Genomic DNA, 287,147 nt, shown 5'->3' on the forward strand with positions numbered 1-287,147 from the left:
ATAACAAGTGTTGGTGAGAGTGTGGAGAAGTTGACACTCTTGTCCACTGCTGATGGAAATATAAAACCATGGAACCACACTGAAAAGCAGTGGTAGTTTCTCCAAAGCTTAAATATGGAGTTGCCATGTGATCCAGAAATCCCATTCCTAGGTATATACCCAAAGCAAATGAAAAGCTTTATCCACACTGTGTATGATTCTATTTATGTGAAATGTCCAGAATAGCCAAATCTACAGAGACAGAAAGTAGATTAGTGGCTGCCTGGGGCTGAAGGGTGTTGGGGAAGGTGGAAAGAGACTGGTAATGGGTACTTGGGTTTTGGGGGGTGTGATGAAAATGTTCTAAAACTGAGTATGGTGATGGCTGCTCAACTCTGAGAATAAACTAAAAACCATTTAAATGGATTAATTGGATGGTTTGTGAATTATATTTCAATAAAGTTGTTATTAAGGGATTTCCCTGGTGGTTCAGTGGTTAAGACTTCACCTTCCAGTGCAGGAGGTGCAAGGTTCAATCCTTGGTTGGCGAGCTAAGATCCCACATGCCTCACAGCCAAAGCGTAGAACGGAAGCAATACTGTGACTAGAAATGGTCTATAGGCCAACAGACTTTGATGCTGGTGCATCATGGTGCTTTTGTCAAGGTCACAGTGAGAGTCAGGACGAGCAGCCTCCAGGGCATGGGCTCAGAAGGGCCCTGCTCTCCACAACTGGGGACACGCAGTACAAAATCAGTAGTTTTAAATAAGCATCTTCTCATCTCGATTCTGAGTTAAAACTACATCAGTATTTAGTGTGGAGTTGAATATTGACATCCAACCGGCGCTTTGAAAGAGCTTTTTTTGGTCTGTTTAAAAAGCCTCAAATTGTTTCGAGGGAAAAAATCGGGACCCCGAAGGCTGGAGCGATGGCAATACACAACAAAATCCGCAGTTCGTGAATCCGCCCTTCTCAGAGCACTGCCCGGGGGACGCGGCAGGGGGCGCCCGGCGGGCTCCTGCCCCGCCGCCCTTCCCAGACCTCCCTCCGCCCTCCGAGGGCCCTGACGTCCCCGCCCCCACCTCCCGCCTCCCGCCCGAGTCTTCAAAGGGCGCTCGGGGGCTGCGGGGCAGGAGCTTCCGCGTGCGACCCAGGGGCCCCGCCGTCACCTGTCCGTCGCGGGGCCACCGGCGGGCGCTGGGTCCCCCCAACTCCCTTCCCGCGTCCAGGGAGCAGGTGCCGCCGCCGGCCACTCGCGCCGAGGTGGGACCAGGAAGGGCGCGCCCGGCGGCCACATGGAGAGCGGCGGCGGGGCGACCCCGGCGGGGGCGGTCGGGGCGGCGGCCGAGCCCCCCCAGTGCCCGCTGCCGCCGGTGGGCGAGGGCGTGGCGGAGCCGCCGGGCCCGCCGGAGCCCGAGGGGGCGGCCGAGGGCGCGGGGGTTGGAGGCGAGGGCGGGGGCGCGGGTGGGCCGCGGCGGGCGCTGCGGGCAGTATACGTGCACAACGAGAGCCCCCAGGGCGGCGCGGCCGGCGGCCCCGAGGCGGGGGCGCGCCAGTGCCTGCTGCGGGCCTGCGAGGCTGAGGGCGCCCACCTCACCTCCGTACCCTTCGGGGAGCTCGACTTCGGGGAGACGGCCGTGCTCGACGCCTTCTACGACGCAGGTGAGGCGGGTCCCCCCCCACTCCCACCCCACTCCTCCCAGCTTTCCTTAGCACTCTTGCCGCCATAGCACCAGCTCCTCCCTATCCTAGCACCCCCTGATAGGACCGCCCTACCTTTTGGGGAGGGGAGAGTAGGGGGCATTGCACCCTTTTACAGATAAAAAGCAGAGACCCCTGGCATTTATATTTCTTTATTATTCAGTTTTCTTAAACATCACATGATCCAAGAAATAGCCTGTGATCCAGACGAGGCCGAGTCCCCCTTCCCACTAGGTATTCTACTCTTACTTTCTCCCTTCTATGGGTCCCAACCCTGGCTCCACGTTAGAATCCCCTGGGGGAGCTTTAAAAACTTCTGTTGCCCAGACCAATGACAGCAGAACCTGAGGCCTCAGGATTGTTGAATGCTTCCCAGGTGATTCCATTTTGCAGCCAAGAATGGAAATCGATGGTAGAGTGGGGATGGAGGTGCATCTCTTGGAAATATCCCCCTGTTCTTTTTTTTTAAGATTTTTTTTTGGTGTGGACCATTTGTAAAGTCTTTATTGAATTTATTACAATATGGTTTCTGTTTTATGTTTTGATTTTTTGGCCACGAGGCATGTGGGGTCTTAGTTCCCCCACTAGGGATTGAACACTGCACCTCCTGCATTGGAAGAAGAAGTCTTCAAGACTGGACAGCCAGGGAAGTACCCCCGCCCCCTGACCCCCCCCCCCATGTTCTTTTGCACACTTATCACAGCTGTGCTGTACCACCAGTGTGGCAGGTGCATTTTGTTCTTTCTGAAGTGTTCCTGATCTCCTCCATTGCTGGAATGGGACCCTCAGCTCACTCAGCTTTAAATCCGTACTTGTGGTTGGCACGAGTTCCTCCAGGTATAGAATGGATTATTGCTTGGCTGTTTTCCTTACGTAACCTTTAGAAGCTATGTGACAAGCCTCTGGCACTTGGGGACATTCACAAACACTGCATGTGAGACAGTAGTTTACCTGGGAGCCTGGGCCTTGGTTTCTCCTCCGGTCAGACAGGCGCACCATGCCTGCCCTAAACCCAAAAGCACCTGAGAAGGGAAATGGAGAGTCTGTACGGTGCTGGCCAGACTGTGCTGATGAGGTGGTGAGCTAGCTTTATTACCGTCCATTCTTTGTCGGGATCTGTTTTCTGCAGAGCAAATGCTCCCCAGATGGAAGGGGGGCAGGGTAGCAGGCTTGTTCAAACAAGTGGCAGCTGGGCCCTTTGAAAATGCTCCCTTGACTTTTCTGACCACTCAGAGTTGACTTCAGCACAGCATCTTTTTTAGAAAAGTTGTTCAGGAGCCCACTTCACTGGGAACCACTCGGTTTTCTCAACTTCTGTTCATTCTCTTCTGAAAATGAAGTTGAACAGACTCTTCTCTGAATGGTTAAATGTCCATTTGACCATTAGGCACAACTGTAGCCTCCTGCCTGCTGGTGTTCTGAAAATTGGCATGCAGTGGCTTTTCTTCTCTGTCGTGTGTGTGTGGGGGGGGTGTGTGTAAAAAACAAGCCTCATCTACTACTAGAACTGCTTCTGTCGGGTTGGGTGTGATGGTTCATTCAGGCAGAGATCTTGGGCTTTCAATTCCAGAGCCACACAAAGAGCACATGACCTTTTCTTGTTCTGGGTCCTGATTGCCTAGAATTTTCAGCTTCATTATGTACCCCCTTTCGATGACCTGGGCCTGGTCTTGAAAAATTATTTTTCAATACATCATGATAACTAATAATTTCTTCTCATAGGTTTGACGAACAGTGTACAAAACTCGAGTAAATGGGTTCATGGATTTAAACAGACGCCCCCGCCCTCCCACCTTCCACTGGCTTCCTAATCTCTGCCATTCACACAACATTTTGGTGTCTCCACCAAAAAGATAACAAATCTGTCACTTGGCTTTTTTGTGAAATTTCTAAAACCTTCCTGTCTGATATGTTAGCCCCTACCCACAGGTGGCTTTTTACATTTAAGTTAGTTTAAATGCAATAAAATAAAAGTTCCTCATTTTGCATTTGCCACATTTTGAGTGCTCCACAGACACAGTGAGGAGAGTGTTTTCCTCATCGAGGAAGGTCCCATCACATGGTGCTGTTCTAGAAAAATGCTTGTAGGAGAGGGGAACTACTCAACTGTCCTAAGTGTGTTTGGGGGGATCATAGATGTGAAATTGAAGCCCTTCTGTCCCCTGTGTCAGAGCAAGTCAAGGCTGGCTTGAATCCTGTTTCCCGTCTCCTTGTGCAGTTTTCTGTAATCCTTTGTGGGTCGAAAACAGAGCTTATATGTCACCAGTGCCTGGGTGATTTGATGGGCTGCAGGAGAGCCATCAACCTGCAAGGGCGCATGTGGGCACTACTTGGAGAGACAACCACTGCAGGCCACGAGGGCTGAGGAGCATCTCAGTGGCTTTTTTTTCCAATTATTTATTTTTGGCTGTGCTGGCTCTTTGTTTATGTTTTTTTTTAAATTTTTTATTTATTTATTTTTTTAAATTTTATTTTATTTTTACACCTGAAACACTATTAGTTTTGCCAAACATCAAAACGAATCCACCACAGGTATACATGTGCTCCCCATCCTGAACCCTTCTCCCTCCTCCCTCCCCACACCATCCCTCTGGGTCGTCCCAGTGCAACAGCCCCAAGCATCCAGTATCGTGCATTGAACCTGGACTGGCAACTCGTTTCATACATGATATTATACATGTTTCAATGCCATTCTCCCAAATCTTCCCACCCTCTCCCTCTCCCACAGAGTCCATAAGACTGTTCTATACATCAGTGTCTCTTTTGCTGTCTTGTACACAGGGTTATTGTTACCATCTTTCTAAATTCCATATATATGCGTTAGTATACTGTATTGGTGTTTTTCTTTCTGGCTTACTTCACTCTGTATAATAGGCTCCAGTTTCATCCACCTCATTAGAACTGATTCAAATGTATTCTTTTTAATGGCTGAGTAGTACTCCATTGTGTATATGTACCACAGCTTTCTTATCCATTCATCTGCTGATGGACATCTAGGTTGCTTCCATGTCCTGGCTATTATAAACAGTACTGCGATGAACATTGGGGTACACGTGTCTCTTTCCCTTCTGGTTTCCTCAGTGTGTATGCCCAGCAGTGGGATTGCTGGATCATAAAGCAGTTCTATTTTCAGTTTTTTAAGGAATCTCCACACTGTTCTCCATAGTGGCTGTACTAATTTGCATTCCCACCAACAGTGTAAGAGGGTTCCTTTTTCTCCACACCCTCTCCAGCATTTATTGCTTGTAGACTTTTGGATCGCAGCCATTCTGACTAGTGTGAAATGGTATCTCATAGTGGTTTTGATTTGCATTTCTCTGATAATGAGTGATGTTGAGCATCTTTTCATGTGTTTGTTAGCCATCTGTATGTCTTCTTTGGAGAAATGTCTGTTTAGTTGTTTGGCCCATTTTTTGATTGGGTCATTTATTTTTCTGGAGTTGAGCTGTAGGAGTTGCTTGTATATTTTTGAGATTAGTTGTTTGTCAGTTGCTTCATTTGCTATTATTTTCTCCCATTCTGAAGGCTGTCTTTTCACCTTGCTAATAGTTTCCTTTGATGTGCAGAAGCTTTTAAGTTTAATTAGGTCCCATTTGTTTATTTTTGCTTTTATTTCCAATATTCTGGGAGGTGGGTCATAGAGGATCCTGCTGTGATGTATGTCAGAGAGTGTTTTGCCTATGTTCTCCTCTAGGAGTTTTATAGTTTCTGATCTTATGTTTAGATCTTTAATCCATTTTGAGTTTATTTTTGTGTATGGTGTCAGAAAGTGTTCTAGTTTCATTCTTTTACAAGTGGTTGACCAGATTTCCCAGCACCACTTGTTAAAGAGATTGTCTTTAATCCATTGTATATTCTTGCCTCCTTTGTCAAAGATAAGGTGTCCATATGTGCGTGGATTTATCTCTGGGCTTTCTATTTTGTTCCATTGATCTATATTTCTGTCTTTGTGCCAGTACCATACTGTCTTGATAACTGTGGCTTTGTAGTAGAGCCTGAAGTCAGGCAGGTTGATTCCTCCAGTTCCATTCTTCTTTCTCAAGATTGCTTTGGCTATTCGAGGTTTTTTGTATTTCCATACAAATTGTGAAATTATTTGTTCTAGCTCTGTGAAGAATACCGTTGGTAGCTTGATAGGGATTGCATTGAATCTATAAATTGCTTTGGGTAGTATACTCATTTTCACTATATTGATTCTTCCAATCCATGAACATGGTATATTTCTCCATCTGTTAATGTCCTCTTTGATTTCTTTCACCAGTGTTTTATAGTTTTCTATATATAGGTCTTTAGTTTCTTTAGGTAGATATATTCCTAAGTATTTTATTCTTTCCGTTGCAATGGTGAATGGAATTGTTTCCTTAATTTCTCTTTCTGTTTTCTCATTAGTAGTGTATAGGAATGCAAGGGATTTCTGTGTGTTGATTTTATATCCTGCAACTTTACTATAGTCATTGATTAGTTCTAATAATTTTCTGGTGGAGTCTTTAGGGTTTTTTATGTAGAGGATCATGTCATCTGCAAATAGTGAGAGTTTTACTTCTTCTTTTCCAATTTGGATTCCTTTTATTTCTTTTTCTGCTCTGATTGCTGTGGCCAAAACTTCCAAAACTATGTTGAATAGTAATGGTGAAAGTGGGCACCCTTGTCTTGTTCCTGACTTTAGAGGAAATGCTTTCAGTTTTTCACCATTGAGGATAATGTTTGCTGTGGGTTTGTCATATATAGCTTTGATTATGTTGAGGTATGTTCCTTCTATTCCTGCTTTCTGGAGGGTTTTGATCATAAATGGATGTTGAATTTTGTCAAAGGCTTTCTCTGCATCTATTGAGATAATCATATGGTTTTTATTTTTCAATTTGTTAATGTGGTGTATTACATTGATTGATTTGCAGATATTGAAGAATCCTTGCATCCCTGGGATAAAGCCCACTTGGTCATGGTGTATGATCTTTTTAATGTGTTGTTGGATTCTGATTGCTAGAATTTTGTTAAGGATTTTTGCATCTGTGTTCATCAGTGATATTGGCCTGTAGTTTTCTTTTTTTGTGGGATCTTTGTCAGGTTTTGGTATTAGGGTGATGGTGGCCTCATAGAATGAGTTTGGAAGTTTACCTTCCTCTGAAATTTTCTGGAAGAGTTTGAGCAGGATAGGTGTTAGCTCCTCTCTAAATTTTTGGTAGAATTCAGCTGTGAAGCCGTCTGGACCTGGGCTTTTGTTTGCTGGAAGATTTTTGATTACAGTTTCAATTTCTGTGCTTTGATGGGTCTGTTAAGATTTTCTATTTCTTCCAGGTCCAGTTTTGGAAAGTTGTACTTTTCTAAGAATTTGTCCATTTCTTCCACGTTGTCCATCTTATTGGCATATAATTGTTGATAGTAGTCTCTTATGATCCTTTGTATTTCTGTGTTGTCTGTTGTGATCTCTCCATTTTCGTTTCTAATTTTATTGATTTGATTTTTCTCCCTTTGTTTCCTGATGAGTCTGGCTAATGGTTTGTCAATTTTATTTATCCTTTCAAAGAACCAGCTTTTGGCTTTGTTGATTTTTCCTATGTCTCTTTTGTTTCTTTTGCATTTATTTCTGCTCTAATTTTTAAGATTTCTTTCCTTCTACTAACCCTGGGGTTCTTCATTTCTTCCTTTTCAAGTTGCTTTAGGTGTAGAGTTAGGTTATTTATTTGACTTTTTTCTTGTTTCTTGAGGTATGCCTGTATTGCTATGAGCTTTCCCCTTAGGACTGCTTTTACAGTGTCCCACAGGTTTTGGGTTGTTGTGTTTTCATTTTCATTCGTTTCTATGCAAATTTTGATTTCTTTTTTGATTTCTTCTGTGATTTGTTGGTTATTCAGCAGCGTGTTGTTCGGCCTCCATATGTTGGAATTTTTAATAGTTTTTCTCCTGTAATTGAGATCTAATCTTACTGCATTGTGGTCAGAAACGATGCTTGGAATGATTTCTATTTTTTTGAATTTACCAAGGCTAGCTTTATGGCCCAGGATGTGATCTATCCTGGAGAAGGTTCCATGTGTGCTTGAGAAAAAGGTGAAATTCATTGTTTTGGGATGAAATGTCCTATAGATATCAATCAGGTCTAACTGGTCTATTGTATCGTTTAAAGTTTGTGTTTCCTTGTTAATTTTCTGTTTAGTTGATCTATCCATAGGTGTGAGTGGGGTATTTAAAGTCTCCCACTATTATTGTGTTATTGTTAATTTCTCCTTTCATAGTTGTTAGCATTTGTCTTACATATTGTGGTGCTCCCGTGTTGGGTGCATATATATTTATAATTGTTATATCTTCTTCTTGGATTGATCCTTTGATCATTATGTAGTGACCATCTTTGTCTCTTTTCACAGCCTTTGTTTTAAAGTCTATTTTATCTGATATGAGTATTGCTACTCCTGCTTTCTTTTGGTCCCTATTTGCATGGAAAATCTTTTTCCAGCCCTTCACTTTCAGTCTGTATGTGTCCCCTGTTTTGAGGTGGGTCTCTTGTAGACAACATATGTAGGGGTCTTGTTTTTGTATCCATTCAGCCAGTCTTTGTCTTTTGGTTGGGGCATTCAACCTGTTTACGTTTAAGGTAATTACTGATAAGTATGATCCCGTTGCCATTTACTTTATTGTTTTGGGTTCGAATTTATACACCGTCTTTGTGTTTCCTGTCTAGAGAATATCCTTTAGTATTTGTTGGAGAGCTGGTTTGGTGGTGCAGAATTCTCTCAGCTTTTGCTTGTCTGAAAAGCTTTTGATTTCTCCTTCATACTTGAATGAGATCCTTGCTGGGTACAATAATCTGGGCTGTAGGTTATTTTCTTTCATCATTTTAAGTATGTCTTGCCATTCCCTCCTGGCTTGAAGAGTTTCTATTGAAAGATCAGCTGTTATCCTTATGGGAATTCCCTTGTGTGTTATTTGTTGTTTTTCCCTTGCTGCTTTTAATATTTGTTCTTTGTGTTTGATCTTCATTAATTTGATTAATATGTGTCTTGGGGTGTTTCGCCTTGGGTTTATCCTGTTTGGGACTCTCTGGGTTTCTTGGACTTGGGTGATTATTTCCTTCCCCATTTAAGGAAGTTTTCAACTATTATCTCCTCAAGTATTTTCTCATGGTCTTTCTTTTTGTCTTCTTCTTCTGGGACCCCTATGATTTGAATGTTGTAGCGTTTAATATTGTCCTGGAGGTCTCTGAGATTGTCCTCATTTCTTTTAATTCATTTTTCTTTTATCCTCTCTGATTCATTTATTTCTACCATTCTATCTTCTAATTCACTAATCCTATCTTCTGCCTTGTTATTCTACTATTTGTTGCCTCCAGAGTGTTTTTAATTTCATTTATTGCATTATTCATTATATATTGATTCTTTTTTATTTCTTCTAGGTCCTTGTTAAACCTTTCTTGCATCTTCTCAATCCTTGCCTCCAGGCTATTTATCTGTGATTCCATTTTGATTTCAAGATTTTGAATCAATTTCACTATCATTATTTGGAATTCTTTATCAGGTAGATTCCCTATCTCTTCCTCTTTTGTTTGGTTTGGTGGGCATTTATCCTGTTCCTTTATCTGCTGGGTATTCCTCTGTGTCTTCATCTTGTTTAAATTGCTGAGTTTGGGGTGTCCTTTCTGTATTCTGGCAGTTTGTGGAATTCTCTTTATTGTGGCATTTCCTCGCTGTGTGTGGGTTTGTACAGGTGGCTTGTCAAGGTTTCCTGAGTAGGGAAGCTTGTGTCAGTGTTCTGGTGGGTGGAGCTGTATTTCTTCTCTCTGGAGTGCAATGAAGTGTCCAGTAATGAGTTATGAGATGTCTATGGTTTTGGGGTGACTTGGGCAGCCTGTATCTTGAAGCTCAGGGCTGTGTTCCTTTGTTGCTGGAGAATTTGCTTGGTATGTCTTGCCCTGGAACTTGTTGGCCCTTGTGTGGTGCTTGGTTTCAGTGTAGGTATGGAGGCGTTTGATGAGCTCCTGTCAATTAATGTTCCTTGGAGTCAGGAGTTCCCTGGAGTCAGGGTTTGGACTGAAGCCTCCTGCTTCCAGTTATTGGTCTTATTTTTACAGTAGTTTCAAAACTTCTCCTTCTATACAGCAGCATTGATAAAACATCTACGTTAAAGATGAACAGTTTCTCTAACTTGAGGGTCACCCAGAGAGGTTCACAGCATTACATGGAGAAGAGAAGAAGGAGGAGGGATTTAGAGGTGACCTGAATGAGATGAGGTGGAATCAATAGTGGAGAGAGTGGGCTAGCCAGTAATCACTTCCTTATGTGCACTCCACAACTGGACCACTCAGAAATGTTGACGGAGTTATACAGAGGAGAGAAGAAGGAGGAAGGAGACAGAGGTGGCCAGGAGGATAAAAGGGGGGAATGAAAAGGAGGGAGACAGATCCAGCCAGTAATCAGTTCCCTAAGTGTTCTCCCCGTCTGGAACACACAGAAATTCACAGAGTTGGGTTGAGTAGAGAGGGGTTAGGGAGGAGACACCGGTGACCTGGTGGAGAAAAAGGAGAGTCCAAAGGGAGAGAGAGCAGTCAAGCCAGTAATCTCGCTCCCTAGTGAAAAATGGGTACTGAAGATTGGGTTCTTAAAGGTACAAAATTGGTAACAAATACATAAAAGCAAAAATTAAAAATCTAGAGTCGAGTTTGGAATTTCAAAAATATGATGTTAAAGAAAAGAAGAAGGAAAAGAAAGAGAGAAAAAACGAACAAACAAAAACAAACAAGGTCGCGAAAATTATAAAGAGAATATAGGTACAAAATTGATGACTAATACCAAAAAACAAAAGTTAAAAATCTATAGTAGAGTTTGGAATTTCAGATATACAATGTTATATAAAAGAAGAAGAGAAACAAAAAAAAGTCACAAATTATAAAAAAAAAAAACTATAGGTACAAAATTGATAACAAATACCAAAAAGCTAAAATTAAACATCTAGAGTAGAGTTTGGAATTTCAAAAATACAATGTTAGAAGAAGAAGAAGGAAAAAAAAAACACAAGGTCAAAAAGTTATAAGAAATATATATATGAAGTTTGCTGTAAAAAAAAAATAGCGTCTTTTTTTTTTTGCAAAGTAATAGGTTATAAAAGTGAAAATTAAAGGAATAATAGAGGACTTAAATTTTTTTTAATTAAAAAAAAAAAGAAAGAAAGAATGATCGTAAAAATAGTAAAAATATATCTAGGACTTTCTCTGGTTTTGTTGTGAGTATTGTGGGTTCAGTTCATTTTCGGCTAGTTCCTTGGACTGACTTATATTTCTCAAGATCTATAGGCCCCTTCCTATGTAGTCGGTACTAACCACAGGGTTTTAATCTATCGCCTGTAGCTTCCAAGGCGGTTCCCTCTGTTATAGCTTCTTCTGTTTGCTGGTCTCTTCAGTGTCTGGTTTCTGCCCTGACACAAAGGGGATGGTGGAGGATATTTTTTTTTTTTTAGGCTCACTTGTTCAGTGGCGCTGTTGGGAGGGAGGGAGGGATGCTGCAAATAACACTGGCGTGTGCTGGCAGTGCCTCAGCCACACTGGGTCTGCCCCCGCTCACGGCGCGTGTAGCCTCCCTGCCCACACTTCTCAGGCTCTAGGTTGCTCTGCCAGGAACCATCCATGGCCGGCCCTGTGCTGCCTGTACCTCCCAGGTCCAAGCCGCTCAGGTTCAGGCACTCCGGTAGTCCTCAGAGGCGCAGACTTGGTTGGGCCTGCGTTTTGTGCCCTTCCCAGGTCCGAGCAGCTCAGGTGATGAGGTGTTCGGCGAGCGCGATTGCTGAGACTTATTGCCTCCCCGCCGCTCGTTTATCTAGGTGTACAACCGGCGCACCTTCTCAGGCAGATGTTGACCGTCCAGACCGCCAAGAAGTTTTAGTTAGCAAAGAAGCCTGCTTACAGTTTTATAGATAATGTCTCTCTGGGGCTGCGATTACCCCCTTCTGGTTCTGGCTGCCTGTCACCGGAGGGGGAAGGTCTGCAGCCGGCTATCTCTGTTCAGTCCTTTGTTCCGTGCGCAGGCCTGGCGGTGTCTTAGGTTAGGGCTGGCTTTTCGCGTGGTAGATATCCCACAGTCTGGTTTACTAGCCGAAATTATTTCACTCAGATAGCGCTCAGGGTATTCAGGCCAGGTCCTTACCCTAAGCGATGCAGCCCACTCCGCGCCTCCCTGCCCAGCCCCCACTTGCTAATAGCAGATGCAGGCGTCTGTCCTGCTTTTCTGCTGTGGGGAGTTACCGTAGGGCTCGCAATCTGCGAGTTTTAATTGTTGATTTATTTTTCCTCCCTGTTATGTTGACCTCTGTGCTTCCAAAGCTCGGCACAGATTCGGCAATGAGAAGGTTTCCTGGTGTTTGGAAACTTCTCTCTTTTTAAGACTCCTTTCCCGGGACGGAACTCTGTCCCTCCCTCTTTTGTCTCTTTTTTTGTCTTTTATATCTTTTCCTACCTCCTTTCGAAGACTTGGGTTGCTTTTCTGGGTGCCTGATGTCCTCTGCCGGCCTTCAGAAGTTGTTTTGTGGAATTTACTCGGTGTTTAAATGTTCTTTTGATGAATTTGTGGGGGAGGAAGTGTTCTCCCCGTCCTACTCCTCTGCCATCTTGGCTCCTCCCCCTTGGGTCTTTGTTGCTGTGTGCTTTTCTCTCGTGGCAAGTAGGAGCTCCTCTCTAGTTGTAGTGCATGGACTTCTCATTGTGGGGGCTTCTCTTGTCGCGGAGAGCACAGGTCTAGAGCTTCAGTTGTTGCAGCTCCCGGACTCTAGAGCACAGGCTCAATAGCGTCTTAGTTGCTCCACAGAATGTAGGCTCTTCCTGCACCAGGGATCAAACCCGCATCTCCTGCACTGGCAGGCAGATTCTTTACCACTGAGCCACCAGGGAAGCCCTTATCGCCTTTTGTTTTTGTTTTTTTAATTATGACAAAGTGTATGTAACAAAAAATTTGCCATTTTAACCATTTTTCAGTGTGCATTTCAGTAGCATTAAGCGCAGTTGCCCTCCTGTGCACCTATCACCACTATCCATCTCTAGAACGTCTTCATCATCCTGAACAGAATCTCTGTACCGCTTAATAACTCACGATTCCTCACTCCCCCAGGCCCTGGTAACCCCTGTCCTACTGTCTGTCTCTATGAATTTGGCTGCTGTGGATGCCTCGTATGAATGGACTCGTACAGTATTTGTCTTTCTGTGTCTGGCTTATTTCAGTTAGCATGATGTCTTAGGGTTTTGTGAATGATGCTGTCATAGGTGGATAAATTTCTGTTCAAGTCTCTGCTTTCACATTTTGGGGTGTATACCTGTACATGAAATTGCTGGGTACGATATGGTAATTCCGTGTTTAACTTTTTGAGGGACATTCTTTATACATTAACAGAAGTGGTGGTCATCTCTGTGTGCCTCTGACCCACAGAAGGACCCTTTTTGTTTTTTAACATCCATCCTCAAAGACGAGAGTCTCAAGTTCAGTAAAACTATCAAATTCAGCATATGGGGATCCATCACTTGATTACTTCTAGGATTTGGAGAGAAAAGCATATCTGGTTTTTTGTTTTATAGGAGAAACCCCTTCTTCTGGATATACCTTGATGCCTTTTGTTGAGGTTCCCATTTCGGTACTTTAACAGAATTCGTGATCATGACTTTGGCTGGCATACTGTGTGTGTTGGGTATGTTTGCACCGAGCAGCCTCCTTCCTGGGGGTCCTCAGTGCTTGTGAACATACCAAAAACTCAGACATCCTTCAGGAAGGAAACCTGGGTAACTCTGTCTCAGGGTTTCTAAATGTTTCAACCAGGGAAACTGTTCTCCCACAGTGCTGCCATTGGGTACACTTATAGTGTGAACTCTTAGACTGAGCTCTGGCCCAGCAGAGCACAATGCCTGTATCTCCTGGGAATGCACCGTATTATTGATGTAGGTGTCCTCTCCAGCTAGTTTCGTTAATGACCAGACTAAGGACCTACACCTAGATGCTGGAATGGAGCTGTCCTGAGTTAGCTATTAACTGCTCAGATGACAGAACAGCCCCTTTGCTCAGGCCCAGGGATTGGGTGAGCTTCCCATTCCTGCTGTTTCTGGCTCTGCCTACCCTCTGTCCACTCTGAACCCCACTTGCAAGCTACTTTCCTGACTCAGGGGCCCTGCTTTTGATTTTTTTCTTCAGCAATGTTCACAGTGATTTTAAACGTGGAGCAGTGTTGCCACCTGCAACAGGAAATCCTTGCATTTCCTGGACATTGATTCAAAGACCAAGACATCAGTTTCCCAGTTAGTTATTTGACTTTCATGATTCCCTTGTTCTGGCATGAGTCATTTGGAGGATACGAAGTATGGCAGAGCTAGCTGGGGGGTCAGGAGATTGATTTTTCTCATTGTTGCTGGGAAGTGGGGACTATATTTTCCAGCACCCATTGAGCCTATTGTTGGATGTATAAAACTAGCTTTGGCCAATGAAATGTGAGTATTAGTGATGTCTGTCACTTCCGGTCAAGGCATGGCTTATATGCAAATCTTCACATACTTTCTCATTCCTTTCTGTAGTCTCCAAGGGGACCTTGGAGGCTGATTGTAGAAGATGACAGTGGCACGGGATGGAAGGTACCTGGATTCCTGAACCACTCCTTTGAGGACAGCTGTTGGACCAGGATCATCCACTTTTGGATTTTCCATAAGCAAGAGAGAAGCTTTTATTTAGTCAGGTTCCTAAGACTTGGGGTGGTTTTTTGACAGTGATAAGAGCGTACCACTTGGATTATGAAAATATAGCCCAACAGCTAGAAAGTTGTCTCCTAGGGCATGCTTTTCCAAGAGAAAGCCAAGCCATGTATCATCTCATGTAATGGATTGTCACTGGTAATAATATATGCCAGTCATGGGGTCCCTAACTGTGCTGCTGTGGACCTTGAAAATAAAATGTAAATGCTTGGACCATCAGGTTCATGCCAGCAATGGGAGGAGACATTCTAGGTTCTTTCCTGGTTTCCCTGGTATTGGAGACTAGGTTCTTTTTTCCTTCTGATTAAATGATACTGTAGTGATTCTGTTAGTTTATATCTAACAGTAACATTGAAATTTTTGCAACAAAAAAGAACATAAAATGGTTTAAAATAAGGCCAGCTCTAGTTCCATTCACTCCCCTTCATGTGGGTTGTGTCTTGCTTCACCTTCCATGATGTTACTCATAAATTCATTAGCTTGATCCGTTGTGTAGCATGGAGAGTGCCCAAGGCTTCCATAGATGTTTCCACATTGCCTGGTCTCCCCTGCAGTTAGCTGGGCTTCTTGTGGTGAGCGCTGGCCAATGGAATGTGAACAGCATCAATAAGTGTCACTTTGAAAGCAGCCGAGTCAGATGATACACCACCACCATTTCTCTTTGCCTCTATCAGGACAAACTTGAAGGCTGTGTGTTCAGGATGGTAGTTAAGCCCCTGAAATGTGGGGGATTTGTTTGAGGTAGCAGCATAACCTAGCTCCTCCTGACTCAGATAGCTTGCTGTGCATTCTGTTAGAAATGTTTGCATGTTTCTCCGCTAACTTTAATCCACAGGTGCATTGGCTCCTGCTTGAGAGAGACTTGCTGCTAAGTCACTTCAGTCATGTCCAACTCTGTGCGACCCCAGAGACAGCAGCCCACCAGGCTCCCCCATCCCTGGGATTCTCCAGGCAAGAACACTGGAGTGGGTTGCCATTTCCTTCTCCAGTGCATGAAAGGGAAAAGCGAAAGTGAAGTCGCTCAGTCGTATCTGACTCTTAGCAACCCCATGGACTTAAAGATGTCTTAATACTTCTAAGAATTTGGTACACACTCTTTCTTCACTATTCTGGAAAATGCATAAAGTTCAAAGGAAGACAGACCTCTGGGACACATGGCAGTGTTTTTTTCTAGAATGTGTGTCATCTGTACCTTCCCAAGAGACTGGCCACATCTATTTCCAGCAGAATGCAAGGGCATGAAATCATCAATTTAGCAGTTCAAGTCAGAAATCTAGGAATCAGTCTCGACTCCACCCTGTCCCTCATTGCCAAATCCAACCTATTGCTTCCAAATGGTTCTCAAACCTGCTTCACTTCTCTGTGCCTGCCCCCTGCCACCATCGTGGTCCAAGCATTGACTTCTCTCATTCAAGTTGCTGTCAACAGCTTCGTACCTGATCTTTCAAGGTTGGGCCAGTCTTGGTGGATTCCAGTCCATGTCATCTGCTTAGAAGCCACTGTATCCTGGCAGCCTCCGCCACCTGGCAGCCCTCCTCTGTCCCAAACCCATTCAGCCTTCACATCTCAGGTCTTCAGAGAAGCCTTCATGGCCTTCTCTCCCTGTCTGTTCATTGTGTGCACACTGTGGTTTTGTTTCTTAGCAAGTAACACAATTGTGCTTACATGATTACTGACTTAATGTTAGATGTTCTGACAGTGAACTCTTCAGTGACAGGGAACCAGATGCAGTTTTCTTTGTGACTCTTTCCTAGGATTATCCATCCAGTTCCTTTTTAGACTAAATCTCAGTGGACACAGACAACACTTGGTTTCTCCTGTTGAGATGAAGCAAGATTTGTCAGGATCTCCCAAAAAGAGTCAACGTAACTCCCTGTAGAAACCACGTCGAAAATGGTGGCCAGGCCTGGATACAGTGCAGTTGTGATTTTGTTAAAAAATAAGAGATATCCTAATGACACATTTCTGGGTCTGAATCTTTCTCCTGGGTGGTACCTATGAAACAGAAGAAACTGGAAGAACTCTGGACACACTGGACTGGAAACAGTGGTTTGGACTGTGTGCTGTGAATACTAATTCTTGTTGTTTGTCTACATTTTCTATAATGTTTATTTTCTGTGACATGAATGTGATTTTAAGAAAGTGCAGTAGGAGATTAAAGATGCAGTTGTAAGTCAGAAGCCTTTTTCCACTCTCCCTCCCTCCTGACTGGCTCAGGCAGCAATGATTGTATGTCCAAGGACCACAGCACATGAGCCCCTGGCCGGGCCTCAGCTAGATTTGGCTGCTGGCTTGCCCATGGGGGCCCTTTGCTGACCCTCCTTCCTTTTGAATCACTTTTACTGCTACTGACTCAGCCTTGAACCTGGAACTTTCCCCAACTCCTAGTCATGTGAACTGGCTGATGAAAAGCATCACACCTGTAGCACTGAACTGAGGCATTGCTGTGGGAGCCTGGAGTATGTGCAGTGGGTAGATGGATATTTGTGGGCTGGCCTGCTGTGTTACTGGCTGTATATTATTTGTTACAAGGGAAATCACATTTTCAATTCCCAGTAGTCAATTTACATGATTTTGGAATACAAGCCATAAACTATCTTTTAAAGCCTCCTAAGTATCAGGCTTTGAGAGAGGTGCCATGTAAATCTTGGGCAGATAGTACAGGTGGGAGATGACTGAACTTCTGCAAAGCAAGCTGGAAAACTTCTTGTTTCCCAGTCCCTTGAACAGGTTTTGAGCTCTTGGGTGTGACAGGGCTTGGCAGAAATGCCTGGTGGTTACTGGGGCTTAGCTGGTGGTGGAGAGTTGTAGAGCAGACAGGAGTTGAGCTGTGGCCCTTGGCAAGAAGCAGAGTTCACTTAGGAGTTGGGGTCTGTGAGAGGGCAGCCCAAGGGGGAGGCAGAGTTGGACACAGTGGTGGAGGGGTAAGCAGGAGCATTCAACATAGAAGATTTTTCTTCTTCTCTTCAGTGTTTTTAATTATGGTAAATTTCAAGTATGTACATTACCCAGCTTCAACAATTATTAACATTCTGCCATCTTTTCTTCTGATCTCGACCCACCCCTCACCCCTTACTTGATTGCACTTTTAAACATTTTTAGTATAGAATGTCGGAGAAGGCAATGGCACCCCACTCCAGTACTCTTGCCTGGAAAATCCCATGGATGGAGGAGCCCGGTAGGCTGCAGTCCATGGGGTCTCGAAGAGTCGGACACGACTGAGCGACTTCACTTTCACTTTTCACTTTCATGCATTGGAGAAGGAAACAGCAACCCACTCCAGTGTTCTTGCCTGGAGAATCCCAGGGACAGGGGAGCCTGGTGGGCTGCCATCTATGGGGTCACACAGAGTCGGACACAACTGAAGCGACTTAGCAGCAGCAGCAGCAGCAGTATAGAATGTATATACATTGTAATGCGCAAATCTTAGTTGTACAACTTTGAGAAATGACTAAACCCAGGTAACCAAAGCCACTCACAATATAGTTTCCATTTGCCCAGAGAGTTCCCTCATATCCCCTCCCAATCATTCCCCTTTCCACTCCCATTCGTGGCCCCAGGTAATGACTGTTATGCTGTCACTTTAGATTTGCCTTTTCTAGTGGAGAAGGAAATGGCAACCCACTCCAGTATTCTTGCCTGGAGAATCCTATGGACAGAGAAGCCTGGCAGACTACAGTCCATGGGGTGGCAAGAGACGGACATGACTTAGCAATTAAACTGCCTTTTCTAGAGTTTTGTTAAATGGACTGAGACGGTGTGTACTCTTCAGTATCTGACTTCCTTTACTCAGAATGACATTTTTGCAATCTGTCCATCTGTATTGTTGCATGTTATCAGTAGTTTGTTCCTTTAGAATGCCAAGTGCTATTCCACTGCATGAATATTGGTTTAGCCATTCTCCTGTTGAAGAACATATTTGGGTTGTTCTGAGTTTGTGAAATAGAGCTTCTGTGGACATTTGTGTTTAGGTCTTCTTGATGGCAAATGTTGTCACTACTTTGGGGTAAATACCTAGGAGTGGAATGGCTGGATCAAAGGGTTGTTGTTGTTGTTCAGCTGCTAAATCTTGTCCGACTCTTTGCGGCCCTATGGACTGTAGCCCACCAGGCTCCTCTGTCCATGGGATTGTCCAGGCAAGAATACTGGAGTGGGTTGCCATTTCCTCCTCCAGGGGATCTTCCCAACCCGGGGATCAAACCCAAGTCTCTTGCATTGCAGGCAGATTCTTTACCCTCTGAGCCACCAGGGAAGCCCCAGATTCCAGATCAAAGGGTAGGTGTAAGAAACTTCCACGCTTTTTTTTTTTTTCAAAGTGGTGCCATTTTATATTCCTTGCACCAGAAGCCACCAGAGTTCTGGCGGCTCACAACACTTTGTGCTAGTGAGCTTTTCTATTTTGGCCCTGCTAGTTGGGAAATGTGGTTTCTCATTGTGGTTTTAAGTCACCTTTCCTTGACGATCAGTGATGTTGAACACCTTTTCATATGCTGTTTGGCCATGCAGATACCTTCCTTTGTGAGGTGTCTGTTGAAGCCATTTACCATCATCCCACTCCCCACCCCACCCCCACACTGGGAGCCTGCCATTTTAACCACTCAACCAGCAGGGAAGTCCCCATTTACCGATTTAATTGCATTGTCATCTTATTATTGGATTAGAAGAGTTCTTTATGTGTTCCAAATTCAAGTGTTTTGTCAGTTTATTTTCTGAACATTTGGTCTCATACTGTGACTTGCTTATTCATCTACTTGTGATATTGGATGAGCAGAAAATTTTAGTTTGGGTTAAATGTAATTGAGGATCTTTGCCTGTTAAGGTTGCCTTCTGTGTCCCCTCTAAGAAATCTTTGCCTATTTCCAGGTTGTGGTCTTGGAGCTACTCTTCTTTGTGTTCTTTTAAAAGCTTTATATTTTGAGCTTTTACTTTGAGGGCTGTGATTCATCTCAAATGAATTTTGACACAGGTGACTTTGGATAGACCCATCCTGATACCTTGATTCAAACATCTGGGAGATGGGCCTTGCCCAGGAGGAGTACTCCAGGCACTTTGAGTCTGGTTGGCAGGACCATGGCTACTTCCCTTTCATCTCACCATCCAGGAACATATATGAAAGGCAGGTTGTCCTTTAGGCAAATTGCCTTTCTGACTTCTGGAGTAAAAACTGACAAAACAGATCCATGATGAAACTTTGCCAACATATGTTCCATCATCGTGTTCCACTGGGCCAAGCAATGTGAGTGTCAGAGGGCAAAGAACATTGGCTTTATGGATCAGGTTTTCATTTCTGTCTTGTCATTTATAGGCTGTGTGACCTTGGATAATTTACTTAACATCTCTGAGCCCCATTTAAAAAAACTGTACGTAGAAATTCAAGCAGAGTGCCCTGAACTTAGTAAGTGCTCAGTGAATGTCAGTCCCACATGTCTTTGCCTTCTTGCTCCTAGCGATAAACACATCAGAACCTCAGTATGGAAGGAAATATGTATATTGAAATAATGAAGACTGGAGACTCAAATCCTTTGGACAATAATCACATTGTAGGGTCATGTTACACTCTTGCAGTTGGTAAAAAATAAAATTTTTCCCCTAAGTTTTGAGGTTGGAAATTCCATCGTAACTCTGTTCCTTGTCTTGTGCTCCAGAATGGAGGTGAGGAGAAGGCACAAAGCCCTGCTTAGTGGAGAGCTCTTGATTGTTTCTTTCAGTTGAGGTATAGAATCTATACCGAAAAGGGTACAATCCTGTGTACTGTTCTATGAGTTTTCATTAACTGTACGGTAACTGGGGTAACCCGGTACCTGAATCAAAAAAGTGAATGCCAACAGCAACTCAGGGTATGACCACTTCTGTTTTTCTGCCTGGCCAGGAATAATAACTGTCTCTATAGGTTTGTTTATTCATATAAATGAAATCATATAATACTAGGTTTTTGGTGACTGTCTTCTTTCACTTAATGCCTTTTCCAGATTCATCCATGTTGTGGCATAAGTCAGTCCTTCATCGTCTTTTTATTACTGTCCTGTGGATATACCACATTGCATTTTCCCATTTTTCAGTTAATGGGTGTTGGGGCTGTTTCCAGTTTGGGCTGTTGTGAATAATGCTGTAAGTTATTGTGTGGACATATCTTTGAATTTCTCTTGGGTTTATATCTAGCAATGGGATTTCTGGGTCATATGGTTAACTCTAATGTTCTTTTAAAAAGTTTTTTATTGTGATAAATAAGCACATCATAAAGTTGACCATCTTAATCATTTCTCAGTGTACCATTTAGTAGTATTAAGTACATTCGTATTGTTGTGTAACCAATCTCCAGCACTTTTTCACCTTACAAAACTGAAACACTGGACCCATTAAATCATGATTCCCCAATGCGCCCATTCCTCAGTTACTAGTAACCACCATTCTACTTTCTGTCTCTGAATTTGATACTCTCGATGCCTTATGTGAGTGGAATTGTACAGGGTTTTGTGTGGGGGAGCTGGCTTTTTTCATTTAACATAGTGTCCTCAAGGTTCATCCATGTTATAGCATGTATCAGAATTTCCTTCATTTTGAAGGCTTAGTAATATTCTTCTGTATGGATAAACCAGATTTTGTTTATCTATCCATCCATTGATGGGCACTTGGATTGCATCCATTAACCTTTTGAGGAACACCTTTCCAAAAATCTTTTCCAAAGCAGTTACACCATTTTACATTCCCATCAGTGATGTATGAGCATTCCAGTTTCACTACATCCTTACTTGTTACTTTCTGTCTCTCTTTAAAATTACAGTCATCCTAGTAGGTTGAAGTGTTATATCATTTTGATTTCGCTTTCCATTTCTCTGATGACTAAGGATGTCAAATGTCTTTTCATGTGTTTATTGGCCATTTGTGTAGCTTCTTTGGGCTTCTCTGGTGGCTCAGTGGTAAAGAACCTGCCTGCCAATGCAGGAGACATGGGTTCGATCCCTGGGTCAGGAAGATTCCCTGGAGAAAGAAATGGCAGCGCACTCCAGTTTTCTTGCCTGAAAGTGTTAGTCACTCAGTTGTATCCGACTCTATGCAATCACATGGACTGTAGTCCACCAGACTTTTCTGTCCATGGAATTCTCCAGGCAAGAATACTGGAGTGGGTTGCCATTTCCTTCTCCAGGGGATCTTCCCTACCCAGGGATTGAATCTAGGTCTCCCTCATTGTAGGCAGATTCTTTACCGTCTGAGCCACCAGGGAAGAAAGATTCTTGCCTGGGAAATCCCTCGTACTGAGGAGGCTGGAGGGCTACAGTCCATGGGGTCGCAAAGAGTTGGCCATGACCTGGCGACTCAACAACAGTATCTTTGTGGAAATGTCTGTTCAGGTCCTTTGTCCTTTTCTTTACTTGAGTTATCTGTCATCTTGCTGTTGAGCTGTAAAAATCCTTTATTTAATCTGGAGACAAATCCCTTGTCAGATATATGATTTGCAGATATTTTCTCCCATTCTGTGGTTTATCTTTGAACTTTCCTGATGCTCTTCTTTAACACCATGAGTTTTTAATTTTGGAGTCCAACTTATGTGTTTTTATCCCATCTATGCTGTTTCCTCTAAGTTTTTTTAGTTTCTTATTTATCCTTGGAGTTTCTTTATGTTAGCTGTCAGCAAGTTGCAACCTGCAAGCAAGCTGCCTTTATTTTGTAAGTACAGTTTTATTGGAACACATCCATCCATCTGTGGCCACTTTGGGGCTGCAATGGTGGAGACTGTGTGGTCCACAAAGTCAAAAATATTTATTATCTGACCCTTTACAGAAGTTGGAGCACTTCTGCTGTGTCAACATAAGCACATATGACTATGCGTTCTTATTCTCCCTTTCTTACTCAAAAGGTACCAGACTAAACACACTGCTCTACACCTTGCTTTTTTAAATTAACAACTTAGCCTGGATACCTTTCCAAATCAGAATGTGGTAATTTTCCTTATTCTTTTTTATAGCTGAATAGTGCTTCATTGGGTAGATGTGTTGTTTATCAGTACCTTTTTTAAGGGACACTTGAATGTAGAGTTTTTTGCTACTAAGCTGCAATGAATAACTTCACACATGGGCCATTTAATACATGTATGGGCATATTTGTGATTGGGTAGCTAAAAGGTATATGTGAATTAAAGAATAAATGCACCTATAATTTTGGTAAATAGTGTCAGATTCCCATCTGTGGGTTCTGCCATTATCTTTCTTTATAGCCTCACTAACAAAACAGGTTGCCAATGTTTTAGACTCCTGTTAGCCTGATGGTTAAGAGATAAATCAATTAGTTTTTTGTTTTTTTGATTTATTTTTAATTGGCGGACAATTGCTACAATATTGTGTTGGTCTCTGCCGTACATGAACATGAATCAGCCATAGGTGTGCATATGGCCCCTCCCTCTTGGACCTGCCTCCCACTTACCACCCCTCTAGGTAGTCACAGAGCACCGGGTTTGAGCTCCCTGTTACACAGCAAATTCCCGACCATGGGGGCAGCCTCCACGATTAAGAGGAATTACGACCTGCAGGCCTGCAGAAAGGAGACCCCAAACACAGTAAGTTAAACAAAATGAAAAGACAGAGGAACATGCAGCATGACCAAACAAGTGAAGAGGAAATAAGCTGCTACTTTCGCTTCCTTGGGTCTATTAGTTTTAGTCTCTATTTCTCTTATTCTGAGCGAAGTTGAGCATATTTCCTTCTTTTCCTGAGAGCTGCCTCTTCATAACTCTCCCCACTTTTTCCTTTTGGTTTATGGGCCTTTGGGAGAGGGTCTTAATTTCTAGGAGATCTTTATTCAGGCCTCAACCCTTTGTCTTTTGTCTCTTGTTTAGATTGTGTCATTTCTGTTGATCCATCTCTTAAGTTCACTGAACCTCTGTCACCTCCATTGTTCTTGTGAGCCAATCTAGTGAGTTTTTTCTTTTGCTTATTAAAATTTTCATTCCTAAAATTTCCATTCAGTTCTTTAGTTGCTGAGACTTTCTATTTTTTTCCATTCTTTTCAGGAGTGTTTGCCCTCACTTGGAGAATTTCTATAATAACTTCTTTAAAGTCATTGTGAAATCATTCTGATGTCTGGTGATACCATCTTGTCACTGGAGTCTGTTGATGGTCTTTTCCCGTGTGAGTCGAAACTTTCCTGCGTCTTTGAATGCCGAGCAACAGGTTTCTCTCTGGAGCATTTTGAATATTATAATAGGAGATTCTGGCCCTTGTTTATATCCTATGGAGTCTGTAGATATTTTTGCTTTAGCAGACAGTTGGCCTAGCTGGTTTAAGCTGCCAAGTTCCGTTTCAGTTGTGGTGTCAGATAGGATTTCCAGGCCTTGTTAGTCCTGTTCAGCATTGCACTCTCTGGTTTACTGAGGCTCCCCTTTTCAGTCCTGTGGCCAGTTACTCCACTCAGCCTTGCACTTCCTACACCTGGGCCCATGTCTGGGGCCAGGAGTTCAGAAGGAGAAAAAACCAATGAAGAGTCACAACCAGCACCTCCCTTGGGACCACAGCTCCTTCAGTTAGATCACAAGATTGCCCTCTCTCAGTTCCCGACATCAGAAGGCCCCCTTTGCCACTGACTGTCTCTGCTATCACCACTGCAGGATTGCAGGGGGCCTGGGGCTACAGGGGGACAAAGGAAACAGTAGAGAATTTCCCTCACTCTGAGCATTAGGAGCCTCCTTTCCTGCCTTTTTTTTTAAAGATGGTTTCTCCTGGTGCTATTTGTGTCTGCATTTAGCACCCAGTTCTGGATTCATGCTGCCTTTAGTCCAGGCTGGGGGAAACCAGGGGAACTTGCTGTTGACTTGGTGGCACTCAGAAACCTGGTCGTCATCTCCAGTCTGCTTGCTTCCACTTACTTGTCACACTCCTGAAATAGCTATTCCATCCACTCTGTCTAGTTTTTGTAGCTGCATTCATGGAGAGACAGAGTGGAATGTATTTATTCCATCTTACTTGGAGCCAGAACTCAGACTTGTACCATTAAATTTTGAGATGATTTTTTCATGCAGCAATAGTAACCAGAATTTGATAAAGTATGTCTGCATCCCAGCAAGCTTTACCAATAAGTAAAAATAGCCTCAGTGCCAACTGCATTTTTATCAGACCAGTTCTGTCCATAGTTGATACTCTGTGTGACTAAAGGTTGCAGTAACGGGGTGCAAGAGAAGTGGAATAAATGAAACAAAATGAAATGGTTTACATGATAAAGATGCTTGATTGGCCTTCAGTGTAGCCCTCCAAATACATTAGTTGTAAGCTGGAAGCAAAGTCCATGTGGATGTTTAGAATGACTGTTGGATTGTCAGTTGGATCTCACAAGGCCAAAGTTTCAAGACTTATTGAATGGGTTCATTAAAAAAAATATGTTCTCTGTCCTGAGAATAAAAATCTCACGTCCAAAATACTTGTCCTTGCTAAGTAATTTTTGTAAAGCTTCTGGCTAGTAAGGCATGCTTGATGAGAATCATAAGCTCTGCGTATTTCTTTTCAGAGAACCACCTAAGAAAAAGGAAATTGGTGCCTGGAAAAAAGGAAATTAGACGGGATTAAAAGAAATAAAATGGCCCCATATCTAGCAGTGAGTCACCATCACCACCATGAAATGAACTCAGTTGCCCTCCACAGCCTGTCGTGGTGGACCACCACTTGGCAAGCTTAGGACACAGAATGGGGGAACAAATCAGCAAAAGTCCTGGCACCTAGCAATGACCTTGAAGGAGCAGTTGATTTTGTTAAAAATAAAGAGGGTATTATGGTTGAAGTTGATGTAGAAGTCAAGGGTCCTCTTGTGTTGACTGGTGGTCATTTTAAGGAGGTGATTAGAGAACAAATTAAGGAAATTCCTGCAATTTTGCCACTCTAACAGAAAAGCTCAGCAGTACCCTCTTGGCAGTTTCCAGGGTGTGGTAGCAGCTCATCTCTAAAACTGCCCACATCTTGAAGATAATGTGTGACACAGACCATTTAGACGACGAGGTCACTAGCTGCTGGTCAGAAAAGGTTTTAAGAAATAGGTTGCCAAAAAAGCTGCCAAAGAAAGTCATGTCAAAGTAGATTCCCTTATAAAAGAGTTGAAGGAAGCTGCTAAAAATGAGAGTATGAGGTAGTGTTTTCAAAGGGAACCCAAAGTCAAAACTGTGAAGTGTGAGATCACAGGATATTGTTACCATCTGAAGTGATGAATGCACCATAGCTTGCAGTATAAAGCTGCACATTTTTTTTGCCTTGTTAGTTGGAAGAGCAACATATGCGTTGCTTAATTCATGCTGCTGCTGCTGCTAAGTCGCTTCAGTCGTGTCCAACTCTGTGCGACCCCATAGACGGCAGCCCATCAGGCTCCCCCGTCCCTGGGATTCTCCAGGCAAGAACACTGGAGTGGGTTGCCATTTCCTTCTCCAATGCATGAAAGTGAAAAGCAAAAGTGAAGTCGCTCAGTCATGTCCAACTTTTCGCGACCCCATGGACTGCAGCCTACCAGGCTCCTCCGTCCATCGGATTTTCCAGGCAAGAGTACTGGAGTGGGGTGCCATTGCCTTCTCCGTAATTCATGCTACACTTGATATTATAAACATTTCATGGCAAGTGGTCTGAACTTCAGCCCAATGACTGCATTCACCTCTGTGAGTAAGCATAGTTTGCTTATATATGGCATCTTTCTTTGGAAAAAACTGGTAAATGGACATATCTCAATCATACCTATAAAATATAAAAATGACTTATTTTTTTGGTCATTCTTACCAAAAAAGATACTAGAAGGCAAAATACAGGGGACCAGATATAGGTTATGGACGTCCCCCCTCTTTCCCACCCCACACTCGCAGTTGAAACTTAATACTCCATCCCACGTGGCACTTGGTTAGGATTTGTTGACTTCCTGACCCTGAACTGGTAGGCTGTCTCCTCCTTACGAGATGGGAAAATTGGATTTTAATGACACTTCACAACATTCTTTCCATTGACCTGCCCTCAGATATGTTGGTATTGAGCAGCAGTGGATAAAATTAGGTCTAAATTCTGGTTGGGATTAGTGGAGGTGCCTCCTGTCCAGTGAATATGGGCTCTGTTGTTTCTTAGGTAGTTTTTAGATGACCAGTGTTGCCATAAATCCGATCAGATTTTTTTAAATGTCTTTGGCAGAAATATTATTCTGAAATCTCGTTGTTTTCATTTTGGCACAGCCAACCTTAACTTGAATATTCATCATATCCTATTTTCTGCTGGGAGACAAGCTTATAGATTACCTAGAATGTATTTAAAGCCTGGCATGAGCCAGTACAATCTTACTATATGGTAAATCATTTGCCATCTTATCGTTGCACTGACTAATACTTTGCTTTGAAAATCAGATACTTTTATTTATTTATTTTTTTTAATTTTATTTTATTTTTAAACTTTACATAACTGTATTAGTTTTGCCAAATATCAAAATGAATCCGCCACAGGTATACATGTGTTCCCATACTTTTAAACCACAGTAGAAAATTTATAGTTTTACTTATTCCTTTTAAGGCATTTCACTGAAATAATATTCAAAAGTTTTTAGCAAACTAAAATCCTCTACATCATTCATTTTCTTATTTCATGTAAACATGTAATGAGATCATTAAAATTGATTCTTAAATTGTTGCAAGGGCACTTTGCTTTTAAATTCAGACACTTTCCTGCTAAGAGTGGGTTTTAATGGGAGCCTTGGCTGTTTGAAGTCCCTGATGGGGTATCACTTCTTAAAGTTTATTAAGCCAAGATGTATAGAGGTATTGTGTGTTTGTGTGTGTGTGTGTGTGTGTGTGTGTTGCATGATCAAAGAGGAAGATTTATTCTGTCTAGGCTTTTCCTCTGAGATTGGCCTGTATCAGGGGAACTAAAGGTAATTGGAGTGTAGGGTGCATTTGTCAATGAAAATCTGAATTTGACCTCTTTTTTTCTGTGATCTGTTTGCTTTTTGTTGTTATTCAGTCTCTAAGTCACGTCTGACGCTTTGCAACCCCATGGACTGCGGTACATTAGGCTTCCCCGTCCTTCACTATCTCCTGGAGTTTGCTCAGATTCATGTCTGCTGAGTCGGTGATGCTATCTAAACTGTTTGCCTAAGACTGATAAGCTGTTTTGCCCCTCCTCCCCATGACTCAGTTTCAGAAAGTGAGTCTAGGAAATTGTAAGCCTCATCTGGGCCCTGGGGAGCACAAGATTTGGCTTGTTTCGAGCCCCGAGTGCTGTGCCCTTGCTGTGTGACCTTGGGTGATTCTGTTACTCTCTCTGCCTCATTTTCCCACCTACAAAGTAGAGTCAGTTACCAAGCCTGCTTCATGGGCTAGTTCTGAAATTCAACACAGATGTCTATGACAGTGTTTTGTAAATAGCAAAGCAAGTGACCACTGTGATGATTAAAGCTTTTAGGTAATTTATAGTCTCTTGGAAATGGCAACCCACTCCAGTATTCTTGCCTGGAAAATCCCATGGATGGAAGAGCCTGGCAGGCTGCACAGCTCATGGGATCGCAAAGAGTTGGACATGACTGAGCGACTAACATACTTTAGGGGAAAAAACTCAATTCTGCATACATAATAAAGAATTCCAATCTGATGTTTTATCCTATTTGTCATTTATAAATCTGCTAACTTAGTGTCTTAAAAGTTCTAAAAATAAACTGGTCAAATATTGTGGTAGAACTTTTCCAAGTAAACTAACTCAATTGGGCCAACTGAAAACTGTCAGGCAAATGTCACCTTTGGGTTTGAGGTGTTTTTCCAATTGAACATGAGTTACTTGGAATTTTTTTGTCAGTGGCAGTATCAATCTGTCCTTTTTTTAAACAGAATTTTTATTCAAGTATAGTTGATTTACAGTGTTGTGTTAGGTTCAGCTGTACAGCAAAGTGATTCAATCATCCATTCTTTTTCTGATTCTTTTCGCATATGTCATCAGAGAATATGGAGTTGAGTTCCCTGTGCTGTACAGTGGTCTTTGCTGGATATCTGTCATACATAGTGGTGTGTGTATGTTAATCCCAAGCTTCTGATTTATCTCATCTCACCAGAGTTTCCCCTTTGGTAACTATGATTATTTTCAATATCTCTGTTTTGTAAATAAATTCACTTGTATCATTTTTTTAAAATTAGATTCCACAAATGAGTAATAACATATAATATTTGTCTTTGTCTGACTTAGTTCACTTAGTATGATCATCTCTAGATCCATGCATGTTGCTTCAAATGACATTACTTTGTTCTTTTTTATGGCCAGGTAATATTCTGTTATACATATGTACCACATCGTCTTTATCCATTAGTCTGTCAATGGACATTTAGATTGCCGTCATGGCTTGACTATTGTAAATAATGCTGCAGTAAACATTGGTGTGCATGTATCTTTTTGAATTATGGTTTTCTCTGGATATATGCCCATGAGTGGGATTGCTGGGTCATATATGGTAGTTCTATTTTTAGTATTTTAAGAAACTTCCATACTGTTCTCCATAGTAGCTGTACCACTTTACATCCCCGCCAACAGTGGGGGTGTAAGAGGGTTCCCTTTTCTCTACACACTCTCCAGCATTTAGTGTTTGTAGATTTTTTTTCGATGATGGCCTTTCTGACCAGTGACAAATGATATCTCATTGTAGTTTCGATTTGCATTTCTCTGATTAGTTATGTTGAGTATCTTTTCATGTGCTCTTTGGCCATCTGTATGTCTTCTTTGGAGAAATGTCTATTTAGATCTTCTGTCCATTTATTTTTTGATTGGGTTTATGTTTTTGGCATATAACTACATGAGCTATTTGTGTATTTTGGAGATTAATCACTTGTTGGTCACTTTGTTTGCAAATATTTTCTCTCATTCTGTGGGTTGTCTTTTTGTTGTGTTTATTATTTCCTTTGACTTCCCTGGTGGCTCAGATGGTAAAGCGTCTGCCTACAATGCGGGAGACCCAGGTTCAATCCCTGGGTCGGGAAGGTCTCCTGGAGAAGCAAGTGGCAACCCACTCCAGTATTCTTGCCTGGAAAATCCCATGGACAGAGGAGCCTGGTGGTCCAAGGGGTCACAAAGAATCGGACATGACTGAGCAACTTCACTTTCACCTTCACTTTTGCTGTGCAGGAGCTTTTAAGTTTAATTAAGCCCCATTTGTTTATTTTTGTTTTTATTTTCATTATTCTGGGAGGTGGATCAAAAAAAAAATTGCTGCAATTTATGTCAAAGTGTGTTCTGCCTGTGTTTTTCTCTAAGAGTTTTATAATATCTGGCCTTACATTTAGGTCTTTGATCCATTTTTAGTTTATTTTTGTGTATAGTGTTAGAGAATGTTCTAATTTTTTCATTCTTTCACATGTAGCTGTCCAATTTCCCCAGCACCATTTATTGAAGAGCCTGTCTTTTCTGTATTGTATTTCTTGCCTCTTTTGTCATAGGTTAATTAACCATAGGTGCTTGGGTTTATTTCTGGGTTTTCTATCCTATTCCGTTGATCTGTATTTCTGTTTTTGTGCCAGTACCATACTGTTTTGATGATTGTAGCTTTGTAGTATAGTCTGAAGTCAGGGAGTCTGATTCCTCCACTCTGTTTTTGTTTCTGAGGATTGCTTTGGCTATTTGGGGTCTTTTGTGTTTCCATACAAATTAGAAAACTTTTTGGTTCTAGCTTTGTGAAAAATGCCATTGGTAATTTGAAAGGGATTGCACTGAATCGGTACATTGCCTCAGACAGTATAGTTATTTTGATGATATTGATTCTTCCAATCAAAGAACATAATATATCTTTACATCTGTTTGTGTCATCTTTGGTTTCTTTCATCAGCATCTTTAGAGTTTTTAGAGTACAGGTCTTTTGTCTCCTTTGGTAGGTTTATTCCTAGATATTTTACTCTTTTTGATGTGATGGTAAGTGGGATTGTTGTCTTAATTTCTCTTTCTGATCTTTTGTGGTTGGTGTCTGGAAATACAAGAGATTTCTGTGTATTGATTTTGTATCCTGCAGACTTATTGAATTCATTGATGAGCTCTAGTTGTTTTCTGGTACCATCTTGAGGATTTTCTATGTGTAGTATCATGGCATCTGCAAACAGGGACAGTTTTGCTTCCCCTCACCAATTTGGATTCCTTTTATTTCTTCTCTGATTTCTGTGACTAGGACTTCCAAAACTGTGTTGAAGAAAAGTGGCAACAGTGAACATCTTTGTCTTGTTCCTGATCTTAGAGGGAATTCAGTTGTTCACTATTGAGAATGATGTTAGCAGTGGGTTTGTCATATGTGACCTTTATTATGTTGAGGTAAGTTCCCTCTATGCTCACTTTCTGGAGAGTTTTTGTCATAAATGGGTATTAAATTTTGTCAAAATCTTTTTGTGTATCTAAAGAGATGATCATATGGTTTTTATTCTTCAGTTTGTTAATATGTAGTGTATCACACTGATTGATTTATGCATAATCCCCTGAGATAAAGCCCCCTTGGTCACATTGTATGATCCTTTTAATGTATTGTTGGATTTGATTTGCTAGTATTTTGTTGAGGATTTTTGTGTCTGTGTTTGTCAGTGATATAGGCCTGTAATTTTCTTTTCTTGTGTTATGTTTGTCTGGATTTTGGTATCAGGGTGATGGTGGCCTCATAGAATAAGTTTGGGAGTTTTCCCATCTGCAATTTTTTGGAAGAGTTTGAGAAGGATAGTGTTAACTTTTCTCTAAATGTTTGATAGAATTTGCGTTTGAAGCCATGTGATCCTGGACTTTTGTTTGTTGGCAAGTTTTTTAATCACTATTTCAATTTCAGTGCTTGTGATTGGTCTGTTAATATTTTCCATTTCTTTGTTGTTCAGTCTTAGAATATTGTATCTTCATAAGAATCTGTGCATTTCTTCTAGACTTGTCATTTTGTTGACATGTAGTTGTAGTAGTCTCTTATGATCCTTTGTATTTCTGTGGTGTCACTTGTAACTTCTCCTTTTTCATTTCTTTTTTAATTAATTAATTTTATTTTTAGTATTTATTTATTTGGCTGCATCAAGTCTTAGTCGCAGTGCATGGGCTCTCTAGTTGTGGTATACAGGCTCCAGAGCATGTGGGCTCAGTCATTCTGCTGTGTGGGCTTAGTCACTCTGCAGCCTGTGAGATCTTAGTTCCCTGACCAAGGATTGACCCTGTGTCCCCTGCATTGCAAGGTGGATTCTTAATCACTGGAACACCAAGGAAGTCCTTTCATTTCTAATTTTACTGACTTGAGCCCTCCCCCTTTTTCTCTTGATGAGTCTGGCTAAAGTTTTATCAATTTCATCTTCTCAAAGAGCTGGCTCTTGATGTCATTCATCTTTTCTATTGTTTTCTGTATCTGTTTTTCATTTATCTCTGTTCTGATCTTTATTATTTCTGTCCTTCTACTTTATTTGGGGTTTGTTTGTTCTTTAGGTGTTGCTTTAGGTGTAAGGTTAGGTTGTTTATTTGAGATTTTTCTGGTTTCCTAATATAAGATGATATTGCTATAAAAGAGACACAGATGTTAAGAACAGACTTTTGGACTCTGTGGGAGAAGGCCAGGGTGGGATGATTTGAGAGAATAGCTTTGAAACATGTATATTACCATATGTAAAGTAGGTGACCAGTGCGAGTTTGATGCATGAAGCAGGGCACTCAAAACTGGTGCCCTGAACCCAGAGGGATGGGGTTGGGAGGGAGGTGGGAGGGGGGTTCAGGATGGGGGGACACATGTGCACCCGTGGCTGATTCATGTTGATGTATGGCAAAAACCACCACAATGTGTATAGTAATTATCCTCCAATTAAAATAATTTTTTAAAAAACTTCCTTATTAGAACTGCTTTTGTTGCATCCCAAAGGTTTTGGACCATCGTGTTTTTGTTGTCATTTGTCTCTATCTACTTTTTGAATTCCTCTTTGATTTCTTCAGTGATCCATTGGTTGTTTAGTAGCATATTGTTTAGCCTCCATGTGTTGTGGTTTATTTTTTTATTTTTATTTTTTTACAGTTTTTTTCCTGTAATTGATTTCTAGTTTCACGGCATTGTGGTCAGAAAAGATGCTTGATATGATTTCAGTTTTCTTAAATTCATGGAAGCTTGATTTGTGGCCCAATATGTGATCTATCCTGCAAAATGTTCTGTGTGCACTTGAGAAGAAAGTGTATTCTGTTGCTTTCAGATGAAATGCTCTGCAAATATCAAGTCCATTTAGCCTAATGTGTCACCTAAGGCCCGTGTTTCCTTATTGATATTCCGCCTGGATGATCTCTCCATTGATGAAAGTGGGGTGTTAAAGTCCACCACTGTTATTTTGTGACTGTTGATTTCTCCTTTTATGGCTGTTAGTATTTGTCTTATATATTGAAGTGTTCATATATTGGGTGCATATATATTTACAATTGTTATATCTTCTTTTTTGATTGATCCCTTGATCATTATGCAGTGTTTTGTCTCTTGTAACATTCTTTTTTTTTTAAATTTTAACTTGATCCATTCTAATAGGCTTATTGCCTCTTTTTAAATTTTTTTATTTATTTTATTTTTGGCATTGCTGGGTCCTCATTGCAGTGCACCTGGCTCTTTTTTTGCTGTGTGTGGGCTTTCTCCAGTTGCAGCGAGGGGCAGCTACTCTCAGTTGTGGCACATGGGCTGAGTTGCCTCATGACATGTGGAATCTTAGTTCCCAGACCAGGAATCAAACCCAAGTCCCCTGCATTGGCAGGAGGATGCTTAGCCACTGGACCACCAGGCAAGTCCAGCATTCCTTATTTTAAAGTCTGTTTTGTCTGATACGAGTATTGCTACTTGAGCTTTCTTTTGATTTCAATTTGCATGGAATACCTTTTTTGATTCCCTCATTTTCAGTCTGTATATGTCCCTAGATCTGAAGTGGGTCTCTTATAGACAGCATATATACAGGTCTTGTTTAGTTTTTTTCTTTTTATCCATTTAGCCAGTCTTTGACTTTTGGTTGGAGCATTTAGTCCATTTACATTTAAGGTAATTATCACTATGAATGTTCTTATTGCCATTTTGTTAATTGTTTTGGATTTGTTTTTGAAGGTCTTTTTTCTTCCTTCCCTCTTCTCTTGTGATGTGATGTCTGTCTTGAATGTTGTTTGGGTCGCTTTACCTTCTGTGTGTGTCTATTGTAGATTTTTGGTTTGTGCTTCCCATGAGGTTTTGATAGACCAGTCTATATATATACAAGATTGTTTTAAGTTGCTGGTCTTTTAATTTCCAGTGCATTCTGAGATCCTGCATTTGTACTCTGTCTTCTCATGGTTGCTGGTTTTGATGTCATATTAGTGTGTGAATGATTTTCTACCTTTCCTTTATGTTTGCATTTACTGGTGAGCTTTCCCGTTCATAATTTTCTTGATTCTCACCATGGCCTTTTCCTTTCCACCTAGAGAAGTTCTTTTAGGTTTTATTGTAAAGCTAGTTTGGTGGTGCTGAATTCTCTTAGCTTTTGCTTGTCTGTAAAATTTTTGATATCTCCATTGAATCTGAATGAGAGCCTTGCTGGGTATTCTTGGTTATAGATTTTTCCCTTTCATTACTTTAAATAGATCTTGTCACTCCCTTCTGGCCTACAGATTTTCTGCTGAAAAATCAGCTGATAACCTCTTGGGAATTCCCTTGCATGTTATTTGTGTTTTTAATATTTTTTCTTTGTCTTTAATTTTTTTCAGTTCGATTAATATGTGTCTTGCTGAGTTCCTCCTTGGGTTTATCTTGTATGAGACTCTCAACACTTGTTGGACTTAAGTGCTTCCTTTTTCATGTTCCTTTTCATTTTTGGCTATAATCTCCTTAAATATTTTCTCAGGCCCTTTCTCTATCTTTTCCCTTTCTGGGATTCCTATGATGTAAATGTTAGTGCAGTTAATATTGTCCCAAAGGTCTCTGAGACTGTCCTCATTTTTTCCCATTATTTTTTCTTTGTTCTGTTCTGTGGCAGTGATTTCCACCATTCTGTCTTTTAGCTCACTTATTCATTCTTCTGCCTCAGTTATTTTGCTGTTGATTCCTTCTAGTGTGTTTTTCATTCCAGTTATTGCATTGTTCATCTCTGTTCTTGAAATCTTCTAGCTCTTTATTAAACATCTCTTGTTAACTTCTCAGTCTGTGCCTCCATTCTTTTCTGAGATCTTGGGTCATCTTTAGTATCATTAATCTAAATTCTTTTTCAGATAGGTTGCCTATCTCCACTTTATTTAGTTGTTCTTGTGGGTTTTTATCTTGTTCTTTCACCTGGAACACATTTCTCTGCCACCACGTTTTGTCTGACTTTCTGTGGTCTCCTTTCTGCAGGCTGGAGGGTTGTAGCTCCACTTACTTCTGGTGTCTGCCCTCTGGTGGGTGAGGTGGATCCTGAGACTTGTGCATCCTTCCTGGTAGGAGGGCCTGGTGCCTTCCCACTGGTGGGCGGAGCTGGGTCTTGTTCCTCTGGTGGGCAGGGCCATGTCAAGTTGTGTGTTTAGGGGTGGCTCTGAGCTCAGTATGGCTTTAGGCTCCCTGTCTGCTGTTGGGGGGAGAGGAGTAGGAGGGCTGTGTTCCTATCCTGCTGGTTGGATACCTGCAGGCATTCCTGAGGCATTCCAGCACTGGGACTTGTAGGCTATTGGGTAGGCCAGGTCTTGTTGCCAAAATGCTGACCTCCAGGAGAGCTCACACTGGTCAGTGTTCTCTGGGGCCTCTGCCATCAGTGTCCTTGTCCCTGCCCTCACCCCCGACCAGTATCCTCAGAAGACCCTCCAAGACTTGCAGGTAGGTCCTGTGCAGTTACTGCTTTGCCCTGGGTCCCCATATGTAGGAAACCTTGTGTTTCCCCCGTCCTGTGGAGTGCCTGCACTCAAGCCCTGCTGGTCTTCAGAGTCATATGCTCTGGGGGTTCCTCCTTCCAGTGCCAGAACCTCAGGTTGGGGAGCTGATGTGGGACTTAGGACTCTCAAACGAACAGGAGAAATTCTGCAATATGATTTCTTTAAAGTTTGTGGGTCGCTCATCTGGTGGGAATGGGATTTGATTGTAGTGAAAGTAGCCTTCCTACCATCTCATTGTAGCTGCTTCTTTTTCTTTGAATTTAAAAAAAAATGTTTTTTGGTAGGCTCCAGTCTTTTTCACTGATGCTTGTTCAGCAATTAGTTGTGATTTTGGTATTTTCACGAGAGGAGGTGAGCTCAACTGCTGCTACTCCACCTTCCTTTCCAGAGTCGAGGGCTGCATTTAGTTTGGGTGCTTGCTGCCTCTTACCCCAGTGTTTGCTGGTCATAATCCCCTTTATACAGGGTGCACAGGTACGGCAGCCCTTGCTTACTTCTGGGATCGGGAAATGCTTAGAGTGTTGTTGCAAAGGATGACACGAAACTGTCTTGTTCATTTTCCATCAAGCATGTCTTTGTTTCTACCCTTTTTTCCTTAGTAGTTCACTATGTAAAAGCTTTGCTGAACCATGCCTCTTGAAAAGGATTTCCTTTCTGCAGTAGCATGACAAAGTCTCATGCTGTCCTGCCGTCCTGGAATGTGTCCCGTGTCCTGTGTTCCCCTCCTGAGTCACGCAGTAGCCATTGTGCTTCATTCTGCCCTGTTTTAACGAGGCACTGAGAAAAGTCTCCATTTCAACCCTTGGTGGAGCCCCAGACAAGCTCCTTAGTAGAGATGGTGAGGCCAGTGTGCAGGTCTTAGCACAGAACATTGACAGGGCATGTTCCTCTCAAAGATGAGAGAGGAACTCATGTCACCAGATTCAAGTTTAATCTGCTTAGCAACAAGCTGCTCTACCAAGTTGCAGGCTTCCTATGAAAATGGCCTGCACAATTTGGAGCTGATGTCCTTCCTTCAGCTCTGCTCTGCCCTTTCCCACTCTTGTTTTCTTCCTTTCCTTTAATTGCAGAACTTCCCATGGTCTTAGAATTAGCATCTGTGTTGCCACTTCTTAATAACATCACTGGGAAACACATTCTTTATCGTTTGAATAGGTAATAGAGTCCAGGGAAAAATCATATAGGCAAAATATCTAGTTAATTCCACTGCAGTGTGATTTTTAAGCAGATGTCTGTGGGGGGCAGACATCCATTCGAGATAAATTAACCAGGCTGGGTTGTAAAAGTGTTTCCTTAGCATATGCATTTGTCCTTTCTTGAGCAGGAACCTCTAAAGGGTGAATTTAGATATGATAGTCCCCTGTTTAATCCCTTCATGATATTTTTAAAAAATAAAGAGACTTTGAAGTGTTTGGGGATGAAATTATATGCTCTGAGGGATTTGCTTCAAAATAATCTGAAAGGGGTGGTATGGATGGCAGTTGAGATGAAATAAGGGCGGCTGTATTGATAATTGTTAAGGGTGGTGAGGGGTACAGGGGTTTCATTATGTTATTCTGAACTTTTACATACACACACACACACATATATTTTTAATTTTCCATGACACCCTACTGTAGGTTTCCCATTGTCTCAAGCTAGTGTCCAGGCCTCTTTAACATGCCCTTCTAACACCTACTAACCTTTCCAGGTTCCTCTTCTCAAGGCGTTCTGAGCCCATGAAATGATTTGTAGTGGCTCCAACATCTATATCCCACCTGACCTCTGACCTTTGCACTTGCTAGCTTCTCTTCCTATGACACTTTTTCCTTCCCTTTCCATCCCCACATCCTCATCCCAATTTGTCTGCCTCTTCTGCACCTTCACGTCCCAGACAGCGTACATCCTTTCAGCCTTCCCTGACCACCCTCCACCTGAGTGTGGGTTCAGTCCCTTGGGGTGTCACCGTTCCCCTCACTTTAGCCCTCCTTACCCTGATTCTAATCACTGCTTCCTTCCCGTCACCCCTGTTGTATTAAACATGGTTTTGAGGAGAGGGATTATGCCTTGTTCACACTTCTGTTCCTGGCACCAAACACAATGCCTGGCATTTATATAGCAGGCAACCCATGATTTTGGCTTCCCTGGTGGCTCAGAGGTTAAAGCGTCTGCCTGCAATGCAGGAGACCTGGGTTCGATCCCTGGATCAGGAAGATCCCCTGGAGAAGGAAATGGCAACCCACTCCATTATTCTTGCCTGGAGAATCCCATGGATGGAGGAGCCTGGTGGGCTACAGTCCACGGGGTCGCAAAGAGTCGGACACGACTGAGCGGCTTCACTCACTTCACTCACCCATAATTTAGAGAATAAAAGGCCCACCCAAGGCTTACCGATGCTCGATCTCAGATCTCCCAAAGCCAGGGGTACCTGGCGCTGAGGCAGCTTCTCTCTGCCTTTTCTTTTCTTCATGCCCCTGCTCACCTCACCTCTGTTCTGTTTCATTGGGATTTGCAGTGACTTCCTGTGAGTCACAGCAGCACAAGCCTAAGTTTGGACATTATTTCCCCAAGTTTCTGCTGCACAGGGTGGGGAAATCCAGTCGAACTTGGAGCTCTTGATACTGTCTGCAAAATGACTAGGTTTGAAATGGTGACCAATGCTGCTAGGCAAATTTTACTCTTTTTAAAAAATTTTTAAATTTATTTTTTAATTGAAGGATAATTGCTTTACAAAACTGTGTTGATTTCTGCCAAACAGTTTACTCTTTACTGCCGTGTTGCTCCTCTGTTTTGATTGAAGTCTCTCTAGTTCACAACTCAAGGGACATGTGATCTGTGTCGTCTAGTTGATGGTAACATGGGAACTAGAAGCATGGTGCAGGAATGGTCATTACAACAGTTGGAAATAGGAAAAGAAACATTGAATAAAATGTCTGTAGACGGGGTGGATAGTGAGATTGCCATCTAGTTATCATAGATGGCTAAAGTGAAAATGTGTAAACTTAGAGCTAGACATATAGCTTGGTTGTTTTACACCAAAATCCAGCAAGTCAAAGAATACATGTATCATACTACTATATAAAGTTCAAAAACATGCAAAAATTGAACAATATACTATTTAGGAATTCATAACTATAATAATGTATAATATGCATATACAGGTATATGCAAAGAACTGAAAAGTACAGCAGTCAGGATAGAGACATTCTCCAGGCAGGAGGGAGAGATGTGAGGGGAGGCACATGGAGCTCTGACAGTACAGATAACGCTTTGTGTCTTGGGCTGCATGCTGGTTGCATGGTTTTTCATTTCATTACACTTAATACTTTGTATATAAGCTAAATATATTCTTTGAATATGATAAATCTCCTAATAGAAATAACATTTAAAATAAATTCACCAGCAGTTTTTAAGTGATAAACTATATTTTCAGCACTTTGAATAAGGAAGAGAGTTTCAGTTTTAGGTATTTATTCCTGTTGCTTTTCCTCCACAGTTCATGGTGGTCATTTTAATCAAATCATTCCTTATTTTGGACTAATGGTAGAATACAGATTGCAGCAGCTCACCATTGGCGATCATCAGGAAATAGAAAGTAGATCACCTCTCTCTCTGCTGACCTTGTCTCCTTGTTCATTGCAGATGTTGCTGTGGTGGACATGAGCGATGTTTCCAGACAACCTTCACTATTCTACCATCTTGGAGTCCGTGAAAGCTTCGACATGGCCAATAACGTGATCCTGTACCATGACACCGATGCTGACACTGCTCTTTCTTTGAAGGTAAAGAGTATTGTTCACCTTCTCCTAAATACTTCATTTGGGAAAGCAGTACTGTGAATACTGTGTGCTCAGTTGAAATGAACATGTAGCAGATGAGGTTGGAGAAAAACAATAAAGATTTGCTTGTGCAGTTCCTTCCTCCCCACCCCAAATTCTAGCTCATGCAGATGACTTCTTGGCTACTCTGTGAGCATATGTGCTATTGATGTGTGTTTGCAGGCAGTTTGAGTGTGTCTAAGCTCATTAGGAAAGTGAAGGCAAAAACTCCTGATGGTTTCCATTGAAGCAAACACAGCCTTTGGAATCCTATATTGGGCAATTTGATCCAAACCTATACATTTTTAAAAATTTCAACTTGGACGGCAATAGGAAAATGTTTAACATTTACCAAAATGGGTAGGAACTTTTAGGATCACAGATGTAATCAGTGTTAAATCTGTTATTTTCTCCCCAGTTTAAAGCCAAGCAGAACTGAAAACTTGTGTGTTCATGGGTAACTCAGTAATTATTGAGAGGTTTTTTAATGTATTTTTGCAAATGTGATACAAACTTTTTAGAATAGCGGTGCTTTTTTTCTTAAAAAAAAAAAAAGTTCCTGTTTGTAAAATCTGAAGGTTGAATGTGAGTTATTACAAAATTTAGCTAATACTAATATTGTTTAGATGGTTAAATAGCATTACCAACTCAATGGGCATGAATTTGAGCAAACTTCAGGAGATAGTGGAGGACAAAGGAGCCTGGTGGGCAACAGTCCATGGGATCACGAAAAGTCGGACACGACTTAGCAACTGAACAATAATATTGTTTAACATCTTAACATCAGTCAGGAAATCCTGGTCTATGTTAAGTCATTTCAGGAATAAAAGATTAGTTTGTTTACAGCAGTGTTACTCAACCTTGACTGCACTTCAGAATCATTTGGGGAGTTTATAAATGTCCCAGTACCTAGGCCACACCAAGACCAATTATGTCAGTCTCTAGGGGATATTTTTTAACCCCCAAAATGTGCAGCCAGGAGTGAGAACCAGTAGTTCAGCCTTAACCTTCACAGACCTAAATGTCCAGCTCCCTTAGCATTAAAAATCACTAGTATATAAATGACACAGTTTTGTGATGGCAAATTGGACATTTTTGTTTGTGTTTCTTAAGGTCAAATATTAACCAGATGTGTGTGGGTTCTGTAATAATTTGGAATTATTCCTAGTAGAAATATTACCTGTCTCAGATGTGTGACCTGTATGTGTTATATATCACATACGCCTGACACAGGATGTCCTCTGGCATCCTAGCACAGTACTGTATTTTAAGAGTCATTCGTGTGACAGTGGAAGAGGAAACTGTTCTGTTGTTATACTGTACATTGTAAAATAATTTCCCAAAAGGCTATAAGCCAATCTAAATTACTTTAGGTATTTAGATTTCTTTTCTTTACTGATTTTAACTAAAGTAGTTACGCTTAGCCGTATTTAGAATTAGAAAATGTGAAAGGGTGGCTAATATGAAGCTGTATTTTGATGAAAAACATGACATGAAATCTGAGTGTATCGTATTTTCCCCAATTCAGTCCTTTTTTTTCCCTCTTTTGTGCCTTAGTGAACTCCTCTGGAAAGTCCCATGACCTAGATAAGTTTTAATTTTTAATGATACAGAAAAATACTTCCTAAAATGGAAATGAGTACTCATTGTATCTGACGGCAGAAGAAGTGATCTGCACTTGTTAGAAAATAGAAATCTCAGAACATATAAAACACATTTTACAGGACAGCTATTTAATTATGTTTTCTTTTGTCAGCAAATGGCTTGCAGCATATAAATGATACACAGTTGAGGGCTGCATAACCGTTATGCTGTTAAGTGACTGAAACGATTGTCATTGAATTTGAGTGTGAAAATTCCTATAGTGAAAATATGTAAATAAAATACCTGTAGTGCGGTGTCAGGAATTCTATCCGCAACACCTCTTCTGTCGGAAGGCTGACTGGGGGCGGGAGGGTGACCTGCAGCCTTCACATTGATGGCACGAATGGTTCCAGACCAGAGGACACAGTGGGCCACCCACGCACTTTGTTGCTGTCCCCGAGAAGGCAAGGTGCAGGGCCTTCAGAGCCCTGAACTTGAATCTCAAAATAGCTGGACAGAAGTATGGCCACTGCTACAGGAAATTCCTTATAACCATATATGTACCCAGGAGTTCCAAAGCTAACAAATGATGGTGAATTTTCCTTAGAACGTGAATTTTATATTTCTTGGAGCTCCATTCTATTTGAAGCTTTTTATGGGGGGTAGTGGGGGGAGGTCTGAAATGAATAACTCTTGCTCTAAAGTGGGTTTCATATGATGGCATGGGGACAAAGTGCTTATGGAAATTAACTGTTCTGGAAAAAAGCTACATTGATCCTATCTTTTCTTTACAGGATATGGTAACTCAAAAAAACACAGTAAGTATTGTATTTTCAGATTTTTAACTTTGTGAATGTGAGCATGTAAAATACTTGCCTGGGTTTATCTCTGGGCTTTCTTACCCTGTTTCATTGATCTACATTTCTTTTTGTGTGTGTGCCTGTATCATACTGTCTTGATGACTGTAGCTTTGTATTATACAATCTGAGGTCAGGGAGCCTGATTCCTTCAGCTGGATTTTTCTTTCTCAAGATTGTTTTGGCTACTTGGGGTCTTTTTTGCTTCCATACAAACTGTAAAATTTATTGTTCTAGTTCTGTGAAAAAATACCATTTGTATTTATTTTTTTACTATTTTTTTTTTACTTTACAATATTGTATTGGTTTTGCCATACATCAGCATGAATAAAAAAAAATACCATGTGTAGTTTAATAGGGATTGCATTGAATCTATAGATTGCTTTGGATAGTATAGTCATTTTCATAATATTGGTTCTTCCAATTCAAAAACATGGTGTCTTTCTCCATCTGTTTGTGTCATCTTTGATTTCTTTCATCAGTGTCTTACAGTTTTCAGAGTACAGATCTTTTCCCTTCTTAGGTAGATTTTTTTCCTAGGTATTTTCTTCTTTTTATTGTGATACTAAGTGGGATAGTTTCCTTAATCTGTCTTTCTGATTTTTTGTTGTTTGTGTATAGGAATGCAAGAGATTTCTGTATATTAATTTTGTATTCTGCAACAATACCAGATTCATTGTTGAGCTCTAGTAGTTTTCTGGTAGCATCTTTAGGGTTTTCTATATGTAGTATTATGTCATCTGCAAACAGTAACAGTTTTACTTCTTTTCCAATTGATTTCCTTTTATTTCTCTTTCTTTGTGAATTACTGTGGCTAGGATTGTACCTATTGGTGGTATTTCTTGCGAGGACAGCTGGAACCCCTTCCCCCTCAAGCTGCCAACTGGCTCATCCCCACTCAGCCTCCCAGCTCTGTCTCTGAATAACTTTGGTCAGTCATTCCATCCCAGAACCCAATCCTCAGTGCCCTCATAGGTAAAATGAAAAGGTTGAACTAAGTCATTTCATTCATAGATAACTTCCAGCACTCATTGTCTGCGTCCCATATTTGTTGTACAAGTGAATAGACAGGACTTGGATTTAATACACGGAACATCTAGGAAACAGTAATTCCTTGAAGCAAGAATTACATTAAGGCCAGGTACAAGGAACACAACTCTTTTGCATCTTGACCGTTGGTTGTGTCAGAGCCTAGACACCTTTTTGTTCTTCAGGAGACTTAGCCATACTCTGTTACCATTCCACTATATAGTCTCCCTTTTGGTACATTCTCCCTTGTGTATAAACACCTAGGAATTCCTTCACATTCTTGGTAATTCTAATTAGACCATAGCATCATTCTCCCTAGGTTTTTGTTTGTTTTGCTGGTTTTTAGGAACAAACTGATTCTAAAGGATTTGGCAATGACTGTCTCTGCTGTGTTTGACATTACTTTAGAATTTGGTGCCCAGTCCTGGTTGTCATGCTTGATGGGGTGTGAAATTTTAGAGCATTCAGGAGAACAAAATAAAGGACCTGAGGTGACTGGAAGGGTTGAAAATAGCACCTAAAAGGAAAAATTGAAGGGAAACGAATCTCAAGAGGTATGGTTCATGGTCTTTTTCAAAGGTTACCCCTTTTCATGAAGCTGGGAGGCGGTTATTTCTACTCCAGATGGCATGGAACTAGGGCAAATGGAAAAAAGGTTGGGATCAGCAGAATGGACATCTCACAGTAATGGTGATTAAACACTGAAATAGAATGTCAAAGTAAATCATTGACTTTTATGAAGAGTGTGTTCACTGGTCCCCTCCATATGGATGGGGGTAATGCTGCCTGAAAGCAGAGGTATGGTTTGTATGACACCAGAGGTTTGGAGAGAGAATCTGATGACGCTGTGGGACTGTGATAACTGGACAGCTTTAACAGAGAGAGATACAACATAGTCATGCTTGGTGAATTATAAAGTCCTGTGAGTCAGGTACAGATCAAATGCCCCACAGTGAACATGGAGCTGGGTGCTTGAAGTGATTTATGAATGTATGAAAACCAACATGCTTTGAGATATCTGTCTTCAGGGAGTATTTCATGTTTTTAGAATTGTGCCTGATGATGCATGGGACTCGGCTTCACATGATATAGGGATGGTGTATTAATTAGTAAGGGTTCTCTAGAGAAACGGAACTGATAGGAGATAGGGACATTTATTATGAGGGTGCCTGGGAAAACCAGTCATGTAATTCAGTTTAAGTCCACAGGCCTGGGAAGCCAATGAGGGTAGATCGGAGAAGATGATATGAGTGTCCCAGACCAAGCAGTTTGGCAGGCAAAAGAGGCCGAATTCCTCCTCCCTCTGCCTTTTGTCCTGGTTAGGCCTCAGTGGATTGGAGGATGCCCACCCACAGCGGGGAGGGCAGTCTACTTGACTGAGTCCACTGACCCAAATGCTAATCACATTCAGAGACACCCTCCCAGACACGTGCAAAAATAATGTTTAATCTGAGCACCATGTGGCTGGTCCAGTTGACACATAAAATTGGCCATCACAGATAGCTTACATTTGCTCCTGTTTCTGGGAGCAGTTGCTTTGCAGAAATGCAAAGGATGGAAAGCCAATCTGTAGTCTGGACCAGACCTGCAGCCCTTCTGGGCTCTTCTGGTCTTTGGAAACATAGTATCACCTTTCGTGCTCACCTCTTTTTCAGATGATGCTCATAGTCTTGTCTTCCAGGTTTGTTTTTTTAGCTCTTTATTTAGTTATGATTGACATACTGTAAAGCTTACCTGTGTGCACAGCATCCAATGGCTTTTAAGAGTTGTGCAGCCATCGCCACAATCCAGTTGTAGAGTGTTTCCATCACCCTGCAATATACTTGTTTTCAGACAGCCCTTATTCCTATCCAGCCCCAAGCCACTAATTTGCTTTATGTGTTACAGATTTACCTTTTCAGGACTTTTCATAGAAATGGAAGGATACAATAATGCTGTCTTTTGCATCTAGTTTCTTTCATTTGGCATGATATTTGTGAGGTTCATCCATGATGTAGCATGCATCAGTGGTTCCTTTTTATTGCTGAAAAGTATTTATTGTATGGATATTCCACATACTTATAGCAATTATATTCTTCAATTGATGGACTTTTGGATTGTCTCCACTTTTTAGTTATTTTTCATAGTGTTGCTGTAAACGTTCTGGTGTTTGTGTTGGAAATATGTCTTTATTCCTCTTGGGTAGATACCTGGGAATGGAATTGCTGGATCATATAGTAAATATATGTTTAAGTTTGTAAGAAACTATCAAAATAATGTCCAGGGTGGCTGTACCATTTTACATTTCCTTCACCAATGAGAGATCTAGCTTCTTCACATCTTCATCAATACTTGGTATGGTCTGTCTTTTTATTATATCCATTTTAGTATGAAGTGGTATCTCATTGTGGTTTTGTATTTCCCTAGTGAGTCATGATGTTGAGCATCTTCTCATGTGCTTATAAGCCATTCATAGTCTTTTTTGGTGAAATGTCTATTCAAATCTTTTCCTTATTTTTAGTTGGATTTTTTTGTCTTATTATGGAGCTGTTAGAGTTCTTTGTGATTCTGGAAGCAAGGCCCTTTTCAGAGACCTCATCACTTATTTTATGCCTCATGCTTTTGGTGTTGTATCTGAGAATGCTTAGCCTAACCCAAGGTCACAAAGAATTACTTCTGTGTTTCCTTTTAAAGTTTTATAGTTTTGGCTCTTAAATTTATTCCTCTGACCCATTTTGACTTAATTTTTGTGTCTGGTGTGAGGTCGGGATCCAACTTTTTTCTTTTACATGTGGCTATCCAGTCAAAGATAGTGGAGGTGATGGAATTCCAGTTGAGCTATTTCAAATCCTGGAAGATGATGCTGTGAAAGTGCTGTACTCAATATGCCAACAAATTTGGAAAACTCAGCAGTGGCCACAGGACTAGAAAAGGTCAGTTTTCATTCCAATCCCAAAGAAAGGCAATGCCAAAGAATGCTCAAACTACCACACAACTGCACTCATCTCCCATGCTAGTAAAGTAATGCTCAAAATTCTCCAAGCCAGGCTTCAGCAATACGTGAACCATGAACTTCCAGGTGTTCAAGCTGCTTTTAGAAAAGGCAGAGGAACCAGAGATCAAATTACCAACATCTGCTGGATCATCAAAAAAGCAAGAGAGTTCCAGAAGCACATCTATTTCTGCTTTATTGACTATGCCAAAGCCTTTGACTGTGTGGATCACAATAAACTGTGGAAAATTCTGAAAGAGATGGGAATACCAGACCACCTGACTTGCCTCTTCAGAAACCTATATGCAGATCAGGAAGCAACAGTTAGAACTGGACATGGAACAACAGACTGGTTCCAAATAGGAAAAGGAGTAGGTCAAGGCTGTATATTGTCACCCTGCTTATTTAACTTATATGCAGAGTACATTATGAGAAACGCTGGGCTGGATGAAGCACAAGCTGGAATCAAGATTGCTGGGAGAAATATCAATCACCTCAGATATGCAGATGACACCACCCTTATGGCAGAAAGTGAAGAGGAACTAAAAAGCCTCTTGATGAAAGTGAAAGAGGGGAGTGAAAAAGTTGTCTTAAAACTCAACATTCAGAAAACGAAGATCATGGCATCCGGTCCCATCACTTCATGGGAAAAAGATGGGGAAACAGTGGAAACAGTGTCAGACTTTATTTTTCTGGGCTCCAAAATCACTGCAGATGGTGACTGCAGCCATGAAATTAAAAGACGCTTACTCCTTGGAAGGAAAGTTATGACCAACCTAGATAGCATATTCAAAAGCAGAGACATTGTTTTGCCAACAAAGGTCCATCTAGTCAAGGCTATGGTTTTTCCTGTGGTCATGTATGGATGTGAGAGTTGGACTGTGAAGAAAGCTGAGCGCCTAAGAATTGATGCTTTTGAATTTTGTGGTGTTGGAGAAGACTCTTGAGAGTCCCTTGGACTACAAGGAGATCCGACCAGTCCATTCTAAAGGAGATCAGTCCTGGGTGTTCTTTGGAAGGACCGATGCTAAAGCTGAAACTCCAATACTTTGGCCACCTCATGCAAAGAGTTGACTCATTGGAAAAGACTCTGATGCTGGGAGGGATTGGGGGCAGGAGGAGAAGGGGACGACAGAGGATGAGATGGCTGGATGGCATGACCGACTCAACGGACATGAGTCTGGGTGAACTCCGGGAGCTGGTGATGGACAGGGAGGCCTGGCGTGCTGCAGTTCATTGGGTCGCAAAGAGTCAGACACGACTGAGCAAATGAACTGAACTGAACTGATCCAGTTGTCCTGGTACCATTTCTTAAAAAGACGATTCCTTCCCCATTAAATTTTCTTGGCACCTTTGTCAGAATCAACTGACCGTAAATTTAAGGGTTTGTTTCTAGACTTGAAATTCTGTTCCATTGACCTGTATGTTTACCCTTATGTCAGTTCCATGCTGTTTTGACTACTGTAACTTTATAGTACTTTTTAAAATCAGGAAATCTGTCTTTGTTCTTTTCAACACTGTTTTGGCCGTTTGAGGTCACTTGCAATTCTATGTGAATTTAAGAATCAACTTTTTCATTTCTACAAAAAAGGCCATTGAAATTTTGATAGGGTTAGGGTTTATTGCTTAGGTGGTATTGATATCTTAATAATATTGTTTTCCAATCCAAAAACACAGGATGTCTTTCTGTTTATTGAGGACCCCTTTAATTTCTTTCAGCAGTGTTTTATAGCTTTCTGTGTACAAGTCTTCTACCTTCTCAGTTAAATTTATTCCTAGATATTTTCTTCTTCTGGATATTCTTGTAAAGGAAATTTTCTTAATTTCCTTTGCAAGATTTATTTTTAAAGATATTTTCCATAGAAATCTTTAACACATCATATTTGGCTTCATAATTCAATATTTGAGTTAAAATGTAATTCAGTTTTTGATCAAAATTCCAGAAAAATTACCTCATATATTATTTTTATCCATTTTCATTCTTAGAGGATATATTCTTCTGCTTAGTGATAACCAAGATAGCCCCTTTCAGCATTTTGTCACTTCAGAAGACTTGTTTATATGATGAGAGATCAAAAACAAGAGTGAAAGTATAGCCTTTATGAAAACAAGAGTGAACGTATAGCCAACCCCAAGACTCCTTTATCTATTAACCCTTGGAACTTCCTGGTAGTTTGTTATTGTTGTACATAGTCCACAGGTATTCTTTGTTTTAATTTTCCTTTGTAAAAATAGCTATACCTTCAAAGATACGTTATATTTTGTAGGTTGATTCTCCCCAGGAAGTAAACTGTGAGACTGAGTTCAGTGAACAGGGAATTTGTTGAGGAGTGCCCTCGGGATCACCTGTGAGGGAGAGGAGGGCAGGAAGCAGGATTGGGCAGAAAGAGAAATCCCGCTGGGATGCAGGCCCAGTGGAAGCCTTGCCTGACCTCCGTGGGGAGCTGGAGTTTCCGAGTAGTTCTGAGTTGTGACGAGATGGTCAGGCCTTTATACTCCTACATCCATCCCTCACTGGAAGGAGAATGATACTAGGTGAGGTGCTCTCTGCACCTGAGGCAGTTCCACAAGGGGCTGGCAGCAGGGGTGAGAGCTGCAGTGTTCTCAGTAGCTAGGACAATACATCTTTCCTTGAAAAGGGGGGTCTGGGTGTGCACCTGAGTGTCTGCTGCATTGTAATCATTTCATTTGAGAAATATATGAATCATATGTACCTTAAGACTAAGGCATGTACCTCGGAGGCAGAGATGCACAGAAATGATGTTTTCTTTTGAATTGGTGGGTGATTATTCAGAAGCTGTATGTAGCCTCAGCAGAGAGGAAACATGGGGACATAAACCTTCCTTGATCCTCAGGAAAATGACCAGGAGAAGATGAGGTGTTCCCAGTATGTGGAGAAGAGATAGTTCAAAGTAAACCGGACCTTACTTTCATTTGTCGTGTCCTAAAGCTAGAGTTGAGAGCTGATCCTTTAAAAGCAGAGTTAAATTTCCGAGCTAGGATCATGGTATTAAAAAACTAATCTGGTTCTTGACCTCTGGACTAGGTGATTATTTTTTTTTTCTGGAAATTCAGTGAGATTTAAAAGACATTCATTGTTCCCATCAAAATAGTTATCTTTATGATGGCAATAAATTGGAAATTCTTTGAGAAACAGACATTGGTAGTATTGGGAGTATTGTCTGTAGTACTGCAAGTCTTGTACCTGGCTTGCAAGCTCACTGAGGCCTCAAGTTTCTAGTAACAGAATTTCTCCTGGTCTTTCTCTCTCTTGCCTGCCTCATTCCTTCAGTTTGCTTTGGCTTGGGATCCAAGATTATCAAGGATGATGTAGATTGCTTAGGGACACTTTGGTAAAAAGGCAATTAAATTTCTTTTCTCCTTTCTGAATCCTTTGGGTTTCCTGAGTTCAGAGTCAGAATATCTACCATTTTTGTTAGTGAAGACTCAAGTTCAAATAAGAAGGCTAATTGTCATAGTAGATGGAGAGGGAGGATTTTATTCATTGAATGTGATTTATGTAAAAAAAAAATTCTGCCATTTGAATATTTATTTCATTTGTGTAGCTATTTTGTATTTCTACCTCATCTTAAGTTCTCCCTTCAAGTCTTTTTGTATTTTTTCCCCTTCATGCCTGTGGTTGTGTTCTCTTTTAATTGAAGTACTCTGGAAAAAAATAAAATAAATTGCAGAACTCTGGAGGTGTGAACCATACAACTTTTCTCTGTATCTCTTGAATATGACAGGAGTAGTGTCACATGTCACAGGGCCAATGTCAGAACCAAAATAGAAATATTTAAATCTGCCTACCAACTGAATGAGTTTTTAGTGTGCCATTTGTTGTTGAATCATTCAGTTGTGTGCGACTCTTTGCGAGTTGGACTGCAGCATGCCAGTGTCCCATGACACCCATTTATTTTCTTTAAGATGTAATTCACATACCATAAGCTACACCATTCACCCATCTGTTGGTGTTGGGCACTTGGTTTTGTATATCATGTCTACCTTGATATAAGAGTGTTTCAGGATTAAGCAGGATTGGCAGTTAGTGGCAGGAAGCCTACAGGAAGGGAGAGGGAGGACATGAGATTTGCCTGGCTCTGTGGTCATCTGTGGGCCAGTCGGTTAACCTTGCTGGGAATCGGTTTCCTCCAGTATAAAATGAGATGATTATTAATAAAGTGATCACTGCCGTTTGTGCCAGCTCTAAAATAATTCTCTGACTTTATGATAGCCATTCTGTTATTTGAACAAAGCAGATGGACTGTTGGAATAGCTCAGTTGGTGCTACATGGCATGTTTCCAGCAGGGATGTCTTCATTCACCTTTCAGTGGCACAGTAGTCTGATTATCCAATTGAAATTGTTACTCAGCTTCTGTATTTTCCTCTTATTACCAGATAAATATAGAAAGCTAGCAATGTACATAGAATGCTATTTGCATTGATCTTAAAAAAAAAACTGCATTTCCCTGATGTGCATGCGTGCTGATTTTAAAAATCCTCCTTTAACTGACTAGACAAAGAATTACACCTTGTTATCATTTTTTAGAGCAGTGCTTGATTTAGGTTTTCTTCCTTAATAAGTTGACTTTGTCACACGTATGGTTATGTTAAATAATTTTTAATTGTCTTAAGTTTGCTCAATTTCTCCCTAAATTTTCTTGGGAACAATTCTCTGTGCTTTTTAAATTCCAGTTTTCACCAAGGGTTTGCAGCCCTTTTCTATTACAAGAGTTAAACTCCAGAGTGGCACGTTTTCCTAGCAATCAAGATATGCATTCTCCCGTAAGTGCTTGGAAATCAGCTTATCATGGGTAGTATTAAACCTCCTTCCATTTGCCTTAGATTTTTCCCTCTTCTTTTGACTAAACATTTATTTAATCGTTATTTTAGAAATGTTCCCTAGAAGGTCACGCTTAAAGTCTCATGTTGAAGTTGGTTGGGATAAATTCTTACATATTTTTTTGCTCCAAAGAATTAGTTTATAAAAAATAATAATGAAAAACTTGTGCTATTACTGAACAACTTTGTGATCTGCTGCTGTTGTTCAGTTGCTAAGTTGTGTCCAACTCTTTGCAACCCCATGGACTGCAGCCTGCCAGGCTTCTCTGTCCTCCACTATCTCCTGAAGTTTGCACAAACTCAGAGTCGGTGATGCCATCCAACCATCTCATCCTCTGCCGCCCCCTTCTCCTTTTGCCTTCAATCTTTCCCAGCATTGGGGTCTTTTCCAATGAGTTGGTTCTTCTCACTGGGTGGCCAAAGTATTGAGTTTTAGCATCAATCCTTCCAATAAATATTCAGGGTTGATTTCCTTTAGGATTGACTTGCTTGTTCTCCTTGCTGGCCATGGGACTCTCAAGAGTCTTCTCCCACAACACAATTAGAAAGAGCTGCTGCTGAAAAGTGAAAGTTAGTCTATCAGTTGTGTTTGACTCTGTGCAACACCATGGACTGTAGTCTGCCAGGCTCCTCTGTCCATGAAATTCTCCAGGCTGCTGGCCATAAATAAAAAATAAGTGCTAGTGTAGTGAGGCCCCTTTGCTTGTGTTATTGTGCTGGCCTTCTTGCATAGGGCGCCTTGCATAGGGCACAGAGGAGCCTGCTGGGGAACTCGTCCTAGGTGTCCTTGGGTAGTGGCCATGATTGAACCTGATGGACAGTAAGGTTGAGACTGCAACATGCTCTGCTCTCCTGGCAGCTCTTTATGGATGGGACTCGCCTATTATCATGTAACTGTTCATACATGAAGCCCACTGAAGAAACTCTGATGTTTTAGGGCTGCAGGTAGTTTGTTCTATGTGCAAATTCTGCCTAGAGTCCAGAGCAGGGGCTCTTAGATTTTGGGGTCCTGGGACTCTTTTGTCAGTCTGGAAGAGCCTATGGACCCCTTCTCAGAATAAATCTTAAAATGCTTAAATAAATACAAACTACTACAAAAGAGACCAATTATACTGAACTACATAAGTGGAGTTGGTGGTAAAGAACCTGCCTGCCAGAGGCAGGAGACATAAGAGATGCGGGTTTGATCCCTGGGTTGGGAAGATCCCCTGGAGGAGGAAATGGCAACCCACTCCAGTATCCTTGCCTGGAGAATCCCATAGACAGAGGAGCCAGGTGGGCTCCAGTCCATGAGGTTGCAAAGAGTCAGACACAACTGGAGCGATTTAGCATGTATGCATGTAGTTATCAAAAATATTTTAAAGTGATATATTGTAGTCTATGTCCTCCTTTACTAATGTCTCAAATAATAAGATCAAACAGCAAGTCTAAAAACTGCCGTAATTTTGGTGTAGTGATAAATATAAAAGTTATTTTGAGATCTCTTCAGGAACTGTAATGTGAGATGAAAAATTGTTTGATTTATATTAGTGACAAAGTCCCATGTCCTGCTGAAAACAAAATGTATTGCCTACATTCCTGATCAAAAGCACTGTTATATTTCAATGAAAGGCGAATGATGAGAAAGGTGAACTTTTTTTTCTCATTCACTTTCACAGACCCCCAAGAATTAATGGGCTCCAGGTTCAGAATTCCCAGTCTGGTCTAGTCTAGAACTGTCGAACATAGCTAATCTTTATTGGATGTCCACTATGTGCCATGACCATCTTTAAGCCTCTGTCACTTAATGAAGTTGACAGTATTATTGTCCTCATTTCAAACATAAGAAAACTGAGGTTTAGATGGACAAATACATTTTCCAAGGTCATCCATCTAGTATGGGGTGGAGCTGAGATTCCATCTTTGGCCATCCAGATTCTCCACCATCTTGCTGTGCTTGAACTGGGATGATATTGACTTTCCATTTCAATAATTGTGTTATTTCTTTGTTACCTAACTTAGCAGATGTGGAGGGGGGAACCCCACTAACCAGCTCTACTGAGACAATGATGAAATTGAAATGTCTTTGTATGTACTACTGGTGGGAATATAAATTGTTCCATCCTTTTTGACAGCAACTTGGCCACACATATAGAGAACCTTAAACTTGCTCTAATAATCTCACTCCTGGGAAGCTATTCTCAGGAAAAGACCAGAGTGGAAAGATGCCATATGCAAGGATGTTCATCTCAGTGTATAGTAAGAAAAAATTCCAAACAAAGTTATATAATAAATGAGAATGATGAAGTATACACTATATATATATATATATATATATATATATATATATATATATATTCACCAGATGGTGTATTAGATAGGCATTAAAAATTATGGCATTTGAGACTATATATCCATACATTTGTAATGAGAGCTTTTATTTTATTAAAATATTTATTTATTTGGCCATGCTGGGTCTTAGTTGTAGCATGTAGGATCTAGTTCCCTGACCAGGGATAAAACCCAGGCCCCCTGCATTGGGAGCTTGGAGTCTTAGCCACTGGACCACCAGAGAAGTCCCTGTAATGAGAGCTTTAAAAAACCTATTATTTAACCTAGTGATGCTATGGGATGAACTGTTCATTGTGGTGATGGTCGTAGTTCCACTGATTCCTCACCCCTACCCTCATAGTGTTAGAGACCAGTGGCTTTTACTCTGCTCTCTGACCTCATTTACTATATCAGAATCATCCTTTTGGAAATGCTTGAAGAGTGTTTGGAATAAGGGTTTACATGTTAATGTGCCTAGCATACTGGTTCTAATGCCCCTTTATGTAGGAAACTAAGCTGTCTTTGTTAAATTTGTTTTAATGAGTTGGATTCTTGAGATGTTTCTCTTTATAAATGTAACAATTATAAATATCCCAGCCTGGTTTGCTATTGAACGTGTGTTATGCTAATCAATGTTTTTCTTTTTAATTTTGGGTCTCCCCACCAACAAAAGTCTTCAAGTCATCACTTGAAGATGTTTGGGCCTATTCTTTCTAAGAACAAAAGTACTGTACTCAAGAGCCTGCGCTTTCATTTGGAAGTTCATGAATTGCTTTTTTAAATGCAGTCATTAGTCCCAGTTTCTTTCTGTAGAATTTCTTTAAGTTTTATACACTTTTATGGAAGATTTTCTCAAAAGAAGTAGTTTTACTTTCCCAAGATTCCAGATTCCTGCTGTCTCCTCAGTCCTGTTCATTAAACTCACCCAGCTGTTTTCAGAATTCATGCATTCCCCTTCTTTCTCCTTATTTTCTCAAACTAAAGCTAACTGTTTGCTCAGAGGATCAGGATCCGCTCCAGCTGTGGGCAAGCCTTCACCAGCCTCTCTTGCTACTGTTCTGCTCACTTGAGCCATAACCTGTGACAGCACAGAGCATATATTTATCAATGTCTCATTTTTTCACACTTCACTATTGAGGATTTGAGCAGAACTGGGGCAAAGTTAACTCCTGTGCTCTCTGGGATGAATAGATTTGCTTAAGGAAGACTGTCAACAAGATTTCAGCACAAATATTTGTTTTGGAAATATTTTTAAAGCTTCTAACAATTCTATCCAAATAGGTTGGACTCTTGCACCTTCAATTTACTTACCTTGCACCTTCAATTTACCTACCTCTTATGGAGACTGGGGATTATTTAGTTGTAATGTTTGTAAGTATTTTTGTTAGAATTCTTACTCTGTATAATATCATCTTTTAACAAAGCTGAGAGAAGAAAGGAAAATAAGTCTTTATAGAGTTACATTAACCTGTTTGTTTACCTTCCAAATTCTTTTCATTTGTTTCTGTGGATTCAGGTTACCAAATGGTGCTATTTCCTTCTTCAAGTACAGCCTTGTTTCTACCTACATCTTTTGTACTGTTAGTGTCAAATATGTTACATATCTATTAATATATGTTATAGGCCCCAACATGTGATTCTATATGTCATTTTGTGCCATTGTGTTTTAAACCAGTTAAGACAAGAAAAGAAATTAGCAATTATATTGTTTCTTACAGTTACCTATATAACTAACCTTATTGCATATTTTTAAAGAATATTTATTTGGCTGTGCCAGGTCTTAGTCGCAGTAAGCAGGATCTTCGATTTCCATTGTGGTATGTGGGATCTTGAGTTGCGACATGTGAACTCTTAGTTGCTGCATGTGGGATCTAGTTCTCTGACCAGGAACCCTGGTCTCCTGCACTGGGGGCATGGAGTCTTAGCCACTGGACCACCAGGGAAGTCCCCATACTTTGTTTTTATTGTGTGAATTAAAACTACTGTCTGGTATCACTTGCTTTCAGCCTGAAGAACTTCCTTTGGTATTTTTTTTTTTTTAATAAAACATGTCTTCTAGGAACAAACTATCTCAGTTTGTGTTTACTTAAAAATGTCTTTATTTTCTCCTTTTCTCCTCAGATTTTCTTTCAGATCCTTTATTAGGGTGTTGAAATTTTCTCTAAAGATCTTGTGTACTTTAGGTAAAGTTAGATTCTCCTTCATTTATAAAAGATAGTTTTGCTAGATACAAGATTTTGGTTGACTTTCTTTTCCTCATCTCTTTGAATATGTTGTTATACTGCCTTCTAACTTTCATTGCTTCTGATGAAAAGTCAGATGTTGATTTTATTGAGTTACCCTTGTACAGAATAAGACACTTTTTTCTCTTGCTGCTTTCAAGACTTTGTCTTTCACAGTTTCGACTACCGTGTATCTGGATGTGGCTCTCTTTGAGTTTATCCTACTTGGAATTTAGCTTCTTGGGTATATAGATTAGCTTAATCAAATTCTGAATTTTTCAGCAATTATTTCTTTTAGTGTAGCCCTGCTCCTTTCCTCTCCTTCCAAGACTCCCATTATGATCTGTTTTTGTTGGTATACTTGATGGTGTCCCACATTTCTTGGAGGTTCTGTTCATTTTTCTTCATTCTTTTTTCTCTCTGTTCTTCAGTCTGCATAATCTTCTGTTGATCTGTCTACACATTTGCTGATTCTTTCTTCCATTGTAATTTCCTCTTGAGCCCCTTCAGTGAACTTTTAATTTTGGTTATTATCCTTTTGGGACTTCCTTGGTGGCTCAGACAGTTAAGAATCTGCCTACAATGCAGGAGACCCAGGTTCAATCCCTGGTTTCTGAAGATTCCCTGGAGAAGGGAATGACTACCCACTCCAGTATTCTTGCCTGGAGAATTCCATGGACAGAGGAGCCTGGCCGGCTATAGTCCATGGTGTTGCCAAGAGTCAGACACGACTGAAAGACTAACACTATTTTTTCATTATACTTTTTAGCTCCAGGGGCTTCCCTGGTGGCTCAGACAGTAAAGAATCCACCTACAATGTGAGAGACCTGGGTTCAATCCCTGGGCTGGGAAGATCCCCTGAAGTAAGGCATGGCAACCCACTCCAGTATTCTTGCCTGCAAAATCCTCATGGACAGAGGTCCCTGGCAGGCTACAGTCTGTGGGGTTGCAAAGAGTTGGACATGACTGAGCAACTGAGCAGCACCAGAATTCCCCTTTACTTTTTTTTTTTTGTAACTCCTAACTCTTCATTGATACTCTGTATTTGATGATGCATTGTTTGTTAAGTATGATTTCCTTTAGTTCTTTTAGCATATTTATAGTAGCAGTTTTCAAGTCTTTGTCTCCTGAGTCCAATACCTGGGTCCTTTCAAAGGCAGTTACTCATTGCCTGCTGTTTTTCATATATATGGACCATGCTGCCCTGTTTCTTTGCATTTTTTGTGGTTGAAAACTGGACACTTTAGGTAATGTAGCAACTCTGGATACTTATTTCTCTCCCTCCTGCCTCTGCAATTTCTTCCTGTTTATTGGTTTATTTGTTGAGTGACTTTGCTGGACTAGTTCACTGAGGTCTGTTTCCTCCACAGTGTGCAGCCTCTGATGTCACTCCTCAGAAGGTGCAGCCTTGGGCATGCACACAGCTACCCTAACTCATCCCCACCTGGGGTGACAGTGATTATAGCTGGGCTCTCTTGGACTATATCTTTCCCTAATTTCACTATTAAGTTTTTCTTCTTGATTTTTTCTTTTTTTGGTTGCACTGGGTCTTTGTTGCTGCGCACGAGCTTCTCATTGCAGTGGCTTCTCGTGTTGCAAAGCACAGGCTGTAGGCACATTGACTTCAGTAGTTGCGACACTCGGGCTCAGAAGTTGTGGTGCATGGGCTTAGTTGCTCCACAGCATGTGGAGTCTTGCTGGATCAGGGGTTGAACCCATGTCTCCTGCGTTGGCAGGCAGATTCTTAAACACTGGGCCACAGGAGAGTTCCCTGGTGGGATTTAAGTTCCTGATTGATCTTCCTCTATTGATACCACATCCAGTTGTTAGTGTCCCCACATTGGTAGCTAATTGCTTTATTGTTTTTCCCAGTAACCTGAGACCTAAATGTTCCACAGTCTAATATCATTAACATTGGACTTCTTTGCAGATGTGGTTTTTTAAGGCTGTTCTTTAAAGTCTACTCTGACCACAGGAAGGCTTCCATAACTCTCTGTTCCCCTGTTCCTTTTTGTTAAACTTCTAGCTGGTCTACCTTTCACCCATTGCTCTCATGGAGCTACCAGCCTCCTCTTCATTTCTTGCTACAAAAGTCTTCATAGTCTTTGACAGCTTCCATGGGTTTGAACTTCCCCATGCTATGTTCCACATAAAACCAGTCCCCTTGGGGAGAGCTGCAGAGCTCTGTGTTTTTACCTTATGCTTTGACCCTAGGCAGAGCTCTGCACCACTGCTCCAGAGCAGGACAAGGGGATAGCAGCCTGCCTCTTTTAGAATGATACCCTGCTGTGAGTGGGCTGCTGGCCAGAGCTAGCAGCCCCTGACCTTCTCAGCTTGCCTCTCCTAACATGGAACCTCCATCCGATGTGAGCTGGGACATAGATGATCAGGGCCCAGTATTCTTGGCTTGATTGACCTAAGATGCCATATGAGTGGGAAGTGGGTGAGGGGATGGAGCCCTGGTTCTCTTAACCACACTTACCTGGAATAGGGCTTTTACAACACAGGACGGTGGTGAATGAGGATGCTGGTGGCCTAGCCTTCCTAGGGAGAAACTGTCATCTTAGACTTGAGATTGGGGGTGGCAGGGGGCCACATCTTCTTGGCTGTACCCATCCAGAGTAGAACTGTCACTCTGGGCTGGAGGGTAGGAGAAGAGCAGCTTATAGCTCACATGCTACAGCCTCACTGTCCTTATCAAGATTTAATTGTTTTTTTGAATAAAGATCTCTTGTCCATTTGCTGTTTGCTCTTAAGACATTTTATACAGACTTGAAATGGTTTTTTTAGAAAAATATTTGTTACCAGTTATGGTTGATTTTCTGGGAAGGGAATCTGAGGAGCTCCACATACCTCCAGTCTAGCCCTAACTTTTTGAAAATAACAAACTCCATTCCTTCAGGGATTTTTATTTTTTACCTTCTAGACTTCACTGATTCACACAGCTCTTTTATCCTTCTTAGTCTAAACTAGGAAATCTTTTTACCATAAACTCAACCAACTTTAGGTAAAAGAACAAGCAGATTAATGTATAAATGAATGCATAATGGCATTTAATTTAATTAACTTTGGCACCATGACTTTCTTGATATAGATGATGGAGAAATGTGTCTCTAACCTACCAAAAGCTTACTTTGTTAGGCACTTTGAATTGATCTTTGAGAATTTGCAGATATTACCAGAGGGGGAAGGGTCTTTGTTCCTCTGGTGCAGGCTTTGCTCAGTGATTGCTAGGAAGTAACCATGAGTCTTCCTCCTGTTCCCCATTTATCACCAACATACCCATAATGTTGCCACCTCTCTTTATAACACACCAGCATTTGCAGTGAGAGGTGTTTAACTCCAGTATCTAGTGTCCACAGGGACAGTCTCCAGCTGCTATTTTGCAGTAGGGTAAGTACTTTCATAAAATCTGTTATCAGGAATCATGAAACATCAGGCAGGTTAGTGTTAGACAAGGGTTGGCCCACCATTTGTTTTAGTATGACCTGTGAGCTTACAATGGCTTTTACACTTTTTAGCGATTGAGAAAAAAAATCAGAAGATGAAGAATATTTTGTTGTTGTTGTTTAGTCACTAAGTCGTGTCCAACTGTTTGCAACCTTGTGGAGTGGAGCCTGCCAGGCTGCTCTGTCCGTGGGATTTCTCAGGCAAGAATACTGAAGTGTGTTGCCTTTTCCTTCTCCAGGTAGTCCTCCCAACCCAGGGATTGAACCAGTGTCTCCTGCATTGGCAGGCAGATTCTTTACCACTGAGCCACTGGGGAAGCCCAAAGAATATTCTAGGACATGTGAAAATATGAAATTCAGATTTTTGCCCATAAATAGTTTCACTGGGCACAGCCATGCTCATGTGTCTGTGTCTTGTCTGTGGCCGCTTTCATGATTTAACAGCAGAGTTGAGTACTTGGAGAGTAGAGATTATATGGCCCACAAGACCAAAAACATTTACCATCTGGCCTTTTACAGAAAAAGTGTGCTGATGCAGTCTCAAGTATGATTGAGTGGAGCAGCGCTAATCATTTTTCCTTAACAAAGTATTTTAGGGCCTACAGACATCTCATCAGGGATATAGATGCCCTAGGAGGTGCAAAAGAGGGAGAGAATTTCAAGACAATTATTTGTATTTTGAATTTAGATAGAAAGAAGAATACCACCTGTCCTTGTGTAAGCAAATCTTATTCAAAAGGAAAACTAAAATGTCTATCACATATATTTTTGAAACTAGTTCCCCAATGTGGAGTTTTCCCAAGACTTCTGTTTGATCTGAAATTGTAGCATTCCGACAGTTGTCTCTGGGGTGAATGAATTTCTTTTTAATTTAGAAGAAGTTGTATTGCTCATTTGACCTCTCATTCTTGGTGAAAGTGTGCTTCCCAAGGTTATGTGTTATGCCAAATTATCCCATCACTTCATGGCAAATAGATGGGTGCCGGGGTCCAGCCCCAGCTGATCCAGGGTATTCGAAGGAGAGACGGCGTAGGCGAGGGTCAGGAAACAACTGCTTAATTACACTTTAATTAAGGATACAAAGAGTAATAGAATAAGGATAGCTCAGTGAGGAAATTCAGTGGAGAAAAGCGGCTGAAATAAGGATAGCTCAGTAGGAAAATTCAGTGGAGAAAAGAGGCTGAATAAAATTCCAAAGCAGGGAATTAACGTCACCTACGAAGGCCGCAGGCGTCCTCCCGTTCTCCCGAAGGAGAGGAGATACTAAGGCCTCCCCGGTCGGATCTTAGAAGCCCAGGCAAAATTAGTAGGCTTGACGAGCTTCCCCGCCTCAGAGGAAAGATTCAGCCAGAAGGTGAAAGAAAGAACGACATGGGGAGACCAAATTTCGGTGAACAAAAAAAGGGGCGTACTTTATTTTCCAAAATAGTTTTATACCTTAAGTTGTGCATAAAGGATAATGGGGAAAGGGGTGGAGTCATGCAAGGACAGCAGTTCCTGGTTCTAATTGAAGCCAGGCTTTCAAACTTATCATATGCAAAAGTTCAGGTGATTTACATCATCTTCTGGCCCGGAGGCCTGTTAACATTTTAAGAAACTTATTTTTCTCTAAAGGTGATTATTCCAAAGTCAGGCAGCAGCCTCCAAAAAAGCATTGGACAAAGCTGCATTTTACATTTCTATACACCCATTATATCAATCAATACACTGCCAAGGACACAGTAGGTAAGGAGTATGGAGACTTAGCAGCAAACATTGGCTCAACAAGTGAAAAAACCCTTCACCAATACAATTTCTAATCAATCTTTTAACTACTCAAAGGAATCTGTGTTTAGGCAGTTTAGAACATCTCCTGCCTCTCACAGTTGGGAGGCTCTGAACAATCACCTGTGGCTGGAAAAACCTATTCAGGCAGGCTAGAGGATTTCCAAAGGAGTTTGTAGGTTGAAACACTGTCACACCCAGGAATTATTAACTGGAGCTGTAAGCTAACTCTCTTTTCAGAGAGAGGTAGTGGGGGACAGCCCCCCGTAAAGTCAGAGGTGTAGGTGAAAGCACAAAGCAGAAAGTAGGCAGACTCTGGTTTTGGGGGTAGACGCTCGAGAATTTCCAGGGGGACTCCTGAGGCTCGATCCCGCCTTTGCATATGCCTAGCCTCCTTCCTCATGACCTTTGCCATGGGCGGAGTGCCTCACGCTGGCCCCCGGCAGTGATAGAATTCTAGTTGAGCTATTCCAGATCCTCACTCAATATGCAATATGCTGGCTCCCGGCAGATGGGGAAACAGTGACAGACTTTTTCTGGGGGGGCTCCAAAATCACTGCAGATGGTGACTGCAACCATGAAATTAAAAGACACTTACTCCTTGTAAGAAAAGTTATGACCAATCTAGACAGCATATTAAAAAGCAGAGACATTAATTTGCCAACAAAGGTCCATCTAGTCAAGGCTATGGTTTTTCCAGTAGTCATGCATGGATGTGAGAGTTGGACTATAAAGAAAGCTGAGTGCCGAAGAATTGATGAACTGTGGTGTTGGAGAAGACTCTTGAGAGTCCCTTGGACAGCAAGGAGATCCAACCAGTCCATCCTAAAGGAAATCAGTCCTGAATATTCATTGGAAGGACTGATGCTGAAGCTGAAACTCCAGTGCTTTGGCCACCTGATGCAAAGAACCGACTCCTTGGAAAAGAACCTGATGCTGGGAAAGATCGAAGGCAGGAGGAGAAGGGGACGACAGAGGATGAGATGGTTGGATGGCATCACCGACACAATGGACATGGGTTTGGGTGGACTCTGGGATTTGGTGATGGACAGGGAGGCCTGGGTGCTGCGGTTCATGGAGTCGCAGAGTCAGTCATGACTGAGCAACTGAACTGATGCCAAATTTCCTAGATAACTCCTTTAGTTTAACAAGTTAGGGGGGAAAGTCAGATGTATTACTGCTGGCATCAAATTCTTTAAAACTTAGTGAAGATATAGGAATTAACAAGTCAGAAATTTTAACATAGTGGCTTTTTGTAACAGTACAGACAAAAGATAGACTGTGATAGTAGAATGTCGTTTAAGAGCATATTGTAGTCCTCCAGATATGCTAAAAACTGAACATGGGCTTGAAAAAGTGAAAAGTGAAAGTCTCAGTCGTATCCGACTCTTTGCAACCCCATGGACTGTATAGTCCTTGGAATTCTCCAGGCCAGAATACTGGAGTGGGTAGCCTTTCCTTCCTGAAGGGGACCCTCCCAACCCAGGGATCGAACCCAGGTCTCCTGCATTGCAGGTGGATTCTTTACCGGCTGAGCCGCAAGGGAAGCCCAAGAATACTGGAGTGGGTAGACTTGCCCTTCTCCAGGGGATCTACCCAACCCAGGGATCAAAACTAGATCACCCACATTGCAGGTGAACTCTTTACCAGCTGAGCCACAAGGGAAGCCCAAGAATACTGGAGTGGGTAGCCTATCTCTTCTCCAGGGGACCTTCCCGACCCAGGAATCTAACTGGGGTCTCGTGCATTGCAGGCAGACTCTTTACCAACTGAGCTCTCAGGGAGCCCGAGCATGGGCTGAATGCTATTTAAAGGTAGTGTTTCTTTTTCTATTTCATGTTCAGTGCTCCCATTTCATTTAGTTTATGTTTTCTAACTTCTTTGTGTCTTTTCTGTTTTTCTTTCTCAAGCCTGTATCAAGCATAGTAGAAAAACTTTTGTATATGTATATATATGTGTGTGTATATATAGTATGTATGATATATATATATATATTTTAGAAATGTTATGAATTTTTTCCTAGCTAAATAATTTATGACATTTTAATTCCATTTGTTTGACTTAGTATAAATAGAATGGTAGGTTTCTAATTAATATTCACTCAAAACTTTGATATAGTTCCATATATTTTGGCATCTGATATTACTGCTAAAAGACTAGGAAGTTTATTATCTTAGTGATCTTTTTTACAAAAATTTGAAGCTCAAAACTTCTAATCCAGTTCTGAGAATATCAAGAAATACTATGTTGTCTAAAAAAAAACCCCAGAAAACATGTGATAACAGTATTATTAAGTAAAGTACAATTTTACAAATTTCACAAGATTTTATGCTAGTGTCCATTATTTATTTTCATACCTTATTCAAGATTCTGCTTTGTATTTAGTTGCATTGAGCAGTTTCAGCTGCGTGCAACAAATTCTGGTAAATTCTCTTTTCATTTTTATTCTGTTACAAATATTTTCTAATTTTCCTTGTTAGGGCTTCTTAGTTACACCCATCATTTAAAAGTGGACATTTAATTTCCAAATACAGAGGGGTTTTAAATCTTTGATATTAATTTTTCATTTTTTTTTAATTTTATTTTATTTTTAAACTTTACATAATTGTATTAGTTTGCCAAATATCAAAATGAATCTGCCACAGGTATACATGTGTTCCCCACCCTGAACCCACCTCCCTCCTCCCTCCCCATACCATCCCTCTGGGTCGTCCCAGTGCACTAGCCCCAAGCATCCAGTATCGTGCATCGAACCTGGACTGGCAACTCATTTCATACATGATATTTTACATGTTTCAATGCCATTCTCCCAAATCTTCCCACCCTCTCCCTCTCCCACAGAGTCAATAAGACTGTTCTATACATCAGTGTCTCTTTTGCTGTCTAGTACACAGGATTATTGTTACCATCTTTCTAAATTCCATATATATGCGTTAGTATAGTGTATTGGTGTTTTTCTTTTTGGCTTACTTCACTCTGTATAATAGGCTCCAGTTTCATCCACCTCATTAGAACTGATTCAAATGTATTCTTTTTAATGGCTGAGTAATACTCCATTGTGTATATGTACCACAGCTTTCTTATCCATTCATCTGCTGATGGACATCTAGGTTGCTTCCATGTCCTGGCTATTATAAACGGTGCTGCGATGAACATTGGGGTACACGTGTCTCTTTCCCTTCTGGTTTCCTCAGTGTGTATGCCCAGCAGTGGGATTGCTGGATCATAAGGCAGTTCTATTTCCATTTTTTTAAGGAATCTCCACACTGTTCTCCATAGTGGCTGTACTAGTTTGCATTCCCACCAACAGTGTAAGAGGGTTCCCTTTTCTCCACACCCTCTCCAGCATTTATTGCTTGTAGACTTTTGGATCGCAGCCATTCTGACTGGTGTGAGATGGTACCTCATAGTGGTTTTGATTTGCATTTCTCTGATAATGAGTGATGTTGAGCATCTTTTCATGTGTTTGTTAGCCATCTGTATGTCTTCTTTGGAGAAATGTCTATTTAGTTCTTTGGCCCATTTTTTGATTGGGTCATTTATTTTTCTGGAGTTGAGCTGTAGAAGTTGCTTGTATATTCTTGAGATTAGTTGTTTGTCAGTTGCTTCATTTGCTATTATCTTCTCCCATTCTGAAGGCTGTCTTTTCACCTTGCTAATAGTTTCCTTTGATGTGCAGAAGCTTTTAAGGTTAATTAGGTCCCATTTGTTTATTTTTGCTTTTATTTCCAGTATTCTGGGAGGTGGGTCATAGAGGATCCTGCTGTGATGTATGTCAGAGAGTGTTTTGCCTATGTTCTCCTCTAGGAGTTTTATAGTTTCTGGTCTTACGTTTAGATCTTTAATCCATTTTGAGTTTATTTTTGTGTATGGTGTTAGAAAGTGTTCTAGTTTCATTCTTTTACAAGTGGTTGACCAGATTTCCCAGCACCACTTGTTAAAGAGATTGTCTTTAATCCATTGTATATTCTTGCCTCCTTTGTCGAAGATAAGGTGTCCATATGTGCATGGATTTATCTCTGGGCTTTCTATTTTGTTCCATTGATCTATATTTCTGTCTTTGTGCCAGTACCATACTGTCTTGATAACTGTGGCTTTGTAGTAGAGCCTGAGGTCAGGTAGGTTGACTCCTCCAGTTCCATTCTTCTTTTTCAAGATCGCTTTGGCTATTCGAGGTTTTTTGTATTTCCATACAAATTGTGAAATTATTTGTTCTAACTCTGTGAAGAATACCGTTGGTAGCTTGATAGGGATTGCATTGAATCTATAGATTGCTTTGGGTAGTATACTCATTTTCACTATATTGATTCTTCCAATCCATGAACATGGTATATTTCTCCATCTGTTAGTGTCCTCTTTGATTTCTTTCACCAGTGTTTTATAGTTTTCTATATATAGGTCTTTAGTTTCTTTAGGTAGATATATTCCTAAGTATTTTATTCTTTCCGTTGCAATGGTGAATGGAATTGTTACCTTAATTTCTCTTTCTGTTTTCTCATTATTAGTGTATAGGAATGCAAGGGATTTCTGTGTGTTGATTTTATATCCTGCAACTTTACTATAGTCATTGATGAGTTCTAGTAATTTTCTGGTGGAGTCTTTAGGGTTTTCTATGTAGAGGATCATGTCATCTGCAAATAGTGCGAGTTTTACTTCTTCTTTTCCAATTTGGATTCCTTTTATTTCTTTTTCTGCTCTGATTGCTGTGGCCAAAACTTCCAAAACTATGTTGAATAGTAATGGTGAAAGTGGGCACCCTTGTCTTGTTCCTGACTTTAGAGGAAATGCTTTCAGTTTTTCACCATTGAGGATAATGTTTGCTGTGGGTTTGTCATATATAGCTTTGATTATGTTGAGGTATGTTCCTTCTATTCCTGCTTTCTGGAGAGTTTTGATCATAAATGGATGTTGAATTTTGTCAAAGGCTTTCTCTGCATCTATTGAGATAATCATATGGTTTTTATTTTTCAATTTGTTAATGCGGTGTATTACATTGATTGATTTGCGGATATTGAAGAATCCTTGCATCCCTGGGATAAAGCCCACTTGGTCATGGTGTATGATCTTTTTAATGTGTTGTTGGATTCTGATTGCTAGAATTTTGTTAAGGATTTTTGCATCTGTGTTCATCAGTGATATTGGCCTGTAGTTTTCTTTTTTTGTGGGATCTTTGTCAGGTTTTGGTATTAGGGTGATGGTGGCCTCATAGAATGAGTTTGGAAGTTTACCTTCCTCTGCAATTTTCTGGAAGAGTTTGAGCAGGATAGGTGTTAGCTCCTCTCTAAATTTTTGGTAGAATTCAGCTGTGAAGCCGTCTGGACCTGGGCTTTTGTTTGCTGGAAGATTTTTGATTACAGTTTCAATTTCCATGCTTGTGATGGGTCTGTTAAGATTTTCTATTTCTTCCTGGTCCAGTTTTGGAAAGTTGTACTTTTCTAAGAATTTGTCCATTTCTTCCATGTTGTCCATCTTATTGGCATATAATTGTTGATAGTAGTCTCTTATGATCCTTTGTATTTCTGTGTTGTCTGTTGTGATCTCTCCATTTTCATTTCTAATTTTATTGATTTGATTTTTCTCCCTTTGTTTCTTGATGAGTCTGGCTAATGGTTTGTCAATTTTATTTATCCTTTCAAAGAACCAGCTTTTGGCTTTGTTGATTTTTCCTATGTCTCTTTTGTTTCTTTTGCATTTATTTCTGCTCTAATTTTTAAGATTTCTTTCCTTCTACTAACCCTAGGGTTCTTCATTTCTTCCTTTTCTAGTTGCTTTAGGTGTAGAGTTAGGTTATTTATTTGACTTTTTTCTTGTTTCTTGAGGTGTGCCTGTATTGCTATGAACTTTCCCCTTAGGACTGCTTTTACCGTGTCCCAGAGGTTTTGGGTTGTTGTGTTTTCATTTTCATTCGTTTCTATGCAAATTTTGATTTCTTTTTTGATTTCTTCTGTGATTTGTTGGTTATTCAGCAGCGTGTTGTTCAGCCTCCATATGTTGGATTTTTTAATAGTTTTTCTCCTGTAATTGAGATCTAATCTTACTGCATTGTGGTCAGAAACGATGCTTGGAATGATTTCTATTTTTTTGAATTTACCAAGGCTAGCTTTATGGCCCAGGATGTGATCTATCCTGGAGAAGGTTCCATGTGCACTTGAGAAAAAGGTGAAATTCATTGTTTTGGGATGAAATGTCCTATAGATATCAATTAGGTCTAACTGGTCTATTGTATCATTTAAAGTTTGTGTTTCCTTGTTAATTTTCTGTTTAGTTGATCTATCCATAGGTGTGAGTGGCGTATTAAAGTCTCCCACTATTATTGTGTTATTGTTCATTTCTCCTTTCATACTTGTTAGCATTTGTCTTACATACTGCAGTGCTCCCATGTTGGGTGCATATATATTTATAATTGTTATATCTTCTTCTTGGATTGATCCTTTGATCATTATGTAGTGACCTTCTTTGTCTCTTCACAGCCTTTGTTTTAAAGTCTATTTTATCTGATATGAGTATTGCTACTCCTGCTTTCTTTTGGTCCCTATTTGCATGGAAAATCTTTTTCCAGCCCTTCACTTTCAGTCTGTATGTGTCCCCTGTTTTGAGGTGGGTCTCTTGTAGACAACATATGTAGGGGTCTTGTTTTTGTATCCATTCAGCCAGTCTTTGTCTTTTGGTTGGGGCATTCAACCCGTTTACGTTTAAGGTAATTACTGATAAGTATGATCCTGTTGCCATTTACTTTATTGTTTTGGGTTTGAATTTATACACCGTTTTTGTGTTTCCTGTCTAGAGAATATCCTTAAGTATTTGTTGGAGAGTTGGTTTGGTGGTGCAGAATTCTCTCAGCTTTTGCTTGTCTGAAAAGCTTTTGATTTCTCCTTTATACTTGAATGAGATCCTTGCTGGGTACAATAATCTGGGCTGTAGGTTATTTTCTTTCATCATTTTAAGTATGTCTTGCCATTCCCTCCTGGCTTGAAGAGTTTCTATTGAAAGATCAGCTGTTATCCTTATGGGAATTCCCTTGTGTGTTATTGTTTTTCCCTTGCTGCTTTTAATATTTGTTCTTTGTGTTTGATCTTCATTAATTTGATTAATATGTGTTTTGGGGTGTTTCGCCTTGGGTTTATCCTGTTTGGGACTCTCTGGGTTTCTTGGACTTGGGTGATTATTTCCTTCCCCATTTTAGGGAAGTTTTCAACTATTATCTCCTCAAGTATTTTCTCATGGTCTTTCTTTTTGTCTTCTTCTTCTGGAACCCCTATGATTACTGGCTAGCCCACTCTCTCCACTATTGATTCCACCTCATCTCATTTGGGTCACCTCTAACTCCCTCCTCCCTCTTCTCTTCTCCATGTAACGCTGTGAACCTCTCTGAGTGACCCTCACAGTAGAGAAACTTTTCATCTTTAACGTAGATGTTTTATCAATGGTGCTGTATAGAAGGAGAAGTTTTGAAACTACTGTAAAAATAAGACCGATAACTGGAAGCAGGAGGCTTCAGTCCAAACCCTGACTCCAGGGAACTCCTGACTCCAAGGAACATTAATTGACAGGAGCTCATCAAACGCCTCCATACTGACACTGAAACCAAGCACCACACAAGGGCCAACATGATCCAGGGCAAGACATACCAAGCAAATTCTCCAGCAACAAAGGAACACAGCCCTGAGCTTCAAGATACAGGCTGCCCAAAGTCACCCCAAAACCATAGACATCTCATAACTCATTACTGGACACTTCATTGCACTCCAGAGAGAAGAAATACAGCTCCACCCACCAGAACACCGACACAAGCTTCCCTAACCGGGAAACCTTGACAGGCCACCTGTACAAACCCACACACAGCGAGGAAACGCCACAATAAAGAGAACTCCACAAACTGCCAGAATACAGAAAGGACACCCCAGACTCAGCAATTTAAACAAAGGACACCCCAGACTCAGCAATTTAAACAAGATGAAGAGACAGAGGAATACCCAGCAGATAAAGGAACAGGAAAAATGCCCACCAAACCAAACAAAAGAGGAAGAGATAGGGAATCTACCTGATAAAGAATTCCGAATAATGATAGTGAAATTGATCCAAAATCTTGAAATTAAAATGGAATCACAGATAAATAGCCTGGAGACAAGGATTGAGAAGATGCAAGAAAGGTTTAACAAGGACCTAGAAGAAATAAAAAAGAGTCAATATATAATGAATAATTCAATAAATGAAATTAAAAACACTCTGGAGGCAACAAATAGTAGAATAACAGAGGCAGAAGATAGGATTAGTGAATTAGAAGATAGAATGGTAGAATAAATGAATCAGAGAGGATAAAAGAAAAACGAATTAAAAGAAATGAGGACAATCTCAGAGACCTCCAGGACAATATTAATTTTTCATTTTAATATTTCTCATTTAAATGCTTCCTCCTCTGTAATCACCCTCTGTGTTTTTTCAGTCTTCTAAGTTTACTGAGGCTTTCAATGGCTAAGTCAAAGATCTCTCGGTAAATGTCACAGTGGACTTGAAAATACGTGGGTTATTTTCAAATATCTTTTGATACTGATTTCTTTTTTGCTTGTATACTTTTTTTTAATTTAATTTTATTTTTAAACTTTACATAATTGTATTAGTTTTGCCAAATATCAAAATGAATCCGCCACAGGTATACATGTGTTCCCCATCCTGAACCCTCCTCCCTCCTCCCTCCCCATACCATCCCTTGGGTCGTCCCAGTGCACCAGCCCCAAGCATCCAGTATCGTGCATCGAACCTGGACTGGCAACTCGTTTCATACATGATATTTTACATGTTTCAATGCCATTCTCCCAAATCTTCCCACCCTCTCCCTCTCCCACAGAGTCCATAAGACTTTTCTATACATCATTGTCTCTTTTGCTGTCTCGTACACAGGGTTATTGTTACCATCTTTCTAAATTCCATATATATGCATTAGTATACTGTATTGGTGTTTTTCTTTCTGGCTCACTTTACTCTGATTTCTAACATAATTCCACAGTGATAAGAGAACCAACTCTGTATGATTTCAGTACATTTAGACCATGAATTTTTTGCACCTGTTTTATGTCCCTGCATATGTTCCAGTGTCTCCTAGTTATATATAGTCTATGGGAACTTGAATAGAATTTGTATCCTACTGTTGTGTGAAAATTCTATTAATCTTAATTATGTTGAATTGGTGCTTTCCTTCTACTTTTCTGTATCTTCATTCTATTAATACTTGAAAGTTTGATAAACTCCAACTAAAAATTTATCTATTTAGAATAATTGTAATATATAGTAGAACTATATGTAACTTTCTTGTATATTTTCCAAGTCTCCTGTAAATGTGTTATCATACTTTCATAATTTAAAAACTGAAAGAGTAAAAAAAAAAAACTAAAGGTAGCATTTATGCTTTAAAAATGGTTACAATTTGACTATGAATCATGATTATTCCATAGAAAAAGCATAGTTTTACTTGAGTATTATTTGACAATGTAAAAATTTTTAAACAAAATATTTTCCCCAAAACATCTCTGGGACTAATTATATCTGTTAATATCTGCTTCCTGCAAAACAGTTTCTACTCAACAAAGTTTATAAATAATTCACCTGTGGTTAAATTATCAAATAATAAGGCTTTTCCTGCTGCTGCTGCTGCTAAGTTGCTTCAGTCGTGTCCTACTCTGTGCGACCCCATAGACGGCAGCCCAACAGGCTCCCCTGTCCCTGGGATTCCCCAGGCAAGAACACTGGAGTGGGTTGCCATTTCCTGCTCCAATGCGTGAAAGTGAAAAATGAAAGTGAAGTCGCTCAGTCGTGTCCGACTCTTAGCGACCCCATGGACTGCAGCCTACCAGGCTCCTCCATCCATGGGATCCTCCAGGCAGGAGTACTGGAGTGGGATGCCATTGCCATGCCAAAAGAAAGTAAATTAAACCTTTACATTTTACTTCTTGGTTATCATTGGGCTGAAGTTCCCTCTGATTTGGAGGATATGTAATGAAATATAATTTCTGGGAATTAAAAACCTAAAATCTCTGCCAGTGAAATTCAGAGATGTATACTGCTCAGTTCAGCATTGAAAACCAAATTTTTGTTGTATGCCCATGTGTTAGAGCTTGTGAAATGGAGTGGTTTCCTGTTTGCATCTGATAGATTCATAGTCATATTGTGCAAGTAGTTGTTCATTGTCAGGCATTTTCTCCTTTCCTGTCCCACCAAGGTTCCACCTGCCCAAATCCACAGCTGTGCTTCTGCATTGTTTATTTTGTGAAACATTTTTGTTTCTTTTTTCCAGGCATCCAGTGGAAATTATTATTTCATCCCATACATCATGACACCATGCGCTGATTATTTTTGCTGTGAGAGTGATGCCCAGCGGCGTGCCTCGGAGTACATGCAGCCCAACTGGGACACTCTCCTCGGTCCACTGTGTGTGCCTCTGGTGGACAGGTTTACTAGCCTTCTCAAGGACATCCATGTGACCTCATGGTAATTCCCATCAACTGTCCTCAACCTTGGGAGCTTGACCAAAATTTTCCCTTCGTGTCCATGGAGGTGATGTACCTTCAAGAGACCATAGTGCCCAGAGAGTGGGGAACTCCAACCAGTCATTTTAAAGTCATCCTGGAATCCAGGGTTTCACACTGGCTCACTGCATTGGGCTGTTGAGGTGTAGCTGAAAGAGAATGAAACTGGAGTTGAGGTCAGGGTTCAGTTTGTGTTTGGTTCCAGCTCCTTACGCAACCTTGACAAATAGCTTTTCTGTAGCTGTTTTCTCATCTAGAAAGGAACTTAAATCATTGATTTTCTTTAATGCACTTTCAACTCTGACATTCTGTGTTCTAAGATCATTTCTGAAGGTGAGTTCCTGCCCACCGCCAATCAGCTGTTGAGGTTGTTAATGTGTCAGCAAAGTTATTCCAAACATTAGCCCCTTTGCTATACAAGTCAGGGTATATTGAGTCAAGCTGAAGCCATCCTGACCACAGTGTGCCCTGGGACATGTTCTTGGTAGATTTATGTCAGAGAAGGTGTGGAGCAATAATTCAAGAGCTGACAGGTTTGGGTTTGAATCCTGGCTCAGGCCGTCCTTCACTGTGTAGCCTTGGAACAGTCAGCTCACCTCTTGGAGCCTCAGTGCTCAAGAAACCAGCCCTTGAAATATCCCTGTTTTGAAACTTGAAGGCAGAAAAATTATTCCACTTAAAGAAAGAATTCAGATTTCCTTTGCCTGTAGCCAGTTTAAAGGATTTACTCCTGAAAGTTAAGTCACAAGGAGAAGGATTTGTCTTTCCAAAACAAATGAAAATCCAAAGCGCTGGCAGAACTGACTTGAAGTATAAGGGCCACACGTCCCTCTGGCTTGCGCTGTGGTCCCCCAAACTGTGGAGCATTACTACTCTGGGGCTGGTGGGAGGTGCATGCTTTTTCACAGTCTGTTCTCCTTTTCTATCCTGTCACCTCTTTTCTGGACACACAGTTTCTGCTGCAGGTTGTAATGGGAAAAGAAGACTGGCAACTCAGGTATATGTGACCACATGCCAATCTAGAAAGTAAACGGGGCACCTTTTGCAGCACATCCCTCAAAAACCTCATTCAGACCCAGCTTGCTAACTATTTTCTTACTGCACAGTGAATATTCTAGTGAGGTTCAGGGAGAAAAGTCTCCCAGGATCATTTTTTCAGGTCTGACGAGGAAGTAGGCTAGCTTGAGTCTGCCAGATGAGCAAGGTGTCTGCAAGAAGTGGCCTCAGGTTTGTTTCTCATTCACTTTATGTATGTTTCAGTAGGAAGACAAGTCTTTCAATTTGGTTTAATTTCAAAGAACTTGAAATACCTGTTGGTTGATTCCACCCCTTGAACTCCCAGATACCTGGCAAGGGTTAGTGAGAGGGTAAATGATGCTAATGATTGAAAACATCTGTAACAGGGATGGCAGACAGATTTTCAGCTCAAATGCCAACTTGCATAGATTGATGAAGGCCACCCGGAGCCCTGTGCAGAAAAGGGATTTGGAGCCATTTCCAAGTTCACACTTATTAGCAGTATCTTTCCTGGTTACCAGAGGCAGAAATGGCTGCATGTTTATTACATACATGTTGTCTCCAAGCCATACTTAATTCAGTGTTTTGTTTATTTACTTACAGGTTACCATTCTTACTAGGTTTCTTAGTTTATTGAAACTATTTTTCAGAGTTCCCCTTGAAAACAAGACTAAAGTGTACATTTTTACTTGACAGAAGAAACTAATAACACTTTAATAGCTTTTGATGCCTTTATAGTCCAGCAAATGGACAGTGGCTATCAACCAACTTAATTATTCATTTGATTAATCATAGAATTTTAAACATTAGTAGAATCTACTAATTTGCTCATCATTGAGGTAATAAGCAAGAGACAAGGAGATAAAAATTAAAGCAATGCACTGATACTTTTATATCAGAGCACTTTCACTTTACTTAAGTGAAAGTAAATTAATTTCACTTAATTACTGAAATGTTGAGATTTATTATAAGCATTGGACCAGGAAGTGTACTGTAAACACTTTTTTGGACAGAGTTTTGTAACAATTAAAATCAACATTGGTTATTCTTTGGTATTGTTTCTCATTCTCTGAAGACTATTACTTGTTAAACTTGTTCTTTTTAAGAAACAGCCTAATTTTACTGTCTACAGTTAAATCGTTTCAGCTATGTAATGGGTTGACAGTATTATAACTTGGTCATGCCAAGTCTCCATAGAAAAAAAATTGCTTGGAAAGTAGACAACATATTTAAATTCATCTATTTTAAACCAAGTACTGAATACTAGCATTGGTTCTTGGAGGGGCTATGGTGAGACATTCCAGTGTGAATTTAAACTGCTTTAAATGTTGTAATACATCCCTGTTATTATCTGGATGCCCACATAAAGGAAGTTCTGTGTCTTCCATTAGGAAAGCATTCTGGCTGTCAAAAATGACATAGAGAATAGGGGGTGAAAGGCAGAGGTGGTCTGCAGGCGTCCAGGCATGGCTTCTTGTATTGCTCCTGGACACTTCCAGATTTTGTTTCTCGACCAGTTGTAAAAAGCTTTGTGATTACTAGCTGGGGATACCTGAAAGATACATCTTAAAGACATTCATCTTACTATGTCTCATGGCTTTGGACTTTTGTTTGGCTTTGTGAAAAATCTCTTAATGGTGGGGGAAGTTACTCTTCAAGTGAAGTACTTTCTTGTCCTCTGTGTGTTTGAAAATACAGGAGGAGAGGGGATGGGGTGGGGTAGCTAGTGAGTCCTGTGTGTTATCCAAATACATCGGGGATCAACTTTGAAAATATTTTCAAGGTCATAATGAACTGATTTTCTTTGTAACTGTTGAGTGGTTAGGTTTTTGCAAAGTGACACTCACAAGTAGGATGTGCTCCCCATTGGCTGATCCTGGGAGGCTCAGGTGTGGGCAAGGCCTAAGTCATGTCCATGAGAGCTAGGTTTGTTTGGGCTGCAGCACAGTCCTGGATGCTTGTAGACATGACTGGAGCTTTTCTTGTTTCCCTCTCCAGTGCTTATTACAAAGAAACCTTGTTAAATGACATCCGGAGAGCCAGAGAGAAATACCAGGGTGATGAACTGGCCAAGGAGCTGGCTCGGATCAAACTCCGCATGGATAACACTGAGGTTCTGACCTCAGACATCATCATTAATTTACTGCTGTCCTATCGTGATATCCAGGTATGCCATATGCTTATCTGAAGCTAACACAATTCTTCCCTGACATGGGGAATTCCTTGTATGAAGTACTCATACACTAGATGTATGGTTAGGTAGCTGTTTTATAGCCAAAATGGGAATGTGGCTGGGTCACAGGTCACTATCTTTTGTGGTAGAAACGTTGCAGAAGGTTTTGTCATGTCAGAAGGGTGCTCCAGCAAATTCTTAGATATGGTACCACTTAGTAAAAGGAGTTCAGAATTTAACAATTTATATGCAGTTTGTGCTAGGCGTTGTTCCAAGCCCTTTGTAAGCCCTAATTCACTTAATCCTTTTCAGAAGCCTATGGGGTGCACAGTCTGATTATTCCCATTTTAAAAATGAGGAGCATGAGGTACAGAGAAGCTAAATAACTTGCCTAAGGTCACACAGCAGTTGGCAAAAGTCAAGATTCAAACTGAGGCAAGCAACTCTGTTGTCCTTGCTCTTAATGCCTCTCCTCTTCTACTTCCTTTAGGCCTTTGTCACTTCCTTCTTTGTTTAGCTCTACCTGTTAGTGAAAGGGAGAGCAGGAGTAACAGAGGCATGTCCAGGAATCAGGGGCTGCAGGGCTTTATTCTAAGACAAGGGGCAGAGACTTCTGGAAAGTCCTGAAGACAGGATTTGTAGAATATGGTACCATGGAGGAAAGCAATAATTTCCCCCCTCCAAGTTTAATGCCGTGAAGCCATTTCCAAGATGTCTTGTCTTCCTTCCCTTTGGAGGAACACAGAGCAGTGTACATAACCAGTAGAATTCTATCAGTGCAAAGCCATATTGGAGGTTGTTGGCCACAGGTCTTTAGACGAGAGAGGCTTCCATTTATGACCTGAGCCAAGAACAAGAGTCAACCACTTAAGGAACTCATGCCCCTGGTGACAAACAGATGCATCTAATTGATTTTAATAGCAGATGCTATTAGAAATTATGCTGACTGAGTGATGCCCCATGGAACAAGAGAATGGGAAGGACCTTGTTTGAGGTCTTTCTTCCATTGAGCGGCTGGCTTCCTTCTGCCCGTGCTTTCACACATCTCTACTCTTTATAACCTTCCCTTGGTGGGACTCTTAGGCTCAAAGATGAGTCAGAAGCTTCTTGCAGTACTCTGCTTTCCCTTTCCTTGGGTAGCAGCATCAAAGTGTAATGCCACAAAACAGGCGTGAGATTTCGGTGGGAAGTCCTCGTCTGCTAACTGTGGCCAGCTGTCAGCAAGTTGGCCAGTAACAGTGATTCTGAGTTGGCTGAAAGGGTAACAGATGGCACTGCTCACAGGGGATACAGCCGAGACGAAGACGGTAGCAGTTTTTCCCTGGGTAATTATGCAGTTTAGAGCCGTGGTTCTCAAGCGGAGGACATGTGGCAGTGTCTGGAGATATTTTGGGTTGTCACAACTTGGGGTGGGGGGGTAGAGTGCTACTGGCACCTAGTGGGTCAAGGTCACAGGTGCTGCTTAATATCCCACGATACACAGGACAGCCCCCACCATAAAGAATGATCCAGCTTCCAAATGTCACTAGTGCCAAGGCTGAGAAACTGATTTAAATGAATTGGAATGTTTCTGACAAAATAGGAAGCCTTGGGATATTTCCTCCCTTTATGTGGCAAATGACTGTAAGATTTCTTATATATTTACATCCAGTTCATTTTAACCCACAGCCCTGCCAATGGTGATAACTCTCCTATGCTCAAAATGTGGTACCTTTTCCTAGCTGCTTGGCTCATTCGTTTATCATCTTTGAATCTAACTTCCTTTCCTTGGTCCTTTTGTGACCTCGGAGAGCAGGGATTCTTCCTCTGTCTTCTCTCATCCATCTTGTTGTTGTTTTTAATCTCATTGCTCTTCTTTTAAGGACTTTAACTTCACTGAATACTGCCTGTAGGGAAGGGCCTATATTTAAATACTGAGGTGGTCTCATGTTTATAACTGTTTAAGAAACCCTGCAAAGAGCTGCGTTTCCTCTCTCACCTTGGGACCTCTTGCCAACAGGACTATGATGCAATGGTGAAGCTGGTAGAAACACTGGAGATGCTGCCTACGTGTGATTTGGCTGACCAGCATAACATTAAATTCCACTATGCGTTTGCACTGAATAGGTAAGAGTGATAATGTATGGATAGAGTTTTGAAGCAGGCCAGCTGTTAAATTCTGCTTCCTTTTTTTCTTCTGTTTTAAAATTGTAATATTATTGCTTTACAATGTTGCTAGTTTTCCACTGTACAACTAAGTTTATCAGCTATATGTATGCGTGTATCCCCTCCCTCTTGAGGCTCCCTCCCACCCCCTAACCTACCCTTCCGGGTCATCACAGAGCACCAGGCTGAGCTCCCTGTGTTGCACAGCAGCTTCTCATTAGCTATTTTACACGTGGTAGTGTGTATATGTCATTGTTATTCTCTCAGTTTGTCCCGCCCTCCCCTTCCCCCACTGTATTCACATGTCCCTTCTCGACGTCTGTATCTCTGTTTCTGCCCTTCAAATAGATCCATCTGTACCATTTTTCTAGATTCCACAAATATGTATTAATATATGATACTTGTTTTTCTCTTTCTGACTTACTTTACTCTGTATGACAGATTCTAGGTCCATCAACATCACTGCAAATGACCCAATTTCATTCCTTTTTAGGGCCAAGTAGTATTTCATCATATATATATTGTCTCACATCTTCGTTATCTATTCCTCTGTTGATGCACATCTAGGTTGCTTCCGTATCCTGGCTATTGTAAATAGTGCTGCCTTGAACTCTGGGGTACATCTGTCTTTTTGAATTATGGTTTTCTAAAGGTGTACAACCAGTAGTGGGATTGCTGGGTCATATCATTCCTTTACTTTGAGTTTTTTAAGAAACCTCCATACTGTTCTGCATTGTGGCTGTACCAGCTTACACTCCCACCAACAGTGTAGGAGGGTCTCCTTTTCTCCATACCCTCTCCAGCATTTATTGTTTGTAGACTTTTTGATGATGGCCATTCTGACTAGTGTGAGGTGATACTTCATTGTAGTTTTATTTGCATTTCTGTAATAATGAGTGATGTTGAGCATCTTATATTCTGTTTCCTTCTTTCATTCAACCCTCATTGAGTATGAGCCAGATCATGGCTGAATGCCAAAGTTAAGAAAATGGACATGACATGATCTTAACCTTTAGGGACTTGTCTTTGGAGCATATATTCTAGCTGTGAGGTCAGACGTGCACCTAAACCCCTACAGCTCAGAGTGATAAATGTCTTGATGAATACCGCAGCATAGTAGAGGGAGAAAGTCATTCTGCTTTGGGGTTTTCAAGAGGCTTCTCGGGAGTCTTTTGGGCTGGGTTTTGAAGACTTAGTAAGAATTGCCTCATGGGCGGAGGAGACCATGGGATGGGGTTGAGGAAGAGGCCACTCCACGTGGCCAGAAGTGTGAGCAGAGAGTTCTTCAGGTGTGGGGACCTCCAGAATACGAGCTTATAGGTGCAGCAAATGTGTGCAGTGAGGCAGAGTGTGGAGGATGGGACTGTGTTGTGACAGGACTGTATATATACCAACGAGGAGCTGAAAATGTCTCATAGACTGTGGAGGTAGGGGGCTAGTTTAACAACAGGATTAACATTGAATGATGGGGAAGGGGGCTGCTGTCTTCCTGTACTAGTGTAATCTGAATTACTAGGCTACGTAGAGTGTGTGAAACTTGAAAATTCCTGCCTGGAGACCCTGAGCCTCAAAAGCTTATTGCTAGGGGTGTCAGCTAAGATGCTGTAGTATAGAGACCCCAAATGCAGTGATTGAAATTTCTCTTTCACATAGCAGTCTAGAGGTGAGTGGACCAGGCTAGTGGCATAGGAGTTGTTCAGGGATCTAACTTCTGCCCATTTTGTAGCTCTTTCATTCCCAAGAGTGTTGTTCTCTTCTAGTTGAAGCAGTCTCTGCTTTACTCTTTGTTCCAGCCTGATGAAAGGAGTAGTGTGGAAGCCCAGTTAAGCTGTTTCCTTTAATGCAAGTAGAATTTGCATGGGCCACTTCCACTGACAATCTGTTGGTGAGAGCACAGTCATGACCCCTATCTAACTATAAGGGAAGCTGGGAAATGGAGTCTCTCACTGAGTGGCCATGTGGAGAATAACTAGGAGTTTGATGCATCTAATCTCACAAAATCCAAGCTGCCTAAACATCTTAGCCCTACAGTTACTCTTCCTCCACAATAAGATACAGAAAGAGGGATGGCATTGGGTGAACATAGTGAGAGCTACATACAAATACACTTCCTGCTGGGGCTAGGAATCACTCATGTTTGAATCACACCGCCAAAAACTTGAGGATATTCAAATGTGGCTTGAGAATCAGAGTTCTGGCACCTTCTTAACCCTCCGTGGCAAACATCTTCCTTAGGGAATGAGTACAGTGAGGGTTGATGGGGACCAAGTTAGAGGACACATGCATCTGATTTCTCAGAGGCTTGGCTTTGCTTCAGCAGCTGGATTAAGCTGTAGATGATGGACTCGCCACTGGCAGCATCTGCATGGGAGCAGCCACACAATCTATGGCTTCAGAATTCTTGTAACACATATGAGGGAACATCTCTCTTTTGTATTGAAGTATATAAAGCACACAGGCAGTGAAGTGTGTAGATCTTTATACAACTTGAATTTTAACAAACAGATATACACATGTAAACAACACCCCTATCAAAATATGAAATAGTTCCACCCCTGCTCTAGAAGTTCCTTTGTTCCCCTTTGCAGGTAGTCCCCACCCCTCTACAGGCCCCCACTCTTCATATATTGCAACCTCTGTCTCCAGAGATGAGTTTTTTCTGTCCTTGAACTTTGTATAAATGGAATCACATGGTATGGGCTTCCCAGGTGGCTCAGTGGTAAAGAATCCGCCTGCCAGTGCAGGAAACACAGGTCAGGAGGATCCCTTGGAGAAGGGAATGGCAACCCACTCCAGTATTCTCACTGGAGAATTCCATGGATAGAGGAGCCTGACGGGCTACAGTCCGCGGGGTCACAAAGAGTCAGACATGGCTGAGCGATTAAACAGCAGTCACAGAGTATGTACCGTTTTGTGCCTGGCTTCCTACACTTGGTGTCGTGTTTCTGAGTCGCCCATGCTGTTTACGGTGTCAGTGGTTTATTCCTTCTCCTCGCTGTGGGGTATTTTGCTGTGTGGATATGCCGCAAGTGGTTTATCCATTTCACAGCTGGCAGACGAGGTTGTTTCCAGTTTGGGGGTACTGAGGACAGTGCTGCTATTAGCATTTATGTGCATGGCTTTTGCACACCTCTGGGCACATTTCTGTTGGGTACAAAGCACATGCTTGTGTCCTACTGTACCAGACACCTGCAAGCAGTGGTTAAGTGAAAGTCGCTTAGTCGTGTCCAGCTCTTTGTGACCCCATGGACTGTAGCCCACCAGGCTCCTCTGTCCATGGAATTCTCCAGGCAAGAATACTGGAGTGGGTAACCATTCCCTTCTCCAGGGGATCTTCCCAACCCAGGGATTGAACCCAGGCCTCCCACAGTGCAGGCAGATTCTTTACCAGATTCTGAGCCACCAGGCAACCAGCAAGCAATGGTAGTCAGGATTTTTACTCTTTTTGGTGGAGGAGCTCCATGGTCTCTATGAAAATAAGCCTTCTCTCTCCCCAGCAGTCTTTAAACTCAGCATCCCAAGGCGGGTAACATGGGGATGGGCATCTTCCTTAAGCCTGAAAAGGAAGTTCTGTAACTCTGTCCCCTCAGAGTAGTGGGGAGATAGATATAATTTATACTTAATTATATATTAAGTATATATAATTTATTATTATAATTTATTCTTAACATATAAATTTATTTAAGTACAATTTAAGAATAAATTATATTTAAGATAATATATAAATTATATTTAAGTATAATTTCTCTTAAATATAATTTATTCTTAAATTATACTTGGTCGATCCTTGACTTAAAAGGGTTAATCAGTTATCCCTGGTGAAATTTCTGGAAGAATGCCTGGCATACCATAAGTGCTATTTTTTAAAATGACTCATTAAATTGAAACTAAAAGGGCCTTTTAAATCACTCACCACCAAGTCTTTCCTCAGACCAAGTAGAGGTACCGGTTGTCAGGCAGAATGAAATAGTCTGATAACCATCCACTCAAAGTAATAAAAGAATAAAACGTGTTTTAAAATGGAAAATCAGCATCTAGGAGAACCCAGCATGGCAAGATGAAGTGATTCCAAGATGATACACATTTTCCATTTGGAAGCGGAATGGCTGGGATTACTCTCTGAACAACCACGTTTCTGATGTTCAGTCTTGTCCTTCTAGTCTGATTGTCCCCTGTACGGCAGTCCCCAACCTTCCTGGTACCAGGGACCCATTTCATGGAAGACAACTTTTCCATGGAGCAGGGTTGGGGGGGATGGTTTGGGGATGATTCAAATACATTACATTTATTGTGTACTTTATTTCTATGATTATTACATCCACTCCACCTCAGATCATCAGGCATTAGATCCTGGGGGCTGGGGACCTCTGTCCTGTTGGACAGTGGTTCTCTTCACTGTCAGGAAGACAATCAACACAAATACGTATTGAGGCCGGTCAGGCCCCTCATTGCCAAGAATCGCATTTTCTCCAACCAAAGAGGGATTTTCTGTGGAACTGCAATATTTGCCTCATGTATCCATGCAGTCTGGTCCTGAATCTTTGCTTTAGGTATAACTTGGCCACCCATCAGCAGAGTCACAGTAGGACTTGGCATCATGTACAGTTTTGAGAAAGTTTATGGAGGTACTGTGTGTTTATAAAGGGGAATATCAGTGTTGAACAAATAATGAATTTTCCTCCATTACAGTTGACCTTTAACTCTTAGGAAGTGGAACGAATCATGGCCATTAGTGTTACTAAAGGTGACAGTGATGAATGATTGCACCGTCAGATACCAAGGGCCCCTGTATTATGTTGCCTTGAACTGGTGTCTTTTCCTGACAGCTTCCCCTTCACTGCATTCAGAAGCCCAGTCAAAGGTACTTCCATTTCCACTGAGCACTTAAATTGCTTGCTTCCCAGTGGCATGGAACCTTTGTGAACAGTTTTTACTGGCTGTTACTTTTACAGATGGGACTTTATTAGATATGCTAAGGCAGCTAGAAGGTCCAACTAGGGATCAAGGCAGCAGGCAGATGCATGGTCTGGAAGAACAACAACAGAATCAAAGTCCTGGGTTTAAAAACAACAAAATTGGCCTATCAAAGAGCGGGAGTATACTCTTATTCTACTCCCTGCATCTTTGGGTCCACACTGCCAACCCTGGCAACGTTGAACTATTCAGCAAAGTGGAAGGGGAGACTGAATGTGTGACACGTGTATTGGAATAGCTGATGTATTGCTCTGTGAACAAGTTAAGGATGGAGAGAGTAAAATACTTTGTGGGCCCTAGACACATGTAGAGGAATACAAGATGAATGATACTGAATCCAGCACACACCAAAGGGACTGCAGGCTTGTTCCAGAACCTACAGCAGTCAACCCATCCTCAACCTCTGGGCTACCCATCCAGGCCCCTGCTCAGGTGGAGGGATGGAGAGAACTTGTGTCTCTGCAGTAACTGCCAGCCTCCTTTTCTTTGTTTGTTTATGTTCACTGTGTGATCTCACCATATTAATTCATATGTTTAGATAAAGAACCATTTTTATTACATGTTTGTAAAGGGTAGGAAAATGATGACATCACCCTACTTTTTTTTGTCTATTTTTTAATTGAAGTATAGTTGGTTTGCAGGGACTTCCCAGGTGTCTCAGTAGGAAAGAAGCTGCCTGTCAATGCAGGAGATGTGGGTTTGATCTCTGGGTCAGGAAGATCCCCTGGAGAAGGAAATGGCAACCCACTCCAGTATTCTTGCCTAGACAGCTCCATGAACAGAGGAACCTGGCGGATTATAGTCCATGGTGTCGCAAAGAGTCGGACACAGTTTAGCGACTAAACAGCATGGTTGGTTTGCAGTGTTATGTCAGTTTCAGGTATACAGCAAAGTGATTACATATTACATATACTTTTTCAGATTCTTTTCCATTATAAGTTATTATAATATGTATAGTTCCCTGTTCTATTAAGTAAGTCCTTGTATCTATTTTATATACAGTAGTATATATATGTTAATCCCAATCTCCTAATTTATCCCTCCCCCCTTTTCCCTTTGGTAACCATAAATTTGTTTTCTATCTCTGTGGGACTATTCATGTTTTGTAAGTTCATTTGTATCATTTTTTTTAGACTCCACATATTAGCGATGTCATGCGATAGTTGTCTTTCTGTGTCTGACTTACTAGCCCTACTTTCCTAGTCCATTTGCCTCCAGGGACCTAAAACCATGTTGCAAAAAGAAGGATACGTATTTGTAGTGATTGTTTTCCTGGAACCACAGAATCTATGCATTTATAAGGAATCATGTAGTCTCAATCCTTTATTTTAGAGAGGAAAAAGAAAGGCAAGGGCCCAGAATAAAGCAGCTGGTCAATAAGAGCTTGGGGACCAGAACTCCCCAGTTTGAACCCAGTTTTCTACATACACTGGTTTCATATCATGGCATAATCAAGGGAACTCTGCCCAGATGGCTTGAGCTTCTATTTTGTTTGCCTGATGGGCAACTAAAATAAGCCATAGGCCTCTTGGGATTGTAGGGCCATACTTTGTGTGTGTGTGTGTGTGTGTGTGTGTGTGTGTGTGTGTGTCTGTGCACGTTCATTTGTGTGTGACTCTCTGCAACCCCATGGACTGCAACCTGCCAAATGCCTGTGTCTGTGGGATCCTCCAGGCAAGAGCACTGGGGCAGGTTGCCACCACCGCCTCCAGGAGATCTTCCCAACCCAGGGATCAAACCCACATCTCCTGCATTGGCGGGCAGACTCTCCACCCCTGCACTACCTGGAAGCCCCTTATAAACATAACGTTAGGCCAAAGAAGTAAGACATAAAAGTAACATATAAGATAATTCGATGTATCTTATTTCTTCCTTTCTAAGATGCAGAATTTTTTATATTTTTAAAGTAATGCTGAAATTTGTTATCTTACAATTGATGACCTCACAATACTTGGTCATGATTTAGTTATTAGATTTTTTTTCTTTCTTATTGAGCCATCAAATAATGACATTTTAAATTCTATAAAATACAAAAAACATGCAAAGCTAAACCATTTGCTTTACAGATATAGAAACCCTTAACTATATAGAAAAGCAAAGATAAGATATGATATTAAGTATTTAAGATGCTAAGGATGGTGATATCATCTTAGGTGTTTAAGATGCTTTGGAACGTTCTAGAGGTTTAGCTGGCAAGGGTACCAGGCACTCCTTGATCCTTTGGGAAGGATATGTTTGCTCTGTAAAACCTGGAGATGGAATTCAACCCAATTTACTCAGCATCTGTTGGGCCATACTTTTATGTCTCACTTTTTCATATATGATGAGGGCATTAGACAGTAGCTGAATATTAAAGCCACTTTCATAGTAAACACTTTTTATACCAAAAGACCAATTGCATTTTTTTCTGAGAAATAGATGATCTTGTATCTTCTGAGCAGTGGCCTGGCTGATAATAACATATTTTCCTTTTGAAAAATTTTTATCCAGAGAAGTTATCACTTCTATCTGTCCTCCTTCCTCCCTGCTGGTATCCTTGAGCATATGTTATCTTCCTTTTCTGTCAAATTCCTGCTACAATGCCCTTTCTTTTGTCCTTCCTTCATTTACTACCTTATTTGTATGTCAGTGGAAGGGCTTTGTGCTAAAGGAGAGAGCTCATTACCAGTGACTCAAGTTAATGAGTGATTTTAAAATGTGATCACATGTGTACATATTACACACTTGAACTTACATAGACAAGTAAACTTGTTCTCTTCAAATTAATCATGCTGCAGTACTCTGCCTTTGACAATGCTGCCATTATTCAGAATACCATTGTATCATTGGGTGGGGGGAGATTTTTCCTTCAGAATTGTTTTGTCAGCTAACATGGCCTATAGGAAATCAGTATCATTACTTTGGGCTTTGAAGGAAAACAGATTTGGATTTGAATTCCAACTCCTATACTTAAGTCTCATGGCCATGATCAAGCCACTGAATCTCCTGAAGCCTTACCTTCCTCATGTGTAAAATGGGTACTAACATTTACCATGTAGTAAGCATTCCAGAGAGTCATCCTGGCATGAAGCTAGTGCTTGGCTGTGACGGTGACTCTTACTGTGTAGTTTATTCATCTGTATTTTTACTAAGTTTAAGAGAAAATGTTTGACCATTTCTAAATATAAAAACTACTTGGAAAATGCAGAGATTTTGCCACCAAAGAAGATAGTTTAAAGGAAGAAATTTCATAAAGCAGTGCTGATAAAAGTGTTAGCGTGAAAACGTTGCTGGGATAAGTATATGGTCCTCTGAGGTGATGATTTTGAATGAGACAAAGTTCGTTTGAATGTAGAGATTTGTAGGGGAAAGAATAGTGTGTTTAGTCAAATTCAGAGTTGATTAATGTACAGCAAGTTTCTCAGCTTTGCATTACTGACATCTGGAGCTGCATAATTCTGTCTGGGAGGCCGTCTTATGTATTGTAGGAAGTTTAGCAACTTTCCAGTCCTTCTACACTAGATGCCAGTAGCCATCCTCCTCAGCCAAAGTTGTGACAATCAAAAGTGTCTCCAGACATTGCTAGGTGTCCCCTAGGGACAAAACCAGCCTGACCTGAGACCACTGCTTTATAGGGAGTCATTCTGGGTTGTGAGAAGAGCATTTGCTTTGATATTTGAATCACTTACCAGCAATATGATGTTAACAAGGTACCAGGATGAAGATTCTATGGTGTGGATTAAAATAGATACACCATATGCAAGTGGCCTGCATAGCTCCCAGCAGCTGTTAATAAAAGATCAGTTCCTTCTTCATTTATCTCCTCCTTTCACTTCTTAATTCAAACGGGGAGGTTATCTAGTATGGTATAAAAATATTACAGAATCTCTGTCAAAATCCCAACTGTGTTTTCCACAGAAATAGGAAAAAAATTCCTAAAATTCATATAGAATTTTATCACACAAGACCCCCAAATAGCCTAAGCAATCTTGAGAAAGAAGAACAAAGCTGTATCATACTTTCTGATTTGAAACTGTAACCCAGGTCTCCCACACTGTAGGCAGACACTTTACCCTCTGAGCCACCAGGGAAGCATATGTATTACAAAGGTATAGTAATCAAAATGGTATGATACTAGCAAAATGATCCAGACACACAGACCAGTAGAACAGAATAGAGCCCAAGAGATAAGTCCATGCATATACAGTCAACTAATCTTTGACAGGGCATCAGGATTACATAATGGAGAAAAGATAATCTTTTCAATAAATGGTGTTGGCAAAAGTGGATGAAAGTGAAAGTAGCTCAGTCGTGTCCAACTCATTGCGACCCCATGGACTACAGACTCCATGGAATTCTCCAGGCCAGAATCCTGGAGTGGGTAGCTGTTCCCTTCTCCAGGGGATATTCCCAACCCAGGGATCGAACCCAGGTCTCCCACATTGCAGGTGGATTCTTTACCAGCTGAACCACAAGGGAAGCCCAAGAATACTGGAATGGGTAATCTATCCCTTCTCCAGGGGGTCTTCCCAACCCAGGAATTGAACCAGGGTCTTCTGCATTGCAGATGGACTCTTTACCAACTGAGCTATGAGGGAAGCCCTTTAGGTACAATACTGCAAGTGAAAGTGACTCAGTCGTGTCTGACTCTTTATGACCCCATGAGCTATACAGTCTCTGGAATTCTCTAGGCCAGAATACTGGAGTGGGTAGCCTTTGCCTTCTCCAGAGGATCTTCCCAACCCAGGGATAAAACCCAGGTCTCCTGAATTGCAGGCAGATTCTTTACCAGCTGAGCCACAAGAGAAGCCCGCAAAAGTGGATATTTACATTCAAAAGAATAAAATTGGACCCTCACCTTACATCAAAAGCAACAATTAACTTGAAATGAATCCAGGTCTTATATCTAAGGTCTGAAACCATGAAACTTCTAGAAGAAAAACAGGGAAAAACTCCTTGAAATTGGCCTTGACACTGATTTTTTTTAGCTATGACATCAAAAGCACAGACGAAAAAGCAACATTAACAATAAAATCAAAATAAGCAGTTGAGACTGTATCAAACTAAAATGCTTCTGTACAGCAAAGGAACTAATCAACAAAATGAAAAGGCAGTCTACAGAGTGGGAAACAAATTACTTGCAAACCATCTATCTGATAAGAGATTAGTATCTAAAATATATAAAGAACTCATGCAACTCAATAGAAAAGACAATCTGATTAAGAAATCGGCAGAGGACCTGAATAGACATTTTTTTCTAAGTAGACATCCAAATGGCCAAGAGATACATGAAAAAATGCTCACTATAACTGATCGTCAGGGAAATACAAGTCAAAACCATGATACCTACTAAGTGTTGGTGAGAGTGTGGAGAAAGGGGAACACTGTTGGTGGGAATGTAAACTGGTTCATCCATTATGAAAGACAGTATGCAGGTTTTCAGAGAATTAAAACTAGGTCTCCTATATGGTCCAGCAGCCCCACTTCTGGGTATATATCCAAAGGAAATGGAATCAGTATCTCGAACACATATCTGTAGTCCCCTGTTCATTGCAGTATTATTCACAATAGCCAAGATAGGGAAACAGCCAAAGTGTTGGTCAACAATAAATGCTAAAGAGAATGTGGTGTGCATATGTATATGCAACAAAATATTATTCAGCTATAAAAAAGGAGGAAATGCTGCCATTTGCAAAAACACAGATGTACCTACCTGGAGGACGTTATGCCAAGTAAAATAAGCCAGGTGCAGAAAGACAAATACTGCATGATCTCACTTATATGCAGTATCTAAAATTTTAAAACTTATGGAACCGGAGAGAACAATGATTATTGCCAAGGGCTGGTGGATAGAGAAAATGGGAAGATATTGGTCAAAGGGTACAAACTTTCGTTGTAGGATAAATGAGTTCTGTGGATGTAATGTACAGTATGGTGACTATACAGTTGGTAGTACTGTGTTGTATTCTTGAGATTTGCTGAGAGTGGATCTTTTTTTAAATCAATTTATTTTGTAAATTAATTTTTTAGTGGAATTTAGTTACTTTACATTGATGTGTTCATTTCTGCTGTACAGCAAAGTGAACCAGCTATATGTATACATGTATCTCCTCTTTTTTTGAATTTCCTTCGTATTTAGGTCACCACAGAGCACTGAGTAGAGTTTTCTATGCTATACATAAGTTCTCGTTAGTTATCTATTTAATACATAATAGTGTATATATATCGGAGAAGGCAATGGCAACCCACTCCAGTATTCTTGCCTGGAAAATCCTGTGGACGGAGGGGCCTGGTGGGCTGCAGTCCATGGGGTCGCTAGGAGTCGGACACGACTTCTTATTTTGCACAGAGTCAGACACAACTGAAGTGACTCAGCAGCAGCAGCAGCAGTGTATATATGTGGAGAAGGCAGTGGCACCCCCCTCCAGTACCATTGCCTGGAAAATCCCATGGACGGAGGAGCCTGGTAGGCTGCAGTCCATGGGGTTGCTAAGAGTCAGACACAACTGAGCAACTTCACTTTCACTTGTCACTTTCATGCATTGGAGCAGGAAATGGCAACCCACTCCAGTGTTCTTGCCGGGGGAATCCCAGAAACGGGGGAGCCTGGTAGGCTGCTGTCTATGGGTTGCACAGAGTCGGACACGACTGAAGCGACTTAGCAGCAGCAGCAGTGTATATATGTGAATCCCAACCTTCCAATTCATTCCTCCCCTCCTTTCCCCCCTAGGTGTCCATGTTTTTGTTCTCTGTATCTGTGTGTCTGTTTCTGTTTTGCAAATAAAATCATCTGTACCATTTTTCTAGATTTCCACATACATGCGTTAATATACAATAATCGTTTTTCTCTTTCTGACTTCAGTCTGTATGACAGTCTCTAGGTCTATGCATGTCTCTACAAATAATGCAATTCATTCCTTTTATGGCTGAGTAATATTCCATTGTATATATGTACCACATCTTCTTTATTCATTCCTCTGTGGATGAACATTTATATTACTACCATGTCCTGGCTACTGTAAATGGTACTGCAGTAAACAGTGGAGTACATGTGTCTTTTTGAATTACGGTTTTCTCAGAGTATATGCCCAGGAGTGGGAATGCTGGGTCATATGGTAGTTCTACTTCTGGTTTTTTAGGGAACCTCCATACTGTTCTCCATAGTGGTTGTATCAATTTACATTCCCACAAACAGTACAAGAGGGTTCCCTTTTTTCTACACTCTCCAACGTTTATTATCTGTAGACTTTTTGATGATGGCCATTCTGACAGGTGTGAAGTGATATCTCATTGTAGTTTTGATATGCATTTTTCTATTAATTATTAACATTGAGCATCTTTTCATGTGTATCTTGGCCATCTTTGTGTCTTCTTTGGAGAGGTCTATTTAGGTCTTCTGCCCATTTTTTGATTGGGTGGTTTTTTTTTGGTATTGAGCTGCACAGGCTGTTTGTATATTTTGGAGATTAATCCTTTGTCAGTTGCTTTGTTTGCAAATACTTTCTCCCAAGAGTAGATCTTAAGTGTTCTCAGCACACAAAAAAAGTATGTGAGATGGTGGATGTGTTAACTAACTTGATGGTGGTAATCATTTCACAGTGTATATGTATATTAAATCATCATGTTGTACCTCCTGGGAAAACAGATTGCAGGAGACGGTATAGCAAGTGAAAAAGTGACTTACTAGCATAGTCTGTAGAAATTATGGCTAACAAGAAAAACTACTCATAATTTAGCCAAAAAGTTGTACATTTGTTGTTGTTGTTCAATCGCTAAGTCGTGTCCGACTCTTTGTGACTTCATGGATTGCAGCACGCCAGGCTTCCCTGTCCTTCACTATCTCTCAGAGTTTGCTCAGATTCATGTCCATTGAGTCGGTGCTGCTATCTAACCATCTCATCCTCTGCCGCCCTCTTCTCCCTTTGTCTTCAGTCTTTCCCAGCCCATAGCTCTTCTTAAAAAAAAATTTTGGAATACAGTTGGTTTACAGTGTTGTATTAGTTTCAGGTGTGGGGCTTCCCAGGTGGCTCAGTGGTAAAGAATCTGCCTGCCAATGCAGGGGACCCAGGTTTAATCCCTGGGTCAGGAAGATCCCCTGCAGAAGGAAATGGCAACCCACTCCAGTATTCTTGCCTGGGGAATCCCATGGACAAAGGAGCCTGGTGGGCTACAGGACATGGAGTCACAGAGAGACAGACACGACTGAGTGACAAAACAAATAAACAAACAATTAGTTCAGGTGTACATCAAAGTGATTCAGTTATACATATACATATATTCATTCTTTTTTCATATAGATTATTACAGAATACTGATTAGGGTTCCCTGTGCTATACAGTAGGTCCTCGTTGGTTATCTGTTTTATATATAGTAGTGTGTGTTAATCCCATGCTCCTAATTTATCCCTGCCCTCCCCTATGCTTCCCCTTTGGTAACCATAAGTTTGTTTTCAAAATCTGTGAGTCTGTTCCTGTTTTCATTCTTTTTATGGCTGAGTAATATTCCATTGTACTTTTGCTGCCCATAGCTCTTAAATGACTGGGAGTTGGTTGTCTAAAGCATTTAACTTTGGAATGGTTTTAGAAATATTTCAAAATGACTCTGCTGTTTATAGCCCACAAAACCATGGATTGAACCACTGTGGAAGAAATGAGGTTAATAGGAATTAATGAGATGGTCTTAAAAAAGAATATCATAAGGAAAAAAGCATAGTTCCTAGGACACAGGAGATGCTGCATAAATGTTAACTGTCCTTCTACTTCCCAGCAGAGAATCCTAACCACCATTGTTATGTCATCTTAAACGATGGTATTTGGGGAAGGGTTCTTGGGAAGAACTAGAATCTGGGAGAGCCATTCAGAGTAAAATGTGAAACTTAGTGACTTCTCAGTAGAAGTCCCTTGATTAAGAAGCCTGGCCCTGCCTTACCTCCCATCCTGCTCCCCCTAGTTCACAGCCCTCTAGCCATTGTCACCTGTCTTCAACTGTTAAGAGCAGTAGCCTGTTGTCCCCTGTGGATGTTTGTGAAAGCTGTTTCCTTGGTCTGGAATGCTCATTGTTACCTGAGTCTGACTATCCTGCAGGGTCTTGTTTGTTTGTTTATTGACATTTGATCTTTTTCTTTTTCTTTTTTTGCATTTATTGTCTTCTTTCTAATTTTACAGGCAATAATGTGTTCATTGCAGGCAACTAGAAATACATAAAAGCATAAAGAATAGGAATCACTCATAATCCCCACCCCCCAGATATAACCTCCATTAGCATTTTGATGCATTTCCACCCAGTGTCATTTTTTAAACTGAAGTATAATTGACCTAGAACACTGTTATTTCCTTGTGTACAACATAGTGATTCAATATTTCTGTATGTTACAAAATGATAGCCATGATAAATCTCCTTACCATCTGTCACCATACAAAGGTATTACATAATTCTTAACTATATTCCCAATGCAGTACATTTCATCCCCATGACTCATTTATTTTGCACCTGGAAGTTAGTTTGTACCTCTTAATCTCCCTCATCTATTTCACCCATTCCCTCACCCCTTTCCTTTGGCAACCACCTGTTTGTTCTCTATATCTATGAGTTTATATCTATTTTGTTATGTTGATTTGTCTTCTTAGATTCCACATGTAAGTGAAATTATACAGTATTTGTCTTTCTCTGACTTATTTTACTTATCATAATACCCTCTAGGTCCATCCATGTTATCACAAATGGCACTTCAAGGTCTGGTTTAAATATCTCTTTCTGAAAGAGGTTGATATTGCAAAGAATACCAAACCTGAAAACGATGCTGCTATTCATTCTCATAGCACTTGCTCTTTTCCTTCATAGCACTCACATTTCTGTGTTTACTTGTTTAACATTTATCATCCCTTCCCTGATTGTAAGCCTGAGGGGAATAGGGGCCATGGTATACTAGGTCATTGTCTACCCCATGCCACATAGTAGGTGCTGAGTAAGTATTTATCGGGTGGATGAATGAATATATGACTAAATGATCACAACTGTGGTATATAAGTTGGAAGAGATCCATGTGAGTATCTGGCTGCTACAGTTAAGGATTTGGTGGTAGAAAGCAGATCGATTTTATTTTTCTTTATATTCATAAAAACAAAGACAAGTAAGTCATACATCTTCAGTGTATACAGATATATAAAAACACAGTTACTGGTAATACCACCATTCAAAGATAAACTAGTTGAAGTAAGGCAGGGTCCAACACAGGGGACTGAGGAAATTCTAGGGCTGCACAGGCTAGGTCAGGGTCAGCAGTGAGGAAGTCTTCATAGTGGGGGATCCCAGGTGTCTGTTAAGTGAGATTTGATGCAGATTCAGAGGGGAGTTGTTCTTTCTTACCGAGGAAACCCATGCCTTCTTAGTGTTGGTGACTTGTCAGTTGGTGTATCAAGTCAGGGTAGGGTAATTGCTAGAACAAATGGAGTCACAGCTTCATTGACTTAACACAATGAAACTGTATTTTCATTTACACAGCGTTCCAAGGTGAGTGTATCTTCTTTTGGCAATCTCTTCTTTTGGTGATTGCTTGATAACCCAATCTCTTTCCGTCTTCAGCCTCTGCCCTTCTTAGTTCATCAGATCTCCTTTCAGACAAATGACAAGAGCAACCATGGTGAATTTCCAGGGATGTTTTGTGGGTTTTGTAACCACTTTCAGTTCAGTCACTCAGTCGTGTCCGACTCTTTGCGACCCCATGAATCGCAGCACGCCAGGCCTCCCTGTCCATCACCAACTCCCGGAGTTCACTCAAACTCATGTCCATCGAGTCGGTGATGCCATCCAGCCATCTCATCCTCTGTTGTCCCCTTCTCCTCCTGCCCCCAATCCCTCCCAGCATCAGAGTCTTTTCCAATGAGTCAACTCTTCGCATGAGGTGGCCAAAGTACTGGAGTTTCAGCTTTAGCATCATTCCTTCCAAAGAACACCCGGGACTGATCTCCTTTAGAATGAACTGGTTGGATCTCCTTGCAGTTCAAGGGACTCTCAAGAGTCTTCTCCAACACCACAGTTCAAAAGCATCAATTCTTCAGCACTCAGCTTTCTTCACAGTCCAACTCTCACATCCATACATGACTACTGGAAAAACCATAGCCTTGACTAGACGGACCTTTGTTGGCAAAGTAATGTCTCTGATTTTGAATATGCTATCTAGGTTGTCATAACTTTCCTTCCAAGGAGTAAGCATCTTTTAATTTCATGGCTGCAGTCACCATCTGCAGTGATTTTGGAGCCCCCCCAAATAAAGTCAGCCACTGTTTCCACTGTTTCCCCATCTATTTCCCATGAAGTGATGAGACACAATTCACATACCATACAATTCACCCATTTAAAGTATACAAGTCAGTGGTTTTTTAATATATTCTCAGAGTTGTATAACCATTATACTAATCAGTTTTAGAACATTTCCATCCATTGAGTGGCTGAACGAATATATGACTAAATGATCACTATTGTGGTATATAGTTGGAAGACATCTATATGAGTATCTGGGTATTGCACCCAAAACCCTGAATCTATTACCAGTCACCCCCCACCCCATTTTCTAATAGCCTCCCTCCCTGCCCTAAACAACCACTAATCTATTTTGGCCATCCATTAGCAGTTGATTACTGTTCCTCCACCTCACTCCCTAGCCCTCAGAGACTGCTCAGCTACTTTCTGCTTCTAAATTTGCTTATTCTGGACAATTCATATAAATGGAGCCATATAATATGTGATCTTTTGTGACTGGATTCTTTCACTTAGTAAAATGTGTTTTCAGGGTTCATCCATATTGTAGCATATGTCAGTGTGTGTGTATGTGTGAAAGTCTCTCAGCCGTGTCCTACTCTTTGTGACCCCATGGATTATACAGTCAATGGAATTCTCCAGGCCAGAATACTGTAGTGGGTAGCCATTTCCTTCTCCAGGAACATATGTCAGTACTTTTTCCCTTTTTATGGCTGACTGATATTCCATTCTTCTGATAGACAACACTTTATTTATTCATTCATCAGTTGATGGACATTTACATTTCTACTTTTTGACTGTACCAGAAAAATCTGTATGAGTCTAGTCAGGAAGTGATGATCATTAGTTGTTAGCATATTTCATTGAACAAAATCCAGTCTCGTAGCCCAACCTCACTTCAAGGGAAGTTGGGAAATGTGGTATGGCTGAGTACCCAGGGGAAAAGAAATAGATGGGGTTTAGTGAGTACATCCTAGTCTCTGCTGCTGCTGCTGCTGCTGCTAAGTCGCTTCAGTTGTGTCTGACTCTGTGCGACCCATAGACAGCAGCCCACCAGGCTCCCTTGTCCCTGCGATTCTCCAGGCAAGAACACTGAAGTGGGTTGCCATTGCCTTCTCCAGTGCATGAAAGTGAAAAGTGAAAGTGAAGTCACTCAGTTGTGTCTGACTCTTCGCAACCCCATGGACTGCAGCCTACCAGGCTCCTCCGCCCATGGGATTTTCCAGACAAGAATACTGGAGTGGGGTGCCATTGCCTTCTCCCTAGTCTCTGCTACAACTTTCAAATAAGGAATAGAGTTGAACTGGATCCATCTGTGTGGAGATCACTGGGAGTGTATCAGAGAGAAAACCATGAGTTCAGGCAGGAACACACTTCAGCCTCTATGGCCTCTGTGAGAATGGGAAAGCCAGCCTGAGAATGCCCAGCTCCTCATCAGGGCCTGCCAGCCCACCTAGAGCCCAGTCTTCACAGATACTGTCCTGTGGTCCCAGGAAACAGAGAAAAGTGGGTTGATGGGAGCACAGGTGAGATGATTGAATAGTGGTTCTGCCCTGCTATATGACTAGGTCCTATTTGTAGAGGAGAAACACAACCATTCTGGTTCGTATCTTTCTCTGGCTCTAGGCATTGCTCACGCTAAAACACAGGTTGCCTCAACTGATCCTTCTCCATATGTAAATACGAGGCATCTGGCTGGAATAGGGCACCTGCTTTCTTGTGGCAGTTGTGCGTCTGTCAGTATCCAACCAGGAAACAAAAACCGCTCTATTTAGAATATAGGAAACATAATACAGGAAACTGGTTATACAGGTGACAGAAGAGCTGTGAAGGCAAACAGGGAACTGAGGCAGCTCAGAAATTAGCATCAGCAGGAAGCAGCTCCCATCTCTCCCTTGGCTGGAGGGACACAGGGAAGAGGTGATGTTACCAGAACCCAGGAGCCAGGATCACCTGGAACTGTTGTGAGCCAGCATGTTGGGAGTCGGTGTAAAGAAGAGATGCAGCTGGTTGCTAAAACCACCATACACAACACAGAAAGAAGGAAAAAGGGCTCTGGCTTCTTCACCTCCTCTGGCTGCTCGTCTACCAGTGCCTCCCACTGGCTATTCATTACTGGTAATCAGCCAACTTGGGGGCCTGGGAAGTGGGCTAGAGGAGTCAGCCCCCCTGTGATGTTGAGCACAGCAGAGGAAAACAGAAGTGTATATGAGGGCAAACAGGCCAGTGAGTGGCCCGCAGGACAGAGCTATCAGAAACATGACTCCGTTTCTGTGTACTTTTAAGTCAACTTTATTAAGGTAATTCGGAGAAGGCAATGGCACCCCACTCCAGTACTCTTGCCTGGAAAATCCCATGGGCGGACAAACCTGGTAGGCTGCAGTCCATGGGGTCACGAAGAGTCAGACACGACTGAGTGACTTCACTTTCACTTTTCACTTTCATGCATTGGAGAAGGAAATGGCAACCCACTTCAGTGTTCTTGCCTGGAGAATCCCAGGGACGGGGGAGCCTGGTGGGCTGCCGTCTATGGGGCTGCACAGAGTTGGACATGACTGAAGCGACTTAGCAGCAACAGCATTAAGGTAATTAAGGAATAATTTACATAAAATACGTTGCACCCATTTGAAGGGTGCAATATTATGACTTTGGCCAAAAAAATACACCCATGTAACTACCACCACAATCAAGATATAGAATGTTTTACCCACCCAGTTTTTTTTGGGGGGGTGGTGCCCTTTCGTAGTCACTTCCCCTCACCATCCAGCCCCATTTGGATAATTTCAATTGACTTGTGTTTTAGTTCACTCATCCTTTCTTTTGTAGTGTCCAAATCTGATGTTATGCCCATTCAATGGTTATTTTTAAAATTTTTTGAATTTTTCAGTTCTAGGACTTATATTCATTTGGTTTTTGAGACTTTCCATTTCTCTTACAAAATACCTTCTCATTTCATATGTACACATGCATTATATTTATAGAAATAATGTATTTACAATAGTTGCTTTAAAGTTCTTGTCTGTTAAATTCAGTCATAGTCAATTCTGGATCCGGTTCTGCTAATTATTTTATGTCAATTATGGGCCACATTTTCTTGCTCCTATGCTTATTTCATAATTTTACTATATTCTAGACATTTTATCTACAAGAACAGTGGAGACTGACATACAATTTCAGTTTGTTTTGTTTATTAGCCTGAATGTCTGAGCCCTCTCTTAGGTCTGGCAATGAACATGTATGACTGATGTTTTTCATATTTCTCCTGAATGGTAGCTGGGTTGGGAATGGACCTTCCTTTTTGTTTTCTCTAACTTATTTATTTTTAATTGAAGGAAAATTGCTTCACAATGTTGTGTTGGCCTCTGCCATACATCAACATGAGTCAGCCATGGGTATACATGTGTCCCCTCCCTCTTTTACCTCCTTGCCACCTCCCCTCCCTTCCCACCCCTCTAGGTTGTTACAGAGCCCTGGTTTGAGTTCCCTGAGTCATACAGCAAATTCCCATTGATTATGTTTTACACATTGTAGTGTATATGATTCTATGTTGTTCTCTCCATTCACCCCACTCTCTCCTTCCTCCCCCTGCCCATGTCCATAAGTCTGTTCTCTATGTCTGTGTCTCCATTGTTGGCCTGTAAATAGGTTTACCAGTACCATCTTTCTAGATTCCATATATATGGATTAATATACATTATTTGTTTTTCTGACTTACTTCATCTGCCTCATTAGAACTGACTCACATGTGTTCCTTTTCATGGCTGAGTAATATTCCACTGAATGTATGTACCACAGTTTCTTTATCCATTTATCTGATGATGGACCCTCCTTTTAACTAGACTCAGTTTACTTGTGGTTAGCCCAACCCAAACCTCTTCCCCCTCTGCTGCCTTTTTTATTCTCTCAGTATTTGAGCAGAGAAGGCTTGGGGCTGCTTTCTGGTATCTTTGGATTCAGTGTTGGCAGAGCCCCAGAATCTGAGTGCTGTGAAAATTTCTGTGGTGTCCTTCTATTTTTGAGCCTTTCATTCACTGTGGCTTTCTTGGCAGAATTCTGGGGGTGGGTGTGAGGCCAGAGCATTATTACATTAAATGATCTGTGTTTGCTTGGGGACCCTTCCAGATCCCATTTTGTCCTATCACCCATCATCTTATTCAAAGCTTGGCTGATGGTCTCCTCATCTTTGTGAAGTTTCTCTGTGAAGGGCTCTTTCTTCCATTCATCAGTACTTGGAGCAGGCTCCCAGCTATGGAAGCTATCACAGCTCTCTGCTCACTCTGAAAGGTCCATTTTTCTCTGGAATTTATTTAATTAAGGTAGTTCTTCCTTTCATTCAGTATAATTTTTATATTGTCTGTGTTTTTATTGTTATCCCAGGAGTTGAAGGCCTGTCACATTCTCCTACATCCTGATAAGAAGCAGAAGTCTCTTAAAAAGGTTTTTGATGGGCAACCTAAGGAAAAGTTTGTTCTGAAAAGGATACCGCTCTAATGAGACCTTTTGCTTTTAGTTCTTAGAGCTGGCTTAGAAGAAAGTTATTTTGGAACTCTGTCTCCCACTCTATAAAATTTCTCTCACAGACACACAGTATAGAACACAGAGAGGCAGAGAGGATGATTTGTGACAAACCAGTGCTCTAGCAGACCTCTGGCTCACAGTAACCTTGTGAGGCGAGCAAAGCCAAACATACTCTTCAAGTGAAGAACTGAGGCACAGAAAGGGCAAGTACCTTGTTCCAAATTCAGATGGATAGTGCATGGTATGAAAATAACTGGAATGTAGCTTTATATATTTCCAATGCAGTATTCTGTTTTTACTCCATGCGTTTTGTTGCATCAGTAACACGTGAATATGTTTATATATCCTTATGAAAAATTGAAAAAATACATTTAAAGTAGTTTTCCCTTGTAATTCTAATCTGTGATCCCACTTGTATTCCAGAAGTAACCTCTCTCGTCAGTTTGGTGTATGTCCTTTCACGTAATTTTGTTGGCTTTTACATGCTACTAAACTGTCATACCCGGATAAGGCGATGGCACCCCACTCCAGTCCTCTTGCCTGGCAAATCCCATGGTCGGAGGAGCCTGGTGGGCTGCAGTCCATGGGGTCGCTAGGTGTTGGACACAACTGAGCGACTTCCCTTTCACTTTTCACTTTCATGCATTGGAGAGGGAAATGGCAACCCACTCCGGTGTTCTTGCCTGGAGAATCTCAGGGACAGGGGAGCATGGTGGGCTGCCATCTCTGGGGTCGCACAGAGTCGGACACGACTGAAGTGACTTAGCAGCAGCAAACTGTCATACCACTGGGTTTTTAAAATACAAGACCATGCAGGAGATGTTCTGTTATTTTCTGTGTTCACTTAGCAGTCAGTGCTTGGAGATCTTTCCATGTCAGTACATTTAGTGCTGCTCAGTTTATCACTAGACACTTTTTTTTTTTTTTAAGCAGATCCAGTTCTAAGCCCTGGGGCACAGCAGAAAATAGACCAAATAACAAAAATCCTTCCATCTTGGAGCTTATATTCTTAAATAGGGGGGAGATAATTTAAAAATAAGTAAAATTATGAAAACAGATTAGGATGATAAGGAGGGGCAGTGAGTCTGGGAGATGGCAATGATAATTTGAGCGCTCAGAAAAGACCTCACTTATTAGAGAGCAACTTGGAGAAAAGATCAAGAAGAGATAAGGGAACATACCATGTAAACTGTGGGGGAAGAGCCCTCCAAGTCAAGGTATCAGCACGTAGAACATCAGAGCAGCTAGAGCAGAGCAAGTGATGGTCGGGGGAGAGGGTAGTAAGAGGTGAGGTTGGAGAAATAGTGGGGACCAGATCTTACAGAACCTTGTCGGGCCTCATAAGAGAATTGATATTTGCTTTGAGATGGGAACCACTGAGGGGATTTTTTTTTAAAAAGATGTAATTGACATATATATATGTATATGAGTTTCAAGTGTACAACATAATGATTCAATATATGTATATATTGTGAAATTATCACCACAGTAAGTCTAGTTAACATCCATCACCTTACATAAACAATCTTTTTCTTGTTATGAGAACTTTTAAGATATCTCTTAGCAATTTGAAAATATGCAATATAGTAGTAGTAATTATAGCCATCATGCTGTACATTATATCCCCCAAACTTACTTATTTTATACTTGGGAGTTTGCGGTCTTGACCAAGTTTACTGTTTTGCCCACCTCTCACCCCCTCCCTCTGGCATACCAATCTGTTCTTTATACCTGTGAATTCAGTTTTTTATTTTTAGATTCTACATATAAGTGAGATTATACAGTATTTTTCTTTCTCTCTTTGATGTACTTCACTTAGCATAAGGCTCTCAAGGTCTATCCATTCCTTACTTTTTTATAGCTGAATAATAGTTCATGGTGAGCATGTGTATGTATGTGTGTGTATACACACACATCACATTTTCTTTGTTCATTCATCTGTTTATGGACACTTAGGTTTTTCCATGTCTTTGCTATTGTAAAGTATGCTGCAATGAACATAGGAGTGTGGGTATCTTTCTGACTTAGTACTTTTGTTTCCTTTAGATAAATGCCCAGAAGTGGAGTTGTTGGGTCAGAGAGTAATTCTGTTTTTAATCTTTTGAGGCCCTCCACACTGTTTTCCATAGTGGCTGCACCAATTTATATTCTCACCAACAGGGCACAAGAGTTTCCTTTTCTCCACATCCTCACTAACATTTGTATCTCTTGTCTTTTTGATGATGGCCATTGTAACAAGTGTGAGGTAATATCTCATTGTTTTTGCATTTCCCCAGTGACTAATGATGTTGAGCATCTTTTCATGTACCTGTTAGCTTATCTGTATGCCTTCTTTGGAAAAATGTTTTTGAGATCCTCTGCCCATTTTTATATCAGATTTTTGGTGGGTTTTTTTTGTTGTTGTTCTTTATATATTTTGAATGTTAACTTCTTATCAGATATATGATTTGTATGGAGAGTTTTGAGAGACATGTTAAGACTTAGAGTTTAGCAGGATCACTTGGACTGCTGTGTTGAAAATAGACTGTAGAGAGGCAAGGGTGGAAGCGGAAAATGATGGTGACTTGGACCAGGGTGGTCATTGTAGAATTCATGAGGAGTAGGCCATTTTTTGATATGGTTTGAAATAAAAGCCAACAGATTTTGTTGAGTGAACAAAAGGTGTTAGAGTAATGAAACTTAACTCCAGAGTTTTTGGCTTGAATAACAGGAAGAATAACAGCCATCATTAAGATGAAAATGACTGTGAGAACAGATTTGATGGGACAATCGAGAGTTTTGTTTTGAACACACTAAGTTTGAGGTATTAGACACACAAGTGAGATGTCTAGAAGGCAGTGAATATATAAGTCTGGAGTTTAGGGAAGTGCTCTGGGCTGCAGATAGAAATGGGGGCATCGTCAGAATATATATAGATGGCTTGAAAAATCCTGATGCTGGATAATATCACCAAGGGATCTGGTGCAGTTACTGATGAAAAGTCCAAGCATTGTGCCTAGGGACACTCCAGTGTTAAAAGATCAGAGCGATGAATGGGAACTAGAGAATTAGATTGAAGTAGAAGGAAAATTTAGGAAGTGTGGTATTCTGCAAGCCCAGGAAGAAGGTGGTCCAAGGAGCAGGGAGTACTCAATGGTCTAATGCTGCTGAAAGGTCAAAGACAAGGGCTGAGAATTAATCAGTGGATTTAGTAATGAAGAAGACATACTGAATCAGACTGTCCAGTATTAGATACTGATGCCTGAATCCCATCTCCACAGATTGATTTAATTGGTCTGAGGTACAGCCTGGACAGCAAGGTTTTTAAAACTCCCCAGGTCATTCTAGTATGCAGCCAAGGTTGAGACCCTACTGTCTTCATTAACTTCCTCTCTTAAATTGTGAAATGGTCTTGTTATCAGAAACAGATGTGGCTGGACTGATTATACACAGAAGTACTTATCTATAGGCTTATTCTTGGATACTTTGGGATGTGAAAATAATAAGCAGATCTGAAAACTGATTATTAACCACTAAAGGGATTAGCTATTTAGCACCTATCTGAAAGTGGCTTTTAAGCTGAAAATCCCTTTGCTTTTCACTTTTTGCAAACGTTTGATTCTTTGTTTTGTTTATCCTTAAAAGACCTTTTGTTGTGAGTAACAGGGGTAAGTTTCAAGTTAATGAAAAAGTTCAAGGGAAATCTTGATGTAATTGATCTAAAGAAAACCAACCAAACAAACTTGGACTGAAATCAATAATTAAGCATTTAAAAGAGTTAAGTACATTCTTTTCAGAATCTGAACACCTCAAAAGTTGGCTCATAACAATTATAGAAATTTTGTACTACATTAAAGCTTTAATTGTTTTCATTTTCTCATAACAGACTCTAGAAATTATTTAAATGTTTTAGTATATTTGAGTTGAGTTGGTAGCTGTTGGCTCTTAAAAATTAAAGCATATCATGGGTAGGCTGTTCATCAAGTGATCTAATTCGTAGGCTGGTAAACTTGGATTCTATGGCCAAAGAGAGGAAGGATTCAATGTATTAGGACAGGACCAAGATAGAAAATAGAGAAAGTCTGAGTTGAAATAGAGGCCTAATTATTGCAGGCTTCCAGAAGGATGTCAAGTGTCTAGAGTAGCCCTTCTTAGCCCAGGTTGGGTTCCAAGAGAATTAAGACCTAAGGCATTCATTGTATTAACTGAATAAACTCATACATCCTTAATGGGGCTATGTACCATCCTTGGGAGAATGGAGAAAATAGTCACTCAGATAATCAAATAATTTTCTCTAGGGTTTCTCTAGCAGAACCCCAGTTGAGAAAGGCTGTTTTAGGTACTAATCTGTCTTCTTGGATGGCATAAGTAGTCTTTTGAGGTACGGGTCCTCAGGAAAGAAAGCATAAAAAAGAGCCTGTTGTAAAAATGCCCAGAAATTAAAAAGAATAATCTCTTTATTAGAATAGTTATTAGTAACATAAGCACAGGAACACCTTGTACAAATCTCAGCAGTGATTTTTTGGACAATTTAATGTGTATCTTTCCAGACTTTGTCTCTGCACATAAACTTACGTGTAAATAGTGTTTACTACAGAGTGGGATTTTGCTATTCATTTAGTTCAGCAATTTTTTCCCCCTTAAGCTATTATGGATGTTCTTCTATATAATTACATATGGATTTGCTTCTCTCCAAGGGTTTTATGATATTCTATAGTTTGGTTGTTAGAAAATATATTTTACCACTCTTCTGTTAATGGATATTTGGATCATCTCCAGTTTTTCACTATTGTGAACAATGCCATAATAAACATTTGTTCAAAAATTCTTGAAAATATATATGTATATATGTTTCTATTTATATAGTATAGATTCCAGAAGTAGAATTGTTAAGTCAGGATTATTGCCGTCCCTTTTTTTATTATATAAATTTCAAATATATTCAAAAGTAGAAGGTAACATAATGAACCCCCATTTATTCCTTATCAACCTCAATAATTACCATCACAAGCCAGTTTTGTTTCCCACTCCCACTGACTCCCCCTACCCCAACACCAGGTTAATTATGAAGCAAAGACATGACATTTCAATGATAAATATTTCACCTATAAGATATTGTCCTAAAGATTAAGAACTTTTTGTAAAATATCATCACAGTTATCATACCTAAAAATTAGCAGTAATTCCTTAATATCAGTGTCAGATTTTCCAAATTGTGTCTTTTTTTTTTTTACATTGAGTTTGTTTGACATGATCAAGGCAAAGTCTACACATTGCATTTTGTTGATAAGACTCTTAATTCTTATCAACTTTTCTCCTCTTATTTTTTCTTTTTCTTCTTGTCAAAGAAGCATTTGTCATGTAAAGTTAACAAATTTCTGGATTTTGCTGATCATATCCTTGTGGTGTAATTTAGTAAGTCCCTCCGCCACACGCCCCCCAACCCCGCAACTCCTGTAAGTTGGTAGTTAAATCTGGAGGTTTATTTCAGATTCTGGTTTTAATTTTTAATTTTTATTTTATATTGGAGTATAGTTGATTTATAATATCATGTTAGTTTCAGGTTTACAGCAAAGTGAATCAGTCTACATGTAGCCATTCTTTTTCATATTCTTTTCCTGTATAGGTTATTATAGAATGTTGAGTAGAGTTCCCTGTGCTATACAGTAGGTCCTTGTTGGTTATCTATCTTGTATATAATAGTGTGTGCATATTAATCTAAAGCTCTATTTATCCCTCCTCCCACCATGTTTCCCCTTTGGTAACCATAAATTTGTTTTCGACATCCGTAAGTCTGTTTCTATTTTGTAAATAAGTTCATTTGAATCATTTTTAAAAATTGAATTCCACATATGAGTAATATCATATGATACCTGTCTCTTGCTGGCTTACTTCACTTAGTATGATAATCCATGTTGCTGCAGATGGCATTATTTCTTTCTTTTTTATGGCTGAGTAATATTACATAGTACATATAGCACATTTTCTGTATTTATTCCTCTGTTGGTGGACATTTAGGTTGCTTCCATGTCTCGGCTATTGTAAATAGTGCTGCAGTGAATATTGGGATGCATGTATCTTTTCGAATTATGTTTTTCTCTGGATATTTCCCCAGAAGTGGGATCGCTAGATCATGTGGTAGTTCTATTTGTAGTTTTTTAAGGAACCTTCATACTGTTCTCCATGGGGGCTGTACCGATTTACATTCCCACCAACAGGGTAGGAGGGTTCCTTTTTCTTTACACCCTCTCCAACATGTATTCTTTGGAAGGAATGATGCTAAAGCTGAAACTCCAGTACTTTGGCCACCTCATGTGAAGAGTTGACTCATTGGAAAAGACTTTGATGCTGGGAGGGATTGGAAGCAAGAGGAGAAGGGGACGACAGAGGATGAGATGGCTGGATGGCATCACTGACTCGATGGACATGAGTCTGAGTGAACTCCGGGAGTTGGTGATGTACAGGGAGGCCTGGCGTGCTGCGATTCATGGGGTCGCAAAGAGTCAGACACAACTGAGCGACTGATTGATCTGAACATGTATTGCTTGTAGCTTTTTTTGATTATAGCTGTTCTATCTGCTGTGAGGTGATACCTCATTGTAGTTTTGATTTGTATTTTTCTGATAATGAATAATTTTGAGCATCTTTTCATGTGCTTTTTTCACCATCTATCTGTTCTTTGGAGAAATGTCTATTTAGGTTGGTTTGATTTTTTTAAAGACTACTTAATAGTTGATTGTGTACTTCATCTGTTTTTTCTTTTTGTGATGATAGTGGCCCTTGCTCATTTCCTAGATCCATTATTTGGTTAGAAGTTGTAAAATAGTGATATTTGAATTTTATCATTAATTCCTGAGTTAGTAGCACAAATACTTTATTTATAAAGAGAAATTTTCCCTCATCAATGACTTGGTTACAGTTTGTATGGGAAAAGGAAGCTGTATGCTTAATTTTGTCTTGATCATTTTTCAAAAACAGTGAATTGGTTTGTTAGCATCCTCTAAGAGTGACCGGTGAGGTTTTATAAAATCTTTATGAACTCATAATTTTAGTGATAATTAATGTATTTCAATGCTTTATACTTATTTTTCTTCTTAATGCTCAAATTGTCCCCTCTTTAGCCAAAAGCTTTCAAGTTGGCTCCTGAGTCTTTGATAAGAGTTTAGTAGCTTCTTTGTTTCTTTGTGGGTTAAGATGTTCCAGGATCATCTTAGACATAAGTTGAATCAGTGATTCACAGAGTCCTGGTTTCTTTAATGAGAGATGAAGTTTACAGACCCCAGTCAGGGCTTGAAAGTTCTTATTGCTACTGAGTTGGTCATTGCTTTGGACCTTTTTGGTAGATAGAGCTGGGGAGACCACCTCATGAATTCCTACTGATATTCCAATTCAAATTTAGGACTATAGGATTTTTGCTTCTTTGATTTTGTATTTATTTCTCCTATGCCGAAAATTCTGGTTCTTAATGATACTAAATTAATATTTTTGTATTCTTTTTCAAAACACCAGTACTGTCTCATCACTTGGACTTCCCAGGTGGCTCAGTGGTAAAGAATCTGCCTGCTGATGCAGGAGACACAGGTTTGACCCCTGGGTTGGGATGATCCCCTAGAGGAGGAAATGGCAACCCACTCTAGTATTCTTGCCTGGGAAGTTCCATAGGCAGAGGAGCCCGGCAAAGAGTCAGACACGACTGAGCACACACATACACTATTATCACTTACATAGTATGATTACTGGAAACTATATAAGATTTCTTTGCATTTATATTTTTTCCTTAGGTTATATCCTCTTAGGAAAATACAATTGGATTGTTGTGTTTGTAAATCATGTGATAAATTAGTTTCTCTTTTGTGGGTAAGCTGTCAACCAGATGCATAGGTTCATTTGTTTTGCCCCAGCCACAAATTCAGATAGTATGTTCATTAGCAAACTCTCTTTTTAGGCAAAATTTTAAGAATTGTCTCATTTTTAAAAAGAATCATGTAAAAATCTTATGTAGTTTCAAAGCCAAATTCCAAGACGTATTAATGGAACTTTCTGTCTCTGCCCCCTTCATCATGTTTTTTTTTTTCCCCTCAACCTATCAGTAGCCATTTTTCTTACCTTTTTATTTTCCATTTTGAAGAAATGAAAGGAGATACATTTATTGTTCACATCCCCCCCCTTTTTAAATAAAAAGGTAGCATTCTGTGCACAGTATTCAATACCTTGCTCTCTTGTCTTAACAGGCTGGAGAAGTTCTGGAGACTTCTCCATAGCAGTATTACATAGAAGTTTCTTCATTTCTTTTTAGAAATGTTTAATATTTTATATTATAATATGAATAGCATTAACCATCATTGACTTAATCAGTCCTTACTACTGATGGACTGTGCTTCCAAACCTTCACAGGAACACTTTTAATATTTCACAGCCACAAACTCAAGATATTTTGTGGCAAAAAATATTAACAGCTGTCTAAGGAATCCATTTCTTGTGTATAAAATGAAAATTTTACCATATAATGTACTAATAAAGAAGACTTTGATCTGTGAATATATAAATGATTTCTGATTCTGATGAATATAACAGGAATTACTGGTGGGGTCATTCCCTGTTTGAGGATGGCAAGACATTTCAGGTCAAGAAATGCCAATATATATTTCTAAATTCATCTTGGCTTTCTGAATTTGGGGACCCTGTCACTTTTCCAAAGGAACCTTGTGTCAAACTATCTCATCCTCATGATTCAGGCTTAGCTTCTGAAATCTTTACTCTCCATCCAGCAACAGGAGGATGCCATATTATTTTTTTTTCTGTCTTTCCAAATACATTGATCTGCATACACTTTCATCCACAGTCTAAGTCTAACTTAGAAAAGATCAGGTAAGGACTTAGTATGATTTAATGAGACTCACTGGTGTGAATCCTAAGCACTTGTTTCATTTGAATATGAAAAATGAAAGATAATTTAAATTTTTTCCTGTTAAAGTACAGCATCCTTGCACCAGCCTTTCACAGAACGAAGGCATATATAGATATAGACATAGACATATACACTCTGTGTCTTGAGTCAGACGCTTGTCATCTTATCACTGAATCTTTCAGGAGAAACAGCGAAGGTGATCGTGAGAAGGCCCTGCAGGTCATGCTCCAGGTTCTGCAGAGCTGTGACCACCTGGCCCCCGACATGTTCTGCCTCTGTGGGAGGATCTACAAGGACATCTTCTTAGATTCAGGCTGCAAAGATGATGCCAGCAGAGACAGCGCCATCAAATGGTAAACTGCCCGCCTTCGTCAGTAACACATGCATCTTTGCAAAGAATAGAATTGCACAAGCTCAGGGTACAGGTCTTTTCCCTACATATAGGTATCTGCCTGTTTGCTGGCAGTAAGAAAGATGCCATACATATGGTCTGGGAATTTCCAGATTCTTTTTTCCAAAAGGAAACTATTAGAAACAGGATTTTCTGCTGGTGACACTCTTCTCACAAGTTCACGCATTTATAGGGGCAGGGAAGCTCAGCACTGTCCTTCCCAGCTCCTGCTTCTGGAACCTTGTTCCACCACCATCATGGCATTATCCTCTCAGTGAGCTGTTCATTTCTTTTTCATTTGTTCATTCAACAAATGTTTTCTGAGGGTTTACTGCATGTCAGGAACTCTTCTACATGATGGGGATAAACAGCAGATCTGAAGCCACACCCTAATGGACCTTGCATTGCTGGTAAGGAAGGTCAGACAAACAAATACAGTAAAATAGAATATCAGCTGATGGTGAGGGCTTTGGGGAAAAGTTAATCAGGGACAAGGGAAGGGAGGGTTGGGAGTTGTCAGCAGTTTTATATAGGATGCTCAGTGAAGGTGAATAAAGTGTAGGTGGTGAGGGAATGAGCCTTGCAGATAACTGTTCCAAAAGTGGGGTGGGGGGCAGTAAGAACAAGAGCTGAGGGGGGTCTCCTCAGCAAAGACCCTGAGGAGGAAGCATGCCGAGTATGTACAAGGATGATGAGGCAGGAGCGAGGGGGAGAGTGGCAGGAAATGCAAAAGAAGACTGTTTTACTCAGAGTGAGATGATGCAGTGCTGGAATGTTCTGAGCAGAGGAATGACAAAATCTGAGCTGCATTTTAACCAGAAGACTCTCGTGGTTATGCAAAGAATACATGTTAGTGGGTGTGTCAGCTATCATTTACTGCATAACAAGCATCTCCAAAACCTAGTGGCTTAACACAAGGGTTTATGATTTCTCACGATTCTGTGGATTGCCCAGGCAGTTCCTCTGCCGATTCTAGTCCTGAAGTGCTGAACTCATCCCTAAGGTTGTAGTCATCTGGAGAGTCAGCAGGGTTGAAAGGTCCAGGATACTCACATGTAACAGCTGGTGCCAGCTGTTGGTGGGAGCCTCCATTCTCTAGCAGTGGTTTTAGTCCTGCAAGACCAACTCCCTTACATGGTGGACAGCATTCTAACAGAGTGAATGTGGAAACCAGAAAGCTTCTCAAAGCTCAGGAACTCTCACAAGGTCAGTTCTGCCACATGTTCTTGATCAAAGCCAACCACATGGTCAGCCCAGATTCAAAGGGGTGGAGACACAGATTCCCCCTGTGGGAGGGAAACATGACAAAGGCATGTACTTAGTGGTTTGGCAGGGGTTGTGGTTATTAAGTAACCTACCACATGGATGAGGGCTGACACAGAGAACAGTTAGAGCCTCAGAGAAGAGCTGATGGTAGCTTGAACCAGGGTAGTAATGATGAAAACAATGAGATGTCAGAACCTGGGTGTATTTGAGATAGAGCACACAGCCTACATCATCCATTTCCATCGCAAGAGCTCTTGGTACCGCTGTTTGGTCTCATTTCATTCTGACTGCTCCCTTTCCCCTCCTCTTTGCTTTCCTTCTATACAGATTGGACTCTGTCCTCTGCCCTCTTCTCTCCATCTACACTGTTCCCTGGTAATCCCAGTCACTCCCACACCTTGGACTGTAGTCAGTCTCCAGCCCAGCCCCTATCCTAAGCTTTGGCCCCGCATTGCTTACCTATTCTTTCAAGCTGGTGCTGGTATTCAAGACTCAACATGTCTAAGACTGAGTTATTCCCTCCTCTCCATAAGGGATGGCTTCCATTGTCTTGCTCTCTTACCACCATTCTTTAGCCTTCTCCACATGAACGTTTGCTTAATGTTTGGTGACCTTCACTTACTTATCTCCCCATACAGTCATTTCCCAATTCCAGCCCTTCTGTGAGCCTTCGCTTCCTCCCTAACCATCCTTTCCCATCAACACCACCCTCAGTCAGTGCCATTTTTTTTTTTTAACTTTCTTGCCAGGAATGTTCTTACAGTATCTCAGGTAGGTTCTCTGCTTGGTGTCTGTAAAGTGAATCCTTCATAGATTAATAGCTTACTTTTCCTGAAGCTCAAAGACCCAAAATACCTCTCCACTCCCTACTAAATACAACTTCAAACTCGTAGATCACCGTTCTGGGTGCTCTGAAGACTTTCTCCAACCTGCCCCTAGCCCTGTTTCTCACTACTTGATATATGTCCACATAAACTGTAGTTCCTTAGGAGCTCCCCAAACTCCCATCTCTGCTCCTGCCATTTTCTGTGCTGGGGATTCCCTTTCTGAATCGCTGCTATTACAATTCTGTCCATCTTCATGCCACATCTGAAGCCTCTCTGTCTCCTGTGAGTCCCTCTAGATGGATTTGTGTGGTTTTAGGTTTGCCACACTCATGAAAGTTAGTATTTTCACTAATTGTGTGTAGATCTTACCTCTTTCATGGTATAGGTTCTTAGAGGGTGGGGATCTTCTTTTAGTCTTAGTTAATCCCCAGTAGCACCCAGTGCACTGCATGGTCAAGAGGAATCATTCGGGGTGTTGAAGGGAAGGGAAACGGAGGGAAATAATTGGCAGGGGCAAAATAGGAAGCTGTGGTCCCACCACCGTGGCCAGGAATTCAACCCCCAGGTCAGGAAATGATGGCCTGTGGCTCCTTCAAGGAAGTCATCAGAGCCCTCTCCATACAGTTTGGAAGGTAGTGCTGTGGGTACAGGAGCATGTGAAGCTTGATCTTCTGGTCAAGGCATGCTGGCTCTGGTGAGGCCATGGGGATCATCTCTCTCTCAGAGATGTGGAACGTGAGGCCCAGGGAGGCAGGGGGCCAGTCCAAGGTCATGGGGCTGGGCAGACACAAGCCTGGGACTGCAGTCCTGACTCCAGATTAGAGACTTGTATGTCCCCAAGCTGGGCCTGTTTGATTTGTGGATAAGAAACATAGAGCAATCACCTCCTCTGCCCTCTTCCCAGATAGCTTTCCATAATAAAAGAAAATGGAAAAAAAACTCACATATAGTAGGATATGGAATTTAAAATCCCCAAAACATACCAGGAGTGGGAGGGAGAGAAGGTTCAATTTTATTGGAATTTTGTTGACTGGGGTTGGAAGAACTTTCTTGATGTCCTCGGCTCCACTTGAGGGTACTTGTATCATGCCACAAAGTTCACAGAATCAGATTTTAACTCATTTCATGACATGATCAGATTTAACTGATAGGTTCTCCCTTTCACAATGAATGTTTTGTTGGTGTTTAATCCCCCTGTTGTCACATGAGTGATAAAATGACTCCTGGTTTACAAAAAGGCATTTTTTGTGTCATTACTTCATTGGTCAGATTCTTTTTTCCCTGATCTTGATATTCATACTTGATCATGGAAGAGAAATACATTTTTTTATGTGTAGACAAAGGATAAATAAGAAAATTTTAAATGGCATGGTAAACCTTTCAGTGTAAAAATGACACTCACCGTTTAGGGTCTTGTTCTTTATCCTAATGTAAACCATCACTGCCCCTTCTCTCACTTTATGCCACTGCTCTTTGGGATCCAACATTTTGGCAGAACTGCTTCTTACATGAAAAAATAATTCCATCTTGTGATACAAACAAACAGACGGCCTACAGAGAAAGGGCCTATACCTGTTGAGATTTCCGTGAAATAAAAAATGCTCAGTGTGCAAATGGACTATAACTTTAAAAATGGTATGTTGACATTGTGGCTCACTTTAAGGGGTAGAATTATAATAGATTTTAAATTTCTTTTGTACACTTTAATGTACTTTCTTATTTTATACAATGACCACAGATTTTCTCTAAAAGCTATAAATCTGATGAGGAAAGATTTTAAAACTCCCTAGGCAATGGCACTCCACTCCAGTACTCTTGCTTGGCAAGTCCCATGGACGGAGGAGCCTGGTAGGCTGAAGTCCGTGGGGTGGCAAAGAGTCGGACACGACTGAGCGACTTCAGTGTCACTTTTCACTTTCATGCATTGGAGAAGTTAATAGCAACCCACTGCAGTGTTTTTGCCTGGAGAATCCCAGGGACGGGGGAGCCCGGTGAGCTGCCGTCTATGGGGTCGCACAGAGTCGGACACGACTGAAGTGACTTAGCAGCAGCAGCAGCAGTGCTATTGTGTTGCTATTATGACATTTTTAAGAAGCTATCTGATTGGTGCATGTAGCTATCTGTAAAGATGGGCAGGGAGGGGCAAAGAGTTGGAAAACAAATTAGAATAGTAAAAATTTTCATGAGAAGGTTGATATGTGCTATTATTTGCACTTTTTTTCTTCTATTATAATAAGCTGATATAAAGGGAGTTTTGGTGCTTCTATAATTACAGGTATCGCAAAGGGTTTGCGCTCCAGCCATCTCTCTATTCAGGAATCAACCTTGCGGTATTGCTGATAGTTGCTGGACAACAATTTGAAACTTCCATGGAACTGAGGAAAATAGGTAAAGCTGTTCATGACCACACGTGTTGATATGCTTTGACAACACAAGTCCAGCATTCAAAATTATGCTCAAATAACCAGCATTAGGGGACTTCCCTGGTGGCTCAGTGGTAAAGAATCTGCCTGCCAATGGAGGAGACGTGAGTTTGACCTCTGGGTTGGGAAGATCCCCTGGAGAAGGAAATGACAACCCACTCCAATATTCTTGCCTTGGAAATTCCATGGACAGAGGAACCTGGCGGGCTACAGTCCGTGGAGTCGCAAGAGTCAAACAGAACTTAGCGACTAAACAACAACAAAAACAACCAGCATTATATCGCAAAAGGAACAGTTACTCTCTGATAGCACACATGAGGCTGCAGCCCAAATACAAAAACAACCAGCATTATATCGCAAAAGGAACAGTTACTCTCTGATAGCACACATGAGGCTGCAGCCCAAATACAATGCCCAGTTTCTCCTCTATCTAAAGGCTTACATGATATGATAGAAACTAGGAAGATTTGTCTTAACTTTATCTAAAATTCAAATTATTCAGGTGTCCGGCTGAACAGTTTGTTGGGAAGAAAAGGCAGCTTGGAGAAAATGAACAGCTACTGGGATGTAGGTCAGTTCTTCAGTGTCAGCATGTTGGCCAGTGATGTGGGGAAGGCTGTCCAGGCAGCAGAGAGGTTGTTCAGACTGAAACCTCCCGTCTGGTGAGTCATGCCTATGCATTTTTATCACCCATGTCAATATCCAGTCTTGTTCTTTTTTTTTTTCTTTTTTCCAGTCTTGTTCTGAAAAGTTAACCCAGGAGGAAAAGGTGTGAATGCAAAAAACAATAACAACTGCTGTGTTTTTCCTTCTGACTTCTTCATTAAAGCAAAGTTAAGGCAGAAAGGCTCACTTGGTTTTATGTGAAGGGAGGGAAAAACAGACAGACCCCCCGCATAGAATATATCCTTACATGCTATGTCTCCAAGACAAAATCTCAGTCCCGTTAGTTTTTTCAGATCATGTAGGTTCTCAAGAGCAGAACATTCTTGGGTACCAGTCCATATTGTGCATTTGTGAGAAAGCAGATAGTAAAGCTCAAAGTACACCAGGTAAATTATTTTCATCACAAATGGAAGCGAACTAAAACACCCATCATAGATATGGTCAGGAAAATGGAGGCCCAGCAGTGCCTCTAGTTAGCTCATTATGTAGCAATTAAAATGTGCAAGAAAGAATACTTGGAGACATGGAAATGTGTTCATGGTTTATCACTGAATAAGAAAAGCCAGATGCAGCATGTATTTTTTTCTATCAGTGACATTATTAGAATCACCTGTGTTGATTAAAACAGATTGCCAGGCCTAACCCTTAGGATTTCTGGTTCAGAGGGTATAGGGTAGGGCCTGAGAATTTGCATTTAGAAATTACAAGCTGACACTGCTGGCCTGGGGGCCACACTTTGAGAACTACTGTTGCATATGGACTCATTTTCATTAAAAACCTCTGTTTCATGTGACTTGGAGGAGGGTCTGGGAGAGTTGGGCAATAGTTGATTTCCCAATAGACAGTGAGCTCCGCTAGAAACGTGGTTCTGCCATTGATTGCTATAGTCTCATAAAATCAATAGAGCTCAGCAGATATTTGTATAATGAATAAATGATGAGTCATGAATTTTCCCAAAAATATTGATAGTGGTTGTCTCAGGGAGGTAGCCGATGAAGAAGTTTTGAATCTGCTTTTTAAATCTATCCTCTGATTTGTCTAAAATGCATTTGGATCACTTACATAATTAAAACATTTTTGCTTCTAATGGTCCATGTTTGTCTGTCCCCTTCTGTGTCTCCTCTCAGTGGGCCAATCTGGACTCTAGGGGATAGGAATTTCAGTGGCCATACCTAGGGTTGACTGTGTTTCCTCCTCATCTAGAGGACTTAAATTTGATCCTGAAACCCTATGAACTTGCAAGTTTTCTGAGGCTGAGAGAACACAGAGGTAGGCTGAGCTTGCAGGTCTCCTGGAGTGGCCGCTATTTGAAGCACTCTAATGTTACGGTGTATTGCTGCATCTGAGGCAGACAGAGCTGACTCTCTGGAGATGAGCTCTGAGGCTTGAATACATTCCCATTACATCAGAACCTGGACTGACTTACAGTGTTCATACCTATTGTGTGTTCAAGACCACCCTGAGGTTCATGATTTGCTCAAAGAATTCATAGAATTCAGAAAAGCTGTTATACCTGTGGCAGTGGTTTATTGCAGGGATACGGATTAGAAGCAGCAAAGACAAGAGGCACTTAGGGCAGAGCTCAGGGGAGACCAGGAGCAGGCTTCCAGTTGTCCTCTTCCAGTGGAGTTGTATGTAGCTGTTGTTACTTAGTTGCTAAGTCGCCTCTGACTCTTTGCTACCCCAGGGACTGTAGCCGCCAGGCTTCTCTGTCCATGGGATTTCCCAGGCAAGAATACTGGAGTGGGTTGTCATTTCCTTCTCCAGGGGAACTTCCTGACCCAGGAGTTGAACCCACATCTCCTGCATTGGCAGGTAGATTCTTCACTGCTGAGCCACCAGGAAAGCCCAGTGGAGTCATGTGGACAGTGCTTAACTCTCCCAGCAGTGATGTATGACAACGTGTACAAAGTATTGTCGACCAGGGAAGCTCACTAAGCCTTGTTGTCCAGGGTTTTTATTAATTGTTTTAAAAAATAATTTTAAAAAAATTTTTTAATAATTTTATTTATTTTAATATTACTTTATTTTGAATATTAATTATTTGAAATTAACTGTATTTGAATATTAATTTTATTTTTTAAATGTATTGAATGCTACTCCATTTTCCAGTCACTGTTTATTACATGCTATTTATTTTTATTTTTTAATATAAATGCATTTTAATTGGAGGCTAATTACTTTACAAATATTGTATTGGGTTTGCCATACATTGACATGAATCTGCCACGGGTGTACATTTATTTTTGACTGTGCTGGATCTTCACTGCTGTGCAAATTCTTCCCTAGCTGCGGTGAGTGAGGGCTACTCTCTAGTTGCAGTGCACAGGGTTCTGTTGTGGAGCTCAGGCTCTAGGCTCACGGACTTCAGTAGTTGTGGTTCCTGGGCTCTTGCACACAGGCTCAGTAGTTGTGAAGCACGGGCTTAGTTGCTCCTTGGCATGTGGGCTTCCCACACCAGGAATCAAACCTGTGTCTCAGTTTTGATCCTGTGTAAAGAATCTGCATTGGCAAGCATGCAAATTCTTTACCACTGAGCCACCAGGGAAGTCCCAGGGTTTTTACTGAGGATCAGTTATGTAGGCATGAAGCATGCAGGTAGCTGACCTGAGTCCCCAGCCTCTCCAGAGATCACACTGATACAACATGGCCTAAGGCCTCCACCGTGAATCATAATGTTAGTGTAGACTAGCTGACCTGGCACAAGGCCTAAGGTGGACAAATACTCTTATCAGGCAGGACATCCCAAGGGCTTAGAACTGATGCTTCAGAAGCCAGTCAAAGGCCAGACCTTTCTCTGGAATATGTAGTTTGGAAACCCAGGCCTGCCAAATTAATCCTTTACAACACCGTACCTTCCCAGGATAGCTCCAGACTTTATCCTCAAAGGGCAAAATAATGCTCTGATACTATCAGTGTAACCACCTCACCTCAACCCTATTTCCTACCAGAGAGGAGAGCACCGCTGCCTGGCAGTTATGTTTAAAAAGTTCAGTTTGCCTAAAGATAGTAAAGATGTGGTGAGACTGAAGACCTCATAAATTAAAGATCCACCAGGTCAGATTTGATTTTTTTTTAAAGAGACCTTGAATTTAATATTAGTGATGGCCAGAGGTCAAAGAGGAAATAGGGTAGGAAGGAAACTGGCCTGGCTATAGAAGAGAAACATGAGGGATCCTTTCAGATGGAAATTTCTTCTGTCTTGACTGTGTCGATGTCAATATCCTGATTGTGATACTGTTCTAGAATTTTGCATGATGTTGCGATTGGTATAAACCAGGCCAAGGATACATGGGATCTCCCTGTATTGTTTCTTACAACTATATATAAATCTATAATTGTCTTGTTAGAAAAGAAAAAGACACTGAGTTTGAAATTTTGTCATTTTGCAGTTCCTTTGAACTTCAAACCACTTGCTCTTGTTAATTAAGATAGCAAATGTTTGCCAGTCTTTGTGCTTTGAACAAGATGTACCAAAATTGAGGTCTAGCCCAATGTTAGTAAAAAGGCATGTTCTATGATTTTGTTGGACAAGCTTATTTTGCTCCATTTGGGTTTCTTGTAATTAAGTATGTGGCTGCCAAATGATTAAGAAGTACCCGCTATGCAATATGAATTTAAGAAATAAAGCTTCAGTGAAACTTCTTTTAAAGGGAGGAGGATTGAATACTGTTTCCTTGGAAATCTAATTTATTGGTACTTGTGGTCTTTCCAGGTACCTGCGGTCATTAGTTCAGAACTTGTTGTTAATTCAGCGTTTCAAGAAACCCATTATTGAACATTCACCCAGGCAAGAACGGCTGAACTTCTGGCTAGATATAATTTTTGAGGCAACAAATGAAGTTACTAATGGACTCAGATTTCCAGTAAGAAATGCTAAATCTTGAAGATAAAATAAAAAAGAAAGTGGGATTGGTACTGTCAAATTATTGAATACTCTGAAAGGAAGAAAACTTTAGAATAATTGAAAATGTTAAGAGATTCATCAATCTTATGCAAAGTCAGCCAGTGAGAGATCAACTCACTAGAAAAGGTTGGCTATATCCTTTAAAATAATGGTTCTCAACTAGGAGTGATTTTCATCCCCAGAGGGCATTTGGCAATGTCTGGAGACAGTTTGGTTGTCATGGCTGTGGGGAAGGTTTTGCTACTGGCAGCTAGTGGGGTGGAGGCCAAGGATGCCACTAAACCTCCCACAAAGATGACACAGCTTCCTGCCCCCAACACACAATTACCCAGCCCCAAATGTCCATAGTGTTGCGGGGGAGAAACTCAATTCCACAACGATGCAGCACTAATAGTAAAATTTTGAAGTTTTACTGCTCCTCTTCTCCTCTCCCTCAGCACAATAAAATGTAACTCATGGACTGTCACTTCATCCTGCATCCTCTTGCATTTTTTGCAGATTTGGGTACCTACCTGTGGATCCTCCAGTTTACTTCCTCATTTCTCTCAGAAACTGTAGCCTTCCTTGTTCTTCTCTGTTACCTCCTTGGGCAAGCTGTTCTTGGCCATAATAAACAATATTATCTAATAAACAAGTGTGTCCCCCACCCCACCATTATTCTTCCTTATTTTCTATATGTTCCCTTATTGCATATCCACCAGTAGGTGCTCAGAGAGGGTCTATGGAGTCCGTCCAGAGCTCCCCACTTGCTCACTGGGCAGGGTGAGCTCTGCGACATGTTCCCGTGCATCACAAGAATCTGTTCTGTTCTTTTAGGTGCTGGTGATAGAACCAACCAAAGTCTACCAGCCTTCATATGTCTCCATAAACAGTGAAGCTGAGGAGAGGACCGTTTCTCTGTGGCATGTCTCACCCACGGAAATGGTAAGAGAACAATCATAAACAGCTCTCTGTTTATTCTGTATCATTTAGTTAAAAATTCAGTTTTCATGTAGGAGAGTTAACTATATTGTAGTACTTGAAAGAACAGGCACCTGTGCTTAACTTCTGAGTGACAGAAGTATATCAGAGAGTGTAATCACAGTTGGAAAAAGGAAGCAAGGGGTGTGTGTGTGTGTGTGTGTGTGTGTGTATATATATATATATATATATATATATATATGGAAGCAAGGTGTATATATATGTGTGTGTGTGTGTGTGTGTAATTATTTGTATTATATGGTACCTATATGTGTATATGTGTGTATATATATGAATGAACGCAAGCTTGTTGATAAAGAAGTTAGAACACGAGGACGTGGATAAGGAATAAAGTAAAAATCCCTTCAGATCCCCCAAACCTGGTCTGTATTCCAACCAGTGATGATTTGATGGATGTCCATGTATGCTTTTCTCTAAGCTCAGTTATATATGTATACTGTGTGTACATATATCCGTTATATACATAATATACATATAGACAGCGTGAGAAGCATTTTCATTAAAGTGAGATCACATGGTGAGATTTGTTACTTTGCAGCTTACCCTTTTTAAGTGATGCGTACACCATGGAAAGTTTTCATATGGCACACAGTGATCCACCTGATTTTTTTAAATGTAAAATCCCCTATATTCCCATGTCACAGTGGTGCATTTCTGAGTATTCATGAGCCATAGTTTATTTTACCACTTTGCTGCTAATGCACACTTAGGTTTCAATTTTGCATTCTAGCCTATTGTAAATACACTGGTGCACATCCTGGCAGTTACATCCTGCCATGCACATGTAGATTTTTCAGGAGCAAAGAGGCGAAGAATTGGACCTGCTGGATTCAAGACTACATATGTTTAAAATTCAATAACTACTGTCCAACTTGTACCATTCCAGTTCATACTCAACACCAGCAATGCAGGAGAGAAAACATTTTCATTGCCCCTTAAAGATATTACACAAATGCTGGGCCAGGCCTCATGTTTTGTTTCATGAGGTATATTTTCATCTCTATGTGTCCAAAGTACTTCATCACAGTTTTTCTTTAATAAAATATTTTGTAGTAATAAGTAGCACCTTTGATAAGCTCATTAGATAGATCTGTTTTCTGTCTTTGTTTCCATAGAGTAGGGGGAGAGTTCTGTCTTCAAGTTGACAAAGAAGGATTTTTCCCCTGCTGGAAATAAGAGTGTAAGCAATTATGTCTTAAAAGTTTAATAAAAGCTGTATCTTCAAAAATAAAATAGAACATCAGAAAATAAGAGTTTCAAAATCATACTACAAACTCTTTATCAGAAATAGTCGTGATACAACAACTTTCCATTGTTCAGTGGGTATTAAGTTTTAGTTATGCTAGATAAATAAGTCACAGAGAGCTGCCATACAACACAGTGGCTATAATTAACAGTATGGGGTTGTACACTTCCAAATTTGTAAATACCATGTTGTGTGGTCTTACCACACACACACACACACACACAAATAAAAACACCCCCAAAGCCCTATTCATGTTCCCTCCTCTCCAGGTTCAACTGCCAGGAAGCCCCCTCTCCTTGATGTTGGGATTCTTGTACTAGATACCAACCTTGCTTATATTCTTTGTGTCGTTGATGCCACTGTGATACAGGAGAATTTTAAAAATTCTGATCTGTAATCTCACTATTCCATTGATAGAGGTAGCAAAACACCTCATATTTTTAGATTAATATTTTATTGGAATATAGTTGATTTACAATGTTGTGTTAGTTGCAGGTGTACAGCACAGTGAATCTGTTGTACATATAGATATGTCCACGCTTTTTTAGATTCTTTTCCCATATAGGCCATCACAGAGTATTGAGTAGAGTTCCACATGCTATTCTGCTGCTGCTGCTGCTAAGTCGCTTCAGTCGTGTCCGACTCTGTGCGACCCCATAGACGGCAGCCCAACAGGCTCCCCCATCCTTGGGATTCTCCAGGCAAGAACACTGGAGTGGGTCACATGCTGTTCAGTAGGGCCTTATTAGTTATCTGTTTTATATATAGTAGTGTATATGTGTCAATCCAGTCTTCCAATTTATCTCTCCTCCCCCCTTATCCCTCAATAACCATAAGTTTATTTTCTACATATGTAACTCTATTTCTGTTTGGTAGATAAGTTCATTTATAGCCTGTTTTTATAGTCCACATATGAGTGATATATATTTGTCTTTCTCTGTCTGACTTACTTCACTCAGTATTACAATCTCTAGGTCCATATTGCTGCAAATGGCATTGTTGCATTCTTTTTAATGGCTGAGTCGTATTCCATTGTATATGTGTACTGCATCTTCTTTGTCCATTCCTCTGTTGATGAATATTTAGGTGGCTTCCATGTCCTAGATATGATAAACAGTGCTGCAGTGAACATTGAGGTGCATGTGTCTTTTTTTTTTAATTAAAAAAATTTATTTATTTTGGCTGTACTGGGTCTTCATTGCTGCAGATGGGCTTTCTCTAGTTGCAGCAAGCAGGGGCTACTCTGTAGTTGTGGTCTGCGGGCTTCTCATTGCAGTGGCTTCTCTTGTGGAACACGGGCTCTAGGGCATGTGGGCTTCCGCAGTGGCGGCTTGCAGGCTCTGGAGCATGGGCTCAGTAGTTGTGGTGTGGCCCAGTTACCCCGGGGCATGCAGAATCCCCCTGTTTCATGGATCGAGTCCATGTCCCCTACATTGGCAGGCAGATGCTTAACCACTGGACCACCTGGGAAGTCTGCATGTATCTTTTTAAATTGTGTTTTCCAGATATATGCCCAGGAGTGGGACTGCTGGATCATATGGTAGCTTTAGTTTTAGTTTTTTTAGGAACCTCCATACTGTTCTCTGTAGTGGCTGTACCAAGTTACATTCCCACCAACACTGTAGCAAGGGCAAGGTTCCCTTTTCTCCACACCCTCTCCAGCATTTGTTGTTTGTAAACTTTTTGATGATGGCCATTCCAACAGGGTGTGGACACCTCATTATTTTGGCAAGTATTAATAGTTACAAAAAAAGCTGATCCTATTAAAGCGAGTCTTCATACTTAAGTGACTTAGCAGCAGCAGCAGCATACTTTTAGAGCAAAAAGGTTTTATTCTCGTGGAATTCTATAATGGTTGCAGGTCTTTCATGGAACTTTCCATCAGTACATATAACATCTCACTAGTTGTAAATGTTTTGCTTTGTTTGTGCATAGTCTGTAATAAGAAATGGAAAGAACTATATAAGCAGCAAATGCTAGTTTTCCTTGACTGATGAAATGTTTTGCACAGCGCTTGGTAGTTGTCAGAGCAAATGTCTGAGAGAAATATAAATTGCCTTTTTTCTTTGAGAGGAAGGCTTTGCTTTTGCTTTCATTTACATTTTTGAAATTCTGCAGATTGTAAAAGCAAGCAGATTAGCCCAGAGTGAAAGGAAACTTCTCTATATGGAGTTGCAGTTTTTCCCGGTGGGCTATGGGTGGTGGGAAGCGATCGCACAGAGGCACACGTTCACCTGCAGACAGCACCACTGTACCATGAGATGAAGCTCTGGTTCATCGGCCAAGGATTCAGAAACTTAGACTGGTGAATGTTTAACCACCAGCTCTCCAGGGGATGTGGGAGCAGAGGGCGATTTGTCATGTTTACTGAGCTCTGTGGTGCAAATACTCCCATCCTGGCCAGTTTCCAGCAACCATGGTCGAGTCACCACACACAGGGTTAGGAGGAGATGTGCAGGATTAGCCTCCCAAGCTGGCGTGAGCTGTTCCCAGCACAGTAATGCAGGGGGGCTGCACAGAGCTAGAACGAATGCAGTGTTTCTCCTTCGACTCCTCTTGGGCCCTGACAGATGCATTGTGGCCCCATCACTGTCCATATGGGTAGGGCTGCTTGTTTTGGAAAGCTCTTTGGGGGTGCCATTTATACTTATATTAGTGACTGGAACATCTTACACAAAAAGTCAATGCTTTTAAAAACAGCAACAAAGCCTATGCTTTTAACACAAAAAGCTCCCCTCCCCTCTGGGGGTAGGAGGGCAGAGGCTGAGTCAGCTCCTAGGGGATCCTGAAGGCACCCCCTCTCTGACTTCCCGGCCCATTTCTCCAGAGCCCACCCTGGTTCTGCCTCCAGTGCATGCTTATTGGGGGCTTCAGACACCACGGAAAGCTAAAATTGTGAGTCTACTTCCTCATCATCGTTTGGTGAAACATCCCCTCTCAGGAAGGGCTAAGATGCTGCCGAGCAGGAAGACAGTCTCAGCTATCCTGACTGACCCACCAGGACCCTGGGTCAGGAGCCACGCACCCAGAGTAGCCGTTGCTTTTGGGTCGACAGGAGTGACTGGGAACAGGGGTGTGAGGGGGGCTTCTGGGCTGCTGCTGAGGTTCTCTCTTGGTGTAGATTCTGGTTACAGTGGGTATTCATTTTGCAGAAATTTGTTGAGATGATCACTGTACCCTTTTCTGAATGTATGTTGTATTTCAGCTTAAGAGTTTAGTCATAATTTAAAAAACCCTCGTAGTGACCTTGTTGATATTCCCAGATCACTACTGGATCCTGTGACTTTCCAGATAAAGCTCAAACTTTTTTTTAAGTTTTTTTTTTTTTTTTTAAACGTGGACTATTTTTAAAGTCTTCATTGAGTTTGTTACAGTATCGCTTCTGTTTTATGTTTTGTTTTTTTGGCCCTGAGCCCTGTGGGATCTTAACTCCCTGACCAGGAATCAAACCCACACTCCCCTGCATTGGAAGGTGAAGTCTTAACTGCTGGACGGCTATGGAAGTCCCCCAAATTCAAACTCTTTTCCCAAGTGTCAAGCGCCTACATAACCCTGCCCCGCCTTGCTCCTCCTCCCCCTCCCCGACCCTCAGCCCAACCAGACATCCATCATTGCACGGGCCAAAGCTGGCCCTGTAGGGGTTCACATGTGCTCTTCTGTTATCTTTACCTCTTCCTGGAATTCATTCTTCCAATTACCCAAGTTCTAACTTCTGCAAAGGTGTGTCTAAGCACCCTTTCCCTTCTTGCACTCAATGTCTATTGGCTACCCAAATGTCTGTATCATGTACAAAGTACATCCTGTCTCATTTATCCACTTCCCAAAGTGTCTACCCAACTGCTGGCAAGCCTGTGCTTGACTTCTTTATTTTTATATCCATAGACCTACAAAGCAGGAACCCCCTCCAATGCCTCTTGATAAAAAGGGAAAGATGTGAGGTCTCTGTGTTTTATTTCTTAACCAGTAAATCTTCCTCCCATATTGAGAAGTTCCCTAAAGCTACTCAGAGTAAACCTCCCATCTGGGAGTACTTTGAAAACTTGCGTGGCTGAGCTTTCTATATACATGCAGCCTCTTGCCAGTGTATGTGGGTCAGACAAGGTTCTCCCGAATCTGCCAGGGTTCCTATTTCTGTACCTGAATCCAGAGCAGACTCCTATTCTCCACCACTACTCTCTTTCAGTGACTCAGAACACACCTCTTCTTTGAAATAATGTGCAGACTTTCTATACAGATAGCTCTGTGATTGGCTTTCGTGTTTTCATCCACGTTCACATCTCTCAGTGATTCTCACACAGAGTGGTGGCTCAAGTCCTAATGATGACTTCCAAAGGCCTGCGTGATCTCCCCAGCCTCCTCTCTCACTCCCCTCCAGTCTCGCTCCCCTCTGTGCTGGTCCCCAATAGGACAGCAGGAAACTTGTCCCCTGACTGCTCGTGGCTGGCTCTCCTGGGCCATATGCTCATTCGTTTGCCTCTCACTTCTCTGCGAGGCTTTGCTGGTCATTTAAGCCAGAGGTCCCCAACCTCTGGGATCTAATGCCTGATGATCTGAGGTGGAGCTGATGTAATAATAATAGAAATAAAGTGCACAATCAATGTAATGAGCTTGAATCATCCCCAAACCATCCCTCCCACCCCAGTCGTGGGGAAAAAAAAATGTCTTCCATGAAATGGGTCCCTGGTGCCAAAAAGGTTGGGGACCACTGCTGTATGGCATTCCTCAGGCTAACCAAATATATTTTCTTAGTTAAAATGGCTCTCTGTTATATTGCTGTGGTAACCTGTGACTCTTCTAAATCTGAGAATTCAGACATTGTTTCTGAGGCTCAACTTTGTTTAAAGTTTAAGGGCAAGGGATGTTGGTGGAGGAAGAGGACAGAATTGTGTATTTATTTCTTAAGTGCTTCTTGTACAGATTGAAATCCCAGTTAGTCTTTGTATTAATCATGGCAGGTTAGATACTACCAAATATCCCCCAAATGGAAACTAGACCCCCAAATAGCAGTTTATTTATGATGATAAAAGTTTATCTATGCCTTGTGTCATGTCTGGGTTGGCAGGGCTCCCATTGCATCTGGTAGTGGATGGGGAAAGAGAATGGAGAGGAGAGGATTACTGTGGAGGTTTTATGGGCCAGGCCCACAGGTGGCACACTCTTGTTCACATCCCATTGGTCAGAATTCCATCATATGACCACGCCTAGCCACATAGGAAGCTGGGAAATGTAGTCTAGCCAGGTACGGGGTGGAGGGTGGGGAAGAGAGATTGATGAATACTGTCTGGTGTCTGCCACATTCTTGCCTCTCCAAACATCTTTGTCAGTCATTCAACTTGGGTGGGCTGTTCCCAAACTTCTCTTAGAGTTTTCCTGGTGTGTTGACAGAAAATGAAAGGCCACTCACTGTGTATGTACCGTGTGCCTATTGTTTCTGTTTCAAATTTAGATTGTTAGTTCTGAACTGGATTAGAGATACAAATGAATTTTTTACAATATAGAAAATGTTTCTGGTGTTCCAAGGTATGCAAACTACTTTGCTTTAAGTGCTAAATTCCACTGAAAGTAAAAAATAGCAGAAGTAATTCACCATACAATGAGACCAAAAATGATTCTTTACATGGAAAAGATCAAAATACTGACTTTTGTCCTTGAATCTTGCAGAAACAAATTCATGAATGGAATTTTACAGCCTCTTCCATTAGAGGAATAAGGTAAGAGCATAAGAGAAATGTAATTATTGTTTTAATACAAATAATGATTTTATCACCTTAATGTTTCTGTTTAGTTATAATATGTGATGTTCTCATTTTCAACAGAATCCAAAACAGACTTTTCTCATGTGTGGCCCTGCCCAAACTTGTTTATAATGTGTTGCTAGTAATGGCTTCTTGGCTTGTTATAGCAGAGCAGCTGCTTTTGTATCAAAACTCTGGTGTCTCAAACTTATTTTAAAAATGAAGTTATGCGTGTAGAGAGAGAAAGTGTTTCTTCTTTAAACCAATGATGTTAAAGTGCTCAGAGACCCCCAGAACTGCAGCTGGGAGTTACATGGTAACTTGGCTTTCCTGGGGAGAGTAATGGAGCCAAGGGCATTGCTATTAGCAGGTGGGTAGGGCGGTGTATTCCCAGGAGAGGTCTGCCACTTGCTATTTGGTTCAAGAGTGGTGACCATTTGGGTCTGAACTGTGTTGCTGCACTCTGAGTCTGACCCTGCCAACACGCAGGGTGGGAGCAACTCTGGAGTAGATGTGGGTTCTAATCCCTCTTTTGCTGTTTGACCTTGAGAAAATCACTTAACCTCTCTGGGTTTCAGTACCTTCATAGTTTCTCTGATTCTGAGACCACAGGCCACTTAATGAATCCCTGTTACCTCTATATGTAGCATGATCCTTTCCTAGACATTGTTGTTGTTTAGTCTCCAAGTTGTGTCCCACTCTTTTGCAACCCCATGGACTGTAGCCCATCAGGCTCCTCTGTTGGTGGGGTTTCCCGGGCAAGAATACTGGAGTGAGTTGCCATTTTCTTTTCCAGGGGATCTTCCTGACTCAGGGGTCAAACCTGCATCTCCTTCATTGGCAGGCAGGTTCTTTGGAGTAGTATTTATCTCATTTTTAAAGGGAGGGAAATCATTTAAGAACAGAGTCATGTGTTTGAATGATACTGCTCAGAAAATTTAAGATAATTCAAAATGTGTTGAACATTCTCAAAAATGTACTACTCAGAAACTAAGTTGTATGTTAACATACAGTCAAGAACCTTCTGTTTGTACCATCTCATAGAGATGCCTTTTTCTGCCATTTCAGCCATCAACAGGGATGTGCAAAGGGCCTGGGGTGAACCAAACCCTGGAACCAATGTGATATGAAGAGCATGTGTTGAGCATTCCCAGTGCTATCCAAACAACTGTGGTAGTTCCTTTAAAGATTGGTTTTCAAAAGTTACTCATGTGTAACCTAGTTGTAATTCACTTTGAATCACCCTGTACTATTAATTGTGTCTACTTCTTGTCATGTAATCCATAACATGTAAGGGATGGTCAAAGAAGCTATGACTTTAGGAAGAGATGACTTAAAAAGAGCAAGATAAAGTGGCCTCATTTATTCAAAGGGCTAACCATAGAAGGGAATCTAGCCTTTTGCACAATCTTTGGTACAGTGCAGGTAAAGAACTTTCTAGCTATGAAACACATCAGGAGATGGACTATAATAATTTTCTGTCACTGGAGATTCTAGGCACAGTGAACTTTGCCTGTTTGAGAAGCTGTAGAGTCAGATCCAGGCCTTTGGTGTGGATGGACCAGATATCATTTAAAGGCCTTTCTTGAGCTAAGTGGCCATGTTTATTTCTATTTGCTTTATGTGACCACAGATGCTGTGTCATTTTTCAAGTCCAGAAATTTCTTTGATACCATAATAAATTATTTAACAGGTACCTTTTTTATGACCTTATAAACTCTTGAAGATAGAGACCGTATTTTATTCTGCTTCTTGCTTCCCATATGCTTTGCTTAGCACTGAATATATAGTAAGTTCTTAAAGCATAATAAAGTCTGTCAATGAATACACACTCAAACATAAGCAAGATTAAATGCCCCTCTGATTTAAATTTCATGGAGAAATTGGAGTCATCTTGGTGTGGGGGAGATTTGTTAAAACTGTAATGAAACTTTCAGATTTGTAAACTGGAAGAAAAGCTGTTACTAGATTTTTCTCCAACAATTTAAATTGATATAAAACTATATAAATAAGCATTCTTGTGTTTTGAAACTTTATAGCATATCCAAGTTCGACGAACGGTGTTGTTTTCTTTACGTCCATGATAATTCTGATGACTTTCAAATCTACTTTTCCACTGAAAACCAGTGCAGTAGGTAAGTTATAATCTGATTCAGATATTTTCAGTCTGATAATGGTGGGTCACTTTTAAAGGGTCTCTGTTGTGAAAAGTATTTGCTATACTGCCTTCCCTGAAGTTTTACCTTATGGGAAATAATTTTTACAGTTTTATTGAGATGTAATTCACCTAGCATGCAATTTTCTCATTTTAAATTGTACAATTTCATCTTTTTTTTAGTATGTTCACAGTTTTGCAGCCATCACCATAGTCTAATTTTAGAATATTTTCATCACCCCTAGAAGAAACCTAGTATCCATTAACAGTCTCTGCCCATTTTCTCTCAACTTAAACCTCCAATCTCAGTCCTGTACAGACACTGAATCTACTTTCTGTCTTTATGAATTTGCCTATTCTTGATGTTTCATATATATATACACACACACAGACACACACACACACACACACACACACACACACACACATATATATATATAATCATACAATACATGAGCTCTTGTGACTAGCATCCTCCTTTTGACATGAAGTTTTCAAGTATCATCCATGTTGTAACATGATTCAGAATTTCATTCCTTTTTTTGGCTGAATAATATTCCATTGTCTGGATATATTTGATTTGTCTGTTCATCACTTGAAAGGCATTTGGGTTATTTTCACATTTTGGCTATTGCGAATAATGCTGCCATGAATATTCACATGCAGGTTTTCATGTGAACTTAATGTTTTAATTTCTCTTGGAGTCAAATTACTGGGTCTTACAGTAATTCTGTATTTAACTTTGAGGAACAGCCAGACTAGCCAGACTGTTTTCCCAGTTGACATTCCCATCAGCAGCATATGGGGGTTCCAATTTCGCCACATCCTCCCAATACTTGTTATTGTCTGTCCTTTTTATTGTAGCCATCATACTGAGTGCTAGGTAGAATCCAATTGTGGTTTTGTTTTACATTTCCCTAACGACTAATAACTTTTCTTCCAAGGAGTAAGTGTCTTTTAATTTCATGGCTACAGCACCATCTGCAGTGATTTTGGAGCCCCCAAAAATTAAGTCTGTCACTGTTTCCACATATTAAAAAGCAGAGACATTACTTTGCCAACAAAGGTCCATCTAGTCAATGCTATGGTTTTTCCAGTAATCATGTATGGATGTGAGAGTTGGACTGTGAAGAAAGCTGAGTGCTGAAGAATTGATGCTTTTGAACTGTGGTGTTGGAGAAGACTCTCGAGAGTCCCTTGGACTGCAAGGAGATCCAACCAGTCCATCCTAAAGTAGATCAGTCCTGAATATTCATTGGAAGGACTGATGTTGAAGCTGAAGCTCCAATACTTTGGCCACCTGAGGCAAAGAGCTGACTCATTGGAAAAGACCCTGATGCTGGGAAAGATTGAAGGCTGGAGGAGAAGGGGACGACAGAGGATGAGATGGTTGGATGGCATCACTGACTCAATGGACATGAGTTTGAGTAAACTCCAGGAGTTGGTAATGGACAGGGAGGCCTGGTGTGCTGCAGTCCATGAGGTCGCAAAGAGTCGGACACAACTGAGTGACTGAACTGAACAACTGATAATACTGAGCATCTTTTCAGGGTCTTATTAGCCATTTATGTATCTTCTTTGGAGAACTACCTACTCAAATTCTTTGCCGAATTAAAACAATTTTTTAACTTTTTATTTTGGAACATATTCAGACCTATAAGAATGGTTCAAAAAATAGTACAAAGAATTTCCGTGTTTCACTAAGAACGTCTCAGTGTTAACCATTTGTGACCACATTTGTTTTACGTTCTCTCTGTAGACAGATGACTAACTTGTTCTGAACTGTTAAAGAGTAAGTTGTAGACATGATGATCGATTACCTGTCAGTACTTGACTGCATGTTTCCCTAAACACAAGAACATTTGCTTATGTAATCACAGTACAGTTATCAGAACAGGAAATAGAGATTGATGTGGCACTGTCATTTACAAACCTTATCCAAATTTTATATATTGTCCCACTGATGTCCTTTATAGTAAAACAAAAAATATTTTTTCTCTGGCTCATGATCTGATCCAGGATCACATGGTAACATTTAGCTGTCACGTCTGCATAGTCCCATTCAAAGAATACAGACAGTTTATCTTATACGATCCTTCAGTTAGGGTTAGTTTGCTGTTCCCCCATGAATACGTTAATGTTTTGCATTTGGGGTGGGAATACCATGGATGTGATGCCGTATCCTACTCACTATATCACACTGGGAGACATCCGATATCTTTGTCTCATTACTGGTGACATTAAGTTGGCTCACCTAGCGAAAGTTTGACAAGTTTCTCTGAACTTTGCCCATTTTTAATTGGGTGGTTGGTATTTTTGTTAATGAGTTTTAAGAGTTCCTTTTACATTCTGAATACAAGGCCCTTATCAGATGTATGAATTGTCAGTGCTTCCTCCCATTCTGTGGGTTGTCTTTTTCTGCTGATGGTGTCATTTGCAGCATGAAAGTTTTAAATTTTGTGGCAGTCCAATCTATTTTTTCTTTTGTCATTTGTGCTTTTGATGTCATATCTAAGAGGGCTTTGCCTAACCCAAGATTTTCTCTGGTGTTTGTTTTCTTCGAAGGGTTTTATAATTTTAGCTCTAATATTTAGGTCTCTGATCCATTTTGAGGTTTCTTTTTATATGGTATGAGGTGAGGGGACAACTTCAATGTTCTACACGTGGATATGTGGTTATTTCAATACTGTGTCTTCTTCCATTGAATGGTGTTGGCACTTTTTAAAAAAATTAGTTGACCATAAATGTAAATATTTATTTCTGGACTTTCACTTCTGTTCCATTGATTTGTATGTCTATCCTTATGATGCTCCCACATTTTCTTGATTATTATAGTATTGTAATAAGTTGTAAAATCAGAAAATGTGAGTCCTCCAATTTGGTTCTCTTTCTCATAGTCATATTAACTGTTGCCAGTACTTCCATGTCTGTATGAATCTTAGAATCAACTTGTTAATTTTTTCAGGAAAGGTCGTTGGGGTTTTGGCAGGTATTATCCTTGAGAAACCTGTATGCAGGTCAGGAAGCAACAGTTAGAACTGGACATGGAACAACAGACTGGTTCCAAATAGGAAAAGGAGTACGTCAAGGCTGTATATTGTCACCCTGCTTATTTAACTTATATGCAGAATACATCATGAGAAACGCTGGGCTGGAAGAAGCACAAGCTGGAATCAAGATTGCCGGGAGAAATATCAATAACGTCAGATATGCAGATGACACCACCCTTATGGAAGAAAGTGAAGAGGAACTAAAAAGCCTCTTGATGAAAGTGAAGGAGTAGAGTGAAAAAGTTGGCTTTAAGTTCAACATTCAGAGAATGAAGATCATGGCATCTGGTCCCATCACTTCATGGGAAATAGATGGGGAAACAGTGGAAACAGTGGCTGACTTTATTTTTTGGGGCTCCAAAATCACTGAAGATGGTGATTGCAGCCATGAAATTAAAAGATGCTTACTCCTTGGAAGGAAAGTTATGACCAACCTAGATAGCATATTCAAAAGCAGAGACATTGTTTTGCCAACAAAGGTCCGTCTAGTCAAGGCTATGGTTTTTCCAGTGGTCGTGTATGGATGTGAGAATTGGACTGTGAAGAAAGCTGAGCACCGAGGAATTGATGCTTTTGAACTGTGGTGTTGGAGAAGACTCTTGAGAGTCCCTTGGACTGCAAGGAGATCCAACCAGTCCATTCTAAAGGAGATCAGTCCTGGGTGTTCTTTGGAAGGAATGATGCTAAAGCTGAAACTCCAATACTCTGGCCACCTCATGCAGAGAGTTGACTCATTGGAAAAGACTCTGATGCTGGGAGGGATTGGGGGCAGGAGGAGAAGGGGACGACAGAGGATGAGATGGCTGGATGGCATCACCGACTCAATGGACATGAGTTTGAGTGAACTCTGGGAGCTGGTGATGGACAGGGAGGCCTGGCATGCTGCAGTTTATGGGGTCGCAAAGAGTCGGACACAACTGAGCGACTGAAATGAACTGAACTGAACCATGGATATGTAGATCAATTTGAGAGGCTTTGCCATCCTAACCATATTAAGACTTCCATCCATAGCATTTCTTTCTATTTGTTTAGGTTGTCTTTCTTTCAACAATTTTTGTTGTTTCAATCTATAAGTCTTATACTTTTTTGTTAAAAAATATATATATATATGTATGTATCTTCTTGTTTTTGATACTATTGTAAGTGGAGTTTTTCAAATTTCATTTTCAGATTGTTCGCTGGTGTGTAGAAATACGCTTGATTTTTTTATATTGATTTAGTGTCCTGCAAATTGGCACTCACTTATTAGTTCTAATAGTTTTTATTGAATTCCTTAGGATTTCCTGTATACACGATCATGTCATCTGCAGAGAGCGATAGGAGTTCTTCCTTTCCAGCCTGGATGCCTTTCTTTCTTTTTCTTGCCAAATTGTCCTGACTAGACTTTCTGGTATAATGTTGAGTAGAAGTGGTGAGAGAAGACATCCTTGACTTGTTCCCGAACTTAGGAGGAAAGCATCTAGTCTTTCACCATTAAGCATGATATTACTGGTACGTTTTTCATAGGTAACCTTTATCAGGTTGAGGAAGATTCCTTTATTCATAGTTTGTCTCTGAGAGCTTGCATCATGTAATTTGAGAACATTTTAATTCAATGTGTCTCAGATAGTCATCATCACAACATATTTAGAAATCAGACAAAATATCAATCAGCCCAGGGAACGCTTGGGTCACAATTCTCAACTTAGAGTTGGAAAATGCTGTCAAATGTCATGTAGAACATCCTTTTACTACAAAGTTTAGCTTTCTGACTCTCATTCTGTCCTCAGTGCCTTTTCTTGCCATGTGTTTAAATTAGTTTTTAATTGAGATGTCACGTACGTACAAGTGAAGTACATACAGTGTGGTAAGTGTATCAGGACCCCAGCAGGTGCTCCATGCCCCTTCCTAGGCATTAAACCCATTCCCAGTGGTAATTATTTTGATTTCTATCATCAATAGTTAGTTTTGCCTGTTCTTAAACTTCGAATAAATAGAACCATAAAGTAGGTACTCTTATTTCTCACTTCTTTCTCTATGATTTCAGCCATGTTGTAAGTATTAGTTCATCTTTTTTTCCACTTTGTAGTATTCCACTGTGGATATATGTGACAGTTTATCTGTTCTAGCAAACATTTGAATTATTTCCAGTTTTGAGCCATTATCATCAAAACTGCTGTGAACACCCTTGTGTGTGCCTTTCAGTGAACATATTCATTGATTTCTGTACAGTATGTACTTAGGAATGGAGTTATTGGATTATGGGGAGGTTTATATTCAGCTTTGGTAGATACTGCCAGTACTTTTCCAAAGTGGTCATATCAGTTTATACTGCCACCGGTTATGTATGAGGGTTCTAATTGTTCCATGTTCTCAACATTTGACCCTGTTTTTTCAATGTTATTGTGTTGAGTGCATGCCATATGTTTCCTAAGAAGCCTGACTTATCACGTTTCCCAGCTTTCAAAGTTTAGAAGAAGTGGAGATGGGATGTGTTAGAGAGAAGAGCATTTTAATGTTTTGTAGAAATTCCCTTAAAGTCTGCAATATTCTTCCCTGCTACCCTAAGAGAGAATATTGAATACAGACCTTCTGAGGCAAGTCATTTGTATGCAAAGAAACAACTGCACAAGTTTAGGGAATGGCTGATGTGGCTCAGCCAGCATTTGTGAGGAAGATCTATGGGTTAGAGTTGATATTAAGCTTAGTCTACATGAAGAGAACCATGAGGTTGTCTTATGCATTTCCTTCTCATCCTCCCCTTATGCAAGACCTTATTTGTCACTAAGGGCTAAAGTATTGGCAGCTTGGGAGGTGATGGCCCCACTATATCCTTCGTACTCAGTCACGCAGTTGTGTCACAATTCTTTTGTGACCCCACAGACTAAAGCCTACCAGATTCCTCTGTCCATGGATTTCCTAGGCAAGAATACTAGAGTGGGTTGCCATTTCCTTCTCCAGGGGACTTCCTGACCCAAGAATCAAACCCGTGTCTCCTGTTTAGCAGAAAGATTCTTTATCACTGAGCCACCTGGCAAGCCCACCCCCCCCCCCCACCGGCAGTATCCTCAGCACTGATTAAATTACCCCTGAAACACTGGTCTCGGGGCCAGACTTGAAGAATAATATAACACAGGGATACCTTTGAGGAATTACCAGTTAATGAAATGATTTATTAACAAGTACTAGGGGAAACATTGAGGGCACAAGAAGAAAAGACTTACAGGGACAAGATAGAATTATGTGTTGGGTTGGCCAAAAAGTTTCTTCTAGTTTTTTTTCCCATAAGATGCTACGGAAAAGCCTGAACAAATTGTTTGGCCAACCCAATACCTATCTAATGGGCAGTTATGCACAAAAGAGACTAATTCTAAGCAGTCTGTCAATGGGACCCCCATAAAAGAAGTCTTAGTTCAATATTATAAGTGAAGCATTTCTCATCGAGTTCACTGAAGGATGGGTTGCCTTGTGAGGTAATGAGTTCTCTGACACTGGGGGTATTCAAGTATGAATGTGCCACCCAGTTGGTGGGGATGCATATCATATGGGTATTTAAACTAGATTAGATAGCCATGTCAGAAGAGTACCATATCAGTTCAAGGGGTGGAGTGATTGCTCTGTAACTTGTAGTTTATATTTAATCACAGTTTAATAAGGATAAGTTTTAGGTAAGGAATAGGAATGATCATAGTTAACAGCATCTTTGTGATTGGTGTTCTAGGTTTTGCTCTTTGGTCAAAGAGATGATAGCCAATGGAATGGGCAGCACAGTGGAGCTGGAGGGAGAGACTGATGGGGATACCTTAGAGGTGAGTCGCAGAAGACCTGGAACATGGAAAAAGTTATTTGTTGTGCTTTTGATACTTAAAGAAAATGTCCCATTTTTTTGTGTGAAAGTTCTTTGTGTGTATTTTTAAGTAATCATTTATGAACAAGCTAGCAACCACTATTCATGACTGTCAGAGATTAAATTTAACGCATCGCTATAGAAAAACCTCATTACTTTGGGACCGCATCAACCAGAATGTGTAAGAAAAATCTGACATGGACTAGCCTAAAATTCCCTTTGGTGTACACCTGACAGAAAAGCTTTTTTATGCTAATTAATAATATTTGTAAAACCACAAGAGCGATAGTTGGACAGCTAGTAGCAGACTTGTTCATTTATGTCTGAAATGACTTTAGTTATATCTACTGCATATATTAAATATAATGATATTAATGTTCAGAAATTAATGTTAATTTCTTAATATTTAGAAAATAATATTCAGAAAGGATCACAGTAAGCTTTTTTTGGACAGCATAGTGATGGTTCACAGATACAACACCACTACACATGTGTTTAAATCTTGCACAATTTGTCAGACTTACCACTAATTCAGGTCCATGTAATTTAGTGAATTTTAATTATACTTTCAAGTGAGCTGAAATTAGTTCTTTGAGGTTTCTTTCAGAAAATATCAAAGGGATTCATTTTCATAATTGAGTCAGGTACTCAAATTCTTAGCTTAGAATCAAAGTTAGTTGTAAAAACGAACTGAGTGATGCCCTTTGAAGGTAACAAATGTGGGGGCAGAGAAAGGTGGGAGATAAAAGCCTGTTATGAATGTCTGGTTGTCTGGCTGATGTCTGGTTAAATCAGACAGTGATGGGACCCGCTAGTAATCGTAATTGTCATGCACATCCCTAGACATGGATGGGAAGGGACACGTATGCATGTCCCGTGCACTTCTGTAAGGAGGCATGGTGGGGCGTAGAAAATAACAGAAAGAATGCCTGACTACTTCTGCTTTAAATAAATATTGCTCAGCCTTGAGTTCCATTTGTTTTTATCACTGAGAAGAACGAACTGGAATGAAGCTGTACAATTTTTTGTTACTTTATTTTTTAAGGCAATGGCACCCCACTCCAGTACTCTTGCCTGGAAAATCCCATGGACGGAGGAGCCTGGTAGGCTGCAGTCCATGTGGTCGCTGAGGGTCGGGGACATGACTGAGCGACTTCACTTTCACTTTTCACTTTCATGGAGAAGGAAATGGCAACCCACTCCAGTGTTCTTGCCTGGAGAATCCCAGGGGCAGGAGAGCCTGGTGGGCTGCTGTCTATGGGGTCACACAGAGTCGGACATGACTGAAGTGACTTAGCAGCAGCAGTTTTTTGGCCACACCACATGGCATGTGGGATCTTGGTTCCCCAACCAAGGATTGAATCCATGCCCCCACAGTAGAAGCATGGAGCCCTAACTACTGGACCACCAGGGAAGTCCCACAGGTTTTTGATGATAAGATTGGGGGAATAAAAGAGCAATACTAATGACAGATGGAATTTTGCAGTATGTGTTTAGTGCTAGATCTGTACCTCTAAAAGCAGGGGTGGGGCAGCATGTGTACTTTGTATGAAATCAGTTTTATTTGCCTTCAGTTCTTTTCTGGGCTATATAGTAAGTGGTTGCTTTCCTGACAAGTTGATAGAGATCATGCAGGAAGGCACCTGTTTGTGGTACTCAACATGCTTAGGAGCATTTTTATTTTGTTTGTCTTTTTTAAAAAAATTAATTTTTTCTTGGTATATAGCTGCTTAGAAGTATTTTTAAAATTGCAGCATTAAAGTGGGGAGAGATCTCCAACAGGTCAGCCCACCAAGTTACACATGAGCTATAGTTTTAAATTTCTTATATTTCATTTCATTAAACCATATTATGAATATATGAGTAACTGAAAACTCTACTCCTTGAAAGTAATTAATTAATGAAAAATACTTAAGAAATATAACCTGCCTGCTACTCAAATAATGTTATTTGTAAATTTTTTTAAAATTTCAGGACAATGTGTGGGCTTTTTTATCTCATTACTTTTTCTTCTATAGTATGAGTACGACCATGATGAGAAAGGTGAGCGAGTGGTACTTGGGAAGGGCACGTATGGAGTCGTGTACGCTGGCAGAGATCTGAGCAATCAAGTGCGAATAGCCATCAAAGAAATTCCAGAGAGAGACAGCAGGCAAGTCGGGGCGGGCCTTCTGCAGCTGCCACCCCCATACCCCAGGTCCCACGTGCCCCACTGATGGTGCACAGGAGGGAGGAAAGATGAAGGCTTTCTGTCATCAAAAATTGATAATTTTTTTTTCTCATAAGGGTGATCTGCTTTGTGCTCTGCATATTGTAAATAGATCAAGAAAATGGAACAACTTCATTTACAGGCATGTGGATTGCAGAGTCACATTTTAAAAGAAGACTGTAGTTTTTTTCCCACCCATCAGGTAGAAATGAACATTTTTACATTGATATTTGTTTGCCAGTATTTTAAAATGTGACTCAGTGTCTTAGTTCCCATTGTAACAATTTTAAATGGCTATGATATATTCAGATGTATCATTGCAGAAAATGTGGTAAAAAGAAATTTGGTTTTTTGCAATACAGACTTTTTTCTGTACCCTGCCTTTCAACTTCACTCATAGATTTTAGAGTATTTTTTTTTAACCACCAGTACTAGCAATTTATTTCTCATACATTTTTTAGAGTGTTAACTAAACGTTTATTCCATTTAAAGTTCATACGCCTCCTAATTCTAAACAAGAACGTGTTGACTGTCAAATGTTTTTGTAGAGAAGCAACATACACAGTAATGACCATGGTATAAGAAACAGTAGCTCCCTGCTCCACAGACATGCTCTGACCATGTCTGCAATGTTGCCTTCAGTGATGAACGCTGATGGATATGTGCAAGCATCCCTATATCCAGGGGCTCAGTAAATTATTCAGGATAGAGTAGAAGCGATTTCTAGCTGCTGTAGAACCCTTCACTGGGCTTCCCTGGTGGCTCAGTGGTAAAGAATCCACCTGCAATGCAGGAGACTCGGGTTCGATCCCTGGGTCAGGAAGATCCCCTGGAGGAGGAAATGGCAACCCACTCCAATATTCTTGCCTGGAGAATCCATGAACAGAGGAGCCTGGCGGGCTACAGTCCAAGGGGTCATAAAGAGTCAGACATGACTGAGCAACTAAATGACAACAAGACCCCTCATCATTTATTATTTTATTTATTCATGTGTTCATCCATTCATTTTTAATGGGATTGAGCATTATGATATTTGAATTATAAGGCAGGGTCTGAGATGAACTCATCCACCTTCTAAGGCTAAGAAGGTTAAATGACTTCTCCAAGGACATGAAGAAACAAGACTAGGATCCAGTGTCTTGAATTCCTCGTCCAGTATTCTGTCTCTTATTTTCACAACGGATGGGGTGTTGCAGTTGTTTTTTGGGAGAAGCTGCTGGCATGAACAAATTGTCTGCTGTGACTTGACTGTAAGATGTAGGGCACTGGGGGGCTCTTGGGACGAGGCAGACAGTTATAAAGATGTAGTCTGACCTGGGTTTGAAGGTCCTTGTGTGCCATGTTAAGCAGTGTGGTTTCTGTTGAATATTTGTTTGTTTGTCTGGCTGCATCGGATCTTCGTCGGGGCCTGTGGGGTCCTGTGCGCTGTGGCTATGGATGTGGCATGTGGGCTCCAGAGAGCACAGGTTCAACAGTTGCAGCCTGTGGGCCCAGTTGCCCCGCAGCATGCGGGATCCTAGTTTCCTGACCAGGGATCAAACCTGCGTCCCCTGCATGGGAAGGCAGATTCTCAACCACTGGACCATGAGGGAAGTCCCCAGCTCTGAGGTCTTTATGTGGACTTTGTGAAGGGAAGTAATAAGATGAAGTGTGTGTTTTAGGAAGGAGGATTGTGGCAGCTGGAGGAGAACAGACCAAAGAGGCCAGAGACTGAGGCTGGGAGGGTCATTAGGTGACTATTGCTGGAGTAAGTCTGCAGAGTAAGACTAGAACACACGGGAAGCCGAGTAGTCTCCTGGGAGCCCGGGGAGAGAACATTCCCAGAAAGAAGGGATGGCCGGCAGCAGAGCAGGTACTGGCAGGACACGATGTGGACCCCAAGCCCCAGGGAGCTGGCAGGTGACACTGGCTTTGTTTTTGCTCCCAGGTACTCCCAGCCTCTGCACGAGGAGATCGCCCTGCACAAGTACCTCAAGCACCGCAACATTGTTCAATACCTAGGCTCCGTGTCCGAGGACGGCTACCTCAAGATATTTATGGAGCAGGTGCCTGGGGGTGAGTGCTTGCTGGTCTTCTGGTCTCACACCGTGAAAATCACTGACAAAAATACAACACGAAAAGCGTTATCCATCCTGCTATTAAAAAATGACAGATGTGTTAGGTGTGGGAGGGCTTTTGTTTCCCGGAGGAGTCAGATGCAGATGTTGCAATGTCACATAAACAGTCCAGCCCTGATCTGGTAGTTCAGTCATCAAATATTCACTGAGGATCTGCTGCATGCCAGCCGCTGGGCCAAGCACTAGAGACGTAGAGATGAATAAAGCATAGTCTCTGGCCTTGAGGCCTTCACAGTCTAGGAGTTGAAATATGCTTTGGAGGAGAGGGAACAGAGGCGTTTTTAATGACATTGCAAAATAACATGTTGACTGTAAAAGTGAACAGCAGTGCTTGATCCACAAAGTCCCTGAAAACTGGCAGTAGTATGCGGGGGTAGGAGTCCCACCCGTCTGGAGCCCGCTGTCTAGTTTGAGTTGGTCCTTCCATCTGCAAGCTGTGTGACCTCAATTTTCTGTGAATAAATGAATTTTAAAATTAGAGTGTTAATAAGTACTATAATAATTGAAGTAGTAATAATTATGGGAGTCATGACACTATCTCAGTGGCTTGTCAGATTGGGTAAATGAGGTAATGGCTGTAAGGCTCTCAAAATGGTACCAGGCAGAGAACAAGAACTCAGTAAGTGCTCATTTTAAGAAAATAATGATAAAATTAATAATAATCTGAAAGCACATCTAAAAACCTTGAAATCTGTATTCCATCGTTCATTCAACCCATAGTCATTAAGAGCCTGCCATTACATTAAAAGCCTAATTAACTTAATAGCCAGGCAGTTCAGTTCAGTCACACAGTCGTGTCTGACTCTTTGTGACCCCATAGACTGCAGCACGCCAGGCCTCCCTGTCTATCACCAACTCACGGAGTTTACTCAAACTCATGTCCATTGAGTTGGTGATGCCATACAGCCATCTCATCCTCTGCCATCCCCTTCTCTTCCTGCCTTCAATCTTTCCCAGCATCAGGGTCTTTTCAAATGAGTCAGTTCTTCACATCAGGTGACCAAAGTATTGGAATTTCAGCTTCAGCATCAGTCCTTCTAATGAATATTCAGGACTGATTTCCTTTAGGATGGACTGGTTGGATCTCCTTGCAGTCCAAGAGACTCTCAAGAGTCTTCTCTGACACTATAGTCCAAAAGCACCAATTCTTTGGCACTCAGCTTTCTTTATAGTTCAACTCTCACATCCATACATGATTATTGGAAAAACCATAGCTTTGACTAGATGGACCTTTGTTGGCAAAGTAATGTCTCTGCTTTTGAATAAGCTTTCTAGGTTGGTCATAACTTTTCTTCCAGGTAGCAAGCGTCTTTTAATTTCATGGCTGCAGTCACCATCTGCAGTGATTTTTGGAGCCCCCAAAAATAAAGTCTGTCAGTTTCCACTGTTTCCCCATCTATTTGCCATGAAGTGATGGGACCAGATGCCATCATCTTAGTTTTCTGAATGTTGAGCTTTAAGTCAACTTCTTCACTCTCCTCTTTCACTTTCATCAAGAGGCTCTTTAGTTCCTCTTCACTTTCTGCCATAAGGGTGGTGTGATCTGCATTCTGAGGTTATTGATATTTCTCCCGGCAATCTTGATTCCAGCTTGTGCTTTATCCAGCCCAGCGTTTCTCATGATGTACTCTGCATATAAGTTAAATAAGCAGGGTGACAATATACAGCCTTGACTTACTCCTTTCCCAATTTGGAACCAGTCTGTTGTTCTATGTCCAGTTCTAACTGTTGCTTCCTGACCTGCATACAGATTTCTCAAGAGGCAGATCAGGTGATCTGGTATTCCCATCTCTTGAAGAATTTTCCAGAGTTTGTTGTGATCCACACAGTCAAAGGCTTTGGCATAATCAATAAAGCAGAAGTAAATGTTTTTCTGAAACTCTCTTGCTTTTTTGATGATCCAGCAGATGATGGCAATTTGATCTCTTGTTCCTCTGCCTTTTCTAAATCCAGCTTGAACATCAGAACAAGACCCAATTTTCCCCTCAGTCAGTCTCTCTCATCAGGAAGCTTCCATAAGCCTCATACCCTTCTCCATCAAAGGGCAGACAGACTGAAAACCACAATCACAGGAAACTAACCAATCTGATCACATGGGCCACAGCCTTGTCTAACTCAATGAAACTATGAGCCATGTTGTTTAGGGCCACCCAGGACGGACGGGTCATGGTGGAGAATTCTGACAAAACGTGGTCCACTGGAGAAGGGAATGGCAAACCACTTCAGTATTCTTGCCTTGAGAACCCCATGAACAGTATGAAAAGGCTAGATTTTGAGGGTTACATTTAAGATGAAGTACAGTCTCTTCTTCCCTCAAGCTGCTCATAGCCTAAGCAGAGAATCTGAATTGGTGTTCCAGGTATAAGATCTGAGGATGACCACAGAGTTGGAGATAGATGTGTACCCCTCTTCTGAAGATGGAGAAACTGAGGCATAGCACCCCACTGTGTAAGGGAGACTAGCTGATGCCGAGGGCCTGGGCAGTGAGCTCAGAAACACAGGGTCAGCAGGCGGTGAAGGGAGGTCTTCTTCTGGCCCCAAGGTTCAGTGTTTCATAGTGTAATAGGGGTGTAATATTAAGACAGTCCTGCCCCTGGGACCTGGCCTTGGGAGCTTCTCACATTGAGCACCGAGAACCCCAGCCTCCTGTGATCCCGATCCCAGTTTCCCTCAGGGGCCCTTCACTCTGCTCCTGTCCACCTCTGATTTCAGGGTGAGATGCTGCTGCAGGACCTACAGTATCCCCCAAGGTGGCCTGGCTGAGTTTCAAGGGTCACCAGGGGTTCCTTCCCACCCTCCACCTCTGGTCAGCCTCATGGGCCGGGTCTCATCCAGTCCCTTCTCTGCTTGCACATCTGGGAAACAGGCCATAAAGAGGGAAGAAAGACTGCATTTAGGCCAGATACAGTGATGTGGGTGCAAGTGCTTCCATCAGGTTAGAAACAGCACATTTTATTTCCCTGAACCTGTATACTTGAATTTTCATCACCCTAAGGAGCTTTCTGCTGTGTCTGCCAGGAAGCCTTTCAGCTCTTCTGCGATCAAAGTGGGGGCCAATGAAGGAGCCCACCATCAAATTCTACACCAAGCAGATCCTGGAAGGCCTCAAATACCTGCACGAAAACCAGATTGTGCACAGAGACATCAAGGTACTTGCTTGTCTGAGCCTCCGGGGTGTCGCTTTGCATCTCAGATCATGGGAGCTGCGGGCACTGTCAGAGGGGGTGGATTGAGCAAAATCTAGTCTTCCTAGAGATGCATGGCCCTTGGTTAAGACCCAAGTCAGTTTTACATGAGTTTGTTGAACTCTGTCTTTAAGCATTTGATGTTCTTCCTTTTCCAAAGGGTGATAACGTTCTGGTGAACACCTATAGTGGAGTGGTGAAGATCTCCGATTTTGGCACCTCGAAACGTCTTGCAGGAGTGAATCCGTGTACAGAGACTTTTGCTGGTAAGCAGAACAAAGCTTGCTAGGGGGTGGCCATCCTGGAGTCAGGCTGCTGGAGCCGCAGTCCTTTGGGAGTTACTCACCGAGCACCTGAGTGCAACTGGTAATTGAAGTGGACTGTGTATTGTCCCCAGCTTCAGAGGGTTTGAGCTCTGTCAGGATGACAAGCTCAGCCCGTTGCGTCAACCAGATTGCCTTACTTTCCTCTTTGTCTTCCAAGGTTGAATAAGTGTAGCACTCTGCTTGAGGTTTTCCAACAAAATGGCAGCATCTCTTTTAAGTTAATAGCACATTATTCAGAATCGTGAGTGATTCTGAGTAACAGTACCCTTCAGACAACTTACCAGGACATCTTACTGGTCCTTCATAAAACTGGCCTGTTAGTTTAGGGAATTCTGGCACCTCATGTATTGATATGATGATTTTTCCAAGGGCAGTTGATTCTTATGGGGAATATGGTATTCTTAGCAGATTTGAACACTTATGTTTTCTTTGCTGTGTCAGTGATAGAATCAATTATGTGTTGCAAGAAACTGGATTCAAAGAGTGGTGTAAACCTGTGAGCTAGCTTTCCATTTACTCGACCAGTGAATAGAACGATGCTCAAAAGCTGCCTATGGCTTTTTGTTATTCCCACTTAAAAGCAAAACAGAAACTTTGATCCTTGGAAAGAAGTACTGATTTTGAATAAGAAAAGGTTTATGGTCCCCAAAGGTGTAATGAAAGGATCACAAAGCTCTTGTTTGATGGAATTATGAAAGCACTTACAATATTATCAGTTCAGTTCAGTCGCTCAGTCGTATCTGACTCTTTGCGACCCCATGGACTGCAGCACACCAGGCTTCCCTGTTCATCACTAACTCCCGGAGCTTGCTCAAACTCATGTCCATCGAGTTGGTGATGCCATCCAACCATCTCATCCTCTGTCAATATTATACAATATTAAAGCTCCAGTATAAGCTATGAAAGGCAGATGACTGTGTTCTAGCCCTATAACACCAAGCTGTAGAGTAGACAGACTTTGCCTTAGTTTGGGTGAATAATATCTCAGCTTCGACAGACTTTTCTTTAACAAGAGAGTTGTTGTGTATCAGCCACCGGACGCCCACAGTGGAGACTCATTCTCTATCTGAAGAGAACTTTTATGCATCAGAAGTGACTTCTCAGTTGTAACACCAGGGGAGGTACATGCACCTCAAAATGGGGAACTTTTGAAGACCCCACCAGAATCTCTCAAGAAGTGTATTGAATTTTCATTCAATTTTTTCTGATAATTATACTTACATATGTATATATATATATGTATATTGACATGTATATATCAGTGAGTATATATGTATGCATGTGCGACTGGCATATTTTTTTTTACTAGTCTGATTGAAAATGAGTTTTTTTTCCATTTCTTTGGAAGCCACCAGTTAGCTTGGTAATATATAGCAAGAGGGGCTCTGATAGGGCAAGAAATTATTTAAAGACTTGAAACCCCCAACTATTTATCTCATAATTACCATCCCTAAGGAGGAAAAAAAATTCATAAAGAAAACACATGTATAATTCATTATAGCATATCACATTTTCCCAAGTAATTGGCTTGAGGCAGGAATTTTGCATTGCAAAATAATGCAGGGGTGTTTGGGGGATAATAAAGAAGGGGTCTCATTTGGGGTAGGAAATTCCCCTGCATATAATTACTCTTTGCAAAACAGAGCGGTTCTGTAAAGGAATCTCGACGGCCTGGTGCCACAGTCCGATTGGGTACAGGGGGATGTGGCAAGGCATTTCTGCGCAAATGCCCAGAGGTTTTCAGAGCCTGGAAGGAGAGACAGAGGTTTCACACGACCTTAAGGCCTGAAAATCTCCCCTCAGGTGTTCTTCTGAAGGCTTTTTGCTGTAGCTGTAAACCAGCTATAACAGGAGGAAGGGCCATTATGACCAGGGTCAGCCCCCTTCACTTTTGGTTTTGCAACAGTTTTATCGAGGTTTAACTCACATAAATGTACCCATTAAAAGTGCACATTGTGATGGTTTCTGGTAAATTTTCCAAGTTGTGTGGCCATTGCTGCAAAGCAATTTTTGAGCATTGCCATCACCCTCAAAAAGGGGCCACCTTACAGTCAACCCCAGCCCACAACCGACCTATTCTGTCTTTGTTTATGTATATTTTCCCACTCTGGAGATTTCTTATAAACAGAAAGATAGAATATGTGGTCCCTTGTACCCAGCTTCTTACGCTTCACAGAATCTTTTAGATGTTCACCTGTGCTGTAGCATGTATCGGTATTTCATTCCTTTTCTGGCTGAATAGCCTTCCATCGTATGGATAGACCGAATTTTGGTTTGGTTTGTTTTGATCTGTGGCTGCATTGGCTGTTCTTGCAGTGGGCTTTCTTTAGTCTTGGCATGCAGGCTTCTCTTGCTGCAGCACTCGGGCTATAAAGTGTGTGGGCTCAGTAGTTGCAGCATGTGGGATCTTAGTTCCCTGATCAGGGATCAAACCTACATTCCCTGCATTGGAACGTGGATTCTTCACCACTGGGACCACCCAGGAAGTCCCTAGACCACCTTTTGTTTATCCATCTACCAGTTAATGGCCATTAGATTGTTTCCCCTTTCTGGCTGTTATGAACAATACCGCTGTGAACATTCAGATAGAAACCTCTGGGTGGAGATGCAGTTTCATTCCTCTCTGCTGGATACCCAGGAGTGGAACTTAGGACAGAAAATCTCTCCTGATCTCTGGCTGTGAACAGACTTGGTTCAAAATCTGGCTCAACCACTTGCTAGCTCTGTGAGCTTGGACATGTTACTTAACCTCTCTGTGTCTCAAGTTTCTTCATAAGTAAAACAGAGATGCTCATAATACTTACCTCACAGAGTTTTTATGTGGATTAAATTTATTGATATTGGAATGAAGCACTTTAACCACTACCCGGCTCATAGCAAGTGAGGCTGAAGTCTGCATTAATGAAATAATTGCTCATTTACACTTAGAGCTGGCAGGAGCCTTTGAGAGAATCAGGTTTATGTGCATAACTAACGTATTGAACCTGTTGGACTCAAAAGAGGTAATTTTAATTTTTGTCTCCCATGGTCCCTTATATCCCGGTCCTTTCCTGTGACTTTTCCAGCCACCCTTAGCTAACAGAAAGAAAGGCCTAATGACACTTGGAGAAGCAAATGCAGTCCGAATCCATTCACTGGAAGGGTTCTGGCTGATACCCAGGCACGTCTTGTTTAGTTGTGCTTTGCTTGGCTGCACTTCACAGATACTGCATTTGTTTGTTTGTTTTTAACAAATTGAAGGTTTGTGGCAACTGCATCCTTAGATGACGGTGAGCATCTTTTAGTGATAGAGGATTATTTAACTAAAGTCCATACATTGTTTTGTTAGATATGATGCTTTGTTGTTGCTGTTTAGTCGCTCAGTCACGTCTGACTCTTTGAGACCTCATGGATCATAGCCCGCCAGGCTTCTCTGTCCATGGAATTCTCCAGGCAAGAATACCGCAGTGGGTTGTCATTTCCCTCTCCAGGGGATCTTCCCGACCTACGGATCAAGCCTGCATCTCCTGCATTGGCAGGCGGGTTTATCTATCGCTGAGCCATCAGGGAAACCCCTGATATAATGCAACTGCACATTTAATCCACTGTAGTATAGTGTGAGCATAACTTTTCCATGTGCTCGGAAGGCAAAAAGCTCCTGTGACTCACTGTATAGAGATACTCACTTGATTGTGGTAGTCTGGATTCGAACCCGCAGGATCTCAGAGTCTGCCTGTGCTCATCGCACGCTGGTCCCCGTGCAAAGGGTGGACTCCTCGCCCCTGTCCCTGCTGGTCCATGGCAGGGCTGCAGGGGTCAGGGTGTCAGCCTTGACTCCCTCCCTCACCTCCTTTCCTTCTCAGCGGCTGTGGGCAGGAGAAAGGGACAGGGAACGTTTTCACTTGATGGGCACTGTTCTAAGTGGCCTCCTGTGCTCTGGGCCTGGCTGATGGTTGCTGCTAGCTCTTTGCTGCTGGCTCCCTCTAAATATAACTCCAGAGTCCTCAGCAGGGGCCTGTCCTTCAGCTGACTGTCCCCTGTCCCCTCACCCTGGTCTGTTACCTGCACCATATAACTACCTCTCCGTCTTTTTCTACTGAGGGAAGCAGGCCCTGAAAGGCTGTCTTTGAGCAGGATTCCCTTTAAAAAGACCCTCAAGCGATATGTCTACAATGAGTTCTACATCTGGTGTCCAGGATTTATGTGCCTTTTACCTGCTGTTAAGAGGGTGTGGTGATCTCCCCCAACCATATGGTCCCTGCTCTACTGCTGTCAGCTGCTTTTGCTCCCATGGGAACCAGTCCTCTGTGTGGTGTCTTTGCTGGAGACACGTACGTACGGGGCTCTGAGCGGGCCCCATGAGGAGCCCTCACAGGATCGGCGTGTGGAGGATGTGGCGGCCTATCCCTTGGGCAGGACAACTGGGTAACCCTGGAAAGGGTTGTACTGGAAACTGGAAAGCTGCACCTTACTTCTCTTTTCGCTACTTCATTAAATTTTGAAACTTTGGGCTCTAACACTGTCCGGGGGCCTCTAGAAGATGCTGACATGTGTGGCCTCCTTTCAGGTGCACTCGTCTTGAGTGGATGTTGAGTTGCTTGAGTCGCCATGGCCCCACACCCTTCTGGGGACAGCCCTTCCTCACTCATGTAATGGGACAGTGTAGACCTCCCAGCACCACTCTCTCCAAAGAAGTCACTTTCACCCCCATCCCCACCCCAAGAAGGTTTCTGTGAGTCCCCTGTCACCTTCTTTTGCACCTGTGTAGGTACCTGAAGGATCATAGGAAACCCCCTAAGTGAGCCAGATGTAAGGTGAGCAAAATTCCCAGGATTGCTCCATTCATTTGCCACACCATGGCATCTTCACTTGGTTTTCTCCACAAAAGCCAGCCTGTGGTACAGCTCATGTACACCCACAACATGCATGCTGTCTGAAGATGGTCCCTTGACTCTTAGTTATGTGGATCTATCTCTGTGTCACTGCTGGCTGTGACTGGGTGGTTCCCTATGAACACAGTAATAAGTAAAACAGAGCACCCAGGTTTCTATTACTGCCCTAGGTCTTCGAGTTATATGAGAAGAAGTCATATTATGGCTTTGAAAACTCTTGCATCAGCTGCTCTGAATCAGGCAGCTTTCTCTTCAGTTGTGCTTCTCCTGGATCCATTACTTTGATCAGCAGTGTCATGGTGTGTAGCTCTACATTTGAAGACCAAAGACCTGGGCTCTAGCTTGAATGATTTCCCTAGCTTCTCTGAGCCTCAGTTTCCTCATATATAAAATGAGAATAACAGTACCTCATACCTCTTCTGAGCGTCCTTAATGGAGTTGTGAGAGTCAGATGTCCAATGCTATGTGGGGATGCTTTGTAGCATGCTTTGTAGCTTGCCATTGAGTGCTAACTAGAAGTCAGATGTTGTGGCCAGAGCCTCCAAGATGGCCTCTAGTCATCCTTTTCTCCTGGTATTCACAGCCTATTATTCCCCTCCCCTTGATCGCTGCCTGGACTTAGTGACTTGCTTCTAATGAATAGATTAGAGTGGTGGTGTGTGATCTGGAGGCTAGGTCAGAAAAGGCAGTGTGGCATTTCTCTTGCTTTCTGTTGGATTATACACTCTGGGGGAGGCCATATTTTAAGCCACCCTATGGAGGATCCCAGGTGGTGAGAAACCAAAGTCTCTTCCCAACCGTTACTTGAGCTTGGAAGTAGATCTCGAGCTCCGGTCTAGCCTTCGGATGACTGTAGCTCCAGCCAAAACTTTGGCTGCAGCCTAATGAATGACCCTGGGCCAGATCTACCCAGCCCAGTTGTTCCTAGATTCAAATCCTTAGAAACTGTGTGATATCATAACTGTTGTTTTAAACTGCTAACCTTTAGGGTAATTTATTCTTTTTTCCTAGCAGGTGATATGTGTTTTGTTTTTTGTTTTTTGTTTTTTTTTGGAGTATAATTGATTTACAATATTGTGTTAGTTTCAAGTATACAGCAAAGTGAATCAGTTTCACATAACATATATCCACTCTTTTCTTTAGATTCTTCTCCCATATAGACTATTAAAGAGTAATGAGTAGAGTTCCCTGTGCTGTACAGAAGGTCCTTATTAGTTATTTATTTTGTATATCAGTTCAGTTCAGTTGCTCAGTCGTGTCCGACTCTTTGCGACCCCATGAATCGCAGCACACCAGGCCTCCCTGTCTATCACCAAGTCCCGGAGTTCACTAAGACTCATGTCCATCGAGTCAGTGATACCATCCAGCCATCTCATCCTCTGTGGTCCCCTTCTCCTCCTGCCCCCAATCCCTCCCAGCATCAGGGTCTGCTGGGCTGGAAGAAGCACAAGTTGGAATCAAGATTGCCGGGAGAAATATCAGTAACCTCAGATATGCAGATGATACCTCCTTATGGCAGAAAGTGAAGAGGAACTAAAAAGCCTCTTAATGAAAGTGAAAGTGGAGAGTGAAAAAGTTGGCTTAAAGCTCAACATTCAGAAAATGAAGATCATGGCATCTGGTCCCATCACTTCATGGGAAATAGATGGGGAAACAGTGGAAACAGTGGCTGACTTTATTTTCTTGGGCTCCAAAATCACTGCAGAGGGTGATTGCAGCCATGAAATTAAAAGACGCTTACTCCTTGGAAGGAAAGTTATGACCAACCTAGATAGCCTATTCAAAAGCAGAGACATTACTTTGCCAACAAAGGTCCATCTAGTCAAGGCTATGGTTTTTCCAGTGGTCATGTATGGATGTGAGAGTTGGACTATGAAGAAAGCTGAGCGCTGAAGAATTGATGCTTTGGAACTGTGGTGTTGGAGAAGACTCTTGAGAGTCCCTTGGACTACAAGGAGATCCAACCAGTCCATTCTGAAGGAGATCAGCCCTGGGATTTCTTTGGAAGGAATGATGCTAAAGCTGAAACTCCAGTACTTTGGCCACCTCATGCAAAGAGTTGACTCATTGGAAAAGACCCTGATTTTGTATATAGTACAGTGGAAGTGAGAAATAGATTTAAGGGCCTAGATCTGATAGATAGAGTGCCTGATGACTATGGACTGAGGTTTGTGACATTGTACAGGAGACAGGAATCAAGACCATCCCCATGGAAAAGAAATGCAAAAAAGCAAAGTGGTTGTCTGGCGAGGCCTTATAAATAGCTGTGAAAAGAAGAGAAGCGAAAAGCAGAGGAGAAAAAGAAAGATATAAGCATCTGAATGCAGAGTTCCAAAGAATAGCAAGAAGAGATAAGAAAGCCTTCCTCAGTGATCAATGCAAAGAAATAGAGGAAAACAACAGAATGAGAAAGACTAGAGACCTCTTCAAGAAAATTAGAGATTCCAAGGGAACATTTCATGCAAAGATGGGCTTGATAAAGGACAGAAATGGTATGGACCTAACAGAAGCAGAAGATATTAATAAGAGGTGGCAAGAATACACAGAAGAACTGTACAAAAAAGATCTTCACGACCCCGATAATCACGATGGTGTGATCACTCATCTAGAGCCAGACATCCTGGAATGTGAAGTCAAGTGGGCCTTAGAAAGCATCACTACGCACAAAGCTAGTGGAAGTGATGGAATTCCAGTTGAGCTATTTCAAATCCTGAAAGATGATGCTGTGAAAGTGCTGCACTCAATATGCCAGCAAATTTGGAAAACTCAGCAGTGGCCACAGGACTGGAAAAGGTCAGTTTTCATTCCAATCCCAAAGAAAGGCAATGCCAAAGAATGCTCAAACTACTGCACAATTGCACTCATCTCACATGCTAGTAAAGTAATGCTCAAAATTCTCCAAGCCAGGCTTCCGCAATACGTGAACCGTGAACTTCCTGATGTTTAAGCTGGTTTTAGAAGAGGCAGAAGAACCAGAGATCAAGTTGCCAACATCCATTGGATCATGGAAAAAGCAAGAGAGTTCCAGAAAAACATCTATATCTGCTTTATTGACTATACCAAAGCCTTTGACTGTGTGGATCACAATAAACTGTGGAAAATTCTGAAAGAGATGGGAATACCAGACCACCTGACCTGCCTCTTGAGAAATCTGTATGCAGGTCAGGAAGCAACAGTTAGAACTGGACATGGAACAACAGACTGGTTCCAAATAGGAAAAGGAGTTCGTCAAGGCTGTATATTGTCACCCTGCTTATTTAACTTATATGCAGAGTACATCATGAGAAATGCTGGACTGGAAGAAACACAAGCTGGAATCAAGATTGCCGGGAGAAATATCAATCACCTCAGATATGCAGATGACACCACCCTTATGGCAGAAAGTGAAGAGGAACTCAAAAGCCTCTTGAGGAAAGTGAAAGTGGAGAGTGAAAAAGTTGGCTTAAAGTTCAACATTCAGAAAACGAAGATCATGGCATCCGGTCCCATCACTTCATGGGAAAAAGATGGGGAAACAGTGGAAACAGTGTCAGACTTTATTTTTTTGGGCTCCAAAATCACAGCAGATGATGACTGCAGCCATGAAATTAAAAGACGCTTACTCCTTGGAAGGAAAGTTATCACCAACCTAGATAGCCTATTCAAAAGCAGAGACATTACTTTGCCAACAAAGGTCCATCTAGTCAAGGCTATGGTTTTTCCAGTGGTCATGTATGGATGTGAGAGTTGGACTGTGAAGAAGGCTGAGCACCGAAGAATTGATGCTTTTGAACTGTGGTGTTGGAGAAGACTCTTGAGAGTCCCTTGGACTGCAAGGAGATCCAACCAGTCCATTCTGAAGGAGATCAGCCCTGGGATTTCTTTGGAAGGAATGATGCTAAAGCTGAAACTCCAGTACTTTGGCCACCTCATGCGAAGAGTTGACTCATTGCAAAAGACTCTGATGCTGGGAGGGATTGGGGGCAGGAGGAGAAGGGGACGACAGAGGATGAGATGGCTGGATGGCATCACTGACTCGATGGACGTGAGTCTGAGTGAACTCAGGGAGTTGGTGATGGACAGGGAGGCCTGGCGTGCTGTGATTCATGGGGTCGCAGAGAGTCGGACACGACTGAGTGACTGGACTGAACTGAACTGAATGTATATATGTCAATCCCAATCTCCAAATTTATCCCTGCCCCCCTTCCCTCTGGTAATCATAAGTTTGTTTTCTACTTTTGTTTTGTAAATAAGTTCATTTGCACCTCTTTTTTAAATTCCACATGTAAGTGATATCATATGATACTTGTCTTTCTCTGACTTACTTCACTCAGTAGGACAGTCTCTGGGTCCATCCATGTTGCTGCAAATGGCATTATTTCATTCTTTCTATGGCTGAGTAATATTCCACTGTGTGTATGTAGCACATCTGCTTTATCCATTCCTCTGTTGATGGACATATAGGTTGCTTCCATGTCCTGACTATTGTTAATAGCTCTGCAATGAACATTGGGGTGCATATATCTTTTTGAATTATGGTTGTCTTTGGGTATATGCCCTGGAATGGGATTGCTGGATCATATGGTAGTTCTGTGTTTAGTTTTTAAGGAACCTCCATACTGTTCTCCATAGTGACTGCACCCATTTACATTCCCAAAAAAGTGTGGGAGGGTTCCGTTTTCTCCACATCCTCTCCAGCATTTATTGTTTGTAGACTTTTTGATTATTGTCCTTCTGCCTGGCGTAAGATGATACCTTGTGGTAGTTTTGATTTGCATTTCTCTGATAATTAGTGAAGTTGAGCATCTTTTCATGTGCCTTTTGACCATCCACATGACTTCTTTGGTGAAATGTCTGTTTGAATCTTCTGTCCATTTTTTATAGGATTTTTTTTTTAATTGAGCTGTATGACTGTTTGCATATTTTGGAGATTAATCCTTTGCCAGTTGCTTTGTTTGCAAATATTTTCTCCCGTTCTGAGGGTTGTCTTTTTGTTTATGGTTTCCTTTGCTGTGCAAAAGTTTTTGAGTGCAATTTGTTTTTATTTTCAGTACTCTAGGAGGTGAATCAAGAATGATTTTGCTACAATTTATGTTAAAGCATCTTCTGGCTGTTTTCCTCTAAGAGTTTTATAGTGTCCAGCCTTACATTTATGTCTGTAATCCATTTTGAGTTTTTTTGTGTGTGTACATGGTGTTAGGGAGTATTCTAATTTCATTCTTTTACACATAGCTGTCCAGTTTTCCTAGCACCACTTATTGAAGAGGCTGTCTTTTCTCCATTGTATATTCTTGCATCCTTTGTCAAAGATAAGGTGACCATAGGTGCATGGGTTTATCTCTGGGCTTTCTATCTTGTTCCATTGGTCTATATTTCTGTTTTTGTGCCAGTACCCTACTGGCTCTATTACTATAGCTTTGTACTATACTTGAAGGCAGGCAGTCTGATTTCTCCAGCTCTGTTTTCCTTTGGGGTAGTTTAGTATATAGCAATAAATAACTGATACGGATGTCATTGTGAAGTCCCTGCCTTTAGAAACAGTGATGTTTACTATGGTTCCATATAATGAAAATCTCTGAATTTAGCATGAAGCAGACTAATCCTCCAATTGTGAAACCATTATACTAAGGACAGTTGTTTAGTTGAGGTCAATAAGCCATTGAAATTTGGTTTAGTACTATTTTCTACTGCTTCATAAGTTTCTAAGTTTATTCTCTTGGTCTTTTAAGAATTAACTTTTAGCGATTGTGTTAGTCAGGACCCAGGCAGGAAAATTGAAATCACCACAGTTATTTTTGGGCTTCCCAAGTGGCGCTGGTGGTAAAGACTGTGCCTGCCCATACAAGAGATCCAAGTTCGATCCCTGTGTTGGGACTGGAGAAGGGAACAGCTACCCACTCCAGTATTCTTGCCTGGAGAATCCCATGGACAGAGGAGCCTGGCAGGATACAGTCTATGGGGTCGCAAAGAGTTGGACATGACGGCACAGATGTGCACATGCAGTTATTTTTACAGAGAGAATTTAGTTGAAAGAACTGTTTACTGATAATCAGAAAGCAGCCTCCATCCCTGGGGCTTGAGGGAACAGAGAGGAGAGGAGAATTCAAAGCTTTCCATCAGGGGTGCTAACTGGGCTGTAGCACATAACTCGGAAGGGATGAGATGAGGCTGGTTCTGAAAGTATGGAGGGACAAAAAAATCTGGTAATGAGCCAACCACTGCTACTGCAACCAGCTGAGGGTCCAGAGGGAAACTTGCTAACCTCTCCTTCCTGTCACTTGTGCGCAGGCGCACTGTCTCCTCCACACCCGCCCAAGCGGCCGGGGAGCAGCAGGCAGAGCAGAAGTGTGGTTTGCACAGTCCCAGACCCAGTGTAGCAGAGCTGAGAGATGACAGCTTGATACAGCACAGTGGCACGGTTCTCCTAAGTTAATGAATTACTGGTTAGTTAGAAGGCACATCGCCTGTGGAGGCCTCGCCCTGTGTTGTTCGCTAGAGTAGGAGCTTGTAGGGGATGTTGTGTCACTGGCGGTTCCCTTCCTGGGCTGAGGTTTCCTAACACTGCAGCCACTGCTACAAGCCTCCATCTTGCCCAACCCTGCTGCCAGCTGAACACTTCCCCACCAGGCTTTCGGCTCAGGAGACCAAAGCCATCATTTTTGCCCTGCTAATCTCTTGCACTCATTGATACAGCCCAATTTATGTTTAACTTTAAATTAGGAAGAATCAAATAAAATCTAAAAAAATTCTTTTAATTTACATTTATTTCTTCAGTCTCAGCAGCCACATTTCAAGAGCTCAACAGTCATATGTGGCTAGTGGCAACCATCTTGAACTGCACAGAATAGACCATTTCCATTATTGCAGAACATCCTATTGGTCAGAGCTGTCCTAGAGCCTTTGCTTACAGGAAAGAAAAATGCTGATAAGACATTGGATGTTCAAGAGGGAGATGTAGGTGGCATCTCCAAACTTACTTTAACCAATGAGCCCTTTGTTTTCATTGGTCAAGACTCAGGAAACCTATTTTGGTTGTGTGACTTTTTTTTTAATTGGAGGATAATTGTTTTACAATGTTGTCTTAGTTTCTGCTGTGCAACGTGAATCAGCTCTGTGTATACATATACCCCCTCCCTCTCGGACCTCCCTCCCAGCTCCATCCCACCCCTCTAGGTCATCACAGAGCACCAGGCTGAACCCCCTGTATACCAGCTTCCCACTAGCTGTCTGTTTTACACATGGTAGTTTATATATGTCAGTTCTAATCTCGCAACTGATCCCACCCTCCCTTTCCCACCCTGTGTCCATATGTGCTTTCTCTACATCTACATCTCTATTCCTGCCCTGCAAATAGGTTCATCTGTACCATTTTTTCTAGATTCCATCATAGTTAGTGTTAATCACTTAATTGTGTCCGACTCTTTGTGACCCCATGGACTGTAGCCCACCAGGCTCCTCTCTCCATGAAATTCTCCAGGCAAGAATACTGGAGTGGCCTGCCATTCCTTTCTCCAGGGGATCTTCCCAATCCAGGAATCGAACCCAGGTCTCCTGCATTGCAAGCAGATTCTTTACCGTCTGAGCCACTAGGGAAGCCACATACATGTGTTAATATATGATATTTGTTGTTCTCTGTCTGGCTTACTCAGTATGATCATCTGTAGGTGCATCCATGTTGCCGCAAATTATATTATTTCATTCTTTTTATTGGCTGAGTAATATTCCATTGCATAGATGTACCACATCTTCTTATCCATTCCTCTGTTGATGGACATCTGGGTTACTTCCATGTCCTGGCTATTGTAAATAGTGGTGCAGTGAGCATTGGGGTGTACATGTATCGTTTTGCATTATGGTTTTCTCAGGGTATATGCCAGGAGTGGGATTGTTGGGTCATATGGTTGTGATCCTGAGGCAGGCACTGGAATTTCTTGGTGCGTTAATGTTCTCGATTCACCCTTTGGCCAATATCACCTTCAAATTGGCTGTTTATTATAAGTGTCTTTGCCAGCACACAGCATCTGCTGCTGCTTCCACATTCCCCTCTCTTCTCCTCAGGATTAGTTTCAAGGAAAAGCAAAGATTTTACTCTTAGAGCCCTTGATTGACCTCACTGCCCCATATCTTCAACAAGCCCTCCTCCTCCCTGATCACCGCTTTCCCTGTGGTAGCTTCTGGTGGCTCGTGATCCACAGGAGAAAGTCCAAAGCCAGCAGTTTCAGAGTACACACAGCGCACAATATGGGCTGCACTCAGGCGGCTGCCGCCTTCATTCTTCCTGCCCTCTCCCCCCGGCCTGTGTCAGACAGAGCTCCTGGGTTCGCTGTGTGCTTCCCACCCATGCATGGGCTTTGGCTCAAGCCCTTCCCCGTGCCTGAAAGTCCTCCTGCTTTGGCCACTTGGCCAAGCCTCATGGCAGGAATCTACTTCACTGGCAGCCGCAGCCAGCACCTGTTTGGATCGGCCACTGTGTTCCTGGCCAGGTCATACTTTCCCCACCTACTGCCAGCCAGTGACCAAGCACACTGGAGGTACTAGAACCGATGTGGCGCTCTTCCAGTGGGCACCTTTGGGTCAGGGCCTCCTGGGCAGCCTGGCTAAGCTGTCTCAGAGCTCTTCTGCCATCAGAGACTGCCCCCCACCTTTTATCCTTCACTCACCTTCTCCCAGGAAGTCTCTTGTATGTCTGAGTCTGACTTGGTATTTATTCTCAGACACCCAAATTGACACAGCTAGAGCTTCCCTTGACTCGAACCAGGCAGAATCAGGCACTTTTCCCTGTGTTCTCAGTGCCTTCTGTGTATACTTGTTAATATCTGTGTGTGCTTAGTCATGTCCGACTCTTTGCAACCCCATGGACTGTAGCCCACCAGGCTCCTCTGCGCATGGAATTTTCCAGCAAGAATACTGGAGTGGGTTGCCATTTCCTCCTCCTGGGGATTTTCCTGACCCAGAGCTCGAACTGTGTCTCCTGCATTGCAGGCAGATTCTTTACCACTGTGCCCCCTGGGAAGCACTGACTATATCTTCCATCACACTGCTGCCCTGCTCAGCACACCATCATCATGCCTGTCTCCTCCTCTAGACAGGTCAGGCCCTGTGGGTCTCACATTCCGATCCCTCTGTCTGTGCAGTGCTCTCAGATGTGTTGACTGAATTGGATCAGGCCCGTTTATCCTTCAAAGGGCTTGAGCGATCCTCTCTCAATGTGACTAGTGTTAAAGGCACTCTGCATGTCTCTAGTCCAAGAAAAGATGCAGCAACATTTATGTGTGAGATCAGACTTCATCTGTCATTAACAGGAGAGCGAAGCTCACACACTTGTTTACTAATGGTACACTTCGTTTTTGAACAACACGGTGCCCACCATCTTTGTTGTATTTTTTCCCAATAGGCACGCTGCAGTACATGGCACCTGAGATTATCGATCAAGGCCCTCGTGGGTATGGTGCCCCAGCTGATATCTGGTCCCTGGGCTGCACCATCATTGAGATGGCCACCAGCAAGCCTCCATTCCATGAGCTCGGTGAGCCACAGGCAGTGATGTTCAAGGTAAGACATGCTGGGTGATTCAGGTTGCTGGTGTTGGAGAGAGAATTCAAATCAAAAACCTCCTCCCAATGCAGAAATCTCTCCACAAAGGTGGACAAGAAAGAAAACAGGTTTTTTTCTTTTCTCTCTCTCTCCTCTCTGCCTTCTGCCAGTATCTTACTATCCCAACTAGGAATCAAACCCATGACCCCTGCATTGGGAACCAAAGTCCAAACCACTACACCACCTAGCAACTCCCAAACCCTTAGCTTCTCTTCCCTCCTTACTGTGAGAAATTACTATCAGTTTACAGAGGTATAATATATAACCTACCAGCGAATGTTGGTAATCTCTGGTTCATCTGCCTTTTCTTAACCCAGCTTGAACATCTGGAAGTTCTTGGTTTGCATAATGCTGAAGCCTAGCATGCAAGATTTTAAGCATGACCTTACTAGCATGGGAGACGAGTGCAATTGCCCAATGCTTAGAACATTCTTTGGTACTACCTTTCTTGGGATGAGGATTGACCTTTATATATACCCTTACTTAGGGTTTTCTTAGGGTTTAACTTATCAGAAATTTAAATTTAAATTTAAATTCTTAAATGTTTGTGAAAGGTGTGAGGTACTCATCTAAATGTATCTGTTTCCATATGGAGAGCACATTTATTGAAAAGTTCATCATTTCGCCTGCTGAACTACTGTTCTCTATGTATCATATAAGATGATTACATTTCTACCTCAGCATATTAATAAGGGTCATATATGACAGACCTACAGCGAACATCATACTCAGTGGCATTCCAGAGGCTGGTTGGCGCAGCCGTTGCTGGAATCCGGCGTCAGCCCTCCGGGATGGCAGACACTGGGGTTGTGTGGCTCTTGTGTGCACCTGCGTGTGCCTCACTGTGCCTTCAATGCAGGTGGGGATGTTTAAGATCCACCCAGAGATTCCAGAAACCCTCTCAGCTGAAGCCAGAGCCTGCCTTTTATCCTGTTTTGAGCCTGACCCCCACAAACGCGTCACCGCCGCAGGCCTGCTCCAAGAGGGCTTCTTCAGGCAGGTGCACAAGGTCAAGAAGAACCGGATTGCTTTCAAGCCGGCAGGTGAGGTCTCCCTGGACAGAGTAGTGGGGACGCAGTAGGGGTGGGGTTGTCCAAACCCAGGAAATGACTGTCCCTCGGTGTACTGCGAGAGTCACAGGGAGCCCCGTAGGCAACAGTGAGGTACCATCTCCTCCATTCAGCCTGGCTTTCAGGGCTCTGGCTGGGAGGAAGGAGAGAGGCACCCTGGCTGGGGTTCTGTCTTCCCCAAGTGCAAGGCCTGGGGCTTCATGTTTGGAGCCTGGCCTCTCACCCTGTGCTGCTCCCGACCTTGGTTAAAGGCTGTCTGTTCTGGGCCAGTAAGTCCTGCTGGGCACTGACAGAAGAGTGGCCTTGCTGTGGATGGGGTTGGAGGCAGCTCAGCCTCTTGCACCTGGAGAACCACTGGCTGTTAGAAATGCAGAGTCTTGGGTCCATCCCGGATCTGCAGAAGCAGAGCCTCCGTCTTCCCAGGACCCCTGGGTGATCACTGGCGCCCCCAGTTACAGCCGTACAGGCTTAGGCCTCCTGGTGGGTCGCCTGGCCCGAGGAGCTGCCCGCGCTCACCCTGCCCTCCCGGCTGCCCCCGACAGAGGGTCCCCGGGGCGCTGTGCTGACCCTGCCCCCGTCCGGAGAGCTGCCGGGCAGCAGCAGCAGCGAGCATGGCTCCGTCTCCCCAGACTCCGACGCCCAGCCCGACCCGTTCTTTGAGAAGTCCCGGCCCGACCCATTCTTCGAGAAGTCCCGGCTGCCGGTGCAGCGGCTCAGCCACCTGCTCAGGTACGGCTGCCCCGCAGCCCTTGGGCACAGAGTGCGTCCGGTGTAAACCAGTGTTCCTGTCTGCATGATCAGTAGGGTGACTGGGCGGCCACTGAAATTGCGAGCGAGGTGGGCGATGTGGTCGCTCACTGTCCCTTCCCCTCTTCCTCCTCTCCCCACCGTTTCCTCCTCCTCCCCATCCCTCCTTATCCTCACCCCGTTACCCCTCCTTCCCCCTTCCTTCTTCCCCTTCTTCCCCCCTGTCCCCGAAAACCCTGATGGTCTGGGGATTAGAAAAAACGCTAGTCTCACCTCCTGCAATTTCATCTTCCTGAGGGTGGGGATGTGGAGGATCATCTCTCAGCCCCTCCCCCACGGTGCCCCCGCACAGAGACCCCGCCCCTGGGAAGCGGAGGACTGTCACGTGCGTTTGTCCGCAGTGTTCCTGATGAGAGTTCGGCCTTGGAGGACCGAAGCGCAGCCTCGTCCCCTGAAGACAGGGACCCGGGCCTTTTCCTGCTGCGAAAGGACAGTGAGCGCCGTGCCATCCTTTACAAAATCCTCTGGGAGGAGCAGAATCAGGTGGCTTCCAACCTGCAGGAGTGCGTGGCCCAGGTACAGGCTGGGCGTGGGGGCTGCAATCCCACCCCCTCCGCCCAAGGCAGGGTCCCAGGAGAGGTCCAAATGGGCCTGCCACCCCCGAACATTTGCAGTTACAATAATCACCATAAGTATTTCCCAACGTCCTCTTTTCCAACAAAAGAGAATACAAAAAAGACTGAAACCTGAATTTGCCAAATACTGCGGTGAAACCAGGCCCTGATGGGGCCGCGCTGCCCCCTGGTGGAAAACAGGCCACATGGCAGCACAAAGGCCAGTTAACCCCCAGCTGCAGTTAGCCTCTGCTGCCTCTGAGGAAGAAAGGCTGTGGATGGAAATGTGACTTTTAACTCATTTTGGATGGGGTGAAGTCCTTTTACTAAGAGGCCACTGCCCTCTATGAACTGTGCCTTCTGACAAGGCCCATTGGTGGTGGGGGGTGGTTGACAAGGGGTCAAACAGGATGGCAGCCCATTCCTCCAGAGAGGGGAGGGGGCCTCGTAAGCCTCTAACAGGAAGGATATGGAGGAAGTTCTAGGACCAGAGACGCTATCTCAGCCGGGGGTTCCCACTTCCATAAGCTAGTGGACAGTGTGGTTCATCTAGGTGCCCACAGTACTTCTTGGATGCCCCCTGCCCCCGATTTACTCAATGACTTGATTTTTTTGGTTGGGGGCTTGGTGATCAGAGTTCAGAAGAGTTGCATCTCTCAGTCGGCCACATCAAGCAAATCATTGCAATCCTGAGAGACTTCATCCGCTGCCCGGAGCACAGGGTGATGGCATCCACAATATCAAAGCTCAAGGTGGATCTGGACTTTGACAGCTCATCCATCAATCAGATTCACCTGGTACTGTTTGGATTTCAGGATGCTGTAAGTGTCCCATTTGGCCCTAAAGAACATGACAGAAGGTAGGACACCCCCAAAGTGGCTCATAGCTGAGACCATGAGTTCAATTACCATCTTCTCCCATAGTATCCATCTCTTCTCACCTGATTACACCTGAATCCCGAGTGCCAGCAGTTCTCTAAACACTGGTGTACATGAGACTGAGACGATTGCATTTGGCCACAAAGAGCAGAGTGTAGGATTTGGGGATGAGCAGCATCTGCCAGCTGAGTAGGTGTGTGGTTTAAGCTTATGTGTCTGCGCAAACAGGTGTGAGCTGCTCCAGACCCAAGACCATGTCTGGCTTAGCTTTGTGTCTCAAGACCCCACCACAGAGCCTGAAGTTTCACGGGTGCTCCACAAACATTAATTGAATAAACAAAGAGGCCTATGCAGTAGCTCCAATCGCTGTACCTGTCCTCTCGACCCCAGTGTGACTTGGGGTCAGCTTAGAGGACTCAGAAGAAACGTAAATCCAGGGCAGCATGGTTAACATTTTTATCTCAGAGTAGAAGCACATTTGAATTGGTAAGAACTCCTATTTCTGAAAAAAATACAGTGGACCAGAAATCTGGATTTTTGTGATTACAGGTAAATAAAATCTTGAGGAACCACTTAATTAGGCCCCACTGGATGTTTGCAATGGACAACATCATCCGACGAGCTGTGCAGGCTGCGGTCACCATCCTCATCCCAGGTAAGGGTCCCTCTTTTTGGTCACAGTAAATTAGGCTATGGTGGGTATGGAAAAGGTTAGCCAGGTTCTCTGTGCTCACCAGTTGTTACTCTCCCTTTCCCATCTGGGCTATATACGTCCTTGCAATTAAGGAAAATGATGTCACAGACCCCTTTGGGGTCAGTATTTTGTGATTCTGAGCACACCTTCTGGTGCTGTTTACATGCACCTCCCCCCCCAGCATAACTAAGGAGCACACCCGCAGACTAACGATACACACAGCGCACTGAGCCTCAGGACCACCTCCTAGCTGGCTGAGGATTTAAATGGCTGTCTTCTCTCTCATCATGTGGTAGCTACACAAATCTCTGGCTTTCATAGGCTCTAGTTTTCAAATAGACCAGCTTAGTACCCAAGTTGATCCTTCTTCTGTGATGCCTCCTAGGAAAGGGGGCTCGGAGGCACTTCTGTTGACACTGCCGCTTCCTCTCTTTGCTCCCTCCCTGTCATCCTCTGCCTGCACTCAGCCCAGGCTCCACTTGTGGGAGTGGCTTGTTAAACCCCAGGACTTCATTACTCCCCTCTCCAAGCAGGGAACTGCAGAAAACACACAGGCCTGGGTGGAAGGCTGCTTGTCCCTTTTTACAACTGCCTTTGCCTAACTAACTTAATGTCTTGAAGCTTGTTTCCTTATCTGTAAAGCGGTGTGGGGACCATCTTTTCAGGTAGAGGTAATAGTCTCCTCTCCCTTTATTAAGGTCAGCAGTCTCCTGGTGGAGCATAGCGTTGGCGGGGCGCCCCCCTGCCTGGTTTGCTGGCCTGGGACATAAGCTACACCAAGCATATGGCCTTGCTGAACCGTGCTCCTTTTCTTCCATGATTTCAGAGCTCCAAGCCCACTTTGAGCCCACCTCAGAGACCGAAGGCATGGAAAAGGACACCGATGAGATGGAAGAGGACTATCCCCCCGCAGACCTGCCTGCAAGCAAGGCACAGGTGGCACATGGATGGAGCGAGCCAGCTTCAGCAGCTGCCCAGGAGGCCCCACCCCAGCAGCACCTGAGCTTTCAGCTGAGCAAGCTGAGGCAGGAGACCAGCAGGTAGGCGGGGGTGGGACAGAGTTGTTGAGTGCTTCACCCAGGTCTCAGAAAGTCATCTTCATTGCCCAAGGAACTGGGCAAGGGGTATTCTCAGCTTCAACTGGGGACCTAGAAGGATGCCTTTCTTTAAAGCCAGAGTGTTCCTGGCTACAATAGGGTGTCCCTATTTCAGAAGCAAAGTTGTATACACCCCCGTATAGGGATCTCTGAAGTTTAACTGTAGACAAATCTGTTTTTTTTGTTTTGAAAAATGTGGAAGTTGACAGTATACATAGCACTTCTTTTAAAATGGTTTTTCCAGTAAGGTTAATCATCACCTGATTCATCAAACGTTACATATGGATTCAAAGGTGATTGATGTCCAGGGTCAGTGGGCACTGTATCTTCCCCCCTCAGGAGAATTAGTAATGAGATAGCCAGCCTGACTGGGGACAGCTGACAAGAACACAGCCGCTTCACGCCTGCCCTGTAGCACAGAGACGCCTCAGCTGCTGTTAAGCTCAGCAGGGAGGCACCTGCTGCCCTGAGTGAGGGAAGCAGGTCTGTCCTGAGGAGTGCTGGTGAGACCAGAGCCCAAGGCATTTTAGTGCCATCCCGGGTAAGTGTTGGCCATAGTGTCCCTCCTACCTTCCGAGCAGCATCTTTCCTGCACCACCCCCAACTGTCCAAGGCAGCAAGGCTTCTATCTTGATGTAGTCTCCAGTGAGGAAGGAATAGCTTCACCATGTTTTCGCAACTTGACCTGACTTAGGAAGACAAGCGGGCTGAGTTCTCCTGATCACCATCAGGTTATCTTTTGGTTTATGATACATTTTGATACAGAAGATACCCACACACTGAGCAGGGCTGGTCTTTGTTTACAAGGGGAGGAAACACAAGGCAGGTGCCCATGTGCAGGCTGAAATCTGATCCTAGACTGACCTGGGATTGTGCCATTTTTTAAAACTTCTGTTCAACAAATGTTTGAGTTGAGCTGAATGGTGTTAGGCTCTCTGAGTGATGTTTTGTTTTGTTCTAACAAGACTTTTGGAACACCTGGTTCAAAAAGAGATAGAGTACCAGAATCTTCTACGGCACATCCTAGAACAGAAAACTCAAGAATTATACTACCTTCGGTTACAATTCACCTCCAATGGTGAGTGATTTTCCACTTGCTGGGACTTGTGTGTGTGTGAGACCATTTAAAATCTGGCTAGACTACTAGTCAGCCTTGACGCAGCTGAGGTTATTCTCAGCTCAAACCAGTAAGTACTCCAGTAGATTCCAGAATACTCATCAGTAATAAAAAAGGAACTACCACTACGTTCAAAAGCAGATGAATTGCAAAGAAGCCTACATGTTACAATTCCATAAATGTTGAACATTTATACGATACTCTGTTAAAGCAAAACTATAGGGACAGAAAAGAAATCAGAATGGGTGGGGGAGGACTGATTATAGAAGGCCCCAAGAACTTTTGGGCTGATAGAGAAATTTCTCTATCTTGACTGTAGTGGTGGTTCCTTATCTGTGCTTAGCAAAGTTCTCAGCACTGCATACCTAAAAAGGGTAGTTTACTGACTAAAGTATACCTCAACCAGCCTTAAGCAATTGGTGCCACTTACACAAGGGCTCTTGGACTGCAAGGAGATGCAACCAGTCCATTCTGAAGGAGGTCAGCCCTGGGATTTCTTTGGAGGGAATGCTGCTAAAGCTGAAACTCCAGTACTTTGGCCACCTCATGCGAAGAGTTGACTCATTGCAAAAGACTCTGATGCTGGGAGGGATTGGGGGCAGGAGGAGAAGGGGACGACAGAGGATGAGATGGCTGGATGGTGTCACTGACCCGATGGACGTGAGTCTCAGTGAACTCCGGGAGTTAGTGATGGACAGGGAGGCCTGGCGTGCTGTGATTCATGGGGTCACAAGGAGTCAGACACGACTGAGCAACTGAACTGAACACAAGGGCTCCAGCTGCCTCTTGGAGGAATGTGGGGTGGATAAGCTGTGAAGCGAAACTCAGTATTGAAACCTATCTCCTCATTTGAATTCCAGTGTACTTAAGGGAAATGATTCCTTAGAAAAGGCATTTTAAAGATGGTAAAACACATTTAAAGTGGTAGATAATGTACCAAACTCCAAACTAACTATTTATGTATGACACCTTTAATCTCTATAAAGTGATGCCAAGGACTGTGGACTCTTATGTAGTGTGTAGCTGATCCATTTCCTTTTCACAGCACAATTACATTCTGGAATAGTTTATTTCATCCATCTTGCTACTCAAAGACTTTTACTGTTACACATCAGTATACAACATAACACATTTCTAATCATTACAGAGAACTCAGTATCCCCTCCTGGGTCTCAGGAGCAGCAAACAGATAAAGAGCTTGTCGATTGGTTGCAACTGCAAGGAGCGGATACGAGAACAATTGAAAAGGTAAGCTGAGAACCAAACCATTCCTAGGCTGTTATTACAAAGCTGCTTAGCTCTTGATGTATGTGATCTTTGTTTCAGATTCTTGAAGAGGGTTACACACTGTCTGATATTCTTAATGATATCACTAAGGAAGACCTAAGGTACCTTAGACTACGGTAAGAATAGCCTCAAAACATTTTGTGTAACAGAAAATGGCTTTTTGGGTGTGGTTAGGCTTGTACATAAAAGCAGTAGAAAAGAAAGTGCTGGTAGCTTTCCCCCTTTCCCTTAGTCAGGAAACAAAAACTATCCAACCGCACTCCAAACTCTGGAGTTTCCAAGGGTGAAGCTGGGGAAAAGCTGAGAGGGAGCAGAAGCTAAAGGCCCAGTAAGCAAAGTCAACAGACTGCCAGGCTGGGAGTGGAATGAGCAAAGACAGGAGCTGACAGCAGGTCACCCTCAAACCCTTTTGTTCTCCACTTTAATAGCCTACTTTGCACAGATGCCCTGGCGCTCCTGTACATACCTCTAAGACCACATCCCACTCGTGCTAGGGTAGAAATTTCACCTCCATATGTGAAGGGAACATATCCCTATTTTAGTTTTTAAGTTAGGGACTGCATTTTTAAGACTAGCCAGCAAAACAAGTCTAGAAGTACATACTAGAGCTTTTGCCATAGGGCTCCTAAAGAAGTATTGTGTGGTATTGCTTTGAAGTCATCTTTCCTTACGACTCACTCTAAAGAAGACTTCTGTTTGTTTCGTAGCGGTGGTCTTCTCTGCAGGCTCTGGACTGCAGTCTCCCAGTACAGAAGACGGGCTCAGGGGGCGCCAGCAACCCAAGATGAGGCTTAATAATCAGCCACGCGGGGAATAGAGGGAGCCCAGAGCTGACATCTTTGTTAAAGCTTCTGTTACATACACACCAATCCTGCTGTGATTCCACAAGGAAAACACCACTGTTCATTGAACAAATTTAAGAACTTGAAGTTCTAAAGAATTATGGAAAAAATGTTAATATTTCTCAACATGTTTTAAAGGTGAGGAGAACTGTATGTATTTTGAGAACTGTGATTGTAAAACTTGGTCTTGACATCCCAAAGTATTATGGGATTCTTTAACTTCAAACATTTGCTGAAAAGGTGGAACAATAGGTGTTTAACAAAAAGGCTTGGAATCACTGTTTCAGTTATACATTCCATACATTAACTGGAATTGCACTTAAAATTAGAAAAAAATCGATAAGACTATGCCTTGTATTTAATAATGTTTGATATGAATGTAAATAGACAACTGTTAAGAAAATAGCTTCATATTTATATTGGATGTATAAACGGAGAAAACTAACTTATTTGGCCTTTGAAATTAAGTAGAATTGTCCTTCCACCCCTGCCAAGTTATAATAAATTGTGTTTTATTAACGAGACATGATGGTTCAGTGTGAACAGGCTTCAGCACCAACGTGCACACTAACAGGGGCGTGTGTGCACATTAGGGTACACTAGGTAAACTGTTAATTAAAAGACGCTTACTCCTTGGAAGGAAAGTTATGTCCAACCTAGACAGCATATTCAAAAGCAGAGACGTTACTTTGCCAACAAAGGTCCATCTAGTCAAGGCTATGGTTTTTCCAGTAGTCATGTGTGGATGTGGGACTTTTGGACTGTGAAGAAAGCTGAGGACCGAAGAATTGATGCTTTTGAACAGTGGTGTTGGAGAAGCCTCTTGAGAGTCCCTTGGACTGCAAGGAGATCCAACCAGTCCATTCTAAAGGAGATCAGTCCTGGGTGTTCTTTGGAAGGAATGATGCTAAAGCTGAAACTCCAGTACTTTGGCCACCTCATGCGAAGAGTCGACTCATTGGAAAAGACTCTGATGCTGGGAGGGATTGGGGGCAGGAGGAGAAGGGGACGACAGAGGATGAGATGGCTGGATGGCATCACCGACTCGGTGGACATGGGTTTCGGTGAACTCCGGGAGTTGGTGATGGACAGGGAGGCCTGGAGTGCTGCAATTCATGGGGTCGTGAAGAGTCAGATACAACTGAGCAACTGAACTGAACTGAGGTAAGCTATTGGGCACTGCGAGGGACAGGACACTGATCCCCCCACAAGGTGGCGGCAGAGTTGGACAGGCATACAAGGAATTGTTTTTCCTTTTAGTAAAGTTGAAAGTTGCTCACTCGTGTCCAACTCTTTCTTTGCAACCCCATGGACTATACAGTCCGTGGAATCCTCCAGGGGATCTTCCCAAACCAGGGATTGAACCCAGGTCTCCTGCATTGCAGGCGGATTCTTTACCAGCTGAGCTGCAAGGGAAATGTTAAAACTAGTATACAACGAAATCAAATAGAACTATTTTAAAGAAATAATTTGGAGGGTTAAGCAAACTATTACCTATTTTAGACCTATATAACTAAAATAACCTTATCTGTGCAATCACCTCTTTTAATGCAACACTGTACAAACCACATGCAAACACTATCTCAACCTACAGCACTTTCTCTCTATGGGTTTTCCTCCTTGACAAAGTTGTTGAGAACACAAAGCATTCCTTACAGTTGCTGCCAAATAACCCACTGAAGGTGTGTATCTCGCCTTAACTGATGGACTTAAACTTGATCCACTGGTTTGCACCCCGGACTTCAAAAGGTGGATCGTTGCAGTAAATGTGATAGCCAAGTTCTTCCAAAGGTGGTTCAGGATCAGCAGTAGCAAACTGAGCAGCATCCTCAATTTCTTTTCTCACTTCCACATCAATTTCCTAAAAATCAGATTACAGTTCAAGAGATTTTTTAGAAGATACACCTCTTAGGTACCAAGTAGTTCAACTCTTCTACTAGTACTAGAAGTATACTTAAGGTGCTATTATGGTAAAAGTAACAACGATCTAGAAAGAAATATTCTGAAGTAGAGACAGAAACATACACCCTGGCGAGGGAACATTTAAAAACCTCAAGTGTATTTACAGGAAAGAAGAACTGCGCTATTGGAGTTTAAGAGCTTCATCAATATGACGGATGAATGCCCTATGAGAATACAGTGTGTACTTTCCCTTACCTAGTTCACCTGAGAGTGGCAGCATTTTTGTGCAGAGAAAAGTTGCTCAAAATCTGAGAGCGGCAACTGTGAAAACCCTTAGAGTAAGTGTACCTTTAGTTCTTCAACACTGGCGAGATTGCTGTTCACCATCCTGTCCTTGAGGAGCATGATAGGGTCACTCTTACTTCTAACTTCCTGAATCTCTTCTCGGGTACGGTAACTGGGGAGGGAACCAGAGTGACAAGTAAGAACAGTTCCAGTAGAGCAGACAGTCTGTGAAACACAGCAGCGTATCAATACTTACATCTCCGTAGGAAGGGCAGAATTATACTTCAAAATACAAGAACGCATCCTAACATTCTGTAAGAGCTGCTTTGTCTAAACTCTACCGTGGCAATTCGCTGGGCTTCTCTGGCATTCTGACAACAGGAGCCCAGTTGCTATCTGCTTCTTTAATCTAGATGTAGGGCATGAAGGTAGTGATGGGGGCTCTTGAAGTGGGAGAAGACAGGGGGAGATGGTTTTCTGGGGTGATAGCTGTAACCTTGGAGGCAGGAGAATGCTAACCAGGAAAAAATTGTGCCCTTCCTTTCTCCTTTATGCTGGCAAAAACCTGGAGAGGAGGTTTTCCAATTCTTGAATGTATAGTTGATCCTTGTCCTACATTATCTGAAATAATACTAAAAGCAAAGGCTCTATCATTGTTTTTTAAACAGCAGAATTACACAAAGTGCTTTTTCCCATAAAAGCAGTTCTTTATAACATTTTCCCTTAGACCTTTAGCCTACACTCTTAAAGACTTCTTACGGCTTACTTTAACTAAATCTACTTTTTAATTATGCCACACTCCAGGACTACAGCATTTCATGCTGGAGTTAGGACTTTTATCACTATTTTTTTTTAACTCATCTATTTCAACACATGGAATATCCCTTCTGCTACTTGGTCTTGTACCATACCAGCCAGAAGAACATTTTCAAATGGAGGAATGTGCCCTGGGAGCATCTGAGGTAATGCCTACAAAACGTAAATGCTCCCAAGTATACTACTGTTACCATCAGACCTGCTTTAAGTAATAATTCCTCACAATTACTTCATACAATTGTTTTTTTAATTGGTACTTATGTTAAAATGTACACAATACATAGTGTAAAAGTTTCCAGAATGCTTTCTAGATTGGAACCAACTTATTATAAAGCACTGTTTTCAGGCTCAGTCTAAACTACTAAATCAATGCATGAAGCCAACTGGTGTCTGGATTCAAAAGTAAATTTTGAAATGCTTTTGCTTTTTCATGTAAGTAGTACCACTCTAAGCCCATCTACTTTGAACACCACACTCAGTTTTTCCTTTACCCTACCTCACTCCAGGATCACTCATGCTGTGTCCATGGTAACGGTAAGTCTGCAGCTCCATCAGTATAGGCCCCTAAAACAGAACCCAATGGAGGTTAGGTGAGACGATGGGCATGGCCTCAAATATACACCCTGTCAACTACTCTGATCAGATCTGAGTTGTCAAGAATTTCTTCTTAGTTGACTGATTCAGTTATCTCTTCTCATTTCTAATACCTATTTACAGCATCTTTCATCCTCCCTATTTTTAAGAGGAACTTATTATCTTAGGGGTCTGTTTTCTGGGTTGTGGAACAGTGATTTAGGGAGAAGAACATCCTTCCACCAGTTCAAATAGCAGGGAAGCCTCTTTTTAGGCCAACCTCACTGTTTACTTCTCCTTCCACTGCTGTAACTGGAAAGGTCAAGCTCCTTAGGACTAAAACAATAAGACTACATAATTTAAACATATTAATTTATAGAAAACAAACTTATACTGAATGCTTATTATATAAGCACAGTTCTGTGCGGGGCACTGTGGGAGTCTCTAATAATCTTCACTCAAGGGGCTTATCATTAAGGTGGGGTGGGTGGGTGTGGAGGCACATAATGAACTGGAAGGCAAAATAGATTGTCACAACAAAGACAAAGGCAGAATGCTGAGGGACCACTGGAAGAAAAGATTTACCCCAAATGGGGGAAACATGGAATGTTTCCTAGGATGTGAGCTACCAAGACCATGTTATTTATAAAGGGACCCGACTGACTCAAGTGGATCCTGCATCTATCTTATACACCTCAATTAGCAGCTACCTCTAAATTGCCACAATGGACACTTCTTTCAACTTTAAGACAGATAAATGCCATTAGAAATCTCTAGCTTAGAAGCCAAAAAAAAATCTTACCTTTCCAGATCTACAATAGGCAGCTGCAAATTTTGTGGCCTCCCGGACACACAGGATATCCATTCCATCTACCTGTCAATAAGTAGGAAAGATTTAAACACAACATTGTAAATCAACTACACTTCATAAAAGTTCAAAGATAAAAAGGGCAGAGCTTAACTCCAACTGCCTAAGATAGTTTTCTTTTCCTATGACCTGTTCATCCACTAAGAAAACAGAACCCTTCCTTTGATGTGAGACATCAGCCAGGAGTGCTGCCCCAGCTCTACCACAGGCGTCCTTACCCTCAGCCCAGGAATAAAGTCGCCTCTCTTGTAGTAATCAGTGCTGGCTGCTGCTCTTTCCACAGATGTTCCCATCCCATAGCGGTTATTCTCACAGATGAAAATACAAGGCAATTTCCACAAAGCTGCCATATTGTAAGCTTCGAATATCTGACCCTGGAAGTACAAATAAAAAGTTCAAGTGGTTTCATTGTGCTGTTTTTTTCTCAACTTCATCATCCCCAAAAGCCACTGCTCTACCCAGCAAGAGAATGCTCTCATAAAAGATGAAATGCCTCGCCTACAACCCAGATTCTGAGGCAAAGAAGTGTGTGTGTGAGGGGGGTGGTGCACCTGAGGAAGTGACAAACCAAATACTTCTGCTTGCTTCTGGGGCTGAGACAGCAGTACAGAGCACACTGGGGAAAGCCCAACATGTAGAATGGACTGCAGCTACCTAGTTTGGGGTTTTTATGCTCGATTACAAATCCTATGAGACCCTCTGGATAACCAGTGTCTGAGAATCAGCATCCAGAGCAAGGCCTCACAGAGTGTCGGCCACAGACTGCTGATCACTCAGACCATGACAGAAGGGGAGGAAGAATCAGGGCTCAAAAACCATGAGAGGAGTCTGAAAATGCCTTGGCATTCAAGAGAATGAGTGCACATCACAGTACTGGTTTAGGAGTTGGTTTGCAAGGGATTACAATGTAAACCGTTCCTTCACTACAGAGTCTGTGGAGCACTGACAGAACAAAGGTGAGCATCTGCTTAGGCGCACACTCATACAAATCACTTGTGAAACAATGCCAAGATGCAAATCTCTAATGTGGCCACAAAACCAAATTTTAGCCTGCCATATAAATGGCCATTTCAACTAGTAATCGATACAGTGCTTCGCCACAAACTGAACTATGAATATTCAACACTTTGGACACTACTGCAAAGTTAAGAGGCACTTACTCACCTGATTAGCAGCACCATCGCCGTACAAAGTCAAACAGACCTCGTCTTTTCCATTATACTTACAGGCCAGAGCAATCCCAGCTCCCAGGGGCACCTAATATTGAGGACAAGCAAGAAAGGAACCACAGAAATCCATGAGGGAAGAAATTAATGCTATGAACGTTAGCACCTGACCAGAAAATGAGATAGAAATGACACGGTCCCTACAAACTCTTCCCTACCCAACCCTATCTCTGCTTACCCCACCCCTAAAATTGTAAACTGGCAAAGTAACACAAGTAACTGCTACTGTATTATTGTATTCTATTTCAACCCTTAAGCAATAACATTTCTGCATTCAAAGTTTCAACTATCAATTCTAAAAGCACCCCCCAGCAAACCAAGGGTTAAAAACAATACCTCAAACAACAAAACCCCAGATGCTAAAACCTTAATATATTAGAAAGTAAACTTAACAATCTAGATATGATTTTATACGTCTACTTGTTCATTATTTACTAACTGATGAGAACAAAGAGGATGGCACAACCACAGAAGCTGGCTTTAGATTCAAACTAGGTCCTTAAGATCCTGACCTCTTGCCTGTCCTGGTCTGGTACCAGCACCAGCACTATCTACAGCAGGGAGAGAGAGGGCTGTGGCAAAGAGGATGTGACCAAGCAATTAAGGTACTTAAATATCAATTAAAAGACAAAGGTATAGCTCTATTGCTAGAGGCTCTTGCTTACTTGTAAAACATAGCAAATGCCTAAAAAGGAAAATCTTTAAATTATTGTCTAACTCTATTAAATGGTCAAATAATAGAGTATGAAAGCAACAGATCATTTAAAACACATCATGCCCCCCAAGTACTTCAGAGAGAGAGCCTCTGGGGTACAAAATATTGCAAAAATGTGGGCCAGGGCCCAACCCAGGAAATGATGCAATCCCAGTCCTTGGCTACCTGAGCTCCCACGATGCCATTGCCTCCGTAGAAATTCTTGGCATACATATGCATCGATCCTCCTTTTCCTTTAGCACAACCACCTCTTCGTCCTATACATGGCAGCACACAAATGTGACATATCAAACACCAAACATATAAAACAAAACCACACTGCGAGTATTTGTGCTGGCTTGACCATTAGATATCAAGAGACCAACTCAACTATATAACCACATGTCCCTCAAAGTACATATATAGTCCTCCTGGTCTCCTGGCCCTTTTATAATAAAGGTTAGACCAGTCCCATAAACCTTTCCAGCTCTCAAATCACCAAGTTTTCTTTAGATGTTAGTGTGGTACTCTAGACTTTTTTTGGCCCATTAAAAATATCTTCCAATTTCTGCTACACTGGTGTACAAGTCAAGGGGGACAAAGGGACTATTAAGAAGATGCCTACAATTTCATTTCTACACAATGAAATACTTACACTCAATTTACTTTCTCTGGCTGCTAGATTTCTGTTGGCATGCTTGAGTGATAAACACTACTCTGATTTTATGGAGCTGACCTTTTTACCCAAGAGGCCAGATAACCTCAAAAATGGTCAGTTTGCTCAAAAGCGCGATAGAGGTACCAGAGCACCCAAAGGGAGAGGTTTTTTTTTCCCCTGGTTTCTCAGCTTTTTTTAAAAAAAACATCAAAAAGGTTTTAATTAAAAAGTTTTAATGTTAACTTATAAACAGCATCTTTATTGGAGATTTGAAAACTTAATTCACTCAATTCCCTGTTTTTTTGTAAATTAATAGCAAACCTGTAAGCTCTGCAAGAATCTCCCGGACAGAGAGTCCACGAGTAAAGGTAAAGCCATGAGCCCGGTACGCTGTGATCAGATGGTCTGTGGGGTTGATGCCGGCCTCCAGGCCTACACAACAAGCTTCCTGCATTCAAGGAAGACACATCAGTGAGGCAATACAGTACATATTTCTAGTTAATAGGCTTCCTTGACTATTATGAAACATTTGACCTAGAACGCATTTATAACCACGACAAGTAGTTCCTTTTTCACCAGAAAAGAGTAAAGGGTAAAGACCAAGCCACAGCCATAAACTGTGGCAATCCACAGATATGCTGTTTCTCTTAAGCCTGTATGGTGACTTGAGAAAATCCTGCATCAGATGTCTACATCAAAATATTGGGGGAATTTCACTTGAAAATGGAGACTTCTGTCTTCTTTCAAAGACAAATAACAGGAAGCATTAGCCCCGTATTTCCACATGGCACCAACTGGCTGGTATCGTTATGACTTATCCTGCAGGTGGGACCTATCTGTTCCAGTTCACCACCAATTCCTGTCACCATTCTCAATTCTTCATATAACTGGCAGCCTTCACTCATTTATTCCACCTAATTGGTCCCTGGTAGGCATTTGGTTTTGTAAAACAAAAAAAACAAAAACCCTTTTCTCCAAAGTATATCCAGTGCAGGTGATCATAATGCCATAGTGGAACAGGAAATAAGCAGTGTGATACACGACTAAATTCTGTAGCATAAGCATCCTAGCAGGTCTCTGCATTTTCATTTTTATTCTAAAATACCAGCCTCAAATCCTTCAGACAAATAAGGTAGGGTTAACAGCCAAAAAACACACACTATACTTAAATTCCAAAGTAACATAGCTTTCTTACAAAACTACCACTCACCTGACCATCACACAAGTGACAGAAACCACGAATAATTTTCTGTTTATACAGCTGATCTGCTTTTAACTCCATTCGGCGAACAGTCTGCATCATCCTGTAGTATTTGAGCCCATCTTCTCTGGTAAGCACTGTAGTGACAGGAGGGCCCTCTTCCAGCCGGTGAAGATCACATTTCTGAAATGAAATCAGACAATTATCCCTCAGTCACTACAGTGTAAACACTGCTAACCCATTATAAGATGTAACTCAAAATAGTTAACTTAAATATTTACAATCTTTACTGTTTTTTAACTTGAACACCAGCAGACAAGCATATCAGAAATGCTGCATATTGCTTCTGATTCCTTCTTAAAACTCACTGTGCAATGAAATGGGGTTTTGGAAGAAGGAAATCTTTCTAAGATGACTTTCATTGAAAACCTCTAGGTCAACTGAGTTATAGGTTCAAAGACAAACTTTCAAAGAATCATTCTAAGAATCTTCTTATTCAAACTTTTCACCAAATTACATTTTAAACCTTAGAGTAGGTCTTTAATTTTTTTTAGCTTGTGCTCCCTTTCCAAACTACCAATAAGCTGCTACATAAAAGGAGTAAATTCTATTTTTTGCTGAACTCCTCTGCATCTTTGATTCTAGAACACTTGTAATAAGATGGTGAAAAAGCATGATTATCAAAATGCCCTATCACAAAGGTAAAACTACACATCAGTGTCTACCTGTGGAAAAAATTTCAACAGAAAGCAAAACACCTCTTACCTTAATTTCAAAAGTAGCATCATTTGCAAAATGACGAGATGCCACCAGCACTCTGCTTGCCTTGAAAGATCAAAATACAAAAGTATATCAGGACTTTTTACTGCTTTTTTTGAGTTATTATTCTTACTAATTGGTTATCAGGATGGAGTCCTAGAACTCAAGAGCCCTACACATTCATGGGCTTTATCTTCCATTCTGGTCACTGTGTTGGGATCCTTTCTTCCAAAATACTTTGGCCAATGAAACACGATTGTACCCACATCTGAAGGCAAAGAGCAGAAAGAGAAAGGGAGCAAAACCCAAACCCATCTAGTTTGCCACTTTGTTTTCAAAGAAATTAGTGAAAATATTATAAGGCTAATGGTGAACTTAAAGAGACTAGATGATCTGTGGGATGTGTTTATTTATGCTATTCTTAGTCATAATTAGATATATTGGGCAAGCTAAAGCTTTACTTTCAGAATTGTTCTTCAGATAAATCTATGTTTCAATTCCTGTCTCAGGAAAATCACTTCTGTATAAGAGTACTATAAGAAAAATATTTTAAACTACTCAAAGCATTAGATAAACACCTTAGTGAGAAAAGTGAAAATCGCTCAGTTGTATCGGACTCTTTGCAACCCCATGGACTGTAGCCTGCCAGGCTCCTCTGTCCATGAATTCTTCAGGCCAGAATACTGGAGTGGGTAGCCGCTCCCTTCTCCAGGGGATCTTCCCAAACCAGGGATCAAACCCAGGCAGATTTTTTACTGACTGAGCAACCATGGAAGCCCTTTTAGCAAGAAAGGTATAAGAGAAAAGTAAAGATATGCAGCATTTTCTGACTTAAGACAACAAAAGATCTGAGGGATGTTTTATGATTTGAACAGACAGAGGCTCCTCCTGAAGCACCAGAAAGAAGATGTTCTCTAAACAGTAACCCCACCCCCCTTTTTAAATAATAAATAATCCTCATTTATTACTGGGGAAAAAACAGATTAGCCACCTGTTTTTTTCAGTGGGTGAAATTCTGTCAAAAATGCCTTGTTCTGAGGTTTGATCTCTTGTTAGATCAAGCAATGTGACCTATGTGCGACTTGGACCACTACTTGGACTCAAAACAGGTCTCGGAGCTGCTGTCATTGACTCATGTCATTTGGCATGCACATTAGTGGCATCTGTGTTTTAACCTCAATTCCCATTGCTACATGGGTCTGAGGTTTAGAAGGGCATCTGAGTTGAGGGGTGGGACCTGCAATGAGTTTTCACTGAAGCTTTCTCTCTGTACTGATGAATCCCATGCTGAGTCCCTTGGACTGCAAGGAGATCCAACCAGTCCATCCTAAAGGAAATCAGTCCTGAATATTCATTGGAAGGACTGATGCTGAAGCTGAAACTCCAATCCTTTGGCCACCTGATACGAAGAACTGACTCACTGGAAAAGACCCTGATGCTGGGAAAGAGTAAAGGCGGGAGGAGAAGGGGATGGCAGAGGATGAGATGGTTGGATGGCATTACCGACTCAATGGTCATGAATTTGAGTAAACTCCAGGAATTGATGATGGACAGTGAAGCCTGGAGTGCTGCAGTTCGTGGGGTCGCAAAGAGTCAGACACAACTGAGCAACTGAACTGAACTGAGTTTCCCAAAGCCATAGAGCACTTAAATGTTGGGGCTGAGGTAACAAACCTAGCAAATCTGGCTCAAAGGTCTGTTACCTCACACCTGTGAGCTGCCTCCTCAAACCCACACCACCGCAAGGGAAGTCCCAGTGGTCCCTTCTTGATGTTCAAGGGGCTGTCAATGCCTGAGGGCAGGGGCAAGCTGGGAGAAGTGTTTCCTTTTCATTCTTTCACTCTGCTCACAGCAAAAGTACTCTATGTGATGGCTAAGGTCCAGGTTAGATCACAAACATTTAATCAGTTAGTACTGTTTTAGCCACATTCTGCCGCATCACATATATGTAAACAAACACTTCTCATACAGAATTGAAGCACATCCTTCAGATCCCACAAAAGCACTTTTGATATGTTCACACACTGGACTTGATCTTGGTGAGAAGGGATAAAGTTGATCTGCTAAGTGTACAAGCCAGAAAGCAGAAAGCTATTACCTACTTATCTCTACACCCATCAGTATACCACAATCCAATAAAGTCAACAAAGACAATGACATTGCTAGAAGAAGTGAAAATGCTAGAAATAAATGCTTCGGACAAGTCGGGGGTAAAGACAGTTCATTAAAATACCTAAGAATAAGTGAAAAAAAAATTGAGAAACTTGGGGGGGCACTCTCTGTCCCCTTCTGATGTCTATGTCAGAAGCTTTCTCTCTCCTTTTTCACTGAAATAAAATTTCTGCCACACAAAAGCTCTGAATAATGAAGCCTGGTCCCTAATCCCGAAGCTAAATCTTCTTTGGAGATCACTAATCTGACACACTGTTCACCATAAGCTATCAACTTGGGGGCTTGTCTGGGATCTTCAAGACAAACTTTCAGCTTTTCAACCTCCTCATCGGTGAAAGGCTTCACATGGTGGATTCCTCTGCTTCAAGGAAAGGACTTTGTTCAACTCTGCGAATATCTTCACCAACAACAATCATATGTGATGCCTCTTCTTGATCAGATGACATCTAACAATTCTAAGATGGACTGGTATAACACATTATACCTTAACTATGGACATAATGTGACTTTTAATTTTTATTATGTTTTAACTTGGTTTAATGACTATTTTGCCTTATATCTGTAACTGTATAACGGGGTTTATTTCTAGCTGTCTGAAAGCTTTTAGGTTACAAAAGATTGTTCATGCCCCTACAATTTCTACAGCCTCCTCCAACTATTACTTGGGACCCCTGGATCAGAAACCCTCAATATGAGCGTTAGGAGAATATGTTGCCTCAATAATTTAGGATCTGTCTGCCTCCCTTACCAGGTCGAAGAAGTTATGAAATGAGAATGCCACCCCTTTCCCTTGGCAACATAATTCTCCTAAAAGAAAGAGGGGGGAATGAGAGAGCTAATTCTTAGGTAGGTTGATAAGGAGCCTGGGGCCCTCAAGGAGGAAGGGATCCAGGGCTTTCAAGGAGGAGAAAAGAACAAACCATTTTTTCTACATTGCTTTGTCTTAGTCACATAAGAGACTTCTCTGGTGGCTCAGATGGTAAAGTGTCTGCCTACAACATGGGAGACCCAGGTTCAATCCCTGGGTGGGGAAGATCCTATGGAGAAGGCAATGGCACTCCACTCCAGTACTCTTGCCTGGAAAATCCCATGGACGGAGGAGCCTGGTAGGCTACAGTCCATGGGGTCAGAGTTGGACACGACTGAGCCACTTCACTTACTTAGTCACATAAGACATTTTTTCTTAAACTCTGAGTTGTTATGACAACAATCTTGAAGACTAACTTTCTTTCAGCCCAGAGCTAATGATTACACAACAAAACAACACATCTTGCTCAAGGGACATGAAGGGGCATGAACAATCATTTGTAACCTAAAAGCTTTCAGACAGCTAGAAATAAACCCCGTTATACAGTTACAGATGTAAGGCAAAACAGTCATTAAACCAAGTTAAAACAATAAAAATTAATCATTGTACTAATGATTATATAACAACAATGTATCTTGCTCAAGAACATGTTTCTCCTCGTAATAGGAACTTTCTACCAATCTTATGTGGGAGTGGGTCTGGTGAAAGTATATAAGGCCTTGCTAAGACTATCAAGAAGGGGCACTCTCTGTCCCCCCTTCTGATGTCTATGTGTCTCTGTCAGAAACTTTCTCTGTCATTTTTCAATGTAATAAAACTTCTGCTACACACACACACACAAATTGAGAAACTTGGGAATTTTCTCAAACACTTCCAAAAGACTGAAGAGGAGGGAACACCTCCAAGCACATTCTAGGAAGCCACCATCACCCTGATACCAAAACCATACAAAGATATCATCAAAAATTACAGTCCAGTATCACTGATGAATATAGACACAAAAATTCTCAACTGATTAGCAAACCAAATCCAACAACACATAAAAAAAGCATACACCATCACCAAGTGGTGAACTCCAGGTTCATAAGGACGGTTCAACATATGCAATCAACGTAATACACCACATTAATAAAAGTCAGACACCACATGATCATTTCAATAGATGCAGAAAAAGCACCCAACAAAATTCAACCCCCCCAGAGCCTCTTATACAGAGTGAAGTAGTAAGTCAGAAAGCAAAAACAAGTATCGTATATTACTCCATGTACATGAAATCTAGAAAAATGGTACTGATGAAGCCTGCAGAGAATGGACTCGTGGGCACAGCGGGGGAAGTTAAAGGTGGGACAAATTTAAGAAAGGAGCACAGTGTAAAATAGAGGGAAATTGTAAGTAACATGGGGAGCCCAGTCTGGCACTCTATGATGACCTAAAGGGGTGGGATACGAGGAGGGGAGGGAGGGAAGGGAGATATATATATGACTGATTCACACTGTTGTACAGCAGAAACCAACATACTATAAAGCAATTTTCCACCAATTAAACAATTTTTTAAAAATTCAACATCCATTCAGGATAAAAACTCTTATCAAAGTGGGTATACAGGGAACATATTTCAAAATAGTAAAAGCTATTTATTAATAGCCAATAGTAATACTGAATGGTGAAAAGTTGAAAGCCTTCCTGCTAAAATCTGGAACGAGACAAGGATGGTCACTCTCACCACTTCTCTTCAATGTAGTATTGGAAGTTCTAGCCACAGCAATCAAACAAGAGCAAGAAATAAAGGTATCCAAATTGAAAGGGAAGAGATAAAACAGTCATTATATGCAAATGACATGCTACTATATATAGAAAACCCCAAAGACTCCACACAAAAACTAATAAATGATAAATTCAGCAAGGTAGGCAGATACAAGACTAACATGCAGAAATCTGTTCCATTTCTTTACACTAAAAATGAAATATCAGAAAAAGAATATAAAAATAACAGTATCTCTTAAAAACTAAACTTCCAAGGAATAAACCTATGAAGACCTACAAGACTTTCTAGAACTAACACCCCCCAAAAAGATGTCCTTTTTATCATAGGAGACTGGAATGCAAAAGTAGGAAGTCAAGAGATACCTGGAGTTTGGCTTTGGAAACACAAAATGAAGCAGGGCAAAGGCTAACAGAGTTTTGCCAAGAGAATGCACTGGTCATAGCAAACACCCTTTTCCAACAACACAAGAGAAGACTCTACACATGGACATCACCAAATGGTCAACACCAAAATCAGATTGATTATATTCTTTGCAGCCAAAGATGGAGACACTCTATACAGGCAGCAAAAACAAGAACAGGAGCTGACTGTGGCTCAGATCATGAACTCCTTATTGCAAAATTCTGACTTAAATTGAAGAAAGTAGGGAAAACCACTAGGCCATTCAGGTATGACCTAAATCAAATCCCTTATAATTATACAGTGGAAGTGACAAAGAGATTCAAGGGATTAGATTTGATAGTGTGCCTGAAGAACTATGGATGGAGATTCATAACACTGTACAGAAGGCAGTGATCAAAACCATACTCAAGAAAAAGAAATGCAAAAAGCCAAAATAGTTGTCTGAGGAGGGCTTACAAATAGCTGAGAAAAGAACAGAAGCGAAAGACAAAAGAGAAAAGGAAAGTTATACCCGTCTGAATGCAGAGTTCCAAAGAATAGCAAGGAAAGATAAGAAAGCCTTCTTACGTGAACAACGCATATAAATAGAGGAAAACAGATGGGAAAGATTAGAGATCTCTTCAAGAACACCAGAGATACCAAGGGAACACTTCCTGCAAAGAGGGGCACAATAAAGGACAGAAATGGTATGGACCTAACAGAAGCAGAAGATAAGAAGAGGTGGCAAGAATACACAGAAGACCTGTACAAAAAAGATCTTCATAACCCAGATAACCACGATGGTATGATCACTAACCTAATGCCAGACATCCTGGAATGCAAAGTCAAGCGGGCCTTAGGAAGCATCACTATGAACAAAACTAGTGAAGATGATAGAATTCCAGTTGAGCCAATTCAAATCCTCAAATATAATGCTGTGAAAATGCTGCACTCAACATGTCAGGAAATTTGGAAAAGTCAGCAGTGGCCACATGTCTGAAAAAGGTCAGATTTCATTCCAATCCCAAAGAGGGGCAATGCCAAAGAAGCTTCAAACACCTTACAATAGCACTCATTTCCCATGCTAGCAAGGTAATTCCCAAAACCCTTCAGGTCAGGCTTCAACAGTAAGTGAACCAAGAACTTCCAGATGTACAAGCTGGATTCAGAAAAGGCAGAGGAACCAGAGATCAAATTGCCAACATTTGTTGGAACATAGAGAAAGCAAGGAAATTTCAGAAAAACAACTTCTTCTGCTTCATTGACTACGCTAAAGCCTTTGACTGTGTAGATCAGAACAAACTGGAAAATTCTTAAAAGAGATGGGAATACCAGACCACCTTACCTGCCTCCTGAGAACTCTGTATGTCAAGAGGTCAAGAAGCAACAGTTAGGACTGGTCATGGAACAACGAACTGGTTCAAAACTGGGAGTCAAGACTGTTTACTGTTACCCTACTTATTTAACTTAGATGCAAAGTACATCATGCAAAATGCCCAGCTGGATGAATCACAAGGGAGACATATCAACAACCTCAGATATGCAGATGACACCACCTTAATGGCAGAATGGGAAAAGGAACTTTAAGCCTCTTGATGAAGGTGAAAGAGGAGAGTGAAAAAGTTGGCTTAAAACTCAAGATTCAAAAAAGTTAAGATCATGGCATCCGGTCCCATCGCCTCGTGGCAAATAGATAGGGAAACAATGCAAATGGTGACAGACTATATTCTCAGGCTCCAAAATCACTGTGGACAGTAACTGCAGTCACGAGATTAAAAGACGCTGCTCCTTGGAAGAAAAGCAATGACAAACCTAGATGGCATATTAAAAAGTAGAGACGTTACTTTGCCAACAACGTTCCATCTAGTCAAAGCTATGGTTTTCCAGTAGTCATGTATGGATGTGAGAGTTGGACCATAAAGAAGGCTGAGTGCTGAAGAACTGATGCTTTCAAACTGTGATGCTGGAGAAGACTCCTGAGAGTCCCTTGGATAGCAAGGAACTCAAACCAGTCAATCCTAAAGGAAATCAACCCTGAGTATTCACTGGAAGTACTGAAGCTCCCATACTTTGGCCCCCTGATGCCAAGAGCCGACTCACTGGAAAAGACCCTGATGCTGGGAAAGATCGAGGGCATGAGGAGAAGGGCATGAGAGAGGATGAGATGCTTGGATGGCATCATTGACTCAATGGACATGAGTCTGAGCAAACTCTAGGCGGTAGTGAAGGACAGGGAAGCCTGCCATGCTGCAGTCCATGGGGTCTCAAAGAGTCGGACACAACTGAGCAGTTGAACACCAAACCTGACCAAGGAGGTGAAAGATACACTGACCACTATAAAACACTAATAAAGGGAACCGAAGATAATTCAAAGAAATGAAAGACTATCCCATGCCCCTGAAATGGAGGAATTACTATTACTAAACTGGCCATATGACAAAAAGTAATCTACTGTAATGTGATGTCTATCAAATTACCTATGGCATTTTTCACAGAACTAGAACAACAAATCCAAAAATTTATAGGGAACCATTAAAGACCCAGTATTACCAAAGCAATCCTAAGCAGGCAGGGGGGAACCAAAGCAGGACATTTAACTCTCCCAGCTATAGTAATCAAAACAGTGTAGTATTGGCACAAAAACAGACATACAGATCAATGGAAGAGAACAGAGAATCCAGAAACAGACCAACACACCTATGGTCGATTCACCTTTGACAAAGGAGGCAAGAATATAAAACAGGACCAAAACAGTCTCTTCAGCAAGTGGTGCTGGAAAAGTTGGACAGCTGCATGCAAATCAATGAAATTAGAACACACCCTCACACCATACATAAAAATAAAGTCAAAACGTCTTAAAGGACTTAAATGTGGGCTTCCTTGGTGGTGCAGTGGTTAAGAATCCACCTGCCATGGCAGGGGACACAGATTGAACCCAGGTCCGGGAGGATTCCACATGCTGTGGGGCAACTAAGCCCGTTGAGCCTGTGCTCCAGAGGCTGGAAGAGCGAGCACTGAAGCCCGCACGTCTTACAGCCTGTGTTCCACAACAAGAGAAGCCACCGTGATGAGATGCATGCGAACTGCAACCAGACTAGCCCCCACTCACAGCAACTAGAGAAAGCCCAGGCACAGCAATGAAGACCCAGCGCAGCCAAAACTAAATAAATAAATTAAAACTTAAAAGAGAGAGACTTAAACATAAGACATGCCAACATAAAACTCCGGAAAGACAGCATAAGCCAAACATTCTGACATAAATTGTAAAACATTCTAACCATAAATCGTACCAATGTTTTCTTAGGTCTCTCTCCCAAGGCAATAGAAACAAAAACAAAAATAAACAAATGGGACCTGTTCAAACTTACAAGCTTTTACACAGCAAAGGAGACCATAAAAAAGACCTAAGGGATGGGAGAAAGTATTTGCAAATGATGCAACCAACAAGGGCTTCATTTCCAACAGATACAAGCAGCTCATACAACAACAAAACAACCCCATTGAAAAGCAGGCAAAAGACCTTAACAGACATTTCTCCAAGGAAGACATACAGATAGCCAGTAGGCACATGAAAGGGTGCTCAACATCACTCATTATTAGAGACATGCAAATCAAAACAACAAGGTCCAATGAAGTACCACCTCACACCGGTCAGAAGAGCCATCACTAAAAAACCTACAAATGCTGGCAAGGGTGTACAGACAAGAGAACGCCCCTACACTGTTGATGGGAATGTGAGCTGCTGCAGCCACTGTGGAAAACGTGGAGGTTCCTCCGAAAAGTACAAATAGAACTATATGATCTAGCCTCCTGGTGGCTCAGCAGTAAAGAATTCACCCGCAATGCGGGAGACCTGGGTTCGATCCCTGGGTTGGGAAGATCTCCTGGAGAAGGAAACAGCTAACCCACTCCAGTATTCTGGCCTGGAGAATTCCATGGACTGCATAGTCCATGCAGTTGCAAAGAGTCAGACACAACTGAGCAACTTTCACTTTCATATGATCTAGCAATACTACTGCTGGGCATATACCTGGAAAAAATTATAATTCAAAAAGATACGTGCACCCCTATATTCATAGCAAGAGCCAAGCAGTGGAATCAATTTAAAAGTTCATCAATAGATGAATGGATACAGATGTGGTACATACAGAGAGTGGAATACTAGTCAGCCATAAAAAAGAACAAAATGATGCCATTTGCAGCAACATGGATGCAACAAGAGATTATCAAAGTAAGTGAAGTAAGTCAGAAAAAAAAAGACAAACACCATATGCTTTCATTTATACGTGCAATCTAAAATATGGCACAAATGAACCTATCTACAAAGCAGAAATAAACTCACAGATACAGAGAACAGACTTGTGATTGCCGGGGGGAGGGAGAGAGATGGACTGGAAAGTCTGAGATTAGTAAATGCAAACTAAGACATTTACACTGGATAAACAACAAGGTCCTACTTTATAGCATAGGGAACAATACTCAATCTCCTGGGATAAACCATACTAGAAAAGAATATTTTTAAAGTATGTATATATGTGTATGCTGCTGCTGCTAAGTCGCTTCAGTCGTGTCCGACTCTGTGTGACCCCAGAGATGGCAGCCCACCAGGCTCCCCCATCCCTGGGATTCTCCAGGCAAGAACACTGGAGTGGGTTGCCATTTCCTTCTCCAATGCAGGAAAGTGAAAAGTGAAAGTGAAATTGCTCAGTCATGTCCGACTCTTAGCGACCCCATGGACTGCAGTCCACCAGGCTCCTCCATCTATGTGATTTTCCAGGCAAGAGTACTGGAGTTGGGTGCCATTGCCTTTTCTGATATATGTGTATAACTTAGTCAATTTGCTGTACAGCAGAAATTAGCACAACACTGAAATAAGCACTCTGAAAACTCAACCTCATTCAAAGATGAAATCACAGGTACTTAAGCACCTTAAGTAACTTCAGTTACAGTGGACTCTCTGCTTTCATTTTAAAGACTCAACTTTCTGTAGCAGGTGCAAGCATTCAGTTTCTGAAAGTTCTGGTGGATTGGCTGAAAGGAGGCAATGAATTAAATTACTACTTTGTTTATTACTACTACTTCATACAATGATTTTGTTAAACAATAAGTTCCTTAAATGTGTTTAAGTCACTTATGCTTGAGTAACAAGCTGTCTTGACAGGACTCACGTCCGATGTGCTGACTTAAGTGTTAAACCCAGAATACTGGGAATCTGCCACATTGGTTCACGGAACAAGAAACTTGTCTAGTCCATGACCTAAGAGTTTTAAGTGTTTTTTTCCTTCACCTTACAATGATCTTTGTAGCATTAAAATGAATAGAACAGAATGTCTGTGATGATTTTAAACCAAACACTGAACTCTCCAAGTAGCCTGTGTTAACACATCTGAAACCTGATAGATGAATGAGCACACTGGACCCAAGAGCCCAAAATGCACTGAGCACTCTGGGAACCTTTCATGATTACTACCGTTTATAGAAATGCTAGTTAGCTGACTTACTTTGTTGCAGGGAGTGGAAGCTATTAAACAAAATTTCAGCTCACCCACAATCCAGGGTTAATATAAAATTCTTAAAATATTTGTGTCTAGGCCTTAGTACACTTAAGGGCACAAGGACAGGCAGCCAAAAAAAAAAAAAAAAAAAAACACAAACCCATGCAAAATAGCCAAAAAGAAGGGCAGCTCAAAGAAGCATAACTCCTTCACTGTCTTCTCATCCTCAACAAAAAAAATTTTTTAATTATTTTTACTTAAATAAAAGAGAAATGCTCTGCACAGTAATCAATTTCTGCCATAATAACCTTTTCTCTCAATTAGAATTTCTGACTAAATAAAGGTATACTCCATTTTTGTTTTATCCAACTAGCACATCATTGTAAGTCAAATCTGATTTGTTTGATTTGAGCTGTATTATATGATTTTTGAAAAGGCCAAAGTTTTATTGAGGTGAAGATGAAGCGCCATTTGCCTTTCATGCCAACATATTGCTGGAAAACAAAAACACAATCAGGAGTACTTCGGACAGTTGAGGGAATGAGGCTCTGATTTTCAACAATGACTTCTTTCTGCTCTTAGGGACACAGAGGTGACAGTAATTTGAAAACTCACGAATTTTCTTTTCCTGTAGAACATCACTGATTCAATCAAAGTTTTACTTTTTTTAATGTAATCCTTTAAATTTAATGTAATACAGGACTAGGTCTGCATTATGTTATATGCAAATATACATGCATTACATTACATACCTCTATCATGTTGAAAACATGTTTCTGTTACCTACATTTAACTAAAAATTGATGCTATGGACATTAACTAGCCAAGGGCCCAGCACACATGAAGAGCTCAATAAATGTTGGGTATGTCATGTGTACAGGGAGAAATAAAGAACAGTGGAACATGGCTGTCCTTCACCTTACATGCTGCTGCTGCTGCTGCTAAGTCACTTCAGTCGTGTCCGATTCTGTGTGACCCCATAGACGGCAGCCCACCAGGCTCCTCCGTCCCTGGGAGTCTCCAGGCAAGAACACTGGAGTAGGTTCCCTTTTCTTCTCCAATGCATGAAAGTGAAAAGCGAAAGTGAAGTCGCTCAGTCGTGTCCGACTGGCAGCTACCCCATGGACTGCAGCCCACCAGGCTCCTCCGTCCATGGGATTTTCCAGGCAAGAGTACTGGAGTGGGGTGCCATTGCCTTCTCCCCTTACATGCTAATAAGGATTAATCCATTACAAGCTTTGTATTTGCCAGTCAATAGCATTCCTAGAGGGGTACACTTTCTACCTTTTCAAACTCCCTGCCCATACCAAGCAGAGTTGCCACAAAGTCTTGTGTGAAGTTACTAGAACCAGAATTCCAAGTCTTGTCCGAAGTTATACCAAGTAACACTACCCCCAGTGCCTAGAGGTCAAAATGCTCCAAGCTTAGTCTAGGCATATCTAAACCCTGGAGCCACAAATAACCTCTAACCCCACCCTCCCAAGCACCACGGCTGTTTCCTTCAGCTACTTTTACCCTAAGAACAGGTGTGCAAGGGACAGAGCGTCTCCCTCTAGGTTCGGCTTGAGGGCTCCTGAACTGACTGCCAAGAAAAGCTCAAGGTTGAGGAAGACGAAACGGTAGGAGGCGTGTTTCTGGGGACACTAACCCTGCGTGAATCCTCCAGGGACCAGCACTGGTGATCAATAAATGCATACCAAACTGGGCACTCAGTAACAATATGTAACAGACAGCAACTACTATTAACAAGCGCTACAGGGAAAGGTCTGCATACCTGTCAATCTTTTAAGCCTCACAGCCACCCCACGGGGTAAGTACTCTCAACTCCGTTTCAGAGATAAGGAAACAGCACCGACATGTTTCAGAAAGGACAAAACCAAAAAACTCTCGCCCAAGGTCACAGGATAAGCAAATGGTGAAACTTCTGACTGAGCGGGGCCACTCAGTCTCCGGATTCCCGGTCAAGAGGAACAAAGTTACGAAGATTTAAAAGGAATGGGGCGGTAAGAGGTAGTCAACTGTACACTCAAGGAAGCCCAAGTGCCTCCTTTTCTGACTGTAGTAAACGAACGCGCCCTTCCGGAGCGATTCGATTAGTCCGACATCGGCCGCCGCGGCTGGCCGCCACGCGGACCTTGTAAACCGCCCCCTCTCCCTGGTCGGCGCCAGAGGCCGAACCATAGCTACTCTCGCGACCAGGAGTACAGCGCAAGACGTGGAAACTTAACAAAGGCCCGCGGCTGCACGAGGCCCGGCCCGCTAGCCCACTGAGCCCACGCGCCCTGTCCTCTGCAGTCCTCCAGTCTCGCGCCCATCCCGGGTCGTTCACTCCGCCTCACCGGCTTCTGGGCGACGCCCGACAACACGCGAGAGACGGCGGCGAGCATCTTCCTCATGGAGCGCAGGCAGTGGCTGCAGCTGCGAACCTTCAACGAGCCCAGGAGTGCGGCCCAGGTGCGTCCAAGTCTCCTTCAGGTGCCCTGAGCTGACTCTTCCACTTAATGGGTGCGCGACGCGACGGAGACACGTCATGCGCCGCGCCCGGCCGCAAGCCAACCAGAACGGTTCCCAGGGTGTACCCCGCCCACCCGAGGGAACGACGGCCGGCCATTGGGTGTCGGAGCCGGAGGACAAGGCTGAGCAATACTCGCGTCACTACGCCGCCGACGGATGAGGCGCCGTAGACCCCAGGGCGCCTGCGTGGAAAGTGGGGCCACACTTTGAGGCGGACGAGGGGCGGGGTTTGGAACTAGTTTTCCTACCCAGCTTAAGCCACGCCCGATGGATACCGTGCAAAGCGAATCTTACTGGGCATCCTACCCTGCCCGTGCTGCAACTTAACAGCCTTCACTCAACACACGGAATGATGAAGATTAATAGCCTTGTTGATCAGTCGCTAAGTCCCGTCCTACTCTTTGCTAACACAGGACTGCAGCAAGCCAGGCTCCCCTGTCTTTAAGTATCACTCCTAGTTAGCTCAGATTCATGTCCACTGAGTTGATGATGCTATCTAACCATACTTTCCAAGATTAATAGCTGGGTAAGGGCCAAAAGATATAACATCTGGTTTCTATAGATGGTTCTGCTGCGAAATTGTCTTTAAGAAATCGTATAATAGTTGTAAAAGGCTTCCGGGTCTGTCTGAGCTAGGGTCTGATAAATTCATATTTTAAAGCAAGACAAGAAAACTTTCAACACTTTTTCTCTCTTGTGTGCACTGTGAATCTGCCCTATGCACTGATCTGACCCAATGGCAGAAACACCTACTCAACTAGAAAGATCAATTCTTCTTCTACTGCCAGCCATGGGAACTCCTTAAAAGATAACATGAATCTCTCAATCCTGCAAACGATCACCATGACCCACCACGCACCCTGGGATGTACATACATCTTTGGTGAAATTCACATACAATGCCAATAGATCATTTCCTTTAAAGATAGGGACTGGTACAGAACAGACCAAGTCACAGGACCTGAGGAGACATGGAGCCACACGTACCAGAAGTTCTCACCTTAAATACTTGCTTAAGACCTTACTAGTCTCACTAGCTATACTGTTCATATCCTGCCTATTTGACGACATGATAGTTTCTTGCATTACCAGATGTGTGACTGGGCCTCCGATAAAAACAACAATAACTAAGTGACTTGAAACCATTCACCCAATAGCTAGCTCTCAAAAATCAATGATGGTAATAGCAGAACTCTAGCCATGGGAAGAGAGGGAATCATCTCCTGACTGTAACAGACCAGCAAGACAGGCCATCCAGAGGCTGGGGGCTACTGTCCGAAGGGCCTAGTCCACTAATAGCACGTGCAGGGTCCTATCAAAGAAATCCTGGCCTGACCTGGGGATGAGCATTCCTAGTGTTGTGGGCCACATTGGTCACAAAATGCCTCTCAAACCTTGGCCAAAGTTAAGACCTAAAGGGAGGAGTTTGTAGAACAAAGATTGTTGCCCACCGTCCAGTCCTACCGGAATCCAGTTGTGAGCCACTGCAGTCACTGACCTAAACTATACCCTAAAAGGAATTCAGGGTGAAGATCAGAGTGAGGAATTTTGTCCTCTGGGAAAACTGACAAAACTGATGCCAGGTACCATTAGGCGTTTTCGGGTGCAAATTTTATGAACCCAGTTTCCTGCATCTTCCCATACTTGGAAAAGCACTAAAACCACTAACTCAGATGTCTGTTCCCGAATGAAGAGCAGTAACCTTCCAGCAAGATGTGTGCTTGACTGTACCCACCGAATTCTAAAGTCACAGACATACTGGCCTCCCCTCCCCTCCCCTCTTCAGAACCGTCCTCAGAGCTCTCTGAGAGGCTGTCTCCCAGGTTATCATCCTCAGGTTGGCTCAAATGAAACTTTCCATTTATTTGTGAAGCTATTAATTTTTTCATCTTTATAAAATAAGTAAGTCATGTGTGTACTGTGCTAAGTCGCTTCAGTCGCGTCTGACTATTTGCGCCCCTATGGACTGGAGCCCGCCAGGCTCCTCTGTCCATGGGCTTCTCCAGGCAAGAATACTGGAGTGGGTTGCCATGTCCTCCTCCAGGGCATCCTCCCAACCCAGGGATCGAACCCAGCTCTCTTATGTCTCCTGCATTGGCAGGTGGGTTCTTTACCACTAGCGCCACCTGGGAAGCTCCTAAGTAAGTCATGGGGATGTCATACACAGCATATTTGAAAGATGCTAAGAGTACATCTTAAAAGTTTTCATCACAAGGAAAAACTCATAATTATGTGTAGTGGTGGATGTTTTCTAGACCTATTGTGATCATTTCACAATAGCTACAAATATTGAATCATTATGTTGTGTATCTGAAATATAGTATGTCAATTACACCTCAATAAAAAAAGATGTTTCATTTCTTAAAGAAGAATAAACTTTGACAGCCTCTACAATAATATTAAAAAAAGACAAGGGGAAGATTTCAGAGCCAGGGTACAATTAATTGGAGATAAGGGACTCTTGTTTCTCTAGCATCCTGGCCAATTTTGGACCAGCTTCTCTGGGTGAAGCTGGAGGATTTAGATTAGGGATATTGAAATATGCCTTCTGACCTTTCCTTCACAAAGCACCCTAAAAATTCTCAGTCAAGCTAACTTTAAGGCACGCCATTGTCCTTTCCATACCTTTGGCTTTGTGAGAACCATCCCCCCAGTGGATGATTTAGAAAAACCATATACACAGATCATAAAAGCCAATGAATATTTGAGTGTTTTTGGTGTGCTAGACCCCAGGCTGCTGGAACGATTATTTTTAGTTACTATTTTTGGCCACATCGAAATGCTTGTGGGATCTTGGTTTCCCAACCAAGGATCGAACCCAGGCCCTCAGCTGTGAAAGCACTGAGTCCTACTCACTGGACAAAGGGATTGTCCCTGTTGGAAAGATTATCACTCGGGGCTACTTTTACTCTGGAGCAACATAAGTGTTTTCCATAAGCACGACACCAAATGGAATACAAATGGAGACAAAATGCAACAAATGAATTTAACCATATACCAAGTTGTTGACCTAACTTCACAGGGCATGACTTGAACAACACAGTAATATAGCCAGAAGAAAAGAACTGCCAAAAAACAAGCTTCAATCGTTTTCAGTTATCAGTGCCACTACAGACGGTGACTGCAGCCATGAAATTAAAAGACGCTTACTCCTTGGAAGGAAAGTTATGACCAACCTAGATAGCATATTCAAAAGCAGAGACATTATTTTGCCAACAAAGGTCCGTCTAGTCAAGGCTATGGTTTTTCCTGTGGTCATGTATGGATGTGAGAGTTGGACTGTGAAGAAGGCTGAGTGCCCAAGAATTGATGCTTTTGAACTGTGGTGTTGGAGAAGACTCTTGAGAGTCCCTTGGACTGCAAGGAGACCCAACCAGTCCATTCCGAAGGAGATCAGCCCTGGGATTTCTTTGGAAGGAATGATGCTAAAGCTGAAACTCCAGTACTTTGGCCACCTCATGCGAAGAGTTGACTCATTGGAAAAGACTCTGATGCTGGGAGGGATTGGGGGCAGGAGGAGAAGGGGACGACAGAGGATGAGATGGATGGATGGCATCACTGACTCGATGGACGTGAGTCTCAGTGAACTCTGAGAGTTGGTGAGGGACAGGGAGGCCTGGCGTGCTGAGATTCATGGGGTCGCAAAGAGTCGGACACGACTGAGCGACTGATCTGATCTGAGCTGATCTGATACACACTCACAGCCTGAAAAACTGAATACACAGTTATCTTGATGTCATTAGGAACAAAGATTTTAAACATGAAACAAAAGATACACAAGCATGAAATGAAAGGAAAAGAAGCCTGGTGGTACTGATTTTGAATTGGAAATAACAGTATAAACTCATGGCTATTTTCCCCTTAAAAATATATACATCCTAACTCTCTACTGGAAAGACGTAGAAGCAAAGAGACACCCAATTGTAATTACTCTGAAAACAGGTAATGGGAAAAAAATTGACAATTTATCCTCCCTTTCCTACACAGACTGAATTACAAGTAAACCAGTAACTGATGGGGGAAAGTTCTTTATAGAAAAGTTTTCACTAATAAAGAAGGAATCCTAGAGTTCTAATATCTCCATCTTGTAACCTTCAATGAGATGATGGATCTAGCCACTGGAGAACTTTATAAAGTACCATCAAATTGACAACATCTACTCAACCAGCGGCCCACACTCCTGCCCCAGGAGAAGCTCAGATGTCTCCTCACCTGCAGAATGTTCTTGCTTCCATATCACACTGGAATCCCATCAAGCTTTCAGACTTCCTACCGGCTTACAGGATGGAATCTGTAAAAATCAAAAAATGCAGTAAGTATTACAGAAGAGATGGCCTAGTGTCTTTAGTAAGCAAATGGCAAGATAAATGAAAAAGAAAAAAAGAAGATACAGGAATTGTCACATAAATGCAACCTGTGGATCCTGGCTGCATTTCATACAAAGCCAACTGGAAAAAAAAATTTATCAGATGACTTGGACAATTTCAATACTGATTGGATATTTGATGATATTAATTTGTTTAGGTATGCAAATGTTATTAAAACAATTTTATAAAAAGTCCTTATCTTTTACAGATACACTGAAGTTTTTATGGCTGAGATGCTATGATGCCTGGAAGCAGCTTTAAAATAACTCAGTGCCAGTGGTGGCCATGCTGGGGGATGCGTACAAGGAAACAAGTTGGCACCTGAGCTGATAATTGTTGAAGCTGGTGATGTCTGAATAAGTGTTCCTTGTACTCTTCTCTGAACTCTTGTGGATGTTTGGAAATTCCTCATTACAGAAAGAGTAGTGTAGATGCCAGACATTAGGGATTACATGTTAAACAATTATCTCCAGTTGTTTTAAGGAAATCCACATTTCATCTTTTGCTCTCTGCTACAGACACCACCCTTATGGCAGACAGTGAAGAAGAACTAAAGAGCCTCTTGATGAAAGTGAAAGAGGAGAGCGAAAAAGTTGGCTTAAAGCTCAACATTCAGAAAACTAAGATCATGGCATCCAGTCCCATCACTTCATGGCATATAGATGCGGAAACAATGGAAGCAGTGACAGACTTTATTTTCTTGGGTTCCAAAATGACTACAGATGGTTACTGCAGCCATGAGATTAAAAGATGCTTGCTCCTTGGAAGAAAAGCTATGAAAAACCTAGACAACATATTAAAAAGCAGAAACATTACTTTGCTGACAAAGGTCCATATAGTCAAAGCTATGGTTTTTCCTGTAGTCATGTATGGATGTGAGAGCTGGACCATAAAGAAGGCTGAGTGCCAAAGAACTGATGCTTTTGAACTATGGTGTTGGAGAAGACTCTTGAGTGTCCCTTGGACCGCAAGGAGATCAAACCAGTCAGTCCTAAAGGATATCAACCCTAAATATTCATTGGAAGGACAGACAGTGAAGCTGAAACTCCAATACCTTGGCCACCTGATGCAAAGACCTGACTTGTTAGAAAAGACCCTGATGCTGGGAAAGACTGAAGGCAGGAGAAGAAGGGGATGACACAGTATGAGATGGTTGGATGGCATCACCGTCTCAATGGACATGAGTTTGAGTACGCTCCAGGAGTTGGTGATGGACAGGGAAGCCTGGCGTGCTGCAGTCCATGGGGTCACAAAGAGTCAGACAGACTGAGTGACTGAACAACAACGACAATGCATTTCTATTATAAAGGGTGTTATGCAGGGCTGAGGGTCTGAAGTGGTTAGGAAAGGCTGAGGAAAAGCCTTTCAGATGCGATCTGCTAGCTGAGCTGCACTGGGTAACCAGCTGAGCTGAGGCAATTAGAGGCCATGCCCAAGGCAGTCCTAGGGCACATCACAGATATTTTTGAGTAATGGAAATGAGACTGGCAGATCATCCTGGCCTTTTTAAATTCACTGAAGATTTAGACACTTGTCTTAAGAACAGTGAGAAGCCAAAGAAGGATTTTACCTTCAGCTTTGCATTTTGTACATATGGAAGATAGATGTATATACTCATGGCACGGCTCCAAGGGAAAGCCATTGAAAGAAGACCCATGGAAGGACTGATGCTGAAGCTGAAACTCCAATACTTTGGTTACCTGATGGGAAGAACTGACTCATTGGAAAAGACCCTGATGCTGGGAAAGATTGAGGGCAGGAGGATAAGGGGACGACAGAGGATGAGATGGTTGGATGGCATCACTGACTCAATGGACATGAGTTTGAGCAAGCTCCGGGAGTTGGTGATGGACAGGGAGGCCTGGCGTGCTGCAGTCACAAAGAGTCAGACACGACTGAGTGACTGAACTGACTGAAGATCATCTCTTTCTTATAGCCAATGTAGAAGTGTTAAAAAAAATTATAAACTCTTCCCTATTGAAATGTGGGTGTGCTCCAGTTGAAGAGAGTTTTAGCATGAAATGCTGGGACCACCAGATCTGTAGTTCAACCATGGCGATGCCTTTGACTTATTCTGTGTGGCCTGACAAGATTGGGGCAAGCCTTTTCTTCCATCTGCGGTTGTATGAGTTGGTTTTCACTAAACCATGTATTGCATCACATGGCACATTCTTTAAGTCTGGCTGTGTTTTCCCATCACGCAGACCATGACTGATTAGTGTGGCCTTAATTTTGTTGTTGTTCAGTCGTCAAGTCATGTCCAACTCTTTGCAACCCCATGGGCTGCAGCACACCAGGTTTCCCTATCCATCAGTATCTCCTGGAGTTTGCTCAGATTCATGTCCATTGAGTCGGTGAAGCCATACAACCATCTCATTCTCTGTTGCCCCTTTCTCCTCCTGCCCTCAATCTTTCCCAGCATTAGGGTCTTTTACAACGACTCAGTTCTTTGCATCACGTGGCCAAAGTTTTGGAGCTTTGGCTTCAGCATCAGTCCTTCCAATGAATATTCAGAGTTGATTTCCTTTAGGATTGACTGGTTTGATCTTGCTGCCCAAGGGATTCTCAAAAGTCTTCACCAGCGCCACAATTCAAAAGCATGAATTCTTTGGTGCTCCAGCTCTCACATCCATACATGACTACTGGAAAAACCATAGCTTTGACTAGATTGACCTTTGTTGGCAAAGTAAGGTCTCTGTTTTTTAGTATCGTGTCTAGGTTTGTCATCCCCTTGCTGTCTAGGTTGGCCACAGCCTTGTCATGGCAAAGGGGCTTGCATAACTCAATGACGCTATGAGCCATGCTGTGCAGGACCACGGAAGACAGACAGGTCACAGTGGAGAGTTCTGACAAAATGTGGTCCACTGGAGGAGGGGATAGCAAACCACTCCAGTATTCTTGCTGTGAGAACACCATGACAGTATGATAAAAGATATGACACTGGAAGATGAGCAGCCCAGGTGGGAAGGTGTCCAATACGCTACTGAGAAAGAGTGGAGGGAAATTACTAACAGCTCCAGAAAGGATGAAGACGCTGGGCCAAAGCAGAAATGACACTCAGTTGTGGATGTGTTTGGTGGTGAAGGTAAAATCCAGTGCTGTAAAGAACAATATTACATAGGAATCTGGAATGTTAGGTCCATGATTCAAGGTAAATTGGATGTGGTCAAGCAAGAAATGGCAAGGTTGAACATCCACATCTTAGGAATCTGTGAACTAAAATGCACAGGAATGGGAAAATTTAATTCAGATGACCATTATATACACTATAGTCAAGAATCCTTTAGAAGAAATGGAGTAGCCCTCCTAGTCAACAGGAGGGTCTAAAATGCAGTACCTGGGTGCAATCTCAAAAACAACAGAGGGATCTCGGTTCTTTTCCAAGGCAAGCCATTCAACATCACAGTAATCCAAGCCAATGCCTCAACTACAGATGCCAAAGAAACTGAAGTCGATCAGTTCTATGAAGACCTACAAGACATTCTATAGTTAACATAAAAAAAAAATGTCCTTTTCATCATAGGGGACTGGAATGCAAAAGTAGGAAGTCAAACGATACCTGGAGTAACAGGCAAGTTTGGCCTTGAAGTACAAAATGAAGCAGGGCAAAGGCTAACGGAGTTTTGCCAAGAGAACACACTTGTCATAGCAAGCACCCTCTTCCAACAACATAAGAGATGACTCTACACATGAACATCACCAGGTGGTCAATATTGAAATCAGATTGATTATATTCTTTGCAGCCAAACATGGAGAAGCTCTATACGGTCAGTGAAAACAAGACATGGAGCTGACTGTGGCTCAGATCAACAGCTCCTTATTGCAACATTCAGCCTTAAACTGAAGAAAGTAGGGAAAACCACTAGGCCATTCAGGTACGAACTAAATCGAATCCCCTATGATTACACAGTGGAGGTGACAAAGAGATTCAAGAGATTAGATCTGCTAGACAGACTGCCTGAAGAACTATGGACAGAGGTTCATATCACTGTACAGGAATCAGTGACCAAAACCATCTCAAAGCAAAAGAAATGCAAGAAGGCAAAGTGGTTGTCTGAGGAGGCCTTACACATAGCTGAGGAAAAAAGAGAAGCAAAAAGCAAGGGAGAAAGGGAAAGATATACTCAACTGAATGCAGATTTCCAGAGAACAGCAAGGAGAGATGAGGATACTTTCTTCAGTGAATAGTGCAAAGAAATAGAGGAAAACAATAGAATGGGAACGACTAGAGATCTCTTCAAGAAAATTGGCGATATCACGGGAATATTTCATGCAAAGATGGGCACAATAAAGCACAGAAATGATAAGGACCTAACAGCAGCAGAAGAGACTAAGAGGTGGCAAGAATACAGAGGAGAACTAAATAAAAAAGGTCTTAATGAGCTGGATAACCATGATGCATGTGGTCACTCACCTACAGCCAGACGTCCTGCAGTGTGATGTCAAGTGGGCCTTATGAAGCATTACTACAAACAAAGCTGGTGGAGGTGATGGAATTCCAGTTGAGCTAGTTAGAATCCTAAAAGTTGATGCTGTGAAATTGCTGCACTCAACATGTCAGCAAATTTGGAAAACTCAGCAGTGGCCACAGGACTGGAAAAAGTCAGTTTTCATTCTAATCCCAAAGAAGAGCAATGCCAAAGAATGTTCAAACTACCATACAATAGTGCTCATTTCACATGGTAGTAAGGTTATGCTCAAGATCCTTCAAGCTAGGACTCAACAGTATGTGAACCGAGAACTTTCAGATGTTCAACGTTGGGTTTAGAAAAGGCAGAAGAACCAGAGATCAAATTGCCAACATTTGTTGGATCATAGAGAAAACAAGGAAATTCCAGAAAAAATCTACTTCTGCTTCATTGACTATGCTAACACCTTTGACTGTGTGGACCACAATAAACTATGGAAATTTCTTAAAGAGATGGGAATACCAGACCACCTTACCTGTCTCCTGAGAAACTTGGATGCAGGTCAAGAAGCAATAGTGAGAATCTTACATGGAACAACGGACTGGTTCCAAATTGGGAAAGAAGTAAAACAAGGCTGTATACTGTTACCCTGCTTATTTAACTTCTATGCAGAATACATCATGTGAAATGCTGGGCTGGATGAATCACAAGCTGGAATCAAGACTGGGGGGAGAAATATCAATAATCTCAGATATGCAGATGATACCACTCTAACAGCAGAAAGTGAAGAGGAACTAAAGAGCCCCTTGATGAGGGTCAAAGAGGAGAGTGAAAAGTTGCCTTAAAACTCAACACTCAAGAAACTAAGATAATGGCATCCAGTCTTATCACTTCATAGCAAATAGATGGGGAAAAGGGGAAGCTATGACAGATTTTATTTTCTTGGGCTCGAAAATCACTGCAGATGGTGACTGCAGCCATGAAATTAAAAGACCCTTGTTCCTTTGGAGAAAAGGTATGACAAACATAGACAGTGTATTAAAAAGCAAACACATCACTTTACTGACAAAGGTCTATATGGTCAAAGCTATGGTTTTTCCAGTAGTAGTCATATATGGATATGTGCGTTGGACCATAAAGAAGGCTGAAAGTGAAAGTGAAGTCGCTCAGTCGTGTCCGACTCTGCAGCCCCATGGACTGTAGCCCACCAGGCTCCTCTGTGCACGGGATTTTCCAGGCAAGAGTACTAGAGTGTGTTGCCATTTCCTTCTCCAGGGTATCTTCCCGACCCAGGGATTGAACCTGGGTCTCCAGCATTGCAGGCAGACGCTTTTACTGTCTGAGCCACCAGGGAAACCCTAAAGAGGGCTGTGAGCCAAATAATTGATGCTTTCAAATTGTGCTGTAGAAGACTTGAGAGTCCCTTGGACAGCAAAGAGATCAAACCAGTCAATCCTAAAGGAAACCCTGAATATTCATTGGAAGGACTGATGCTGAAGCTGAAGCTCCAATACTTTGGTCACCTGATGTGAAGAACCGACTCGTTGGAAAAGACCTTGATGCTGGGAAAGATTGAAGGCAGGAGAAGGGGGTTGCAGAGGATGAGATGGTTAGTTAGCATCACCAACTCAATGGACATGCATCTGAGCCAACCTCAGGAGATAGTGAAGGACAGGGAAGCCTGGTGTGCTGCAGTCCATGGGGTCACAAAGGGCTCGACACAACTTAACCACTGAACAACAACACAGTTCGTCATAGCTTTAAATTACTGCCAGTCATTTGTGTGGCTGATTTCCAAATAGAAGCAGCCTTTGGAAACCTAAGAATAGGCTTGTGGAGAGGCAGAATAGCATCTGGACTCTCAATCTGTCTGATCTCAAATCCTGCGATCTGGAGAGGTTGCCTAACCTCTGAGTGCCTGGGCTTTCTCATCATTAAAAGCAAGGGGAAGAAAACATTCATCTCTTGGGGCCCTTATGCAACTTATATAGATTCACATTTGTCAAGCACTTGGAAGAGTGCATGATCCATAACGAGCAGCATACTAGTATCTTTGAACCTCTGGGCACCTCATTGTCCTCATTAGTTGAGCAACTTCTAGAAACTTCTCTGCTAGGTACACTTTGAGAATGAATCAGTTGGGTACTCGGCAGGTTTTAGAGGTGACTGCTATCTTCACAGTCAATAGTTAACTATTGTTTGGGAGCTAGCAACAGGAGCTGCTACATAAACAGAGACAACCTGTGTCAGTGTAGTGCTTAGCCAAAGATCATTAATTAAACAACCGGCCAAACAAAGACAGATGCCCAAGGACAGGTGGAATCGGGGTGCTCAGCGGCCTCCGACCTCATCCTGCAGCTCAGCTTCTTTCTGGTTAAGGTTCTCCACTCACAAAAATCCACCAGGCCTCAAATGGGACCTAATTAAACTTAAAAGCTGTTGCACAGCAAAGGAAATCATAAACAAAATGAAAAGATGACATACAGAATGGAAGAAAATATTTACAAATGAAGTAACCGAGAATGGATTAATCTCCAAAATATACAAACAGCTCATGCAGTTCAAAATTAAAAAAACAAACAACCCAATCAGAAAATGGATGGAAGATCTACATAGACATTTCTCCAAAGAAGACATAGAGATGGCTAAGATGTACATGAAAAGATGCTTGACATCACTAATAACGAGAGAAATGCAAATCAAAAACTACAATGAGGTAGTACCTCACACTTGGCAGAACGGGCATCATCAAAAAACCTATGAACAATAAATGCCGGAGAGGGTGTAGAGAAAAGGGAACCCTCTCACACTACTGGTGGGAATGTAAATTTGTACAGCCACTGTGGAAAATAGTATGGAGGTTCCTTATATGGGCTTCCCGGGTAGCTCCGGTGGTAAAGAACCTGCCCGCCAATGCAGGAGACATAAGAGACATGGATTTAATCCCTGGGTCAGGAACATCCCCTGGAATAGGGCATGGCAACCCACTCCAGTATTCTTGCCTGGAGAATCCCATGGACAGAGGAGCCTGGCGGGCTACAGTCCATGGGGTTTCAAAGAGTCGGACACAGAATGAAGTGACCTGGTGCGCACACACACCGAGGTTCCTTAAAAAGCTAAATGCTGGGCGCGAGCTCTGCCCGTGGCAAAGGTCATGAGGAAGGAGGCTTGGCATACGCAAAGGTGGGATCGAGCCTCAGGAGTCCCCCTGGAAATTCTCGAGCATCTACCCCCAAAACCAGAGTCTGCCTACTTTCTGCTTTGTGCTTTCACCTACACCTCTGACTTTACAGGGGGCTGTCCCCCACTACCTCTCTCTGAAAAAAGAGTTAGCTTACAGCTCCAGTTAATAATTCCTGGGTGTGACAGTGTTTCAACCTACAAACTCCTTTGGAAATCCTCTAGCCTGCCTGAATAGGTTTTTCCGGCCACAGGTGATTGTTCAGAGCCTCCCAACTGTGAGAGGCAGGAGATGTTCTAAACTGTCTAAACACAGATTCCTTTGAGTAGTTAAAAGATTGATTAGAAATTGTATTGGTGAAGGGTTTTTCCCTTATTGGGCCAATGTTTGCTGCTAAGTCTCCATATCCCTTACCTACTGTGTCCTTGGCAGTGTATCGATTGATATAATGGGTGTATAGAAATGTAAGTAGTAGCCTCAATGTTTGTAACCTTGGACCCTTGAGTTAATTCTTTTTCTTGTTGGAGCCCACCACACCTTTGCCCTATAGGAATGCAACTTTAATGCTTTTGGAGGGTGGCGCCTGACTAATCACCTTTAGATAAAAATAAGTTTTCTGAAGAAAGGGTCTTAAAATGTTAACAGGCCTCCGGGCCAGAAGATGATGTAAATCACCTAAACTTTTGCATATGATAAGTTTGAAAGCCTGGCTTCGATTAGGATCAGGAACTGCTGTCCTTGCATGACTCTACCCCTTCCCCCATTATCCTCTATGCATAACTTAAGGTATAAAAACTACTTTGGAAAATAAAGTGCGGGCCTTGTTCACCAAAACTTAGTCTCCCCATGTCGTTCTTTCTTTCACCTTCTGACTGAATTTTTCCTCTGAGGCGGGGAAGCTCATCAAGCCTACTAATTTTGCCTGGGCTTCTAAGATCTGACCGGGGAGGCCTTAGTGTCTCCTCTCCTTTGGAAGAACGGGAGGACGCCCGCGGCCTTCGTAGGTGACGTAAATTCCCTGCTTTGGAATTTTATTCAGCCTCTTTTCTTCACTGAATTTTCCTACTGAGCTATCCTTATTTCAGCCTCTTTTCTCCACTGAATTTCCTCACTGAGTTATCCTTATTTCAGCCGCTTTTCTCCACTGAATTTCCTCACTGAGCTATCCTCATTCTATTACTCTTTATGTCCTTGATGAATATTTAAATAAATAGGTCGCTGACGCCGTCTCTCCTTTGAATACCCTGGATCAGCCGGGGCTGGACCCCGGCAGCCTAAAATAGAGTGATCATATGATCCAGCAACCCCACTCCTGGGCACGTATCTGGAAAAAATCATAATTTGAAAAGATACATTTACTGCAATGTTCACTGCAGCACTATTTACAATAGCCAACACATGGAAGCAACCTAAATGGCCATCAATACAGGAATGGATAAAGAAGATGTGGTATATACATATACAATGGAATGTTACTCAGACATGAAAACAGAATGAAATAGTGCCATTTGCATCAACGTGGATGGACCTGGAGATTGTCATACTGAGTGAAGTCAAAGAAAGACAAATATCATGTTATTTTGCTTACACGCAGAATCAAAAAAATAGTACAAATGAACCTGCAACAGAACAGAAATAGAGTCACAGCTATAGAAAACAAACTTATGGTTACTAAAGGGGAAAGCGGTGGGGAGGAGGAGGGGGGAGATAAAATGGGAGCCTGGGATTGACATATACACTAATATGTATCAAATAGATGACAAACAAGGACATACTTTATAAGACAGGGAACTGGATGTTCAATATTCTGTAATGACCTCTGTGGGAAAATAATCTGAAAAACAGTGGATCTATGTATGGCTTTAACTGAGTCACTTGGCTGTACAGCAGAAACTAGAAACATTGTAAAACAACTATACTCCAATAAAAAATTAATTTAAAAAAACCACCGGGCTTCACCAACTGTCTGCACAACTGGCTTCACCATCAATAAACCTTGCCAATCTTAAGCAATTTGCCAGCCTTTAAGATGGAGAAGGCAATGACACCCACTCCAGTACTCTTGCCTGGAAAATCCATGGACGGAGGAGCCTGGTAGGCTGCAGTCCATGGGGTTGCTAAGAGTTGAACATGACTGAGCGACTTCACTTTCGCTTTTCACTTTCATGCATTGGAGAAGGAAATGGCAAGCCACTCCAGTGTTCTTGCCTGGAGAATCCCAGGGATGGGAGAGCCTGGTGGACTGCTGTCTATGGGGTAGCACAGAGTCGGACGTGACTGAAGTGACTTAGCAGAAGTAGCAGCAGCATTTAAGAAACCAAAAGTGGTATTTATCAAACACAAGGGGGAGGAAGTTAGGGACTTTACCAAATAGCTATCATGGAATTCTTTCATAAAGCTTTTTTGCATCATTTTACAACTCGCATTTTTCTTATTACAAAAAAAACATGTTCTGTATAGAAATTCTAGAAACTAAAGATAAATCAAAATTTAAAAGATAAAAATATTCTCCAACCATACAGGGCCACAAAAAGCACTGTTAATGTCAGTGTATGATCTGCCAGCTACATACTTTTGTCACACATTTACACATGTAAAAATTTTATATGAATGAAGTCAGAAGGTACCTCTTAGTTTGTAACCCGCTCTCAAGGGTAAGTAACGATTTTTAACAACATGATTTTTAACTCCTAATATTCCACTGTAGCTGTAACTTATTCCACTGATCCCTCATTGTTGCCCAATTAGATGGTTTTCTGTTTTACAATTATAAACAATGCTTGAGTATATTTGTAACTATCACCTCATCCAAATTATTATTTTTTATTCAATGTATTTTAATTGGAGGTTAATTACTTTACAATTTTGTATTGGTTTCGCCATACATCAACATGAGGACCAAGTTTCTCGAGGTGAAGTTGCTGGGTCCAACAATATGCAAACATTTCAGGGATCTGATTCATAATCCTACTTTGCCCCTTAAGAAGCATTAGATTCATTCTCAGAAATCCACTTGGGGCCAAAAAAGAACATTACATCTATTTTTAAAAAAGGTTTTAGGAGAAGGAGATGGCAACCCACTCCAGTATTCTTGCCTAGAAAATTCCATGGACACAGGAGCCTGGCGGATGACAAACCATGAGGTTACATGACAGAGCATGCACGTGTGACCAGGGTGGAGGGAGATGGGTTGGTAGCAGTAAACAGGTAGAACTTTTTAAAAAGGATTTCTAGATATTTAAATATTTTCTGACTCCAAGGGTGGTGGTAGAGGGGCTAAAACGTGGGAGGAAGACACAAGTGAATGGTGTTTCCCTGCCACCCAAACAGGCAACACAGCACGCATGTGCACCCTAGCCCACGTGGGCCCCACGTTGCTGCATCTGCCAGAAGACTATGCTCCTTGGCCCATCTTGAGCCTTCAAGTGCATTCCTTAGTCTCTCCTCTCTTGCCTTTGCTCCTCTCTTTCCAGTGATTCTCAATGGGCGCTGCGCTGTCCTCTATGGCTCACAGTGGGCATCTCTGTGGGTGAGGGTTTGCTGTGACAAGGATCTGGGGGTACTCTTGAACTTCGACTGCTGACATCCTGTGCAATGGCAATGTTGTCTACTTCTCACATGACTTTCAAATGTTCCTCTGGACATTTATGTAGGTGGAATCCTGCATCTAAAACCTGCATGCAATATCTGGACTTAGATCCTATCACCATTCTACAGAAAAAATAAAAAATAGCTTTTGAATGAACTTTCCAGGAATACAAAAGTATCTAGTAAGTAAATTGAGGGCTGTGTTGATAACTTGCTTTTTTCCAGGTTTTTCATGAGTTGTTTACCACTGCAGAAAAGTCCTATCACCAGCGGCAATGCTACTAGTGGTATTCAAGCCACTGATTTAACACCCCACTTTGGTCTATACCCGCCGGCGCCACAGTCACAGCGATCACAAGCAAACATGCAACCACTTCGTCGTGACTCAAATGTAGTCGTTCAAGCATACATATTAGTTTATAACACAGTTTTGATTTCTTGCTTGTATTAGAGTCTTTAAAAAATCTAAAAATTATGTGTGAAGTTAAGTATTATTACCTGTGAACTACACTTAAGGATTCTAAGGAGGATGCTTAAAAAACAGTTGTTTTTTAAAGCTGGCAATGGGTTGTGATAGGCTTGAGAGCAACTTGCTGGCGACCCCTAGTGGCGAACTTGAGCAAATGCTTCATAGCCAGTGGCTCTTTTAAAAGCTTTTGGCTCCAAACTGTGGTTAAGGAAATGATCCCTTTCTCACCCCCACCCCCGACCCGCCCAGACTCAAACAGGGCTGGTTCCTGTTAGTGAGCTGGTGCCTGAGCAGGGGGGATAGAGCGGAAAGTGGGGAGGCAGTCAGAGACACGGGAAAGAATGGCAACCCCCAAATTTTCTAGGTATTTGTTTGTGCCCAGAAAATTTCAGCATGTCACATCCCCTTATTCTTTCTGTCTCACCTGCTGGTGTCTCCCAGGTCTTTTACTCCATTCATGGCAGAGTCCCAATGTGTACTTTTGACTCTTGCTTTTCTCAAACCAGTGGTCCTTTAATTCAATGCCTCAGCATCCCTCCTTGGACTTGGTGGTCCAGCCCCGAGGGTTTCACATCCGGGACTTCTGGGCGGGGCTGACTTGGCATCTCCCAGGTGATGCTGACGTGGCTTGATGGGGGAGAAGTTCAAACTCGACTTTAAATCCTTGCCTATGTGAGCTGTATTCACCAGTCTCACGTTATGAGACCACGACGCTCTGAGAAGTTTCCAAAGGGCCTGGAATTCAAGGACTTTGGCACTTTTCTAAAAGCAACAGAGCACAGTGCAGCACCACCGCACAGAAGGGTCCCCGTGAATCCTTCCCTGGAGGTGGCTCCCTCCCCATGGGGAGGCAAGGTTTCCCAAATCTCAGCGTTTCCGCCAAATGAGCCTCTGCGCCTTAAATAGAAGATTTCACTGGGAAAAGCTATTTGCTCCTTTTGGCAGCTTTGAGGCCTCTGCTCCGAAAGAATAGTGTCTTTTGGCAGCCGAAGTAGGTGTCTTTTCACAGAGAAAAACTCGAGTCTCAAAGGGCCAGAGTACTTTGGTTTTCATCCTTCTTCTTGGACTTGTTCCTTGTAATCATTTTGAAAATTAAATCCTCCTGTGCTTTCTGGAAAATGAATAAATAAGAGAAAATGAGGAAGAAAAAGAAAGTGGAGGGAAGCAAGAAAGGCAAGGGAAAAAGGGAGCTAGAAGGCAGGGGTTGGTCTAGGTTGGGAGGTCTGGCTGGTAAGGGGAGAAAACGGTGAATTTTTCTGGAGAGAAGAATACTGAAGGAGGGGCAAGTTAGAGGACTTGGAGAGAGCACAGGGCAACCAGACTTCCCTTCCCACCAGAGGACGGTGTCACCGTGATGTGCATGGCTCCCTAGGCGGCTGCCCCGCAGCATGGATCTGCAGAGGCAGGTGCAGCGGCCCCCAGGCTGGCCCAGTGGCGCCACCCCCTGGCACTCACACCCTCGGGTCCTCCTCCTGCACCCTGGCAGAAGCAGTGATGTCACTGCTAAGACAGGGTCATAAAAGCACTAGGCTTTTTTCCATCTGCTGGGTCACACTGGCTCTGGGAGCAGCCAGCTGCCCCCCTAGCAGCCTTGCAGGGAGGCCCACGGGGTACCCACAGTCCAGCCAGGGACCTGGGGATGGCTCCTCCCGGCCCAAATGACTGCAGCCTGGCCCACAATCTCACCAGAGACCCTGAGCCCCAATCCCCCAGCTCAGCTGCTTCTGCATTCCTGAGCCACAGGAGATACTAAAGGCGTGTTGTGTTGTGGCACCAAGTTTTGTACTGAAACAGACAGTTGTCTTCGACAGTGACAAGAGTTTGGGAACTGGGCACCCCACTGAGTGAGGAGAGTTCCCACTGATGTGTACCCGCCCTCCCCTTCAGCTGCTTGGCAAGCTCTGACTCACATCTCCACTGGGCATCTTTTAGGGTAAGGACCATGATTCCCGTGGCCTAAGTTGCACATTTTTGAGTTCGTTCTACGGTAGAGAAGTGCTTATCACACTGTTCATGTTGCAGCACAGGGAGAAAACAGTGCTCCTTACTCAGCTCATTGGAGTCAACGGGCCAGGCAGCTGTCACACCAACCTGGGCCTCCACAGGAGTTCCAGCCTCCAGCAAAGGCAAGCGGATCAGTCTACCTTGGCATCCTCGTAGCTCATCTGTGGCACCCCGTTGGGTGTTCTGTGCTGGATGATCTGCAGAGGGCTTTGCAAGGCTTTTTCACGCCAGGTTCCTCATCTGGACCACAGAACACAGATGATGGCAGTGACTGTCTTTTCCCTTCTGCCAGACAGAGTACAGAACTCCTATGTTAGGCCTACAAGAGAGAAGTTAATTCACTACATACAATGGATGCTTGGGCATATCAGGGTTTAATCCTCACTGCAGCTGACAAAGGCTGGAGGATAACTGGAATTGCAAATCAGTCCTGACATTTTCCAAAAGAATGGTATCTTGACATTTTAGAGTTAGAGGTAGCTTTAGTAATGGCTGGTTCAGGCCTCTTGTTCACAAATGAAAAAAGGCTGAGCGAGGTTAAAGAATTTGTCTGAGATAACACAGCTAGCTAGCTGGTGGCCTAGCAGAGACCAGAACTCAGAATTCCCAACTTTTAGCCTACATTCCCACGTGTTAAGACTTTTAATAGTGAGTAAATAAATGCATGAAAAAAACCTTTCTGGTTTCCAGGATTTATACTGTCTGCAATTTACTTTCACAGAATCCACCGTAAATGAAGTGGTATCAGTTCAGTTCCGTCGCTCAGTCATGTCCAACTCTTTGCGACCCCATGAATCGCAGCACGCCAGGCCTCCCTGTCCATCACCAACTCCCCGAGTTCACTCAAACTCATGCCCATCCAGTCGTTGATGCCATCCAGCCATCTCATCCTCTGTCGTCCCCTTCTCCTCCTGCCTCCAATCCCTCCCAGTATCAGGGTCTTTTCCAATGAGTCAACTCTTCACACCAGGTGGCCAAAGTATTGGAGTTTCAGCTTCAGCATCAGTCCTTCCAATGAACACCCAGGACTGATCTCCTTTAGGATGGACTGGTTGGATCTCCTTGCAGTCCAAGGGACTCTCAAGAGTCTTCTCCAACACCACAGTTCAAAAGCATCAATTCTTTGGTGCTCAGCTTTCTTCACAGTCCAATTCTCACATCCATATAGTAGCAAAGTTGCTCAGTCGTTTCCGACGATTTGCTACCCCATGGACTCTAGCCTACCAGGCTCCTCAGTCCGTGGAATTTTGCAGGCAAGAGTACTGGAGTGGGTTGCCATTTCCTTCTCCAGGGATCTTCCCAACCCAGGGATCGAACTGAGGTCTCCCACACTGCAGGCAGACGCTTTACTGTCTGAGCCAGCAGGGAAGCCTATATAGATGTCTATAAATTCACATTAGTCTTTTCTACCAGAGGGGCAGTCAGTCAACCTGTGATGCACCCTAATCAGGGAGCCATGCTGCAGGTTAGCTTGTTAACATCGGAAGAACCCTGATAGGGATTCCATATTGTAGAGGACTTGCAAATATCCCATCTCCATCTGCACCAGAGCTTATTACTTCACCTAACAAATATAAGGAAAACTTTTTAATTGGTGAAATGAGTGGTGTTCAAAACATGTGACTGGCTACAAAGATAATGAGGGACCCACTCTTGCATGAACAAAGGATAAGCATCTGACAAGTCAGAGGGATAACAGCTCTGAAATGGTAGTCCATGTTCGGCTCTTGCGGAGTCTCTGTTATCTCTGCCTTGATTTAACACTTCAGGAAGAAGCTTGTCATGGTGCCTGAAGAGACAGAGCAGGCCCTTGGCTGCTTCTAGGCACAGGCGGTAGGGCAGGGTTTGTGCTTGCATGTGAATAAATGATTTTGACTGATTTCTGTCTGCAGCTTCTTTCACTGTCACATGATAGTGAAGCTGCAGACAAGGAAACCAAGTGTCCTATTTCAATAGTGGAAAGCTGCCATGTTTATCCTAACAACCTGGCAATGCTGAAGGCCCACGTTTGTTCACCTAACAGATATGCAGGGAGCACCTGTGGTGCTGTGGCGCAGAAAACAAACAGAATTCATTGCACACTGTAATGTGGCTTAGGTAAGTTTGCAAAAACTGATATCAAAAGCACCTGGTAGATCTAATCAACAGGTATCCTAAGTTCTTTGGAAGGATTCAGGAGAGCAAAGGTTTCCAATCTTTACTGCTCTTTGGAACTGAAACAATTCTAGAAATTATACAGGAAAAAAATTCTCAGTTATGTGTGAAACTAAGATTTAAGGAGTAGGTATTTCAGCGGTTCTCAAAGGGCAGTCTCGGATAATTAGCATCAGCATAAACTGGTTTTTCCAGTAGTCATGTATGGATGTGAGAGTTGGACTGTGAAGAAAGCTGAGCACCAAAGAATTGATGCTTTTGAACTGTGGTGTTGGAGAAGACTCTTGAGAGTCCCTTGGACTGCAAGGAGATCCAACCAGTCCATTCTAAAGGAGATCAGTCCTGGGTGTTCTTTGGAAGGAATGATGCTAAAGCTGAAACTCCAGTACTTTGGCCACCTGATGTGAGTACTTTGGCCACCTCACGCAAAGAGTTGACTCATTGCAAAAGACTCTGATGCTGGGAGGGATTGGGGGCAGGAGGAGAAGGGGATGCCAGAGGATGAGATGGCTGGATGGCATCACCAACTAGATGGACGTGGGTTGGAGTGAACTCTGGGAGTTGGTGATGGACAGGGAGGCCTGGCGTGCTGCGATTCATGGGGTCGCAAAGACTCAGACACAACTGAGCGACTGAACTGAACTGAACTGATAAACTGGAAAGCTTGTTGGAAATGCAAATCCCCACACCCCATCCCAAACCTCCTGAATAAGAAACTCTGGGGATGGGGACATGAAATTTTTGTTTTAAGAAATTCTCCAGGTGATTCTGATGTCTCAGTGTACCTTATAACAAAGAACAATTCCACTAGGTGGAACTCTCACAAGAAAATGAAAACTTTTTTTCCTGCAACTGCTGGGTAATCCTGCAAGGTGGCACTTTACATAAGAAATTGAAAGCACATCTGTTATACAATTGCAGGAAAATTATACTGGGTGGCATCCTAACCTGAATAATAAGAAACTTGTTTTGCAATTATATGGTATTTCCACCCCCATGGTGATCTGGGGTACCACTTGGTGGAATTATCATGTAAGTGCAGAACACATTTTTCATTCCTATTACAGGTTTCCCCACTATCTGAAAGCAAAGTTCCTGTAAAACATTTGGTAAACAGAAATGGGGTAAAGAGAATCCCAGATTCCTAGAAGTTTCAATAATGCCACTTAACTGTAACAAAAGACCAACATCAATACAGTCAGTAATGGCTCTTTTTTGTGTGTGTGAAAGCAAAAGTCCTCTTCAGATTTATTTTGATTACTGAAAATTAGGTATTATTTTCAATAGCATCTCCTACTAATTAGGTCTTTCATAAAACACAATGGAGTAATAATAATTTTCAGAAAGCAGGCAATACCTGTAATAAGAAAAACAAGTTCTGTGGTTACACAGTAATTCCACCGGGGGGCACGCTAACGTGAGAAACATGAAAAATCTGATCTGCAATTGCAGGAAAAAAATCGAGTGACATTCTAACCAGAATAACAAGAAAAACATATCTGTGTACGATTACATGAAAATTCTACCTGGAGACACTCTTACCTGATAAGTAAGAAAAATATTTGTTGCTTAGTCAGCAAGTCATGTTCAACTCTTTGCAATTATGTAACAAAAACAATTGGTGGCACTGTAACAAAGAAACAAAAACTACAGATAATCCATTCTGTAGTTACAAGAAAATTCCAAAAGATGGCACTCTAACATAAAAAATGGAAAAAAAAAAAAAAAGGATGAACCACAATTACATAAATAGTACTCATGATGACACTCTAACATAAGGAATGGAAAAATGGTGACCAGCAATTACATAAAAGTTCCACATGATGGCACTCTAACATAAGAAATAAAAACCCTTGCAGTTGTACTTCCAGGACATGTTCAGTAGATGGTATTCCAACACAAGTAATAGGGGGGATAAAAAAAGACTAAAAGGAAATACTGTGATAATCAACGTACATGATTTATTTACTTAGTAATGAAAGTGTAAATTAAACTTTAGTACATATTTTTTCAAGTGGTTTTGGCAGATCTTAATTATAGTGCTTAACTTTGGCATTTTAATTACTTGTTTGTATCTTCTTCCCACCATCAGCAGGTCCTCAAGGGCAGAGGACAACTATCTAACTTTTCTACCACTCCAGAATCTCCTACAGTAGCTGATGCATAATGGGAATTCAGTAAATGTGTATTACATAGTGAAAAGAATGAATAAAACTGTGAGAGACCAGTGAACAAGGAGGGAGGAAAAAAATGCTTCTGTATCCTGCAGTTAGACAGGTAGGGTGAAAAGTAGGAGAAAACGTGATTGAGACAGAAATAACAATGTTGTTCATTTTAATGCCTTCCAAAGGTGAGACGTTTTAAGTTAGTGAATTGAAAGATAAGAAAATTCAGCAAAGATCACGTTAAAGGATAAAATGCAGTGAGAAAATTATTTTTAAATAGGCTTACAGCCTATTAAAATGGTTTTGATTTGTGTTTTCAATGGCCATCAAAACTGTTTCAGTCACTTAAATGCTCTGGATGTTGGTTTTTGAATTAAATGTTGGTGTTATTCACCCAGAGGAGCCTGGGAAAGCTGTTAGGTTCCAGGAGCCATGGGAGGAGGAGGCTAGGGCCTCCTGATTTGCAGATCAGACACAAGAGGCCAGGGTGGCCTCAGGAAGTGTGGCTCTATTTGCCCCCCTGCCCATTTTCAGGCCCTGATGGACGGCTTCCTTCTCTCTGAGCTCCCCTCACCCCACCCAAACCTGCTCACCCAGCGGTCACCCACTGGACACCTCAGGACTTCCAGTGCCACAGCCCTAAACTGTTTCCAACCCAGAAAGAATCTTCTGTCCCCTCTGACTTCTGACAGTCCTGAAAGTCACGTTCCTCAGGGCTCAGTCTCATGGCTGGCCTCTGCTTTGCCTTCTGGAAGGAATTCGCATTTTGTCCCAAACTACAAACCCAACCCTGAAAGACATTTCTCCAATGGTGGAGCTTCAGGCATCAGTCACCAGACAGGGATTTTTCAGGAAGGAATAAGAGGATCTCCCCCGAGCCGGCCGTGCTTTGGCCTCTGCTCTGTGCTGCTCACACAGGCAGCAGCTCCTGGCGCCACTTGGCTCTGACTCCCAAGGAAGTTACAAAATGCCCTACTCCCTGGCTGTTAGCCTATTTAAAAATAAAAATGGGTTTACAAGGCCCTGGCATTCACACTCTCTGTCATTAGTCACTGCTTCATTCCCTGGAGCTTCAGCTTCAAGCAGCCCGAGCGTGTTGCCAAGCCCCCAGCTCCTCACTCTGGCCTCTGTTTGTCCACAGCTGGCTCAGTACACCGGGGCTGCCAAGCCCACGTAGGCCACCAACACTTCTCCCGAGTCTCCTTCCAAATGCAAGCACTTCACCTCCACCCCTCCAACCCAGCTGGCCTCACTTGGACTCCTGAGGAGACCAAACAGCAGATGCTTCTCTCGTCCTGCTCCAGGTCACTCTGGCACGTGCTCAAGAGGAGCTTTCCAAAGCAGAAACCAGACCTTGTCCCTCCCCTTCTCCTCCTGCACCTTCTGTCATGAAATACAACCCAAACTTCCTGTGAAGATCTTCAAAGGAGCCAGCTGCCCTAGCCTCTCTCCCCTCACCTTCTGTTTGCTCTGGTCCAGCTGCTTCTCTTTCTGTTCCTCAAATACTCCGACTCATTCCCAGCTCAGGGCATTCATTGCAGGTGTGCTTTCACCAGGCTAGGCCCAGATCTCTGAGCAGATGCACCAGCTAAAGGCGTCCCTCCCTTCCGCACCATGCAGCCACTCTCTTCCACAGGGTCTAGTTCTTGTCCCAGATTTAGCTTGTTGGCCTAGATGTGCCCGTGTTTATCACTGGCACCCCTCATTAGAATGGAGAACCCATCTAGGGTCAGCGTAAGGGGCTCCCCTCTGTATCCTCACAGCCTTGGAACACTGCTTGGCACAGAGTGGGTGCTCAATAATCATGTCTTGATGGAATCTTCACCACTCAGGCTAACTCGTAAGTATCGCAAACTCCTTGGGAAATTTTCTTGCCTTGTTCCATCTGTGTTCATACGTGGAATCACAGTTAATCAGTGAACATTATCATGCTGAGGAAGTCTCTAATATAGAATATTTCGGGGGGGGGGGTTCTGTTTATCTCACGTTCTTCGTGCGGTGTCAGGACAGATGGGTAACAAACGTCCCATGAGGCTGGCAAGACTTCAACTTTTTAAAGCCTAAACTTAGAAACTGAACAGATGATGCCTTCGAACCTCTTATTTGCTGTTGTTTTAGAGGTCTGAGGAAGTGGCCCTTCTCCTAGGAGAAATGTTCAGTTCAGGGGCTCAGTCGTATCCGACTCTTTGCAACCCCATGGACTGCAGCACACCAGGCCTCCCTGTCCATCACCAACTCCCAGAGTTTACTCAAACTCATGTCCATTAAGTCGGTGATGCCATCCAACCATTGCATCCTCTGTCATCCCCTTCTCCTCCTGCCCTCAATCTTTCCCAGCATCAGGGTCTTTTCAAATGAGTCAGTTCTTCACATCAGGTGGCCAAAGTACTGGAGTTTCAGCTTCAGCATCAGTCCTTCCAATGACTATTCAGGACTGATTTCCTTCAGATGGACTGGTTGGATCTTCTCGCAGTCCAAGGGATTCTCAAGACTCTTCTCCAACACCACAGTTCAAAAGCATCAATTCTTCAGTGCTCAGCTTTCTTTATAGTTCAACTCTCACATCCATACATCCATACATAGCTTTGACTAGATGGACCTTCATTGGCAAAGTAATGTCTCTGGTTTTTAATATGCTGTCTAGGTTGGTCATAACTTTTCTTCCAAGGAGCAAGCATCTTTTAATTTCACGGCTGCAGTCACCATCTGCAGTGATTTTGGAGCCCGAAAAAATAAAGTCTGACACTGTTTCCACTGTTTCCCCATCTGTTTCCCATGAAGTGATGGGACCAGATGCCATGATCTTCGTTTTCTGAATGTTGAGCTTTAAGCCAACTTTTTCACTCTCCCCTTTCACTTTCATCAAGAGGCTCTTTAGTTCTTCTTCACTTTCTGCCATAAGGGTGGTGTCATCTGCATATCTGAGGTTATTGATATTTCTCCCAGCAATCTTGATTCCAGCTTGTGCTTATCCAGCCCAGCATTTCTCATGATGTACCCTGCATACAAGTTAAATAAGCAGGGTGACAATATACTATTTGGAACCAGTCTGTTTTTTCATGTCCATTTCTAACTATTGCTCCCTGATCTGCATACAGATTTCTCAAAAGGCAGGTCAGGTGGTCTGGTATTTCCATCTCTTTAAGAATTTTCCATAGTTTATTGTGATCCACATAGTCAAAAGCTTTGACATAATCAATAAAGCAGAAGTAGATGTTTTTCTGGAACTCTTGCTTTTTCGATGATCCAGTGGATGTTGGCAATTTGATCTCTGGTTCCTCTGCCATTTCTAAAACCAGCTTCTACGTCTGGAAGTTCTCGGTTCACATACTGTTGAAGCCTGGCTTGGAGAATTTTGAGCAATACTCCACTAGTGTGTGAGATGAGTGCGATTGTGTGGTAGTTTTAGCATTCTTTGGCATTGTCTTTCTTTGGGATTGGAATGAAAACTGCCATTTTCCAGACCTGTAGCCACTGCTGAGTTTTCCAAATTTGCTGGCATATTGAGTGCAGCACTTTCACAGCATCATCTTTTAGGATTTGAAATAGCTCAACTTTAAGTGAAATGTTGATATGACACTGTTTACTTCAAAATGAAAAAAAAAACTCATGTAAATCTGAAACAACTTCTGAATCATCTTATTTGACTTTGTGGTCATTAACTCTTTTACAATATGAAATTCTCTTAGGCCAGTGGTTGTGAACCAGGAATGATTTTGCTCCCAGGAGACACTTGGCAATGTCTAGAGATGCTTTTGTTTGCTACAACTGGAGGTGGGGTTTTGCTGGCATCCACAGATGCTGTGAAATATCCTCCAGTGCCCAGGACAGTCCCCATGAAAAAATTTTGTTATATGGATATACCATTATTTATTCACTTCCCTATGATAGGTCACTTACATCTCCCAACTTTATCTATTATTTTCAATGCTTTGACAAGAGATGAACATTTTGGTGTCTAAGTTTGTGTACAACTACAATAATTTTCATAAAATGTATTCTTAGAACTTGGACAGCGACATCAAAACTTGTATTTCAAAGCTTTACTGTCTACTTTAAAAACTGGTAACTAGATGGTGAGCTCTTTGTGTTTGGAGAAATATTTTATGCTCCTTGGTATTGCCCAGTACACCTGGCTGTCTTAGATAGGGCTCCCTCAGAAGTTGATCTGAGAATAAAATTCAAGTGCGAGTCATTTATTTGGAAGGAGCAGCAGTCAGGAAGTGAGGAAGTGAGACAGAGGAAGAGAAACAGAGAAGCACGTGCAAGAACAGGCTCCCTCTGTGGGCAACTGGGGTTTCATACCCCTGAGAATCTCTAGGGGAATGTATGAGGTACACCTCGGAGTTGTCCCATCTGAGGGAGAGGAAGCTGGGGTATTGACCCTCCTACTCCCATTCATTCATCATGGCCCAGGGCTGCTCCAGGGCAACTCTGTGCCACTCTGGCCTTCCTTGCACACAGGTTGGATGTACGTCCATGGCAGGAGTGGGCAAGGGAACAACGGGATGGTGAGTGCAAAACGTACTACTGTTAATGGTGTCAGTCACGCTGGCCCCATAGGAGAAAACACAGTAGATGACCACACAGTATTTTTCAGATAATGTCACTAACTAGTGATTTAACTGTGATTCCATGTATGCACATAGATGATTTAGTTTAGTGATTAACTGTGATTCCATGTATGCACATAGACGCAACAACACAAGAAAATTCCCCAAGGAGTTTGTGATGGTTATGATTTTAGCCTGAGCAGGGAAGAGTCATACCGTTTTAGAATAGGAGGTGAGCTCCGGAAAGACCCCAGTCAAGCTTTGTAGTTCACAGATGAAAGAGGTCCTGAGGACTGAAACGGCTTGTCAAAGCAAGGCTTCCGTTTCTCATCCAGTCACGGACTCCATGTGCCTATGTGTGGGGTGATGGGTCTGATCATTCCAATCATTGACAAGTAACTAAGCATTCAGCTCTGGATGTTGGGATGCATTTTCTGTCCCTCAAGCATTCCAAGCTCCTTTCTGTCTCAGAGGGACAGAACTTGAACTATAAACTTGCTGTTTCCTGTGGCCTAGAATGGTTTACCCTAGATATTTACACAGATACCTTCTTCTCTCTTGATTCCAATGGCACTTCCTCATCCAAGCCACGCTGGCCTATGGTTATCAAATGGTTAAAGCACGTGAAAGGCCCAAGACACAGAGAGTGGACAGCAAACACAAATCAATGGTTGTAAAATGTATAGGAGATCAGCAGGTTGTTCAGGCAGAAGGAAATGAAGAAGAGAGGTTCTTCAAAGGTAGATCAGGGACCCACCTGATTTGTTTGGGTTTGTTGCAGTGCTGAGCATCTTGTTACCACTCTCTGCTTTCTCCAAGCTTCCCCATCCTGTGGCCCAAGAGGTTGATCTGCATGAGTTACATCCATAGACCCCCTTGCTCTCTGGCTTCCTGTTGGGTCCAATCAATGGGCAATACCAGTAAGGGATGGGAGCTGAGTGGGTCAGTGTAAGTACTCCCTGTGGAATTCTGTAGTGCTTTCCCAGTCTTTTTTTTTTTCTTTTGGCCACACCAGGTGGCAAGCAGGATTTTAGTTCCCCGACCAGGGATTGGACCTGTGCCCCTTGCAGTGGAGGCACAGACTCTTAAACACTGGACTGCCAGGGAAGTCCCCAATCCTTTATGACTAAACCCTTTATTAAACATGTCTCAACTTACCCCATTTGCACATTGTTTTCTACCAGGATCCTGACTGATACAATAATTTAACATACTTAAGACTCAGACATTTAACCCAACCAAAAAATGGGCCAAAGAACTAAACAGACATTTCTCCAAAGAAGACATACAGATGGCTAACAAACACATGAAAAGGTGCTCAACATCACTCATTATCAGAGAAATGCAAATCAAAACCACAATGAGGTACCATGTCACGCCAGTCAGAATGGCTGCTATCCAAAAATCTACAAACAGTAAGTGCTGGAGAGGGTGTGGAGAAAAGGGAATCCTCTTACACTATTGGTGGGGATGCAAACTAATACAGCCACTATGGAGGACAGAGTGGAGATTTCTTAAAAAACTGCACATGGAACTGCCATACGACCCAGAAATCCCACTGCTGGGCATACACACCGAGGAAACCAGAATTGAAAGAGACACATGTACCCCAATGTTCATTGCAGCACCATTTACAATAGCTAGGACATGGAAGCAACCTAGATGTCCATCGGCAAACGAATGGATCAGGAAGTTGTGGTACATATACACAATGGAATATTACTCAGCTATAAAAAGAACACATTTGAGTCAGTTCTAATGAGGTGGATGAAACTACAGCCTTTTCTACAGAAAGAGAAACACCAATACAGTTTATTAATGCATATATATGGAATTTAGAAAGACAGTAACAAAGACAGCAAAAGAGACACAGATGTAAAGCACGGACTTTTGGACTATGTGGGAGAAGGTGAAGGTGGGACGATATGAGAGAATAGCACTGAAACATGTATGTTACCGTATGTAAAACAGATGACCAGTGCAAGTTTGATGTATGAAGTAGGACACTCAAAGCTGGTCTTCTGGGACAACCCAGAGGGATGGGGTGGGGATGGAGGTGGGAGGGGAGTTCAGGATGGTGGGACACACACATCCATGGCTGATTCATGTCAATGTATGGCGGAAGCCACCACAGTATTGTGAAGTAATTAGCTTCCAGTTAAAATATTTTTTTAAAAAAAGACTCAGACATTTAACTGAACACCTGTTTATTTCAGTCTTTTCCATAGTCATCTGAAATGATGTTATGCAAAGACTCCCATCTGGTTCTTTTTTTCTTTTCTTGAAGGTCGTGTTTTCTCTACCCTTTTTCATCTTTATGACCTTTAAAACACTCTGCCTAGGTTGATTTGTTCAGTGTAGCTCCTGACTCCAGAGGAGTCTGGTATTGAGATTTCCTATCAGGACACCTTCCTGCCCTCTGCTTTATGGGCTACAGAAAATGCACTTTCTGAATGCCAGGAAGGTGGGCTTGAGAGACTCTTAATCTTCAGAGAAATTGCAGTTGTGAAATGTCAGTAGTTCTTACTTTTAAAAATCTAGCAAAGACTTTTTGGTGAGACCTTGTAACTCTCCAAGAAGAAGGAAATGGCAACCCACATTCTTTCTCCAATATTCTTGCCTAGAGAATCCCGTGGACAGAGGAGCCTGGTGGGCTGCTGTCCATAGGGTCGCAGAGTCGGACACGACTGAAGCGACTTAGCATGCATGCAAGCATGTAACTCTCCAACGATGTTAGAGATAGGGAAAGGGTTCTGTATGGAAGGTTGACATTTTCTCCTTCTATCCCTTCTCCGTTAGTCCTATCATCCATGCCCAAGAAGAGTAGTTTTTGATAGAACATGGTATTTCAATTCATACAAAGCAGGCTTCTGGAGATGGTCAATATTAGAAAAGTCAAAGACTGATTTGGCCTATGGGATAGAGTTTCTGGACTCTTTCCAGATGGCTCTGGCACCCCCGAGGTGTAGAGTTCATAACTGCCGCTCCAGGATTATGTGCTCTTAATTTAACACTATAGCTCAGGAAATTATTTTATTCATAACAAACATTATTGTCTTTACATTGAGGCTCAGGAAATTATTTTATTAATACAAGAAACATTATTGATCACTGGAGACAGTGAGACACTGGAGACAGAAGAGTAAACATGGCACATGCCCTGCCTTTGACAAGCTGCTCACAGTTCAGTGGGGAGACAAGCTTAAATAATAACTACACAGAGGCACCAGGAAACCCAGCCGAGGGAGGGAATCCTGCCTGAGGGCCTTGGCGGAAGGCTTGCCGAGGAAGTGATAATTGTACCAGGGGTAGAGAGAGTCAGGTAGAGAGCAGAGAAAAGACAGTTGCAGGAAGAGGGACCAGCATTTGCAAAGGCACATTGATGACTAACGCAGCCCAGAGTGTTCAAAGACGAGCCCTCGGTAGCTACAGAGAGGGGTCGTAGGTAGGAGCATGGGTAGAGTAGGATAACCCAAGAAATTATGAAAACTGTGTTTTTAAACATCCACATGAGAAACCTTTTGGGGAAGGGACAGGCATTTCTTTTAATATCAAATTTTATTACACTGAAGTAGAGCTTTTTTTCCATGGGTATTTGCCTTTTAAATATAAAATAGAATTTAGCTACAGTAATCCAAATAGTATGGTACTGGCACAAAAACAGAAATAGAGATCAATGGAACAGGATAGAAAGCCAAGAGATAAACCCATGCACCTATGGTCACTTAATCTATGACATCCTCATGTACTTTGGCCACCTCATGCAAAGAGCTGACTCACTGGAAAAGACTCTGATGCTGGGAGGGATTGGGGGCAGGAGGAGAAGGGGACGCCAGAGGATGAGATGGCTGGATGGCATCACTGACTCGATGGATGTGAGTCTGCGTGAACTCCAGGAGTTTGTGATGGACAGGGAGGCCTGGCGTGGTACGATTCATGGAGTCGCAAAGAGTCGGACACAACCGAGCGACTGAACTGAACTGAATCTATGACAAAGGAGGAAAAAATACGCAATGGAGAAAAGACAGTCTCATCACCAACGGGTGCTGGGAAAACTGGACAGATACATGTAAAAGAATGGAATTAGAACATTCTCTAACACTACACACAGAAATTAAATAAAAATGGATTAAAGACCTAGATGTAAGACCAAATACTATAAAACTCTTAGAGGAAAACACAAGCAGGACACACTTGGACATAAATCGCAGCAATTGCTTTTTTGATCCATCTTCTAGAGTAATGGAAATAAAAACAAAAAATAAACACATAGGGGACTTCCCTGGTTGTCCAGTGGCTAAGACTGTGCTCCCAATGCATGGGGCTGGATGTGATCCCTGGTAGGGAAACTAGATCCAACATGCCACAGCTAAGAGTTTGCATGTCACAACTAAAGATCCCACATCTCACAACTACACGTCCTGCATGCTGCAACGAAGATCCTGTGTGCCACAACTAAGACCCCATGCAGTCAAATAAATAAATAAGAAGTAAAATAAATAAATAAATAAAAATCCCAAATGGGACCCAATTAAACTTGAAAACTTTTGCACAGCAAAAGAAGCTATAACTAAAACAAAAAGAGAAGCTATATAACAGGAGGAAATATTTGCAAATGATATGACTGCAAGGGATTAATCTCCAAAATATACAAACCGCTCAATATCAAACAAACAAGTAACCTAACTAAAAAATGGACAGGGCTTCCCTAGCGGCTCAGTGGTAAAGAATCTGCCTGCCAATGTAGGAAATGCAGGCGTGATCCCTGATCCGGGAAGGTTCTATGTGCCGAGGAGCAACTAAGCCCATGGGCTGCAACTACTGATCCTGTGCCCTAGAGCCCAGGAACCAACACTGCTGCTGCTGCTAAGTCGCTTCAGTCGCATCCGACTCTGTGTGACCCCATAGACGGCAGCCCACCAGGCTCCCCCGTCCCTGGGATTCTCCAGGCAAGAACACTGGAGTGGGCTGCCATTTCCTTCTCCAAGGCATGAAAGTGAAAATTGAAAGTGAAGTCGCTCAGTCGTGTCCGACTCTTCACGACCCCATGGACTGCAGCCTACCAGGCTGCTCCATCCAAGGGATTTTCCAGGCAAGAGTACTGGAGTGGGGTGCCATGGAACCAACACTACTGAGGCCCAAATGCCCTACAGCCCATGCTCTGCAACAAGAGAAGACACCACAATAAGAAATAACACCACAATAGGAAGACACACACAATAAGAAACCTGTGCACTGCAACTAGAGAGTAGGCCCCACTCACTGCAACTAGAGAAAGCCCACACAGCAATGAAGAGCCAGCGCAGCCAAAAATAAATAAATAAAATTATTTCTTAAAAAAAAATGGACAGACGATCTAAATAGACATTTCTCCAAAGAAGACATACAGGCATATGAAAAGATGCTCACTAATTATTAGAGAAATGCAAACCGAAATTATAATGAGGTATCACCTCACACTAGTCAGAATGGCCATCAACAAAAAGTCTATAGATAAATGCCGCAGAGGGTGTGGAAAAAGGAACCCTCCTACACTGTTGGTAAGAATGTAAATTGATACACACACTATGGAGAACAGTTTGGAAGTTCCTTTAAAAACTAAAAATAGAGTTACCATATTATCCAGCAACTCCACTCCTGGGCATATATCCAGAGAAAACCATAATTCAAAAAGATACATGCACCCCAATGTTCACTGCAGCACTGTTTACAATCACCAAGACATGCAAACAACCTAAATGTCCATCAACAGATGACTAGGTAAAGAAAATATGGTGTGTGTGTGTGTGTGTGTGTGTGTACATATATATATATATATATATATAATGAAATATTACTCAGCCATTAAAAAGAATGAAAGAATGCCATTTGCAGCAACACGGATGGACGTAGAGATTATCATACAAAGTGAAGTAAGCCAAAGACAAATATCATATGATATCACTTATAAGTCAAATCTAAAATAATGATACAAATGAACTTATTTACAAAACAGATATAGACTCACAGACTTAGAAAACAAACTTATGGTTCTCATAAGAGGAAAAAGGTAGAGAGGGATAAATTAGGAGTTTAGGATGAAAATATACACACTACAGTATATAAAATAGATAGCCAACAAGGACCTACTGTATAGCACATGGAACTCTGCTCAATGTTATGTAGTAGCCTGAATGGGAGGGGAGTTTGGGGAGAATGGTACACGTATATGTATGGATGAATCTCTTTGTTGTTCACCTGAAACTGTCACAACATTGTTAATTAGGCTGCACCCCAATACAAAAAAAAAAACACAAAAACATTTTAAAGTATTTCCTTCTCTTTTGTTGCCTTGTTCTCTTTCCATTTCTTGCCCCTTTTAGTCTTCACTTACCTAGAGGTGTGAACTCAAGAGGTGTTTGTACAACCTACATTTTTAGTGACTTTAACAACTATTTTCACAGTACAGAGGTGCCTCAAAAAACGAGAGTTGCCATATGATTCAGCAATCCCACTCCTGGGCATATATCTAGACAAAACTATAATTCAAAAAGATTTATGCACTCATATGTTTGTAGCAGCATTATTTACAATTAAAAAGCAGAGATACTACTTTGCTGACAAAGGTCCATTTAGTCAAAGCTATGGTTTTTCCAGCAGTCATGTGTGGATGTGAGAGTTGGACCATAAATAAAGCTGATCACCAAAGAATTGATGCTTTTGAACTGTGGTGTTGGAGAAGACTCTTGAGAGTCCCTTAGACAGCAAGGAGATCCAACCAGTCTATCCTAAACAAAATCAGTCCTGAATATTCATTGGAAGGACTGATGCTGAAGCTGAAACTCCAATACTTTGGCCACCTGATGCAAAGAACTGACTCATTGGAAAAGACCCTGATGCTGGGAAAGATTGAAGGCTTGAGGAGAAGGGCACAACAGAGAATGAGATGGTTGGATGGCACCACCACCCTGATGTACATGACTTTGAGCAAGTTCCAAGAGTTGGTGATGAACAGGGACCCTGGCGTGCTGCAGTCCATGGCGTCACAAAAAGTCGGACACAACTCAGCGACTGAACTGAACTGAACACGGCATGGTTCATCGTTTCATTGGGTTAGACAAGGCTGTGGTCCATGTGATCAGTTTGACAAGTTTTCTGTAACACTGGTTTTCATTCTGCCTGCCCTCTGACAGATAAGGATAAGAATCTCCTGTGTACGAGACAGCAAAAGAGACACTGATGTATAGAACAGTCTTATGGACTCTGTGAGAGAGGGAGAGGGTGGGAAGATTTGGGAGAATGGCATTGAAACATGTAAAATATCATGTATGAAACAAACAAACAAACAAAAGCTTATGGAAGCTTCCTGTTGGGAGAGACTGACTGTGGGGGAAACTGGGTCTTGTTCTGATGGGTGGGACCATGCCCAGTAAAGGTTTAATCCAATTTTCTGTTGATGGGTGGGGCTGTATTCCTTCCCTGTTGTTTGACCTGAGACAAAACTAAGGTGGAGGTAATGAAGATAATGGCCACCTCCTTCCAAGGGTCCCAGGCAGGCACTGCTGCACTCAGTGCCCCCGACCGTGCAGCAGTACACTGCCGACCCACGCCTCCGCCAGGGACTCCTAGAGACACCCACGGGCAAGCCTGGGTCAGTCCCTTGTGGGGTCCCTGCTCCTTTCTCCCCGGTCCTGGTGTGCACAAGGTTTTGTTAGTGCCCTCCAAGAGTCTGTTTCCCCAGTCCCGTGTAAGTTCTGTAATCAAATCCCACTGGCCTCCACAAATTCCTTGGGGGTTCTCAGTTCCCTTGCCAGATCCCCAGGTTGGTAAATCTGTTGTGGGTCCTAGAACTTCCTTAACAGTGAGAGAATTTCTTTGCTATGATTGTTCTGCAGTTTGCGGGTCATCTGCTCAGCCGCTCTATGGTTTGGGTTAATGGTGACCTCCTCCAAGAGGGCTTATGCCACAGGCTGTGTGACCAGGGATCCTGCACCCAGAGCCCCTGCCCCTGCGGCAGGCCACTGCTGACCCCCAGTCCCTCCACAGGAGACGCTCAAACACAGTTCTGGCTCAGTCTCTGTGGAGTCTCTGAGCCCTGGTGTGCACAAGGCTTTGTTTGAGCCCTCAAAGCATCACTGGTGGGTATGGGATTTGATTTGAAATAAAATTTCACCCCTCCTAAATGACAGTAAAGGAATAAAAAGAAAAGATATGTTCTTATTGACAAAACAGGAGATCAGGTAACAGCAGCCAAGTGGGGACAAGGACTCTTTAATGTTTCAGAAACCTGGAAAGGCTCAGGAATTCTAAGCTATCTCTGAAGGTTGAGGAAAAATTGATATCAGAGTGGGCATCTAGCCTGTCTGCTACAGTTTAGAACAAAATGAAGAAAGAGCCGTGTAAGCATATTATGAGTTATAGAAGCAAACAGATGAAACTGCTAACGATTTAAAATGGTTGTTTCTGGGAAGTGGGAACTGGGATGGGAAAAAGAAATCCTGGGTTTTGCTCTTCTGAGAGCCTTGTGTCACTTGGCCTTTAAAATTAAATTCTGTAAGCAATTATCCTTCAATTAAAAAATAAATTTTAAAAATAAATATATTTTTTAAACAAATGAAAACATTAAGTATATACAAAACATATATATATATATATATATATATATATATATATTTTAAAGTTGCTTTTGAAATGCATTTGAGAGTAAAAGATATGCAAATACTGCAGATAAGAATGTAAAATCATAAAATCTTTCCAGGTGACAGGTGGGTAATATGGATCAGAAACTTCAATGTGTGGAACATTTAGTCCAGCATTTCCACTCTTGGAATTTGTCTTCAGGAAGTAATTGGACAACCATTGCTTTGATTATAAAATAGAAAAATTGGAAACTATCTACACGCCCTACACCAGAATTTTGATTTGAACAAGTCATGGCTCCTCCAAACAGTGAAATTATATGCAAATACTTTAAATGATGGATTGCACACATCCCAGACGCTCACAAATTCGAAAAGCCTGAAAACAACAAGAGTGCTGGGCATGTGAAACAGCGAAATGTTGATATAGTGCTGTTGAGTGTACACCGGTACAGTCTTAAAAAAAAAAGCAAAAAGTGGCATTACATAAATGAAAAGTTAAATATACACGTTGATCAGCAATTCTCATAGGGAGTCTAAAATGAGTCCCATGAACTATACACTGCATAGAATTCTCCAGGCCAGAATACTGGAATGGGTAGCTGTTCTCTTCTCCACAGGATCTTCCCAACCCAGGAATTGAACCCAGGTCTCCTGCATGGAAGGTGGATTCTTTACCAGCTGAGCTACCAGTGAAGCCTGAGACCTATGGATTTTTACAAATATTATATCCTGGGGTGGGAAGAGTGAGAACAGAACGAACACATCTACCTACATAGGTTTACTAACTACCTCCATAAGTTTATAAACCAAGAAAACGAACCTATATGAATAATGCAAATATGAAAGTTAACTACCATTAAAAAAAATAAATGGTGGCTCACATGGTAAACAATTCACCTGCAATGCAGGAGACACGGGTTTGATCTCTGGATCAGGAAGAGTCCCTGGAGAAGGGAATGGAAACTCGCTGCAGTATTCTGGCCTGGAGAATTCCATGGACAGAGGAGCCTGGCAGGTTATAGTCCACAGGTTGGCTAAGAGTCCCACAGGACTGAGTGACTGATAGTACAGAAAACAAAGCACAGCCCAAAAGACAATTACACCTGCGACAGAAACGTGGGATTACTAAAAAGAGTTCCCCTTTTCCCAGGTGGTTCGCTCTCTGAAAGTTGCTCAGCTGTGTCTGACCAGAGCCTGTCTGGCTCCTCTGTCCATGGGATTCCCCAGGCAAGAATTCTGCAGTGGGTAACCATTCCCTTCTCCAGGAGAACCTTCGCCAGGAACTGAGCCTGGGTCTACCACATTGAAAGCAGGCTAAGTCATCAGGGTAACTCTAATCAGCAAAAGAAAAAAAAAAAAAACCTGTCTGCCAATATCCGAGGCCCGGGTTCCGTCCGTGGGGAGCGAAAAATCTGGCTCGTTTATTTGCTTAGCCATGTCCAATCGGCCATCCTGTCTTCGCTTGAAAAACCCCATTGTGGTTTTATGGATATTGGGCTTCCCTTGTGTCTCAGCTGGAAAAGAATTCGCCTACAATGCGGGAGACCTGGGCTCCATCCCTGGGTTGGGAAGATCCCAGCAAAAGGGGAAGGCTAACCACTCCAGTATTCTGGTCTGGAAAATTCCAGGGACTGCATACTACATGGGGGTCACAAAAAGTCGGACACAACTAAGCAACTTTCACTTTCAACTCACCAAAGACCAAACCCACAATCTGAAATGGTAAACACAGAAAGCTTCAAGAATCTAAAAAAATCGCCCGAAATCACTTATTTTCCAAGTTCTACTTTTCTACACAAGAATATCGGTCTTGTTTAACCTCATAGTGAAGTGAAGTCGCTCAGTCGTGTCCGACTCATCGCGACCCCATGGACTGCAGCCCATCAGGCTCCTCCGTCCATGGGATTTTCCAGGCTAGAGTACTGGAGTGGGGTGCCATTGCCTTCTCCTCATAAGACCTCTAAAAACCGTTGGCTAATGTAAAATTTCCTTCTTTCTTGGTCGTACTTGACTTAATCTGCATGGCAATACTAGAGTTTAAGCTCAAGCAGCAGCAAGAAACGGAGGATGGATACCGTACTGTGCCTGGGCATGTATTGATGAAGGGAAGCTCACACCTAATACACTGAGGATGAGAAGCAAAAAAACGGGTAAGTCCCAGTGAAGAGGTTGCAGCAGAGCTCTTCACATTAGTGGACAAAAGCTCATTCTTCAAAATATTATGTTTAAACGAAATCTACGATAAATTCAAATAATAAATTTAACATATTGCGTGCAGTGCCTTCTGGTTATGCAAATGAACGCTGAGTCCCCACCCCCGAGATTCGCCCCTTTCCCGCCCCAGATCTCGCAAAGCCTACTTCCAGGCCCCTGACTCCATGTCTTCTCCTCAACGCTCTGCATCTTATTTCTTTCGAATAAAGAATTTTCCTGATGGCTCAAGAAAGTGATATGGGAGTGCTGCATTTGACACAGAGAAGGTTCACTATAATGTCAAATAAAACAGAATGCCCTGAGTGCACAGTCGTGCCAAACTATTTGTGACCCCATCAACTGTAGCCCTCCATGCTTCTCTGTCCATGGAATTCTCCAGGCAAGAATACTGCAGTGGATAGCCATTCCCTTCTCCAGTAGATTCTTCCCCACGAGCGAGCCTCTGTCTCCCACATTGTAAGAGTCTTCACTGTCTAAGGCACCAGGGTGGCTCTAATCACTAATTTCAGAAAAAAAATGAAAAGCTGCTACCAATATAGGAGGAGCTGGTTCCATCCCTGGGTTATAAAAATTGACCAGTTCCTTCCCTCAGTCATCTCCAAATAGCTCTCCTGGGGCTTGGTCAAATGCATGTCCACCGAGAAAATGAGAGCTCTATAATGAGTTGTCCCTGTCTGCTCTTGTCTTCAACTCTTTCCCAGAATCAAAAAACAAACAAAAATATCGAGGAAAACCCGTTCAGCATTATGAAAAAGTTACTAAAAATTAAGAATACAGTTATTCTAAATAAATACACATAAAACCCTTAACTGATGCAGGTGTAGAAAAACAGCACAAAGCCCTTCACATTTTAAATTCTATTCTTCAACACAACTATATTAGCCTTGCTTAATACCACAAAGCCTCCAAAAATTAACAGAGCTCCCATTACCCTCACTTGGATCAACCCGACCGAATCCTCAATAACGGACCAAGGACTCATGCCAGGTGAAAACCAAGGGTAAGAGTAAGTATATTGCAGAGCCTCTGACCATATTAATTATGTAACGGTCACTCCTAAACCAGTGAGGGTGAGGAATGTCAAGGGTAAGTCCGGGTCAAGAGTATGCAGCAGATCTTTTCACGGAAGAGGATGAAGGCTCATTCTTTCAACTACTACATTTTAAATAAAACTATGATAAATTGAAATAATAAATAGAAACTACGTTGCGCGCAGTGCATGCTGGTTATGCAAATGAACGCTGAGTCCCCGCCCCTGAGATTCACGTCTCTCCCCACCCCAGTTCTCAGGAAGCCCCCTTCCAGTCCCTTGTTCCCAGGCCCCTGACTCCATGTTTTCTCCTCCTGTACACTCTGGGTCTGGTTTCATTTGAATAAGGCTTTTCTTGACGGCTTAAGATAATGATATAGGGGCGCTGCATTTGACACAGAGAATGTTCACTATAATGTCGAATGAAATAGACTGCTGAACAGGTGATTATGATTAGTAACTTAGAAAAAGCAGTGTTTGGATATAGAATGTGATCATATATACTGTCTACTATGAACAATACTTACATAGTTGAAATAATATAAACACTGCATATTAATTTAACCAAATACATGCTATAAATATATTGGGGGTGGAGGGAAGAAAAAGTATATGTTTAAGGAATTGTTTCGGGTAGCTAAATCCTATTCTTCCAAAGTAGCTAACCAAGAGACAATTCTACAATTGAAAACGTAAGAAATAGAAGTAATGACATTCTATACAGGGATATAGAAAGAATTCCCAGAGTAGGTAAAAGATTTGAAAGTAGTTTCCTTTGAGAAGCAGAAAGGGGAGATGGAGAGGAAGGGGCAGGTGACTGTAGTCTTTCAGTTTAACTAGTTATGCCATCACATTTTTGAAAACAACATATTTATAATAAAAATTAAATAAAAAACAAATGATACATTATCTGCTTTCATAGGATTTTGGATTAACCAGTTGTGTACAGCTGTCAAAACTCAATGAATGCATACTTTAAGATTTACATATTTCATTGTATCTACATTTTACATCAAAAGAAAAACTGATAAACAAAGCCTAAAATTCTAATGACATGCATAAGGACATCTGTAATTTACTTCAAAATCCTTTCCAAAAAAAAGATGGATCAATGAATGGATAGAAGGATGGATAAATATATAATAAAACAAGTACAGTAAAATGTTGACAGTAGATCCTAGGAGGTAGGTATATAGAGGTTTACTGTAAAATTCTTTCCATTTTGCTGTGTGTTTGAAAAGTTTTATAATAAAAGTTTGGAACAAATAAAAACAAATTGAGCACGAAAATTCAAGAGAGAATGTTCTGTCTGGTGTACCAGCTAGGTAAGCTTTAATTTTAAAATGCCACTTGCTTTCCAGAAGCATCCTGTAGCCATTTGACCCACAGATGACTGGTCAAATCAAAGAGGGCTGTGACACGTGAAGACGAGGGCAGACTGATATTTCTTGTTGGCACTTTTACCAGTTTCTCTACAGGGTACGTATGTTGTGCAACAATGAATTTTGAATCCCTCTTAACAAGATTTGTCCTCTGGTTATAAATACCCCTGTTGTCACATGCTCATCTATTTCTTAGCTCCAATTGAATTGTAAACTCATCCAAGCTATAGTTCATAAGCTCCAGGATCACACACCCAGCAGTTCATCAATATCAGTTTTACTCTAATATATCACAGAGAAAAAGTAGCTCCCTGGAATAACAGATTAAGGAACAAATAAGCCAGAATGTCTGGGGAATAGAGTCATACAATTTTCATTACAATGACTCTTAGGGCTTGGATCCAGTCTCGTTGTGGAGAAACTAAGTGTAAGAGAGATTAAGTGACATATCCAGAGTGATATAGCTATTTAGTGTGATTATCTTTGGGTATTTTCTTCTTTATGTCCATTTAAACTATGAAATAAGTCTATGGGATACGACACACATACACTTGAATAAACAGCCACCCTTTCCCCAAAGAGCACTTGATTTAAAAAAAAAAAAGAACAAAACTATGGGACAGGACTTAGGAGATGGTTACTGAGCCAAACTTGGGTTTGCTTGCCTGCCTTGCAGCAAAATCAATCTACTGACATGGGGTTGGGTGAAGGAAAGGACAGTGTTTATTGCAGGGCCAAGCAAGGAGAATGGGTAGCTCATGCTCAAAAGACCTGAACCCCCTGATGGCTTTCAGGGAAGGGTTTTTAAAGGCAACATTATTAGGTTTGAAGGTTATAGGGTGCATGATCAGCTCGTGGACATTCTTCGAATTGGTTGTGGCGAGGTCACTGGGTGGTATATTGGAAGTTAACATCATCAACCTTCTGGTTCCTACCAGTCTGGGGTCTACATGTTTGTGGGCAGCATGCAGTTACTTTCTTACACTTGGTAGGGTTTTAGTATCCTCAAAAACAATTCAAGGTATGGCTCAGGATATTATCTATAACCCTTAAGGAGGAACTAAAGGTCTTTGATTTTATTTTATGGTTAAACTACTGTAATTTTGTCTTGCTTGACTGCTATTGTTGTTGTTTCTGTCTTTTCTCACTTCTCTGATTAAATATACTCTTTGGAACGTGGGGAAGGTCTAAGAGGCTAAATCCTTTTTACAAACAAGAGGTAGCAGACATGGAGGGTATGTTGCCAGGAAGGCCCCACAGAGTCTGGCTCAGTTTCAAGACCACAAGTTCCTATCCAGTCTGTTTGTAGGGTGAAGTGGGAGCAGGAGGATGTTAAGTGAGTGAAAAGTGTCTGTGGTAAAAGTAGTGATACACACTACCTTGTGGATGAAGCCCGAGCATATTACACTGAGAAGCCAAACACAAAAAGGTCACATATTGTATGATTCCATTTATATGAAATATCGAAAACAGGCAAATCCATAGAGACAGAAAGCAGACTCATGGTTGCCAGGGGCTGGGCAGAAGGCAAATGAGGAGTAACTGCTTACTGGGTATGGGCTTTATTTTGAGGTAAATAAAATGCTTTGGACCTAAATATAAATGAGTATATTATGAATGTACCAAATGCTACTGAATTGTTCCCTTCAGACTGGTTAATTTTATATTATCTACATTTCACCTCAATAAAGAAAATACACATCGAATGAGAGCAAAAGCAAACATAGCAACATGTTAACAACTGGTGGATCTAGGTACCGGCCATCAGGAATGCATTGTACTTATGCTAGCAACATTTCTGTTAGGTTTAAAATTTTTCAAAAGTAAAGGTTAATAAAAAGAAAATATCTCTAGAAAACAAAGAAATCATTTAGTGATAGTGCAAAATTGAGGTCACCAGTTGCAATCTAAAATTCATACAGTTTCATATCTATCATTTGATCACTGGCATGTCAAAATAGGAACAACTCTTACTTCATTGGCTGGTAAGGTTTCGAACAATGAAAATTACTTTCCAGGGGAGTCACAAGCCAACACTCTTTAACTTCAGAACCTATTAACATGCAGATTTCTGAACATCAGCACCTAAAAATACATGCATTGGGTCCTTTTGAACAGGTGGTAGTAAGATGTGGTTTAACTGAAGGGTCTGAGCTTCGGAAATTACATGTGTATATTCTGGCTTTGTCACCCTCAGATGAGTCTTACCAATCCACTGATGGCTAAAAGCAAAAGGGTGCAAGCTGACTAAGTTTCACAGGAGTAACACTAGGGGCACAAGTGACCATTTTGACCCTTGCACAGAGTGTCTTGAAACTCAAGCAGTGATATAGTAAAGATAATACCCCATCCTGTCACCTCGTAACAACCAGAAAATGGCATGTCTGCCTCTAATGCACAGTGGGTCCAACGGAGTTAATGCCTCCCTGGTTTCTTACAGGTCCAACACCTAACTCTAAATTCCCCATTCAACCATGTCTGAGGGCTGAGACAACAGATCAAGCCTGTCTACACAGGGCGAGAGGCTACTTGCTTCTCTGACCAAGATGTACACACACAAAAAAGTACATAAGGATGCAAAAGGTTATATCGTAATGTGATCATGCTTAACACTACTGAAGCTGTACATTTAAAAATAGTTAAGATGGTGGACTTAATGTTATGTGTTTTCTGCCACAATACTTTAAAAATAAATAAGACCCAAGTTTCAGTTTTCACACAGCAGACATGAGAATGGCTTCCTTTGTGTCCAAAATGAAGGTACACTGCCAATCTGTAAAGCCTGATGCAACTTAACACACTTCAAATGAAATAGAAACTGTTCCTATGGAGGAAAAAAAAAATAATCTAGAAAAACAGTCAAGCCTCTGCACAAATCTATGTTCAGTAAGGAAAATGGACACAAGAACAGGTTAATGACAGAAGGACATTAAAAATAGAAAAGAACTATTGAGTTGAAGGTGTTACCTCAAGAGATAAGTACCAATAAATACTGTAGAGTAGCAGTCTCCATAGAACAGATAATGACGTGAACTGATGCATTCCCGTTTAGGGTTTACTCATTGCTTCTGAGATGCAATTTATTGTTTATCTTGACACTGCTTTGGGATTTACCAAATCACTAAAGGGAATGGGAAGTTCAGTTCATAAATATAACCTTTGTAGGATGACACATACAAGGATGTTCCCCTTAAATAACTGAGTTGTTTTTCATTTTTTCTTGCAAAATTTTAAATTTTCCCAGAATTTTGATCATGCCTATAAGAACAAATCTATGTTCAATCAACAGGGCCTCTTCATTCACACTTTAACACCCAAGTGGTAATAGTTTCAAAAGACTAAAATGCTATTCTTCTCTAAGTGCTCTCTATATCGCAGTGAGTGTTGTCTAAAGATTTGGTAGAAGCCTTCACTGGAGGGATTTCAAGTATGGAAACAGATGAAGGAGGAAATATCTGGAGTGGTGGATCCTGCCAGGTAAGTAGAGGCCAGCTCTGACTTTCATTCTATTTCTTTTTTTTCCCTTCCTTTCGCCTTATGCCCAGAAGTTTGTATAAGTAGACCTTTTCTTGATATAAAAACAATGTCTTAATTTTGGACCTAATAACACTTCAGAATAAATGCAGGGAGTTCCCTGGTGCTTCAGTAGTTAGAACTCCAAGCTCTCACTGCCAAGGGCCTGTGTTTGATCCTGCTCAGGGAACTAAAATCCCACAAGTCACATAGTGCAGACAAAAAGAAAAGAAGAATCCAAGTTTTTACAGAAGTGAGAAATTTGGGAGAGCATGTTTTCCAAATATGCTTACATAGGCATTATTTTTTCATTCATCAGTTCAGGGCTAACCTTGTTGTGGACGTTTGAAAAGATGGCCACAAATTCTCTGACGCTCCTCCCATAAATCGGCAGGGTCTAATTCTCCCCTTCTACTGCCTTGAACCTGGGCTGGCCTTATTTGGAAGAAATAGGATTTAGGAGAAGTGATGCTATGTGACTTCCAAGGCCTGGCAGCTTCTGCTTAGTTCTCTCTGAATACCTGCTATCTGCTCTCCAGATAGCTCTCACTTGGGACCCACCCACCATGCTCTGAGAAGCCCAGGACACATGCAGAGGCCAGATGTAGATACTCTGCTGGACAACCCAAACTGACAGCCGGGATCAGCTGCCAGGCTTGTGCAAGCCATCATGGATGTCCAGCACAGCTTAGATTCTGATGACTGTAGGCACAGCGGACACTTGACTGCAACTGTGTGAGAGACCCCAGTGAGAACTGCTCAGCTGAAACTTCCTTAAATGTCTGACCCACACAGTGGTGAGCAAAATGAAATTTTAGTATATATAAAATTACCCTGAATTTGGGGGTTATTCATTATACAGCAATAGCTCAACAAAAGAAAATATCAGAATATGAAACTTTATAGCAACAGACATTTTCAATCAAGAAAATAAAATTAAGAAAATTTGGCCATGACACAGCCCATTTGTTTTCATTTTTTTCCCCATTTAAACATGAACATTTACAAGTTAAGAGATGTGTGTTTTCATGTTGCTCACAGAAGAAACACATAGATTCAGAAATGTAATTTTAACAATTAAAACTATAGATGTCATCATGTAATCAAAATATATTGTCAGACACTGTACTAGAGATCAGCACAAATTCTGTCCTCAAGGAACAAATAGTCTAGTGGGATAAATGGCATGTTAAAAAAATTTTCAATGAGTTTCATGTGTATAAAATCCTTACAATATCTTCAGGCACAGCCTAAGCGTCATGTACCTGCAAACTAAATAAATATAGATTCACTTATTTACTCGACAAATACTTATTTATCACCTTCTACATGGTCGGCCCCACATGAGGTGCTCAACATTCAGAAAACTCAACATTTAGAAAATTAAGATCATGGCATCTGATCCCATCACTTCATGGCAAACGGATGGGGAGTGACAGACTTTGTTTTTGGGGGGGCCCTCCAAAATCACTGCAGATGGTGACTGCAGCCATGAAATTAAAGGTGATTAATCCTTGTAAGAAAGTTATGACCAACTTAGACAGCATATTAAAAACCAGAGGCATTACTTTACCAACAAAGGTCCGGCTAGTCAAAGCTATGGTTTTTCAGGTGGTCATGTATGGATGTGAGAGTTGGACTGTAAAGAAAGCTGAGCTCCGAAGAATTGTTGGAGAAGACTCTTGAGAGTCCCTTGGACAGCAAGGAGATCCAACCAGTCCATCCTAAAGGAAATCAGTCCTGAATATGCAGTCCTGAATAAGGACTGATGCTGAAGCTGAAACTCTAATACTTTGGCCACCTGATGCAAAGAACTGATTCATTGGAAATGACCCTGATGCTGGGAAACATTGAAGGTGGGAGGAGAAGGGGACAACAGAGGGTGAGATGGTTGGATTGCATCACTGGCTCAATGGACAGGAGTTTGAGTAAACTTCGGGAGTTGGTGATGGACAGGGAGGCCTGACATGCTGCAGTGCATGGGGTCACAAAGAGTCAGACTTGAGTGAGCTACTGAACTGAACCGAACACGGCAGGGCCCGAGTGAAGTGCTAGAGAAGGAGTGCTGCTGAATAAAGAGTTTACATTCAGAGGAGAGGACAGACACTGAACATTCAACAAGCACGGGTATCCTGGAAGCATTCCTGGGATGCTTGGGAAGCCAGAGAAGGCTGCTGATCCCAGGAAGGCCAAAGGCTAGGCTAGACCAGGCCAAGAGTAGAGAGATTTGGCAGCATGTCTGATAGCCAAATAACAAGAAGAGAAAAGCAGTTTACCCCAAGCCCAAATGGAAATCTAATATGTAAAGTCAAATTTGGGCGAGGTCTGAAGGCCAGTGAGGCAATCAAGATCTGTTCCACAAATTCCACACTGGATCAGAAGGAAAGTCCAAGTGCAGAGACAAGCACTGGACTGCATGCACTGGACCACACATGAGAGCTGAAGAAGACAATGTTGTTGGAATAGAAGACTGGGAGCAGTGCTCAAGCCTCTGGTGCTTTGGCACTAGAAATAGAGTAGAACACCCATTGCACAAACAGGTCTGGACCAAGATATGTTGCAGCTGAGGCAACCTAAGAATTAGATATGTGCTTCTGATGCTGTCCTTCCAATCTTAATGCAACAGTTTCTTACTGAGGGAGTAGAACTGGCACCAGAATGGTTTTTGTCATTTCTACTGTCTACTTCGCTAAAGTAGGACTGATTTGTAAGTTGATGGTTATAGAAGTAGTCACACATGTAGATCTGAGTTAAATGGTACCATATTTCTGATTTTCATTGGAAATGGTATTACCTTTACAGATTGGTGCTCAGAGCAATTATGCACTTGGTCTGTCTTTTAACTTGGTTTTGAGCCTGAAGTATCCCAGAATATGAGTGTCTGCTAATTGCCCTGGTGTGACTGGCCAAGGGCTGGTGTGTGTGTATGTGTAAGTGCATATAAATAAAAGTGTATCTCTGTGTTATTGTTTGTGTATGTGTGCATATGTGTGTGTATGTGCATGCGTGTGTCCCTCCTCCTAAACAAGGTGGATTCTACCAGGGTTAGAAATATGTCAGTAGTATTGAATCATCTAAATTTTATCACTTGAGAGTTTAGAACTCAACACTTTTTATATAGCCTTTTCCCTTTTTCTTCAAACCCCAGAGCTTGGATTCAGGTGTCTGCAAGCATGGAGTCCACCCAAAGATGGGCACAATAAAGGATAAACATGGTAGAGACCGAGTAGATGCTGAAGAGATCAAGAAGAGATGGAAAGAATACACAGAAGAACTGTATAAAAAAGATCTTAATGAACTGGATCACTACAATGGTGTGGTTAGTCACCCAAACCCAGACATTCTGGAGTGCGAAGCCAAGTGGGCCTTAAGAAGCACTGCTGTTAATAAAGCTAGTGGATGCGATGGAATTCCAACAGAACTATTCAAATCTCTAAAGGAGGATGCCATCAAAATGTTGCATTCATTACGTCAACAAATCTGGAAGACCCAGCAGTGGCCACAGGACAGGAAAAGGTCAATCCTCAACCCAATTCCCAAGAAAGGTGGTACTAAAGAATGTTCTAACCATCAGACAATTGCATTCATTTCCCATGCTAGTAAGGTCATGCTTAAAATCTTGCATACTAGACTTCAGAATTAGGTGAATCAAGAACTTCCAGATGTCCAAGCTGGGTTTAGAAAAACAAGAGGAACTAGAGATTGAATTGCCAACAGTTCCCGGAGTATAGAAAATGCAAGAGAATTTCAGCAAAACAGCTATCTCTGTTTCATCGACTACAAGAAAGCCTTTGACTGTACAGATCATGACAAACTGTTTAAAGCTCTCAGAGAGATGGGAATACCAGACCATCTTACCTGTCTCTTGAGAAACCTGTATGCAGGTCAAGAAGCAACAGTTAAAATCCTGTATGGAACAACTGATTGGTTTAAGATCGAGAAAGGAGTATGACAGGGCTGTCTGCTGTCACTCTGTCTAACCTATATGCAGAGCACATCGGGAGAAATGCCAGGCTGGATGAGTTGCAAGTCTGAATCAAGATAGGGAGGAGAAACATCAACAGCCTCAGATATGCAGATGATATCACTCTAATGGCAGAAAGCAAAGAGGAACTAAAGAGCCTCTTGATGAGGGTGAAGGAGGAGAGTCAAAGAGCGGGCTTAAAACTAAATATTCAAAACACTAAGGTCATGCCTTCTAGCCCGATTACTGCATGGCCAATAGAGGGGGAAAAGGTGGAAGTAGTGACAGATTTCCTCTTCTTGGGCTCCAAAATCACTGCAGATAGTGACTGCAGCCATGAATTCAGAAGACAGTTGCTTCTTGGCAGGAAAGCAATGACAAACCTAGACAGTGTATTGAAAAGCAGAGACGTTACTCTGCCAACAGAGGCCCATATAGTGAAGGCTATGGGTTTTCCCAGCCATCATGTATGGTTGTGAGATCGGAACGCCAAAGAATTAATGCCTTCGAACTATGGTGCTGGAGAAGACTCCTGAAAGTCCCTTGGATCGCAAGGGGTCCAAACAGTCAACATTTTTTTTTTTTTTTACTTTACAATACTGTATTGGTTTTGCCATACATCAACATGAATCCGCCACGGGTGTACACGTGTTTCCCATCCTGAGCCCCCTCCCACCTCCCTCCCCATACCATCCCTCTGGGTCATCCCAGTGCACCAGCCCCGAGCATCCTGTATCATGCATTGAACCTGGACTGGCAATTCATTTCACATAGGATATTATACACGTTTCAATGTCATCCTCCCAAATCATCCCACCCTCGCACTCTCCCGCAGAGTCCAAAAGACTGTTCTATACATCTGTGTCTCTTTTGCTGTCTCGCATACAGGGTTATCATTACCATCTTTCTAAATTCCATATATATGTGTTAGTATACTGTATACTATCCAGTAAATCTTAAGGGAGATTAAGCCTGAATATTCACTGGAAGGATTGATGCTGAAGCTGAAGCTCCAGTACTTTGGTCATCTGATGCAAACAGAAAACTCATTAGAAAAGTCCCTGATGCTGGGAAAGATCGAGGGCAGGCAAAGAGGGTGTCAGAGGATGAGATGGCTGAACGGCATCTCTGATGCAATGAACGTGAACTTGGGCAAACTCCGGAAGATGGTGAGGGACAGGGAGGCCTGGCGTGCTGCAGTCCATGGGGTCACAAAGAGTGGGATATGACCGGGCAACTGAACTACAAACATGGTAAAGCCATGCCTGTGATCCTTAATGGCTGTAAGACCCTGGGCAGGTTCTCAACCCCATTAAGTGGTAGTTTCCTGAGCTTTAAAATGGGGATAATAACATTTCGCTCCTAAGATTGTTGTGAAAAAACAGCATACTGAAAGCACTGAACGTGATTCCTGGATCATCATAAGCACTAAGTAGGAGCTCTTATGGTTAGAATTATAGGTACTAAACAAGGGCTACAAACATCCAGATACCACCCAAACTAGGGTTTATACTCATTTCACAACGTTACGGCGAGCCTTATAAATAGTTAAAATACTAAACAAACTGTAGACCTAACTATAGCAACCCACTTAAGATGGTTCATCACTTGCCAATTTACAAGGTGCTCAAAAGCTAGTCAATTCTCTTCCAGACAAACAGATGGCCTTTCCTCATCTTAATATAGGTAGAATGATTTTGTGAACCCAATCGGATCTGGCTTAAAAATCCAAGCATTCTTTTGTCTCTACATAAATTAATAATTCAAAACAAAATTTTTAAAGAACCAACTTCCATTTTGCTAAAAACGCGAGTCCATTAATGGATGTCTCTAAACTTAGCAAGCTCTCCAGCCGTCTTTTCGGTGGGTTTTTGTTGTCTCCCTCAAATACACACTGATGGCCAGGCCTCAGCAGCATCAGATGGAATGAGATGCAGCTAGCCAACATTCCAGGACCACCTTCTTCCTGGGCTAGATTTTAACACTGCTACAGTGGACTTTTAATCCATTAATTATCGATGAAAAAGAAAGGGATAAGAGTGCTATATTCTGACACCAATAGTTTCAAATAGCCTAATGAGACTGTTTGGAAGGCATAATAGGATGCCTTCCAAAATTGATGAGGTCAACCATTGATGGGAGTAACTGAAGAAAACATTCAGCACAGTTTGCTTCAACAGTTCTTTTCTGAACTGGCTATGAATCCTGTAACTAAAGTTCATTTGGAGTTTTTTTTATACCATGTTTACAGAGATCCTGAACCATGTAAAAGAACAGCTCCTTGTCATCAACTGCTCCATCTGTTCATCTATTCATCCATCACTCTATCCATCCATTCATCCATCACCCATCCATCCATCCAGCTGCCCCATAAATACTTACTGAATGTTTTTCCTCTCATGGAGCTTACAAAAAATGATGAGATACAATATGGAGCTATTATTCTAGAAATAACAATAAATAAAATAAATGGGGGGTGAAGGAATACAGTGCAGTACATGTGTGCAAATTTAAATAGTGGAGCACAGATGGTCTCAGTAAGTAGGCAATATTTGGGCAATGCCCTGAAGGAGGTGAGGGAATAAACCATGCATATGTCTGAAAGAAGAATGTTCCATATAGAGAAACAGCATGTGCAAAGCTGAGTGTGTACTTTGTGAGATGGAGAAATACCAAGGAGGCCTAACATAGCACAATTCCACTGGTCTATGAGACCAGAAAGCCCTGGTATTTTCCCACAACGTGTTATCCTGGGTTCCCAGGAAAACAGAGCCTGAAGAAAGGTTTAAATGCTCAAGCTTTCATGGGAGGTATAATCCATGGCAGCTAAAGTGAGGAGAAAAGAGGGAGATTCAAATACAAGGTGAGGGACTTCCCTGGTGGTCCAGTGGCTAAGACTCCACCCTCCAAAGCAGGGGGCCTGGGTTCAGTCCCTGGTCTGGGAACTAGATCCTACATGCCGCAAAGAAGAGTTCACATGCCACAACTAAAGATCCCACGTGCCACAACGAAGACTCCGAGCAGCCAAATAAATGAATCAGTATTCAATATAAGATGATGTCCTGTGATACTGGTCACTGCTTCCCAACAAACTTTCCCTCAAACTCTGAGAGAAACAGCTGCTTCTCTCAGGTGTGTCCACCAGGTACCAAGATGAAAAGAAAGAACTGTGCCCCATTACAGCCCATCAGAGAGGGAACGCATAGGGAACTTAGCTGCTGACTCCCTGCTGTCTCCTGTCTCTACACTGATCAGAGTTTGTCCCACGGGCATTAACTTCCCTGCAAGTCTACAAAGAAACCCATAAGACCTGTGCACTTTATTCTCTGTAAAAATAAAGATAAATTTCTCTTGAATACTAACAAATGACAAATAGTCTGTTGCTTCAGCCTAGGTCCCAAAGAGAAGATGATGTGTGGCAAGACTAGTGAAATAAACCTTTGTTGATATACGCCACTGAAATTTTAGAGTCAATTTTTGTTGCAGCATAACCTAGCATATCCTGATTCACACAAGGAGTCACTGCCCCATTAGCACATTAATGACATGAGGTTTTCAGTAAAGACATCTACTTAATGTTATTTAATCCAGTATTCTCAAACTATTTTGATTATTGACTATTCTTTCCACAGAGCACCTTTATATAATGGAAGTAGTTTGACAAAACACCATCTGTATAATCTTCTCCAAGGAGATTGGGCAACACACCCTACTGTGTAATAATTAAAATATTCCCAGATCTTAGCAGTTTGGGAATGAATGATGTCACATTTTTATGCCCAAACTGGACTTCCCTGGTTACGTAGTGGTAAAGAATCCATCTGCCAATGCCGGTACACTGGTTCAATCCCTCCCTGTCCATATGCCCTGGAGCAACTAAGCCGGTGAACCACAACTACTCAGCCCACGTGCCCTAGAGCCAGTGCTCCGCAAGAGAAGCCACTGCCAGGAGAAGCCCCGGCTCTCCCCAGCTAGAGAAAGCCCCTGAGCAGCAACAAAAATCCAGCACAACCAAAAGCTAACTAAATAAAATTTTAAACACACACACATTTATGCCTAAATTAAGGATTCCTAGACCAAGACCTGGAGAAGGCAATGGCAACCCACTCCAGTACTCTTACCTGGAAAATCCCATGGACGGAGGAGCCTGGTAGGCTGCAGTGAATGGGGTCGCGAAGAGTCTGATACGACTGAGTGACTTCAATTTCACTTTTCACTTTGATGCATTGGAGAAGGAAATGGCAACCCACTTCAGTGTTCTTGCGTGGCGAATCCTAGGGATGGGGGAGCCTGATGGGCTGCTGTCTATGGGGTCTCACAGAGTCGGACACGACTGAAGCGACCTCGCAGCTGTTCTGCTGCATCCCACATGCCAGCAAGGCCTCACTTGCCCAGTTTCACGACCAATGAAAGGGCCCTAATTCAGCGACAGAGAAGAAGGCATCATGCTTTACCCGATGGAGGACCTTGTCTGTCTCAAGCAAGGTCCTGGAACAACATCCCATCATGTGCAACGCAGGAGCAAGCAGGCAGGATGGACACGTTGGCAGGTATCACTGCTGGGGGCTGGGGGAAGCCAGGATTACCAACTGTATGGGAATTGACCTCAGATGATTCCTGTCAGGCAGATGCCCTGGAGAAGGAAATGGCTATGCTCGGCTGGAGAATGCCTGGCAGGCTACACTCAAAGACTGGGACCTGGCTGAACATGCACGCGTGCAGTAACGCAGGCACCCACGCACACAGGCGCCCATGAACGCACAGACTCAGGCACCCGCTTACGCACGCTGGCGGCCAAGCACGCAGCCACGCACCCACACACGCAAGCACATACGTACCCACGCACCCACGCAGGCGCTCAGGCACCCGCATATGCTCGCAGATGCCCACGCAAGCACGCATACGCACAACACACACGCACACAAGAGCACACGCATGCGCACATAAGAACCCATACTCGTGGGCACCCAAGTCTACCGTTAAGCGGAAACGGCTGATCGAGGAAAGCCGTTGAGGGGCAGACTCCTCATCAGCCGTTTGGTAAGCTATAGTTAGCTGGGCCGTGAGGCAAGGATGTGGGAAGGTTTGTCCTGCGCGTAGGGTGTAGGTGGAGTAGGCACTAGTCAGACCAGGGAAAGACAGAGAGCAAGAACACAACCATTTTGAGTGGCTTCCTCTTCCAACTGCCACTAGAAATTCCTCGATGCCCCTGGGACTTCACAGGGCAAGTATCTTACAGGTAGTTAGGAAAACGCTTGCCCATGTTCTTCTGAGCTGTGTTTGTTGTCACGTACCTATTGTACTTCGTGGTTGCCAGGTAGGCACCTATTTCTCTTTCTCTTCTATGACTTGCCATTCTCCAGCGCTCACTTTAAGGTCCTATAGCCCCAGTGCTATGTGATGGTCTCAGGAAGAGTAGGTCTGGGGAGCATAACCCTTCTCGCCCTTTTTTACTTTATCTTGAGTAATTTTCTTTTCAAGTTTTATCTCCTCTGCCCAATAATCATGTAACCCCTTCTTGGGCCCAACATGTCAGAACCTCTGATGAACAGAGCACCTTCAGCCATTAGACACTGACCCCTCCCTCTAGGGGGCCCCAGAACGCTCATCAGATGAGGCACAGGGCAGACACCAGGTTAAGAATTTGTCTTCCGTCACCCCCTATCCAGAGATCTTTCCTCTTTTGCCTCTCAGATGAAAGGGACCTTAAATCAACTCAGGTAAGGCCAGGACGGGCTTCCCTTGTGGCTCAGTGGTAAAGAATCTGCCTGCCAATGCAGGAGATGCAAGAGACACAGGTTCGATTCCTGGCTTGGAAAGATCTCCTGGAGAAGGAAATGGTAACCCACTCCAGTATTCTTGCCTGGGAAATTCCATAGGCAGAGGAGCATGGCCGGCTACAGTCCATGGGGGTCGCAGAGTCGGACACTTCTTCTCCCTTCCTCCCTCATCACTTCTCACTGGAAGTCTTTCTTTCCCACAAGGGCTTAGTGGGACTAAGGGTAAATCCAGCATGGCTTCTGCGGTGGGAGAGGTGATGAGGAGAGGGAGGGGGGAATAAATCTGATCCTGAAAATAGATTGAAATTTAAAATGCAACTAGAAATAAGACCTGGAGCAAATTCACTAAATGATTGATGAGTAAACTTAGTAATTAAGTCAACCTAGTTTCTTTGCATACGACTTTCCCCCTGAGAATAATCAGCAGAATTCTAAGAAAAGTATTTGCCAAAGTTATCTTATATTTAGTTATCCATAATTCTGTGCAGTGCACAGAGGAAGAAAAAGAAAACCTGGTAAGATGGCCAGGTTCAAGTCTTGCCTGATAATAGAGGTGAATTTTGTGGCTGTTTTGATGATAATTTTTGAGCTAGAACACAAAGTTCTTCCATGTAGAACTTACCAGAAAGAAGTTGGCTGACAGAATCTATAGTGATGAAAGGTTTTTGTAGGCATACATTTTAGGCAAAAAGAAAATAGCGCTTTCACTTGTAAAGCATTGCCTTTGTTATATTTAATGAAGTCTTTCTCTCTAAGGCAGAAGTGGGATAAACAGGCCATGGTGGATTGGGCTCTACCCCTCAAATATAAAGGGGTGGCTGATGAGTTGCTAACACAGGTGAGCAGGAGTAGTGAGAATTCCTACTGTGAGCTGGTCCACCCGCTTCCAGTGAGGACTCTGTCCTCAGAGGGGATTGCCCTTAGGCAGAGTGTCATGTGGAGTCAGTCACTTCTTAGCGCTCAGTTTCCTCATTCTTGAAGATTTCTACAAAAGAAAGCTATTTCTACACCCTTGGGAGTGCTCCAGGACATGCAAAGGGAGTCAGCCAGGGATCTTTGTTTTGATACCTGCTACCAACTGAAGTCACTCAGTCGTGTCTGACTCTTTGTGACCCATGGACTGTAGCCTATCAGGCTCCTCTGTCCATGGGATTTTCCAGGCAAGAGTGGTGGACTAGATTGCCATTTCCTTCTCCAGGGGATCTTCCCGACCCAGGAATCGAACCCAGGTCTCCTGCATTGCAGGCAGATGCTTTACCGACTGAGCCACCAGGGAAGCCCCCCCCCCCCACCAAACATACCTTCATACAACTGTCATTAGTTACCCTGCCTTTGAACTCCTGTCTGGAGGCAAACACACTGAACCCGTTCCATATACCTGACCCAGTTGAACATTTACTCTTGTTATTATTAAATCATCAGGTTGGCATTTGTGATAAAAAGCAGGAAACTGGGGGAAGAACTAGAGATAGCGGAAACTTACTCTTTGATTGCCTGGAATGACTACTTTCCTTAAATATGCATTGTTTATTTGAAAATATTTAATGAAATCTCCTAGGTAATATTTGATCACAGGTAGTACCCTTGCAAATTTTTTATTGATAGGTAGTGTACATACAGAAGAGTGCATGTAACCTAAATGTAAAGCTCACTGAACTTTCAGAACTTTAAACATGCTGTGGCCAATAAATTGAAGTCGCTCAGTCCTGTCCGACTCTTTGCGACCCCATGGACTGTAGCCTACTATGCTTCTCTGTCCATGGGATTTTCCAGGCACGAGTACTGGAGTGGGTTGCCATCCAGATCAGTAAAGAGGACTTGGGATTTCCCTAGCAGTCCAGTGTTTAGGACTCCGTGTTTCTACTGCAGGGGGCACGGTTTCAATCCCTGGTCTGGGAACTAGATCCCACAAGCCACATAGCGCAAATAAGTAAATAAATCTTTACCCACAACCCCAGAAGCCCCCTCCCCCAAATACTCATTCCAGACACAGCTTCTCCCCCTTGGGGTAACCAATAGCCTGACCCCTAATAGCAGAGATTCCTTTTGCCTGCCTCTGTACTCTATATAAATAGACACTTATAGCCTGTGCCCTTTTTTCCTGACTTCTCTCAGTCAGCATTCTGTTTGTGAGAGCCTTCCTTATTACTCTGTGTAGTGATACATTGTTTCTTCTCCTTGTTGCACAGCAGTATCAATACACTAGAATGTGTTTATCCGCTTTCCTGTTGATGGACCTTTGGGTAGTTTCCAGTTCAGTTACAAACACCCAAATTCATGTCCTTTCATCAACACATGTATGCACTGTTTTGGGATATGTGCCCAGGAATTACTGGGTCATAGGGGAAGCAGGTGTTCAGCTTTAGTAGGTATCAACTGTTAGCAAACAGTTTCTTTGTGGTTGTACCAGTTTGCACTTCCACTAGCATTGAGGAGACTACTGGTTGCTCTACAGCCTCTCCTAAAATGTACTCAGATCAGTCCCCTACCTACTAAAGTTGAAAGAAAGTTACCTACTGCCTACTAAGGGATGTGGTATTTCTAGTGGCTCAAAATCCAGATTCTGGAACTAGACTTTTTGGGTTCAAATTCCTGCTTCATCCTTTAATAGGTGTGTGACCTTAGACACCTTACTTAATTTTTCTGTGCCTCAGTTTTTTTCTTTTGTAAAATGAGGACAATAACTAGATCATCTACCTCATAGAGTTAAGGATTAAATGAGTTAATGCACGTAGAATGCTAAGGATAGTGCCTGGCACATAGACAATACTCCATAAATCTTAGATATTATTTTCATTCAAATGCATCGAAAAAAATCAGTTGCCACCAGTGCAGTAAGAGAGTTGTGTATCTTACTGTAAAAGAAATAGAACGCTTCCCACATATCCTGGGAGGCAGTCAGATAAGTGCCACAAGGGGTCTCTGTATGCAGGAGCAAGATAGCATGCATGTCTGAATCTCGGGCTATGCCAGTCACAGCTAATCCTTGGGAACTTGTATGTGCAAATTCAACTAGAATGTCAGTGCTCCAAAATATTCATAGGAGAGTATGAACCATGTACGGAGAAGGCAATGGCACCCCACTCCAGTACTCTTGCCTGGAGAATCCCATGGATGGAGGAGCCGGGAAGGCTGGTGTCCATGGGGTCGCTGAGGGTCGGACACAACTGAGTGACTTCCCTTTCACTTTTCACTTTCATGCATTGGAGAAGGAAATGGCAACCCACTCCAGTGTTCTTGCCTGGAGAATCCCAGGGACGGGGGAGCCTGGTGGGCTGCCGTCTATGGGGTTGCACAGAGTCGGACACAACTGAAGTGACCTAGCAGCAGCAGAAGCATGAACCATGTATACAATCAGTATAAACGACAGTCTGGGCTTTATTTATTTGGCCAATGAAGCCACTGACATCTCTCCTCTTTAAGTTAGCACATAACAGTTTTCGTGAATTCTTTACAAACTCTATAAACTTTTACAGTCTAGCCCTTGGCAAACTCCACTTTAGGAATTAACATAAATGTGGATTTCAGTAAATAACTATAGATTCAGTAAATATTCCACAGAGGAAAGAGAAATAGTACAGAATTATGATAGGAGAGTAGGTAGGAAGTTTAAAGACACGCAAAGCTGACACTCCAGACTCCATGAGTGAGTCATTGGCTAGAATTGGCTTTTAATGTTAAATATCAGCAAATCATGAAATACATTTTTTGTGGCCATCTTCTAGCTTTTGTTGTTGTTGTTCAGTCACTCCGTCATGTCTCTTTGCAACCCTGTGGACTGTAGCCCACCAGGCTCCTCTGTCCATGGGATTCTCCAGGCAAGAATACTGGAGTGGGTTGCCATGCCCTCCTCCAGGGGATCTTCCCCACCCAGGGATGGAACCCACATCTCCTGCATTAGCAGGTGGAATCTTTACCACTGAGCCACCAGGGAAGCCCATCTTCTATTACAGCTTGCACTGTGTTTAGCCGCTCAGTTGTGTCCAGCTCTTTGCGACCCCGTGGACTGTAGCCCTCCAGGCTCCTCTGTCCATGGAATTCTCCAGGCAAGAATACTGGAGTGGGTTACCACACTCTCCTCCAGGGGATCTTCTCAGCCCAGGGATTGAACCCAAGTCTCTGGCATCACAGGCAGATTCTTTAGCATCTGAGCCACCAGTGTAGCTTGCTGCTGCTGCTGCGAAGTCACTTCAGTCGTGTCCAACTCTGTGAGACCCCATAGACAGCAGCCCACCAGGCTCAGCCATCCGTGGGATTCCCCAGGCAGGAACACCGGAGTGGGTTGCCATTTCCTTCTCCAATGCATGCAAGTGAAAAGTGAAAGGGAAGTCGCTCAGTCATGTGCGACTCTTCGCAACCCCATGGACTGCAGCCTACCAGGCTCCTCCGTCCATGGGATTTTCCAGGCAAGAGTACTGGACTGGGTTGCCATTGCCTTCTCCACCAGTGTAGCTTAGTGGGTCGCAACTCTGGCTGCCTATTAGACTCACCTGGGGGGACTTCCCTAGTGGTCCAATGGTTGGGACTCTATGCTTCCACTGTAGACGGGGGTGGGGGAGTGACTAGGGTTTGTTCCCTGATCTGAGAACTAGTTTCCCACACACTACTCAGTGTGGTCAAAGAAAATAGAATTACCTGGGGAACTTTAAAAAATTCACATTCCCCCCAACAACAACAACAAAAAATGCTCAGCTCTTCACCTAGAAATGTCAATGACATTTCTTTGTCAGCAGGGCCCAGAATTTTTTTTTCTCAAGGTCTCCAAGTGATTCCAATGGGCAGCCAGAGACGGGAAATATTTCCTTCTGAGTGTCACTGCAACAATCCTGGCGCTGCTGTCTGAATGCTTGTCTCTTGCAGTGGGGTCACAGCGAGGATCCTGAGTAGTTTCTGTGGAGCCTGTCTGGTTTAGTCAAGAAAAGCTCAAAACACTAGCTCAACGGGTTTTTATCTGGTACATTTTCTCTCCTACCTATCACTTCAGAATATTCCAATCTATCTTAAGCCTTCCTGTGGTTTCTAAAGCACAATACTTTCTGAACTGAAGACTTACCATTTCCAATCTCATGGGCTATGATTTAATCTAGAGCAGAACTAAACAGAACTTAAGTATCCCAATTAGTAATTGGATTGAAAAGTCTCGGGAAAGTGCCCTTCATAAAAGAGTGAACTTGTGCTTTATGTGATGGTTGTTGCTATCACCTGTGGTTTCAACTGCAGGAAAAATAGGAAAAAGCCATGGAATAATCATTGTATTGGGTTGGCCAAAATGTTCATTCTGGTTTTTCCATGAAATGTCACAAGAACCCAAATGAACTTTTTGGCCAATGCAATATTTGCATGTGAATTTGAGTTTCTGGCTCAGCCACTTGTTAGCTATGAGTCCTTGCCTTCTCTGAGCAGATGTTTCATGAAAGATGGAAGCATTAGCAGATCTCAGAAGGAAATTTTATAGATTAAAGGAGCTAATGTTAGTGGTGCTTGGCAAGGAGTGAGTCCCAAGTAAATGGCAGTTACCCTAGTGTGTTATTCAGCTAATGCTATAATGCTGCTCCATAGCAAACACCCCACCCCTAAATCTTAGTGGTTGACTAAGACACCATTGACGTTCTTACTCGTGTCTGTGGGTCACTTATGGCAGCTCTGCTTAAGGTTGTGAATCAGACTGAGGTCTGTTCATATGTGTCTCATTTTGCAGTCAGCAGCTTCCTGGGGTATGCACTTCTCATGGCAGATGACAGAAATACAAGAAGAACTTGGCAGAAATTTGCAATGCCCTTTAATATCTCAGCGCAGAACTCATTAATGATCACTTGTGCCCATTTTCCCTTAGCCCGAGCAAGTCATATGGCGAATTTCAAGGTCAATGGGCTGGAGAAGTATAATCTACCTAGTGAAACTATGGCACAATACAGAGAATAGAAGGAGAAATTTCGAACAAATAATACATTCTTCCACACTTCCTTTCTGCATGGTGTCAACAGAGGAGAAACGAAGGGTGGGTAAGGAGGGAAGAAAGAAATAGTTGGATCCCTTAGGAACTCTACCTTGTGCCTCATTTGTAAGCACTTGTCTGGCCTCCTTTGTAGAACTGGTCCAGCACTCGTTGCAGGCACAGAAAAGCAGTTCTGTGGGCATGGCAGCTTTCTGGATCCTCCCCCACTCCAGGTATTTGTGATGAGAGACACACTACTCAGAGACAGTCTAGAATTCACCAGAAGCCTTCTTACATTCTGCTTGCAGGAACACGTCTAATTTTATTTAGGAAGACAAACAGAAGCAAGAGCTGGTGAAATTCAGCAAAACAGACTATACTATATACCAGGTGTCAAAATAACCAGATCTTTGTCTAAATTCAACCCCTTCTCTTTACCCTTTCAACAACTTTTTAATGTATGGGCGCTGTCTCTTATGATTTGCTCCAAATGACATCATCTCTTCTCCAGTATATAATAAAGTGAATTGGTCAGTCGCGTCCGACTCCAGGGAGCCTACCAGGCTCCTCCGTCCATGGGATTCTCCAGGCAAGAGTACTGGAGTGGGTTTCGATTTCCTTCTCCAGGGGATCTTCCCGGCCCAGGGATTGAACCCGGGTCTCCCACATTGCAGGCAGACGCTTTAACCTCTGAGCCACCAGGGAAGACCCCAGTATATAATGGTGGTAGACTAAGAGTCCTTCATTTGAATTCTAATATTTCATTTGTATTTCAAATCTAGGTGAATAGGCAGCCCCACCTCTATTTAACCAGAGGGTTCTGGCCAAGTATGTAGTGTGGTTGTAGACAGTTACCAGATACACCCTCATAATTCACTAATTTCAGGAGGAGTATAGTGAATTAATCAAAGGTGCTTAACTGTCATAACTGAGGATCACTCATAAAGTATCTCAAGATATCAACCTGTATGAAAGTCATCTCCCTAAAGATCTTTGTTGAAGGATATTTAGCAATGATCAGAGGATGGCAGGCAGAGCTGGGCTCTGTTACAATCTCAGAAGGGTTACACAACCACCCTTCTCTGGGTGTGGTCCCTGGACCTCCAACATCAGAATCATCATGACTGTTTGTTAAAAATGCAGAGTCACAGGCAACCCCCAGACTTAATGAATTGGAATTTCTGGGTGCAGGACCTAAGAATTTCCACTTCTGTATACATCAAGGCTTTTGTATAACCTCAAATATAGACAAAGTTCTCATACATCTTTGATTCCAAGTATCAGTTATGGAAAATGTAAAGTTTTTCTAATGCCAAGTTAGTCATTCTCGCTGTTAAACGAAAAGGATCTCTTTCATTATTACTATTACTGAAGGTTTTTTTAAAAGACTAAATTTGTTGAAACTTTCAGCCAGGGTACTACTGTAATAAGATTTCTTTTGCCCCCTTCGCTTTTTTTTTTTTTAACATAATTTGAACATTTGAAACTATTTTTCATTAAAACTATTTCAGTAATAACCATTTTCCTATCATTTTCTCAAATACCAATGGCCTACAAAACAAACTTGTATAAACATTTTTAGATGAAAGATGCAAGTTAAGAGACACAATTATTGGGAAGGACAGGAGATTTTATTCGTGTGTTACATTTAACACATTTTCCCCCTAATGAATAGATGATAAACTGCCTTTTGATGGTGTTTTAGGTAAAAGGACTGTCTTCGGTGAAAGTGGTGTAACCACCTAAATAAGGATTATCTTTCATCTTCCACTTAGTAAGTATATTTTAATATATTTAATCTGTGTGCGTGGGATAATAAAAAGCATCAACTGCTTCAATAAGTGAATTAAACAAAAAGACAGTTTTGAGAGCTGAGAGAAGTATAAAAAACATCAACCAAGAACAAGTCTAATGGACTCCTCCCTCCCTTTTCTACCTTCTTTCACCTCCTATTATTACATGTAAGTGTAAAGGGGTTCATCTTAATGGATTCCTGCTTCCAACTATGTGGAAAGTGAATTGGAATCATTTGGAATATTCTGAAAGCTTACTGTAATCATGAACACAGAGATGTAAAAAGATGTTGAAACATCTGTTTTCCAGATCAAGACTATCACCCAGATAGTTGGGGGAAAAAAGTCTTCCATTATCTCGCCTTTAATCCAATTAGCAAATACATGTCATTCTAAAAGATTCTGGTAACCATTGCTCAGAGGGAGAACAATCCAGAAAAGAAACACAAAAAGGATATTTTCAGCACCATGAAATTTAAGGACTAACAGAACTATGGTAAGAAAGATAATGATAAAGCTCATGCATTTAAGACTTTTATGTGGTTGGGCTCAGAGTTTTTTTATTTTATGACAAGTAAATAGTTCAGTAACAAGAAGAAAACAATATTACCTTCAAAGATTTTCAACAGAAAAAATATTTCCCTGTGAAAATACCAAGCTCTTTCCTGACCAACAGGATTGGAATGTCAAGGCTTCAAATGCATTCACCGAGCATTTATTTCTATTTTGAATTTCCCTAAACTGTTTGCCTCAACATATCCTCCCAACATTTTTGAGAGAGGTCAAGGGTTTAAGAGGCCCTGGGCTTTAAGCTAACAATTCTGGTTCACAAACATATCTCATGTCAAAGGTTGAGTGTGCTATAGAAAGTGAAGTTGCTCAGTCATATCTGACTCTTTGCAACCCCGTGGACTGAAGCCCACCAGGCTCCTCCGTCCATGGGATTCTCCAGGCAAGAATACTGGAGTGGGTTGCCATTCCCTTCTCCAGGAGATCTTCCTGACCCAGGGATTGAACCCGGGTCTCCTGCACTGTAGGCAGACGCTTTACCGTCTGAGCCACCAGGGAAGTCTTGAGTGTGCCATAGCTGAACATAAAATGGCCACATCTGTTCAGCTGCCTGGTGATTTTACTTGCAGTATCCAGCACATTGGGCTATTACAGTGCTCCTGCAGTAAAAGGTCTCATTGTAACCTGATTCTATTTTCTTTTATTGAGAATCAGTTTTGTGTTTGGTTCGCAGCTATTCATAACTAAACTTTGAGTTTCTCCACCAGAGTCTTGATGCCTGTTTCCAAAACAAATACTGTGCCTTAAAATTGGCCTACACAGATATTTTCCTTAATTGAAGAGTGAAAGATTTTTACCCCAATTTATTCATTTTTGTTTCTGTATTGTTTTAATGTATCTGACATGTGTGATCTTATGCATATATACACCATATCTCTCCCCACAATCCTCAGGCATGTCACATCTTCAGACTTCTACTAATGTGCTTGGCATATTTTCAGGCCAAGGTGAACTCTGAATTTGCATACTCAAGACTTCCCAGAAACTCTCAGCTGCTCTGATGTCCTTACTTCTTTACCCTCGCCTCTGTATTGCTCTGGGTATCATTGGGTCCATGAAGTTATCTGCATTTGATTAACTGAGTGGAAGAGGAGATAGGCCTCTGAAGGAGGATCTCAAATACATGAAGTTCATCTCTATTCTTTGTATTTCAGATGCATGATATTTGTAAATCACTTATTTCTAGTTGCACATGTGATAGAAGCTTTGCTTCCTCCATATACACAAACACATTGTCACATATTATATCATGATGATAGAAATAATTGCAAAGGTAAAGTAAATGATGGCAGTGGTTACATTGTAAACAACTTAGTCAGAGCAGGTCTTTGTTATGAGAGAATATGTAAGGAAAGGGTTTATTGAAGTATGAGAGAGAGTCGTATTGAAATCAGGGCTACCATTCCATGTAAGAAGACCAGGTATGTATGCCCAAAGGCATAAGTGGTTTCAACCTATTCATACTGAGGATAATTTGGGGGCACAGGAATGAAAAAGCAGGATAGACGGTGAATCATACAAGTATCTTGGTAGAAAATGTCTCAGATCATCCTTTCGTTTGGTAAACTAATAAAAATCATTACACACATAAAGATGGAATTTGTCATGTGATATGGATGAGTAAAGTGCTTAAAATGATCACAAAATGTTCTTTTCACCAGGCCATCAAGCTCTTTCCCTTGTTTTTTCACATTTTCTTTTGTGTCCTTTAGTAACTTGGTTTTGGACTGTACTTGATTTATATCCTGTTAGTATCATGTACGCAGAAGGCAATGGCACCCCAGTCCAGTACTCTTGCCTGGAGAATCCCATGGACAGAGGAGCCTGGTAGGCTGCAGTCCATGGGGTCGCGAAGGGTCGGACATGAATGAGCGACTTCACTTTCACTTTTCACTTTCATGCATTAGAGAAGGAAATGGCAACCCACTCCAGTGTTTTATCCTGGAGAATCCCAGGGATGGCGAGGCCTGGCGGGCTGCCTCTATAGGGTGGCACAGAGTCAGACACGACTGAAGCGACTTAGCAGCAGTAGCATTCATTTTTGTAAAGGCCACTGCTTGAAGTACTCTGGACTTGTGTGTGCAGTTGTGACTGCAATAAAGAGGGCACAATTCCTAGCATATATGATAGACTCCAGATCAATATTTGCTGAATGAATGAAAAAAAATAGTGGCTTTAGACTGAATTATGGTGGCAGATTTGCACATGCACACACACACACATTTTTTTTTTTTTTTACCATTATGGGGATGAACCGGAATTATTTAAGATGTAAAGCTTAGTTCTGGAAAAGGGAATGTCAACCCACTCCAATATTCTTGCCTGGAGGGTATAGTCCATGGAGTTGCAAAGAGCTGGACACAACTGTGTGACTGAGCACCTCACTAAACTGGGGGGCGTGTGCAGAAAAAAGATTTAAAGCTTAGTTCTAAATAGGGATGCCTCTATTGATATTTGACTATTACGAACCCCACCCCCCATAGGGTTCTCTGAATCTGAACTGGAGTACCTTTCCCTGTCCTTGCAGTGAGCTGCAGATACTTGATCTCTCCAGTGGAGACTGCCAAACTTTGTGGGCAGAAACCTGGTCTTATATCATCTTTGAAGTTCTCACTGCACCTAATCTAGGGCATACCCAAAGAGAAAGTACTATTAGTACCCCCATTTTCAGATGAGGAAACTGAGGTTAAGCAACTGAAGTCATCTTAAGTCAGATAGTTAGTGGTGAAGACAGTGCTAGTGTCTGATCCCTGGCAGTGTGATGCCTGAGGCTCCTCTGCCTAGAGTAATGCATCAGAAAGGTAGCTGCTACCCTTTTTCCCCCAAAATAATAAGGTAAGTAGTCAACTATGAAATTACAACTCAAAGAATAAGAGTAACAAAACAACTAAGTGTTCTAGACCTGCCAAGACATTGGAGTAACTTAGATAGAAATTATGAAACCGTATTATTTCTGTCCTGGGTATTTACTCAACAAGATCCTGGCAAATAAATCCAATTCAGGAGAGACATTCAGGGGAATCATTTGCTTTTCCCTCTCTGTAGACACTACATCGTTCAAGTGACGAGGAAGACCTAAAAGGGAACCTGTTGTGTGAAATTAGTAGTATGGATCAAACAGAGTGTGGCCAGTCCTCTGGAATTGTCTGAAACTCTCCAGTGAGAAGCAAAGGGAACTTTTCTCTAGTATGGTGATCCTCTCACAGCTGATGACCCATCCTCTGTCTCTCTTCCTTTTGGCCAGTTTGCTTCTTGAAGCTAGGCAAAACATCCTTAAAGAAATGGGCATCCTCTGCCTCTCTACTTTCAATTATCAGTAGTTTGGGAAGCTTTGTGGAGTCTGTAGGACATGGGCCAGTTAGGAGAGAATCAGAGGGATGGGGGCAGTGGTGAGGGAAGAGACATACACAGGGAGACAGTGAGACATGGAGAGACGCGAAATGACACTGAAAGTCCTTGAGAATGTACTGACTTTAGAAAGCCTTTTTAAAAACCAATCACTAATTCAATATGGTGAATTACCTTAAAGTAGTTTGTAGAGTGTTTCCTGGGAACTGGAGGTCACTTCAAAGGAAATAAATAAACCACAGCTAATGTGCTGATGTTTTAAAGAGAAAAGGCAATTGCTAAAAATGACCGTCCAATTTCCATTACTTACTACAGTCATTAGAAACAAGGAATATGTATATTGATCTGAAGTGGTTCAAACAGTATTTTCTTTGTTCAAACCAATTTAGCTGGAGGAAAAGTCAAGAGTTTGCCTTGTGTGGGGGCGGTGGGGGGGCATTGTGGACAGAAAAGAGATTATTTAAATAAAGAACTGTTGTTTTTCTATCCTAGGGCCACTGACCTAAGAAAAATAACTGGGTTTCTATTAAAGCAAAGCAATTTTTGCCCCTGATCAAGCAATTTTTGCCCCTGATCACTATTGGTTTAACTCTAGGCCCTCGAGACTCAAAGTAGGTTTGGAATTAGCAATATCAGTACAATCTGGGCATACATTAGAAAGGTAGACTCTCTGGCCCTACCCCAGTCCTAACTGAATCATAATCTAGTTAATCATAATCATAATCATGAAACGATTCATATGCACATTGTTTGAGAAGTACTAGTCTAGACAAACATGAATGGTTATTTAAACATTTGATAGACAAAAGAGATGGTTAAATAAAGGAGGAAATACTATCTGATAAAAGCACTTTTGTCCAAAGATTTGTTGGTGTTGATAAACTTGCTCCTATCCACTTAAGCCAGGTTTGAGTTAAAAACTTAATAGGCCCATTCTGAAATGACTTTTACCAGCTCCAGTGTCCTCATGGTTGCCTGAGCTCCCACAAATGGTTGCTGACTTTGTTTGTGTCCCCAGGTGAGCAGAAATGAGTGAACAAGCAGAAAAGAGTGAACAAGCAGAAAAGAGTGAACAAGCAGAAAAGAGCAGTTCCGTGCGAGAGAGACCTGCACGTCAAAGTTCTCCTGAGAAACCAAGTGAGAAGGAACTGAAGCAAATGAAACGGTTGGATCGGCAGTTAAAACGGTTGTCACTTCAAAATCCCGGGCCTCAGGTAGCCAACTTTAATCCTAAAGTAAGGCAGCAGATCAAGAAAGGGCAAATGGCAAAGAAAAATGAGTCTGTTCCTGAAAAACGTGAAGTCAACAAGTATGACGAAAAGGGCAGGCTCACCTTCAATGAGGCTGACCTGTGTGACTGCCTTGATAAAGACTGCATGGGTTGCTTCTACCCGTGCCCCAAGTGTAACTCCACCAAGTGTGGGCCCACTTGCCGCTGCAACCGCCGCTGGGCCTACGACACCATAGTCGATGAGAATGGGGAGGTCATCAGCAAGATGCCATTCGACCTCTCCGACTAGGTGCAGCCCTCCGGGCTGATCAATTTTCTCTGCTTGGCAGTTAAACCAGCCTCTTTCTCCTGGGTGAATTTTAGGACTGGGGGAAAAAAGTTTTAAAAATATAGTTTAGACTAGTGTTCTCTGAAGCCGGTAAAGCGTCTGCCTGCAATGCAGGAGACCTGGGTTCGATTCCTGGGTTGGGAAGATCCGCTGGAGAAGGAAATGGCAATCCACTCCAGCACTCTTGCCTGGAAAGTCCCATGGACGGAGGAGCCTGATAGGCTACAGTCCATGGGGTTGCAAAGAGTCAGACACAACTGAGCCACTTCACTTTCACTTTCTCTAACCTTCCTGCTGTGATGACTCCGATTCCTCCTCTGGTAACCAGCAACTCCATTGCTACTCTGCTCTCAGATTAAAAATCCCTTTCCTCTTTGCTGGTACCTTAGGAGATGGAGTTTTAGGATTTTTAGAATTCTGTAGCTGAGAGCTTGTCTTGACATAGAACATATGTTTATAATAGCTAGTTACCATTAGGATCTTACACTTTATCAATTCTAAATCAGAACTGCTATTTGGATTGACTTGGCACTGCATACTCATAGTCTCATTTTTTAGTGTTACTGTTTTAACAATATTAAAATGAAATTTGTTTCTTTTTAAAAAAAAAAACCTTTAATAGGCCCTATGGCCATGTGGCCCAACATATGAGCACAAAAGCAGAGATTCAATTTAATTGATATCCAAAATGCCAAAAGGAAGCAGACTTCAAAGGACAAATTTTAATCTAAATGTTACATAGAAATGATTTTAAAGCATTTTTTTGGTGGCTAAGGTTACCAGCCACACAGAACTGACCAAGGCATTTTGATATCCAAAATGCCAACTGGAAGCAGACTTCAAAGGACAAATTTTAATCTAAATGCTACATAGAAATGATTTTAAAGCATTTTTTTGGTGGCTAAGGTTACCAGCCATACAGAACTGACCAAAATTCCTAAGGCCTAAGTTGCATTTGGTCTTGGAGGTACAGGATTTAAGGAAATTTAGCTAGAGTTTCTGCTGACCTCAGTGAAGATACCATCTCAGAAGACTGTTGTGAAACATCTGGGCCGGGTTTGGCAGCTATTGCGCAAAACTGTTTTTAGGGAAAAATCGCTATGAAAATGTTCACACCCACAGCGTCATCGGGAAAGTTTCTCTTCAGTCATCTTTGATATCAAGTTTTATTCAAATGATCTGTAAGGAGAAAATTGCTTTTCCCACTTTTCCATGTTTACTTCTCATGAACATTTAATTGCTTCTTCTGAAGCTTTGGATTCGGCACAAAGAGACTTTCCACTGAACACAGTTGTGCAGGCACTGGCTGAGGCTGCAGACGTAATGGGCTAAAAATAGACCAGAGGCCCCTATCTCCATCCCACCAAATGGCTATGTATGTTTACCCACTAGAAAATATTCACCTGAGACCACTTTTGCCTCTGACTAACTCCCCCGAAATCTGTGTGGCAAATTCATTAATAAAAATTATTAACTATTCATTAATAATTAGTATTAATTAATTAATAAAAATTAATTTTCCTTACTTTGATTTTTTTGTGTGTGAGAAAGTGTGTATGTTTTAGACCCAAGAGAAAAAAATACAACTTTTTTCCCCCTTCCCTAAAGCAAATCCATATTTTGTTCTTTGGCAAATACCAATCACTTTCCATCAGAAATTCCTGATAGTGATATTAGGTTGGTGCAAAAGTTTTGCCTCATCCGCCATATTCACCTGACCTCTTGGCAACTGCCCACCACTTCTTCAAGCATCTTGACAACTTTTTGTGGGGGAAAGGCTTCCACAACCAGCAGGAGGCAGAAAATGCTTTCCAAGAATTTAATCAAATCCTGAAGCACAGTTTTTTTTTTTAATTATTCATTGATTTTTAAAATTTTTTTTTAATTGAAGGATAATTGTTTTACATAATTTGTTGTTTTCTGTCAAACCTCAACATGAATCGGCCATAAGTATACGTATGTCCCCTCCCTCTTGAACCTCCCTCTCATCTCCCTCCCCATCCCACCCCTCTAGGTTGGTACAGAGACCCTGTTTGAGATCCTGGAGATATACAGCAAATTCCCTTTGGCTATCTATTTCACATATGGTAGAGTAAGTTTCCATGTTACTCTCGCCATACATCTCACCCTCTCCTGCCTTCTCTCTGTGTCCATGAGTCTGTTCTCTCTCTGTTTCTCCATTGCTGCCCTGCAAATTATTTGGTACCATCTTTCTAGATTCCATACATATACGTTAGTATATGATATTTATGTTTCTCTTTCTGACTGACTTCACTCTGTATAATAGGCTCTCGGTTCATCCACCTCATTGGAACTGACTCAGATGTGTTCCTTTCTATGGCTGAGTAATATTTCATTGTGTATATGTACCGTGACTTCTTTATCCATTCATCTGTCGATGGACATCTAGGTTGCTGCCATGTCCTAGCTGTTTTAAATAGTGCTGCAGTGAACATTGGGGTACATGTGTCTTTTTCAATTTTGGTTTCCTCAGGGTATATGCCTAGCAGTGGGATTACTGGGTTATATGGTGGTTTTATTGCTAGTTTTTTAAGGAATCTCCATACCGTCTTCCATAGTGACTGTATCAATTTACATTCCCACCAACAGTGTAAGTGTTTATCCACACCCTCTCCTGTGTGTAGACTTTTTGATGAGGGCCATTCTGACCGGTGTGAGGTGATACTTCATTGTAGTTTGGATTTGCATTTCTCTCATAATGAGCAATATTGAGCATCTATTCATGTCTTTCTTAGCCATCTGTGTGTCTCCTTTCGAGAAATGTCTGTTTTGATCTTTTTTTTTTTTAATTTTATTTTATTTATAAATTTTACATAATTGTATTAGTTTTGCCAAATATCAAAATGAATCCGCCACAGGTATACATGTGTTCCCCATCCTGAACCCTCCTCCCTCCTCCCTCCCCATACCATCCCTCTGGGTCATCCCAGTGCACCAGCCCCTTTTCCCACTTTTTAATTGGGTTGTTTTTCTGCTATTGAGTTGTATGAATGAGCTGCTTGTATATTTTGGAAATTAATCCTTTGTCAGTTGTTGGATTTGCTATTATTTTCTCCCATTCTGAGGGTTGTCTTTTCACCCTTCTTATAGTTTTGTTTGCTGTACAAAAGCTTTTAAATTAATCAGGTCCCACTTGTTTACATTCGTTTTTATTTCCATTCCTCTAGGAGGTGGGTCATAGAGGATCTTGCTTTATGATATCGAGTGTTCTGCCTGTGTTTTCCTCTAAGAGTTTTATATTTCCTGGTCTTACATTTAGATATTTAATCCATTTTGAGCTTCTCTTTGTGTATGGTGTTAAGAAGTGTTCTACTTTCATTCTTTTACATGTAGCTGTCCAGTTTTCCCATCACTGCTTATTGAAGAGGTTGTCTTTGCCCTATTGTATATTCTTGCCTCCAGTCTTGTTCCATTGGTCTATATTTCTGTTTTTGTGAAGCACAGATGTTTATGCTACAGGAATAAACAAGCTTACTTCTTGTTGGAAAAAATCTGTTGATTATAATGGTTCCTATTTTGATTCATACAGATGTGTTTGAGGTTAGTTATAATGATTTAAAATTTGTGGTCTGAAACCGCAATTACATTTGCAGCAACCTCATACTTTGCTTGTTTTTACAGGTCATCTTAGACCAAGAGTTTAAATAAAATGGGCTATCAAAATTAGTAGCTTTTCTTTTTAATGCTCAAACTGGTCTATCTAGCTTTGCTGAATTGGTGAAGATGGGCTTCAGAAGTACAAACTGAACTTGCATTCTAGTCAAAGAACAATCTTGTGCTTCAAAGGTAGGAACCCAGGGACTTCCCTGGCAGTCCAGTGGTTAAGACTCTGTGCTTCCAGCACTGGGGATGTGGGTTCAATCCTTGGTTGCAGAACTAAGGTTCTACATGCTGTGCAGCCAAAAAAAAAATTTTTTTTTAGTTTAAAAAAAGATGGGAACCAAAACTTTCTCAGAGCAATTCGTCTGAACCTACCTGGAATCTTTGCATTGCAATAGTTGTTATCACTGTCCATTTACCTGCTGAAGTGCCCTTTGCATTTGAAAAGCAAAGAGGTAATAGTGTTACCGTGTTCGCAAAACTACAAGAGAAAGGTTGATAAACAATTTATAACCACTTTCACAGCAAAGAACACATTTGTCTGAGCATTTGGAGGCTGCTATTTGCAGTCAGTTAACAATTCCCAAGGTGTGGTAGGTAACCCTCCAGGATGGTCCCCAGTGATCCTCTGATATTTTGTAATGCTTTTCCCTGAAGTGGTGGCTGAACTTAGTGACTTGGTTCTAATGAACAGAATAAGGCCCAAGTGATGGTGACTGGAGACTTGGTCATAAAGGGCAATGTGGCCTTTCTTTTGCATCATCATGATCATCTGCTCTAGAGCAGGCCGGCTGCCCTGTGTGAGCAGCCCTATGAGGAAGCCAACATGAGAAAGAATTGGCAACTCTGGCCAACAACCTCGTGAGTATTTTTGGAAGGGGGTCTTCTTGCCTCATCAAGCTTTGAATGACTGTAGCCCTAGCTGACACCTCGATTGCAGCCTTGTGAGAGACCTTGAGCCAGAACCACCCAGCCATGCTGCTTCCTGACTTTTCCCTCACAGAAACTGTGAGAGAAGAAATGATCATTGTTTTAAGATGCTAACATCTGGGGTAATTTGCTATGCAGCAATGGCTAGCTAGCACAGAAGGGTTTTATGCTTCTTCTAGATTTATGCCTTTATTTATTCAGCAGGTATTTATTGAGAAACTACCACATGCCAGGCATTGTGTTTATGGGATTCTCCAGACAAGAGTCTTGGAGTGGGTTGCCATTCCCTTCTCAAATGCAATGTATATGCAGAGGTTAATCATCTACTGAACATAAGAAACATATTTAAGGGGCCCCTGGTTTCTGGGCACTATATACATAGCATACAGAAAAAAATTTTACCCTTGGAAAACTGTGGTGGTTATCTTTGGAAATACCATCTACCACCTAGGGTTACTACTGTACATTTGCTATTGATATATTAATGGCCCAACAAATATTTATAGACTGAATACTTCTCTGTGAATTGTGCTCACCTGTTGAAACTAGAGATGACACTACAAACCTCTGTCCCTACTGCTGCTAAGTCACTTCAGTCGTGTCTGACTCTGTGCAACCTCAAAGACAGCAGCCCACCAGGCTCCCCCGTCCCCGGGATTCTCTAGGCAAGAACACTGGAGTGGGTTGCCATTTTCTTCTCCAATGCATGAAAGTGAAAAGTGAAAGTGAACTCGCTGAGTTGGCCACCCCATGGACTGCAGCCTACCAGGCTCCTCCATCCATGGGATTTTCCAGGCAAGAGTACTGGAGTGGGGTGCCATTGTCCCTACTATGTCCCCTGAAAATTTGTGTATTGAAATCTAACTCCCAAGGTGAAGGTAGTAGGAGGTGGGACCTTTGGGAGGTGATTAGGTCATTAGGGTAAAGCCCTGAGGAATGAATCTCTTAGAGAAGAGACCCAAGAGAGCTCCCTTACTTCTGTGAGGACCATTAGGCCAGTATAATCTTTCTGGCATGCCATACATGTATATACATATCAAATACCAGTCTTTTCGACAATGAAAAAGTATCTCTAACATATTTATTAACATCCTCTGGGTATAGATTTAGATAATGACATTTGTAGTGCTTAAACTTCTCTGGAATGTGAGTTCAAATGCTCTCTAACCACCTCTAAGGATTAATCTAAGCATTAATTAATGATTAGCTTTAAGGAGTAAAGTTCATTCATACATGTTTACATGTTTACACCACACTGTTTATACCATACAGACAATTGTGGACATGGATTGTCTAAACCCTAATGTTCTGAGTACAAGCAGCCCCAGTCCTTGTCTTCCAGTGCTCCAGGGGCAGGCTCTGTCCCTGGATGCTGGGTGGGTGGATCAGTTTAATTCTGATTGGGAAGCTCCCTTGTTGGCATATGAAACTGAAAAAAAATGAAAGTCGCACAGTTGTGTCCTGACTCTTTGCAATTCCATGGACTGCAGCCTGTCCTCGTCTATGCATGAAATTCTCCAGGCAAGAGTATTGGAGTGGGTTGCCATTTCTTTCTCCCAGGAATCTTCCCAAGCCGGGGATCCAACCCAGGTCTCCTGCATTGCAGGCAGATTCTTTACCAACTCAGCCACTATGTTCTCCAGTATCAGCTCTATCAAGGATGAAGTTAACATTTTTCTTTCTACCTGCCAACTTCCTTTGTTTTATCTTTGTAAGTTATTCACATTTCAGGTTGGCGAGAGTTATCTATTGGGTACTTTCAAACACCCCAGCTGCAACCTGGCATGCTCCTGGCCCTTCTGAGAGGTCTTCCAAGAATCCTCTTGACAGACCTTGGAACTCTTGCCTGTTGACCTTCTCCCACTTACACCATGCTTCAAAGCAGCCTTTGACTCCACATCTCTGTATCCCCAGCATCTAACACACAACCTGGTACACGGTAGCTGCTCAGTGAATGTTTGTTTAATGATGAGTCATTGAGAGCAGGACATGCTTTTTGAGGGGCTTTTTAGGAGTGTTGGTCAATAGCTCATTAAAAATCTGCTTGAAATGACTGAGATAAGCAACCTTAGATGACTCGCATAAACACAAAGAATTTCCTAGAAACAATGTCTCTTTTTTCTTTTACCATATGTTCCTGTTTTTGTCTTTTCCATTACTCATTGAAAATAGCAACTACCCTTTGCTGTCCACCTGAAACTATCACAACATTGTTAAGTGGCTATACTCCAATACAAAATAAAGTGTAATTTTTTAAAAAGTGGAAAAAATAGAACTAAAAAAAAGAAAGTAGCAACTATAGAATTCTCTGGTGGTCCAGTGGTTTAGACTCAGGAACATGTGTTCATATATGTGTGGTGTGTGTGTATATATATATATATATATATATACACATATGTGTGTGTATGGGCTTCCCTGGTGGCACAGACAGTAGACTCTGCCTTGAAAACATATTCATTTCATTTAATGCTAGTTTATCCAGAGGCTAATCTAACAAATTAATTGATTACCTATGTTTTGAGGTCATCTTATGGCCTACTGCAAGTTCTATTAAATAAAAAAGACACAACAAAGTCCTACTGTATAGCACAGGGAACTATATTCAATATTTACCCTGTGTTAAACCATAATGGAAAAGAATATAGAAAAGAATGTCTATATGTATATAACTGAGTCACTTTGTTGTAAAGCAGAGATTGGCACAACATTGTAAATCAACTGCACTTCAACAAAAAAATTAAATATAAAATTGAAGTAAATAACAGAGGAAAAGCTCCATGGTAAGTACTGAATAAATGTTTACTGAGTTAAGTAATTATTATAAAATCTTTTAAAATGATGGCAATAGAGGCATGTTTTTTCAGTATTATCATATGTAAGTAGCTGATAATACATAGTTCAGTGCAACCTCTAAAACCATTGGCCCACATTTTTGTCCTACCTGTGAATTTATTTGTGTTATTCGTCATTCTTAGCTAAAGCATAAATTCCTTTTTTAAGATACTAAGTTTGAGATACCAGAAGCTCCAAAATCTGACACCACTTAGTTGTGTGGCCTTGAATAAAGTTTTCTACTTCTCGCACCTTGATTTCAGTTTTCCCTTCTGTCAAATGTAGATACTGGAGTGTGAAGTCATCCGTTTATTCCGTTATACCCAGGACCTAGACTAGGATGAGGCAAGTGAACCGCTCAACTTGGGAGAAAAATTTAAGGGGGATTGGGTGGGGTCGCCAAAAAACCTCAATAATCAAGAAAAGTAATATTTCAATGCAATATGTTAAAGAAATCAAAGTTAATACAAAAGATGTATTATGACCAAAATATCAGCTTTTTAAAGATGGGGTCACTGTTGCTGATTTTTCCTTTGGCCTCTGACTCCAGTGTAGTTTAGCATGGCACTGTAACTGATCCGGATTTTTATTTTTCTTTCCTTTTTTTTTTTTTTTTTTTCCCATGGTGCACAGCTCGGGGGGTCTTAGTTCCCTGACCAGGGGCCAAACTTGTGCGCCCTGGAAGTGGAAGGGTAGAGTCTTAACCACTGGATCACCAGGGGAGTCCCTGAGTTTTCAATAAACATTTCATTAAACCATCGTTTATCTTATTGGCCTCTTAAATTTTGCACTGGGATTGAGTCCCGGTCCTGTTACATACATTTAATGAATGCCTGCCATTTACTGAGCACTGTTGGGACATAGTAGCCCTCGCTTTCAAGGAGCTCACAACTTTATTAGGAAAAACAGGAGAGTCAGCAGAGAGTAAGTAGGACAATGGGAGACGTTTTGGGACAGAGTTAAGCAATGGAAGGAATGATATCAGATGAGCCCATGTGGACTAGAAAACATAGCATTTCATCCTGAGGTGGTATGTATCACAGAGCGGTGATGAATGCAGGCTGGAGATGGAGGCCCTGGGGTCAAGCCCTACCTCTTCCAATTCTAACTGGCTGTGTAATCTTGAGCAGTGTATCCTTTTAACTTCCCTGCACTTCTGTTTCTTTCCTCATTAGTAAAAGTCAGAAGAATAATTACATCAACTTAAGAGGGTTGTGAGGGTGACTTGAGCTCAAATAGTGAGTCCTGAGAATAGAGCCGGAACTTAGGAAAAATTGTTAAATGTTACTTTTAACGAGAAAACACTCATTTTGAGCAAGGAGAAGCTCTATTAGATAAAATTAAACCCAGCTCTTTTCTAGGCAAGCTGCTAAGAGTTGCGGTGATTTTTATCTTTCCCTGATTTGTCACTCTGTGTCCCAAACCACTTTCCCTTAGTTCCAGTTGAGCAGGAAAAGCCGTTTCATCTTTGGCAGTTCTTCCAAATTCAGTAGACTGTGACTGGTCATTTAGAAAGTTAACGAACAATTCATGGCTCATGTACAAATGTACAAAACCTCATCATTTTTTCTCGGAACCTTTGATATAAACAAGTGGACACCATAATGTTCCCCCTTAGAATGTACATGGAGTCTCTTATTCACCACGTTTTAGAGGGAGACTGATATGAGCCCTTGGAGTGGCTAGAAGCAACCTTCCAGTACTTTACAAAATCTTGTGAATAGGAGCACAGGGCTGAACTGGGAAGAGCACTTTTACTTTTACTGGACTGAAGGAGTAGAAATTTGGCTGTTTCAGCTCAACAAGATTCCACCACCTTAGTTTGAAACAATTGGATATATGGAGAGGGTCTAAGAGGGTTATGGCAGAAAGGGAAGAGGAACTAAAAAGGCTCTTGATGAAAGTGAAAGAGGAGAGTGAAAAAGTTGGCTTAAAGCTCAACATTCAGAAAACGAAGATCATGGCATCTGGTCCCATCACTTCATGGGAAATAGATGGAGAAACAGTGGAAACAGTGTCAGACTTTATTTATTTGGGCTCCAAAATCACTGCAGATGGTGACTGCAGCCATGAAATTATAAGATGCTTACTCCTTGGAAGGAAAGTTATGACCAACCTAGATAGCATATTCAAAAGCAGAGACATTACTTTGCCAACAAAGGTCCGTCTAATCAAGGCTATGGCTTTTCCAGTGGTCATGTATGGATGTGAGAGTTGGACTGTGAAGAAAGCTGAGAGCTGAAGAATTGATGCTTTTGAACTGTGGTGTTGGAGAAGACTCTTGAGAGTCCCTTGGACTACAAGGAGATCCAACCAGTCCATCCTGAAGGAGATCAGCCCTGGGATTTCTTTGGAAGGAATGATGCTAAAGCTGAAACTCCAGTACTTTGGCCACCTCATGCGAAGAGTTGACTCATTGGAAAGACTCTGATGCTGGGAGGGATTTGAGGCAGGAGGAAAATGGGAAGACAGGATGAGATGGCTGGATGGCATCACTGACTCGATGGACGTGAGTCTGAGTGAACTCCAGGAGTTGGTGATGAACAGGGAGGCCTGGCGTGCTTCAATTCATGGGCTCGCAAAGAGTTGGACACGACTGAGAGACTGAACTGAACGGAACTGAACTAAGAGGGTACCATCTCTGCTCCCCTAATTTATTCCTGTAACTCTGTCAGCTCTAATGTTGTAAAAAAAAAAAAGAAAGAAAGAAAGAAAAGCCCACTATTTATAAAGTACTCCTCAGTTTTCCAAATTGTCTCAAAATTTAAACATGGACTAAGTGATAGATGGTATTTATGAATTGTTCATTATTTTCTTAACTGTAATATTAGCACTGTGGTCATATGAGGAAAACAAAGGAAAACATTTTCCTTCCTTCTGTCCTTCCTTTGAGAAGCATATTAAAGTAAAAAGGATATAATATCTGAGATTTGCTTTACAGAAAACTTGAAACTCCTCAAAAAAAGTTTGGGGGGTACCTGATCAAACAAGAATGGCAAGGCATTGGTTGTTGGATCTGAGTAAGTCTGGAGTGGTTACTTGTAGTCTATGCTTTTACGTAATTTGGAAATTTTCCCAACAACAAAACACGTTTTGGGAAGTTCCCTAGTAGTCCAGTGGTTAAGACTTTGCACCTCTATTGCAGAGGTTTCAGGTTTGTTCATTGGTTGGGAAACTAAGATCCCGCAGGCCATGCAGGGAGTCCAGAAAGAAAAAAAATATGATTTTCTATTTTTAGGCACTGTTTCTCAATCTTGCCTTGGCACCCCTACCTGAGCAACAGGCTGGAATTATCCCTTCCCCAATCCTGTAAAGTGGGTTCTCTACCAGTGTGCAGGTGTGGATTGCAAGTGCAGTTGAATAGAGACCCTCTCAGCCCTTGGAGCAGTCATAGGACCTAAGCCAGAGGGTGGGGCTCTTGGAGCAGTCAGAATTTCTGCCCTGGTAGCCTGGGGCCATAAGCAGCCTCAACCTGATAATCACTGTCTTTGAGCCAAGGGGTGAAAAAACACTGACTCAAGACTGTTCCTGTTTAAAAGGAAATATTCCTTGGGAGGAGTTGACTCAGCAAGCTATTATCAACTCTTAACACCTCAAGTGCTTCAGCTATCAACTCTCCTGATCCTGACAGCTGAGTGACACCTCCCCTGGATAATGGGTGAGTTTTGGACTATGGCCAAGATTGGGTGGGATAAGACCCTGGGAAAACCAGTGAGCTGGGCTCCGGAATGAAGTTGGCCTGAGGGGAAGTAGGGAGGAAAGATGCTGAGAAGTTAGAGCCGGGTGGTGGTGGTATTGGGAAGAATTGTGGGCAGGGGTGTCCCAGGGAACCCCAGAAGGAAGAAGTCACATTCTCTGATTCATCTCAGAACAGAGCTCCTTCTAGGCTACTTCACAGCGGTGTCATGTAATAGTTCCACATGGAGAAGTAGCTCACCAAAAACTTCCCAGGTCTTCTACCCCCCCCCAGTTTTATGTACAGCTGAAATTTTACCAAGTCGTTAAAGGCCTGTGCTCAGGGGAATTCTTCAGTTCAGTTCAGTCATTCAGTTGTGTCCGATTCTTTGTGACACCATGGACTGCAGCACACCAGGCTTTCCTGTCCATCACCAACTCCTGGAGCTACTCAAACTCATGTCCATTGAGTCCGTGATGCCATCCAACCATCTCACCCTCTGTTGTCCCCTTCTCCTCCCACCTTCAATCTTTCCCAGCATCAGGGTCTTTTCCAATGAATTAGTTCTTTGCACCAGGTGGCCAAAGTATTGGAGCTTCAGCTTCAGCATCAGTCCTTCCAATGAATATTCAGGACTGATTTCCTTAGGATGGACTGGTTGGATCTCCTTGCAGTCCAAGGGACTCTCAAGAGTCTTATCCAAAACCACAGTTCAAAAGCATCAATTCTTTGGCGCTCAGCTTTCTTTATGTTCCAATTCTCACATCCATACATGACTACTGGAAAAACCATAGCTTTGACTAGACAGACATTTGTTGGCAAAGTAATGTCTCTGCTTTTCAGGTTGCTGTGTAGGTTGGTCATAGCTTTTCTTCCAAGGAGCAAGCATCTTTTAATTTCATGGCGGCAGTCACCATCTGCAGTGATTCTGGAGCCCCTCAAAATAAAGTCTCTCAACAGTTTCCATTGTTTCCCCATCTATTTGCCATGAAGTGATGGGACTGGATGCCATCATCTTAGTTTTCTGAATGTTGAGTTTTAAGCCAGCTTTTTCACTCTCCTCTTTCACTTTCAACAAGAGGCTCTTTAGTTTTTCTTCGCTTTCTGCCATAAGGTTGGTGTCACCTGCATATCTCAGTCAAACTTCAAGTGAGTTTTTATCCTTTTGTTTTCATTTGGGTTCCCTCAGAAGCAGAAACTGAAACACTGTTGTTGGGGGAGCAGGGGTGGGAATCACACCAGCCCTGGACTGATTTCCTTTGGAGACTTTTTTTTTTTTAATATAAGAAATGAATACACTTCCAGCTTATTTAAGGCCCAATTATTCTGGATTTTGATAACTTACAACCAAAGTTCAGTTCAGTTCAGTTCAGTTCAGTCGCTCAGTCGTGTCCAACTCTTTGCAACCCCATGAACCACACCACACCAGGCCTCCCTGTCCATCACCAACTCCCGGAGTCCACCCAAACCAAACTTTATCCCAACGAATTCAGAATCCTATCAAGACTGGGAAGATCTGCAGGATAAGTTCAACTCAAAGGCTACAGCAAACACGTTGAGGTGAGCCAGGGAAGCTGAGGTCTTTCCAAACCAAAGAGGCAGGAATGAAGTCAACAAAGATTCAGGGGCTGCAATGAGACCAAATGAGCCAACAGCATGTTGGGGAGAGAGCTGGAAGTCCCTTCTATACCTAGACTGTGGTGCTTAAAGGTAGAGAGCACAGAAAAGAGAAGATTAGAAGTTAGGATGGCTAAGACTTTGTGATCAATTAGGCATCAGGGGTGAGGAGAGGGAAGAGCGAGGGAAAGATGGTCCCAGGTCTGTGGCTTGGGAAACTGGATAGATGGTGCTGGCTATTTTGAGTGAGGGCACTCAGGGGAGAGAGAGATTTAGAGAGGTGATCAGATTTGGGGAGGTGAGTTTTGGACCCATTGGGGTTAAGGTGCTCATGGGAGATCCGAGTGGAGATATTTTTAAGCTGCTGGATGTGGACTCCACAAGGAGAGCAGGGCTAGAAACATTCATCTAGACCAGTCAGTCTATAGATGGGCTTCATGGAAAGGATATGTTGAGGACGGTGAGGAAATTGTGTGGGATGAGAAGACAACAGCTGGCTTGTTACCAGCATCTAAGCATAGGAAAAAAGGCCAAGTAACCAATGAAGAAGAAAGGGAGTAAGTGGCAAGAGAAGAGGGCAGAAAAGGAGTGGGGTGGTGTATTCCAGTATCCAAGTGAAGGAGGGGTTTCAAGAGGGGTCATGAGCAATGTGAAATAACAAACAGAAATGTCTAATAAATGCTGTCGGTGCCAAGCCTGCATTTCCTCAGCTCTTACCAGTGTATGCAGCCAGGTTTCCAACCGCCAGAACCAGCATCTCTTTGATTCTGGTCTTTCTCTGGTTTCTAGAAACTGCTCTGTCCATCGACATGGAGGGCTGGAAGTGCCAGGGAATTAAGACATGCCACTTCCCCTCAAATAGCCATCAGCTGATGGTTGCCGGAAGCTGGTGTACAACTATTTCAGCTACCTTGCCCCTTGAGCAATGTAACTCTGAGATTCAGATTCTACACCACTTCCCAGAGTTCCCTGGAACAGGATTCAGTTCTGGTTGCACACCACACTGACTTGTTTAATAACACACTCTGTGTTGACTTTCTTCCCTTGCCTTCTCACTTCTTCACTCCTTTACCTGTATTTCCTGGGATCTCCTTGCAAACAAACCACTTACACTCGAATTCTTGCCTCAGGTTCTACTTTTAGGGGAACTCAGATTATCTAGAAAGATAAGGCCTGGGAACCATCCATGGGAACGGGTTTCTGATAGCTAGCTCCATTGGTGATTTGAGTGAGAAAGTTGGGAATGGAAGGAGAGAGGCTTCATTTCAGGGAGATAAATGAGTAAGAGAGGAATGATGGAGAAGATACTTCAGAAGCAAAGTTATCAGGACTTACCCGGTGGTCCAGTGGTTAAGACTCTGCCTTCCAATGCAGGGAGGCTTTGGTTCAATTCCTGTTTGGGTAACTCAGGTCTTAAATACTGCAGGCTGTGGCCAAAAATTAAAAAAAAAAAAAAAAAGCAAAGTTACCAACTGAAGAGACAGAATGGTGACTTCACATTTCGGGTCAATAGGATTTAATCCCTCTTGCTAATCGCACCGTAACTACTGTGAGGGCTCACCTTTGTCCCACGATGCCCTGTCTTGGAGAAATGTGGTATTGCCTCTGGTGGAAGTTAATGGGCCTGCTACCTCACCCTGATGTGGGCAGGTGACCTAGGCTAGACCATGGAATGCCCTCTCCCACGTGTTTGGATCCTGAGTGATATAAGAATATGAAGACTAGTGAAAGGTCATTTATCACAGCACTCTGGTGCTAAACAGACTTTTCCAAACATTTTAGTCTCAAAAAACCTTGCAACAAATTAACTTTTGCTCCAGGTTGCCAGTGGCAGTTTGTGCGCCAAGAATCCTGATTAATAAAACAGGGCTAGAAGAAAGGATTTCACAGAATGAGAATGATTTGTTTCTACTCAGAATTTTTGCTTTTCTGAAAAATCTCTTTAATAATCTAAAGCTTGTTTTATTGCACTTTTTGCATCTTTCCCTCCCCCACCTCAGTTTCATTGAGCTATAATTGACCTGTAGCCTTGTATGTGTTTAGGGCAGCACTCCCCAACCTTTTTGGCACCAGGGACTGGTTTCATGGAAAAAAAAATTTTCCATGGACCAGAGTCGGGGTGGGGAGATGGTTTCAGGATGATTCAAACACATACATTTATTGTGCACTTTATTTCTATTATTATTACATCAGTTCCACCTCATACCTTCAGGCATTAGATGCTGGGGATTGGGGACCCCGGTTTAAGGTGAACAATGTGATTTTGTACATGTAGATATTGTAAAATGATTACCACAGTAAGGTTAGTTAACACACCTATCCCCTCACATAGTCAGCTTGTGTGTGTATGTTTGTTTGTGGTGAGAAACATTTAAGCTTTACTCTTCTAGCAACTTTCTAGTATATAATACAGTTTTGTTAACTATAGTCAGCACGCTGTATGTCTCCCTATTTCTCCTCCTGCCACCCCTCTCCTAAAAGCTCCTGGCAACCGCCATTCTGCTCTCTGTTTCTCTGCAGTCCGCTCTTTTGTTAGATTCTAATGTAAGATGACACAGTATTTGTCTTTGTCTGACTTATTTCACTTAGCGTAGTGCTGTCAAGGTTGTCACAAATGGCAGGATTTCCTACTCTTTTATGGCTAGTTCCTGTGGTCATGTATGGATGTGAGAGTTGGACTGTGAAGAAGGCTGAGTGCCAAAGAACTGATGCTTTTGAACTGTGGTGTTGGAGAAGACTGTGAGAGTCCCTTGGACAGCCAGGAGAGCCAACCAGTCCATCCTAAAGGAAATAAGTCCTGAATATTCATTGGAAGGACTGATGCTGAAGCTCCAATACTTTGGCCACTAGATGCAAAGAACCGACTCACTGGAAAAGACCCTGATGCTGGGAAAAACTGAAGGTGGGAGGAGAGGGGACAACATAGGATGAGATGGTTGGATGGCATCACCAAACTCGATGGACACGAGTTTGAGTAAGCTCCAGGAGTTGGTCATGGACAGGAAGGCCTGGCGGTCTGCAGTCCATGGGGTCACAACGAGTTGGACACGTCTGAGTGACTGAACTGAACTGAGTTTCACAGTCTAATGTGATGGACAGGGAAGGCTGGTGTGCTGCAGGCCATGGGGTCGCAAAGAGTCACTGAACTGAACTAAACTGAATGAGTATGAGGAATATTCCAGCTATTTTGGGGAAGGGTGGGGATTTCTAGGAATTGGACCACTGCTCACTTTTTGTCTTTCTGGTGGGCCCTGGAACTCTCATGGTGCCTGTGGGTATGTAGTTGACCATGCTGATGTGTTACAACAAGCTTATACTGAGGCTCAAAGCCGACTGGAAGTCAACTTATCCACCATCTTGCACCTAGTTGGTTTTTAATCAGTTTATGTCATGTTCTTGGGCTCTGTCATTCTTTTAAAGGTTGTGCCCTGCCCCCTACCCTCCTGTTTCAAAATCAGTTCTCAAACCTTTTTCTCAATCTTCAGTTCTTAACTGGGGATTGGAGATAAGGTGGTGGGGGTGACCGTAAAGAGAAGCTTTCAGCATCTTCTGGACTTATTGGAAAAGTAGGAATTCTTCCTCCTCCCAGGAAACCCTTTCTTAAAGTCCTCCCTTTCCCTCCTCCCCTACCCTTTCTCTCACAACTTCCCCTGCAGCAATTCAGGCTACAATTGTCAGAGTACAATAAGGCTGAAGCCAGAGAAGGGTCATGCAAAGGCTGTGCTAGATGCATACAATTAGAATATCTACATGGGAGGTAGAGTCAGGGAATGTGAATGTAGAAAAAAAATCTCCAGGTAATTCTTACTTGCAAGCTATAGTGGAAGACATTGTACCACATCATAAAAAGTTCGCAGCAAAGTAGAAAGTCAATTAAATATTTAGTTTAATGAAAATAATTGTTGGAAATATGATTACTAAATTGAATGCAAAATCCAAAGCCAAATCTTAAAAAAGAACATTTATATAATAAATTGACTTCCCTGGTGGCTCAGAGAGTAAGGAGTCTGCTTGCAATGCACAGACCTGGGTTTGATCCCTGGTTTGGGAAGATCTCCTGGAGAAGGAAATGGCAACCCACTCCAGTATTCTTGCCTGGAGAATCCCATGGATGGAGAAGGTTTATGACCCTAGACCACATTAGTAAATATGAGAATTTTGGGATGTAAAAGCAAAACAAGACAACCAAAAATAAAGCCTATCAATTCTTAAATGGGTGATATAAAAAAATTACTCATTTGCTCTTCATTTTGACAACTGAAGAAGCATAGTTTAAGGGTTACATCTAATGAACTTAAAGGCAATCACTACTAGAATTAAGAACCACCTTTCAAATTATCACCAAAGAAAAGAAAACAATGCAAGTGAGAAGAAAATGTAGAAAATATAGCAAATGAGCCAAAAAGACAGTATGACATAGATTCCAGAAATAGGAACAAATGCATCAATTCTTATGCTAATTGTAAATGCTTTACACTCTGTAATAAAGTCTTGCTCAGATTCGGCTAAAAACAAAATGATTATGTGCTGCTTATAAAAGACAACCTGAAATGTAATTACACATGGTTAAAATTAAAAGGGTTAATAAAGACATTAATTCAAAAGTGGGCAAAAGAAAGTAAACAAGTGGGACCTGATTAAACTTAAAAGCTGTGACGAACCTGCATAGTATATTAAAAAGCAGAGACATTACTTAGCCAACAAAGGTCCATCTAGTCAGAGCTATGGTTTTTCCAGTGGTCATGTATGGATGTGAGAGTTGGACTATAAAGAAAGCTGAGTGCCAAAGAATTGATGCTTTTGAACCATGGTGTTGGAGAAGACTCTGGGATGTTCCTTGGACAGCAAGGAGATCCAACCAATCAATCCTAAAGGAAATCAGTCCTGAATATTCATTGGAAGGACTGATGCTGAAGCTGAAACTCCAATATTTTGGCCACCTGATGCAAAGAACCGACTCATTGGAAAAGACCCTGATCCTGGGAAAGATTGAAGGTGGGAGGAGAAGGGGACAACAGAGGATGAGATGGTTGGATGGCATCACCAACTCGATGGATGAGTTTGAGTATACTCTGGGAGTTGGTGATGGGCAAGGAGGCCTACTGTGTTGCAGTCCATGGGGTCGCAAAGAGTCAGACACGACTGAGCAACTGAACAGAACTGATGCAGAGAATAAGACGTTGAATCAGGTAAGCATTCTGGAGATTATTTAACCTTAAACTGTCATCCATCACCTAAGGAAAAGACATTTGAGGAGGTCAACTTTCTAGTACACCATTCAGATTACTAGGAATGATGCAACTCAACATTTTGACAACACTATATTTTAATAAAAGTAAAGAAATTCTTGGCTTCTGCATCTAGTAATGGTATATTAATGGTAATTAACAGATCATAGTCATTACAGCTCAAGGTATAAGATACAAGCTTTAAAATAACTATGATTACTCTTTTCATGTAGTTTAAGAATGAGACAAGAAATTTAGGCAAAGAACTGTAAAAAATATTAACTAAAAAACTGAATAAGAGGGAAGCACTTCTGAAAGGGTGAAGAGAATGCCTAAAAAAATGCGGAGGACCAACAAATACACTGATTAAAAAAAAAATGTCAAGTTTTTCTGAACGCTGGAAATTAACCAAAGTTTTAGAACAATCATGAAAAATGTTTTTTTTCAAGAAAAGTGGCTCAATCTCCTTAAGATCAGCAAGATTTGTGGTATTTTAACTTGTCCATCCCCTTCTTCCCTGTTTTTTGATAACCTTGAAAACCAACAGCCTTGCACCTACAGCAGCTGTGAAAACCAGCAAACAAACCACCACAGGATGGGCAGAAGAGGTTTGGAGTTCTACAAATGCCATATTCTCAAGGGTTACTATTTGAGCTGACAGCTCCCTTAAAAGCCCCATTCTCAGGGTCTGTCTGTATTTGGCCTGATGTAGACTTCACTCTGGGTGAGCAGCCCAACGCCTAGGGCATGTGTCCAAAACAAATGGGGGCCGGACTTCCCTGGTGGTCCAGGGGCTTAGACTCCACACTCTCAGTGCAGGGGGCCAATCCCCAGTGGGGGAACTAGATCTCACCTGAGGAAACTAAGATCCAAGATTTCAAGGGCCACAACTAAGTCCTGGTGCCGCCAAATAAATATAAAAAGAGTTATTAAAAAAATGCAGGCTCCAGAGTTCTGCATTTGAATCTCAGTTCTTCCACCTCTCGGCTGTGGCTCTGGACAACTCACTGACCCTCTGTATGCCGCCGCACTCTCATCTGTGAAATGGGATTGTGCGGGAGTGTAAATGAGTTTGCAAAGGACTTACAACAGTGGCTAGCACTTAGTAAGTCCTCAGTACACCCGAGTGACAGTTACACGGGACCTTACTCTTTGAATTCTAGTTACACTTCAGGTAACCGAACAAAAGAAAACCACAAGCAGGGAGTCTGCATGTGCTCCACATGTGGTACACGTCCTGCTGGGTCGATTTGGGGGTTCATGCTGGGAGTAAGTCCAAGAGGTTGACAGACTTTTCAAACATCTCACTGAAGGTCACCAAATGTAAAAAACCACCGATAAGGATGCTAACAAATTCATTTAGAATTTCTACATCCCACAGTATTGTGAAAAGACGTGTGTAAATTCCATTTTCATTACCCAGTGGTTTGTGGTGAAGATTGAGGTGGACTCAAGTAGCAAAAGCACTAAGAGGCTCTGAGAATTCTGATATTCCCTCTCTCTTCACTTTCTGGATGTGGATTTGGGTTTCTTTGCTCAAGTGACCTGGGTGGTGAATAGATTGTCCCAAGAGCATGCGGCAATTCTGTTCATGGTGTTCCCTGCTGCTCTTTTTCTAGGAAATCCACTTGTGTTCTATAAGAAGATGACTGCATTCACCTCTGCCCTCAAGCAAGTCATTGAAAAGCTGAGCTAAGGCCAAAGCGTCTCCAAAACAGTTTTATAGAGATTCAGATGCATAAAAGACTCAGAAAGTACCAAAGAGTCTTAGAAACAATCGATGGACGTGCTGCCCATCTAATGGAATTCACTCCATGTGCAGGCATATTTACAGCACAACAATACCTCACCTGACTTCTTAGGCAATGAGGAAACTTACATTCCATAATTTCTGAAAAATTGAAGCTAGATCCCTTGGGTGCCCAAATCTTTCATTTTAACACTTTTATTTAAAAAACAAAGAAAGAAATGTTTCTGAAGTGTGATCTACACTGGCTGCTTTCTTTAAAAGAATATGGAAATTTATTTCATCAAGGGGGCATCATCTCCAGCCTCTCACTACTAAGACTCAGCTTGAGCACATCTCCTTCCCTTCGGGGCTGCTCCACTTAAATCCTCCCGTGTCCCAGATGGAGATGCCACCAAGCACACAATCCCTTAGAGAACCAGCCTCCACATCACCATCTCTCAGGCCCCACTCCATTTAGCCCTGGAGTCCCGTAGATTTTATCACGTGACTGTTTCTCCATTTCTATCTGTCCTCCAATGGCCCCCATTTCCGGAGTTCACCACCCCCTCTACCTGGACTACTGGCAAAGCCTCCTCTCCCATCTGCATTAACTGATGGTCCATGTGATATATCTGCTCCTGTCACATTGTCTGAAAGTCTTTCCATGGCTTCCAGTTGCCTTAAGGATAAAGCCCAAGCTTGAGAAGAGAGCATATGACACCCTCGGTGACACAGACTCCGAGTCTCAAACGTTTCCTCTGCTTCTGCTGCTAAGTCACTGCAGTCGTGTCCAACTCTGTGAGGCCCCATAGACGGCAGCCCACCAGGTTCCTCTGTCCCTGGGATTCTCCAGGCAAGAATACTGGAATGGGTTGCCAGGTCCTTCTCCAATGCATGCATGCATTCTAAGTCATGTTAGTCGTGTCCAACTCTGTGCGACCCTATGGACAGCAGCCTACCAGGCTCCTCTGTCCGTGGGATTCTCTAGGCAAGAATACTGGAGTGGGTTGCCATTTCCTTCTCCAACTTCTTCTCTAACCTTCTCTATGTCTGTTGATGCTCTGACTGAAATACAGCGCTTCTTAAATTCTTGCATACTGGAGCCTTCAGGCCTTGCTCCTCCTGTTTCCTGGACCTGGAATACCATTCCTCCACCTCTTGGCCTCCTCTCCCTTTAGGATACAGCTGAGGCTCATGTCCCTTCTTTCAGAAAGTCTTCCTCCTTCCCTGCCCATGCTTGCTGGTTGAGATGGACACTCCTCCTTAGAGGTCCCATGGTGCCCTGTGCCTATGAAGAGGTCAAAGGCCATGCTTAATTTAAGTGTATCACATGGTGATACAGTTCCAGAGAAGAACAAGAATAGATAAGAAGGTCTTCTTAAATGAACAATGCAAAGTAGTAGAGGAAAACAAGAGAAATTAAAGACTAGACATCTCTTCAAGAAAATTGGAGATATCAAGGGAACATTTCACGCAAGAATGGGCACTATAAAGGAAAAAAAAAAACGGTAAGGAACTAACAGAAGCAGAAGAGATTAACAAGAGCTGGCAAGAATACACAGAAGAATTGTACAAAAAGGGTCTTAACTGGCCAGATAACCACAATGGTGTGGTCACTCACCTAAGAGCCAGATATCTTGGAGTGTGAAATCACATATGCCTTAGGAAAGAAGCATCACTATGAATAAAGCTAGTGGAGGTGATGGAATTCCAGCTGAGCTAGTGAAAATCCTAAAAGGTGATGCTGTTAAAGTGCTGCACTCAATATGTCAGCAAATTTGGAAAGCTCAGCAGTGGCCACAGGACCGGAAAAGGTCAGTTTTCATTCCAATTGCAAAGAAGGGCAATGCCAAAGAATGTTCAAACTCCTGTATAATTGTGCTTATTTCACGTGCTAGTAAGGTTATGCTCAAGATCCTTCAAGCTAGGCTTCAGCAGTATTTGAACTGAGAATTCCAGATGTGCAAGCTGGATTCAGAAAAGGCAGAAGAACCAGAGATCAAATTGCCAACATCCGTTGGATCATAGAGAAAGCAAGGGAATTCTAGAAAAACACCTGCTTCATTGACTATGCTAAAGCCTTTAACTGTGTGGATCACAACAGACTGGAAAATTCTTGAAGACATGGGAATACCAAACCACCTTACCTGTCTCCTAAGGAACCAGGTCAAGAAGCAACAATGAGAACTGTACATGGAACAATGTACATGTTCGAAGGGGTGTGGCTGCTGAGGAGCTGCCTTCTGAACCCTCACAGGGACTTGTTGCAGCTCTTCTGAAAAAAAAAAAGGAAGCGCCTAAACATACTGATTTCACAAAGAGGGGAAGTATGAACCAAAGGATGTTTTACAAGCTAGGCGTGGGGATGGAATGGGAGGGCTTTTGGGCGGTGTTGGGCTGCACCTCGCAGGCCTATACCCTAAAAGTACCCAGCTTCAAGATCAAAGAAAGAGCCCAGAGTGCAGATGGAGACATCATGGTTTAATGGATGGGGGAGCCTACCTGTCTGAAGCGAGGCCCTGGGGGAACACCCCACTGTGTGGGCTGATTGGAGGCAGGGCATGGTGGTAGGCCTCACTCCTCAGCAGAGGGGGAGGGTGCCCATTAAAGCCAAAATTGACATCAGGTGGGCTCATTAGTTACCAGGGAAACCAGTAGGGGGGCCCTCTCCTCATAACCCTTTTGATAGGAATAATCACCAGCTGGGGTCTGGGGAAAGTACTAGGAAGGTGAGTCGTGTGAGTAGGGTGCAGGTGCAGCAGGGACTGCTCGGGCAGGGCAGAGACAGACAGCAAGACAACAGGCATCTTGGGGGGGCCTGACCATGCACTCCTCTCCAACACACCCTGCATGACCCAGACAATCTTGGCCAGCCCCTCTTCTGTGATATTGCTGGGGTCAGGTTTGTAGCGGGGACACTTCCACCAGATACCACAAATACAATACAGACAGGCCACCCCTGCTGGTCATAAACCCAGAGTCACCCCCTGGGAGGAGCGGGCCCTGGCTCTAAGAGAAACATCTCACTGGCTTAGTCTCAGCTGTCATAGCACAGGTCTGCCCCCCCCCCCCCATGTCATGCTGAGTGCCATTACGGGTGAACCCATTAGGTCTTCCAAATAAGAACCAGTTAATCCCATTATTTCCAGTAGTCATGTACGGATGTGAGAGTTGGACTATAAAGAAAGCTGAGCGTTAAAGAATCGATGCTTTTGAACAGTGGTGTTGGATAAGGCTCTGGAGAGTTCCTTGGACAGCAAGGAGATCCAACCAGTCCATCCTAAAGGAAATGAGTCCTGAATATTTATTGGAAGGACTGATGCTGAAGCTGAAACTCCAATACTTTGCTCACCTGATGCAAAGAACTGACTCGTTGGAAAAGACCTTGATGCTGGCAAAGACTGAAGGCAGGAGAAGAAGGGGATGACAGAGGATGAGATAGTTGGATGGTATCACTGACTCAATGGACATGAGTTTGGGCAAGCTCTGGGAGTTGGTGATGGACAGGGAGGCCTGGTGTGCTGTAGTCCATGGGGTCGCAAAGAGTCGGACATGACTGAGTTACTGAACTGAACTGAAGTAAAATAGTCTATTTTAAATACATTAAAATAAAATATGTTATTTAAATAATACGAATGTATTATTAAAATTAATTTCATGTTTCTATTTATTTTTTAATATGTGGTAACTAGAAAATTTAAAATCATGTATGTGGCTTGCATAATATTTCTGCTGGATAGCACTGCCCTAGAGGTAAGAATTAAGAATGTATACTCAAGTTGACATAATCTTTAGTTTTAACACTTGCCCCAGGTCACTACTAGGAAAACACTCAGCGAACCAAAACAAACCTCACAGCTTTCATTAGGAACTCATAGGCCTTAGATGGCTGAAGAAATTATTTTGGAACAGGATCAATCTGGCTAAACCTCACCTTTTCCCCCTATGATTTTAAGAACTCTGCTAGTGCCCTGATTTCACACAGAAATTCCTATTTATAGATTCCTGAGAATGGAGGAGAGTCAGGCTGAAGGGGTTAGAAAAAGGCGGCTTTTGCTTTATTCTATGGTCTTACTGGGAATCCACTCCAGCACTCTTGCCTGGAAAATCCCATGGACGGAGGAGCCTGATAGGCTACAGTCCACGGGGTCGCAAAGAGTCGGACACGACTGAACGACTCGTAGCTCAAGGGGAAATGGTCTTACTGCTCCTGGCTGGTGTAAGGAGCTTTCTTCTGGTTAACGCTAGGTGGCAGCAGTACCATAAGATGGCAAGATGAGACGCCCATCTAGGACATTATAGAAAAAAGAAGTCTCAAATCTCCAAACTTTGACCACGAGCTCTTGTCAGCCATGGCTCAGTGCCTAGAAGTCTGGCCACTGAGCAGATAAAGTAGAGACACAAAAGTCATGCAGTACTGAAGTCCCACTAGAGCTTGGCAGGAAACTGCTATTTCTTCCTTTCCACGTGAAGCAAAATACGGTTCTTTCCCACTCCCAGATGACTGGGTCACCTGGTTCAGCACAGTACAGTCTTGTTCCCAACTACACCAGGTTCCCAGCTGGTCGTGGAGGAATCTGAGGGGTGCTGTCACATTTCTCCTGCTGCCTGCCATAGGCAGAGTCAAAAGAGCACTCTGACAAGTCTCCACTTCACTCTGTTTCCAGCTGCCTTGTTGCTGGAAGATGTATTAATCAAGGTCTCACTTTATCCTGATTTTGTTTCATTTGATGGCAGTGTGAGCTTTTAACACTGTGAGTAACTGAACTCCTCCCCCTACCCTGCCCTGGCTCTGCCTAAAACAAATGACTGGAGGCCAAATAAAGATATTTCTAAACACCAAAAATCTGGGACTTCCCTGGTGGTCCAGTAGCTAAGACTCTGTGCTCCCAATGCAGGGGGCTTAGGTTCCATCCCTGGTCAGGGAACTAGATCCCACATGCTGCAACTAAGGCCCAGCACAGCCAAATAAATAAATATTTTTAAAATCTTTTGAACTGTGGTGTTCAAGACGACTCTTGAGAGTCTCTTGGACTGCAAGGAAATCAACCCTGAATATTGATTGGAAGGACTAATGCTGAAGCTGAAGTTCCAATACTTTGGTCACCTGATGTGAAGAGCTGACTCACTAGAAAAGACCCTGATGCTGGGAAAGACTGAGGGCAGAAGAAGGGGACGACAGAGGATGAGATGGCTAGATGGCATCACCGACTCGATGGACATGAGTTTGAGTGAACTCAGGGAGTTGGTGATGGACAGGGAGGCCTGGCGTGCTGCGATTCATGGGGTCGCAAAGAGTCAGACACGACTGAGTGACTGAACTAAACTGAACTGATAGACAAATGATCACTTGAATATGATGCTAGAATCAAAATACTTTTAGATCCGTTAAAGCGAAAGTTGCTCAGTCATGTTCAACTTTTTGTGACCCCGTGGACTATACAGTCCATGGAATTCTCCAGGCCAGAATACTGGAGTGGGTAGCCTTTTCCGTCTGCAGGGGATATTTCTGACCCAGGAGTTGAACTGGGGTCTCCAGCATTGCAGGCGGATTCTTTACCAACTGAGCTATCAGAAAAAACCCACTTTTAGATAGGCGAGCTATAAAAAGACTTGACTTTCAGAGTTTACCTGTTCAAGAAACTACTGCAGGATGTGTTTCATCAAAAGGAGGGATGAAACCATGAAGAAGATGTAGGATCCAGAAATAAGAAATCCAACACAGGCCAGAGGAGGTAGTCCTCAGGGCAGCCCTCAGGGCCTAGGAAACAAATAGTAAAGATTGGAAGGATGCCTCCAAGAGAAAATGGAACTGGTGCACTATTTAACATGTTAAACCACATTGAAAAGATTTTAAAAGTTTCTTAGAGAGCTTAGAGATGAACTGATGGGAGACACATTCCAGATGTACAAGCTGGATTTAGAAAAGGCAGAGATGAACCAGAGATCACATTGCCAACATCACAGAAAAAGCAAGGGAATTGCAGAGAAACGTCTACTTCTGCTTCATTGACAACACTAAAGCTTTTGACTGTGTGGATCACAACAAACTATGGAAATTTCTTCAAGAGATGAATATACCAGACCACCTTACCTGCTTCCTGAGAAACCTGTATGCAGGCCAAGAAGCAATAGTTAGAACTGGACATGGAACAACAGACTGGTTCAAAATTGGGAAAGGAGTACAACAATGCTGTATATTGTCACTCTGCTTATTTAACGTCTACACAGAATACATCATGCGAAATGCCAGGCTAGATGATTCACAAGCTGGATTCAAGATTGCCAGGAGAAATATCAACAACCTCAGATATGGAGATAATACCGCTCTAATGGCAGAAAGTGAAGAGGAACTAAAGAGCCTCTTGATGAGGATGAAAGAGGAGAGTGAAAAAGTTGGCTTCAAACTCAACCTTAAAAAAACAAAGATCATGGCATCTGGTCCCATCACTTCGTGGCAAATCAATGGGGGAAAAGTGGAACAGTGACAGATTTTTTATTTTCTTGGGCTCCCAAAAAGTCACTATGGATGATGACCGCAGCCATGAAATTAAAAGAGGCTTGCCCCTTGGAAGGAAAGCTATGACAAACCTAGACACCCAGACAGTATTAAAAAGCAAAGGCATCACTTTGCCAACAAAGGTCCATACAGTCAAAGCTATGGTTGTACCAGGAGTCATGTACAGATGTGAGAGTTGAACCATAAAGAGGGCTGAGTGCATAAGAATTGATGCTTTTGAACTGTGGTGCTGGAGAAGACTCTTGAGAGTCCCTTGGACTGCAAGATCAAACCAGTCAATCCTAAAGGAAATCAACTCAATATTCATTGGAAGGACTGATGCTGAATCTCCAATACTTTTGCTGCTCCATGCGAAGAGCCAACTCATTGAAAAAGACCCTGATGCTGGGAAAGATTGAAAGACAGAGGAGAAGGGGACGACAGAGGATAAGCTGGTTGGATGGTATCACCGACTCAATGCTCATGAATTGAACAAACTCTGGGAGATAACGAAGGATGGGGAAGCCTGGAGTGCTGCACTCCATGGGGTCACAAAGGGTCAGACATGACTTAGTGACTGAACAACACCACCACCAATATTTTAAAAGCAACCAAAAAAACAGGTGATTAGTTATTTAGGAAAAAACAAAGTTTCGATATAGAAAGTGATCATATCTACTGTCTACTATGAACAATATTTACATAGTTGAAATAATATAAACACTGCATATTAATTTAACCAAATACATGCTATAAATATATTGGGGGTGGAGGGAAGAAAAAGTATATGTTTAAGGAATTGTTTCAGGTAGCTAAATCCTATTCTTCCATAGTAGCTAACCAAGAGATAATTCTAAAATTGAAAACGTAAGAAATAGAATAACATTCTATACAGGGATATAGAAAGAATTCCCAGAAGTAGGCAAAAGATTTGAAAGTAGTTGCCTTTGAGAAGCAGAAAGGGGAGATGGAGAGGAAGGGGCAGGTGACTGTAGTCTTTCAGTTTAACTAGTTATGCTATCACATTTTTAAAAACAACATATTTATAATAAAAATTAAATAAAAAACAAATGACACATTATCTGCTTTAATAGGATTTTGGATTAACCAGTTGTGTGCAGCTGTCAAAACTCAATGAATGCATACTTTAAGATTTACATATTTCATTGTATCTACATTTTACATCAAAAGAAAAGCTGATAAACAAAGCCTAAAATTCTAATGACATGCATAAGGACATCTGTAATTTACTTCAAAATCCTTCCCAAAAAAAAGATGGATCAATGAATGGATAGAAGGATGGATAAATATATAATAAAACAAGTACAGTAAAATGTTGACAGTAGATCCTAGGAGGTAGGTATATAGAGGTTTACTGTAAAATTCTTTCCATTTTGCTGTGTGTTTGAAAAGTTTTATAATAAAAGTTTGGAACAAATAAAAACAAATTGAGCATGAAAATTCAAGAGAGAATGTTCTGTCTGGTGTACCAGCTAGGTAAGCTTTAATTTTAAAATGCCACTTGCTTTCCAGAAGCATCCTGTAGCCATTTGACCCACAGATGACTGGTCAAATCAAAGAGGGCTGTGACATGTGAAGACGAGGGCAGACTGATATTTCTTGTTGGCACTTTTACCAGTTTCTCTACAGGGTATGTATGTTGTGCAACAATGAATTTTGAATCCCTCTTAACAAGATTTGTCCTCTGGTTATAAATACCCCTGTTGTCACATGCTCATCTATTTCTTAGCTCCAATTGAATTGTAAACTCATTCAAGCTATAGTTTATAACGTCCAGGTTCACACACCCAGTGGTTCATCGATATCAGTTTTACTCTAATATACCACAGAGAAAAAGTAGCTCCCTGGAATAACAGATTAAGGAACAAATAAGCCAGAATGTCTGGGGAATAGACTCATACAATTTTCATTACAATGACTCTTAGGGCTTGGATCCAGTCTCGTTGTGGAGAAACTAAGTGTAAGAGAGATTAAGTGACATATCCAGAGTGATATAGCTATTTAGTGTGATTATCTTTGGGTATTTTCTTCTTTATGTCCATTTAAACTATGAAATAAGTCTATGGGATACGACACACATACACTTGAATAAACAGCCACCCTTTCCCCAAAGAGCACTTGATTTAAAATAAAAGAACAAAACTATGGGACAGGACTTAAGAGATGGTTACTGAGCCAAACTTGGGTTTGCTTGCCTGCCTTGCAGCAAAATCAATCTACTGACATGGGGTTGGGTGAAGGAAAGGACAGTGTTTATTGCAGGGCCAAGCAAGGAGAATGGGTAGCTCATGCTCAAAAGACCTGAACCCCCTGATGGCTTTCAGGGAAGGGTTTTTAAAGGCAACATTATTAGGTTTGAAGGTTGTAGGGTGCATGATCAGCTCGTGGACATTCTTCGAATTGGTTGTGGTGAGGTCACTGGGTGGTATATTGGAAGTTAATATCATCAACCTTCTGGTTCCTACCAGTCTGGGGTCTACATGTTTGTGGGCAGAATGCAGTTACTTTCTGACACTTGGAAGGGTTCTAGTATCCTCAAAAACAATTCAAGGTATGGCTCAGGATATCATCTATAACCCTTAAGGAGGAACTAAAAGTCTTCGATTTTATTTTATGGTTAAACTACTGTAATTTTGTCTTGCTTGACTGCTATTGTTGTTGTTTCTGTCTTTTCTCACTTCTCTGATTAAATATACTCTTTGGAACGTGGGGAAGGTCTAAGAGGCTAAATCCTTTTTACAAACAAGAGGTAGCAGACATGGAGGGTATGTTGCCAGGAAGGCCCCACAGAGTCTGGCTCAGTTTCAAGACCACAAGTTCCTATCCAGTCTGTTTGTAGAGTGAAGTGGGAGCAGGAGGATGTTAAGTGAGTGAAAAGTGTCTGCGGTAGAAGTGGTGATACACACTATCTTGTATATGAAGCCCGAGCATATTACACTGAGAAGCCAAACACAAAAAGGTCACATATTGTATGATTCCATTTATATGAAATATCGAAAACAGGCAAATCCATAGAGACAGAAAGCAGACTCATGGTTGCCAGGGGCTGGGCAGAAGGCAAATGAGGAGTAACTGCTTACTGGATATGGGTTTTATTTTGAGGTAAATAAAATGCTTTGGACCTAAATGTAAATGAGTATATTATGAATGTACCAAATGCCACTGAATTGTTCCCTTCAGACTGGTTAATTTTATATTATCTACATTTCACCTCAATAAAGAAAATACACGTCGAATGAGAGCAAAAGCAAACATAGCAACATGTTAACAACTGGTGGATCTAGGTACAGGCCATCAGGAATGCATCGTACTTACGCTAGCAACATTTCTGTTAGGTTTAAAATTTTTCAAAAGAAACGATTAATAAAAATAAAATATCTCTAGAACACAAAGAAATCATTTACTGATATTGCAAAATTGAGGTCACCAGTTGCGATCTAAAATTCATACAGTTTCATATCTATCATTTGATCACTGGCATGTCAAAAATAGGAACAACTCTTACTTCATTGGCTGGTAAGGTTTCGAACAATGAAAATTACTTTCCAGGGGAGTCACAAGCCAACACTCTTTAACTTCAGAACCTATTAACATGCAGATTTCTGAACATCAGCACCTAAAAATACATTTATTGGGTCCCTTTGAACAGGTGGTAGTAAGATGCAGTTTAGCTAAAGGGTCTGAGCTTTGGAAATTACATGTGTATATTCTGGCTTTGTCACCCGCAGATGAGTCTTACCAATGCACTGATGGATAAAAGCAAAAGGGCGCAAGCTGTCTGAGAGTTTCACAGGAGAAACATTAGGGGCACAAGAGACCATTTTGACCCTTGCACAGAGTGTCCTGAAACTTAAGCAGTGATATAGTAAAGATAATACCCCATCCTGTCACCTTGTAACAACCAGAAAATGGCATGTCTGCCTCTAATGCACAGTGGGTCCAACGGAGTTAATGCCTCCCTGGTTTCTTACAGGTCCAACACCTAATTCCAAATTCCCCATTCAACCATGTCTGAGGCCTGAGACAACAGATCAAGCCTGTCTACACAGGGCGAGAGGCTACTTGCTTCTCTGACCAAGATGTACACACACACAAAAGTACATAAGGATGTGAAAGGTTGTATCGTAATGTGATCATGCTTAACACTACTGAAGCTGTACATTTAAAAATAGTTAAGATGGTGGACTTCATGTTACGTGTTTTCTACCACAATAATTTAAAAATACATAAGTCCCAAGTTTCAGTTTTCACACAGCAGACATGAGAATGGCTTCCTTTGTGTCCAAAATGAAGGTACACTGCCAATCTGTAAAGCCTGATGCAACTTAACACACTTCAAATGAAATACAATCTGTTCCTATGGAGGAAAAAAAAATAACCTAGAAAAACAGTCAAGCCTCTGCACAAATCTATATTCAGTAAGAAAAATGGGCATAAGAACAGGTTAATGGCAGAAGGACATTAAAAATAGAAAAGAACTATTGAGTTGAAGGTGTTACCTCAAGAGATAAGTACCAATAAACACTGTAGAGCAGCAGTGTCCATATACCAGATGATGATGGGAATGGATCCATTCCCATTTAGGGTTTACTCATTGCTTCTGAGATGCCATTTATTCTTTATCTTGACACTGCTTTGGATTTACCAAATCACTAAAGGGAATGGGAAGTTCAGTTCATGAATATTACCTTTGTAGGATGACAAATACAAGGATGTTCCACTTCAATAACTGAGTTGTTTTTCATTTTTTTCTTGCAAAATTTTAAATTTTCCCAGAATTTTGATCATGCCTATAAGAACAAATCTATGTTCAACCAACAGGGCCTCTTCATTCACACTTTTAACACCCAAGGGGTAATAGTTTCAAAAGACTAAAATGCTATTCTTCTCTAAGTGTTCTCTATATCGCAGTGAGTGTTATCTTAATATTTGGTAGATGCCTTCACTGGAGGGATTTCAAGTATGGAAACAGATGAAGGAGGAAATATCTGGAGTGGTGGATCCTGCCAAGTAAACAGAGGCCAGCTCTGACTTTCATTCTATTTCTGTTTTCCTTCGTTTCACCTTATGCCCAGCAGTTTGTATAAGTAGACCTTTTCTTGTGATAAAAACAAAGTGTTAATTTTGGACCTAATAACACTTCAGAATAAATGCAGGGAGTTCCCTGGTGCTTCAGTAGTTAGAACTCCAAGTTCTCATTGCCAAGGGCCTGTGTTTGATCCTGCTCAGGGAACTAAAATCCCACAAGTCACATAGTGCAGACAAAAAGAAAAGAAGAATCCAAGTTTTCACAGAACTGAGAATTTGGGAGAGCATGTTTTCCAAATATGCTTACATAGGCATTACTTTTTCATTCATCAGTTCAGGGCTAACCTTGTTGTGGACGTTTGAAAAGATGGCCACAAATTCTCTGACACTCCTCCCATAAATCGGCAGGGTCTATTTCTCCCCTTCTACTGCCTTGAACCTGGGCTGGCCTTATTTGGAAGAAATAGAATTTAGGAAAAGTGATGCTACGTGACTTCCAAGGCCTGGCAGCTTCTGCTTAGTTCTCTCTGAATACCCGCTCTCTGGATAGCTCTCTCTTGGGACCCAGCTACCATGTTCTAAGAAGCCCAGGACACATGCAGAGGCCAGGTGTAGGTACTCCGGTGGACAACCCAAACTGCAGTCCTACCTGACAGCCGGGATCAGCTGCCAGGCTTGTGCAAGCCATCATGGATGTCCAGCACAGCTGAGATTCTGATGACTGTAGGCACAGCGGACACTTGACTGCAACTGTGTGAGAGACCCCAGTGAGAACTGCTCAGCTGAAACTTCCTTGAATGTCTGACCCACACAGCGGTGAGCAAGGTTAAATTTTAGTATATATAAAATTACCCTGAATTTGGGGGTAATTCATTATACAGCAATAGATAGCTCAGCAAAAGAAAACAGAATATGAAACTTTATAGCAACAGAAATTTTCAAGCAAAAAAATAAAATTAAGATGATTTGGCCACGAAACGGTCCATTTGTTTTTTTTTTCCCCCCCATTTAAACATGAGCATTTACAAATTAAGCGATCTGTGTTTTTATGTTGCTCAGAGTAGAAAGATATAGATACAGAAATGTAATTTTAACAGTTAAAACTATAGATGTTTCATGTAATCAAAATATATTGTCAGACACTGTACTAGAGATCAGCACAAATTCTGTCCTCAAGGAACAAACAGTCTAGTGCGATACATGGCATGTTAAAAAACATTTCAATGAGTTTCATGTGCATAAAATCCTTACAATATTTCCAGGCACATCCTAAGTGTCATGTACCTGCAAACAAAGTAAATAAATATACATTCACTTATTTATTTGACAAATACTTATTTATCACCTTCTACATGGCAGGCCCCAAGTGAGGTGCTCAACATTCAGAAAACTCAACATTCAGAAAACTAAGATCATGGCATCTGATCACAGCACTTCATGGAAAATGGATGGGGAAAGACTGACAGACTTCTTTTTTTTTGGGGGGGGGGCCCTCCAAAATCACTGCAGATGGTGACTGCAGCCATGAAATTAAGGATGCTTGATTTTTGGAAGAAAGTTATGACCAATCTAGACAGTGTATTCAAAAGCAGAGACATTACTTTCCTAACAAAGGTCCATCTAGTCAAGCTCCGGTTTCTCCAGTAGTCATGTATGGATGTGAGAATTGGACTGTAAAGAAAGCTGAGCCCCGAAGAATTGGTGCTTTTGAACTGCGGTGTTGGAGAGGACTCTTGAGAGTCCCTTGGACTGCAAGGAGATCCAACCAGTCCATCCTAAAGGAAATCAGTCCTGAATATGCAGTCCTGAATAAGGACTGATGCTGAAGCTGAAACTCCAATACTTTGGCCATCTGATGCAAAGAACTGACTCACTGGAAAAGACCCTGATGCTGGGAAAGATTGAAGGTGGGAGGAGAAGGGGACAACAGAGGATGAGATGGTTGGATTGCATCACTGGCTCGATGGACAGGAGTTTGAGTAAATTCTGGGAGTTGGTGATGGACAGGGAAGCCTGGCATGCTGCAATGCATGGGGTCACAAAGAGTTGGACTTGACTGAGCTACTGAACTGAACCGAACATGACGGGGCCCATGTAAAGTGCTAGAGAGAGTGCTGAATAAAGAGTTTACATTCAGAGGAGAGGACAGACACTGAACATTCAACAAGCACGGGTATCCTGGAAGCATTCCTGGGATGCTTGGGAAGCCAGAGAAGGCTGCTGATCCCAGGAAGGCTAAACAAAGGCTAGGCTAGACCAGACCAAGGCTAGAGAGATTTAGCAGCATGTCTGACAGCCAAATAACAAGAAGAGAAAAGTAGTTGACCCCAGACCCAAATGGAAATCTAATATGTAAAGTCAAATTTGGGAGAGGTCTGAAGGCCAGTGAGGCAATCAAGATCTGTTCCACAAATTCCACACTGGATCAGAAGGAAAGTCCAAGTGCAGAGACAAGCACTGGACTGCATGCACTGGACCACACATGAGAGCTGAAGAAGATAATGTTGTTGGAATAGAAGACTGGGAGCAGTGCTCAAGCCTCTGGTGCTTTGGCACTAGAAATAGAGTAGAACACCCATTGCACAAACAGGTCTGGACCAAGATATGTTGCAGCTGAGGCAACCTAAGAATTAGATATGTGCTTCTGATGCTGTCCTTCCAATCTTAATGCAACAGTTTCTTACTGAGGGAGTAGAACTGGCACCAGGATGGTTTTTGTCATTTCTACTGTCTACTTCGCTAAAGTAGGACTGATTTGTAAGTTGATGGTTATAGAAGTAGTCACACATGTAGATCTGAGTTAAATGGTACCATATTTCTGATTTCCATTAAAAATGGTATTACCTTTACAGATTGGTGCTCAGAGCAATTATGCACTTGGTCTGTCTTTTAACTTGGCTCTGAGCCTGAAGGATCCCAGAATACGAGTGTCTGCTAATTGCCATGGTGTGACTGGCCAAGGGCTGGTGTGTGTGTATGTGTATGTGCATATAAATAAAAGTGTATCTCTGTGTTATTGTTTGTGTATGTGTGCGTGTGTGTGTGTATGTGCATGCGTGTGTCCCTCCTCCTGAACAAGGTGGATTCTACCAGGGTTAGAAATATGTCAGTAGTATTGAATCATCTAAATTTTATCATTTGAGAGTTTAGAACTCAACACTTTTTATATAGCCTTTTCCCTTTTTCTTCAAACCCCAGAGCTTGGATTCAGGTGTCTGCAAGCATGGAGTCCACCCAAAGATGGGCACAATAAAGGATAAACATGGTAGAGACCGAGTAGATGCTTAAGAGATCAAGAAGAGATGGAAAGAATACACAGAAGAACTGTATAAAAAAGATCTTAATGAACCGGATCACTACAATGGTGTGGTTAGTCACCCAAACCCAGACATTCTGGAGTGCGAAGCCAAGTGGGCCTTAAGAAGCACTGCTGTTAATAAAGCTAGTGGATGCGATGGAATTCTAAAAGAACTATTCAAATCTCTAAAGGAGGATGCCATCAAAATGTTGCATTCATTACATCAACAAATCTGGAAGACCCAGCAGTGGTCACAGGACAGGAAAAGGTCAATCCTCAACCCAATTCCCAAGAAAGGTGGTACTAAAGAATGTTCTAACCATCAGACAATTGCACTCATTTCCCATGCTAGTAAGGTCATGCTTAAAATCTTGCATACTAGACTTCAGAATTAGGTGAATCAAGAACTTCCAGATGTCCAAGCTGCGTTTAGAAAAACAAGAGGAACTAGAGATTGAATTGCCAACAGTTCCCGGAGTATAGAAAATGCAAGAGAATTTCAGCAAAACAGCTATCTCTGTTTCATCGACTACAAGAAAGCCTTTGACTGTACAGATCATGACAAACTGTTTAAAGCTCTCAGAGAGATGGGAATACCAGACCATCTTACCTGTCTCTTGAGAAACCTGTATGCAGGTCAAGAAGCAACAGTTAAAATCCTGTATGGAACAACTGATTGGTTTAAGATCGAGAAAGGAGTATGACAGGGCTGTCTGCTGTCACTCTGTCTAACCTACATGCAGAGCACATCGGGAGAAATGCCAGGCTGGATGAGTTGCAAGTCTGAATCAAGATAGGCAGGAGAAACATCAACAGCCTCAGATATGCAGATGATATCACTCTAATGGCAGAAAGCAAAGAGGAACAAAGAGCCTCTTGATGAGGGTGAGGGAGGAGAGTCAAAGAGCGGGCTTAAAACTAAATACTCAAAACACTAAGGTCATGCCTTCTAGCCCGATTACTGCATGGCCAATAGAGGGGGAAAAGGTGGAAGTAGTGACGGATTTCCTCTTCTTGGGCTCCAAAATCACTGCAGATAGTGACTGCAGCCATGAATTCAGAAGACAGTTGCTTCTTGGCAGGAAAGCAATGACAAACCTAGACAGTGTGTTGAAAAGCAGAGACATTACTCTCTCAACAGAGGTCCATATGGTCAAGACTATGGTTTTCCCAGTCATCATGTATGGCTGTGAGATCGGAATGCCGAAGAATTAATGCCTTCGAACTGTGTGCTGGAGAAGACTCCTGAATGTCCCTTGGACCACAAGGGGTCAAACCAGTCGATCTTTTTTTTTTTTTTTTTTTTTCACTTTACAATACTGTATTGGTTTTGCCATACATCAACATGAATCCGCCACGGGTGTACACGTGTTTCCCATC

General features: G+C 42.1%; 3 protein-coding genes across 5 annotated transcripts; 2 read left to right on the forward strand and 1 right to left on the reverse strand.

Moving 5' to 3' along the window:
- The first annotated feature begins 1,274 nt into the window (after nucleotides 1-1,274).
- MAP3K15 (mitogen-activated protein kinase kinase kinase 15) lies at nucleotides 1,275-162,632 on the forward strand. Of its 3 annotated transcripts, none has more exons than XM_055565235.1 (29): nucleotides 1,275-1,641; nucleotides 38,800-38,939; nucleotides 41,354-41,377; nucleotides 70,293-70,486; nucleotides 73,540-73,708; nucleotides 75,714-75,820; nucleotides 105,656-105,826; nucleotides 110,233-110,345; nucleotides 110,883-111,042; nucleotides 114,762-114,912; nucleotides 115,770-115,877; nucleotides 122,842-122,891; nucleotides 124,955-125,050; nucleotides 131,821-131,908; nucleotides 133,965-134,098; nucleotides 136,083-136,210; nucleotides 139,291-139,421; nucleotides 139,618-139,723; nucleotides 154,028-154,185; nucleotides 155,087-155,270; nucleotides 155,840-156,026; nucleotides 156,446-156,620; nucleotides 157,294-157,479; nucleotides 158,086-158,191; nucleotides 159,057-159,270; nucleotides 160,293-160,405; nucleotides 161,592-161,692; nucleotides 161,771-161,847; nucleotides 162,439-162,632. In XM_055565235.1, exons 1-29 carry the CDS (start codon nucleotides 1,275-1,277, stop codon nucleotides 162,524-162,526), a joined length of 4,026 nt encoding a protein of 1,341 aa, XP_055421210.1. In that variant the 3' UTR covers nucleotides 162,527-162,632. The 3 variants fall into 3 exon arrangements, with proteins under 3 accessions (XP_055421210.1, XP_055421212.1, XP_055421213.1); XM_055565237.1 differs by lacking the exon at nucleotides 1,275-1,641 and adding an exon at nucleotides 2,442-2,517; XM_055565238.1 differs by lacking the exon at nucleotides 1,275-1,641 and adding an exon at nucleotides 2,442-2,517 and having other exon boundaries at nucleotides 155,927-156,026.
- PDHA1 (pyruvate dehydrogenase E1 subunit alpha 1) lies at nucleotides 161,495-184,698 on the reverse strand. Its single transcript, XM_055565239.1, has 11 exons — nucleotides 184,516-184,698; nucleotides 171,562-171,621; nucleotides 170,806-170,979; nucleotides 169,917-170,043; nucleotides 169,124-169,215; nucleotides 168,182-168,274; nucleotides 167,236-167,391; nucleotides 166,952-167,023; nucleotides 166,073-166,140; nucleotides 164,824-164,932; nucleotides 161,495-164,434 (listed from the first exon to the last, which is right to left on the reverse strand). The coding sequence occupies exons 1-11, from the start codon at nucleotides 184,570-184,572 to the stop codon at nucleotides 164,270-164,272; spliced, it is 1,173 nt and encodes a 390-aa protein (XP_055421214.1). The 5' UTR covers nucleotides 184,573-184,698; the 3' UTR covers nucleotides 161,495-164,269.
- Nucleotides 184,699-237,241: 52,543 nt separating this feature from the next.
- On the forward strand, nucleotides 237,242-251,249 carry LOC129638983 (ARL14 effector protein-like). The gene is made up of 3 exons (XM_055563767.1): nucleotides 237,242-237,343; nucleotides 245,724-245,792; nucleotides 250,748-251,249. Exon 3 carries the CDS (start codon nucleotides 250,758-250,760, stop codon nucleotides 251,247-251,249), a length of 492 nt encoding a protein of 163 aa, XP_055419742.1. The 5' UTR covers nucleotides 237,242-237,343; nucleotides 245,724-245,792; nucleotides 250,748-250,757.
- The last annotated feature ends 35,898 nt before the right edge of the window (nucleotides 251,250-287,147 follow it).

This window comes from Bubalus kerabau, chromosome X (assembly GCF_029407905.1).
Source record: "Bubalus kerabau isolate K-KA32 ecotype Philippines breed swamp buffalo chromosome X, PCC_UOA_SB_1v2, whole genome shotgun sequence".
In the NCBI taxonomy this organism is placed as follows: Eukaryota; Metazoa; Chordata; class Mammalia; order Artiodactyla; family Bovidae; genus Bubalus; species Bubalus kerabau.

What these genes read in the sequence shown, in the direction of transcription:
- MAP3K15 (XM_055565235.1), top strand. Translation starts at nt 1,275, where the DNA reads ATGGAGAGCGGCGGCGGGGCGACCCCGGCGGGGGCGGTCGGGGCGGCG. An exon ending in ATGTCTCACCCACGGAAATG is followed by an intron (nt 115,878 to 122,841) that starts GTAAGAGAACAA and finishes TGAATCTTGCAG; the next exon opens with AAACAAATTCATGAATGGAA. An exon ending in GATTGCTTTCAAGCCGGCAG is followed by an intron (nt 155,271 to 155,839) that starts GTGAGGTCTCCC and finishes TGCCCCCGACAG; the next exon opens with AGGGTCCCCGGGGCGCTGTG.
- PDHA1 (XM_055565239.1), bottom strand. Translation starts at nt 184,572, where the DNA reads ATGAGGAAGATGCTCGCCGCCGTCTCTCGCGTGTTGTCGGGCGTCGCC. An exon ending in CGGGCGTCGCCCAGAAGCCG is followed by an intron (nt 171,622 to 184,515) that starts GTGAGGCGGAGT and finishes TGATCTTTCAAG; the next exon opens with GCAAGCAGAGTGCTGGTGGC. An exon ending in CCAGTGTTGAAGAACTAAAG is followed by an intron (nt 164,435 to 164,823) that starts GTACACTTACTC and finishes TCTGATTTTTAG; the next exon opens with GAAATTGATGTGGAAGTGAG.
- LOC129638983 (XM_055563767.1), top strand. Translation starts at nt 250,758, where the DNA reads ATGAGTGAACAAGCAGAAAAGAGTGAACAAGCAGAAAAGAGTGAACAA.